Here is a 234,092-nt window from a genome sequence, read left to right as displayed (position 1 = left end):
AGTCTCATCTGGGTAAGGAAAGAGTTAAAATTTTGCCCAGGCTGTTGTAGGTAGTTCTGTGGCCTCGGTCGGTGCAGGAACTGGAGCCGTCTGCGATGGAGAGTTCCTCACGGCTGCTCTGGAGAGTGTAGTCGCCGCCCCAGCCCGCTGCAGGTCCAGAGTCTCTCTCCTTCTTCACTCAGCAGTTTCTAGTGAATTTAGTTACAGCAAAAACCCTGCAGCCGAGCCAGAGATGGGCTCAGCCTGGCCCGAGCCCGGGGAAAATCCCCCGCAGGGCCCACATCTCCCGGCCGGGAGACGCGGCAGGCCCAGCCCTGTCCCCGCCCGGCCGCATGGCCTGGGCTGGGAACGGGAGGCCGGAGCTCCGCCACTCTTCACAGCCAGGAAACAAAGAGAACCAAGAGAGCTCTGGTTTTACACTTTAAGGTAGGGTTCACAAGTTGATCCCAGTTTTCAATGGCCTAAACTGCTGTCAATCCTCAGCAATGACCGATAATTGGTCCAGAGAAAAGACGCCAGGCAGTTCCCAGCAACTTCAACTTTCTTAAAGGTAAAGTAACTCCATGACAACCAGTGAGAGCTGCTTGCTGCTTGGACTGAGTCACAGCTGCAGCACTGGACACTACATATGAAAGCCAAACAAGGAAATCCTAACCTGAAGACAGCACCCAAAATTCATTTCTGGTTGGATCCTTGAAGCAAGGTGAGCCCTCTCTGCACTCTTTGCTCCTGTGACTCAGTGCTGCTCAGCACCCTTCCAGGAGAGGTCCTCACTGCTCCCTCGACCCCAATCACATTCATGAACTGAACAAGGCTTGTGCTCTACGTAACCCACAAATTTCCTCCTTTCGACAGCAGTGCCTTTCAAACATAATGGCAAAACACACATAACACACACAGTTATGCCTTCTATCCAATTTTCCATTTCTCTCACTTTTGATTTAACCAGGCTTAGCCCAGTGCCTTTTATCATATGGGATCCGATCCCTGTGGACTGAAGATCTCAGAAGAAAGAAAGAAAGGGATATATTTAATTTTAGTCCTCTGGCATCACACTTATAACTGTCATGAAATTTTTGGCTGTTAGAATATCAGGACAGTGTTTTAATTTAGAACATTAGTTTATAGTTTAGGTGACAAAACAGCGAGCAAATTGTATTTTGCAGAAGAAACGAGGGGATTAGACAACTGTTGCCAGTGAAATAAATTCTAGCTCTTATTTCCAGATACCAGATTTAACACAGGTAAGGAAGTCCTTGACCAATCATAGGTATTTTATCACTAGCCCTGTAAAATGAAAAAGATTTCTTGCTGCAATTAAATTCCACATCTCAAAGCCTAGCAAAACTGTGCATAACATTGGCAATGTAAGGAAACTGATCTCTGATTATCCATGACAATAATTTGGCTAATGGTAGCACTTTTAGGAGCCCTCCTGCAAACAGTTTGCCAGCTGCTGACATGCCATATGCACTGAGAAAATTAACCTAATTGCTCTGTCTGCAGCTGACATAATTCCCTGTTAGTATTTGTGGGTTTGTGGAATGCATGTGTAATTTAGACTATGAGGATAGCTGGGCGTACAAGTACTCTATTTGGCCAGGCTGACACCTGAGGCTCTTGCTCCTTCTGCAAACCAAGTCTGTTAACCTTGAGCCTGCTCTACTGCCCCAGCAAGGCTTAGGCTACGGTGATCTAAAAAGTGTGGGCCTTTGTCACACTATGACCCATTTGGCAAAAGATCACACCGCCTCAACAAAGGCCCTGCAACACAAATTCTGCACACTGCTCACTCCAGATACTGTAGCAAGCCTGAAGGTGACCTGGCTTCCTTTTTCATTTACTCACTACCAACTTATTATACAAAGTATTGTATTGGTATGCAGGAGGAGGATACTGTTCCTACGCACTGAGGAACACAAGAGCTTTATTAACATTTTTCAAATAAAAATCTGTGTTGTAACACAGGACTTGGCAAAGAAATATACAGAACAACATGTACAGTGTCCAATATGTATTTTCTTGGTGAACAAATAAGCAATTATCAAATACTTTGAAAGCATTATAAATGCTACAAGTGACCTTACAGGACCAGTGAAGTTGCTTTCAAGGGATGCAGACTACTAATTGTGAATGGTCCTGATCTCCCTCCAAACCAAGGAGCTGTATAAGAAGAGGTTCTGTCCTTTGACATAGCGTAAACCTCCTTCTTCTGACCTCTTTATTAAGCCAGTGACTCAACCTGATATCAGAGGGCACTTTCCTGATGAGATTGAAAGCTGAGGTCCAGACCTGCTGTGATAATTAAAGATCGTCAAGTGCTTTTTGTAAGTAGAGGTTTGTTTCCTGTCTAAATTGCACTTCAGGTAATGGCATTCTGTACCAGCTTAAATCACCTCTCTGGCTCAAACAGAAGTTTCATCCCAGGCATAGTTTCAGTTGGAGACAAACACCTTCACCTTCTCTTCTGCTGGGATCATCAGCATACTGAGCCTTACACAGTGCAGATTTTCCCCTCAAAAGCTGCAGAATTTCAAGCCACCTGGCTCCAATCCCAATTCACAGCTTGTGTATTAATTAATGAAACCCTGTTACTCAGGCCAGACACTGAAGTGTTGGGGTTGGCACCGTGGTGATCCAAAGCTGCATGGTCTGCAGGAAAGTTGAGTCAGGCTCTGAATTTCAGGCAACCAGGGAGATCAATTTTTAATTCTTAAACAGACAGGAAATGGTGATGTAATGACTACTTTAAACTAACCTAGAAGGCTGCAAAGACAAAGTACATCCCAGAATGCAGTCAGACAATTAGCCTAACTTCATGCCACTAGCTGCAAAGTATTCTGGTAAGGGGATGTATGATTTAATCTCATGGTCATTCACTGGGTTCCTACAGAGGCCCCCAGCAGCAGTATTACAAGCAGTGTGAAGGTCTGGAGGGTTATTACCCAAACTCACTTTGATGGAACACGAGATGGTGTTTGTAACAGGCTCTGCCATCAACATCAGCTGGCTGCTGATGATAAGACACCAGGGTGTTTAACTCCCTGATGCTTGGCACAACAGGGATGCTGGAACTCTGAGGTTCTTTGAGTCTCTAGCAATAAGCACATTGCAATAGCTCAAAGCCATCCCTACTTCTGTGCCACCAAACTGTCTCTGTTCACGACAGTTTCTCTGTGGTATCGTCTCTGTCTTCCCTGCCAGTCTTCTGCTATGACTTTTATAGTTTTTCCTCAACAGCTCTAAGGTTTTGTGCTTCTGATACTTCTCTGCTATGTCCCACATCTATGTCATTTCTTTCCTCGACATTAAGATTTCCATTAAGCACACTAAATCTCTCCAGATGTTAGCATAGGAAACATTCCAAAACACAAGGCAATACATCCACTTCTACAAAGACAGGTCTGGAGAATGCCCACAGCTATAAGTGTGGTGTCCCAGTATGAACAGCAGAGAATAGTTGCATTGAGATCCATAAAGACAATGGATCCTAGTCATCCTCTTGTGACAGAAAGCAAGTTGACCTGCTGCTGGAGCAGGTTTCCAGGACCTGTTCAGGCAGACCTTACAGTAGCTTGTCTGGAATTGCAGTTGTGGAAATAAGAGCCCTTTGTGTTGAACTTCGTGACCAGCACTGTGTATATAGGATTCATACAGGCCCTCCCAGCTGCCCTGCTGATACACAAAAACTGCACCCAACCATCACTCTATGCTCACTCTTAGATCTAATGATGAGTCATTCCTGGAAGTGTTTGTCAGCCAAAAGCTGAAAGTGTACTCTCACCGCTGACTTTAAGCAGCAAAAGTGAGTGGCACTTTCTAAACAATTTGGTGCCAGATAAAATAAATCTAAGCAATTTGTCCTTTCAATGTCACCTTCTTTCTTTGTTGTTGACTACTCTTACTATCCTGCCTCATGAAGCCCAGACAAAAGGATTACAGGATCACAGAATAAACCGATGATCCCGCAAGGATCATCAAGTCCAGCTCCTGAGTCTCAGGAGGATCATCCTCAAAACTACCATCGGGTGCCCAAGAGTATTTTCCAAGAAAAGACAGAATTATTCAATTTGATCCTGCTCTTCCCAGGACACAGAATTACTTCATTTTCCCGTAGTCTGGAGTGCTTTGAGCCCAAAATCTCTGAAGGAAAGCATCAGAGCAGTCTTCCATGGAGCACACAGAGGTCATATGTCAAAATATCACAGGGGAATGTGAGACTTCAGCAGGAGAGAACAGTGCTGTTCCTTTTATAAGAGCCACATCAGATCACCTGATGTAAACAAAATCAGCAAGGGTTTTCAGAAGGCAAACATACCTGTATTCACTTCATGTAGGATGCAGGTGTTTTCCACCAAAGCTATACCTGCAGGAACTTCTCTTATTTGGTGGAAGGGAACTAAACCCAAATGGTGTTCTAACTTTGAGATGCAGCATTTCTTTCATCATGTCCCAGGTAACATTGCTTTCTGATTTATGTCCCATATATTAAATAATTTACAACCAAGGGACCTGCTGGGCTGGCTGACACTCTCATTTTTTTTGCCAGGCTCATAGCACAGAATATTTGAGGTTTTTCTATTAGTCTGAAGAGAAAGGGATTTGATCCAGTTAAAGAAATGTGGTTTCCTGCTTGTGCTTTCATTTGTTTGGGTATTTTTTGTTGTTGTTTTGGTTTTTCCTTGTAATTAGGGCAACGCAGTTTATATTGCCTTTAATCACACCATATGCACTCTGTAATTACTCTGTAAATACATGCATATGAATTGTTTATATGTGTGGAGGTGGGAGAGCAAGAAAGTAGAGGTAATTATGTGTATAGGGAAATGTAATGATTAATTATCTGGAGTACATAATCTTACCAAGAGGCCTGATAAAGTGCAAGCACAACTGTCTCTCCTGTGTGTTAATTACTTACAGAGAGTTTGATCCAGCTGTTTCTACTCATGGAAATTCCCATTCCAGTCTATCTGAAGGGGAATCCATAGGCTGAAACCTGTGAGTGCTTTCCCTGAGCAAACAACTCACATCCATATACATTCACCCTAAAACATGTGAAGCTGCCATTAGGACATGGGGCTGGTTATGCATTTAGACCACTTTAACCTTTCAGCCTTGGACCAACAAGGAAAAAATGAGGTGTGCTATCACTGCAGTTTTTCAGGTTCAAGGGAGACAGAAGAGAGTTGTGCACAGTTGATAAGATCTAACCCAGGATGTCTGAATCAGCACATTTGTCATTGGTCTCTGCAACAACCAGGCACATGAAAGAAATTTGGATTTTGCATCAAGGACTGAGGGGACAGAGCCAGAGTTTCACACCCTTTATCAAGGCAGTTTTCCAAAAGACCTCCACAGACAGTGAGATGCTTATAGAAAAAGCCTGCTTTCTTCTTCCAGAGTTCAATGCATTAGCAAATAGTACTTTGCTAAAAAATTGCAGCATGGCTTAAATTTGGAGATTTTCAAGGGAAATGCCACTGTGTTAATGAACCAGGCACCACTTCACTCAGGACTTGGTGGCCAGATGAGGAGTATGACTGTGGAGGTGTGGAGGTGCACCTTTACATCAGGGAGCAGAGAAGAAGCAGACAAAGAATCTCTAAAATACCTGACTCTAGTTTGTGCTAGCCAGTCATGGCACAGTGATGCCAACCTGACATATATGATTTCTTACTACACATACAAACTACTACAGATCTTTCATTTTTGCTTAGCTAATTTTAGCACAAAAGGTTTTCTTTTCTAGTGTTGTGAAAAACTCATTTAATGAGTCCTCAAATTAGGCTCTCAAGCAGCAGTAGCTTTCTCTTCCTTATCCTTGGTGTTTCCAGAGGCCTCACTTTGCTACCAGGTGTGGTGACAAGCAGAGCTGGTACAAGCATGCTCTGTTGTGATCAGAGGAAGTCCCAGTTTAGTTCATCACCTTCATAACTCCTGCTTCTGAATTTGGGGCCGATAAATGTCCAGTCATGATGGCCTCCAGCTCTCCTCTCCAGAGGCACTGGTCTCAACACACCTACCATACATCATAATAAACCTGACTGGTCCACAAGCACATATTTCCTCGCACTTCTCCGTTTTTCCTCTTAGCTACCGTCTGTCATTTCTTGCATGAACAGACTACATGAGAAAAAGTATGTTTTGAAAGTTTCCTTTGGTTACTGCAAACCTAGATCTGTGGAGATGCAAGTGTGAACAGCACATCTTCTCCTAACACTCTGCTCCTAGATGTTCATCCAACATTTCAAAAAAGTGTAACAGCCTAGCAGGAAAAAACTGTAATGGGACTCATCTTGCTCGAGGACAGGTGTAAGAATTTGAATGCTGCACCAAGGACATGCTTCTGTATCACTGCTTCACTGCAACAGTCTGGTTCAGGAAACGGGATATAGATACTCAGAAATATATACGGATATGTTTCTAACATCAGTTCGGATGTGAGTGTTTTTTATGAAGATGTCATTGCTTGCTTTGTCTGACTGAATGCAGTTCTGATTTTACAGGGAGCTTATTTCACCAGATTGCAATTATCCCATTTTGTTGAGTATACCACTCCATTTCTTTCTTAGAACATTCCAACCTGTGCTCTTACAGCTCATGTACCAGGACACAGTGTAATCATTGTCTGCTTAAAATCATCTTGACATAAAACAGAAAAAATTTTTCTTGTTTTTATTACAAGCCCAAACATCAGTCCATTTAAGTCCAGTGATTAATGGATCACAGAGAAGATGTCCTGAGAAGGTTTATAAAACCAAATCAAGTTAACTGTCTGAAGCTACGTTAATCCTTATAATTTCATTCAATTTCAAGATGAAAAGGAACACTTCAATGTCTCAGTCAAGCTGTACTGAAATATTGCCCTATCTTTTTATAATTTCAGATCTTTCTTGTAGCAGAGAATAGGTAGAAATTACAGTCTAAGGCTTCTGCAGTTCTCAGTTGCTCTTCATTACATTGAGGGTAGTCTCTTTTTAAGTGTTTCTTCCTTCCTTCCATTTCCATCCTGTAAGTCAATGATATGAATATTGGAAACATCAAATTAGATGTTAGAAAATTAATTTATCTTAATGATCTTGGTGGCATTCAGAACAATCTCAATCAATAGGCAGAATCTAATTTCACAGCTCTGATCCCTCCACAGCCAGATTGTCTCAGCTGCAGTGACACCTATAAAAACAGTGTGAGGTCCAGTCCTCAATCAAATGCTGTTCTGATGAAATCAAGCAGAGCACAACTTCTTTATGCTCCCACTTCCAAAAAGAGCTACAGGAACGGGCACATCTCTGATAAAAACAGCGCTATTGATACCAGACTCAATGTAAATCACTGAACTTTGTCTCAGCCTTAGTAGTATAAAAAAAAAAAAATTGCTGTAAGTTCATGGTTTGATATGAAAGTTGATGGCTCCATTACCTCACTCATGCTAAGTACATCTTTCATGCTGCAAGGATCTGGACCAGAGTAACTACCACATGCAAAATGCCCAAATGCCTATGAAACAGACTATCTAAAAGGTAGTGTTACAGACAAATATAGGCTAAATTTTACTTTATTTTTCTATAAAAAACAGCTAACTGCAATCCTTTGGCAAATTTATTCCACCTGCAAAATAGGTGATAATTCACAGTATCTCTGCCATGATTTAATTACAGGACTCAGACACAGTACAATTGCTAAGGCTTTAGGTATGAAAGATGGCAGAACTATTTCCAGAACATGGAAAATGCAGGTAACTTGTAGAAACTTGAGATCTTTCAAATTAAATTTAAAAGATTTAACTTCATCAAGCACTTCCTTCCACTCCCAGAAGAGTACACTAGCTAAACATATGGTGATGGTCTATAGATGTGGCTCCCAATTTTCCAGATTTCCCTTGCCCATCCAGAGAGCACAGGCAGATCAGCTCAGAGTAAAGAGGTACTAGAGACAAAAGTTTTCCCTCCTTTTTGGGACTGTGCAGAATTACATTGCACAAAGTATAAGCTTTAATTTTGTAAGCCCAAGTGAAAGCTTGCTTAAAGAGACTTCACAAGAATTCCAACTTCTTAAATAATCAGCAGGAACTTACTTGATATTAATAACCCATTGGTAAAAAATGACAATGTAATTTCAGTTAAGTTGATGTCCTGGCTTCCAGAAGGTTCATTATACCTTCATTAAAGGAGGTTCTTCATACCTTCAAGGATAAGTCCAAGGTACAGTCATCCCTTACTGCTGTTGCATTAACAATTAACATCACTTTTTAAAGAAACTTGAGTTATTTTATGAATTCTGTACCTCCATCTGATTAGCAATAACTCAATATGTAATTCAATAAAAGTCAGGAGCATTAATAGTACTGCCAAAATCATTTTGAGTGTATCACAGCAGTCAGAAGCTCACTAGATGCTTGCATAGACATCCAAGCTATGCATCGCCCTGGGGAAAAAATAGAGGAGACATCTAATGTGGAAAACCATGAGGACCTCTTCTCCCACAGCTCCTTCAATGGGCAAAAGGAATGCTGATCAGTCCCATTTTTACAAAAAGTGCTCATTAAGGAGCAACTGTAGCATTCTGGGGAGCCACCAATCTTTTCAGAGTTACACCACCAAACTCTGCACAAACCTACTTCTCCTAGTTACGGATCATTGCTCCATGTGCAAAGGTCAATACTAAGACTTCCCCCTCCTATAATGTGTTATTCTACTTATTGTTATCCCATTTACGGATAAGGAAAGAGAAAGATTTGGAAAAGTAACCAGAATAAAAAGTTTTTGCTGTCAAAATTCATGTACTTCATGCCACCTCATGGCTGGGCTACTGTCTTTGAAAGAAGAGAGTAAACATCCTACCCAGTCAGAATGGCAGCATCTTGCAGAAATCCTGCATCCCTTTTCCTCAAGTATAAATGCTTACAGAAGGTGGGGGTAACCAAGAATCATGTCCAGCCGTATCACATCTCACAGTTCTGAGATATTTAGAAAGTCTTTCTATAAAATGCTCTTTTCCCTCTGGTTTCAGTGGGTTTGCACTCTAAAACACTAACCCACATCCTGGCCATCTGTTCAAAAGAACAAAGTATAAGAATTTTACAAGGCATTTTAATCAGCTGCATGATCTTTTTGTATTACTGAAACAGGATAACCTGGAGAAAACATAAAACATAAAATAGAACAGAAGGCAAATAAGCATTGTGTTCCATTGCTGAGTAAGCATAACTCAATTATAATATACATAAAATTAATTTTCAGTTCTTAAAAGGAACTTATTTTAATTCAGAAATTAAAGAAATCCACCAATACCCAGTGCAGAACATTTGTGAGTACTCTCACTTTTGAATAAATTAAAGGTACTAACATATCAGATCAAGGAACAAATATTGTTATACACAAAGTAATGCTGAGGAAGGAGTGGCCCATTAAATAGAAATTATTTGAAGTACAGTTCCAAACCTTAATCGCTGTTTTACAGAATTGTTTTTCCTGTTTTGGAAAATGTATAGATATTGTAATAAGTTGCCCAGGGAGGTGATAGAGTCCCCATGCCTGGAGGTGTTTAAGAGGCATCTGGATCTGGCACTGGGTGACACTGGGTGGTGTGGTTTAGAGGTTCAGGGCTTACAGTGGCAGTGCCAGGTGGATGGTTGGATAATCTTAGAGGTCTCTTCCAACCTTGATTCTGTGATTCTGTAGTCACAGCTTACTTTGGGATCCTTGCTGTCTTTCAAACTTCTTTCATTCAGCCTTAAAGCATCCTTTGACTTTGGTGGGCTTTGAATTAAGCCTCACAAGCTGCAGGCACTTTAATTAAATGCCTCCACTTTATAACTGGCATGACTATTAGTGAATCAAATGAAGTTATGTCTGCAGAGCGTGTCTGCAGTAAAACAAGTCTGAAGCAGATGTTAGACTTACTACAAAGCATCTCTGCAGTTGAAAAATTCTGTGGCTTTTTCTGTGATAAAAATCACTATAGATATTCATGATGTTATAATTTTTCAGAATGCGGGTAACTGTGATAACAACTGCCTTGATTTAGTGCTGCCCTCTGTTATTATTCTACTACAAAGGTATCAGCACTAGGATCCAGGAGATTTACACATTGCCAGCCTGAATTCTGGAAAGGGGAAGTGAAGCAGACTGGGGCAGTTGTTGGTGCATTTGGCAAAGGCACTACTTTGTTACCTGAAATCAGACACTTTAGCATCAATGAAACTCTGCAGTTATGGCCTCTATAGCTCAGTTGGAGGAGATTCTGAACCTCTTTCATGACCAATTCCATCTACTTTAGCAGCACAAGTGGAGAGAAACATACTGCAGTATTTCATCTCTTGTGTTAGGTACTCCACTCTGCAGCCAGCACCCTGCACTAGGTGACAGTTAAAGTGGAAGATGAGTTTTTTAAGCTGTTTATGGGTGCTAGAGAAAAAAAAAAATCGAAGCATCTACTACAAGCTGTTGTTAAACATCATACTGCAATCTGCTCAGATTTGTCTTTCAGTGAAAACTTAAATAAAAGTTGTTATTAATTGGTAATTCTTTGTGGATTGGCAGCCATGCTCTGTATGAGTGTTGTGCCCCGCAGGTTGTCATCAATGCACTGTATTACACATGCACAGGCAGAAGGTTCTGTGAACAAAGTGAAAACACCACAGAAGCAGAAGTAGCCTTTGAGAGAACAAAACATCTGATAGACAAATGGAAATTTCAGTTGAAATCAGGTGGGTCAGGAATCAAAGGAGCCACAACAACAAGGTAGCAGAACAGCCAGTCAGTGTCCACCCCGTCTTGGCTGAGCTCTGGTTGTCATTTCCCTGCTGTCCTCCCCAGCCTGTGGTTTGCTTCTCACATGGGTGAGTAATCCAGCTTCAGTGGGGTTGGAGAGGTTACTCACCCCAGCACCCCCTTATCCTGGTAACTAGGGCTAAGGTGCATTGACCTGCAGGAGCAAAATATCTAGACCCCAGTTGCTGAAGAGAAGGATTGCAATGCATTGTGAATAAAAGGTATGAAAACTTCATATGAAAACACACCATGGACAGGAATGTAGCACCAATCTTTAGAAACAGAGTCTGTATCTCAAGCTTATTTTCTGCCTTAGGGGAAGGATATTTGTGTGAATTAGAGTGCATCCACACTTGAATGCAGCATTCTATGTACAACTGCCAAAATGTAGAAAATATTTAATTATTCTTTAATGCCTCACTTTTTCTTTTTTTTTATGTTCCTTTGCACAACAGTTGCTGCCTAAGCAAAAAGCTAGTTTGGGGGTTTTTAAGTGTGCTTTGGGGGAAGAGTCTCTGAAGCAACTTTCATGTGACAAAATTACTAGAACTGTGTGACAATCTTTGAATTCGTGCCATTTCAATTAAAAAGGTTTTTAAAAAAACATTGTTTTCACAGGAGCCTTGTTCATTGTAACCATAAGACAAACAACAATATCCACCATGTTAATTAAATGAGAGAGAGGGAAAAGAGAGAAAGTAGACGTTAGGAACTTATTAGCATAATATAGATAGTGGGGGAAAGAACCCCTAGAAATACAAGACAGGAGAAAAGTTTTGATCAGGATAGGGTGAATAATAACATTTTATTCCCTGCTAAAAACACATTTTTGACCATTACCATATTTAGCCCTTTTCAAAAGTGAAATGTAAATACAGATTTTTCTGCTCCTTCATGGACTTACAGGACTCGGCGGAAAGATGAATGGGAGCTGCTAAGACAGTTCCGTAAGAAGTCACAATTTAATTTATTTTTTTTTAAATAAAAGCCTTTACATGCAAAACAGACAAATCTTACTGGTCTTGCATACATTCATAACTCAGCAACCATGAAATTGCTGTTTGACCAAGGACCCTGGCTGGTTGGCTACCCACTACATCAAGGTGTGTTGTAAGGGACTCTGTCCCAAACCTACCCACAAACACTTTATGTCATTGGAGCAGAAAACCCCAAGTTGATGCCTTCAGGGGAGCTGTGCTGCACCTTTAGTGTGATTGGCATTGGTTTAACCAACAGCTTCTCTGGTCTAATTGTGTGACTGAACAGCAGCTGAGGGCCCATTCTTCACAGCTGCTAATTTTTGTGCATCTTTTATGTGATATTTCATGCATGTTTATTCAATAGCTCATTTGGATGCTGGCCAATAATCCACAGGTACACAGAGATTTTGATTTCTTCTAAGGTGGGACATTTGCCAGGACAGAAAAGTGTATTGCACGTGATGTTGTGTTACCAATAAAACAAACATATCACTTAAATTTAATATATAGTATTAGACACACTATCATTTTTCCTGCATCTGTTTCTTCAGCAGTTTGAGGAGTTAATAGGCAAAGTAGTCTATAGAGCTGATTCCCCTGCTCAAAGAAGCAGAGCGCTTTGAATTGTTTTGACAATGGTTTGGTTCATTTTATTTCATCTCAGTAGGGAATAAAGTTCTCTGCAGAAGGGAACACATAACAGGAAATAACAGCCAGGATTATAAGCATCAGTTTATGGAGGGTAAATGATTAATTCATCTCATTTCTGTTGAACCTACTTGTTTCTGAGACATAGAGCAGGCTCTGAGTAGAAGCTGCATGGGAGACAGGCAGGAGCTGGAGCCATAATCCCCAAAACCTGCACCAATTACAGCATGACCCTTGATCAAAAGAAAGGAGTGTCCGGAGCAGTGATTTCCATTACGTTTGTAGCTGACATTTTATGAGCTGCTCCTTCTTCAACTCAAGAATTAGCTTGAGAGTTAGCTGCATCCCACAGAGTAACGTTTTTATTACTAATACTGTAACCATGATAAAGGGGATGTTCACTGCTTCTAGCATACCAGTTGTCTGTCTCCACTGTGCTTCATTCATTAGGACCAGAGTCTCCTGATCAGCTGCAGGGAGACCCCCTGGAGTTACATTAATCCTGTCAATTCAGTCAGTCTCTGCAGCTCTGCAGGATAAGGCTGCTAACTGCAGGATCACAGAGATGCTCTTCTGCTGGTTTTAAGCCCAGCATGAGGCCCAAGGCAAAAGCTGCATACACCTTCCCATGTGTGCTCTGCTAGGAGGGCTGCACAGAGACTCAGCAGTGCCTTCACCCACATGAGTAGCAGCTGAGCAGGTGGCTGGCAGGACAGAGGGGACGTCACTCAGGTGCTGGAATGGTGACGGCAGAACTCAGCAGCCTTCCAGCACTCAGCTCACAGCCAGTCACCCTCAGTCCCCTCACTTGGTCCCTGAGGTGGACAGCAGGCACACACATGTGCCAGGAGGACTGCAATTGTTAGATGAATGCTTGCAATAACCACCTCAGTGGAGATCCTACCAGTAGCAGTCCTGCATGAGGGGAAATCCTGTTTACATCTCTTTGGGCACTCAAAGAGTTGATACTGTCCAGACACCCTCTCTGTCCTGACCTGCCCTGAGAAGTGGCTATCTAGGACTGCTTTGCAAGAAAGATTCACAAGATGTCTAAGGATAAGCTCCTCTTTTCATCTCCACAACTCTTAAGAGGCACTCCAAGACCACCTTGATAAATAAATAGATGGCTAAATGCCATCTGTTAAAGTATATTAACGAGAAACAAGTAACAAGCTGGCTAGGTGGGAAATATTTCCACAGCAGTTTTCTTTTTTTTTGCTGCTGTTTAGCTGTGGGCAGCATGAGCTGGGACTTGTATTGATTGTTCTGCTTGTAATTTAGCATAAATGCAAATGCAGGTTGAGACCCAGCGTGTTCTGTTTAGTAGAAACCATGAAGAGAAAAGGAAATTGCTATAAATTAAGTGTTCCTATCTCTGCAGGCATTGAGATGGGGATTCTGATTTGTTTTAGCAGTGGCAGAGAGAGGCAGTAACAACAAAACGAAATTTATTTGAAGAAGAAGCCTGTACCAGTAGCAAAAGTTTTTTATCTCAGTAAGTAAAATAACAGATTTAAGAATATTGTCAACAGATAACAGCATAGAAAACATTTGTAAACATATAACATGAGAGAAGCCATACATTTCTGAGCAAAGGTTCATCTACCTCAGGACCCTGACTCCAGCCTGACCGCAAGCTGAATCCCAGAAAAGACTGAGCACAAGACAAGTACACCTAGCATTCTCCTCAAAAACTCAACCACACCTTCATTTGCAGCTCTGGAATCTTTCTGAGCCTACTGCAGATCCATCTTTTATATACCTTTGCTGGCCTGGTGGTTTCCACACATCTGAGATCAAACATCACACGTGGTTCAGCCACCTGCCAGCCCAGCACTTCTGGTTCAAGCAGTTCTTTCGAAGAAAGCTCAGATTTATTTAAGGTAGAAGGGTTGTCTCCTCTTCACAAATTACTTAGACCCATGATCTCAGCTCTCTCCATGTTTGATAGATTAGTACTTAAACAAATCCTACAGACTGCAAAATGCCATTCAGAGAGGAATTGAAAGCAATTTTTTTAACTAAGATGCATGACTTTAGAATCCATTCCTAGACTTGAAAAGGTATTATGTGGATGTTCAATCCTTTATATTTACTTGGGCTTTTAGTATAGAATTTTCTTAGCAGAAGAGAAGAGAATTTTGATTTGCATTGGTTTATTACAGTTATGTTTTTTCAGAACTGCAGAGCCATTATGAATATGAAAAAGGAATCTGATTTTATTTTAATTTGTATATTAACAATTTAATTATAAAACAAAAGGTGAAATTCAGACTCAGCAGAGTTTCTCATATGAGACCAATAGTAAAATTAAAACCAAGTAAAATACATTAGTACATTCAAGGTTTTGGGGGACTTTCACTTTAGTATAGTATTCAAACTTACTGGATGCAATGAAGGAAAAATACTTCTCTTCCTGGGCAGTTTTGGCCTGGTTTTTGTGGTCTTGTTCCAAAATCATCACACTGGTCTCATCCCTTGCATTCTGTCACAAAAACAAGTGATCTCTAAATTAACTCACGCTGGGAAAACCAAAGCAAAGTTCACAGAGCCAAAGACCACAGCAAGAGAAGAAATAAAAAAAAGTCTTCTTGTGACTCTCTATAGCACCGCAGTGGCACTTTTCAGTAGCAGCAGAGAAGGGAGGCCCAGCACAAGAATAACCTCTCTGTCCTTACACTTTGAAGCATGCCAAGCTGACACACTACTGCTCTACTGAGAACAGCTTGGGAAGGGCTGTGGGTTCCTGTATATCTCAGAGGACACCTTGCCTTGGGAAGCACCAAATGGTTCCTGCCTGGCTGCACTTCTGTCACCTTGGTGTGATGCTTTCAAAAGCTCCTTTAATTCAGAAAAGTAAGTGGATAATAAGATGAGTGACAGAAAGGCAAAATGACATAAGTCATGCTGTTGGTCAAAGCTGCATGGCTTTGGAGAGATATTGCTTGTTTCCAGAGAGAGGAGATGTGTGTGTCAGGGATGCCTGAGTCACAGAGGGCATTCACAACTTCCCCAGACATGCCTGGAGCTCTGGCAGAGGCGCTGCATGAAATTGCAGTGTTTTATCCAAAAGGAAAAAAATCTAAGACCTAAACAAACTCCAGGCATAGTACAAAACTCCAAAGCCCATAATCCTCTCCCTGAGAGAAATAAAGCACAAGCTAAGTCCTCACAGCATAAATACAGAGCCAGACACCCACTGCCTGCCACCTGTACTCCTTAGCTGTTCCATTTCACTGCAATCTGCACTGCTGCAGCTCCTCAATCTTCATAGTATAATCAATCCTGAGCCTTTTGTAAAGCCTCAGTTCTAGGAGTCAGAACAGAAGAGTGAGTTCCCACTTTTGGAAAAACAAAGGCTTCCAACCTCCTGTGAAGTTGAGAAAAAAATTGCAAAAATAGCTAAAATGTATCCATTTTTTTTTCATCTCAGAACTGGAGTTCCCAAGTTTTGACTACTCTAAAAATTGTCACATAATTGTGTTTGTTGCATTAATTTTCCTCAGGCTCATCTGGCATAATCATACAAATGTCTGTGACATTGATTTACTTTTTAGAAGTTTAGAAAGAGCTAAGAAACACGTGTAAAGACACAGGTAAAACTATTTTCCAACTTGTAAAGAGGTTTATAGAGGAAAAGTAATTTACTTGAAAAGAACCTACAGGAAAAAAATGGGAACTCTTTTTCTCCAGTCATTAGGTCAACAGCTGAAATGCAGATTCAATTTCCCCTCTACTCTTTGAAGACTTTCATGATGCTAGCCAGTCATGTCTCTCCTCTTGAACAACTGGGTGCCACTTTTCTGATTACAGGGATGGGCAGAGCAATCCCCAGGGGTGCCACAGCTCCCACCATGCTATTTACCTGGAGCCCACTTACCAACAGGTGATGCACCCATGACCTCAGGAGGAGAGAGCTGCTAAAAAAAAATTTAAAAAATACCAAAAAATACCAAAAAAATACCAAAAAAACCAACTACATAGAAAACTAGTGAAGGCAATGTTTGATTTTGCCTGTGCCAGATTTTCTCACCCAAAGGCTGCTGAGTCCCCTGGGGTTGTTATTGCTGGAGACAGAGCAGATATCTCCATATCCACAGGGCCAGATTGCTGAGCTTGGACTTGGGAGAGTCTGTCCTCACACATGGCTGTAACGCTCCATGGCTGAGACACCAATGCCAAGCTAAACCTGGGGACACAACTGCTTGCCCTGTGAGACTGGAACAGCCAGTCAGTAAAACAATATGGGTGAAAATTAGCACCTTTGACTTTAACACAGCAGATGAAGTCTGATGCAGTAATACAAGCAGACTTTATTCTCGGGAGATTGGAGACATAGCCTGCCCTGGACTGAGAGATAATGTAGCTTGAACAGAGCAAGCACAGTGCTCTGCTCTGTGCATTGTCCACACATTAAGGGCAGGTTATAATAGCAGAAATACAGGGCAGAGCAGCTCCTGCCTGAGAGTCAAAGGCAGGGATTAACGCTGGGTTTGGGGATAACCAGAGCTCAGAGTCAGTTGTGCAGCACTGAGCTTAGTAGTATCTCCTCATTTTTTACTGGAATCACTATACTAATTTGTTTGTTTAGGAGCACTGAATCTGTCTCTGTTAGGTGAAATCTGGGGATAGACCATATATTCTAAAGCATTTTTTGCTTCCCCTGATGACAGCTGTCAGTTACCCAATAGCTGACTGCAAATGTTGTTCTATTGATTTATTTTTCTAAACACTACAAATCATGCCAGAAGATGGATGGGAGCCTCTTATAATAAAAACATTTTTTAAAACAGAAGGGAAAAAACCAACAAAAATAACCACTAAGCCAAGCTCGCTCCCCCCTCTCCCCTAAGGTAAATGCATAGCTGCAAGAAAACTTTTTTTTTTCCCTTGGTTAAAGCTTGCCATCTGGTGGAATGAGACTAAATCAGCTGCTCTGCTGTGGGAGGAAAATAGGGGAAAACACCCTCTTTCTTAGAGAAACAGCCGTCTGGTATTGCTACATGACAGAAGCTGAATCAATCAGATACAGCTGACCTTGTCTGCCTGGAAAGCTAAATACAGAGCTGAAGAATGAATGTTGGCACGCCAGTAGATTTCGAACTTTGACAGCATAGGAGCTTTATTTAATTTGATCATCTCACACAAGAAGTTTTAGATTGCTCGGCAAAGACACACTGCCGTTCTCTCATGGATTTTTGAAAGCTAACATTATTTATGCTGTATAAATTATGCTTTATTATTTCAAATTGAATGAAAGGAAATCTCTTGTGACCAGATAAATATTATCCTTTATCCTTAAATTAACCCTTCAGGAAGATTCTTACCAGCCAATGTGTTTTCTTATGAGAAAAGGTAGGACAGACAAAACGCAATGGGTGAGAGGGCAGAGGATAAAGAGTAAAAGCAAAGGAAATTGAGGGATGTAGAGGAGGAGAGGTGCAGGGAGAGAAGGAGGCAGTGGGAGAGTAAAAGAAAAGGGGGAGAGAAAGGGAAGGGGAATAGGGGAAGATGGGTGCAAAGAGGGGGAAAGAAACCAGGTCCTTCACATGAATTTCAGTTTGATAGTACTAGTGATAGTCCTAGTAACTTGAAGCAGATCCTCCAAAAATATAGGTTATAGAGCTGCCAAGGAAATATGATCATCTTTCCATTGCTGTTCTTCAACCTTTAAAAAGAGCAGATTAAATACACTTATCCAGGGATATTCTACAGCTGTCTTTCTCTCAGTTTCTGTCAGAATAGGTGCAATTTATGATTAAAGTGAAGTTAATATGACAAGATCTTCTTTTAAAGAAAGCAGAAAAAAACCTCTTGAATCTATGAGGCTTTTTCCCATCTCCTGTATTTGAGCAAAAGCAATGATAACAACTTTAATTACCTTTTTCTCTCCTTATACTCCTGTGAAGAAATGGGAACAGCAGGTGAAAGACCTTCTACCAAGTGCTGGGGCATGAAACTATCTTTCTTGAAGGAATGTATTCTCCTTCTAAAGTGAGCTCCTGTTTCTGCTGAAGCCAAAGCCAGGAATTTCTAGAAGGGTCACAAGGAAACATGGTCTGCTTTGCAGCACTGCAAGACACAAAACACCCTCCTTCCAGTCCTGCTCCTCACCCTAATCACACTAAGGGCTTATCAGCTGAAACTTTACATATCTGTGTATTATTTATGGGACTAAGAGCAGTCTGCTCAGTCCCTCTCCTGCATTCTTTTCTGAAGTCTCTCTTGCTATCCATTCCTCATGATGGACAGAAATAGATGCAGAGGGTAAGAGCAGAGACCGTGGGAGACTCCTTTTCTCCTGCCATCCTCCTTTGGCCCAACAGCCAAAAGCATATTTAAACCCTGTCAGCTGAAACAGCTGTGGAAACTCAGGACAGTTTGCACTCTGCCCCCCACCTCTGGCTCAGAGAGCAGCTATGGTCATGACTGCTGCTCATTCACATTTCCCTCAGAGCCCCAGGGTGAATTACAGTATGATACAAAGGTAAGCTACCATAGTATATAGGCCTCTGGATCTGCTCCTGTGTGTGTACATGGTGGCTTAATTTGCTGATTTTCATGACAAGTGTCTGTGCTAAAACACTATTTTCCTTCCCTTTTCTAAATTCCTGAAAATGCCACTCTTCAGCAGAACTTCCCAGGAGCATCAGACAAAGTCCAGAAACACTACCTCCCACACCTCTTTTCAGAGAGTGGAGCCCTCTTCTTGATCAGGATGTTTAACCCCCAAAATACCTCAACACTTCCTTAACTCAGGGGTTCTGTGGGATGCTTGCCCTCAAGGTTTCCAGGCACAGAAACCTTCCACTGCCTGAAGGTAGTGGGTAAGAAGTAGGTCATCTGAGTTGTTGCTCTCATGATTATGCTCTGTGTGACTCAGACATTTCCCCTTGACAGCAGTCAAGACAGAGCATTAGGAAGTCTGTAGCATGGTGACGCCACCATTGCAAGGAATGAGCAGATATGTCATGCTGTTGTGTGGGATTCAAACACTTAGTACAGTCCTTTGTGTGGAAAAACATCATGTGAAATCATTGCACCCGGTATCAAATAGCAGTCTATTCAATATCAATACTACTAGTATCAAACTACTGGTCTAACAACATTTCTTTCCTGTATTTCTTTCCTGCATGCCTAGTGGTCAGGGAATTTTTTAATCTGTTGTGATTTTGGTTCTGCTGGTCTGCCCCATTTTTGTCTCTTTCTCCATGGTAGGTTAGTAGGGAGTTTAACCCCACCAGCTAGTGTCAGCTTTTTGCTTTGCTGCATCCCTCACCATCCTCAGTGCCCATGATTCCAGCTGAGAACCAATCCAGATTAGTTCAATGTGGGAGAATACAGAGTGCCCTGGAACTAGGAGCCACAGAAAATGGAGAGTTGGAAGGGACCCACAAGGATTATTAAGTCCAGCTCCTGGTCTGCACAGCACCACCCCCAGGAATCCTAGCATGTGCCCAAGAGCATTGTCCAAACACTTCTTGAGCTCTGTCAGGCTTGGTGCTGTGACCACTGCCCTGAGGAGCCTGTTCCAGTGCCCAAACCAGTGCTCTAGGGGAAGAACATTTTCCTGATATCCAACCTAAACTGCCCCTGACCCAAGTTCCGGCCATCCCCTCAGGTCCTGTCACTGCCACCACAGAGAAGAGATCAGAGCTGCCCCTCGTCTTCCCCTCAGAAGGAAGCTGTAACTGCAGTGAAACCTCTTCTCAGTCTTCTCAAGGCTGAACAGACCAGATGACCTCAGCTGCTCCCCATAAGTCTTCCCCTCAAGGCCCTTCACACTTTCTTAGCCTTGCTTTGGACAATCTCTAACAGCTTAATATCTCTTCTATATTATGCTACCCAGAAGTGCCCCCAGGATTTGAGGTGAGGTTGCAGCAGTGCAGAGCAGAATGGGACAATCACATCTTCACTGAAGTCTTCCTACTGACCCATTGCCACCATTGTGTAACATCCTGGAAAAGGAAATGGCAAATTATATTTACTACTCTAACAGCCTCACATTTATATAGCAAAATAAAATTACTTACTGTGTAACAAATCTGATAGAGGGGAGATTTACTTTTGTAACTTCAAGGTAAATTTGTCCTTCATCTGTGAGCAAAGGAGGATGTTTTAATGGTTGACAAACTAAATCTGCTGGGAAAAATGTGAATGCTACTGACTTTTAGTTTCCTACTATTGCATTGTTGCAAAAACTTCAGGCTACATGAAGGATCGAGAATTACTAGAGACAAAGAGCCAAAATTCTTTTTAAACCAATGGAAAACCATTAAATATGAACTATTTCAAACTTAAACTGGTAATAGAATGAGATACAGATTTATACGTAAAGCGGTATCAAAGGCAAAAGCAGTATCAAAACAACAAGCTAAATAGCAATGTTAATAAATTTCTAATATAAAAGACATCTAATTGTGATAACAGCTCCAGAGAATCACAGAATGGTTGAGGCTGGAAGGGAACACTGGATGTCATTTGGTCCAGCCTCCTGGTTAAGAAGCATCACCTACAGCACATTGCCAAGGACAGTGTCCAGAGAGCTTCACAAACTGAATATTACAAAAGTCTCCAAGGATGGAGACTGCACAAAACTCTTGGGGCAACCTTTTGCAGTGTTGTCAACCCACAGTGGAAAAATGTTCAGAGGGAAGTTCCTGTGTTTTGGTTTGTGCCCACTGCCTCTGTCCTCTCACTGGGTACTGCTGTTCCATCTTTTTTTGCACCCTCCCTTCAGATAAATTCTCCATTAAATGGAGAAATCTTCAGGTAATTTTTCCATTAAAAAGATCCCTCCCTGAGACTTCTCTTCGGTAGGCTAAGCAGTGCAGCCATCTCATTGTCCCCAGTCACTGAAAATTATCATTCCCAAATGGAAAACTCCAAATAAACTTTTCAAGGATGAATAACTCTTAACCTTGAAGTTTAACTCTACAAATCCTCAGAGTTTTGAAGTCAATGAGACACCCAATTCACAGGCAGGTGACTTATCTCAAAATTTAGAAATTTCAAAGTCTGTCCACATCTTTAGCAACCTTACTCCTTTTCAGATTTGTATCTGGAACACTAAAAATTTTGTAATAGAAAATTAGGTAAACAAGTGTTGCCAAGCAAATGTTAAAAGGTGCTTGAATCAGTACTTGAATTGAGATAAACAGAGATAAACATCATTTAATAATGATGAAAGAAAAGTCCTGTTTCTGTGACAGCTCAGAGAATAGTTCACAGGTCTCTTGAGAAATCCACAAGGTGACTGATCACTTCTCACAGGCACAACCAAAAACTGTGTAATTCTTATCCTTCTGTTGTTCCAAAGATTCAACAGCCTGGCCTTGGAAGAAGTATAAAGACACAGAGAACCCAAAAAGGGATTGAACTCTCTTGTTTTTGAGCCTTTCGCTTTTCCAAGGCTGTCTCCATCCAGGGAAAGGCTGCACATCCTTTCAAAAGTAAGTGTCTCCTTACTTTTGTGATTCAGAGATTTTCCACCCTCCCTGGATCCAAGAAGAGGAATTAAAGCATGAGCTAACTTTAACATGTGCAGAGGTGCAGACATACACCTGCATGCCCTGTTTGTAGCTGAGAATTTGCTCAAAGGGCATTAAGGTAATACTTTCCGACCTGTGCTCCCATCACTCTTACAGATCACATGGCAGACATGGTTGAGTAAAGACTGCTCTGGGTTACACCCACTACAGGGTTTCTTTCTCAGCTTGAACAGCAGACGACATGAGCTAGAAGCAGTATCACCCTTCCCATTTGAGCCTGTTGTTCTGGAGTCATCTCTAGGCCTGACCTGTAGATCCACAGACTCCAGAGCAGAACTGCTGTTCTGTATGCCAACTTTCACCCATGCCTCTGCTTCCAAGGCCAGATCAGCAAATGCAAAGCAAATGCACTGAAATGATGAGCTACAGGTCTCCAAATGTGCTTTAAAAATAAATTACATTAGCATGACAGTTCAAGGAGATTTCTCCCTACAGTTTCCCATCTCGATTTTTACATACATATAAATATATATCTGTGTATATAGGTGTGTGTATAGATTTATTTATATATATATTATATATATAATATTCTATTCTGCTATAAATTTAAGCTTTCTAAAATCAAAGAGGCAAAAGAAATTCTTCATGGAGTCAAACACAGTCTGAATATGTTGAACTACTGTTCTAAGTAAAAAGAGCAAGAATCTCTTTAAAATTATGCAAAAGCTAGCAGGAGAAAAAAGGGAGCAAGGCAGGAGAGAGTGAAGGCAGTTCTCTTCAATGATATAAGAAAGCACAGAAGAAGAAGAAAATTGTGTCAAGCCATACAAGTAAATTAAATATTTAAAATGAAGCAAAATATTTAGGTCTAGAAGATGAGCAGAGGCAAGAAAAATAGATATAATGAATCTATAATTAATTATGTCACATGTATTTACCAGGCAATTCTTTTTCTTGTTTTGGATTTCTTGTTGCCACTGCATCTAGCCTACAGTGTCATTTGTAAAATTTTCTTGTTCTCATTTGATAGCTGCATGACAGACATTTTTCTGAGCGCTGTTCAATTAGTCATTGCAGAGCATAGGAGGGTTCCCCATTCCAGGCACACATGAAAGGCAAGGAGGTAAACCTTTATGGGAAAAAATGGTTTCACTGTCTAAAACAGCAAGAGTTGTCTCAGGTACAAGCCCTTCTCTTGTTCCTCCTAAGCTTACCAGTGAAAAATGCTTTTTTTCTCTCCTTCCCCACCCGACACACTGTTCCTACATATGAAACAAACTACTTAGGTGCAGCTGTGCATGCTGAATTTCCTTGATTTAGCTGTTGGGTGAAAACTTGAGGACAGCCTAGAGTCCAGGAATTCACCAGTAAGCCATGTGTCAATAGATCAGTTATCCTGAGAGTCCTCATCTTCATTTCCACTAATAAGGCCTAATTGATGACTATTTTCCAAAGTTGCTCACCCCAGAGGATGCAGGCTGTGACTGACAGAATAGAGGCAGCATGAAAGGACTGAAGGAGCTCAGAGGATAGCAGCATCCACAGTCAGCCCCCTGTTTGGTCAGAGATTTGAAAGATAAGCAGGGAGAGAAGGGAGGTCAGTCCATCAGCAGGCTGATACAGGCATCTCCAATTTACATTGTGTATACAGGCACATTATCCAACAAGAATAATTTTGTGTGCCTTATACCTCAACCTCATTGTTGCCCATTGATACTTCACCTTTCCTCACCCATCCTTCAGCCCACACAGTGCCACCATGCTGAGGATGCTGATATAATGTCAAGGTTGAAGGAATATGGACTGGGAGCTTCACCTCTGAACTGAAAATTGACGCAGCAAAGCAGTGAGACAGAACAAGAGCTGGTTTGGGTATTTTCAAAAAGGGTCTTGCTTCTCCCAAGTGTGCTATGGTAAATACCTCCCATATTCACAGAAAAAAAAATCTGGTTTTAATGATAAGTTTAGTTAGGAAAACTACTCTTACACAAACATCCCTGTGAGCCCAAGGGGCCAGAGAGACACAGTGGACATCAGCATAAAGTTATTTACCTGCCCGTTCCTGTTCCTCTTCTCTTCAAAATGGGACCCCATTCTTGCATCACTATAGTCTCAAAAATACCTTGTGCAGTTCATCACAAGTTTCCAAAACTACAGCCTGTCATTTACAGTGATGATCTCAGGCAAGATGGTAATAGCCATGCTCTTAGCGCCTTCTTTCAGTGATGTCAGCAGAAACTTCTCTACACCCTCAGTCTTTGTGGAAGGAGACCTGTGATCTGTTGTCAGCACATCTGGCTCTTCTACTCAAATATTAAGTGTCGTGTGCTGGGTAACACCTTTTGGTAAGAAAAACATATTAATGTTGATACAGATCTCCTGGGAACCATGGGAATGCCCCAAAAAACTGTGATAAAGGAGCAAAATTCTTCAGCAATTAAATGGATGAAAATACCAAGAAAGGACAGTATAGCTGTGATATGAAAACTAGCACTTTACTACCCTTAGCTTATAGAATTACTATTCCTAGAAGGCTTTCCTATTTGGCTGTTAAGATATCAGAATTAAAGGTGAGTAGGGGTGATCATCATATCCTTGTAGCTGCAAAGCTTGAACTTTGTCCCTGCTGTAGGTGGATGTTAAACTCCATTATATCCAAGTACTACCAAACCCATGGATTTAAGAATGAAAATTCTATGTATTGTCACAGTTACAATATTTTATGAACCCTAACTGTATTCACTCAGCTGTCAAAAATGTAAACATTAGTCAGTGGTGTAGGTAATTGGATAGGTTTTACACCATGTTAAAAATGAGAGAAACTCATGTCTAATGTTACCCTTTGGATAACATCACTTCATGCATTGATCACTGCCAGCAACTCAGAGCTTTCAGTTGAGCAGCTATACACTTTGCAGACACTTCTGAGATTAACCCTTCAAGCAATGAGGAAATTAAGACTGCATGATGTCTCTAGATATTTTGCTTGAAGCTTAATTAAAGGTTAAGAAGAAAATTAAACATTCTTCCTGTACTTCTCCTATATAAATTATATATAAATTATATATGTTTGATTTCATTAATAGATGAAGGTGAATGCACTAGACCTCCAGCAACTGCTCCAAGCAATTTTATGAAGAAATGGTTACCTAGTTTCCATAGTAGGCCTCAAAACCTTTCACTGCAATATAGTAAGCATAAATGGCAACCCGTCTTCTACCATCAAAGATGTTCCCAGACTGATCACAGGGACCAATATTTGGAAACAGATGATTATATTTTCAGGCTCCACAATGACAAGGATATGAAGGAAAGGGGCAGTTATCAGACACGTACAGAAAAATATCCTGGAAATAATCAATCCTACTTGCAGAAGTAAAATTAGGATTTGGGGATAATTTCCTAAGTGATAAAGAAGAGTACATGACTGAGGAACATTAATTATTTGTCTAAATTAGCTGTATTTTCACCAAGACAGTGTGATTGAGGGATGCTCCCTCCTCAGGACATTAGCCTTGGCTAGCTTTTTTTCCTACAGGGAGCACTGGTGTCTCTGGTCACTTGCCCAGTATTAGTGGTGAGGCAGGTCCCAGACAATGGATTATTCCTATACATGCTCAGAAAATAAACTGTATTACACAGACAGCAAGGCTGCTCTCAAACATCCTTCACAAGCCTCAGTAAAGCCCCTAGATGGCTTAAAATGTGACTTCAGCATGAGCTGTAAATTTTGGTAGACATGATTTAATAATTTTAAAGAGGAAGCAGAAAAAGTGGGCTGCAGGATCTGAGGACAGTCTCCATCCCAGCCCATTGGAGATGGAGCAGCTCAGTTCCCAGGGCAGGATGATCTCCTCACAGCCCCACCCACCAAAGCAGGTGGCTGACATTGCCCCTTGTGCATCACTGATGAAAAAATATTAATTATAGATTGTAAACCAATCCCTCTACCAAACCAAACAATACCTCTTCCAGGTACAGTGCACTGGATGACTTGCCAACAGGATTAATTTATTCAATTTTGCAATGAGTTTCTTCTAAATTAGGTTTATATACATACACTGATTTTGAGAAATGCTAATCTTTTTATATGGGTATAATGCAGGACTGAGAAAAATGTCTTATGGAAGTATAAGAATATTATGTCAATGTATTTCTGACCATAAAAATTAGTCTGTTTCACATATTGTATTCCTGACTGACTCTGCCACCCCAAAGCCTTCCCCCTGGTTGTCTTGAGAGGTGGCTCCTTCTTTCATAGTTTACTACATTTTCTCCAGCCTCTTCTCTGTTTGCTGAACGTTATTTGTTGCTTTTAAAAGGACAAAGGCTGATCATCACTTTTTTTTATTATTATTGTCGCATGTCCTTAATAGTGAGAAATTCTGTTGCTTTGTAAAGCTGTGCACAGAGATTTTGCATCAAATTATGAAACCTAGTTTATAATTGGCTTTTCCCACAAACTCTCTCTTGGGAAAGATTGCTGCCAGCTTTACAAGACTGTGCTGATTTTGGATAAACCTTCACCAGTTCATGACTTCTCATAAAAATCATGAAATATGCAGACAGCTTGCACTAATTTACCAGAGCTAAGCAGGAATATTTTCAAAAAACTTACATTGCATTTAAATACGTTACTTTCTGGAAGACAAGTATTTTTCAGAGACCTGTGCATTGCAAGAAAGTCTACCTTTAGATCCTCTTTCTGCTGTCAAGTTTAGACAGTGAAAAATCTGCATACTTATAAATCAGTCTCAATAAAGGAAAATGAGCACAGACTTCTGCCTTCCTTGTGGGCATCTTCATTTGAAATTCTCTCTGGAAACTGCATTAGTTTTCATATGAGAAGGTCCCTATAATTTGCCTAATTATCAGCCTGACAGTTTTACATGGAGCTTATATGAAGAAAATGAAAGGAATGATGAGGGGAATTCATGGAAGAATTTTTATTTCCCCTGACAGAAATATCATCTCAACCTGATTTGCATGTTAACATTACACATCACCCTCCAAATCTTATTGGTGGAAATATATCCACTCTCATCTATTCCCATGAAAATAGAAAACAAGGATTGACATTTGTTCATCTTGTTCCAGCAAAGCAGCTCCAAAAAGAGTGAATTTGGGTCAGACTGAGATATTTACCCATCAAAGAAAAATTCAACCTTTTTAAATCACAGTTAAAAGAGAAACATGATTTAATTTCTGCATCTTAAAAAAAAACAAAAACAAAATCAATCTAGGATTTACAGGCAAGCAGATAATTGCATGCCCTTTTTTTGGACCATGTCTCAGTCAGACCCTGAGACACAGAAAAAATTGGGTAATTGGGTCTTGCTAATAAATGTTGCCATGTCCAGGTGGCTGTTCCTTAACCAGATTTGTAAGAGGGCCTTTCGATATGCAACCATTGTCAGTATTTGAACTTTCGAGAAGGCTGACATATTGTAAAGCTGTAGGGCCTTCTGAGGCTCCTGTGCTCAAGACTAATGAATAGCATCCTGAATAATCACATATAATAACATGAATAATATAATATAATAAACATAACATAACATAACGTAACGTAACATAACATAACATAATATCATGAAGGGTTTGAGCACTTCCATTGAAGAGGAGCATGCAAGTGCAGAGGGCTGTACTACTGATCCCTTGAAACTCATTGATAGCATATTTACAAATCCGTGAACAATTGATCCAGTCACAGCATCAAGGCTAATGGGCTTTTTTCATTATGGTACTTTATCTAGTAGTAGACAAACAACTTGTATGACCCAGGACCAAAAATAGCGTGGACTCATCTTCGTCAATAAACCATCACCCACTTTATTTTAACTGAGTATTATACGGCTGCAAGATGCACAGAAATTAACAACTTAGAAGTCTATATTCTGGGCTAAAAGAGAAAAAGGAAATAGTATGAAGGGCCATGTAACTGCATGTAGTTAAAATTATTTGGCATCTCAGCTTCTGTGCTGCCTCATGTGTTCTGTTTAAAGTGCTGTGTATGCCACTTGAACACATTTTTATAGGTAACCACAACACAATGGAAGAATTTGCCTCCACATATAATACAAAGTGAAAAATTCAGCTATACAGTCTATATTTTTCAGAGTTCCTGATTTTTTGTGTGCTATATGTATTTTTACAGAATATATGATACACATTCTAATACTTCTTTCTGTAACAGAAATTTACAGTCTGTTCTTTTAAACATAGAGTGTGTATTTAACAGGAGAAGGATTACAGATAACTTCTATTTCTTGATGCAGACTGCACTAGCAACATGCAGAATCTCAAACTGAAATTTTCAAGCCAACTCAATAATAATACTTTAAGCATAATATACTTCATTTACATCTTCCTTGAGGGAGTTAGAAACACAAATACCATCTTAATTAATTCATAAAAGATAGATTTAGTGTTATAACTAAATGTATCTTCGAAGTGTCACTTGAGAAATTACAGGCAAGTGTCATTACACAGCGCCATCTATTCTGCTAGAGAATAGCTCAAAAAATCTACAACCTTGAATCACAGCACCACACAATTGCTGTTGTTACTGCACTTACAGTAGGAGCATGGAAAGTGCCAGTTTATATTCAGTACCCAAAACTGTTCCAAAGGGAGCCTAAAATAGACTTAATGAATACTTTCAGAAAACTATTTCAGTTTTATATCTAATTGAAGGCATAAAAAAGAAGCTCATTTAACCATAATCCATACCATGACTTCAGTCTCTGAAAATAGTTATACATATGTATTATTTGACTTCCTGTCTCAATAATTAATCCTAACATCATCTTTGCTTTGTGTATAGTTTACAACATATTATTTGGTCTGATCAGAGTGCAAAGAGCTTTTGCTATGACGAGTTTATGTAAAGCAGATGCCATGTAAGTAATATGCTGGGAAACACAAAGAAGCAAGTTATTATCAGGCTACACAAGCTACCTCATGCAAAGCAGCAATATTTCTTTGGTTCTAGTCAAGTACTGACCCTCTTATAATAAGACATGCACAGCCATCATTGTTATTCAGCCATTCTATAGGCATAGCACATAAAAAGGCTCCTGTGATTATTTGCAATTTTTTCATTTCACTCTTCTCTTCAAAGCTTCACTTTGCTTTAAAGATTAACCAGTTTCATTGGGTATTAATAAAACTGGTATTTTATGCTAAAAATAAGCTTCTTTTACTGCTCCCCATCTGTGCTCAGAAATCTTGACAAAGCGGCGCGTTTCAAGAACAGCTATGTTCATTTAGATTAGGATGTTCAAATCTCAGGTGAACCTTCACAAACAAGTCTCAGGTGAACCTTCATAAATAAACTGGTTTTCTACATATGTTCAGCACACAAGTGCTGTTCATTAAAATTTACCTGTATTCAATAATTTCTGCTTGGTATTCATTGTGCAGCATTCCCTGGAAACAGGCCTGGGGTCTGCAGAATCTCACCAAACATCTACCACAACAAATTTTTGGCACTAGAAAATGCTTTTCTAAGTTTACACACTAAATACCTAGTTAAAATCAAAGCACTAAAATTTCAGCTTTCTGAAGAAATCAGTGTATAACAGGACAGAGGAAGGCTTGTTCAGTAATCCAAATTAGCTGATAGGAACTAAGCATCCTCAGGCAAGTATAACATCCTCTTACAGGAATTCCAGTTTCAGGCTCTTACAAGAAAAAGATGGCAGGTCCTATAACTACTGTTAGGGAAAGGCTTCTGTGGTCATAGCAGACATCTCAAGATAGCAGAAACATTTCTGATGAAGAGAGGAAGATTGTAGAATTGTAGAATCAGAGAAAAATTTGAGTTGGAAGGAATTTTTAAGGTCATTTTGTCCAAACCCCTTGCAGTGAGAAAGGATATCTTCAGCTTGATCATATTGCTCAGAGCCCTGTCCAAACTGTCTTTGAATGTGTTCCATAATGGATCTAGCACCTCTCTGGGAAACCAGTTTCAGTGCTTTATCACACTCATCATTAAAAAAAAAATAGCTTAAATTAATATAAACTTACTAACCCTTTCTCTATCACTACAGGGTAAAAAACCTGTCTCCATCTTTCTTACAAGCTGTCTTTGAAAGGCAGAAATAAGATCTCCCCAGAGCCTTCTCTTCCCTCCTCTAACACGTTCTCCGAGGCAAGGAGGAGCACACCCCAGAGGCATCAGTTTCCTCTTTCTATACTGCCTGCACAGATCTGATAAGTTTGATCTTTTGAATCTGCCCAGGAAAAAATGGAGCTCCTGTTGCAGCACAATGACATTTTAATGAGCTGATTTAAAGTCATTTTTATTATAAACGCATGGGAGGATAAAGCTCTCAGCTTTATCATAAATCCACACAGTTCAAGGGGAAAAAGGTGATTCTCCCACTGTACAGATGCCTCTGTACATCATACTGAGCCTCACCCTCTGATCTGCCTGCGAAGTGAATCGTGCTGGTGCTGCCATCAGAGGAAACCTTGCTAGCAAGTCCTGCCGCAGCAGGATCAACTGCCTGTTACGGATCTCCTACCAGGTAGGTATTAATCATTTAGGTATTAATCATTCAGGCACAGCAACCTACAACAGACTTTTAAATGGGTGAGGGAAAAGCTGCTCCACGGAATTACAAATCACACAGAAGAGAGGAACAACCTACTTGTAATTGGTTGTAGCTAATTAAGTAACCTGAACAGAAAGGCTACTAATGATAGTTGCTAAATAGCTACAACTGTTAATTGTAAAAGTTTCTGGAGACTTTTGACATGATCTCTGGCAGGCTATATGCAAAGGCACCTGCATGAATAAATTAATTGCAGCTTTGCCATGTCCAGAAAGAAAATGGAAGTGCAGCTTAAACATGAAAAGGTGATTATCAGAATTAAATTAATCCTTTTAAAAAGGACAAAGTCAGACAAAAGACTTGATCAGCAGAAACGTGATAAAATGGGAGCAAGTGTTGGAATGCCTAAGAATGTTCCTTTTAGTAAAAGGTGCCTTAAGAATGATAAGTGAATCACCTTCAGTTACCAAGTATGGTCCCATATAGCTACCTCCAAGAGCAAAACAGTGGTTCAAGCTCAATAAACCTACCAACAATTCACAGGGAAAAAAAAAAAAGACATTATCTTTAAACTAATTTTTTTTTTAACAGCCAAATTTTGTTTGAAATCAAAGAAAAAAAATTAAAAACTAGATACCATGATAACTTATATCTCTGTCTGTTTTTTCCTGGGTGTCTTTCTGTACTCACAGTACCCACATGCATCTAAATCTGATTTCTAATACAACAATAGCAAGAGATTTAGTACAATGGACCTGGTTTGTAGCCCATTTGTCAGTCGGCCTAAATCTTTTTTGCAGCAGGCACTATAGTACGCAAATACCCTTAGGCCTGGTCACTTTTAAAAGGAATCAAATTCTTGTCTGCTTTCAGTATTTCATATGCACATTATTTGATACATCATCAGTCTTCTCCATATGGACTTTTTTACAGCTCAGGTATTCTGGAAATGCATCAACTTCTGTTTGGCCATGCTGCTTTAACAGATTATGTTTTCTGAAACATTTCATACAGTTGACCCTGTAACTCCATTATTGAGCTCAGATAGCTGCCTTCTTCCAACTTGGCCCCAATTTCAATCCAAACATCAAACCAGGTTAAAACCTAATTACAGCTTGGGTTCAAAACATGTCACTGCAACTTTCAGTATGGAAGAAATTCTAGTCTGTGTTTCATGGTATATAGTCTAATCTATCACATGATAATACAGACAAATCCATGGAGGACACAGCATTGCAGACTTTGTTAGACAGGAAAAAAAGGTATGAAATGTAATTAGCCAGATATAGTCTCTTGACATTCCCTTGGAGGACTGAATTATCTAACATCCAGGAGCCTAAAGCCAAAAACCAGAAATAGGAGAATGTTATTTTTATTGCCTCCCATTCTTGCTTCTTGTCACAGCTGAACATGATTCACATTGTACCTGATATATTGGTTGGATATTTACAATAACATTAGAGTCCTCAAGTGGTTCACATTTCTGAATTGTTCAGAAACAATTCACATTTCAACTATCACCCTAGCTTCAAATAACAGTTATTCTGAACTTCTGCCAAAACCCATAAAGTTTAACTAACAGACAACCATTGAATCTCCTGTTATTTCCTTGTCTCCTGAAGTGCATGATATTTAATTACAGTGTTCCCATTACATGTAAATGTATGGTCAAGTATTAGCTTTGAGGAAGCACCACTCTGGCAAGGTTACAGGTGCTATTCCTCTTCCTGTAGATAAGAATAATAGCCCCCAAGTCTTTAAAGGTTTACATGATTTCCATAGATCCTTCTATGTAATTTGTGGATGGCAAATATTTCTCCTCTCAGGAAAAGAGCTTGTATTGCCCATCATTCAGGAAGAATTTCTTCACTGAAAGTGTGGTCAGGCACTGGAATGGACTGCCCAGTAAGGTGGTAGAATCACTGTTCCTGGAGGGGCTTAAGGAAAGACTGGACATAACACTATGGGCTATTGTTTAGTTGACATGGTGGGTTTTGGCCAAAGATTAGACACAATGACCTTGAGGGTCTTTTCCAGCCTTAATGATTCTATAAATCTATGATCTGAAGGAGTAAGGGGTCATGACATGAGATGAGGATTTGATATACTGCAAATTTGTCTTCAAATTCATGTGCAGATTCTTTACTACAATCCAGTGAGTTGTCCTGAGGATTAGAATTAATAGATTGTTCTTCCAAGCAAATAACATGAACTCTTTCCCATGTAAAGATAATACAGCTCTGGTCTCAACTCTGACAGAGAAAGTAACTTCTTTTTCATGAAAGCATGTTTTATACGCTTACAATTGTTAAGTGGTGTTTCATGTCAGACATCTGAGAATCTCTTCATGATGCCATTTCATCTTTTAGTAGAATATCATCTATGTATGGAGAAAATATCATCTATGTATGGAGGTCATCCTGAGCAGAAGCTACACATTATTTTAGAATGAGATATGGGGATTTTTTATTTTTATTTTTTGTCACATTGAGGCTGATCCCATTTCCTATACTGTAGCTTTCAGTCAATGTAATTTTACTGCCTTCCTGGTTCTTGACCAAGTAAATAACAGCATGACAGTGTACAATCCAAAATCTGTGTGAGGATACTGAAAAAATGACACATTGTTGTAGAAATTTGGGGTTGCTCCAAATCTATTTGCTCTGGAATAATCTTGTTTGTATCATAAAGAGTCAGAAGTAATTTGCACTACTGAATGTGGAACGAAATTCTCTCTCTCTCTCTCTCTCAGCCTTGATGATGCTATTTGAATTATTGGGATTGGTCCTTTAGAACTCCTGTCCAGCACAGTGATCAGGAATTACTAGTGTGACAGGAGAGCTGGATCATTTGGCATAAGCAAGGCCTTGTGCTGATGCCTGGAAACTCACAGGACTTCTTGTGGCTAAGCAGAGCTGGCTGGTTACTGCACCACCTGGCACATCCAGCCAGGCTGCCTCGAAATGCCCAGCATAAACAGCAGAAAGGTGAGGGAAGAGACACACACCAGCCTAACCTTTGGCTTCCAGCACCTCCATACCATCCTCAGCAAAGTTTTTCCCAAGAAAAAACAGTACCACCCACTGTTCACCTGCAAGTCTATTCTGCAAATCATCTAAACATAGGCAATAACACAATAAGTTGCCCTGTGAGCAACCCAGGAGATGGTTTCCAGCAGATTTGATCATTCTAGCTGAGTTTTAACTGAAATATACAGAGTACATGCTCTGAATGAATCACACTCTGCCATGCCTCATTAGGCACCTCTAGTGTGGAGAAGCCATAACAGGAATTAGGCCCCAGCACCTTGGGCAATTGCCCCATGCCGGTGTCCAATGGACTTGTCTTGGCCTGTAGTAGTTCCTGCCTTCAAACACCTTTTTTCTCTTCGCAAGGTGATCAATGATGTGTTCTCATTTACTAAACTAGCTTACTTCCACTATACTTATAGGAAGCTGATGTCTTTGGCTACACCTGCACCTGTAACCTAAAGAGGAAGAGATGGCATATGTACATTGATACTGTTCAACCATTATGACATTATCTGGCACATTCTTTCCCTATGTGGCAAAGTTTGAGCATCATTTTGGGAAGAAGCAATTCCAAAACATAGTAAAGGGACAAAGAAAAGAGAGTTTAACCATGTGAACATGAGTTTTATCCTGGTTAAATTAGAATTACTTTTTTAAAATAATTATCCCTTCAAATTTAACAAAAACTCTCAAGAGTTTGAACTCATACAGACTCTCACAAGTTCATCTGGCAACATAAGCATGAAATTCCTGACATCTAAAAATAGATCAAAAGACTAGAAGCACTTCTTGGCAACCCCATACTAAGGTTTGTGTTTATTCCAATAAAAATGATCCAAGTTCTCAGTATTTCAGGAAGCCATTACACACCATTCCCAGATTTACAGATCAAAATTACTAGCTTCAGTACTCAAATATAAATAATTAAAGAAAAAAAAAATTCTTCTACAGTTTTTTTTATTTGTAGTACATTACCAAGTCCTTACTAGCTTTGTTTCATGAATGGAAAATGTAGGGAAAGAGAAATATCATCCAAGAATAATCCAGCAAATGAGATAACTGAATTTAGGGTATGCTTCCATTCTCTAAATGTTTACTTTCTCTTCCTTTGCCTTCTCTAGAAGCTGGTAATTTTTCATTTCCATGATTACTAATTCCCTTTTTTGTGGGTGTAACTTCCTGCCACTCGTGCAACTAATGCTCTTAATCTGGAAATTACTTTTCCTGATTTTTACCTCCAAGTTTTCTATGTCTCCCTATGTGCTTAGAAAAGCTTAGTCTGTAAGTTTACATGCATTTTCCAGTTACATAAGCCAATGTAACAAAACATAGCTCTCTTAACAAACCTCCCCTCATGGCCTTTGTTCAGCACTGCTACCAACCTAGCAGAAAGCCTAGTTAACACTAGAGTGTGCAGATATCAGCACTGAATATAGGGCTAGACAGAACATAATGATCTTTGGCACAGGACCCCAGACACTGGGACTGAACCCAGGTCTGCTGAAGGCCAGAGAAGATTTCAGTCATATTGTCAGGAATGCAGTCCAGACTACAGTCTGCAGTCTCAGCCTCAGGGATATTTGTTGTTCGGTGGTGAAAGATGAGAAAAACCCCTTATCACTCAAGAATCTTTGCAGAGCTTTTCTCAATACACTTTTGTGAAGTGAAGTGTTTTAAGTGCTAGATGTCTGAGAGACCTTGATCTATTTCTTCTGCAGCCAAGTAGAAACACTTTGGCTCATTTCATTTTTAAAACAGCCGACCAGAGGCACAGTAGCTGTGTCAGGTAAGCTGTAACTGTTGGAAGGCCAGATAAATGTGAGCAAATTTTTGCAAGACTTTTGCTTCATTCTCATCCTTTTTCTTTTCAAGTCATACTTCACAGCTGTCTTGCTGACACCCTGCAGAGTGGAAGGATGGGTTTTAGCAGCACGGAACTAAGAGTAAGAAAGTCAATACTGACCTTGTAAAGATTCACAGTTGTATCCTCTGAGCGTATAATTGTACTTGCCAGCAATATCTGTCTGGTTCATAATCTTGAAAATTTTTAGAGATTTTTTATGTCTGTCTTAAAAGGTATTTAATAATTATATGAGGTATTACCTTCCAGAACATGATGCAGAACAAACCTCATCATTGATTTTTTCACCCCTCCTTTCTGTTCAAACAACTGTACAGATAAAATAGCTTAACTGCTTCTCAGGTCAGCCGGGAAGAAAACTTTAACTTTACTTTCCATACCCAATAATACAGGGCACCTTTTGCATCATTATTCCTTTAGCTTATATTTGAAAATACTCAATTACCCATCCTGTCCTGTGATTAGCTGCACTCCCCAGCTCTTGTTTACTTCTTAAGAGATCACTGCTTATAGATTCTGGAAATGAGCTAGGACACTAGAAAGTTAATGCAAGTTTTAGTAGTTATCTTCCTAAGGGCCTCAAACTATGTGTTGCCTAAATTCTTGACCTCAGTGACCACTGGCAATTAGGTTTTTAAGATGTACCCAGAACTGAAATCTCACAAAACACAACAAACATCTCAGTTATACATAAGCATCAGTTATATATAAGCTTGCAAAGACTTAAAGTCAAAAGGCAAAAAATTAAAGGCATAAAGAATAAGTGAATATGTCACTCCATATGTGAATACCAGATGAAACACAGATCTCTCCCAGGACACCACTTCCAGCAGCAAATTCAAAGGAAGTGCGATTTTTGTCACAATCACCAGCCCAGTGCCCCGATGAGCCTACAGATCCTGCAATCAACACACCTGCAAGGTGGCTAGAAATCTGTGGAACATCACACATACTGATCTTTTTTGTTAGTCTAGCAAGAACAGACATCTCAAATGTATTTCACACAAGGAAAAATAGATAATGAGCAGCAATTTGATGTAAGATCTATGAGGGACAAAGTAAGCATGAACCCAAGGAAAAGGACTGTTTCTAAATAACTGATGATTTGTAAAGGATATAAAAGCAATATCCAAAAGTAAGTTTGATGTGTCCTTTCAAAAGCAACCACAAAAATCTGATGAGGACTTGAAAGCAAGTGCTCCTTGCACTCTCTGTCCAGATCACATGGACTAACAAATCTGGAACTTTATGATTTTGTGAGTGTTGAAGAGTTAAATAATAAGATCAACTTGCTTAAAGACTGTATAGATACATATCACATTCCCCTTTGAAAAGATATTGAACTGAACTTAGTTCATTTCCCTGCAAGTGAGAGTAAGCCTGTGATCCTTCTAACTGGGTTTGAAAATGCAGAGCAGGATGGCTGGAGCAAATAGCTCCACAGCAACACAGAGCCTGCTCGTTATACAGAGAAGAGCTCCTTATATGCAGAGAGAAGTAGTATTGACTTCTCTCCATCCCTGTGGAGGTTCAGTTCTGAAGGAGCTGAGCGAAAGAACAGGTCCTGAGAGTGGCTACTCACAAGTTTTCTCTGCAGCCACTTCTTACATTTCAGGAAGGGATCCTGGCTCCTTTAATCTACTCTGCTACTTAAGGAAAAATTGGAGTGCAAAATATGTGGTCTAAATTCTCTTTGGTAATCTTTCCTTGCCTACAGAAGGGAACACAGAGTGTTGAGACCTGCATTTGCTTCAGTTATCACCTGGCAACAATCAGAACAGAAAATCCCCTGCATCATCCAGCTTTGGCACTGCTAGCCTGGAGGGACTTTTGTCAATGAGAGTAATGAATTTGAGATTAATTGACATACAGGTACAGCTAAACTGGTTCTGGGGATGCATACTGCCAAGGACAGTCTCATTAAGTCTTGCACTGAAATGAATTTAGAATGTGCACATTTACTGTGAAGACTAAAATTATTCTGTATGTATCATTGTGCATAGTTAAATAATGATGTTCATCAATCAAAAATATTATTTTTTCTCCAAGGTATTTCCCAGGAGTATTTTTATACTGGCTATGGTGGACTACTGTAGATAGCATAAAAACCATCTGAGTAAAATACTCTTCAATTCTGTTTTTTCATTCCAGTTGCAACCAAAATGCCTCACAAATATCCATCCTGAGGTAATAATCTCACTCAGTGTCAGTACCTTCTTAATAAAAGCAAGCCTCTGCTGTTGCCCTTGTCATTTATGTTGTGGAAGAAAGGCTGGTAGAGGCTATATTTAGCAGCTTTGTGCATAAAAGCATCAGTTCCAGAAATATACAGTGATAGATGAGTCTTTGGTTTCTGCAACTGACATCTGTGTTCCCACAGGAGCTTCCAAAGACAGTAGTCTTTGTTTGGCTTAGTTCCAACAAACTTCTCTCTGCACTGGACTACTGTGGCCATGTTTGGAGACTGAAACTAGGAAATCATGTCTTATCAATTCTGCCCTCTCTGCGCTACAGCTATCACTTGAAATTGACAAACCACCCTCAAAAGTCACCTCAGGATATGTAGATGTAATGCAAGGAGAGAAAAATGCCAGAAGCCAGACTCAAAGGTGCTACCTCTGACACCTTAAGTTTTAGCTTTCATATTTTTCATATTCTGTGCTGCCTTGGTGTGTAGTTTCAATCTTCATATTAAGTATTAGTGAGCTCTCTTCCTTTTCTGGCTTGAGACCAAGGACAACCATTACAAGTTTCAGGCCCAAAAGCATAAACAATGGTGGACTGAAGAGAGAAAACAAGAAGGATGGGACTTCATAACCTGAAGTTGTAATTTGACAATTAACCCTAATATGTAAATGGATCAAAATTTATAAAAGTGTAGGACTTCATGACCAGTCATCCATTTTGTCCCCATTTTGGGTTCATCTTAGGTGCAGCCCTGGCCAGGCTCTTGTACTGCCCAAGGTGTATCCTTTAAAACCTTTTAATAAATATCTACTTTATTCTTTAACTCTGTCTAGCCTCTGTTCTAGGTAGCCTCTCAAGGCATCACCTCTTTAGCAGAGCTTCAGTGGAAGCCTAGATTAAAATAAAAACATATTTATTTATTTAAAAAAAAAAAGAATAAATAAATAAAATTGGGGGGGTGGGAGAAAATTCCTGGGAATAGTTGAACAGTTTTGGAAAAAGTCTTTTAACAGCTACAAATAAGAAAATAAACAAGCAAATAAGATGGGTTTGTGTGATAATCAACCCTTGAAGCTTTCCAGATATTTTGCAGAACAGAAGTCCACAGCTAAATGTGTTCTTTACCTATTCTCAGCACCTCTATCCTGTTGAAAGACCTTAAGCTTAAGAGAATCTCCAATCTTCTTGAGGGCTTACCGGTTTTACAGGAAAGGCAGACATGGAAGCAAAAGAGAGAAGTTAGCTGTGCTCTATGTTTCTTTCCTTGTAGGTTGTTTCCCAAACTTCTGGGCATTCTTAAGTTCTTATGTGGCCTGAGGTCCCTTCTCACCATCCCCTCAAAGGGTTCTGGGCTTCTCTTTCTTGGTCTCAGTGGTGCTCTGCAGAATATTTACTCACCAACAGGCCAGCCAGGGCTGGTCCTACCCCTGGCCAGGCTTTCACCTTGGGCACAGACTGTGATTCAGGCTACACATCCTCCCAACCACTCCTCCATCTATCCCTGCATATACTTCCTGGGGCTAAAACCCAGATGTCACTGGGAAATAACTGGCCATCTGTTTCCAACCCCTGGCAGAAGCAGGCACCAGGGAAGGAGCGAGCCCTGGATGCACATGGTAACTCAACAGCCCCTCAGAACACAGGCCTGCTCTTTACCACTACTTGCTCAGAAAGAATTATAAATTCCTGAGATGAAGAGGGTGGGATTTTTATTCCTGAGATGCAATTCCTTTGTGAAGGAATTTTTATGGTGATGTGTACTGTAGCCTGTTATTAGGGGCTGTGTCTTGGCCCTACGTAGCAGAAGGTAAAATGCCTTTCCAGGCTTGTACATCTCTGTGCTGTGTGTGCCTGTATGAGAAGACAATCTGTTGAAGCCAGCTTCTCTTGGACAGTTCTGTGTTACATTTCAGCCCCACAAGAACACGCCAACAATCACTCATGTAACTTGCCTGTCACATAATCCCTTTCTTCCAGACATTGAAAAACTCAAACCCAATCCCCTCTGCAGAGTTGGCTTCCTCAGCTCAGACCAAAGGGACTCTGCTTTCAGGTTTGTTGGACTCTCCAGTGATGTCTCCACCAGCTAGCACTGTGAGAAAATTGCTGTATGACTTACAGGTCCCTCAAGTGTTTTATTCCATCTTGCCAGCCTCTCCCCTCTGGAGCAGTTCCCTGAAGTCCTACTGACATGTATCTCCACAAAATTAATCAAGCAACAGCAGGGGTGGAGTCACCATCCCTGGATGTGTTTAAAAACAGACTGGATGCAGCACTCAGTGCCATGGTTTAGTTGAGGTGTTAGGGCATGGGTTGGACTTGATGATATTGAAGGTCTCTTCCAACCTAGTGATTCTGTGATTCTGTGAATAGAGAAAGAACAGACTCATTCCTATTTAGTCAGGTATGTGTCTGGATGAATATTTTTTTTTTTACATTTATTTTCCGGCTCTGAGAATGCTTCTTTCTTTGTGCTGATGTCACCAGCTCACAGGACAGGACATGAAAAAGGAGACTCAAATGGAGCTGGCTCCTTTCTCATCTATGCACCCTGGCTGAAGGATACCATGCAAAGTCTGAGGCTTACCTGCCAGCATAGCCAAGGGGGAGATGTGAATTAAATGAATAGTTGGAGATGAACAAGATAATGACCAAACCACTGCATTTATTCCTTATATACAAAAGTGTTTCACTGACACTCGTCCACTGAAGGCATATTGCCTTTATGTTAAAGATCAAAAATAATTTGTGACAGTCCAAAACAAACAAGCCTCAAGTCAAAAGACTGCCCTCTGCTCTCTGAGCCTGGAGATGAATGGAAGTGTCTCCTCTGGCAGCACCATACAATTGTCTGCCCTATTCCATATTTATTCCCTATATTCCACCAGCAGTTTCATCTCATTCATCCTGGTGGAAACCAGCTGCTTCAGGAACCAACAAGCAATTCTTTCAGCTCTTCCTTGTACTGATTAATCCGGTGTCCCTCCTCTGAACTCACTCCAGCAGTTCCATGTCCTTCCTGTGCTGGGCCCCCAGAGCTGGATGCAGGGTTCCAGGTGGGGTCTCACCAGAGCAGAGCAGAGGGACAGAATCCCCTCCCTCCCCTGCTGCCCACGCTGCTTTGGATGCAGCCCAGGACAAGTTTGGCTCTCTGGGCTGGGAGTGCCCATGGCTGGGTCATGTCCAGCCTCTCACCCAGCAGCACCCCCAAGGCCTTCTCAGAGGGCTGCTCTCCATCTGCTCAGCCCCAGCCAGTGCTGATGATGATGGGGGTTGTCCTGACCCAGGTGCAGCACCTTGAACTTGTTCTTGTTAAACCTCATGAGATTCCCATGGGCCCACTGGAGCTCATGGAGGACTTGACTCCCAAGTGCAGAGAGACCCACCTGTCTCCAGTTCAGCACCCATTATACATCAGCAGCTTTTACAATTGTCTGGCAGATACGCAGCTGTTTTGCAGAGAATACAGCAGAGCAACATGTACATTTTGCCAGCTCAGTAGCAGTAAAATCAAATTAACAACTGAGAAGGAACATTAATTTAGGTTTTTCAAAATAAGACTTTTGCTGGAAGCCACAACAATCGCTAGTTCAAATCCCCTTTTAGCAGGTAAAATTCCTGCCTGAAGAAATTGAGCTGTGTAAACCAGATTGGTTTTTTCCCTTTTAAAATGGTATTAAAGTAATTTCTTTCTTTTCCCATAAAAATTGTTAAATGTTATTGCTTGTCAATCTTATTTAAGATTTTTTTCACTCTGTATTTACCTACCACATATCTCTCCATCATCCTTTCCCTTGAGGTCTCAATTATTCTCAAGTACTATGTCATTAATGTTATTACTTATGTTCCAACAGCAGTACTGATAAGTCTTGCTTTCTCCTATTGGAGATAATGATCACATTAAATAAATAACTGTTTACCAAGGGGTCCTCTCTTCCTCACCTTTCTTGATGTTTTCACTACCTTATGAACATTTATGAGACATGATGTGATATTAGATGTATTTTCACACTGGAAAAGAAAACAGTTCAGGATGAGAAGAAGATTTCTTACAGACTGTATCAAAGAATGCAATGACCCTGTCTCTAGAGAGGCAGGAACTCAGCATCTTTCCCCTGGCACACATAAGATTTTAGGAACTGCTGCCTTATATTGGAAATAGCCAGCCAATTAATGATGGCCAGTTTCTGCAACACATGTGCAAGCTGTTAGCAAACCAGTGGCCGTGCTCTTGAATGCAACTAATGCATGAAGTGTTCTGTCATGACACTTCTCTATGGCTACTTCCTAGAAAGACTTCCTGACATTTTCTTCAGACACAAAGGACACATGACTTACCTCTTCTTCATGACTGCATAGTGAGAAAAGGACAGATCCCTAAAACAAAAATGTACCTTCAAAAATTATCTTTTCACAGATCTTCCCCAACACTGTTGAAGTGCAGAGAGCTGTGCTGTGTATCATTACAGCTTCCTTCTTCTACTTCCTCCACTTTTTATTGGTTTCTAGTCTTTGCATTATAAGAGCCTGAAGAAGTCCAGACTAAATCGGGGCCGTGTTTTGCAAGACAGCGTACAAATACCTCAGAGGAGACAGCCTCCACCCTCAGCATCTCAAAATTACACTGAAAAATTACAGAAAAAGGGGAAAATATCACCCTCCCTTTATCAAAGAAGCTGTCAGTCACAGGTAATGCAATTTGTGAGAGCACTGAAGAGTGAACCTCAGGCAGAATTTCACCATTGTGTTAAGTGGGCATTGCCATTTCTCAACAGCATAAACAGCTTTGCATCTGCCCTTTACCTGACTGCTTGGCTTGGTAGCATTTCAGCCTTCCACATCCTCATGATAGAACAAACAAAGCCAGGATGTTCCACCCAAAAATGAGGAAAGAGCTTTATGGTGAGGATGACTGAGCACTGAGATTGTGTGGAGTCTCCTTCTCTGGAGAAAGTCAAAAGCTGCCTGGACACAATCCTGAGTAACATGCTCTATGCTTGAGCAGAGAGGTTGGACAGCCTCCACTGACCCTGTCCAACATCACCCATTGTGTGATTCTGTGAATCTCTCATTTTTGCACCTCGGAGTGAAGAAAGTCCAATATAAAGCTAAGGGGTAAAAGCAAGGAAGTATTTTGTCTGCTTCACTTCTCTGGAGAGATCCACCAAGCAACCATACAATTGCTTTCACTGATATGAGAGAAAAGGAGAACAGAGCCAAGGGCAAGACTCTGCTTTCTGAGATAGCACCAGTTAATGCAGGTTTGTGACCATGGCCAAGATATCCTGTTTCTTAGCCAGGAGACAAGTTTTCTAATGCAAAGGAACTATGAATTCAGACTTGCCTACCAGGTGTGCCTGCAACATGGTAAGGCATGTTCCTCCTTCTTGCACAAAGTACTTGTAGGAGCAAAATATTGCAGTTCAGGGGAAAACTACTCATGACAGGGGTGAACTGATTATGCAGGCTTTGCAGAAGCTAGTAAATGGAGTCCCTACTAACACAACAAACACACTGGGTTCCCATTGTGCAGTAGCCCTGATGTCTATACACAGGAATATTCTGTTTACAGGACTGACTACAAGGTATTAATGCAGCACTAGCAATAAAAAATATCAGTAGGCATACTTGTGAAGATTTGGTCCTTAATAATCATCAGAAGGAAATTTACAATCCAAATTTTAAAAACTAAAAAAAACCCCAAAAAACCAAAAACTAAAAAAAAAAAAGAGCGAGGAGGTATTTGAAACAATGTTGTCTGCTATGACAGCTTATCAGCCATCACTCCATTCAAGATCCTCCCTGTGAGTCTTGGGTGTAACAAAAGGATGCTGCAACCCAGCCCTTATCTTCATCTAAAGTCATTTGTGCTCACAGGTATCAAAGCAGCCCTGCTCCTGCTTCCAAAATGTAGTCCTCAGGATTGTATAAAATGACTGCAAAAAAAAAAATTTCACGTGCCTGCTGCAAAATTATGCTTCTGTCCTGGGTCTCATCACACTATATGTCAATGCAGTGCAAGACATCTGCTGCTGGGCTTGATGCCAAGTCCACAAGACTCATTATGATACTGAAGTTGTGAAAGATGCAATTATGGAGCTATAACAATTTTATTTTCTGGATCCTGAATTCATCTGTCTCTTCAGAACCAGTGAGGACAATGATTTTTTTAGGTAATATACTGCTCTGGAAAAGTGCCCATCCTGTATTGGCTGGCAGGAATTCTGAGTTTGCTCCTTTTCATTTCCTTTCTCTTTATCCCTACCACTTCCCCATTAAAAGCACAAAAACAAATCAGAAGAAATAAGCAGTGTGTATGCTGTGCATAGAAAATATGGAGTGTTTTTGCCAGACTCTGGGATGAAATCAGTAATTTATGCAGTGAAAACTGGGTCAACAGTCCCTCACATCAGTGGACAGATATTTTTCCATCATCTTCAGTGGGCTTTGCAAATGGTTAGTGAACATATACTGGGAGAAACAAGAACACTTAATGCCCCAGGCACTACCAAAAGCATCCTGCAGACTCCCGCTGAGGAGGTGGTTCAGGGATAAGCTTCATAGATCAAAAAGAATCAGCTGAAGTCCATGAGGATCCTGCACTTTACAGAAATTGTATGCAAAAACTGCCAGTAATTTTTGTTATTATTTTTGTTATTGTTATTATTACTATTATTATCTCCGTTTTAGTAGCCATCCCTCATGATTTACAGTCATATAAACAAATTCACCTCTTTCACTGGCCTTATCCTTCCAATCCCTCTGCAACTGCTCACTTTAGTGCCAGTGTAATTATCTCCCCAAAATAAATAGACAAATAGTACAGAGAGGCATGCAGAGAAGCCATTTCAAAGTTTTGTCTGAACTTGTTTTGCTCTGCAAAACACCTCTGTAATGAAAGATATTCAATAATGCTGCAATTCAGAGAAGAAGAGATCAATCAAGCTGCATAAATCTCTCCTTCCTACTGCACTCCTGTGCTTTTTCAGACAGGACACTCTGACTGGTGTGTTACAAGCCTTTGGGGCTTGGGTTTGTGTGTTGGCTTTTCTATAAATGAGTCCATTAGCTGTAGGAAGGAGTTACTGGATTGTGTTTGAGGTTCATACAGACTGCCTAGGAGACAGGCAGGACTTAAACACTAGGTTAGGGGAAACAAGGCCATCCCAAAGACCAGCAAAGAGGCCATAAAAGGGACCCAAGCATAATCATGTCCTCTAATTCGTAAAATTTTCTCACTCCTGTCAGTTCACAGTTCAAGAGCACACATTTATGAAAGACAGGTCCCAAAACTAAAGGGTTGGTAAAAAGTGAAGAAAAAAAAAATTACCTTGCATTTCTAAAACACATTTTAATTCAAAGGCATAGGATGTTCTTCAGATGCTGCTTGAATAGTGGCTAATTTACAGCCAAAGCTCAAACCAACATCTGCTATGTGGGATGTTTAACTCTGCTGGGAACCCGAGAAACAAGAAAAGCCACATTAGTCTCCACATGCATATTACATCTTGCTTTTGAATCTTGGTGCTATAACACCTGTAACCTGTGTCTCCGGGGGGCTTTTTTCCCCTGAGAAAGATAGATAATACTGTTGAAGAAGTATCAGCATTAGCCTTACAAAATTATCAAACATGCAAGTACTCTTGACACCATGTTATTGTGATGTATTTTTATGATGACTTGAGAAGTGCTATGCCTCTGTCTGAGAACTCCCCACCATGTGTTACTGCTCCCCACCATGATCACACAGTCATCTTCCTTCACAACAGCAGCGGAAAGAAAAGCCACAAGAAAAATGCATTTAATTTTGCCGTGCAAGTGAGTTTCTAAAGTGATTATTTAATCCAGAAATGAATAACAAATAGTTAAAAAGAGAAAATGCTCATCTTGCTGTCTCAGGACAACTTAGCAAACCTACAATTATATAGAAGTTGTTATCCTGCCTTTGGCCTCAGGCATATTTAGACCAATATCTTGTTCAATACTGTAGATTTCAGATGAATGCTAAGAAACCAACTTCTAACATACACTGTGATAAAATAATTTGCCACTAAGGAAAGGCCTTTTAACCCCATCCAGTTAAATTTAACTTACTTCCTACACTTCAGAAATTTCTAGAGAGACGCTGCCAAAGATCATCAATGTAACAACCAAAAAAAGTCTAACTTTTCTAAGAACTTATGTGTTCGTAAATTCACAAGCTTTCATTTGTTAGTTATCTTTCAAAAAAATAAATTATTTTTCTGTTCAATTTTACATATATAGTGTTCAATGCCATGGAACATCCCATATGTCCAGGTTCCCTTGGAGATAAGAAGGGGAAACATGAGCAGCAAGAACATTTGCACCACTTCCTGTGTTATTTCTATTAAGTCTTATTTGTCTTCTCTTTCAGCTGTACAGCTGTAGTCTCCAGATGGACGATTGGAGAGCTAGGAGAACACCACCACCACCCTTTTTTAACAGCTTGCAGCATCCTTACATTACTCATCTGCAAAAAAACTCTGATAAGGAGGCTTTCCACAATACTTTAAGCTAAGCTGCTCCAGAAGGTGCAGGTAAGGAGTAGCCTCATGTGGTCTTTTGCATCTTCTTCAAAAATCATGAAGTTGATAGAGAAACAAAATACTACAGCTCCACCCCCCAACCCCCAGTGAATTTCAGAATAACTTTTGTAAAATTATAAAATGTATTTACCCTGATCTACCTATTTGAACTTGAGTATTTTATAAATCAATTAAAAACCAGCCCAATTTTAACCCTAGATCTGCAACTGATCAGAGATAGATAGATAGATAGATAGATAGATAGATAGATAGATAGATAGATAGATAGATTTTCAATAATTGTGAAATATAAAAATGACAATTCAAGAGGCTAATTGGACAATATGTGACTCAAAAATTTTTTGGTTTTTGCAGTGTGGGTTCTAACAAAAGTGATGAAGCAGTGATACGGCATGCTCTGTAATGCTCCATTTAACACTACCAGTTATTAACACTGTGTTAAAGTCTAACTAAAACATACTTAGACATTTTACTGGGATGTACTGACCTAACCCTTTTGAGGGTGTGGTTTACTGGTTGCAGAAATTGTTTTCCACTGTTCTCCAATAAATCAAAATTACTTCCTGGTCCTATGTTTGCTCTTAAAGAATGGATATATGAATCTGCTCTTTTCTTATTATCTCTACCTAATCCATAAATGGATCTGTTAGGGATGTGGCAACAAATTACAGCTCTTTCCCCAGCAGAAGTTATAGATCCCTGGTGTTTTGCTGCATTTCTCTGAGGCTTCAGACTCTGCTTTCTACTGATATGCTGCTAGTGAATTAATGCTTCTTCAATAGAAAATAAATAAAGAAGTAAATTAGCTAAACCTTTTCAGTGATATTCTGCTTGTGTCTCCAAGAGAGAACAAATAAGATGCTGGACAGAAGACAGAAATAAATATAGCGGGGTTCTACAGCATTAGTGAAGTGTTCTATTTATCATAGCTGAAGGGGAAAATTCTGGCAATGTCTCTAAACTCAGAAAATTGGAGAATATAAAAAGTGCATCAGGATTGTATTTTGCTACTGTATCATTGGTGGAAGACAATGCTCTGTGAAAACAGGAACCAAAAATGGTTTTCTTCTGTTCATGTGGACTCACTGTGAGGAATTACTCATTAATCATGACGGATACAGAACAGAGTCATTTTGTGAAACCGTCATCTGTTTTGTAAGAGCATGCTTTTGATGAAAGTCTGTTGCATTCAAATGGTTACATTTTGTACCAGTGGAGGATTTATCCCACCCTTTTTATGCTTTTCTTTTTTTTCTCTTTTTTCTCTTTTTCATTTTTTTCTTTTTATTATTATTTTCTCTTTTTTCTTTTTTTTCTATTTATTTTCTTTTTATATTTATTTTCTTTTTTTTTCCTTTATTTTCCTTTTTCTTTTCTCTTTTTTTAAATATGTTATTTAGTATCTTCCATCTTCACAGGTATTTTATCCATTCCATCCATTCCATTCCATTCCATTCCATTCCATTCCATTCCATTCCATTCCATTCCCAAGTATTCCATCCTCCTCATAATTATTTTATTACTTCTATGTATTTCCACTGTGCTTTGTTGAGTTTTATTCTTCCTTATATATTTGGTCTTGACTTTCAAATTGCTGCAGAGAGATAAAGAGCTGTTTACAGGTTCAGTGTTATCATCCTTGAGTTGGAGTCAGCTGCACCACAGTGTGAAGTAGGGACAACTATTTCCTCTCAATACGCAGAGCAAGTCTGGCAGGAAAAGCCTTCATCTCTCAGCCACAGGCAAGTCACAAATTGTATTGAGGATCTTTTCCTTAAAGCCCAACTAGCCCATCTAAAATACCAGGTGCCACATGTTGGGTTCTGACTGATATTTGAAGGAAGAGACCTGGCAGAGCCCTGGGAGTGCAAAGCTTTTCTACGAGTGGCACCAGCTATCCTATGAACTCACCTTCTGCTTGAGTTGGCCAAATAATTTTGTGTTCTCTTTATCTAGACACAGCTGTGTGCATGGCTTCACTTCTTTATTGACCCATAGGGTTGAAAGCCTGTATGTACCCTTGTACAGCAGCACTTACAGAGGTGTCCTCACAGATACTCTGCAACACAAGTAGATGCATACTCCATATATTTAACAGAGACAGTGGGAGGCTGAGGTCTAGACACCAGAAATGTAACTAATCCAGTAGACATGTGTGAAGAATCCAGATGGTGAGTTAGGAATAAACAACGGGATGTTGACAGCAGCTTGGGAAGAATTACAGCTCATTCCAACTGAGCATATAAGAAAAAACTCCTGCATTTAAGCAGAACTGGAACTTCTGCTGTTGAGGAACAATTTTTTGACTCCTTCAACACCAAAAGTAATACACCTATTTCAAAACCAGCAGCTGTTTGAAAGCACTACACTGACCTGCAGCTGCCTCTCAACTCTTTTGTCTAAATAGAGCTCAAGTTCCTCCTTTTTCCTACCTCTTATAAAAATTTCACCTCTTTTTGTCCCACCTTATATGAGAATTTCTCTCCATGAACTGACCACATGTTTATAACCACAGAATATATTAATTTCCACAGTTCGTGACATACAGAGAAAATTTATATTTTGCAAAGCATGTAACTGAGCTCACAAGACATTTTCTCTTAGTCATGTACTTTAATATTCAGTCTGCAAACCACCTTAGGTATATGAGTGCTGGGAAATAGCATATCTGGGAATTGTTAGGGGCCAAGCTCTGCAGTCAGCCACCACAATGTAAAAAGTATGTGCAGATGACCTTTCCTAGACTAACACGGCCATGATCCCATCAACATCTTTATTGTTGTAGTATTTCATTCTCTCCAGAACTACTCTGCCACACAATGCACTGTTCTTCCAGCTGCCTTGAATAAGCTGTATGCATAATGCCTGCTGCTTATTACTTTACATAATCTTTTTCTTTTTGTCATGGGCAATGAAGTCAATGAATCTGCAGTATTTTTCCTAAGTGTTTTATAAAGACACAACAGTGTCACAATTACAGTAAGCAAGGAAAAAAATGGTGTGTATGTACACATTATACTGCCTACAACAGCTTGCAGAATGATCAGTTCTCTCCATTTTCTTTCACTACCTCCTCCTTCATCTCTTCATTAAGTCAGTGAGCTTCTTATGACCCTCTCCACCCTTCTGCTATGAATAAATGGCAAACCTCTTCAAAAGCTTGGTACTGACAATTTCTGTTTTCTCAAACACTAATGTTCATGTAACCTGCTGGGCAATGTTTTGTAGAAATAATGATGAAATATTCATGGGAGCATGATGACAACAAATAAATGGAGCAAGGAGAGCCACAAAGCAAGACAAGAGGTCATTTATCACATTATTCTAAGCCAAAAAATGAAATAACAAGCAGCCTTCTGAAGCCTGCTGGATGAAGCATGAGCCCTCAGTTAGGCCTATCAATATCAGACTCATCTCTATTGCCACAGCAAATCAATCTGCTGGCCTTGCTTGCTTCTTAGTATGATAGCTACCACTGTAAAATCTCCTGGGCATACCAAAACAGATAGACTGCACTGTGAAAAAGTCTCTGTCTAGATAAGGTTGAATAATAAGATATATACCAAGACTGATAGTTCAAAACCAAAATATGAATTTAAAATATTGCCATGGAAATTACTCAGAAATCAGGATAACAACCCTTACACCTTTGGCAAAGATTCAAAGGAGAGGAGTGGCTAGCTTCAAAAAGACATTTAAAAGTTTATTCACCCATACCTCTTTCATCTCTGGACAAGCGGAAAAAAAACCAAAAAAAAAAAAAAACCAATGCCAGCAGGGAATTTTTTTCCTAGAAATTGCTAACATTTCACAGTTGCCAAAGAAAAAAAGTGAGACTCCAGTTTTATGTATTGATTTCCACTCCCTCAAAGTAGATTGAAAGGACTGAGCAATGAGGACAGTAACAGTTTTACAAAGGCATTACAAAGGTGTAAATGAGTTTAAGCAAAGACCATGACACCTGACATGCAGACCGAAGAGAGCAGTTTGCCCTTGCCTTCACTACTGCAAAGTCACAGCATTTTGATCATGGATTTGATTCATCCCATTTACTGCCTAAAACAATAAAATGTTTTAGTAAAGCAAAGACTGATAATTCCATCTGCTGCATAATCAGAGCTGTGCTGCTGTGAAACCTTCAATTGCTCTTTAAAAAACAATGCTCTATTGTTCTCTGCTTCATAAAGCCATAGAGCACTTCCCAGAGCACTGGTGAGAAACAGGGGCCCCAGAGGGTCCCTTATTCATCACCTGCACAGAGCAGTAGCTCAGCTCTAGGTTTATAGCCTCCAAGAGCAGAGACCACAGGACACGTGTGATAGCTCCTCCAGGGCTCATTTGTTATCTTTGGAAAGCAAAAGTAGTTTCTTGCATGCAGCCAAGAATGCTATAAGGAGCTTGTCCCTGTCTCATTGATCCTCTCTCCATCAGCTGAGGTCCTGCTGGGTGCCTGAGGCTCCAGATGAACTAACCCCAGACCCACAGCCTTGGTGTTACCTACAAACCTGACAGAGTGCCCTTGTGACTTTCCCCGTTCTCCACTGGAAAGGGTAACCAGAAAAGGCCAGAGAGAAGATCCCGAGAGACTCCATGGAGCATGAGCCTCCAGGCAGTTTTGGCCTGGTGACCACAACCTCTCATCTTGACTGGTCTAGCAGGTGTTTATCCACCCAGACTCTAATGTCTATCATGGATTCAAGGACCTTATGGGATACTGTTTGAAACCTTGCTGAAGTTATATTCTATGTTCTTCCCTTGTCCACAAACACTGTATCACACAAGGTAATCATCTGTCTCAGACCTGATTCACCCCTGGTCACTGGTGTTGGCGGTCCCAATCACCTTCTCTCTCATGCAGCAAGGGATGTGCTCCAACTGAATGCATTCTACGATTGTCTCAGGAAGCAAAGTGAGATTTGACTGCCCTGAGGTTCCCCAGATCATCTTTCCTCTCCTTTTTCAAAAACAGGTCTGATATTTGCCTTTCAACTGTCTTTCAATGCTGGGATTCTCTCCAAACCCTCCGTAGCCTTTCAAAAATGCTTGAAAGTGACCTTACACAGCCGGTGGTCAGCTCTCTCAGCAGTCTTAGGTGCAGCCTTTGGAGTTCCACAGCCTTGTAAGTGTTAAGCCTGTGCAAGTAATCCCTGACTCAACCTTCATCCACTTGCTGGTTGTTCTCACTCCCCTTAAGTTCTTTCTCTGGGGAGTCCACCAGCAAAGAGTGAGGAAAGGACAGCCTCTGTCTTTATCTATGCTTCTTTTCATAAAAACTGTCCGCCTTATTTTCCTTGTTTAGCCTTCCACAGTTGATGCAGAGGCATGACTTACAAGATTGGATTCTGATATTCATTTTGCCCAAGATGAAACAGAAATGACTGCTGAAAAAATAAAGAATGACAAATTCATTGATATTATCTGACAAGACAAGTTCTAGATTATGCTGAGAGTCCATCAGGCACTTGCATTACACAACAATTACAATGGAAGTGCTCCTTCAAACTCTTTTGCTCTTTAATGAACAAAGAATCCAATTTCCTATAGAGAAATTATTCCTCCAGATTTAGTTTATCTAATAGGAAACTGCTTTCCCACTTTCATTCTTTTTCCTTGTCTTCATTCCATCCAGCAGTTTTATCATATCATAGCTTTCTTTCAATTGAGATCCCTGGAGATGCTTTACCAGGAGATTACCATACTTAGACTTGATGTTCCTAGGAAAACACATCAATGTAACATTTCTGAAAGGCCAAGTTGTTTCCTTTTGTCCCTTAGGAGACAATATCACTTCCTCCTATCGTTGTTTAAATGTACCAAGAGCTTTTTGGCACTGAGCCTGAGCAGAGCTGTCAAGATTGTAAATTCAAGTTATAACCCAAGGAGTGCTCACAATTTTATCTTATCCTGAGCTGCCTAACATCAAAAGAAATATTGAGAACACAACCAGCCTTCTGCATCCCTGAAATATGCAGCTACAGAAGCCTCTGATTTAAAAGAGTTGAAAGTACAGCAGCTCTGTTAGGAAATGAAACTGCTCCTAGCAGTCATGAGACAAGCCAAGTCCACATGGTAAGACTTTGTGTCAAAAGGAGCCGCTCTAAAAGGGAGAAACGGAGACATATGCATAAAAAACATACTCTGACAGAGGACACTGCAGCACTCAGTTCCTTATTGCTGCCACACCTCCTCTTCAAGCATCAGCGGGCTGAACCCGTATGATGCTATCAATGATGTTTGTAATCCAAACTTATGGAGATGGAACTGGCATAGACATCTGGTAAACTGACTCCAAACCTCTTGAAAAGTTAGCAAGCCCTCTAAAGTCTCAGTTCATGGCTTGACCTATTTAATGGAAAGAAAATTTGAATCATACTTTGAGTAGCCATGCTTAGATGCCATTGCCTTGTGCAGCCATTTTGTGATGTACAACTTACTGTCCATCATTCCTCATAAAAATTCACTCTTTTAACTACAATTTTCACATCCCAAGGGCTTGAGCCTACAGTAACTGAAAATCATCCCAAAAGTAAATAAAAGCATAGAAGACAACTGACCTCTAGGTAACAATTTGATTTGGTGATGTAAACAGTTTTGAAAAGGGATTTTGGTCCCCTGCTGAATAACAACTACTCAGAATCTTCTTATAAACACAGAAATACACTAAAATGCATTATTTTAAATGGGATTTTCAGGTTTTCCAATTCAACTACGCATGTCTTTGACTGGGACATGGGCCAAGCTTGGAAAATTCCCAAATGGAGGACTGTCTGAATTTTTCATGTCGGATAGCTCTGAATGAGATAGATTAGGGATATAAATACATTCTCTGTATTTCATATTTTCAGTCTTACTGTATTGCTCTTGAGAGGCAGTATCTCCTGGTCTTTTCTCCTTCTCTGCATTAACATGAAATAGTGTTCATCAGAGAAACATCATTTGGTCATAAACTTACTACCTGATTCTAGTACTCCCTGTGTATTGTAATATGTAAAATACACGTGTGTAGGAACCAAGAAACTTTATGTGGGTTTTGCAAATGTTGTAATGGCAAAAGCACAGGTATATAATCTAAAACCTTCCTCATGAGCTGCACATTTCCAAAAGCTATATGGGGGTGTATGCCAGTTACTGCAGTGCTGGGGTTATCTAAGGTGTCCTCAAAGGTGTGGTTTGAATAAGAGTGTTGACACCCATCTCTCATCCCTCCAGTAAGATGATAGGAATCTTCACAGGACATTGTGGAAGAAGTGTCCTGGCACTGGTATTCCCTAGATGTGATACGGTTTCATCAAAAGTTCTTCCCGGGCTTCAGCCCCTGCAGTAAACCCAGTGCTCGCTGTTTCCCAAGGAACTGGGAGTTTGTGACTACCCAGTACTGCCTTGTGAGTCCTGCTGACCCCACAGCCTAATACAATACTAATACTGTGCATGGGAAAGAATCTGCAAGCTGTGCAGAGCTGGCCCACATCTGCTTTCACCATCTGCTCTCCTGTGGTGCTGGTTGTGCCTCTCACGTGGCACATCTCCACCATCCTGCTCCCAGAGAGCTGGGCCCACCCATGCCCCACATAGCAGGTTTCTGACACCAGTGGATCTCTACAAGTGATTTCCTGTTTAAGGATTCTGCCAAAGACCCTGCATCCATGTGTGATAATGTTAAAACCAGTGCTTTAAGGTTTTGTTATGAGGGAGAATTCACAGTCTGTGATAGGCACTGTTTTCAGAGATGCTTGCTATTCTCATACTTCAGTGACTCCAAGAAGTTAGGAGTGTTCAGTGAGTCTCTGATTGAAGGTAAAAGCACACTTACAAATAATGGATTTAAGTTCCACAAGCCCCCATGCTTCTGAGTTCTTTAATCTCTCTGAATTCTTTGTTCCTGAAACTCTGACACTTTCAACACAAAAGTTTTGGCATTTTCATGCACTGCTGTCACATTTGCAACTGAGATGACTTCATACACGATGCATAGAAGGTAAGATGTAAGTAGCTATACCAACGATGAGCATGTTTTTGATGTATGCTCTGCTGTTTACTGTGTCATAAGAAAAAAAGAGCTGCATGGCTATAAGGCCACAGTTAAAGTAACTCTACAATCAATAATACTGCCCAAGTCTCTATTAACTGCATTGCAAGCCTTCATAGACATTAAGATCTTAATTTAAAGGAGAAAAAAAAGCTCTTTTTTAAATTATGTTTGAACTTTTGATTTTATTGGCACCAAACATAAAAATACACTAGTTCTAAGGCAGTGCCAGACCAGAACTTTTTTAAAGATAGTATGCTTTGACTCTCATTGGTGTAGAGGTGAAAAAGACATATTTCAGCTCCAGAATGATTAGTGGAAGGTGTGCAGGTCCACAGCTCTGTGTCAGACCCCTCTCTTCAATCAGTTTCTTATCATATTTCTGTTGAGTTGATAATAGGACTGTGATCCCAGCAAGTAGGTATGCATAATGCCAACACAGAATAATGGTAGCAGTGTATCTGGAATGCAAAGCATGGCATTAAGATTTCCCAGGGGTACAATCTGTCCCCCTCCCAGCAGTTCTATACTTTAGAGAAATCCTGAACATACCTAAAGCAAACAACACATTTAAGAAAAGGTCATGGGGCTTCACCAGGTTGGTGGGTGACCAGATTTGACAAATTATAAACTGGATTAATTTTGTAACTATTCCTGTTAGAATGACAAATCAGTAAGCAAAGCCCATACTTAAATAATGTCTGGGTAAATGCATATCCTCTAGAAATTAAAATGCAAGATCAAAATAGCATTAATTGTTCTTTTATAAAAATGAAGAGGTAGCAGAAATATACAAACCCGGTGCCACAAAATACATCAGTTGTTTTAGAATACACAAGTTATCAGTAGCTCTGAAAATACCAGGACACAAAGTTGAAAATGGGATTGTATATCAAACAACTAGCTTCACAGAACTTTTCAATTTGGAAACCTGACTATCCTAAATTAAAATGTCTCACAGTGAACTTCTTTTCTCTTTACGTCTCATAACTCAAGTTTAAAAAAAAACACCAAAAAATACAGATTAATGAAAATACATCCCTGCTGCCAAACTCACTGTCATAGAAATAGATGATAAAACCACAAACAGAACTAGTCTTCACACATGTTAAAGTATGAAAAAACTTCACATGGTGGCACATTACAAACATGCCGCACTCTTGGGCACAACTGACCTCTTCTGACAGGCAGATCACAATTTGAGCTCCATGTCAGTTCAGCTTATGGAGTTTCAGCCACTTCAGATGAAATAATGACTTAAAATCAGATCATGAAGAGAGGAGCCCTTCTCCAGTAGCAAAATTCTGGCTGAGGTCACTAGTTCAGCAGCACAAACCACACAAGAGGTGTGTACAGCTTGTACAGCTCTTCTGTACAAGCACCAGGACAGGGTACACACCACACTTCTCAGGACACATCTGAATTCCTGCTCTCATAAAACAGCAGAACTAGCCTCCAACCCAAAGATGACACAGATTTTCACAGCTAGATAACTCTGCATGCTTCAGTTTTTTGGGAGAAAGCTAATCACAGAAAAACGGAAATGTTAGAGTTGGAAGGGACCTTTAAAGTTCATCTAATACAAAATCCCTGCAATAAGGAGGGGCTTTTTCAACTAGGTCAGGGTGTTCAGAGACCCATCCTATTTTGCCATGAGCACTTCCAAGGATGCAGCATTGACATTGACCACCACTCTGCGCAATCTGTGCCAATGTGTCACTACCCTCATCATAAAAAAATTCTTCCTTAAATCTAGTCTGGATCCATCCTCTTTTAGTTTAAAACCATTACCCCTTGTCCTATCACTACAGGCCCTGTTAAAATAATGTCTCTATCTTTGCTATAAGCCAACTTTAAATTTACTGAAAGGCCATAATAAGCTCTCCCCAGAGAGAGAAGATACCTTCTCTTTTCCAGGCTGAACAAGCACAGCTCTCTCAGCCTGTCCACACAGGAGAGGTGTTCCATCCCTCTTACCATTTTTGTCTCCCTCCTTGGGACCCACTAGAATGGATTCACATCTTTCTTCTGCCAAGGGCCCCAGAGCTGGACACAGCACTTCAGGGAGCTCTCACAGGGGCAGAGCAGAGGGGAAAATCCCTCCCTGACTTGCTGGCCATCCTTTTGTTGTTGCAGTCCAGGATCTGGCTGGCATTCTGGGCTGCAAGTAGACCTTTCTGGGTCATTTCCAGTTTCAATTCTGAGATTTACTTCAATCTGATTTAACTTCAATGTAAATCAGAAATTACGACACATGAGAAAAATTCTTTCCTTTTAGAATACCTTATTCAAGGAGTTTATTTTCTCAGTGTGGTCTGTACACTCTATAAGGCCTGCAGACTAAAAACATCTGAAAAAAAAGGGTAATTAAGAGAAACAAGCCTATATCTGTTGTCTTAAATTCAGTATACTGTTGTCTGTATCTTCAATCTCCTTATACTTTAGGGGTCTGAAAACTGAAGGAGATTGAAAAACAGTGCTTTTACTGCCCTGATTGTACTTCATGAGGAAGCCTTGACTGGCTGAAGAATCCCCATTTTCCATGCCGTATATCACAGGAATCTCCCTTTCAGTTGGAGGATCTTTCGCACTCATGAAGTTGTAAATATCTCTTCTGCCAACCACATGCTGAACCACCACTCAAGCCACTCAAGCCTCAAAAAATGTGAAGAAAGCTTCCTCCACAGAGCACTTGGACCTGTTCCAGCTGGACTCCCTTGTAAGAAACTATGGTAGACCAGGTCCTGGGATGACCCTCAGCAGGAGAGTGCCTGTTTAGAGCTGTACTGTTGGCACAGAGAGTGCTCTTATCTCTGATACCTGGCTCTGACATCGAAGAAAGCACTGAATTTCATATAACATCCTTAAAACAACTGTTAAAGTTAAATAGAAAAACTGGAAGTGTGTGTAAATTAGAACGTTTTCTTAAGTCACTGGGTGAAAAAGTTAAAGTTTAGGGTTTAAACTAGTTTAGAGAACAGAAGACAAGATGGAGGATTTAGGGTGTAGTCTCTTGTCCTGCTTTCTTCTTCATCTTCTTCTCCTAGAGGTTTTTGGGTAATAGTGGGTGATTGGATAGAGAATGCCACAGTGCAGCACACAGGTGTTGGGTCATTGGGTAAGAAAAATAATTTACTTGGCATCTGTTAATTGGGTAAATAGACATATAAAAGACCTTGAAAAAGATCTTTGTTAGCCATTTTACACCTTTCTATCTTAGTGCACATAGCTCGTTATACCTTGTATACATGTAATGCAGATTAGAGAAGAATAAACAACCAAGTCCAAACAAGAGAAGACTGTCTCTCTCTCATCAGTCTCAGTCCAAGCGGAGAAAGAACCTAACCACAAGTGTCCAATCAAGACACTGTACTAGCAACTCCTCTGTAACCCTACTTCACTTCAGCCACTAGACCGAGATAATAAATTTGGAGCCATACACTTCAGTATTAGAGCTCACCTTTGAAATTGTCTTTCTCTTTGGACTGATATTGGGGCAAATAAATAAATAATTCAGTCCTAATTTGGATATTTTCACCCCTTTCCCAGTGTCAGGAATGATAGATCCAAACAGAGGTCTGATCTGTGCCATCCCTGCAAGCAGTACTGACTGGCCCCTGCTCAGGCCATAGGTATGTGTTTTAAGAGAAGTGGAAGGTGAAATTATTAACTGACCAAGATCTGTGTCATGTTTTGGCAATGTGCTTACCTAATGTGCATCTTATAAAGCTAGTGTGCTCAGACAATAGTCCCTGTAGGGAAACATGCACTTTCACTATTCATGCTTTGCTGACACTGGATATTCAGCATTGCAAATTCATCTCACAGCCAGTCAGCTTGCACGGAGCCTGATCAGAAAGCAAACAAAAGCCTTGCCCTTGACTTCAGCAGATTTCCAGTTGGGCTGTTACACTGCTCTGCTTGTGCTCCTGGACCAAACTGTCATACAGCACCTTTCAGGCCAAAGTGAATGTTTTTATTGCAGTACTAAATTATCTGGAGAAACAAGTTTTATAATGAAAGCACTGCCAGTGACCCTTAACTAAAATACAGCTTTAGATGCTGCTACTGCTCTGCCTTAACAAGTCTCCTATCAGCTTCACAGCAATAAAGAAGAAAAAGCCAAGTATCAAGGTGCTGTCAGGGAGCATTTCACTCATGTCTTGCACATACTACTTTTATTCAATCTATCTTTGCCAAATTTTAAACTCTCTTTCACATTCTCTCTGAATACATCTGCTGTTGTCATGGCACCCTAACTTCACTTACTCTTTGAGCTAACCAGCCATTAGATTTATGTCATCATTAATTTGCCTCTCTGCATACAGCTCATAGAGTGATTTATAGCTTTAAATAATCTCTGGTCATCAGCATCTATGTCCAGGGCAATTCTATTCCAAATGCAAATCATAGACAAGTCTGGCCTCTCCTGCTGTTCTAAGTAACTGCTCTGTATCTCTGTAAAGACTTCAAACAGCTGAGTGGCCAGGCCCTGAAGAGGTCTCACCTTCCCCACTTCTGCCACAGGTTTTGTTATTGCATGCATCTGAAAAGAAGAGAATTGTGCAGATTTAGGAAAATTATCCCCGGACTGGATCTCAAGGCTCAAGCCTATAATTCAGCACACTGCCTGTGCTGGTCCATTATGCAGCTCGAATAAAGCATTACAGAGAAAGTGGACTTTGAAAGCCCTGGATGTTTCAAGTGCCTCCTGCCAGCCAGCCCTCATTGCTGATCCATCATTTCACAGATGAAGCACTGCAGAGAGCTGTCACTATTGCTGTCACTATGATGAATGAGGCAACTAGCTACGACTTTCTCAAACAATATATTGAGCCCATCTATTGTCAGCATTTATAACATCCCTCTCCCCAGGCACTCACATGCAGCTACCACTTTACCAGTTCCTTTGTTTTTTTGAACTTGCTGGAGGGGTTCTTGGAGTAAACAGTTTATGATTAGAAGTACATGGAGCAGCTCGTAGATAAGAAAGTAGACATAAGCCTTTTTGACAGTCAATGAGCTACAGAGAAAGATGTTTAAAGATTACGTTATTGGTAATTTTAAATAATTACAAACTATATTCTATTTCACCCAGTAATCACACCTTCAATTGCAAAACATGTTAACTACAGAATTATGTGCATGACTGGGTTTTCCAAACTCCCTCATTATTGTGGTATCTGTTTCAATGATTTCTTTAAGTATTGTCTTCACAGTAGGACATACTTAAAGCTTTTCCACTAGCTTATCATCCACTACTCTCCTGTGCCCAGTTGTGGAATATTTAGCAAGCTGGAAGAATACACTTATCCCAGTTCTAAACAAGGGAGTTTCCAAGCTGAAAATAATTGGACCCTAGGGGAAATTTCACATATGTTTTCCCTGGTCCTAATTTCCTCTACACACCTGGTTTTGATTACGACTGAAAAAGGAATTCTGCCTTAGATAGACCTTCGGTCTAACTCACCAAGACCATTTTTATAGCCTTCGCAGTGAAGAAAATCATCTGTGTCTCTGCCCACTCACACACTAGCTTGTGGAGTATATGTATATCCTTTTACAGTTTTATGGTGTTATCAAGTGACACAATGATGCACTGATAAACTCATCGGCAACTGAAATATTGAAGTCTTTCAAGTTTATGAGAATTTTTTTTTTCAATAAAAGTCTTATAAAATTATTTTCAGCATATGTTTGTCCCTGAAAGTTTGTAGCTGGAAGAAGGAAGATGTATGGGGCCATCCTTTGTGGAGAAAGGAAAAGAAAAATGTAGCTACCTTTTTGTGATCTTCAGAAAGATATGAAAACAACTTAATAGCAAATACAACCCAGAAACCCAAAACCCTGATCTACCTGTATATGAGATCTGCTGTGTTCAGGCCGGGATCATTGTCACTTGGTTTCAATTTTCTTTAATCTGCCTGTCCCTGACCCTGGGCAAGGAGGTTCTTATGTAAAACACACTGGCTATTCTCCTACCTTTGCAACTGCTGCTGATAGCCAAGGGTCACTATATCTTATACAGCTCTTGCAAGTATTGCCTGAGCTTCTCCAAAGGCATCCCTATGACAATAAATTAGGCCTTTTCAAAATGCTGAGAAAAAACTTTTATAGCAGGCAAAGAAGAACTAATGATGAATACCTGCCATGCAGCTGAAATGAGGCCACAGGAATGAATGCCCCAGAAGGTGCTCTAAGAAAATAACAAAAGCCAATTAGTGCTGCACATGCTTTTCACAGGGTTTTGCAAACCTGATGTACTTACAGTGCCTTACTGTGACAGCTGAGCATCAACAGTGTCTTTGTCCTCAATAGCCTCCTTCAGAAAGAAAACTTACCCAATTTTAAGACTTAAGACAGATTAAGGCTGAGCATGATCTCTCTAAATGACCCCTTTGATGAATCCCTTAGGATCACTGTGACACCATATTCAGGGTCCTCACACAATGCACAGATTTCGCCATTTTGAAAAACTAACTTTTCCTACCCAAGACAAAACCCTCCTTCCTTAGAAGCAGGCTGCTCCTCCACTGCCTGCTTGGTTGGTGTGTCTGGTCTGGAGCCAAATGGATGCACACCAAAGTGCCTCCAGCTACAGGATGAAACCCCATACCAGATGCTGGCCCAAAAGCACACATCTATTGGGACAGTAGAGTAGAGAGTAGTGATATGGCATGATCCTACCTCTTTATCCATTGCCATTTCTCCTCAGCAAACACTCTGCCAATTCTACAGAACAGAACCTGCAGGAGAGGCATGTGAGGTCCCTCCCCACAGGTGGAAGATTAACAGTTTTCTAAGAAATGTTTAACTAATTTTCCAGGGGCTGATATATTAAATGCTTGTGTGTCTTTTTAAATGTTCTGAGCCTGACAGCTACCATGCATACCTTATCCACCTGTTTGCAGTCACAAGCACCATTTTTTTGTTCTGGCACACAGCTTGGGTTTTCCTCTTTAAGTCTGTGGTGTCATCATCTCCACAGCAGTTTGAAAAGTACCAGCACCACTACCACTCCTAAATAAGCCCAAGCTTCTTAGATGCTGTCTATTTTACAGATGCCAGGAGAAGAATGCTCACAGCCCCTCCTGAGTCCACTCACTTCTGCCCTGGCTGCAATGTGAATATTGGCATTCAGTCCCTGCCCCAGTGCTCCTTCACAGCAGAAACAGGAACCAACTGTACCCTCTTCTGCCTCATCCCTTGACACTTCTGTAGACCTGTTAGGAATTCTGTGCTTTCCAAAGGCACATTTTTTGCATATTTTTTGCTTTTCACACTTAAGATTACTCCTTCTTTTTTGTTTCATTATTTTATCTGCCTTACATTTGCAGTTTCCAGGCTTGCATTGATAGTTGCGATACAATGAGTCACCTCTTCAAGAGTTAATATGCAATCCATCATTATCTTGTATGGCAAGACTTATGTTAATACCCCAACAGGTAATCTCTTCTGCATTTTTCTTATGTAACTTTAAAAAAATGTTGCTGTGGTGGTCCATTAGGAGTTCTCTGTAAAAGTGTCCAATTGTTTTCTCTGAGCACAGTGGATATCGTATACTATATTGTTAATAGACAAAAAAGGAATTACAAACTCTATATAACACACAATGATGTATTTTCTTCTCTAATTTCTCACCAAAAGGTTGGCAACAAAAAGTTTCTTGGCTTAAAGCAAGGAAAGCTGACATCCCCTTCAGTGCTCTGTACATGCACTTCCTCTGAAATTTAAATCCAGTTGATGTGCTCCTTTTAATCACACTTTTCCTCACTATATGTAACCAAAACTGTGGTAGAGGAATCACCAGAAGTTTGTCAAACAAACCAGCTCAGGCACAAATCCTTTCAGCATGAAGAAAAGGCCACAGAAGAGTTGCCTTTCCCTAGCACTGCACTAACTCCATCTGTCTGTGGCTACTTGCCACTGGCTTACACAAACAGCATGTTTCTGCAAGGCAGTGCGCAATAAGGCAGGTTATAGCCAGATCTGCCTCTTTTCACTTCATCTCTTCTCCTATATCCTGTGCACTTGCACTTGCTCTGTAACTCTTCCTTTCATGTCACCAGCACAATATTCATGTCCCAGCCCCTGCATAATATCACTGGGATATCTTATATATCCCACTTTACCACCCAACCCAACCTTACAGCTTCACTTACTTGTGAAGCAGTAAGGAGTAAAAAATAAATGTTTTGGTTGGTTTCTACACTCCATTTCCTATTTTTCTTTTGATGGTCAGTCTCTCAATGGGCTTGCGAAAGAGTACTGTAAGGTTAATAAATTAATAGGAATGGGTAGATATTGTGGCAAGAGTAGATTATGCTTCACATTTAAAAGAAAAAGTCCACATAGTATCTATTTTCTTACAACAAGGAGCCTGCAGTTTAAGACTGTTTATTGTGTCTTACAAAGGAAAGAACATTATATGGAATATTACAGAATCATCTGAACAGAAGGTCCTCATGTCAGCCCTGCCCCCATTAAAATGACTCTTGTCTTGTTCCTACTGCTGTGATTCTTGCACAGTCCTAGATATCCAGTACAGAGGAAATCAGTGAGAGCTGAGGACATGCAGTTACTGATGCTAATATCAAGATGAAAGAGTGTAGGTGCTACTACTTAATTCAGCCGAGAATTTGTTTTGCTCCAGTGCAAGGTAATGCTGCTCAGGTTCAGGATTCAAACTCCATTTAAAGCAGTTATAGAGGGATCTGATCCCAGGAAGTAGAAATCACATTTTCTCTGCTTGTTGGGACAAAGACAAAACCTACCGGAAGATGTAGGACTTTCTGAGATTAAGAAAGTATTAACTTTTTCCTCACAAATTTCCTCAATTTCTTCACTTACCCCTCCAAAAAAGGACAGAAGCATAGGAACCTCCTGCTTGATGTTTTAAACTGCTTTGTTTCTACTTAAACATAATTAAGCCTTCTTGAAAGACTTTTAATCCAAGGGCCAGCTGTAGTTACTTTCTTGATATGGGAGATCAGCCAACAGCCATCAACTGTCTAAGTAGTTAGCCCAACAAATATGGTATTTTATTTTCCCTTTAAGCTCTAGGGAAACAGGCCTAGACAGTAGTCAGAGCAATGGTTTGAAGTAAAAGATAGCTGGGATTCATACAACAAGATGCCATTCTGCTTTCAAAAAACATAAATTAAAATGGATAACTTCCAGGCTCTTTTGAAAGAACAAAACAAAGGAAAAAAAATAAAAACAAGCAAATAAACAAACAAAAGTACAAAACTTCCTGATGGTTCCTGAGTCAAAAAACAATGTAAATATTGTCAGCTGCACACTGAAAGAAGTCTACTTTCAAAGTACCTACATACATATCAGCAGTTGTGTGTGGTAGTGCATGTGCATGTGAGTATCATGGGAGCAAAATATGTCTGTGTGCCTATGTTTGTATAGATCAGTTGCCCATTGCACAACCTGCTGTACTGAAGCAGAATGAGGAAAAGGGGAAACTGAGATAAAACTGAGATGAGATGAGATGAGATGAGATGAGATGAGATGAGATGAGATGAGATGAGATGAGATGAGATGAGATGAGATGAGATGAGATGATGAGGTGAACTACCGCATCAGCTGCATTTATAAGAGGGACAGAGAGATTATTCAGAAAGGTTCTTGTGACAAGGGTGAAGACAATGGAGGCCTCATACTCCTTACAAGTGTCCAAGCCAGTGTCACATAGATGAGTACCACAGACTCAATGCCTTCCCCGAGGCAGGAACTGCAAGGAGGTGGGCTGCCAAGGACTATCAGAGTAGCCTAAGGCTGATGGGAGTGGCAAAGGTCAGGTAGAGCATAGTGAGTTGGAGATGGAAGGGTGGGAGTGAGAGGGCAGGTCACCAATCCTTGAAGAAGCATCCTAGCAAACAACTCCCTGACTGCTGTTAATGGCTCAGCTCCAACGTCCATGAAAGTATGTAAATAATTCCTGAATAAGAAATTCCCTGAAGTAGGTAACCATAAAAGCAGCCAAGTGCTGAAGTGAAGTGCATGCTTTGTTCACAGGCATAGGTGGCTGTTTAAGCCTTTCTTCCCTTCTGCCCTACAGCATCATTACAAATTAGATTCCTTACCCTGAAACTGCAACAATAAAAGCCTTTGCTTTGCAATGTTATCCCAAAGAAGATGCAGAGAAATGGGTCGTGACACCTTCAGGTGCAGAGCTAATCCATCATAATGCACTGTAGCTCCTACGATTTGCTGCCCCTGGCAGGTAATGGCAGGCATTTCCAATTGTTCCCAGGTGGCTAATACATAGCAATGGTTTGTAACCCACCTATGCTGGACCACCACAGCTGCTCCACTGAGTACTTTGCAATATTGATGGATGCCCCTTTGACCCAGAACATTGAACATGTTTAATAGAGGAGTACTGCCACCAAAATCATTCCCTTCCCTTCTTTTTCTCCACATCCCCAATTTAAAGGTCAAAAGTAAAATTGAAACCTGTCTGTTTTCCTCATTTTAAGAAGAGATATTTGTGCTTTCATCTGACAGCTCAGTTGATATATTCTGTTCTATGCCAATAGAAAGGATGGTTCTGCCTATTAACAGGAAGTACACAAATTAAATGATTCACACACCCTTCCCAGAAAGTATCTAAGTTCTCTTTGTGATGGAGTACACATCCTCTGATTTCTCTGTCCCAAATCTAAGATCTATCTATTCTCTGAAAAATGATTACATAATACTTATTTTTTGAGGAGATGCTTCTGTCATGGAGTTACTTTACCTTTAAGAAAGTTGAAGTTGCTGGGAACTGCCTGGCGTCTTTTCTCTGGACCAATTATCGGTCATTGCTGAGAATTGACAGCAGTTTAGGCCATTGAAAACTGAGATCAACTTGTGAACCCTACCTTAAAGTGTAAAACCAGAGCTCTCTGAGTTCTCTTTGTTTCCTGGCTGTGAAGAGCGCAGAGCTCCGGCCTCCCGTTCCCAGCCCAGGCCATGCGGCCGGGTGGGGACAGGACTGGGCCTGCCGCGTCTCCCGGCCGGGAGATGTGGGCCCTGCGGGGGGTTTTCCCCGGGCTCTGGCTGGGCTGGGCCGAGCCGATCTCTGGCTCGGCTGTAGGGTTTTTGCTGTAACTAAATTCACTAGAAACTGCTGAGTGAAGAAGGAGAGAGACTCTGGGCCTGCAGCGAGCTGGAGCGGCGACTGCACTTTCCAGAGCAGCCATGAGGAACTCTCCATCGCAGACGGCTCCAGTTCCTGCACCGGCCGAGGCCACAGAACTACCTACAACAGCCTGGGCAAAATTTTAACTCTTTCATTACCCAGATGAGACTTGCGGATTAATCTTTTATCCAGAGAGAAAAAAAAAGGAGAGTGATCAACATGAAAAGAGACTTTATAAACTACCAGTGACAGGAAAGAAAAGAAGCTTCAGAAAAGGTAGAGAATTAAGAAGATGCTTTAATTTAGCTGAAATATCTTTCTGTTAAAACTATGGAGATGGACAATGAAGTCCTGAAAATAACTCCTTTAATTCATGATAAGTATCTAGGGAGGAATAAAGTGTTCAAAGTGTAAACTTGAGTAATCATGGTATAGTGAAGTGCTGGGAGATTTGAAGCCTTGAGAGGCAATGAGAAAACTGTTGTCTAGTGAAGCTCACAGAAACAGATGAAGAAGACTTTTTTTGCCTTTGAATACTCATCCTTAAAAATGCTATCCCTAGACTCATGGCCCATAATACATACCTCAGAGTGATGTGAAAATGGGAGGGGTGGGCTCTGATAACAGCAGCTCTGGGCAGCTGATATCAGGGCAATGGAAAACTACAACAAAAATAGTTTTCTTGTGAGAAACTCCATAAATTAACAGGAAGAAACTTCTGTTTCTCTACAAAGACTGGTGAAAAGACTGTAGCAAGAATTGGGACTGTTTTAACCACCTAAGTTCCAAAGTTTTCGTCTCTGTTGTCATGTGAACAAGGGAATAGTGGGTAGATAGGGAATGAAAAGGTTTTTCTGGAAGTTTATTTTGGTGTTCTTATTATTGTAGTTTTGTCAATAAACTTTGTTTATTCCTTTTAAGTTTTATGCCTGTTTTGCTCTTGTTCTAATCCATATCTCACAGCAAGAAATAAGTAATATTCTTAGTTATTGGTTTTAAACCACGACAGCTTCTTAATTTAATCTTTAGGAAAGCCAGGAAACAGCCAACCATTATTGACACCTGACACTGTGTTACTCATAATAGTGTCTTTCTCTCATGGGTGAACACAATTTCATTTTCAAGTTATCCCAAATAAACCTTCAAAATTATTTATAACAAAAACTCCAAATACTAAAATATGTCTGTGTGTGCATACATGTATTGGTGTATATACTTATGTTTGTCCAAATGTCATATATGTCCATATGAGTTATGAACATATACTTTAAGAGTCCAGTCCTTAGACTTTTGAAATCTGAATCTATCTCCCATTGGATTCCAGTAGATGAAGTTGAACCTCTGCTTTGTTATTCATTCTCCCCTCTTTAGAAGCCATATTGCCTATTAGTACTGAATTTCCCTTATCTTCTATGTTCCTTTTTAGCTTCCCTTCCACATTACTTGCCCTCAGTATTGTTAAGAATATTTTCACTGATCTTTTGCTCACTCAGTGGTTTTAAGGTTGAAGGGACTTTAAAATTGTTCTGATCTTCCGCATTACCCAATCCAGAAAAACCTCACCCAGGCTTTTTTATAAGGGACACTGTGACTCACATTTGGCTAAAATCTCATCCAATAAGCACTCTTTCATAACCCAAGAATGTCACAGGTCAAATAATTCACCACAGCCTTTCTGTGATAGTGTCCTTCAGGTGTCAGTATTTTAGAACTGAAACAGAAGAATTGCTTCCATCCTGCTCCTTCCTACGTTCATTTTCTGTCAGTACTTAATGATTTTTCTCCACCATTTTCTAATATTTGTAGCATGTACTTAATAGTTTTTTGTTATATGCAACAATGTGTATTTCAGGAAAGCTATGTGTAGCAGGGAAATGTAAGACTTTCTGACAATACTGAAAATTCAGGAAAGAGGCCTCATTATGAGGAAGAGAACCCATCTTATGGTACCCTGTACTCAGATCATTCTCATACTCTTCCAGGGAACAGGATATCAAGGCATCTAGTCATTTCATAAACAGCATAAGAGGAGCAAATTAAAGTTTGAGCCAGGTAGGCACTCACCCAAATTCATGAACAGTTGAGCAAAAATAGCTGGACAACTGTTCATTGATTTCCAGTAATTAAAACAGCTGAATTTACGGTTGTTGTAATTCAACATAGCACTGTAACCTCCAGAAAAAAAATAATTCACCTGTTAGCTCTTAATGGCACAATTTTGAAGTTTGACCTCCCATTCCTCCTCAGGCACATTTTCATTTCAAGGTGCTCATAAAATACTTATACAAAGATGCATGAAATACTACACATAAACAGAAAACAGAATCTGAAAAATATGAGAAAATAATATCACAGTTCCACAGAAAGGAAGGTCAGGCTTACAGTTAATATATTGAGCATGATTCCATTCAATTCTATAGGTAAAAAAGAATCATACAGGCATTCAGAAACATGGCTACAGCCAAGATAACCTCTAAATGCACCCTTGTCCTCTGGGAGCCTTTATACAGTGTTGCATCACAAGATTTGAACAGAACTTCTTAAAATAACCCAGAGGATCAGTGAGATGATGATGAGGACAAAGGGAGTGAACTGAGGGTAATTTCACAGAGGGACTTAGTCTCCAGCAAGGCAAAGGGCTATCACAAAATAAAAAGGAATAGTGTACTCTAATGTTCCACAAAATAGGACAGAAAGTAACAATCTTAATGTACAGAAAGGAAAATCCAGATAAGACATTAGTGTAAATCCTCTTGAGGGTAAAGATGGAAAAAAATTGCCACAGATTATCCGAAGATGACACACATCTCCATCACTGGAGGTTTTAATAGGCCAGACAAACACCTGCCAGAATGGTGTGGGTGCACTTAATTTGCTCTCCAGGCAGAGACATGGACTGATAACCCCTTTAGTCCTTTCAGCTATGCTCTATATATAACTGGAATCAAAAATCAGCTAAGAAGAAAGCCACACTGAAGTCAACCACACTAACTCTCCATAGTGAGTTCATATTTGAACTTGTATACATTTGTATGCTTGTACAGCAAAATTATTTTGTACAGAAAACTTATAAAGCATTTCACATGGTGGCAAAATACAGCTGTAAATGCAAATACAAGTAATATGTAGAGAAAGATTATAATATATCCCCAAACTATCATCTGGAGTCCTGTCTGCTTAGTTTATTGACAGAAACTGGGCTACTCTAAATTGTCATTGAAATGTCCTGTGACCTTAACTGCAAATTAAGCTGTATTCTTACAATTTGGAATATAATTTTCAGTCATTAAGATTCAAGAGCTGAAATTCTAATGTGGGGGTTTTTTATGGTTTATAGGGAAAACCACTATAGTTTTCTTGCCACTGTGTCCCTATTCCTAAGGAAAATTTAAAAACCAGTGATGAAGAAGGAGATGAACTAAACACAGAACCATGCAAAATAGATTCCATCACTTAGGAAATGCAGAAAGAGTGAGAACAAACTCATTGAAATTGGCAAAACATATTTCCACTGTTTAGCTCTACTGCAAAGTGCAGTGTTGACACACAACATATGAAACTCTGTCCTGCTGATTTTATGTGGATTCACTTAAGAAATGCATTTAGCCTATTGGTGGTAACCACAAGTCATCCTATGGCGTCATCTCCCAGACAGCTGTACTTAAATATGTTTAATTGATTTTGCCCTTTGTCAGCAAGATGAACCAGTGATGGCTATGTAAGAGAGCAGAGAAAGTCATATATAAATAGCTGCCAGCATTAGGCAACACATCAGCAGGACTAAGACAAAGCCACAAGGCTGATTTTATCAAGGGAGTTCAAACATTCCTTTGTCGTTTAGTAGTAGCAAGGAGAATACTGCTGTGGTTTGGCTGACAAACCATTAATTGGCAACTTATGGTAGCCCTGCAATTTCTATTCAAACCTAGCCACAGATGGTAGCCAGCATCAGTGCTAACAGTTCTGCAGACTTACGTGTATGTGGTAGATTTAGAGCTGGCTAAAATCACCAGTGCACTTACTCATTTCTTGCTGCAAGATATGGATTAGGAGAATGGCAAAACAGACTTAAAAGGAATAAAGAAACATTACTAACAGGACTACAGGAATAAGAAGCATCAGAATAAAACCTCCAGAACACCTTTCCTCCCCCTGCCCAACATTTTTCCTTTCCCAAATGACAACGTAGTGACAAAATCTGGGATGGTGCATGTACCAACTATACAATCGTCTTTCATCAGTTCTTGTAGGGAGAAGAGTTTTCTCTTGCCATGGAGACTTCTCCACAAGAAACAGTTCTCTCATGGGTTTTCATTTCCACAACTAGCAGCTGCCCAGGAAAAGTTCTGCATTGTGACATTCCTCCCATTTTCACAGCCCTCCTAGAGGTGTGTCCATGGGCCATGAACTCACAGGGTATTATTTTAAGGATGAGTTGTTCAAAGGCAAAGGGTCTTCTTCATGTCTCTGTGATCATCTCTGGGAACAGAGGTTTTCTTCTTCTCTCCTTGGGGACAAAGGATCTTCATTGCTCTCATCTCTCTCTGTTCAAGCTTCTCATGGGATCACAGCTACTCAACATCTGTTTGGCTTTGTCAATGGATGCCTCTGCTCACATCTACAGTTTGAATACTTCATCCCTCCATACTGTCTCATGAATTAAAGGGAATATTTCAGTGTATCACTGTCCATCTCCATGGTACTACCAAAAGAGCTTTCAGCACCATTAGGGCATCTCCTCATTCTTCCATCTGAGGCTTGATTCCTTCTTTACTGACCTTGGTGTCTTCATGCCATCTTTCTACATGTCGTCACTCTTTTTCTCTCACCCAAGGGGAGAATTGTGGACTGCAGGTCTCATCAGTACAGTGCAAGGATTAATATCTCAGCCAGGCTTGCAGATGGTCGTAGGCAGTAGCGGAATCAGTCACGGTGTTGGATTTCAGGCCCAGTTGGGCCCTTCCCTCTGCCCAGCAGCAGCTGGGAAGGGCGAGGAGGTTCAGCCTGGGGCCCAGCTGACCCTGGCTCAGGGTGGGCTGGGGCAGGGGAAGCTTAGTGTTGGCGAGTGTCAGCAGTCTGGTCTGGTCTGGTCCAGCCTCGGGCCGGGGTCCCACAGCCTCCATCCCTGCCCGGGAGCTGCTGGGGTCCGGCCCAGCCCCATCCAGGCTGCACAGGCCCCGGGGGAGCAGGGCCAGGCCCACCAGAGCTCTGCTACCTTTCAAGGAGAGAAACAAAGAGAGAAATTTCCTGGGCTTGTGGTTTTTAAAACGTGGAGCTCACAGAAGTGGATCAAATTTCTAAATGGTGCAAAATGTTATCAGTTCTCAGAACTAGCCAGCTATTGGCCTTTCCCAGGCACAGAGGAAGCTCCCAGCAGCTTCTCTCAAAGAAATCACTTCCATGGGGGAAATCACCAAATATCAATCAATGTGAAACCACCACAGTGTACTAGGTACTAGTACTAGGGAGACCACACCTACACATGTTGTCCACACATTGTTCTAACAGTTAAGGTACTATTCTCTTGCATTCTCAGTTCTAAATTATATACCCAGGGTACATAATTTGGGTCCAAATAAGCTGATAGTAGTTCAATGACTTCGTGTTGTGCCTTCACTTGTTACTTGACACTCATTTGCATGATTTTACACCCGGTAACAGGAACACATACAATATGTTGAGATACAAATGCTTTATTTAATGTTGAGCATATAGGCTAAAAACAATATAGTCAACAACAGAAACACACCATCCTCGCTGAGCAGATGTAAGAAAGAAGCCCCTTCTCCAAAGACAAACATTAGCTTCAAGGTCACCAGCTGTTAAATTATCTCAGCATGTACTTAAAGGAAGTGAGTAATACAACTATAAGTACAGAATTACTCTCCATAAGTGATTATTAAAGAAACTGAGGCATTTACAACATCTAAGTTTGAAGTGGCAGAGTGTTCACTTAAGTAAATTCTTGTGGGAAGGAAAACATTCCTCAGTTCTGATTTCTGGAAATGGGTTATAGTAGAAAGCTGCAAATGAAGAGATCCATTTTTTAATAGGGCATTTATTGTTCCCCAGAAAGGCTCATGCACTTAACATAAAATCAAATTAAAGCCAAGCACATTACCAAAATAACTCAATTAATATAATTTATTTCACATGTCAGAAAATGAGTGTGATCTCAGGTGCTCTTATTCTATGGTAAATAGTTCAATAATCCTTACACATTTTAATATAAATCACCATTGTAAGAATACTCTAAAAGCAAAGATAGATGGCATTTATATGCTCTGCTATTTTGTTGTTTTGTTAAAGTCTCTAAATATCTCCATTTTTATACCTCATTGTTTATTGTCGCTAGAGAATACTATTTCCATCTTTTCATCTTCCTATTAGAATATGCTCTAAACTATTTGCTTGGACTTACCGTACGTGAAACAATAGTTCCCTCTTCTGGACTGAGGTAATGATACATTTAGGGCAGAGAAATCTCTGCAGGATGGAATTCCGGTTAATGTTTTACTGAAGGTGTGGGTTTTCTTCCCTAATTGAACAACCTTACAATAACAGGAAAAGCCCTAAAATCTATACACTAAGAAGTCAAGCACATAATGAAAGAGAGGTGCAGAAATCAATGAAGAATTGGATTGTGGGGCTTTGCATTCAATTTCAGCTGAAGGCACTGATAGCTGCAATAGATGTAAGTAAGGATCTGTCACCATTTTGATAGTGAAACATAAATTCTCTGGAATCCATTTATTCCCATACTCTCAGGGCTTTTAAAAGAGAGGTACAAATCAGTGATCTGGAAGGAGGAATTTATTTTAAGCAACTGTTTAATTCAAGGTCTTGCACTTTTAGACCAGAGCATAGATTACATAGCCAATGATCAGTTATATACAAAATTTTAAAAAGTAACCACCCATTGAAAGAGACAATGGACAGAGGAAGTAAGGCAAAAACCTCAAGGCCTCAGATTCACAGAACAAAACCTGCCCTCAAAGACACCAGTTGTTATCCCTGAACATCCTTGAACAAAGCATTAGGAAGTAAATTTGAGAAGGGGCACAAGCACCTATAACTTTTGCCCTCTCACAAGGGTTTTTGTGTGAAAAGCAACCCAGTACAGCAAAGTACCAGTATCAAAGAGCTGAAACACTCTGGGTTACCTGCAGCAGGAGATAAAAGGCAGGTACAGAGTCAATCTTGTGAACAAAGTGTACCAAAGTCTCCTCTGGAACAATACAACACCACCTTCAAGGAAGTTCTCACACTTGTTCCACAGGCGTCCATGACTCTTGCCTTGTCTGGCAAGGACAGTCTGGGAAAAACCTGATGGTCTCTGCATCACAGGGCCTGTATTTGAACCACAGCAACTGTTACTTTTGACCAAAATACCCCTTAACAGAAGTTGCTCAAAGCACCCTCTCTTTGAAACAACAGCCCTTCTGAGAGACTCTGCAGAGGTTCACATGGAGGTGAGGAAGGTGAAAGCTTTAACTCCCAAGTCCAGCTCTAGAGGTGTAATACAGAAGATCAGTTTGTCTTAACCATCAGGAAATTTTATTAAGCACTCTGTGAACTCTGAGTGGTCCCACTGTATTAGAAAACTTGCCCAGAGCTTGGGTATATTTCAGTAAGATAGGCAGGAAAGACAGATATGCTTAATTTCCATTTCTCCAGTGCTCAATTGGTTTAATTCAATTGACTGCAAAAAACTACAGTGAACTTTACCAGGGAACTGGATGGTGGCCTTTCTTCTCTGATGTCTAAAAAACACTGTTCCAAGAGCCACATACTACCAAAATTAGTAACCCAATGCTTGCTGTTGTGAGAAGTAACAAAAAACCCCTCTCCAATTATACAAAGTAGACTGCGGGTAAAATGGTCCTGTGAGAGGAACATCTTCTATAGCAACATGGTCATCCTTAGGTAGCTGAAAGGGCTTAATCTTTGGTATACTTACCTGCTCCTTTCTGGTATTGAACTCAAATGAATAGACAAGTCTGCTACATTTGCCTTCCAGTGGGGAGAGAAGCACATGTTTTGAGCCAGGTGTTTATTTGTATGTTATTTTCATTAAAGGATCTCAGATGCCTGTTCCATCACTATAAGATGAACCACGCTTTCATGAACCAAGAGCAGTGATTTTCTCACTTTCAGTGATCATTTGAACTAAAACTAAGGTTTCTTCTTTCTGTATGATTGACATTTCCACTGACTGCATCTGATTTTCGTTGTGTCTCTATTATGATGCAAAAAAAAAATCTTTTTTCAAGCCTTTTTTTTTCACTTTCAGAGGCTTGCAAATCTTCCTAAGGAATTGTTACAACCCTCTAGGCATAAGGGTCAGGGACAAAAACATTGTAAGAACCTGAGTATGAACTGCTATGATTCATTTCTGTGGCCCTAAAAACAAGGTCCCCAAATGGGCCATACACATAAGAGCTGGACTCAGAGATCCTTGTGGGTCCCTTTCAACTCAAAATATTCTGTGATATGGCAACTATATCCTGTTTCACCACTCCTCTCAGACAAAAGGCAAGCATTCTCATCTGCCCCTCACTTTTTCAGTGTGATTCCCTTCCCTAAACATGCATTTGGCTTGAGAAGATTGCAGTTTTAGCTTTACCAACAGCAAAAGCAATTGTGGGTTTAGGAGCTGACAATATTTATGGGTGTAGAAAAATGAGTGATACACTTCAAATCACAGTGTCTGGACCTTAGGAACACACTTACCGTCCCTCCCTTCAATCTATTTTCAACCACTTTCAGCAGCAATAGAAAGTAAAATCTGTTCCTTATATTGCACCTTGCTGTAAATGCTGCTACTTCTACCACTTTTCCTGCTGGGACAAAGCATCTTGTGCTCTTGTTCATGAAAATATTGCTTGAGCAGAACTTCATTTAAATTTTCCCAAAGAAGCTGCCTCACAAATCACAACGTACATATTAAGCATACTTTTTAAAAAAGGCTCAGGTAAACTCACATAAAAAAATTCTGTAGGAAAACTTCATGAAAATTGGAGAATCCATAGTCCCAAGCCCTGACAAAAAAAGTCCCTAAACATTTTGCATCACAATCAGATAGAATGCAACTGACCTAAAAAAATAAGCTTTACAGATTGCACTAAGTCAAAGAAGCTGATGTGCTCTCTAAAGGCTATCAGTAGGAAGTAAGGTTTGATTCAAAACACATTACCTTCACTTTTAGGTGATTTTACCCTACAGACTACCCCTCAAGTTTACTCACCAGAATTTTTTGTTCCTTGCTCAAATTTTCTCACATCAAGTCCTGCAGAGATATGGAATCAGTGCAAAGATTTGACTTAGGCATGTAAAACACATAGACCTGAAGCTGAGGTAAGGTACTGTGATTTTCCCACAGACCTTGCAAGATCTGATCAAATATAACCACATGAGTAAAGATGGCTACACTGTAAATCATCAAATCCAACACAAAGTAGGAGGGTTTTGTTGTCAGAAGCCCAGTCACTCACTCCAATATAGAGGGAAGAATATGGGGCAACATTCAAAGCATATGAAGGCCCAAGCTCTCTACTGTTAAAGGAAATAAAATTATGCTGCCTCTATCCATTTCCAATGCCCCTCTACATATGCTATCCATATCTCATGGCTAAGCATGGAGAAAGATGAAAAGCACAGATAATTCTTTCTGCTATTAAGCCACTTCCTCTGAGCCCCTTCATCAGGGGTGTTTCTGGTTAGATCAGAGATATTGAATGTGAAAATTTCTACTGAAGATAAAACACGCAAAAACAAGAGGAGAGAAAATCAGAAGAGAAAACAATCTTCATTTATGTATGCATTCATTTGAAGAACTTGCTTAAACAGATTATTGTGCATCATTTTTCCACAAACAAGAATTTGGAGCGAACTGGACATTTGCCACGTTGTGACACAGAAAATTAAACTCAGAAACTTTTTTTCCTCTAATTCTGCACCAAGGTTTTATTCAGGAGAGATTACTTTGCAGCAATTGCCAATAGCTCAGAGCTGTAGAATCTTAAGTGTGGTAGCTCTAACCATGTAGTCTGTCCCAGCTTTGTCAGGACCAATAGAAAGGGGTTTCCTAGGTGCATTTGAGCCACTTAACTGGAAGGAAGTGACGAGTGGTAAGTGATAGAGGATAATGCTGTCCATTACAGAGGTCAGAAGCCCCATATCTGCTGATCAGATTTATCATTTAGGGAGGTTTGCTGCTTGTGTGATGTTTTTCTTGAGAATGTTGCGCAGAGGCTACCAAGGTTTATCTGGCTTTCTCCTCTACAGTGGTGCCTTTTCATGTGTGCCAAAGACACCACCAGGGGTGACCTGAGAATTATCCAGTGTAACTAGCAGGCTTGAGGGGCACTGCTGAAGAGCAGAGACGCCCAAGTAGTTTTCTCCATTATGCCCAAAGAGGACTCAGCAGAAACATGCATGAACTGCTGGTTGCACAGCTGCTGCTCATAGCAGACTTCTGATCCCCACAAGTACATCAGCCATGGTGAGAATCTGAAGAACAGAACCAGGTTCTAAGGAGAGGGAAAGCTGGCAGAGGAGAATGGATATTGTTGAGGTAGATAAGTAGATACCTGCTGTGTACCAGATTAGGGACAATCAAAATAGGGAAGAACAGGTTAAGGTATACTTCAACACCCTGTATGTACGGTTTGTGGAGCCAGATGGGCTTGACCCATGTGCTGAGGCAGGTGAAGGCCAGTGGCATTGCAAGGCCATTCTCAGTGTTCTTTGAAGGTGGAGGTAGTGGGAAAAGTTGCAAAAGGCTGACTCTCAGCCCTGCCTCCTAACTGTGTAAGGAAGATGAATGAACTGCAGCCTCTACCAAACCTTTGAAAGATGCTGGAGAAAATCCTCGTGGAGAGAATTTCTGAAAGCATGAAGAATCAGAAGGTGCTTAGGAGTAGTCAGCTTGGATTTCTGTGCAGAAAACCAAAAACTGTTTACAAAACAAATCCAAAGCTGTTGAACCTCTCCCTTAGCGACCTCCAGGATGGGACAGTGCAAATTCAAGCAAGTTTAGAGAGCATATAAAAGTGGAAGGAATGAAAGGTGCAGCAGACAGTTGTGCTGCACTTTTTGGGAACTTCAACAGGAGAAATGCAGAGCTGGGCAGGCAAGAAAGTGATAAAGCACAGCAAGAGCAATTGCACTGTCCTGCAGTTGAGGAGGAATAGCTCCATGCACTGGCACATGCTGGGGACTTCTGAAGCTGACAAACAGCTTCGCAGAGAAGTTCTGTGAGGTCCTGATGGACAGTAAGCCGAGTTTGAGCCAGCAATGCTGGCTTCCTGCAAAAATAACCAACACTGTCCTCAGCTGTATTTAGAAGCACATTAAAAGCAGTTTAGGGGAATTTGTTCTTCCTCTACCCTCAGCGCTGGTGAGGCCACGTGAGGAGTACCAAGTCCAGTCCTGGGCTCCTCAGCACAGATAAGCTGTAGACAGACTGTAGTGTCTTCAGCACAAGTCAGAGATCATGAAATGGTGCTGCAGCATATCCAAGAGGCAATTCCTGATACTGCAACTTCACTTCAGTGCCCCCCTACAGCTTGCACCCACCCTGTGCTAGGGATGGATGCTACCCAGCCCAAAACCATCAAGGGTGATCTGCTGCTTCCTACTGCAGCGTAAATAAGGGGGCACATCATCTCCATGTTCTCTGATTGCAGCTCCTTGAACACTCCAAGGGTACGGCCTTCCAAGATGAGAAATCAAATGAGAATGACAACTATTGTCTAGGTTTTATTCTGCAGTTGGCAGCTGGAGTAGAGGTAAAGTAGAATGTGAAGTGTTGTGGCTCTAAATCCAGCAAGTAAGCTAACACTGCAGGGCTGTCTTTCACTCTCTTTGAGATTAAGCAGCCATAACACCAGAGCTGCAAAGGCACTGCAGATACTTCCTCTGCCTCCCACACTAATCTGCCTGCTACTGCCTTTTTCTAGGCTTTGCTCAGAGCAATGGGACTGTATTGGCCCCTTAGGAGGGATACAGTGCCTGCCCAGACACCCTCACCAGCAGCTCAAGGATCCTTAAAACACCAGGAGGTCATAGCGTCCTGATGACATGGCAGGTGCACAAAGTTTCCAGCACAGTCTTCCTCCAGCAATTTCCACCATTTTTTCTCCTTACAGTGGCCTAAAATATGCTACAAACAACATTTCAAATTACATCTTGAATGCAGCCATGAACATTTCCATGCCCAAAGCTGTAATGGATCAACAAACCATTACAGTGAAAGACAGCTCCAAGGACATGAACACAGGTAATGGTTCTTCAGATTTTCACCATGGCTGCCATGCCTGTGGGAATCAGAGCAAAACAAAGTAAAACAAAAACAACAAAATGAGCTTTAAAGAGTTACAGACTTCAGCTGGCTTCAGCCCACACATTTTTTTCCAGTGATTGGAGATATCCAGCATCATGACAGTAAGTGTAATGGCAATTTTGTTTGCATTGTGATCTAGCTGAAGGTTGAAGCTGTTATATTGTGCTTATATTGTCCATGCTGCTTCAGTCTGCTAAATTAAAATCCAGTCTTCAAATAATTTTGTAATAACACATTAAACCCTCCTCATGTGAAATATCTAAAACAGCCTGGTCAGAATGTACTGCATAAGAGAAGAGCCAGGACTGCAAGACAGCAGCAAACACCTCACCACAGAGAATGCATCTCCAGCAGGACCAAGTTTACTCAAGGCAACACACACAGTACCTCAGAACAGTGTGGAACAGCCACCCCTTCATGGCATCAAGGGCAACTGGGAAAGATGTAAAAAGACAGGACCATCTGCATAACACTGCGTACAACCCACCTACTAATGTAAGGCCACAGCCTGACGCAAGCGACAGAGACAGTAGGTGACACTCCTTTCTGACCTTGATTCAGCTTCAGTCAGTTGAAAAACACAATAATAAAACAACAATCTTGCATGTATCAAAAAGTAAAACTCTAAATATATTTATTATTCAGTTATATTTGCTTTTCATTGCACAGATTTGGTTTTTATCCCCATGTTCAACAGTTTTTTTACAAAGCTTTTTGGAGTTTTAGAAACTGTTAGAATGATCACTCAAGACTATTTAGGCACAGATCATGAACACATAACTCCATTTTCTCAAGGTTTTCTCCACGTGAAAGATTAGCGGCCGCAGCTAAGCTCCAAATTTAAATACATTTCACAGTCCACGCTTTTACAGGCATACCGTCTAAAAAAGTTTTCATTAAATAGTCTCACCAAAGCCAAAATGAAAGTACCTTCTTTTCCGTAAATGCAGAAATCAACACAACTCTAGGATAAGAATCATAATGGCCAATCATTCTTTATGCTAGTCAGTCATAGAATAACAAAGAACTAGTCCTCAAGAGGATGTAAAAATCCCCTGGAAAAAATTACTTTGCTTTAGAAATAATTTAAATAATTTATTTTGTATGAAAAAAATAAGCAAAAAGAAAGGCCAATAAAACACATCTGGTGACAAGGATTTGTCCTAGACATATCCCCTGGACCTAGTTGATTCCGTGATTTCTATGTGCCACAACAGAGGTGCACAGTTACAGGCTAAACAGTGTTTGCTTGCTCTGCCTGGGTTTAAGACATCACTATAACATCCAGCATCAAGTCAGAAAGCTGGTGCTGAAGGGCACAGATCAGTGTGGCCACAGGGTTGAGGAAGGCTGAGCAGTCTGGGAGGATGCAGGAGGCTGGACAAGACAGAGGAAACCTGCAGCTGTAGACGGCTGCAGGAATGGGTCAAAGGTGCTGGCACCTGTGAGCTAAGGAAGCAGCAGTTGCAGGCATTAAGGACAAGTGACATTCCAGCAACCCTGGAGGGCTGTTCATGAATGGCCACTGTCCTGTGATCTTACTGTGGTTGACACACTTCTAGCACCATTGCTGAAATGCCTGCAGTGGGCTGGGGGGTCCAACTCCCCACTAATCCTCTTAAACCCTCTTGGCAAATTCCCCTGTTGTTAACACTGTGCAGCTTTAAATGTTGCCCTCATATCTCTGATGACCCTCAGCTGACTGCAGCTGGTCTTTGGCAGAAGGAGGGAAAAAAGGCCACTGACTCACAGGACATAGAGACACTTCAGCTTCTCTGGTGAGAACTAGTTCACATCATCACCTTTTTAAAGTAGGACCTCCAACACCAACTCTCCTTTTCCTATCACAGAAGTGCTGGCCCTTGGCACCCCCAGTGCAGCCTCCCACTCAAGAGCGGGACTATCCCCAGCACCAGGTCAGGGCAGCCACAGCTTTCCCGAACCACCCGAGGGCAGGGCCAAGCTGTCAGGTGAGAGGTGCATAAGGATCACTTTGGAGCTAGAGGTGCCTCTGAAGCTCAGCAGAGTGGAGTCCCTGGGCAAGGGGACAGCAGCCACAGGAGCTACACTGCTGGGCCCTAGGGTGAGAAAAGAAGCTGGTAGCTGCCTTCAGTCTCCCATTCTCCTGTCATGTGGAGGGGCAGCAAAACAGGTCATTCCTAGAGCTTAACATGTAGCTTCTCCAGGGCCAGAAGAGCAAGATTTTCCAAAGTCTCTCACTAGCATTAACACACAAGCTTCTGACATTGGTGAGCAGACAAGCAAGGGGAGCCTGAAAAAAGCACAGAAATCCATCAAAAACTGTCTGGTGATGATTAGGGAAATGTGACCATCACAAGCCAGGGAAGTCCATGCTGCCTGAAATACCAATTTTACCCCCAGTAAAAAACCTAGAAGGAGTTATCTGCAGAAACTGGAGTCTCCCCCAGTGTCTAGGGGCACAAAGAGCTGCAGGCCAGCAACCTCATTAATTGTCTGTGTTCATTAAGACGTTTCTGAGCTCCAGCTCCATCTGTTTCATTTGGACATCTTTCTGGATCAGTAACTCACGTAGTCGACGGATTTCTTCCTGTTGCCGGTAATACATCTGCAAAAGCTGTAAGAAAACACACATTTTATTTACTTTACACTAAGAAAACATGGGCTTAACCTGACAATCACACCCACCAGAGCTGTCACATCACTTCTGAGAGACACATCTAAGGAGGAGGCCTTTCACTGACTGACAACATCAGCAGTGCTCCAGTTGTCCACTAGATTGGGCTGTGACTGCATGTGTTTCACATAAAGTATTTGTGTAGGGGAACACAGGGAATGTGGCTGGGGATGAGCCTCATCCCTAGTAGAGTGCAGCTGTGTAAGACAGGTGAACATCATTACAGGAAAAGGAGCACAGAATGCTGATTTGCATCGGGCAATCACAAAAGAGTAAAAGGGCATGCAGGTGTTGTGCATGTGAGAAACAGGCTGTACAAGGTTGTACTGGGGAATAATAAAGTGCCAATACTTGAAATCATTCTTGGTGTTAATCATGTGTCAATTGGTACCCTGTGTAAGGAGCCACCAACAATGTATTTGAAGTCTAAATTCCTGGTTCTGCCATATATCCTTCTCTGACTTTGGAAAAGTCCTTTTTCCTCTTGCAGTTGGGACTAGCATAGTCTGTCACTACATGCATGCAGCAGAGCACCCAACTCTGCAAGCACTGCCTCTGTAACCTTGGGGTGCCAGCTCAGAAACATATGGAAAAATATCCTTTTTCACACCACAGGGAAATTCAGATGTGGAAATGCCTGCCCTATCAAGGTGCACATGCTAAATTCTTGCAGAGATGAAAGAGGACCTCAGAACAAGTCCCCTGTACTGGGAAGAAAATTATTCCAGGGTTTCTAAAATCAAACACTACATGTAGTTGAAAATGTCCCTGAGCTGCCAGCAGTGGGAGGCTGACAAATCACCACAGAGATGTACCACTGTGCCAGCTTTGATTACTATACAGAGAGTATAGTATGTTTTCCATGACTAAAGACAGATCACGGAGCTGCCAGGACCTTTTCTAGAGCCTTTCCCAGGTGCATGCTGCAGCCAGCACCCAACCTCATCAGCACTGCACCAACAAGTTGTCCCTCAGCAACAAGCTGCAGAGACAGACTCTTTCTCATGTCAGGGTCCACAACAGAGTCAGGCAGTTAAGACTACATGGAAGCACCAGGGGTACACCCACCCCTTTCACAGAAATTCCTGCTGCCTCACCAGGCTTGCTGACTGCAAGCCTTTGGCTCATCAAAGGGTTATGCTGCATAAACCCCCTTCTCTTCTCAAGAACCTGGAAGTCACAAGGACCTCCTTGTCCCCAGCCTGCCACCAGGCAGCTCTATCCCACAAGAATGCCTAGAAAGTTAAAATGCTGACTGCCCAATCCTTTCCAGATCCCCTCAGCTGAGTTGTTGTTAGGCCACATTTCTGCTTGCCATGTGGCAGGCAAAGCTTTTGGCACCATGAAGAACAAAGAGTTTGCACTGACAATAGGCCTGCAAAATAAACCCTCCCTGAACTGCCACCATGTGAATGGTATCCTTTTGTCATCTGGCTTTGGGCTTCTCCTCTGGCCACACTTCACCCCAGACATCCATACCTCATTTTCAGTTTTTGGTGGTGGACACTCAAATATGTCAAATCCATTGGATAAGCATGCTTGCTCATTTTTTGATGGTTTCTCCTCCATTTCCATCCAGCTTCTGTCATCTTGAGCCTCTCCTGGATTTTGCTGGTCCTCCACCGACATACTTTCCTCTTCTTCCTGGTTCATGTTGGTAGCTTGTGTGGGTGGCTCTGGCTCAAGAAACTCTGCTGGGGAGTTCACAGCTTTAGAGCCTGGTCTTAAGGATACCAAGAGAGGCCCTAGGGAGGGAGGAGACAAGTGAGCACTCACAAACCACACCCAGAAATCAAGCTGTGAGCAATCAGAGATAAGCATGGAGACACCTGACCCGAGCAGTTTCCAAACTTTACAGCAGTAAGTTATTAACCACCTGTAAGTGGTAAGTAAGTAAACGCCAAGTTATTTTAGCTTCTAGCCATATTTACTATGTCTCTCCTTTTCCATCTTTCCTCTTTCTCTGGCAGGTCATAGGCCAGAGAGCTGGCAGCAGCTTACCCAAGCCCTGGGGAGCTGAAGGGCTGGGGAGCTCTCCATGTGCTGACCTTTGTTAATCCCGCTGAGCCATTCTTGTGCTGTCACTGCCGGCTGGGCTGCTGCAGTCAAGGGGTAGATATCTGGCTGGTATGATTCCGACTGGAAACAAACAGAAGTCCAGAGTAACTATGTCAGTGAGATTTTGGCTTAAAGAGGTCATACTGGATTGTGGTGGAGAAATTAATTTATTCCCCTTCAGCACAGAGAGTGTCATGAGCACTCACTGGCACAGCAAAAAAGTCCTTTCACCTCCTCTGCACCTCTCTGCTCCTCACCTCAACTCGGAAGAATTGCATCTGAATGCCTAATTTAATTCATGCCAGTAAGGTCTTCAACTAGGGGAGGTTAACATAGGCCACCTCAACTCCCATGAAATCATGTTCCTAAGGATGAATACATGATACAAAAGACGGACAAGTCACAAAGCATCAGTTGATCATGAGCTGACAGAACCTAGCCAGGGAGATAAAGCTGGAGGAACACGCCTGGTTGGAAGTTCCTGTGTCTCTGAATTCAAGGAACTCATACCTTCTTTTCACATTCTACTTTCTGGAAGTAGAGAGCACAGTACTGACATTTCCCATGTACCGCGTACCTATGCTCACAGTCACACGAGAGCTACTTTGGCTAGCTACAGATAGCCAAACTGTATAACTGTATAACTAATAATTGTATACAGTTTCTATAATGACACCAGCTCTGAAACTTACACCTACATCACCCTCAGTGCAAAGGGTTGTACCTTACATGCTGCAGAGCAATTATCTGTAACACAATTCTACCCAAGGGGTGGAGATGCATGAATTCATAATTTGTGTTTTACCGGGTGATTCTTCCTCCTTCCACAGAGATTTTTATGCCACCCAACATCAGCTCCAACCCCTCTCCCTCTTTTGTCATTATGTCAAACAGATTCTATTGGAGAAGTTTACAGACAGCTAGCAGGCCTGGCAGCATGTCTTGGAAAGTCAGACATTAAATAGAGACATAACTCCTGAATAACTCTTGAGTTATCCGGATAGGGTTTGTTGGCAGGGCTGCCCCAGAAACTGGCCAGCTATGTCCCTCATGCCAGAAGAGAGAAAATCTCTTGTTCTACCTATTCTCCTGCCCTCAAGAGTCACAGAGTGGAGGCAGTGCCCTTATTTTTCCACTGATATTTGCCTCAGATATGAACATGACCTAAGGCTGACTTACCCGTCGAGGCACAATCATGGAGATGGGCTCAATCAGGTTTTTAGTTGGAATCAGTTTGTAGAAACGGAAAATTTCACAAGCTGCCACATCAAGACCTCTCTTTGGCATCACTCCTGGGGGAAGAGCATGAAATGAATGGAGTATAAATCTCCTCAGGAAAGTAATGTCATCAGCCATGCGAAAAGGGCCATCAAACAATGAAAGGAGTCATAGCATCAGCACCACATCAGCATGGTTTGAGGTCCATATCCAAAACTGGCTCAATGGCACAAATGACCAGAATAAACAATTTTTTTTTTCTGTCAGATGATGTTGTTACATACAGGGTGTGTGGGTTTCATGCTAAGCCTCCCGTTCCTTATTCATTCTAATGGCTCCAAATAGAGTGACAAGAACAGAACAGAACTGGCAGGTGATGCCACAGGATGTGAGTAGCAGGATCACTAGGAAGGGATTTCAAGACACCTAAACAGCACCAGAATAGCTATATATGGCTGAAATACCTATCAGGCAAGTATCCTCCCCCAGCGCTGTCCCAAAACAGAAATGAGAATGAGAAGGGAGTGAACATCTGTTCTGCCCATTTGTGTTTTAGGGACTGAGTAAGCCACACAGGGTCTCTCAGTTAGGGGTAAACTTTAGGCACAAACTGATAACCTCAGTGGCTTTCTCTCCCATTAGCTTGTACAGTCCAAAGTTATATCCATGTCAATTCTCTTAAAAAGAGAGATTCCCTATGCTAGTAGACCTTGCTTCATGCCACCCAAGCTTAGTTTTCTAATTTCCTATCCTTACTAATACCCAGTGACTTCATTAAGCATCAGATTCTACAGGAAGAACTGCTGCTCTTTACATTATGCATTCTTCTAAAAGTGAATCTAAACTCCACTCCTCCACACAGTATTTTGTTTCAATAACATGGAAAAGGAAGTTTTGTACAATAACCTTAGCAGTATGCTTGATCAGCTGAACAAAGCAGGATAGGGAAGCAGACATGATTCACTTAGGCATTTTAGAAATACTTCTACACTTCCTTTCCATGAAATTATTTTTAAAGAGATTATGAAAATGAGAAATAAGGATGTTGTACTGGAAGGATTATAAAAACTGGATAATGAGGAGATCCTTACAGTTAAATTTTAAATAATATATTCCTTTTAATTTTTTTTAAGGCAACCTTCAGGCAAAAAATTCAGTGCTGCCAAATACCTCTACCAACGTCCTCTAAGAGCAGGAGAGTCCACAGGTAGTGTGGAGGGGTGTTAATGATCCTAGAAACATGTAGAGGAATATGACTCATAGAGTAGATTAGAGAAGGTTCAATAAAGGGTTAACAATAAGGTCTGAGGGCTGAAAGCTAAATTCTGTGACTTGAATTAGTTAAACAGTGGGTAATACATAGGTTAATAAGCAAGGGTCTCCAAAGGAGGAGAGGTGACCTAATCACAGTAGATATATTTCTAAATAGGAAATGTCAGTAAAAAAGAAGGTAGACAAGCAATAAAGACTGAAGCTATTAAGCAGTGAAGCATCTGTTACCAGAGAAGTCACAGAGTGGGAATGATGGAAATAGAGTTCAACAACAAAAATCTTGAAGCAGATTGACAAATGGCAAGGAGCATTCTCCACTTTTAAATCCAGACTATCCTCCTTTCCACCGTGACCAGGTATGTGAGAAGAGATGCAGCAGTGACGGGTAAAACTTCCCAGCCCGTGCTCTGCTGGTCAGAAGGGCCCTTTCCAGGCTCTGACACTGTCATATTTGGGTGGGCTGGGCCAAGATGACTGTAAGGGCCTGTAAACCTGGGTGGAGGAACTCTTTTCTAAATGGTATTTTGAATAGTCCTACTCTGGCAACCTTTAAAATAAAGCCACAGTCCTCTTGTAACGTTACACTTACGTAATGTCATGCCACTCACCAATTCCTTTCTGTGGTAAGTGAGAACGATATTCCATCAGGTAGTTCAGATATGGTTTCTCAGGGCTTATCTCATAGTACCGTATGTTTCCATCACCCTAAAGGCAAAGAAAATCAGCATCAGCCGGACTCTGCTGTTCAGCATGATAGTCTGAGAAGAATTCCTGACCCCAAAAAGCCATGCAGGATCAACAATGAACCAAATGTTTACTCTTAAATTCCTATACAGGAAGGTTAGGACCCTTCCTGTACACACCCAGCTGTGTACCTCTCCACAATAAACATGGTACATCTGTAAACATGGTAAACGTAGCCTGATGATGAAGCAACCTCTGGCCCCACCCCATCTGCTCATATCCTTAGGTTAACATGCATGAGGAGCATCTTTGACCTCAGTCTGTCACAACACAGGCTGACATCAGAATCAAATAGGCCTGCACTTGCTGATGTGGAAAGCACTTACCTTTCCCACCACATAAAGCATGTGCGTGTCAGGGTCATAGATGGGAAACAACAGTCCTGAGGAGCCATCCAGATCCTCCTCCAGTAAAGGCACAGAAAGGTCATCCTGGGCAGGACACAGCAAGAAAAGTCAGCTACAATCACCTGTCAGTCACCTCAAGTCCAGGACACCTCACCTGAACCCCACCTGGCAGTGGCATGGGAGCACAGCTCTGTAATGATCCACAGCCCTGAGCAGGGGACTATGCACAGGCCTCTGCAAAGCTCTCTGGGTGGGAAATGGGTGCTCTGTCCCAGGCCTTGACTAAGGGCACGACATCAGTTCCCACCACTCTAACACCTCAGGCATCTGATGGCATTTCAGGGTAGATATGATAAGAAACATTGCCTGCCTCTATGTGGGCCAGACCCCAGGAAATTGAGCAGCCTTCAGGGTACACCTGCATTGCTGGTGTAAAATTCACACTGAATTTTACTCATGTTTTCTCAAAATCTCTAGTCAAGGTAATACTTTCACAATAATGCAGCACCCACAAAAGCAGTCTGCATCAGTCAAGCAGTCTCAGCATTGCAATGTGTGGAGGTGCCTGTTGCAAGGACAGAACCTCCTGCTGGCCTTCTGCAGGTAAGCCATGTAGGAGGACACAGCACACCACTCCATATGCAAAGCTGGCATGTCTTGTACAAAGCTATCCCTGCACTGCTGAAGGGAGTGATTCTAGGAGGACCAACAGGGCAGATTCTGGTGTCCTATGGCTGTTCATGTGGTGATTCTCACATAAACATGTATTTAGCATAGGGTTAACACACATTTTCTCCCGCAGAACTGACTAGCTGCAGGCTGCAGTAAGCCAGAGCTTCCATTTAGATGCAAAGATGGGTGTGGACCTGAGGAAGAGGCCTGCCTGGCAGATCCTGTGCCAATCCCTGTTCCTAAGGAGGCTTTACATACCTTGCCTCACAGATCTTCCCACTGTGTTCTTAAACCAAGCATGTAAAACCCTGACATGACACCCATGAAGTGTCACAGCACTGCTAAGCATTGTGAAAAGCCTTCAGACAGCAGCATAGAGCTTTGCTTCTCACATGTGCAAAGCCATGTCCAAACACAGCCAAAACATATCAAATCATAGGCCTAGTCTACCAGCTTTGTCTGGTAACCAAGTGTGACAGCACTACAAAGAGACAAAAGATTGTGCTGCATGGTGGTTGATGCAATGAGGGACACATTTAGATGCTGACAAAGTAAGAGCATCTCACTGCATATGAAAGGGTAGATGAGAGCAGGGTTTAATAAGGCTATCAGCCATCCTGACAGGAGACCATGTCTTGGAAAGGACCAAATAAGCACTACCTCAGTACTCTACCCTCAGGAATCAGAAATCCAAAGCACCCGACACACTTTTCTTCACTGAGGGCTTCATCTGAGTAGACTGTGTCTAGAGCTCATTTCTCTTTCCAGCACCAGGACCAGTTTGCCAGTGAGACCAGTAAGAGTCATGTTAAGTCAGAGCTACAGTAACCATACAGAGGTCCTTTGAATGATCTCTTCCTGTAGTGGTCTGTTGTGGTTTAACCTCAGTCAGCTACTAAATACCACGCAGCCATTTGCTCACTTCCCCTTAGTGGGATGGGGAAGAGAATCAGAAAAAGGTAAATCCATGGCTGAGAAAAGAACAACTCAGTAATTGGGAAAAAAACAAACAAACAAACAAACAAAATATAGAACAATTACAATTATAATGAAAATAAAAGGGAGAGAGAAGAATAAAACTCAAGAAAAGTAAGTGATGGCCAACACACACTGACCAAAGCCCAACCAGTCCCTGAGTAGCAATCCATGGCTCCTGGCCAACTCCCCCAGGTTGAGCATGACATTCTATGGGGTAGAATATCTCTTTGGCCAGTTCAGCTCAGCTGTCCTGGATATCCTCCCTCCCAGTTTCTCGTGCACCTGCACACTGGCAGAGCATGAGACACTGAAAAGTCTTTGACTTGGGGTAAGCACTACTTAGCAGCACCCCAAAGGTCAGTGTGCTTTCAATACTAAATCAAAAACACAACCGTGTGCCAACTACTAAGAAGAAAATTAATTCTATCCCAGCCAAAACCAGAACATGGGCACAGCATTCACATTGTTCTCTTAGGCTTCTATGTTGAAAACTTCCCCAGAAACTCAGTTAGACCTCACAGCAGTAAGAATTATCACCCTTCAGGAATCTGATAGATCCCTTCTGAATTGCTAATGAATTATAAATCAATTCTTGTGTATGTGGCAGTTGGAAAGTTAAAGTGACAGCAAAAGAGAGAAAACTGAAGCTGGTATGGTTAAGATTTTTGGTCCAACTCACTTGATTCCATAATGCAATTTGCCTATTATTCCACCAAGACGTTCCAGTAGAAAACAGCTTTTTCATGTCTCCAAGGAATAAGACTTTATTGACTCTGTGAGACCTGTAGCTTCCTTCCTGTAGAAGAGAAAGGACACTGCATGAGTAAGACAACATCTGTTGCATAGCTACATTTCAGGTTGCATGACAACTCACATTCACCCACATCTGAAAGATCTGTTCAGCCCAGAAAGTTCTGAAAGTTCAGCCCAGCTGAACTACAGTGAGCAGGATTTCACAGGCATCTGAAAAATGTGGCCTAAACTCTTCAGAATCACTCCCAAAAGCTCAACCATAGGTCATAGAATATTCTGAGTCGAAAGGGACACACAAAGACCATCAAGTCCAGCTCTTAAGCAAATGGCCCATACAGGGATTAAACCCACAGTCCTGGTGTTATCACCACCCTGCTCTGACCAGCTGAGCCAATCTCACCTCCCTAACTATTGATTCACCTATCTGCAGTACAGTGGTCTCTGGTAGTTGCAGGCAGGACTGTCCAAACAGCTACAAAATGCAGACAGCTTCACCTAGCCAACAAAATCCAGGCAACAAGAACAACCTTGATCATTGGGACAAACGTACACTTGCATCCACCTGTCCACCTGATCTCTACCTTCCCTCCCATGATGTACCTCAGAGGGCTGCACCTATGAAAACAATATAATCCAAATAAGGTTTCAAAGAGCAAGAAACATGGTATCAAGATACAAAATCCCTATTTTCAACAATGACAGCAAGCATTCCGTGGAAAGTAGAAGGGAACAGCACAGTATAGTGCCTTGGGCAATGCAGGGCACAGATGCATCACCTTTTATGGCAATGAAGCTACCCAGGAGAAGAAACACACCAAGTGGTGAGATCAGATGAACCATAAACCTCTGAACCCAACCTACCTGTAGGACTGTTCCAGCACGAGGGTCTATCACACGTATCTTTTTGTCCCTGCAAGCAGTGGCAAGGAGACTGCCATCTGTGTTGAATGACATGGAAAGGACCACATCTCTGTGAGCATCAAGAATCTTCACTGGCTTTCGAAGAACAGCATCCTTGACTTCAAGGTTCCAGATCATTATCTGGAGTAAAAATAATAAAAAAAATCAGCTCTTTGCTGCCTCACACACCAGGGATTTCGTATACTCTATTCACTTCTTTGTCTTTTCTCTACATGTACAGGTTTTACCATCATAAGTGATTGCTCTCCAGCACTTAAAATAATTCCTGATACTAAGAGCAATGTATCAGTGTCAGCTAAGAATGTACAGTATTTTAATTTCCTTTGCAACCACATTTTATACATAAAAATAGACAGCATCAGTGCAGATATAGGCATTAGCACAAAGAAAAGTGGATGGCACTGCATGCTGTATCCAATTCAGTAAATGAGAAGTGCGGAGTAGACTGAAGTTCATCAGAAGACTGAAAAATAAGACTCCTTTTGAACTTGTAGCAATATCCTTTTGCCTTTTAGTCACCATGGAATTTTCCCCTGAAGAAAGCTTCCAAACTCTTTAGTACCATCTTACAGCTTATTAAAACAAATTTTAAAACACCCAGCCAAACAGGGTGTCCTAGGAGCACAGACCCACCTTGTAGTCATAGCCAGAGCTGAAGAGGATGTTATCAGCTGTGGGATGCCATTCAATCAGACCGACTCTTCGAGTATGCGCAAGAAGTTCTTTCTTCGGAGTGGTAAGGTTTGTTTTTAGCAACTGATTTGGGATGTCCCAGATTTTAACCTGAATGGCATAGGATGGGTCTTTGTCAGATTCCTGAGAAGGAGCTAGTTTGGAATTTACCAATAGCTATCAACCGCCTTGGAATTACTATGCCCTTTGCAGTGAATAGGAATGCACCTGGTTTTTTGAATGCTCATCATTTGCATCTTTACTTTTCTGTGGACCTGAAGATTCCTCTTTATGTTCTATCTTTAGACAGCAATCCTGCCAGGGTTTCTTTAAATTTGGCAATTCAACCCTTAGACCTGTCAGCACAATTATGAAAAGATATTCCCAAGAGGAAGAAGTAAACCACTGATCTTGCAGACCTTGCCTCTTAACAAATTTTGAGCAGGAGCCAACAAATCTGAATCCCAAAAGATATTATCATTCTGTGATTCTATTATATAGAGCAGTGATTGATCCAAGCTCAATCCTCTCTGACTCTACTGGCCCTCTTCATCCTGGTCCTGAGGATCCATTCAGTGTCACCTGGCAGAAGAACTGAGAACTCCTCTGGTCAGGTGACAGCTATACTAACGTGTCTCACAGAAAGCTGTGCCAGTGCACATGCAATGCTTTGCAAATGACACAGTCATTTGTCAAAGTTCACAGAACACCACGCAGCTGGCCTCAAAACAGACACCCTTAGCAGACACCAGGCTGCACCTCACTGAAGCCACTCAGCACTGGGAGCATGCCTTCTTGTAACAGGCCCACCTACAGCTCTGGATCCTTCTAGAAGGTTGCTACATGAAGACAAATACGCTCTGTCCTCCCGGGGTGGAGGAAAACAATAGAGGAAACCAGCAAGAGCGGCTGAACTTCTGGGGGTATAAAAGGAGCCTTTCTCACACTAACCCTAGAAACACAAGTATTTAGGATGCTGGCAGATGATTAATCCTTTGGCTCAGTGAAAATTACTGTGCTTGTGTCATAATTTTTCTAGTTCTTAGCCTAAAGCAAAAGCAAAATGCTCTTTGGAACATAATTTGTGGAAATCAGCCACAGCTGCCTAAGTCTCCTACTGTTTGGTTGATTTGGATCACTCCTTTCTAAGACAAATAAGAAGCCAACCCAAATTCTGGGACCTCCTGGAAAATATCATAAGCACTCTCCTCAGCAGTGTTTATCCCAATAAGGAAACAAACCCACCAGAAACATAATGACTGTAGAGTCCAGCTGTACCCACATGAACATCTACAGCAGTTAGAGAAAACTTTACACTTTACACACTTTACAATCAGACTGACTGTTTCTTTACACTTTCAACGGCTATCACTAAAGAAATGGGGCTGAGAAACTAGAAGAGGGAAAAAGAGGTTGTGTTCATGCTGACAAGACCTGCCTAGAATGAACCATCCACTCATGCTGTGAAATGGTTCATGATAAAAGCAGAGAAAAGCACCTGGTTGGGGAATCTCAAGCTGCATTAAATGGCAGAAATTGCCAGTTCTTTAGTGTGCAGAATAAGCAGATCTTGGATTCAGGCCTGCAGGGCAAGGATGGACAATCCAAGCATGAACAATCTGTCTGCCCTGCTACATCTTGAAGAAAGCCTGGTAAAATGAAGTAAAAGGCATAGAGTTGCCCCTCTAAGCAGAAGGGATCAGATCTTCAACAAGTTGAACTCTTCATGCCTGATGGTTTGCCAAGAAGAACAGAAGGTGTGTAAGAGGACAAAGTCTCAGCCCGTAGGCATTTGCATTGGCCACTGTCCTAAGCCTGCCTGAAACAGCAGTGGGAACTGGAACTCGGTGTTTACAGAGAACATACAATCCTTCCCATGCCCAAAAGTGCCATTCTACATAGCTCCAGCTATGCACCACAATAGACAGCCGTAGTGCTGCCAGATGAAAAACTGTCTGCACCTGGTGGGCTAACACAATGCCTATTCTTCAAAACCCAGTGGCCTGTGGAATTGCACAATGCCCATTCTGTAAGAAGAACTGCAACCAGCCCAGTTGTGCCAACTTTTACCATTTGATCAGGCAGTCAAGTATGACTTTGGGAATCACCAACCACCAGGGATGACCAAAGAGATCCCCAGGACAGAAGAATGCATGTGTAAAAGGGAGAGAAAATATATTACTGATTTGAGGGAAATTATTATTATCAGGGAAAAATCACTGACTATGTACATAAAATATAGTACCTAATCAGGAGGTTTTTTTGTAGTCAGCATGCATGATATTTCAGAGGAGACATCCCCTCATGCATGTGGCTGAATAAAGAATGTCTGCTTCTTAATGCTACATTAGCATTAAGGAGTTTTTATTTTTACCAGTCTTTGGTAACAGCACTACCACCAAGGCAAGCTCCAGCAAGACTGGTCAAGAAACCTCTGAGAAATGTGGGAGAAGTGAAACTTCCATTGTCTACTCAGAAGCTTGTAGCCGTCCTCAAAGGGAGGCCCAGCCCAGTAAGAATTAGATGCATCTTTGCACAGAAGTCTTACTTGCACAGTGGCTTACTAATGCTCAGAGATGGAAGAGAGCACCAGGCTTTTAACAACAGACTGGAAGGAAGGTTTTTCCTCTCATGTCCAGCCCAGTGGAAGTGATGGACTCTTCTGTGACCCTCAAAAAACCTTTCTCAAGCTTCTCTTAAAACAGAGTATTGCTGTGAAGATGTCTCAACAGTATGTCCAATCTGAGCTCTCCAGAACAGGCCAGGTTGAGTAAGATGCTGACCCCACAGAATGAGTCCAACAGCAGACATGAGACGAGAAGGAGACAGCAGCACAGCAAATAAGGAAAGCTGGAAAGAAGACAGTTTGTCCAGTCTCTGTCTGCCCTTCAACTACATAGTATGAGAAGAGGCAGCTAAACTCTTTGAAGGTACACAAGGAGAACATCAAATGCTATGAATGTACATGGTAATACGGCAATAATGCCTGGAGGTCAGAGGTATCCCATTTTCCCTTGAAGGATACTCAACACCTGGAAGAAGGACCTAGTGAGGCCACAGGATCTGTAGCTTTAGAGATCTTCCCACCTCATCGGAGCAAGACTTGGAGCAACCCAATACTTTGAGTAGGAGTAGAGTTGGAGTCAGGAAGTGACCTCCAAGGTCTAGCTACAAAGTATCAGGAAAGATACACCAAGAAACAGTCTGCTGTCCTTGCTACTTAACAGGCAGGGAGGTGATGTCTCCATGTCACAGTGCACAGGACCCCTAAGATACCATTTCTGGGTGCTAGGATGAGGATGGGAGAGTAGTAAAAACAAAGTACAGTCACAAACAGACTTCTTGGAACAACTTTTGATACTGACACCAGTGACATGCTTTGTGTTTCTTTAGTCTGAAGAATGATCCAGTGTGAAGCTTCTGGAGAAAACTGGAAAGGAAAGCTGGGGATAGTGTGTCCAGTTTTGTACCCCCCAGTGTAAGAAAGGTGCTGATAAATCTGTGAGTCCAGATGAGGCCACCAGGGTGCTCAGGAGTCTACAGCTCTTTACCCTGTGAGTAGAAACTCAGGGAGATAGGCTTGGTCAGCCTGGAGAAGAGACAGCTTCCAGGTAAATTGATAAAAGCCCTCAATACAAGACTACTGAGAAAATAGAACCAGGCTCTATCTTGAAATGCGGGGTAGGAGAACAGGATATAGCAGTTATTAACTACACTGGAAGGAAAAGAACATGGGAAGAGTGACGAACAGGAACAGGTTGCCCAGAGAGGTGGTGAAAGAAACCCCTTCAACACAAACACTTCTGTGATTCTGTAACTACAGTGGGATGTTTTGAAGATTGTGTTCATTTCTCATATGAGGCTCAAAAGAGTGACCAAGGCAGTGCCCTCTGCCACAAGTAAGCCATGTTATGCCAAACTTCCCGAGTCATTGAACAGGAAAGACAATCCAAAAAGCTTATAATCAAGAATGACTTCTTGGCAGAACTAAAATGGCAGAGCATGTGAACCAAGCCAGGGCTGGAGAAAATGACAAAGGAAACCTCCCAGATGCTGTACAACAGAGTAAGAATAAACCCTGTGGGATCTCATATGGGATCTCTGGAAAAAAAGCATGTCCTCACTATCGAAGACATCAACATCACACTTTTTACACCTTTTCAAAGTGACCTTCCAGTAGGTAGACATGAGCTAAATCGTCCCTTACAAACATTACTTTAATCTTTCAATTGCCATGGTGTCTGTATCTTAACCATACTAATTCCAGCCACAGCATCCACTGTATGATGCAGAACTGTATGATACAAATTCCTCACCACAACTGATCCAGCATGACTTTATAGAGCACCTGAGTGCTGGAACAAGCTCAGGGAATTCTCTTCTCTGCAGGGAATTAATCTGAAAGAGCTGGTCCAGATTATGTTGTGTTGAAGCTCTTATTCTAAAGTACAAACAGAGTTTCAAAGAGATTAAACTTGAATAGCCATTCAAGTTTGTTTATCGAACAAACACACCAAAGAAAGGTATAAGCTCCCACAAAACAGATCTTCCTCATTATAATGAATTGGTGTATCATCTGGAAAGCATCACACAGGTCTGAACTCAGGGGAAAGAAAAGAATCTTACTCCTACCTGACTTCTCAAATAAGTATATGCATGCTTTCACATCTCATCCATGAGCTTTTGGTTTCTTTTAACTTCATTCTCCAAAAGCACATTAGCCAGTTACTAACACAGAATACAAGGTGGTAAACTTACTGTGGCATCTTCGGAACATGAAGCTATTACAAAGTCATTGAATGGGTTCCACTTGATGTCCAGAACATTTCCTTTGTGCCCACACACTCTGGGATAATGTGGATCAAGCTTGCCTGTCTGGAAAAAAAAAAGATAATCAAACCTAAGGTGAGCCATGTAATTACAGGAGATTTTCAAGGCAGCTCCAGAAAGAAACTTCTTTCTGCTTGTTGTCCTCGAAGCCCTGGGTGTTCTCTGTCTGTTAAGAATGGGGTTTTGCTGTCCCAAAATGGGGTTTTGCTCATTCTGTCTTGATGATATCACCATAAAGAAAGACTGCCCAGGCCTTCCTAAGTACATGATGCTGTTAAAAAATTTCTGCCCATGCCTACACATGTATTAGAAAACAGTATTAGGTTCAGACACCAAAATGTAACTTGGAGGAGAAACAGACATGAATGACATGAATCTTCAACATTTTTTAAAGATCTTTTAATGGGGAGACAAACAACAGCAAACTTTCCTTCAGAAGACATTTCCAACAAGCAGCAAAAAAAATGGTTTAGGTTTTGGATTTAGCAAAAAGGTATTTGTGACACAAATTACAAATTATGAAGTTTTTCTTTCAGCAAGCTATCTATTTCTCTCTGATGGTGTTCTAATCCAGCCATTTACCGAATTCAATCAGCGTTCTGGACTCTCAAAGGAAAAAAAAATAAAAAATACCATGTTTAGGTTGCATCTGCACTGGTACAGATCCCACACAAAGTTCCGTACGGTGTATTGAGAGCCTTGTGCCACATGGGGGCTGTATTACATTGAATAAACCCACACTGCCGGCATGGTCTCTGCTGTAAGTCTGACTATTTCAATGGTAAAAGGGTGGTGGTGATTTTATTAACATTGAAGCAACGCTTGCTTCCCTCTGTAAGAAGCAGAAGTATAGGGAGCACCCACCCCAGGCATCAGCTCAAGAGCAGAAGTCAGTCACCTAAGAAGGGGGACATGATGGCAAGCTGGTGGTGCTTACCAGCCTACTGCTTCCTACCTGGAAGAACTGTCGACCAAAATGATTACAAAGGTGTGCTCTCCTAGAAAGCAGACACTTCTGTAGATATACTACTCCCTACACCTCTCCAGAGGTGGGCCTTAGGACAGCAGAGCCCAAGGGAATCACTGCTGCCCCTAATCAGCCTGTGGATAGGATATCATTTTCCCAGCTTTTAAATTCTGGGATTTTTTGCAATTTTGAAAACAAAAAAGGACATCAGTGTGTAACTATTCTGGCTTCACTGGAAAGTTTGTTGCATAAACTGGGACTAACCTGCTTTAAACTGAACATCCAAAGGGCTTTGAAATGTAAAAGACTGTGTATTTTAAAACTACAGTCTAAAACAATTGCCTTTTATAACAGCGACAGTGCAAAGAGATTTGGGAAGGCAGAAGAGAGATAAAAGGCCTTTAATAAGAAGCACTCCTCCACCCACAGTGTCCTTTTGTAGGCTTCAGAGCTTGGTTTCAAGATGACAACTAAAAGGACTGGACAGCTGGATCCACAGTGATCCCTTGATCCCTAAAGGAACTCTCTCCCCTCCTGGAGCTAGGTGCCTGACTGCACCCCCCACTTCATTTTGGGAGACTCCCAGGCTGTCCTAAGCCCATTTTGCCCGACCCATCCTTCAAAGCTCTCCCACTTACCCAACAAGCTTTGGAAAAGGAGTCCTTTCTCCCAGCCACCAGTCTCACTTGCCCCTTTGCAATCCCTGGGACAGAGCAGGACTCACCACACATGAACCCCCCCAAGAGCCAACAAACATACATGACACAAAGCTAGAGCTGCTGTTCTCAGGTGCACATCTGCATGTGGAAGTAAAGATCTTCATTGCTGGAGGAAATTTCATTCTACAGATTAAAAACTATTTCAGTAACTACATGTGTTGTCATTCCATGAAGTGGTACCTGACTTCCTCAGTTGCCTGCAGAGCTTGAAAATGAGCAGTTTTTCAACCACGCCCCTTCTAAAATTCTAGCATTTCTGAAAAGCTTGGAACTCTCTGACAAAAATCACTTATAGTAGAACATCTGTTAAAACTCTCCCAGCAGATTTGTAGAGGGTAGATTACTGGGAGGTAGGTCAGCCCCACCTCTGGCCCTAAAGGGCACCAGCACAGCGCTCACATATGTGTCATTTACATAGGGCTGGAGGGGTCATCAACAGTTTCATTTTACAATCCATGTTCCCAGAGAGAAGGGAGGGGAGTTTGTGTCTAGGAGGTTTGCACAGCCACAGATGTCCTCCCTTTCACACCTGGTGCTGACACATTGAAAGACTAGAGATTGCAGACCAGGGCACAGATAATCGCCAGTCTTTTGGGACTTTGTTCTCACTTTCCTTTTGCTGCAGAGGAAGAGGAAGAGATGCAGTCTCAACCGAGTCTGGCCATCAGAGAAGGAAAAAGGCAGGACTTCATCTCTCAAAGGAAGGCTACAAAATTTCCTTCCCGTCAAGATCTTTCCTAGGCATGTTATGCATGTACTTCCTCAGCACATCTACACCCAGGCCACACTGTGGGAAAGCAGTTGATCCCTCAGCTACAGTAACTGAGCTCATCTCCTTGAACTTGCAAGATTTACAGTCAGTCAGCCTGTTCTGGGCACCAGGCTGCCTCTGTGGCCACAGCCCCTTCCATCTCTGTTGAGATGTTCTGCCCTTCCACCCAGCTGGTTTCAGTGGCACATACTCACCAGGACATCACTGACACACCCTGCAACAGCCCACTTCCAAAGTGATGGCAAATATTCAACTAATTTCTTATAAGGTTGAATGCAAAAGCCTACTGAAAGGATGGTATCTAGGGCAAAGAACTCATTCCCTACACAACCTCCACTGTCCCCAGCCCTACCTCGCCCCCAGGCTCTCACAGAAGAAGACTAGTGCAGAAGGAAAAAAGTGGTATTTATTCAAGGACAGATGAGAGAGCTGGGTGTCTATGACTCAGCGGGAGAGGAGTACAACAAACAAGCAAGGAGGTGCAGTCAAACAGAGCAAAGCTGAGGCTTCATTCAAGGACATCCTTAGATAGGCAGCCCCTCTAGCAGCAACACATGCAGAATGAACTAAAGAAAGCATTGGAGGGAGGGACAAGAACAGCTCCCTCCCTGAAGAGGTTGTTTATCCTCTTCAGCAAGTGCAGCCCTCCCTGTCCTGGCTACTATCTCTTGCTTTGACCAAATGTGTGACATCCTGGCTCTTGGGCTATTGGGCTCTTCCTCCACACTTTGTCACACTTGGAATGTGTCTGCTTCCCATGAATCCAGTCAAAAGTAACCAGAGTCAGCTGTCCATTTTAAGGGGGCAATACTGTCCCAGACACATCTCCAGAATAGGCTGTCTTTGTTGCCTTTCATCTGAGGACACAAGCCAAGTGTCCAGTAGACTGTCTGCCATGGCTCACCATCACAGGGGGAGATGGCAGTCATAAAAAAACACAGCATCAGAAGTACAAGTCAACAGTTTCTGCTTTGCACCAGATGGTACCACTTTGGAAGTGCATCAAACAAAAAAAAATGGCTGGTATTGAAGGTCCCGACTCGGGAAATCCCTTTCTTTGGATGTCTGAGGCTGCTTTAACCCCTAGCATGGGTCAGGAACTGGTATTCAGAGAACAGCTGTGTGAAGCACCTAATTTCTCTGATTCACAACCGAAGGTTAACCCTCAAGGGACCAACTCCTCTCCATAGCTCCGTTTTGAATCAGTTAATTCATGCAGATTCATCAGCATCCAGAACAGTGAGCCCCACGTAAGAACTGCAGCAGCATTTACATTTGCTGCTAACACTGCTCCCTGGTCTCCAGCATCTTCTTCACCAAACAAATCAAGAAGAGTTGCTCCTTAAACTTCTTCTTCTCACAGCTTTATACATTTTGCTTATATGCCTTTTTTCCCAGACAGATTGAGGCCTGACCTGCAAAGTCTTTCCTCACATGAAAGTACTTTCAAATTTTCATTGACATACTTTAATTATCCTTTTCTGTATCTTTTTAGTTCTACCATGCCTTTGATTTCTGCACGCAATATTTCAGAACTGGGTGGAGTATTTGAGCAGGTGTAAGGAGGAAAAATTACTACAAAGACAAGCCAAGCTAAGAAGTAAAAAGACTGAAAAATTAATAGTAAGCAGTGCAAGCACTTTCAACTACTTTTGCCAGCACTTTGAGAGCTTGGTCCCACACCACATCCCACAGTCAACAGCTGTCTGCTTACAGATGCAGCTCTGTGATAAAGACAAGTTGTTGAGTCTCAATAGACCATCACTGCGGGGGCAGAAGAGACTCAGTCAAGAAAAACAAGGTAGTGGTTAATTTTAGAAGGACAGTCTCTAAACAGCACCAGCAGTGAAGGAATGAATTAACAAAGTCCAGAAGGGCCGGAAACTGTGCTAGGTTCTTCAAGCACAACCAGTTCACTTTCATCCTTAGCAAATATATATTGAAAAAGTGGCATTGCAATAACACCATCAATTAACTTTTAATTAAAGGCTGAACTTTTGCCTTTCATCTGTTCTGTCCTGATTCCAGAGAGATCATAATCTCATATTGAAGTTAATCCACATCAGTGCATGCCTAATTTTACTGAAGCAATAAACATCAGATGGCCAGCTTCTCCCTCTCATCATATCCTAAGTCATCAAAACTCATATACATGGGATTTGTTTCTGAAAGAGAAGTCTTCACAGCATCAATGCTTGAAGTTTAAGAGCTTCATTGCCTGTTAACTATGTCTCCATTCTTTCACAAAGAAGACAGTAGAACAAAACATATATTCTCCTTTGGTTACAGCTGAATCCATGTCGCTAAAGCATTTTTCTGGTTTTGCCCTCTGTATCCACTAAATAGTTTTTAATTTGCAGTTTGTCCCAGGAGACAAACATCTGAACAGAACATTATGCTGATTATACAAGAAAGGCAAATGAGTTGTAAAACGAAGCAAGGTGTTAAAAATCTGCAAGCAGCAATGCAAGACATATAAATACACACATGCCAGGATCACCAGCTAAGGCAACTCAGTCCTCTTTCATCAATTTGCAATTTGGGCCACATTCACACATTAACCGAATATCCCCTGTGATCTAGCTCCCTAGAAAGCCTGTCCCTCCTCCAGCCTCTTGATGATCTCTCGAAAGCCAGCTCGCCTTGGGGAGCTCACCTGCTTGATGGGAATGACGAGGAAGGCGCCGCCGCCCGCGCACTCGGTCACCACCGCGATGAAGTTGGGGTTCACAGCACAGAAGTTGTTGTCGTGGACATTGAGGGTGATGGGCATGCAGTCGTAGCACTTATCCTTGCTGGCGGCTTTGCCATACACGTGGCGGAACTTGGAGCTGCGGTAACGTGGATGCCACGACATCTGCAAGGAGAGAAACACAATGTCCCAAGGCATAAGGACAGGCCATCCTGGCAAGGCTTGCAGAGCCCCACTCCCCTCTCCCCACCACAGGCTCACCCTCCCCACTTGGGCTGCTCATACCAAGCCTCAGCCATCAAGATGTAGAGAGTTTTCTCTGGTGTCCACCCCTTTGCCATAACCTTGTTGCACGTCTCTGATGAAGAGAGGAGAATGCAGGGAAGAATGACAGCTCTCACCATCACCAGCTAGCTGGTGCATGTGCCAGCAGTTCCTATGGCTGGGGCAGAGCCACATGGCAGCAAGTTTAAGAAGAGATGAATTCTGGTGTGATAGAGCTCAGAAAAGCATGAAAAATACAACATCTTGGGTAAGGAAAGCAGGAAAGATGGTGAGTGAACAAGCCGGTCTGGATGCATGCTTTGTGTGGCCCTCAGGTGGTTCAGGACCAAAACTTATTCTAAATTTTGCTCACATGAATGGAAAAAAAAAAGAAGTTTGATAGATCACCTGTTGCACAGTCACCTATTGATGTTTCTTCCACAGACAATTATATTCTGTGTGTCTGGTTTATAACTGCACTACAGCCGTCTGTCAGACAGCATTTTAAATGGTGTTTAAATGACACATAAAACGTGCTAAACACAAAAATCCCTTCTCATAGAGAGCAGTGAAGCTTAATGGAACTGATGTAACTGATTTCATAAAACTGTAGAGTCACAGAGTCATGGAATGGTTTGGGTCGGAAGAGACCTTATTCCCTTCCAACACCCCTGACATGGGCAGGGACACTTCCCACCAGACCAGGTTACTCAAGGCCTTATCCAAACCAGCCACAAACAGTGTCAGGGATGGGTCATTCACAGCTTTACTGGGCAACTTGTTCCAGTATCTCATCACCCTCACAGTAAAGAAATTATTCCTAATATCTAATCTAATTTTCCCCTCTTTCAGTTTGTATGCATTAGTCCTTGTCCTACTGCTACACATCCTGATGAAAAGTCATTCTCCACCTTCCCTGTAAACCCTTCAGATATTGGAAGGTTGTGATGAGGTTTCCCAGCAGCCTTCTCTTCTCGTGAACAGCCCCAGTTTTCTCAGCCTCTCTTCATAGAGGAGATGCTCCAGTCCTCTTATCAATTTTGAGGCCTTCCTCTGTACTTGCTCCAGCAGTTCCATGACATTATTATGCTGGGAGCACCAAAACTGTACACACTGTTCCAGGTGGGGGAGTAGAGGGGTAGAATCCTGTCCTTCAACTGGCCATTTTCAAACAAGAAACTATCAGTGTTGGTCAGAAAAGGTTATTAAGACTATTAAATCCAGATCCTACAAGATTTAGAGAGCAAAAGGCATCTGGTGAGTGTAGTGAGAAGATTCTACTGGCCAAATGAAAAGAAATGCAAATCAGGCAGGAAGACTATGTGTGAAAGAGCACCTCAAAACAGCTGAGAATATAGGCAGATACTGGCAGAGGGCATGGTTTTGCCCCATACTGTGCACACACTTTAATGTTCATTTTGTGAACAGTATCATCAGTGATGCTGGATCAATAATACTCCAATTTAACAAGGCAACCCAACTAAGTAGCTTTTGAGCTGCAGCAAGGCTGAGACAGCTCACTCACATGGTTGAAGGGAAGCATGCAGGTAACTCAGTGGCAGGAAGCCAACTGCACCATCACCTGACAAGCAGAGGTCTAATCAATCCTAAACCAAAATGTCCATGTTGCTGGCATGGCATTGCATCCTACTGGGATGACTATCAAAGGCTAAGAAACTGTATGGCTTGATACTGGGCAGTCAAACTGGAGCTTTACAAGCTCTCATCAATACAAAGATCCACAAAGCTCATATCCTGTGTCACCCTGTGTTGGCTTTGTGGGCTGTGAAAAGTATTAGAACACAAGTTCTATCCTATTTTCTACATCCTCACAATTCTACTGACACAGGTCAGAGCCAGCCCCACCTCAGACAAATACACATGCCTGTAAGAGCCCAGCAGATCACCCATTGCTCTCACAGTCATCTTTGTTGCTCTTTTACTGCAGCATGTCTTACCTATGCTAACCCTGACTTGTCATATTTTTAGCTGAATAAATCTCTTCCACAGAAAACATTAGGTGCAAAGGCCTAAATCTTTTATACAGTGAGAGCCACCCGTGCCAAACGAAAACAAAATGCAAGTTATTTGAAAAAGAAAGCAGCAATCCTGAAAGCTGATCTTGGAAGAAGCGATATTCACAGGCAGAGAGTAAGCTGAGGTTATGTGCAACTGGCTAGCTCCCCAAACAGCCCCAGAGGTGCAGAGCTCCCAAACAATTTCATGCTCATTACAGCTTTAGTGGTTAGGTTTACTCACACCAGGAGCAGGGGAGTGGGGGAATCACTGTGTTGTCTAGATGCAGCAGTATGCAGCCGTTGTTTCCTACAGCAGGACTATTATCTTTCCAAAAGGAACTAAATTGCCTGGCTGTAAGGAAATTCTAGCTACACTGCTTTTGAGCTGGGAGAGAGTGTAGTCTGAAGATTGAAGCCTCTTCTGCAGAAAGGAGTCACCAAGCACAAAGGAGTGATTATTGAGAAAGCCAGGACTCTTCACCTAGAGAAGCTCAGGAGGATCTTATCAATGCATACCAACACTGCAGTGTGGTAGTAGAGAAGACAGAGTCAGATTCTCCTCAGCAGCGCCCAACAACAGTACAAGAAGTAGTGTGCATGAAGTGAAACTCAGAAAACTCCATTTATATGCAATGAAACACTTTCTCTGCATCGGTTGTCCAACATTGCCACAGATTACCCAAAACATTGTGGAATCTCCATTCTTGGAGCTTGGTCCTGGGCAACTTTTCTAGTTGACCTTGCTTTGAGAAGGATTGGACTAGATGATCTCAAGGGATCACTTCTAACCTTTAACTTTTCTGTGATCCTGTGATTTTAGGGCCTCTGGATCTCAGCCATCTTATACAGCCCTAAAAATGCCACTGCCAACAGACCAAGATGTACACCCATACAGGCAGACTTTCAAGCCCATAAACATGAAGTGTGCCTTGCAGGTTCCTCTGACAGGAAGTGATGACAATACATTTCTTCCTCATTCATAAAAACTGCTGTTTGGACAGACAACCATTTTCAAAACAGCGCAAAGAGCAACCAATATGAGGAATGGGGCAGGGGGGAGAGGTGATGAAAAATATACCAATTTTTTGTCAGTCAGACAAAATTGGATTGCTTTTACATTGCAAGAACTGGCACTATCATCTCTAAATAATTAAAAGGCATATTTGTGCATTTTATAATGTCTGAAAATTAAATGTTTTGAATGGTCCCTTAATAATATGCTTTCCCTAGTTTTTGGAACTAACAGCACTAGCTTTCTCCCTGAACTGGAGGGTTGCCCCCATTGTAGAGGGTCTCTCCTTGCACAGCCATGTTTGAGCTGTATGAGCCCATGTGGGCAGAGTACAAGGACCTGAAAATCCTGTTTGTGCAGCACTGGGTAAGGCTTGAAGCCACAGCTGAGGCATCCCCAGCTCACCTCACTGCTTGTGGGACAGCAAAATGCCAGGGTGCCCACAGCAGGGCATGCGGATCACCCGTGCACACAGGGCAGCACACATGGAGAGCATATTTTGGGAGGCTGCTGGAACTCAGGTCTGGGTCCTCCCTCTGGAAAAAGAGGCAGAAGACCTCCCTCATTTGTTGCTCAGGCCTCTGGTGCCAGCACACAGACTGATCCTGAACTGACAAAAGGACATAAGTGACTGATGAAGGGATCACTGATCCTCTGCCAGGGTAGCACAGAGCACTTTGCAGCTGGAAAAAGAAGGAAGGCAGCATAGCCTTACAATCCAAGAATCAGCCTCCTGCCTTTCCTCCTCATCATCATGACCTAATTCCCAGTATTGCCAGCCTCCCTGTGGGCAAGGGGAGAACTGGGATGGAGGAAGACAGTGTGGATTATACTACTGTTCATGTATTTTTAACCATACAGGTGATGTAAAGACTGGCTATCAAAGTCCTCTCACTCAGTTCTCAGGGACCAAATCCTGGGACCTTGTGGTTTTCATTACCACCTCTCCCAGCAAAAAGCACAAAGTAGATCTTTTCCTTAAGCTGCCAAGAATTCCTGGAGAAGGATACAAAAGATCCCTACAAGCACTTGTGAGATCTCTGCTTACCAGGTTGGATATCAGCTTTTTCAGGCTGGACAGTGTTTCCAGACAGCTTCTGCCTATTAAGATGAGAAACCCTAGCACTGGAAACACTATCTCATGAAAGAATGTGTAGTACTTCACACAAAATAGAGCAAAATACATCCATTTGCTTTGGAATTCCTCACTGCTGGCATAAAGAGAGGAAGTCACTCCTCTGCCTCTGTAAGCAGGACAAAGCAACTATAAGAGACATGGCAAGGACACACAGTTTAAAATTATTTCTGTAGCTTCTCACTGTAGACATTCCTTGGTCTTGACTCCAACAGAATGATGTAACATGGACTACTCTGAGAGGCAGATCTGTTTGTGAGGAGAGTCTCAACTACAGAGCAAGGAAAACTTCATGAAAGCTTGATGCAGCAAGTGCAGTCAGCAACAGGTCATTGAAGGAAGAGCAGAAGGGAAGGGAATCAACCACGAATCTGTTGCTTGGTTGCTTGGTTATCTTTACTACTTTTTTTCTTTTTTTCTTTTTTTTTTTTTTCTTTTTTTTTTTCTTTTTATGTCAGAGCTCAGCAGTTGGGTCTGAAATTATGAGATAAAAAAGCAAAGCCATAGCAAATCTCAGCCCAGTGCTCAGAAAAGGTGAGAATTTTCTTTCTGGCACCTCAAAGGGTGACTAGAAAACACTGAGGTATTTTAATACCCTCAAGCACAGCCTACTCAGCTTAGGACTCATATTTGGTCTTACCAAATATGACCATCAAAATGGTTGTGTGACCTCTAGAGAAGAGGCAGTTAAAGACTGAGACTGAAGTTCTACCAGAGGTCACCCAAAATACAGTGCAGTAGCACTGAAGGGACTTTGTTCTGCTTTAGCTCTCACTCTTTTACATGGCTGTTTATGAAAAGTTAGCTTTTCATGACTGGCCTGCAAAGCATGATTGCAGATGTCTTAGCTCTTGCCAAAGGAGTGAGCTCCTAGAAGGGTTGTGAAGCCTAGGGGTGTCTTCAGCACTTCAATGCATCCTTAGGAGAGCCATGCTATGGCACATTTACTACTCCTGAGGAATGTCAGACCAAACCAACAGGCATATGTCTGTACAACGGACTGAACATGTGCTTCACCATAGGCCAGCATGTCTCCAGTTTTCCTATTGGATCCCACTTACCCTAAGATTACAGATTTTCCTGCACCATTGTATTGGTTTTGCATGGGCTGGTTTTGGTAGCAAGGGTCTAGGGGGTGGCTTCTGTGAAAAGCTGCTGGAATCTTCTTCCCAGCAGAGCCAATCCCTGGTAGCTCCAAAGATGGACATGCCACTGGCCAAGGCTGGGCCAGCTAGAACTGATGGTAATGCCTCTGTGATAACAGATTTAAGAAGAAATCAAAACAAAAAGGGGTTGTGCAGTTGTAATAGCAATAAGAGCAGAGTGAAAACATGTGAGAAGAATAGCTCTGCAGATACCAAGGTCAGTGGAGAAGGAGGGGAAGGAGGTGCTGGAGCTGAGGTTCCCCTGCAGCCCCTGGTGCAGCCCATGGTGAAGCAGCTGTGCCCTGCAGCCCCTGGGGATCCACGGGGGATGCAGAGATCCACCCCCAGCCCGTGGAGGAGCTCATGCTGGAGCAGGTGGATGCCTGGAAGGGACTGTGACCCCATGGGAGACCCGTGGAGAGAGGGGCCCTGCTCCCAGGCTGGAGCAGCCTGTCCTTGGAGGATTGCACCCGTGGAAGAGTGACCTTCACTGCAGCAGTTTGAGGGGGCTGGTGCCCACGGGACGGAGCCACGTCAGAGAAGCTCATGAAGAACTGTCTCCTGTGGGAGGGACGCCAGGGTGCAGCAGGAGAACAACTCCTCTCCCTGAGCAGTGGGAGCAGCCGTGGGTGATAAACTGACCACAGTCCCCACTCCTTGCACTGCTGGGGTAGGAGGTAGAGTTGGAAGGAGGGAGAGGTGGGGCAGGGTGTTTTTAAGGGTTTATTTTATTTCTCATTACTCTGCTCTGATTTTGTTAGTAATAAATTCATTTTGTATCTCTAAGTTGAGCCTGTTTTTCCTGTGATGCTATTTGATGAATGACCACTCCCCATTCCTTAATCTCGGCCCAGGAACCCTTCATTAAATTTTCTTTCCTCTGTCCAGCTGCAGAGAGGAGTGAGTGAGCAACTTTGGTGGGTGCCTGGCATCTGGCCTGGGTCAACCTGCTACAACCATGCATGACATTTGTGAATTCTGGATGAATTTATCCTGGTTCTGGACAAAATGATCACATGGAAAAAGTGAAATATGTTTGAGGGAATCCAGACATATGGTAGCTTAATCCAGATCAAACTGAGAGTACCCTCCACTCTGGCACCGCAGCATTTGTGAAAGACTGACAGCAGTAGAGTCAGCCCCAATAGTGTAAAAACTCAAAATTCTGCCAACGCGTTATTCTCCATATTCACTATATTTATTGTTTCTCATCTTTGATATCCTTAGTGGTTTTGATATCCCTGGCAGTGCCAGGAGCAGACCAGGAAATTATTTGCCTTACATCCTGGGAAAGGCCTGAAGAAGACTGATGGGCACCTTATCTTCTACAAATACCAGTTCCTGGGTGTGGCTTCACACATTGCTAGGAGGTGACCTCTCCAGCACACAATCCTGGACTGCTTGTGGTCTGGCACCTTCAGCCCCATCCACAAGCTGCTTTCTCTTACTCTGAGCAGAAAATTAATGTGGGGGGAGGATGGGAATTATGAAAACACAAGCAAACAAACAAGCAAAAGACCACAACAACAAGCAGTCACAAAACTCATCCAAAAACCAGAACAAGGCACGTGAGCAGAATCAGATCATAAAAAGTACCTGATGTGAGTTAATAAGAGAACAAATGATAGGGCTCACATCACATCTGGAAGGAGGGGAATTTGGAGTGTTTTGGCAGCAATGAGATCTCTCACTCTGCCCACCCAGGAAACCACAGCCAGGCAGTGCGACCATGTCACCCCAGGAAAGAAGTAGCTATGAAGCAGAGTTTGCCTCATTCCCCTGTGAACAGACATGCACATCTCCAGCTATGATGGCACCAGAAGACTTGGGAGCCAGGACTTCCATGCATCCCACTGCTAATTGCCAGGAAGGTGACTCATTTTCTACTTCCTAGGTGCACAGAGCAGGACCATCAGGTACCAGGCCCCCACCTGCCAAACAAACCCCAAGAGCTCAGCATCGTGAGTCTTTCAGAGTCAAGAGTGTCTGCTGCCACCCATCCCTATTCAACAATGAGCTTAGTGTTGGTGACAATTTTTCACTGACTTTATACAAGGGAAAAGGCTGAACAACCCCACCATTCACCAACCTGGATGTTCTCCATGTATTTTCTTTCCTTCCAGGTATATTCCCTATTTTGAAAATACAAGCAAGAAATGAAGTAGACTGGCTTTGTGCTGAATTACCAAGTCATGGCATGAGTTGTCTGTATTTTCAGGAGTGAAACGACGTGCAACAAGTGTGCAGACAAGAGGATGCTGTATACTGCACACTTGTGCTCCACTCCACCAGCCTGCACTGGGATTTCTGTTCAGCGTGTGCTGCTATCACCAGCAACATGAACACTAGACAAAAGACCTCAGCTCACGGCACTGCTCTTGAGGACGTGCCAGAGAGTTAGAGGAGAATTCAGGGCAGAGCTGTACGGACCAGTGATCAGAGGTGTGATATCTGCTAAGAAATCCTAAAAACTTTGGGGAGCATATGAAGGAGGGAAGCCATGACAGTAACCTTCAAACACAGAACAAGTTGGTACAAGAAGGACATAAATCATCTGCTTTCTAAGTCTAAGGAAGACAAGAAAGTCGAAAGGCATGTGTTTTAACTGCATCAAAGAAGTTTCCAATTAGGCAGCAGCAAAACTTTTATCAGTCATAGGAGTGGGAGAGAGAAGGGCATTAATCTCTCCTGGCATTTCCCAGGCAGATTCAATAAAAACCTAGCAATGACAACAGAGCTACAGCTGCTCCTGATTTGGACAGAAAACAGACTCACAGAGATGGAAGAGAAATCAGATAATAATTTTAATTTCATGTGCAATAAGTCTGCTATATCCGGATTGTGGCAGGGCTATACACCCACTCATCCCGGCTGCACTAACCCGCTCAGAGGTGCACCCAGTGTCTCCATTTTAAGCATTTTTCAGCTGCAGTACTTAATACCAAAATCTGAATTTTTAACATCCAGGGACAAAGCAGCTGAATCAGTTAATAGCTACTTGAGAACAATCTGCTTCATGATGGTACCAAGAGCTGAGTTGCAATTGAAGCTGTTTAGCAATGGCCATTATTCCAACCATTAACTGGCCAGAGTAGTTTGTTCCAAATATATCACTCTTTAGGATCATTTCTAAGAGTGGTGTAATGGTATATGAAAGCCAGAAGCTTAATTTCAGTTTGTCTGTTTGATGTAGAGCTTGAGCTGAAAGCTTTTTCGCTGCATTGTAAAAACAAGTAGGCCCTATTTCCTTGAGGTTAATCTCAGCAACTCTGTGAAGACTGCAGAAAGGAGTTGTAGAGGAACAAGACCACCCCATCCAGATACAGACCTGAAGATAAGGGTGAGCAAAAGGGGTGGCACCTTCAAAAGCAGCGATCACACGACATCACAGTAAAGGAAGGAAATGGATACATAAAAGCATTCAAAGTGGTACAAAACCGCACCTGGAGAACTCACAGGAGCTGAGTAAGTCCAGGGGACACAAGAAATTTCTGCTCATGGCAAGGCCACGTGGAGCTCCTTCAGGAAGATGTCTGAGGTCTCTGGCACCAGAAAGTTTTTCAAGCTAACCAGGCTGGAAATCACCTTCCTGTTTGCAGAGAGCTGCTCTTGGTGTCCAGAGCTGCCCATGCCAACACCCATCTCCTGTGGGACTCAGGCTCCAGATGTGAACGACACCCTCTCCACACCCCTGGCACAACAGGTTCCTGGCAGCACCCAGCACACATCCACCCAACACGCACCCAGCAAGGCACAAGTCCTTGACCCCTTCTGCCCCCCACACCAACACTTGTCACTGGTTCAGTGATTCAAGGCTGTGAAGGGAGGAGGCTCACAGCTGACTCCAGTGACACCAACAGATATTCTATTCCATCACCTGCAAAATATTCAAAGCCTTTTTTCCAAGTTTCATACCAACTAAGCCTGTGCAAGCACAAGATCCCTGCCTGTAGAGCATCACATTAGATGAGTCTTGTGAGTCGCTCACAAGGCTGTATTATGGTCTTGGCATGGAAGCAGGGCACATAGAGGCTGTGTGGATTGCAGAAGCAGCACTCAGTTAAACCAATGCAGTAATTTTAATCCAAGTAACAGTTTGTAAATTCTAACAGAAAGCTCTCCAGCTCTGTCTGTCTTCAGGTAAGCAACAGACAGACAGACTGGAGGTCTCTGCTCTTGATCTCTGGGTCTCATGGGCCATTCACTGAAGAGTTGGATTTGATGACTTTGTAGGTGCCTTGCAACTCGGAACATACTGTGAAATCTGTGAAACACTATTGCAGCGATCAAAGAACAGACAGAGCTCTTCAAGAGACCAGAATCTGGCACAGGATTTCCTGAAGAGACAAACTTGTACCCTTTCCCTGTCCAAACCCACAATGCTCACACTCCTCAGAACACCTGGGCTCAGAGGCTTCCAGTTCATAGTGCACAATGGTTCCATTGCACAGATCCATCATGTGCATGGTACATGCCCCATGCTGAACAATTGTTTTCTGTTCTCTTGTGCTGCACACCTCTGAGCAGAGTAGAAACATGTGCCAATGAATTCATAATGGTTATGTTTGCTTCACGCTCCCCCAGCTTCCTGCAAGAAGTCTCCCTTCTCCTCGAGACCTGTTCTCCACATGGCCTGTGTTGTATACCTGCATGAAAACTGTCCTGGCACCGGGAGAGGCAGGCTGAAATCCAGCCAAACCTCTGGAGACCTAGTCCCAATGCACCCCTGGGGAAAGCAAATAACATGACAGTCTACCAAAAAACTGTTTAAGTACTGTTTTCTACTGTTCATAGGCAGGCTTCCAAATTCTGCTAATATCTCTTACTTGCCACTCTGAAAAGCACTTCAGATGTTCAGGTGATCTAGCCTGACAAGCCTCTTTCTCCTGTGTCTTTACTGCCAGGGAACCAAGGGAACTTAAAGTTCTGAATGACTTTTCAGAGGTCTCAATCCCTTGAAAGTTAGAAGTAATTTGAAAAGCAGAGAGATGAACAGAGAAAAAAAATACACTCCGTCCTCATTCCTTCTCTTGTATGCAGGGTCAAAAGAATTAAAAAGGAGATAAAAGAAGGAATGCAAATGCTAGTAAGGGGGATTTTGAAAGTTACAATGAACATTTCAATCTCAAATGCCATTAAAACTTCATCTCCCTTTTTACCTTCTCCTTTGGAATGCTAAACCTGCACTGCATTGGTAATGCCCTTCCTTTTCAGCTTAATAATTTTTAAGCAATGTTTCTATGGCCAAAAAACCCCTAGGGGCAGTCTTGCAAGTCTTTTGAGAGGACTGTTTGCAAGCATCCAAGGAGAAGCCACAAGAGATTCAAACTTTCAGCCTCATGCCAAAAAGAAGCAGATGGAAAGTGGCACAAGGATAAACAGCTAGAAAACTTCCAAGAAGACACACATCCTCTTCTCAGTCCTTTACCACAAGTCCATGAAATAAGATCTTTACCTGCACTCAGCTCCAAGTAATAAAATCAAACAAAAGTAAGAATCACTGTCATTCCTGGAATCTGCCTAGATCCATTATTTTCTCTGGTCCTTTCCCTCCTTTCTTGAAATCATCCATCAGTTTCATCCATCTTATCCTTCTCCTGCACTGTTAAAATCTCTCTCATCCCCTACAATTTTCTTCCACACAACATATTCTCTCAAAATTCATTCCTCCCCATCCAAAAATGAATGAGGTAACTTGATGCCAAAAAGTAAGAAGGGTCACTCTGGGAGACTCAAAAAGCCCTTCCACCTATCTTGTCTCTGCCAATGACAATTAGACAATGTTTACATCCAGATGACAAGAAAAATATGTACATGAAGTCAGTTTCAGTACTGCCTCACACTGAACACCAAGCTATGTATTGGAAATACGGGATACATTCCCATTCCCAGTACCCCAAGGCTTGTGGAAAGGAAGCAGTTAAACACCTCATTTTAAATAAGGCAATTAATATATCATGAAATACTGCTGGTTTTCTGCCTGAGAGCCAGCTACACGCACTGTAAATTTCATGACATGGCTCTAAATGGAGCAAACTGTACAAGAGAGCTTCATAAAAAGTACGTCCCCTCTCCTCACTCTGCTGTCCCCACGGTAGATTTATGTTGATGCAGGAAGACATGTGCTACTTGCTCCCAAAGCAGGCTTCTGCATTCTTTACACAGGCACAGGGTCCTGGTTTCAGCATCTCTCTGCTTTAAGCAGACTACTTTCCCCTCTCCTGATCAGAGAGGCGTGATTCTTGCTGCATCATGCTTTTCCTGATGAATCTCGGCAGAAGAACATCTGCTAAGCAGGCTGCTCCAAACCTTTCTGCTCTCACCTACCAGCATCAGGGCACAGCTCTGATCAGGGAAGCAGCGCAGTGCTGTACATACCTCATGTCAGCAAAGTGAATGTGCCTTACACATCCTGCAGAAGACACCTGTCACCTGCATGGGACACAGCAGCAAAACTGACACACAAGCACCCTCACTGGGATAAGGCTATCCCAGATTTAGCAGCTAACTAATCAACTAAGACAACTAAGTCCCAGGTCCACACAGCTGGACTGGGACAGTTTTGGCAAACACAAGCACATCACATAATTGTATTCACTCTGAAAAATGCTATTAATGCTTCTTTCACGGGGCAAAGTTCTCTCTCCGCTGCACCTGGTACTGCAACCCTGCCCCGTGGTTAAGCAAGGGCATTCAAAGAGACAGGCATTGTAAAACAGTGTCCAGAGGTACTTCTCACTTCCAGATGTTTCAAAACCCTTCAACCTCACACTGCTCCAAATGCCTTCCTCACCCTGTCTTCTTGCCTTATAGGCAGAGAAAGGGCTGCTGGCTGCACCCTGTTGGGATCACAGTGATCACACAGCAAGGAAGCAATGAGAAAGGTGGCTGTTTGTTGTGCTAGTCTGCAGGTGTCACTTTTTAGTACAAGCAATTGGTGCAACTTCCCATCCCATGTAGGCTCATTTGCCACCAGCTATCATGGAAATGAAAAGGGCTCATTAGAAACAGCAAAGTGGGAAACACATCGCTCTTGCTGAATCAAGCATTGTAGTAAGGTGTAGTTTCCTCCGAGTAGTATGCACGCATCCCAGAAAGGTTTTGGAATACAGGACAAACTCCCGTGAACATGGACCAGGCTCAGGCATGAGCAGTCAGCCCACTGGAGAACAGTCAGTGTTCATTGTTTGTTCATCCCCACACCAATATTAGTCCCAGGTGATTTAACCAGACCTCATCCTGATCCCACTCTCCTCTTTTCCCTTCCATCTGAAGCAGCAGTAAGGGACAACTTTATCACACGTGCAAGCTAACTTTCTGGCTGAGAGAAAGGCCATCCTCAGAGACATACCAGTATGGCTGCAGCTTTCTCCAGCTGCACCTTGCAAACTCCCAGGAGGGAGACTCCCTCACTCTCCTGCTGCCCTGCACCACCTTCCTTAGGTTAACCTACCCTCACAGACTTCTGCCCACGCTCTCCATGCATGACCTGGAGAACCAGCAGAGCAGGGAGTACTTCCAGGAGCACCTGCTTCTTGCTTCCAGAGAGGACTCGGCAGCAGCCAGAGGGAAGCCAGTGGGGTTGGGCTTGCAACTCTTTTAATCACAGTTACTAACTGCATGGCTGTATTCCAAAATACCAAGCCCTGTGCACCACTAGACAGGTGGGGAGGCAGTCCTTGGTTTGCAGCCTGCAAAGAAACTAGAAGAGACCCCTGAAAACACCAAGGGAATTACTGCACTGCCAGGCTGGCAGAAGAGTGGGTGAAAGCTTTGACAAGACATCCTTTTGCTTCACTGATCTGAGACAACCCCCAACTCAACTTACTAGCAGCTCTTGTTTCCCCATGAGGACAGTCTTTATCATAAAGGCAAATGCTCCTCTCTCCTGTCCTCTTCTGCACAGTGATGACTTTTAAGATCTTCCCGTGAGAATGTACATAACAGATCAAGGCCAAGCCCTCAATACAGCCGACCAAACCTTGTGTTGAAAGGGTCACCCCGTCCCTTCTCATTTTAAGCATTCCTTTTCTTGTGAAAGCTTTTGGATAAGGCTGTGTCCCTATGAAGAAAATATTGCTAAGAACTGATCTTGGAGACAAGCATTTAACAAATTATGTGTTCCAACAGCTGGCAATGGTACTCCATGGATCACCTTCCAGTCTTCTGCTACTGAGGAAGCTGCTCACTGGTGCACGAGGAAGATGCAGGTGTCACAACAGATCTCCAGATTTTCAGCTCCTTTCTTAAAGGAAATGTGAAACTATTATTTTGCCCTGAGAAGGCAGAAAATATAAATACTAACTGTAACTCTCTTCTGTCTATGGAAGTAGTTCCAAATACAAATGAGGAAGTTTGTTGCAAAGGAGCACTAGAAAAAGCAGCAGGGACACTGAAAAGACTGAGGCATTGAATGACTTCTTCACCTCCGTCTTTACTGCAAAGATCAGCCTTCAGGCACCCTGGAGCCCTGAGAGATCCAGAAAATCCAAAGCAAGGAAAACTGACTCTTGTTGGAGGAAGATCAGATCAGGAAACATCTAAACAGACTGGATATGGACAAAGGCCGATGGAATGGAACCATAGGAGCTGAGGAAGCTGGCCCTTGTTGTTGCAAGGTCATTCCTGGTTTTCTTTGAAAGCTCATGGCAATGGGGTATCATCCCTGAGGACTGGAAGAATGTGTTACCCTTGCCTTCAAAAGGGCACAACAGAGGATCTGGGGAACCACAGGGTGTTCAGGCTGAGCCTGATCAGAGAGTTAAATGTAAAAAGGAACTTTTAGACTCTGGGGGTGGTCACACATTCTGCCTGTCTCAGACACAGGTTGCTGAGAGAGGCTGTAGAGTCTTAGAGACACTCAAAACCCAACAAGACAACTCCCTGAACCCGCACAGAGATGGCAGCTGGACTAGGTGAACTCCAGAGGTGCCTCCACTCTCAGCCAGGCTGTGACACTGTGAAATCCACACTGATCTCTTGGGTGAGGATCCTGAACGGGTACGGTCAAAGTAGACCAGAACTTACTGTGTGCATTCAGTGTGAAGAAGATGGGAGATATCCCTGCCACACAACACTGCCTGCAAGGGACTCATCATATGGGCAATGCTAAGGGGAAGGAAAACAAGCAGCAACTCAAACAAATGGCGTAAAGCAACAAAAACAGCTGAACCGCAGTGTAAACTCTCTCATTCAAGACCAACTAGATGAGGAACAGGCAGGTTAGAAGGTTTTCTCAGGAGGCTGGGGAAAGGAGAATGGTATCAAGGCAGTACAAAGTGGAACTTGGTAGATATGCAGATAAAACTGAGAAAGATGGAGAGTCAGCTCAGCTTTTGTAAACCCTGGCCAGGCTTCACAAGCCAAACTGCATTAACAAAACCCAAAATCACCATGACATGGTACATTCAGATTCCAGCACTATGACAGTTTCTCACCACAGCATGAGGTTAGCAAGAAGGTCCTCAAATGAATAAGTGGTTTGTGAAAAATGGGAAACATCTACATTTGAGTGCTGCAGGCTTAAGTTCAAAATAGATTTTCACCATTCTGTTTATATACAACCATGTCCTCCAGGAAGTATAAATTTGTGGAACAAAAGCACCACAGGTCTTGTGAGCCCATCTTTTTTCCTGTCCTTCTCATTAATTTTTCTTCATTCTCCCCTAATGACTTTTTTCCCAAAATTCTCAAGTAATGGAGAGACTATCATCATCCTGCTAAACTTAACCCAGCAGACAGCTGCCTTTACCATTATGCATCTTTTCTCTGCTGTCAAAATTAAGTCTCCTTTTGTGCAGCATCCCTTGCTTCTTATTCTCTTTAGCCAGATCCCAGGCAAAAGACTCTACCCTCCTTACTCCAGTAAGCTTTCCTCCACAGCTGACACACAGCTTCCCAGTCTTCCCTGGTTTTTACCCCATTCTCCTTCTGTCAGCCATGTTTTCTGAACAGCTGACCAATTTGTCCTCCTTCCTTCCACTCTCTTTGGCTCATCTGCATTTTACCAGAGCAGCTGCACCTAAAACTCACAGAATACATCTATTCCACTAACATGGATGGACAGAACCATCCAAGGCTTCCTTTAAAATTTACCAGATATTCTCCAGTTCATATTTATCATCTTCTTTCTACAGCATGTCACCAGGTTGTGTGGAAACAAATGCAGCCTTTGGATGCTTTTCTGCAGAACTGCACTGGGTCTGATGGTCCTGCATTATCTGAAGACCCAAATCTCTCTCTGCTGAACCGTATCCTAATTTTCTCATGCCATTACTTCAGCTCATCAAGGCAGTTTCAAACCAAAGCCCTGTCATTCTGCAAGCTTCCTGCTCCTCCTCGTTTCCTGTTTGTTGTTTATTCCTTTGTCCTAATTGCTAATAAAAATACAAAAAGCATCAGATGTCAAGAAGAATCCTGCAAAACTCTTCTCAATAAATCCTCACATTCTGATACCAAACTGTCATGTAATCTCTTCTCTATAATTCTCTCACCAGATTTACAGATACCTGACCACAGACAGATGTATATAGTGCATATTCCTTTACTTTAATTGTGTGGGATAACATTTTTCTAAAATCAAGATAAACGACCCCACATCCATCGGGCTTATCACCCTGTGGAAGATGAAATCTGAGTATTGACATGATAGGGTTTGCCATGCTCATGCTGCCTTTTTCATCTCATTAGTTCTCCCATGTGTTCCACCTTTCTTGTTCTTCTGACATCCTCCTTATAAAGAGGCTCAATCTTCCTTCCCTGTGTCTAGAGTTCAGGAATCTCCTCCATCCTCTGGAGAGACCTCAAAGACAACCTGTTAATTGCTCTGAGTCAATGTCAGGCAGCTCTTCATGTGTTCTGCAGCTCACACTGACCAGGGTCCCCACACACGTGCCATGAGCACTGTCCAACATCACCTGCCCCACTGTAGTCTGAAGTAACACTCATCTCTTCTTGCTATTACTGGCTTGGGGAGGGCTCTGCATTTGTCCCTAGAATAATCCAGTGTGGTTGGAAGTTGTGACCCCTTCCAGACCAGCCTGCAGTGCTGAGCTGATCACAGGGCATCCCCTAGGCAGCAACTCACTGGCTAAGCAACCAGTATCCCAAGAACCCACTGGGATCCCCAGACAGGGCTGCATGCAGGACACTAAAATAGTTGCTGTTCACAGCCTGCCAGGGGTACAAGTTCCTCAGGATCTCCAAGCTTTTGTTCTCCTGGGGCTCTCTGGGAGCTGGTTTTTCCAACACACAAGACTAAGCTCCATGTCCAGCACAGCAAGCATCTGTATCATTAGCAGATCACTCACAGAAAGCCTTTTCTGCAGCAGGAGAAGACCTTCTGTCTCACCTGTGACTGGACATCTGCTGCAACACCCAGGAGCCCAGATTCAGAATCAGTGAGCCAGTGAATACCTCCTGTCACAACCTGCCTACCTGGGCTGCACAATCTTGCTGCTCCTACTGTGGAAAGTCAGGCCTGCAGCACTGTGCAACCCTGCAGCTCTCTGCAGGACAGGCAGTCTCACATTTCTGCCTGCACTGGGTTTTGCACACCGACAAATGTCCCTGTGCAGACATGGTTCTCTGAAGGCAAAATGGGGGATGAAAGCATCTTCTCCTTTCCCCCTGTGAGAAGTACCTCTTTTGGATCAGTTTCTGCACACCAAGAAGGACCAGCAATACTGGTGTGATTGTATTAATATAATTACAGGCTTTAGCTTCTGCTGAAAATGTATTCCCACATAAACAGGCCTGGAAAGCCCAGTGGTAGCAACAGGATAAGCAAAAGTGTCTGTGTTTTGCAGTACATGAAAAGAAACAGCCCTAGAAATCCAGAGAGCAACTACAGCTCACACCTTACAGCTCAGGAGATAACACTATCATTGCCATTTTTGTTTCTTCCTCCTTTTATTCCAGCCATAGCTCTTTAATTTCAAAACAGAAATTCTCTATTCCTTCCTGGGAAAGGGGTGGGGAATTGCTCCATGAGGACACTCCTCAGAACATTTATCCATGATCTTTGCAAGTAATCAGTCATACACCTCTTAGTCCTGCATGTCTGACTGCTGTCCTTTGCCAGCCACGTCCCTGCACCCAGCAGCACAGTCAGAGCATGGCCATAAGCACACAGAAGATGTGCCATGTGCTGGGCTACCCTGGGCAATTCACTTGCCCTGGTGTGTCCATTTGCCACACCCATGTTACAGACTACTCTGCTGGCTCCCACCCTCATTCAGGCAACAAATTTAAGTTAATTTAATGCTCTCAGGTTTACATTTTTGAGTTTGCATTTTTTTTCAAAAATCCACCCACACATGCTTCCATCTTCAAAGACAGAATACAAGTACACCCTTAAAAAGGCAACCCTGAAGGCAAACAGAGGAATGTCGGTGTTATCTACAATTTGTAAGACACACACATGAGAAACAGTTTCCTGTTATATCACAGTATGTGTTGAGTTGCTGCTTCAAGACAAAATCAGAGCCCTCAGAATTTCACCACCAGACACCAGCCTTCTGGCTCAGATGCCAAATAAGAACAGACAATTTAATTTCTGGACTTGCTTTCCACAAACCTACCACACAAATGGTTTGTAAGCCTCTCAGCTTAAGCTCGGTTCCCCTCAAAGCCACACACACTCTCCTGGGTGTATATCTGCAATACAGTAGGTGACACACCCCTAGACGCACCTTGCCATCCAAATTCCACTTCTGTGCTATAACACTATCAAGGGGAAATTACCAGTAATAAATTCCTTTGGAACCAAAGTCAACCAGACCATATGATTACACAGCAACCCAGAGCTTTAAATACCATCTGCACGTGTCATCTCAAACAATACTACAAGCTCAGAGGCTACAGGGGTATTGTTACGGGAGAAATGACATGGTGGCTTTCACCTCTTGGTTCATGACTTGGTTGCACCTAATGCAGGGGAAGGTGGAGTCTGCATTTGAGGCCATCCCTCTTCCACAACTGTGGTGTGAGAAGCAAAATCCTTGAGAGGCAAATGTTGCCTTGCAGGTGAGGTTTATCAGTTCAGAGTCCCGGGATGGAGAACCTAACCACCAGACCCTGGTCTTGACCACATCACTTGACAGCCAGCTGCTAACAGCGAAGAGATCTACAGAAAAAGACATGTTCCCAGGCTGGCTTCTGTGTATTCAGCCTCCAGAACAGGATCTCAGGCAGTGCAGTCACAAGCACATACACTGCAGTTTTGTCCCCACATGCTGCAGTTCCGCCTCTTCACAAACAGAGTCCGTGTATCACAGCACTGCATGCTGAACCTTGGGTGAGGTCTTTCCACTGCAGCCGGTGTGCAGAAACACAGGACCTGTGTCCCACAGCCCTGCTGCTGCTGCTGCTGCTGCTGGATTCCCCAGGGTCTGTTTACAGCAGAGGGAATCTCATGGCTAAGGCTACTGAATATGCATTAACAGAGAATCCGAAGTGGGACACTTACTGCAGACACTTGAGCTGGGACAGGGAAGCAGTTTAAGCTGCTGCCGCAAGAAAACTGAGTTACTGATGAAGTCTTGCAAACAGGGCCAGCCTAGCAAGCAGTTTTGTATGAATAATGCATTAAAAAAAAAAAAAAAAAGCGCTGCGAATGGTTTTTGTAAACAAAAAAGGAGGTGGAGAGCCATTAACTAAGTGATCTCACATTCCTCGATTTGCTTTATCAATCTCAGTATTCAGAAAAAAAAAAAGCTTAAGAGCAGTCCAGGCTCTCTAGTGAATCAACAAAACCACACAAAGGACCGTACCACTCCTCACAGCCTCCAGGCTGTACATTAGCTTTTAGCAACGGTATCTACCACATGAATAATGCAGCACGTCTTCCAGAGCATCTGTACTCCAATCAATCCACAGTAGCAAATAAAAACCTTTCAGCACGCCTTTCTATCAGGCAGCAGGACCTTTTTACAGCTGCTCAGAGGCATATCCTTGGAAAAACAACCCTATCTGCGACCAAAGCTGGAAGCTTTTAAATCGGCCAGCTGGGAACCAGCCTTTTAAATCAGCCATCCTGCGATGGGCCTCGATTTTATCAATTGCCTTTCTTTGTCTTTTGTTCCGTAAGGATCCACACCCACCGTTCCGGGGCTCAGATTAAGGGAGCTCAGACTAAGGTTTCATTCTGCTTTGAGAAACAGACACGTGTCTCTTCCCAAAAGCAGCTCAGAGCCTGCAGCCGGCCCTTCCCAAGAGGGACACGGTGGCCTCTCCGGACACACAGCATACACGCCACATCCTTCTCCTGCACTATAAAGCAGCCTCATAATGAAGTATGGACAAAGACCTTTCACCAAACCAAGCATCAGTCAGATGCTCCAGTTCATATTTTCAGAAGCAGAACAGGTGATGGAACGAGGTGCTTTGTCCATGTCCATCACCAGTGCTGCTTTGAGCACTGCTCCTCTGCAGGAGCACCAAGGTCCCTTCTCCTGGGACCTTTGGGCAGCCCACCAGGAGTTGTGAGAACTGGTTCTGTCACCACAGGCAGCAGCACATCATGCAGGCTACTGTCTGCCTGAGCTAGGGCATGCCACCTGTACAGATGGACCAGGAGCCGCAGAAGTGGTGGGGGACAAAATGACAGCAGCAAGCAAGATCTCAAAGAACAACATATTATAGAGATGTTGTCTTTCATCAGAAAACGCAGCTCTAAATAACACTCCAAAATATTTGCAGCTCTCCAGCACGGCACAGATACTTAAATATGGTGCCCTGGTAGTCTGGTTGTGGAAAACAAACAGCTCTGCCTGTAGAATAAACATTGCACAAGTAGAGAGGACATGAAGTAGGAAGGTGAAGGAGTCACTCAAAACTAAAATAATTAGTTTATTTCTGTTGGAACCCTGGGCACAGAGAATTTCATGCTCTCTGTGCTGACAGGCACAGACCCACAAGAGAACTCTGTGTTTGAGACCATGGAAAAGGCTTCTGAAGTTGATAGAACTGAAACTGTGAGTGTGTAGTTTAAACAGAAGTGTGTTACATCACTTAGTGGGAAATTTACACTTTAAGGTTTTAGAATGTAGTGATATATCTGCAACAAGATGGAGGGTTTAGGGCATTAACCTGTCTTGTTCTTTCACCTTCTTCTTCATGGATTTTAGTAATATTGTGTGATTGGATATGAAAGTCCACAATGCAGAACACAAGCGTTTGGTTATTGGGTTATAAGTAAAAATAATAAATTGGCATTTTATAATTGGGTAGTTGACACTTAAAAGGCCTTGGGAAGAGATACCTGGGGCTCCATTTTCTAGACTGTTGGCTTAGTGTGCAGACAAACTCGCTGTCTGTGAGAATGTAATAGATAAGAAAAGATAAACAACTGAGTCCAAACACAGAAACCATCTCACTCCCTCTCATTAATCCTGACCTTGAGGAAAAGAAGCACGGAGACTTTTTACAGATTTCCTCATCCACAAGATAGGAATGCCAATAGCTTTCTCTTGCCCTCAATTTTTGGTGAACACTGGCCAGGGCAGGACATGAGGTCTCATGTGAGTCCTTGCAAGGAGATGTGTCAGCCCTTGTCCCAAGCTGGCAGTGGGTCAAAGCTTACGCAGGGGGTACTACATGAACACAGCCTCAGGAGAGGTGAGACACAGCTCCTCCACTGACACAGGCATCTTCTGCTCAGACCATAAGCAGAAGGATATTTTGCATCCCTCAGTTACTGCCTTAGGCCAGGGAAGGCAAACATTGCAAAGAGACCCCATATTCTGAACAGAAAACTTGTGTACTCTTATGCACTGAACAGAAAGACTCCCAAACCCCACTGCAGCCATACACCCCACAAACATCATCACCAGCTGGTACCACATGTTTTGTCTGAGAGTCTCTTTCTAATGATGGAAACCAAGGCTGTCCAACTACGACCAAATTCATGCCAAGGTCCCAAGCTAGGCAAAATGCACATTGTGCAAATGTTTTTACCTTAGAAGATACATGTACTGTGAACCTCAAAATAATTTTAACTACATAAATCCAGGGGCAGGCAAGGGCTGCCAAGAGTGAGTGAAACAAGACCACTCCACAAGACAAGGTTGAAATAGCAAAAATCCTTTGGTCTTCCTTGATGAGTTTTCCAGATGCACTTGTGTTCAGTCACAGGTTTAAACTACAGTGGACTCAAGCAAGGCAGGCAGCAGTGCCAAATGGCATCCAGCCCTCATGGTCACACCTCTCCACATTATTGCCACATCCCCACTGCCCAGTACTTCTCTTCTGTGCTCTTCTGCCATGCTGGCAAAGCAGGGAGATGGACAAGGGAGCACATGTGTCTCATAAAAATAGCTCAGCCAGGTTATTTTTAACTCATCCCAGCACAGTCAGCAACAATGGTGAGGAGCAGCGAAGAGAGCAAAGAGAAAAACTGGCAGAGAGTATAGCCTCAGGCAGCTCTGAAGAGGCTCAGACTCTCCTTTCAACTGATCTGGTGAGGAACCCAAGACTATATTTTGAGTAGAATCCCCCAGAACACTTTGAAGTGCACATTTTGAAGTATTGGCTGAATTGTCACCTGTTCTTTATTACATTGCTGTGGTCGCTTCCAATCTTGACACCAAATGTATATTTGAGCCTCCCTGGGACAAGTGAAAAAAGTGAAGAGAAATTACAACAGTAAATTACAACAGTAAAACACACAGAACTGCATGAAAACATCAGGCCAGAAGGCACTTCTGGAGGTCCTGAGTCCATCCTGTCTTCAGCCCCAGCAAAGTTCACTACAAAGGCAGGTCAGGTTACTTAGACTGTCCAGTGACTTTGAAAGACTGACGAGGATGGAGATCCCATTGCCCCCTTGGGAAATATGCCTATCAGGAGTCCTGTGGAGAAGCTCAGGCTGTAGTTGCTCTGCAGAGTTACTCAGATGACTCTGGTCAAACTTGCTGCCCACCAGGACCCTCACATCCTTCACAAGAGCTGCTCTTTTCACTGCAAGGAGAGGCTGCACATCAGGGGCAGAAGTTGACTTTTATCTTTATTACATTTCAGGGGGGTCTGTTTTTTACCCTTGTTATAGGCATAAAGCAGTCTGGAATCTCCAGCTTGCTTAGAAAGCCCAAGAGCTGGGAAGTGCCCATGGAGGGTCTGTTGCCAGACGCTGGACTTCCCTGCAGTGGCCTGACAAGCATCATTCTTCCCATAAGCAACCAAAGACTTCACCCTGGGGCAAGGGAGCCTGAGGCAGCATCACTCTTATTCCACTGCCAACAGCACCTGGAGCTTAGCTTCTTGGTGGTTCACACCGCTCACTTAGGCACAAGGAATACAATGATCACAAATCAACCTGTCACAGGAGAAGTTTCTTCACCAATATTTTTAAAGCCAACATCAGCTAGAAATCAAGCTGAAGCACACGGACCATCCCTCAGTACATGTGAAAACACTTGTGCTCAGTCAGTGCAAAGTCAGTTTGAGCATCCCAGGAGGCACTGAGGAATACTCCAGGGATGACTCCACACTCAGGGGTAACACCTTTTTTGGCAGCTCAACCTATCTCTTCACCACTCCCTTTTCTGCCTCATGTGGTGCCGTACTCTACAAGCTCTGACAGAGAGCTTGAGTACATAAAAGAGTTGATGACATAAATGTCTTCAGTCAACATGGCCTTTACAAGGTACCATAGTGGAACAGGGGAGTGTGAAGACTAGCAAAACCCAAAACAACCCCACACCTCAGCTTAGTTTCATTAGGCTTATCAGAGCTCTCAGGAAAGGCAGGAGGCCGTATTACCGAAGCAGAGGATGGGGCAACACCAGCCTCTTTGGAGGGTAAGCCCCGCCTTCCTCTGATTCACCTCTAGCTTTCCAAGATAGCCTGTGTACAGAAAGATAAAGCTAACTTGCCTGCATTCTCCAGAGACAATACCCTCTTTCACTTTGCTGGTTACCTGGGCAGCAAAGAAAATATTATTGCTTATCAACTTCCTTGTGAGTACTAATGTGCTTCTGAATTCAACAAGAGGGCAAATTCCACCTTAGAGACCTTTTATATGCTGGCAAGATCCTGCTACATTACAAAAGAAATGCAAATAAAACAATCCTGGTTCAAAGAACAATAAAAACTGGAAGCCTCTTCTGCCTCTCTCCCCCCACCACCTGCAACACTCAACTTAAAAAGGAAGTTATTGACTTTCAGGGACGTTGCCACACTTCTTGTCAGAAAGGCAGCCTTGAAAAACTCATCATCAGACACTCTACAAGCTCAGCAGTTTCTCCTGAAACTAGAATGCCATTCCCATTTCACAGAAAGAAGTTTCCTGCTATTCAAGGCCAAACTGGCTTCTGGGTTTCAGAAAAGATTCAGCTCCCCATCAAAATGATGCAGTTGGGTCTTAGGAACCTGTCATGTTCTTTGGGAAGACAAGGAGACTTGGTTCCACCTGTCTTTATTGTGAGGTCTAACTGTGCTTGCAGACATCTGGCAGAGTCAGAGTGCATCTCATCTAAAAGCTACTGTACAGAAGGCTTTTCTTGAGCTGGCTTTCCTTCAGCATCACTGGTTCAAGGATTCAAGATTGTTCACCTTCAGGGAATACCAAGATCTTGGTTACTGGCCCACAGGAGTCCAAGGGGGATCCATTGGGTTAGCCATATTTCTTCTCAAACCTGTTCTGCCTACCTGAGCAGTTGTGGCTGGCACCAGAACACACATAGATGAGAAAACGTGAAGTGCCCGGCAGGACGGTGAGGCAATGGAAATACCCCAACTGCAGATGTTCCTCCTGAGTTCTGTCAAGGTTTGGAGGTTACACACTTCCCTTGACCGTCTCAAAACACAGCCCTTACATCTCATGTGATGTCATGTCACTGCACACTCCGCCATGGCTGAAGCTCTGTACACAGCCTTGAACGTGATGAGATCCTGGCCAGTGATACCAAGTCTGTACCTCACCTCTGAAACTGCCTGGGGAAATGAAAACTGCTGAAGAGCTGGGTGGGGGCACTAATCAGGCTCCTACTTGTCTGGGAAGGAAAGCACAACCACATATGAAAGGGCACAGTGTAAGAGACCCCACTTCTGTGGTCTCCAGTTAAGCCTCACTGTCAATCTACCCATAGTTCTAAATCAGGACAGATGTGGAGCCTTCAAAATCCCTAAGGATGACGGCCTCCATCTGTTGTTCTATTAGGAACGGCGAGATTGAACGACACAGACTCTCTAGGAGTCAGTTAGGAGAATTTCTCTTAGTTTATTACTTCAGGTCTGTTTTATAGACTGATACGTGGAAAGTACAGAAAGGAAACTCTTATTGGTTAGCAAACCACTACATTATTATCACTGGTCAGTGGGGCTCACTACTCCCCTGACTTTCTCCTGCAAAGAAAACAAGGAACAGAGAAACAACACCTGCAAGGCTGTTATCTGTCTCTGAGGATTGTTTTAAATCCTCCTTAAAATTTCTCAGGCCACTTTCTCAGGCAGGACTTGAGAAAACAATGTGGTCTGCAATTCTACAGGCACTTTGCTGCCTGCTTCAGAGTTAGCATCTACATCCACCTGCCTGGTCCCACTGCCCTCCTGGGGATATAGTTTTCTCTAATGTCTGACCTACTTCCCTCCAGCTGCAGCTCGCATTCCTGGTCTCCTTATTACATTGTCAGTACCAAGGAGAGTCTGGCTCGGTAACTGCCCTCCTAGAAGTTGCATCCTTCTGTTAGCAAATGGGTTTAGCAGCAAAGGACACAGGTACTTCCTACCACAGAACAGAGAAGAACCAGCTGAGAGTTTCCCTGCTGTGAGCCAGAATTAGAGGGAAATGGTCCCTGTTCTTCTGGGGGCAATGACAGCAGGACTTTGTTCCTTGAAAGGCAGCAGGCAGCATCAGAGGTATTCTCTGAAACCCACAGCCTCAGTTCTTCTACCTCCCTTACAGCATCATTTGCATGCAAAAACTATTGAGGGGCCCACACAAAAGAGAAGTGTGGGAAACTCTCCCACACCAATGCAGCGCCTGTAGAATTATGATTCCAGTTGAGGCTTTTCTCTCTTAGTAGCTGATTAAATCAGAATTGTCATCTCTCTAGTCTCCAGAAAACTCCTAACAGAGTTTTGAGCTTTTTAACAGCAGGTTCCACTTATCTGAAGCATGACAAGCCAGCAAGAGAATGTGGCAAAGGCAGGTATCACAGGCACAACAGCCAATGCTTTCTTCCACCGCATTTTAGAATCATAAAATGTGCTGAGTTGGAAGGGACCCATCATTGAAATACAGCTCCTATCTCTGCATAGGATATCCCCAAGATATCCCTATCCCAATGTGAAAGCATTGTCCAAACACTTCTTGAACTCTGTCAGGCTTGGTGCTGTGACCACTCTCCTGGAGACCCTGTTACAGTGCCCAGCCATCCTCAGGGAGAAGAACCTTTTCCTTATATCCAACCTAAACCTTCCCTAAATGAGTTTCAGGCCTTTTCCTCAAGTCCTGTCACTGGTCACAAGGGTCTAGATGTCAGTGTCTGCCCCTCCTCTCCCCCTCACAAAGAAGTTGAAGACTGCACTGAGGTCTCCCCTCAGTCTCCTCCAGGCTGAACAGACCGAGTGACCTCAGCTGCCCCTCATATGGCTTCACCTCAAGGCCTTTTACCATCTTCACTGGCATCCTTTGGACAGTCTCCAATAGTTTAATGTAATTTTTCCATTGTGGCACCCAGACCCGCCCCAGCACTCGAGGTGAGGCTGCCCCAGCTCAGAGCAGAGCAGGACAATCCCCTCCCTTGCCCAGCTGTGATGCTGTGCCTGATGCACCTCAGGACACAAATGGCACTCCTGGCTGCCAGGGCACTGCTGACTCGTGTTGTGTAATCAACCAGGACACCCAGGTCCCTTTCCATGGAGCTGCTCTCAGCCTTTTGTTCCCCAATCTATATGCACACCCAGGGTTGCCCCATCTCAGGTGCAGAATCCAGCACTTCCCCTTGATAAACTTCATACTATTGTGGTCACCCAGCCCTCTGCTTTATCAGAGTTTCTCCACAGGGCCTCTCTGTCCTCAAGGGAGTCGACAGTTCCTGCCAATTTAGTGGCATTGGTGAACTTGCTTAGTATCCCTTTCAGTCCTGCACCCAAGTTGTTAACGAAGATGCTGAAGAGCACAGGGCCAAGGATGAAGCCCTGTGGAAGCACACTAGGGACAGGTCTCCAGTTCGATGTCTCGCCATTGTGAGTATGGTACCCTATACATCATAGATTCTACAGTTCATCATTTAGAGCAGGCTGAGTTTTGCTTTTTGGTTTTTAGTCTGGCTTTGACTGATGCTGACTAAGATGGAAGACTACCCATGCTTTCCCTGCCATGGAAATGAGATTCTGTGCCAATTCATTCACCTGCTGAGCTTGGAAAATATACAGTTTCTGGAAACCACCACCATCACTCTGAAACTATTCCATGAGTGCAAGTACAAAAGCATTGTTTGATTCAGACTTGGAGCATGGGTTTGCAGCCAATCTCTTTATTGACGCCATTCACTGCACTCCAGTTTGCATTGCAAAGCCATCTTGGAGCATGCAGACAGGATTCCCTCCAGCTGAAATTAAAATCATTCCAGGATCAGGACCTGTATGCTCCATCTGCTAATGGAACCAGCTGAGTCAAATTAAAACATCCAAAATGCCTGTGGATATAAAAAGTCCTGGTATCACCTCTTTCACTCTACAGATCTACTTTTCTTGAACTATAGATGTAACAGTTAGCAGAGAGGTGAGTCACTGCACACAGACATCCCTCTCTATTTGACCTTCAGCCTTACCTGTCTTCCTATAGACTATTTTATTTACCTCCTCTCCTCCAAGTACTGCACTTTATACTGCTTTTAGGTGCTCCTCAATCTCTGATCATTCGATTCAGCACCACTGCTCTCCTCTGTGACCAGTCTCATTCTTCACACCTCCCAGCAATGAAGATCAGCCTCTCCTCCCACACAGTAATAGTTTAATTACTGTATACTTCATTCCTTCCAGCCTCTTCATGTATTTCTGCCAGTAAGAGTTTTGATCATCTTCCAGCTTTGTCCCACCACAGCAGCATTATCGTCAACCCTTCCAGCCAGGGGGCACCCCTGGAAGTGCCTCCACATCCCAGCACACCTCCTTGCTACAGGCTGTTTCTACTTCTACCACTGCTGCTTTCCACTCCAGACTATTTCTCCAGCATAGTTGATATCCATGCCACAAACTGATCTTTTCTATTCCTTTGAGTCAGCTCTGGGCATCTGTGCCCTGCTGACTTTTAGAGCCAAAGGCTTATCTGTCTATTTAGCCAGTCCTAATGGATTTTCCACTTGCAGATTCATCTAATGGCTTTTCTTGAACCACATCCCCAACATCCTGTGTCAATGCGTTCCACTGTTTATCTGCATCCTGTAGTTCCTGAGCAATGATAAACAGAGGAACAATCACTCCCTAGCTGAACTCTCCATGCTATCATATGTGAAAAGCCGTAAGTCATATCCCTTTTCTGACATACCTTTCCCAAGCTAAACAGTTGTCCTTCTCTGCATTCCGTTCTGCATTACCAGACCCTCAGTGAGCTGCAGAAAGCTAGCTTTGCATGAGGCACTGAAGACCCAGTTGCACTATAGATATATCCAGACAGTTTTGGGTTTTTTTAAATCTGTGCAGCAAGAAGGAGGAAAAAAATAAAATTAAAAAAAAGATTACAATTTTTTTAAAAAAGGTAGCACAGCCCTTAAAATCTGGCTGTGAGTTAAAGCAGAATTCTGAATCCCTGACATAATGCAGGCCAGGCAGCTTGGGATGCTATTTCCATGCCTTAGGCAGCAAAAACAAAGACTGTCTGTGTGAAGAAGAGTGAGAAGTAAAGCACTGGGTAGGACACACTGGGCCTCACTGCAGCTATCTGAATACGCAGTTTTCTGTGTGTATCTTATATGCATTCATGAAATTACATTTGTATCTAGGGCTTTCCAGTACCCCAGAACCTTCAGGCTGCAGGAAACCTCTGAAGACTGCTCAGAGCCAGTGGAGAGTCAGCGCTGTGCTCCTAGCTTAGCCTGGGATGACAGCAAATGTAAGAGTCCCACAGAGGGCTCCCTGAGCAGGCTCAAGGACTGCAGGTGAGCACTACCTACACTGTCATGCCAGGGAACTCCAGGCGTAGGAAGGACAGCAGATAATGACACCAGTAGATGTGAAAGTAAAGAAAGCGTTAGTTTAGAAACAGCTCAAAATCAGAATCTGGATTTCCTGAGGAAATCTTTTTTTTCTGCAGGAGTTGAAGACACTTTCAGATTTCCCAACTAATAGGCTAAAACCACTGTGTGGTCATCTGCCTGTACTGGCAGTGGCCAGTGGGGCACCAGTGGAAGCAGAACCCCTCAACAACAACAGATGTGTGAAACACTTCTAGCACCATGTATGGTGTCTGTGCCTTTAATCTTCCAAACTCACACAGCTGAGCTGGACTGCAAGACAGGCAGAAATTGAGAGTACAAATGCTGCTAATTTTTTTTTTTTTATATATGAAGGTAAGCTGTCATGAAGTCACAGAGAAGTTCATGTTGCAAGTCATGTCAGGGAAGGAAGTATAGGTAAGACATTGTAAAACTCTTCTGAAATATACAAAACCATACATAAAATAATGAGTGGTTTCTCAAAATTGAAAGAAAGACAAGGTAGAGAAATTGTAACTTCAGTTCCCCTTTTACACCTTACATGACTTTTCTTAATCAGGCTTAAGGAGCCCTGTTCTAATACCAGCCCACAGACAACTGGACACCAAAACAAAGAGATACCCCAAGCTAAGAGCAAGATGAGCTTTAGTGAAATAGGTTTTTTTGAAACCTCAAGGATGCATTTCCAAAATGCACTCAAGGATATCCTTTGATATTTTTTCTTAATTTAGTGGATCAACCTATAAAGCAGGTCTGTGTGCTGCAGAGAAAGTTAGGAATTCTAAACTACTCATCCAAGTTCAACATGCATCATGAATATTGGGAAAGAAACACGGAACAAGGACCAAGGCACACTTTCTAGGTGGATTTTAGCTGTGGGTTTCCTTGCTTTAACTTATGGAAACTTCCACTCCTAATATCACTACCAGGTTTTTGCTTCTTATCACAACCAAATCACAGGCAAATTTAGGCTGGGAGGGACGTCTGATGGTCCACAGCACAAATTTCCAGTCAAAACAGTGTCAGCCTTTAAGTCAAGCCAGGTTTTTCACAGCCTTGTTCACGTGAATTCTGAAAATCTCCAAAGGCAGAGGTACTAAAGGCAAGAAAACCATCCCACTAAGCCCCTGTCTGAATAATTGTGAACTCAGTCATTACACACCAGTCACAAAACCAGGTACTGGTCCTACACAGTGCTCTGCCTCCATGAGGTCACCTACCCCTCCCTCTCCAGATCTCAAGTCAACACAGCCAGTGAAGTCCTTCTCCACTTACAGTTCAAATGGCTCAACAGTTCAATGTTCAAACTGGCTCAGAGAACTCCTGCCTTCAAATTGTCATCCCTCCAGCGACCATAAAACATAACTCAGGAGAGAAGGTTAGCTGTTGTGTTAGGAACAAGAACACCACCATGGGACCCTAAGGGCAAAGCCCAGCAGAACATGCAGAGAGCTTGCAAAGAGACATGCATGGTCTCCTCTGTGAGATGAGATGCTCTAGGGGTGGCAAGCTGGAGAAAAGAAATTTCTGCAGGAGGCCAGGCAGCTGCTGTTTGGCTAATGGCAGACTGGGAGATGTCGCCTAATTCCAGAGAACACTGCTGTCTGCACTGAGTGACATTATTTAGGTGATCATCCTGTTCAAGTTTCTAGCAATGCATCATCCTGGGAAGCTCTTCCCAGGATGATGATTCCTCCTCCTTACTGCTAAAAACACAAATGCTTTATTATTTTGCCAAGTAATAATTTCTCCTTCCAGCTACCGGCTCTCATTGTGGTTTGTCAGCCCAGCTGAAGAATCCATTATCTATAAAGACAGAAGTGATTTTTGATCTTTCAAATTCCACAGAAACCAAGAGTTCACCAAAATACAACCTGGAGACCATGAAAGACGAAAGTGTCAACTTTCCACTTGAGCTTTCACCTATAAAATCTCATAGAGGGAGGAGTTTTTCTGCTCCAAGACTTGTGTTGCCTGGCAGGATGCATCACACCCAGAACTACTGCACAGGAGATTAATGTATGGCAGGGCCATGAGCCTCAAATATGCAAATATGCAAAGATGCAAGGGGCTGTACAGTCAAACCCTTCAATCCCTATTAATCCTTTAAATAAATACCACGATTTTTAAAACTGTGAGACACAGTTTCCTAATTGATTTCTGTGAAAGATGTCAGATGCCAGGCTATCATTAGCAAAATCAATCTTTTCAATTAAGACTCAAGCATCAGTTACTGACATAAAGACCTTTTGCAAATTCAAAGCGAAACAGCCATGACCACAGGCAGGAGGGTCAGAAGACAAGCTCTGATCCTCCCTAACTGCAAGGAAAAGAGCCTCTGTATGTAGAAGAGGCTGAGCATTACAAGAGCAGGAACTTGGAGCAATGCTATTCTGATTTTGTTTTTGTTCCTCTATGTGTGCATTTTGGTATTCAAATTAAATTAGCGAAAATGGCAGAGAAAAATAACGTGAACTAATTACATTTAAGTAGACGTTAGCAGGACAATCTTTGACTTCTTCTACTCGTCTCTTGCAATTAAAGAGCTGTCTGGATTCTCTGTGTCTATTACCCTGCAATTTTGTTGCCAGCACAGGCTCCTTTTACAGAGCAGATAGATAGAAGAAACCACGGATGACAAGGAAGATTGGTCCTTCCTGGCATCCTTCACGGTACAGGCGGTGTTCCTAAAAACGTCAATGTTAGGCTTCCTAGAAACGAGCCCTGCAACTGTGCCAGCAATTCAGGCAAAATGGTAACTATGCTTTTCTAAGGCAACATGGTTTATATTTTTAAAGATGTGCATATTCTTGCTTAGGGAAAATGCTGTGAAACACTGGTTTAAATAACTGGTTTAAATAACTTTAAGGTAACCACGCGAAAGGAGGCTGAGAGCTGAATAGCACTGTCAGAGTCAAATTTGCTGCAGCCCAAACTGCACAGATATCCGACAGGGTAGCTGTGGTGCTACAGGATTCAGCAGAGATCAGTGATGTGACAATTAACACTGGGGGGCATTCGGGGGCAGCCCTTCAGGGGCCCTTTTGGCAGACTGGCAAACGTCCTATGTGCTAACACTGCCTAGCTAAACAAGACCCAGGTGAGGCTGGAGAAGGACAGACAGTACCAGGAGAGATCTGCTGCTCCCAGACCTGTGCTTGCACATGCTCTAGTTCGCCTGCTGTATCACCCCATATCCCAGCCCACAGAGAGAGCCACATCTGAGGTGCCTGAGGAACAGGCACTCATCCATCAAGCACTTCTCATGCACCCTACAACTGATTTCCAGAAAACCTGGGATGGGATCCAGAGATTTCAGACTCTCCCAAGGAGGATTTCAGCCCTTTTCACATGCATTCTGCAAGGCAAGTTTAAATCATGGTATTTGTAGAGCAAGGACTGATTAATTTCAGCTCTTGGGAGTAAGCCCAGTATTTGCCTTGGCCCCTCCCTATACCTTTTTTTCTGACTGTCGCTGCTCAACTTTAAGTACAAGCTCAAGCCACAAGGCTCATATTTCCTTTATTAATGCAACCCTGACACGGACAGCCTTGCCCAGTCACCTTTTTCTGGGAGGAGCTCTCCCCCAGCATCACCTCCTCTCCTGTTTAAGCACAGCTCCCAGAACTGCAAGAGGAAGAACAAGGTGGAATTTGGCCTCTGCTTCTTTCCTGGAAGCTGACTTATCAGCTTTAATGAACTTTGTCTTACTCTCAGTGATAAAATACCACAACTGCTGGGATTTTCTTCTGCTTTGTCTTCCTTATCATTTTCCTAGGTGACTTTGTCCCACAGAGGGAGAGAGGCAATGCAGAGTTGCAACCTCCTCTCTGCAGGTAGGTCCATGTTTCTTGGCACAGAGATAAAGAAGAAGCAATTCATCAGACTAGAAGGAAACTCTTCAACAAACCAGAGCCCTGAAGGATGCTCAGAAGAAAGAGGGAGAGAAGCACCAAACTTTGGGCACTGCTCTGAAAAATTTGAAACTGTGTGAAGCAGAGCAGAGAACAGGTCAACAAGGGAAGAAAGAACAGGGCTCAGAGCTGCACACTGTCATTGGTCCTACCCTTGGCAGCAGCATGTCTCCAAGCTTTAGAAAGGGTTTTGCTTGGCTGAGGGTCAAAAAGTCCTATTTGTGAATTTCAAAGTGCTTTAGAAATAGTAAGCATCAGCATTACACTAATAGAGCCCTGCAGGGTGTATTTTCAAAATGGGGAATTGCTGGCAAGCCTGTAATACCACAGAGGGGAAATCCCTGGAAATACTAGGCCAGTCTAGCTTCTACTTACAAGCCAGTGTAACCCTGTGAATATCAAAATCTCTCAACCAATACAGCCTCCTGGATGATGTAAAGGTCTTTCCTGTTTCTCCTGAGGAGAGGCAGGAGGCGCGTCTGCATAATTGCAGTGTGCTGCAGGCTGCTTGCCTCAGTCAGCTCCACAGCCAGGGCAGCTTAATGTGCACTTACTGAAAGCCTGGTAATGACTGCATGTGAAACACCTCACCACACCGTCGCTCTGGTGCCTTCTCGCCACGGGAGCAAGAGACCAGACCGTCTGTGCTCCTGCTGTGCATCAAGAGGTGGCCAGACACAGCTATTTCAAAGCACAGCTGCTGCCCAGCCTCACCAGGGATGCCCTTGGCTCTGAGCAGCAGTTCAGTAGCAAGCTCCAGCAGCCACCCAGACAGCGCACAGGCCAACTGTAAGACCGCTGGTGTTTATAACTGGAAGTCAGGAACATTCAGATAAGGTGCTTGGGTTTTGTGGGGCTTTTTTGTTGAAGCAAACGCTTCAGAGAAACTTTGCTATGAGAGTGGAGAACAGGGTGTGGCCGTTAAGGACCTGCTGAGTCCCCTTGAACCAGACAGGAGTGGATGGTGGCGAAATGATCTGTAACAGTTTCCCTCCACACTATTTCTTAACAGAGCCTCTGTCATACCCTGCCACAGCCCACTCCCCAGCAGTTTTCCTGTCAAAATCCCTGTCGGGGAAATCAGGACCTAACAAAGTGGCATGAAGACTTGGTGCTATGCTGCCAACTGTGGATCAAGGAATTAAAAAAGTCAGAGGCAACAAACTGACCACAATTTATGAGCAACCAGCAAGGTCATGAATAAAATATAGCTTAGCCTGCCCCAGGGCAACCATCTCTCACTCAAACCATCACCTTTTTGTCTGGGCTGTGCCAAAGCCTTCAGTTCTCTCCCTAAGCCTCTGTAACAGTGAGTGCCTGGGCACCTGAAGCTTACAGCACAGGGATCTGCTCCGTACTCAACTATTCATCCCCAAAACACAGCTCACACCACATTTAGGCATCTGGCAGTCTACACAGCCAACAGGCAAGAGACAGCTGCCCTTGCAGAGGCACTATAAACCTGTTCCAGAGACAGCAGTCTGCCCAGTGCCAAGCCACCTAGAAAGAGACTCACAGAAACCTGCCACAAACTCAGGCAACTGAAAATCCACTCATTATCCAGCTACTGTGTGTAGCACACACAGAAACGTGAAAATATTATCCATTACTGGCATTTGGAGAGCAAGAAATTTGCTCAGAGGGGGAAAACCTCCTCTGAGCATACTTGAAAGGCAGAAGTTACCAAGGTAGGAAAGAAGAATGATAAACGTTGAACATCTGGAGATAGCCTGACCTGCTACCAGGAGATCCACCTGCTACACAGGCACAGCCAGCAGACAACTGGATCAATGGGATGGAGGTGATCAGTGCTGCTGGTCAGGCAGCGCAGCTGCCACACGGGACAGGGCTCTCCCTCACCCATGGATGTGCAAAACAGGCACACTCATGCTTAGGTGCTTTGCCTCAGAGGAAAGGGGGCCTGAGCTGGGATGTAGGCAGCAGAATTGTCTCACTCTTTGTCCAAACATCACCAGCACCTGGGTCTCACATTTCCTCGGTCTATGGCAGCTCTGCTGAGATAACGGGCTTTGATTTGTTGCTACAGAGCAACAGATTGATTGAATTTGAAATACTTCTCATCGAACCTATAGTAATAGATGTCATAATACTAATTCACTAAACAACAGCAGCACAGATGAAAATACCTCCTTTTTCCTTGTCTCTGAGAAGCAGCCAGCTCTCCCTCTCTGGAAGCTCTAGAGTTTCTTGAAATGCTCACAACCAGAACATGAACTCCCTGATGTCTCCATCAGTCACTCCGTATCTCTGATCAAACCAGGAGAGATCAGAGCTCTCCAAAGAGGGAACAGCCAGAGGAAGAACAAAGGGAACAGCAGGGCTACACAGGCTGCTCCTTTGTTAACCCACTGGGGAGCCTGCACTGGGGAAGCTTAAAGGCAGCTCTCAGTCAACCTTCTCCCAAACGGTCCCTGAATCCTCTGAAATCACTTCCCCTGAGCACCCAAGGGGCCAAAAGAGACTAAGCCTGTCCAGGCAAATACCCTTCACAAGGACTGCAGCACAGTGTCTCCTTAGAAAGTGTAAGTGAAAGAGGCTGGTGCAGGGTGGTGTGGGAATCAGGAACAGACAGGATGCTCCAGAGCACGACAAGGAGGGCACCACTCCCTGCAAAGTGAACAATGTGTTCAGACACTGCACATAGCTGGCCTCACTGGGCCATCAGTCTGCAAAGTGCTGTCTGTTACACATCCTTTTGCAACAACCTGTCTTGGCCCTTGACAGAGATGCAGCATCAAAGCCAGACCCATGGAAGAAGCAGACGTCAAAGCTGTGCTGCCTGAAAATAAGACTCCTTCAAGGCGCCAGTTCCCCCTTCAGGGGGAAGTGGCACCAGGAGATCCCGGTGCCAGAGTCATTTATGTGGCTGTCATCGTGCTCCGTGCAGGATGTGACTTACCCTGACAGCAAGCACCCGAATTCCCCACGACTCCAGCCAAAAAGGCCAAATTTAACCCATCATACACACAGCCATAGGTGAGGCTTCTCTATAAATAATAAGCGAAGTTATACAGATGCCAAACCGTGCCACCGGCGGCAGCGGCCAGCAGGGCTGGCAGGAGGCGCAGCCCTCCCGAGCAGGCAGCAGGATGGCTCGGGTCGGCAGGAAGCCCTGTTGCTCCGCGCACCGCCGCCTGCAGACCCCCGGGCCGGAGGGCTCCCGCCGCGGGCCGGCTGCCGGTCCGCCACACCCCGCGTAGAAAATCCCGCCGGCAGCTCCCTGCAGGAATAGCCCTGGCGCTACTGGCGAGCAACAGAACCTCGCCCGCCGAGAGCGCGACCAGCACCGGCTGCCCCGAGCGCGGCCAGCGGGAACGCCCCGCTCCCGCCGCACGCACCGGGGGATGCCCGAGGCCCGCGGCACCGGCCGCCCAAGGCATCCCCCGCCCGTCGCTGTCCCCGCGGCTGCGGGCGGCGGACCCAGCTCCGCACAAAGCGGGGTGGGGCCGGAGGGAGCTGCGGCACCCCCGGCGCAAGGCGGGCGGAGCAGGCGTCTCCCCTCGCTCCCCGGCACCGCCGGGCTCCGCAGGCCCCGGGCTGCGGCAGGTGCCCGAGCCGACCCTGCCCGCTCGCGTCCCGGCCCCGCACCGCCACCCGCCCTCTCGTACCTTGCCGCTGGCCGCGGGGATCTGGACGTGTGCACGGGATCCGCGCCGTGCCAGCCCGGCCCGGCCCGCCCGCCGTCCCCGCCCCGGCCCGCCCCCGCGCCGCGCCCCGCAGCCGGGAGTGCCGCCGGGCACCGGCGCTGCCGCTGGCCACGGGGAGCTCCGAGGAGCCTGTGCCCGGCCGTGCCCGGCCCCGGAGCGCAGCCCCCCGTGGCAAGCGAGGGCTTATCCTGGTGCTTGTGGCGAGGAGAGCCCCTCCGCAGCCACAGCAAGGTGCTCAAGTGCCTCTCCGCTGCCCGGGGCTTGGGAGCCAGCCCAGCCGGCCGACGTGCGCCATTCACCGTCACCATCGCCGTTGCGGGTGGGTTCCCCACTCTGTGCCCGGAGGCACACGGTGAAAGGTGGATGCGTGATTCTCCTACGAGATCGACCTCACAGCATCACGACTTTGCCGTCACGTGCAGAGAGAGTGCCACAGGCCTTGCATTAGCTCAGACAGCTTCTGAGGTGACAGGCGCACTTGCCATATCCTCAGTTGTGACCACCAGGTACTGCTCACCCTGAACACTGCACGCACCCCGGCAACACGTTTTAATGTGCCAGCTTAGATGGCAGCCTCTGGCTGTCTCAACAGTCCCTGGCAGATGGAGAGAGACACTGGCCCAAAGCTGCAGGCCCTTTACTGATGGCATATGGCTTTAGAAAGCTTTTCACAGAGCTCACACTCAGACTTTGGGGTCAGCTGGTACCTTGGCAGCACTACAAACCTCTTCAGTGCACTGAATGAGGAACTTGGTAAGCAGGCAGCAGCACCCAAGATCAAATAGCAGAGGTGGTTTCTTTGGCCACCCCCTCAGTTAACACCGCTCTGGTCCTGTCTGATTAATCAGAGGCTGAGACAGCTAGCTCATCTACCTTAGTTCCATCGCTCACTCGGTAGCAGAGGCAGCTGTAGGCTGAGCTAGCAGCTGTGACAAGACTGTGTCCTTCACAAGTGAGATGCTGCAGATCAGTGTAAAGGACCAAACAGAAAAGCAAACATGCCCAAACGGTAGCTTGGATATGTTACCAGTTATTAAGTCAGTCCTCAAAGCAAAGTACTATTCATCAAGAAGCTGTGTATCAACCTTAGCAGATGTAGGAAAAGACAGAAGGGGTAGAAGCCTTCCAAAAAAAGTCTCAAACACTTTCAACCAAGTAATAACAGGCAACATAGCAGGGATTGAAATCATTTGAACAGTTAGAACTGCTGACAGTGCCAAGAGAGAGAGGCAGGAAGTGTGTCCTTAGCTGAACAGTAATTCCATCAAGGGCAGATGACAACCACCAGCCCAGCGACCACCTCCTCACTACAGAAATCAACTCGGGTAAAAGAGGAGACTGCAAATGCGACGTCATTAGCAACCCTGTCAGGGCATCTCAAGTCCTTTTGGAAAAGAAAAATTATGCCTGTGAAAAGACCAGATCCACTGAATTCTTCAAGAGTGTTGAGAAGAATTTCAGATCCAACTACCAACCAGAGTGATCTTCATCCTTTGCTACCAGATGCCAGCCCGGGAAATCCCAGGAAACTGAGGCATTTCAGCAGGTACACCACCAGACAACTGTAGAGAAGCAATGTCCATGGATGGAGCACAGGAAGGAATTCCTGTGGACATGAATTGTGAATGCTAGTGCAGCAGCTGCCCTGCCTACAGGAATTAAGATGACTTCTGGTACCCCTCAGGATCCTTGCTTGAGTGTGTGCTCACATGTTCCCTATGGAGAAGTACAAGACAGATCAGGTATCGATACAAAGATGATTTCAAGTGCTTCCTTTGACACATGTTGTGCTCCAGCCTTGATTAAGCCATAGAAGATAGCATGCACGACTGACAGGGGAGACAAAGATGTCTTTGTTTAGGGTTATTGGGAGGGGAAAGATTTCTTCCACCTACAGCCCTGCACACTGTAGGCATCTGGCTGTGCTACCCATGTGCATGTGCCATTCCTGAGAGCTGTTTTAGGTGCTGACAAAGTGATTGGTTTTGCTCCCCAGTCCCCTCTTTGCAGTCTTAGACTGGGTGGCTGGGTCTGGGATGTCTTTGGTGCTTGGGGTGAATGCTATTCTCTGTCTTCTCCCCTGAGATATCTCAACTGGTCATCCAGCAGCAAGAAACTGGCTGAGCAACCACTGCTGACAGCCCATGTCCACAGAAGTGGCCTGTGGGAAAGAACAGTCCCCCACAACACTTCTGCTGTGTAAAGGGCCTCCAGCAGCAAACATATCAGTACTTTCTGTTGAGATCCAGCAGCAGAAGTTGGAGCAGTGTGTTCTATAACTCTCTGCCACCCCACACCATTAGGTGCCAGAAATCAGGCCAAGAGGGAGGGTGGTGTTCCACCCATCTCTTTCTGGCCCATGCAAAATAATGAGAAGTGGGAAGCTACCACTCTAGCAGAGTTGCTTATGAAGGGGAGCATGACAGCAGTGCAACAGAACAACACCACTGTTAGCCAGAAACCCTGTGCAGCATCTCAACCTGTAGCAAGCCACTGGAAGAAAAGAACTGGCACCTGTTGTGGCTGGTCTGCATTGCAGGAGCTACATGGCCACATTCATGGTGTCTGTGCAATAATGATGAAGCACTTCACCCAGCTGGGCACAGCTCCCTGGCAGCAGGGTCCTGACTGGCATGGAGCATTTTTGGAAGTGGATGAAAGGAGACAGAAGGAAAACGGATTCCTGCATGTGTTGATATGCCTTCCAGCCCTAGGAAAGGCATGAGCAGTTTTCAGAAATTACATCCTCAGGTATATTCAAGGCTAAGTTATACCAGCACACAGCCCAGTACATCTGCACTCAAGGGGAGATGCTGCAGAAAGCACTGAACTCTGCTTTATCCCTGCCTGCAGAGGACAAAGGGCCTGGCATGTCTCTGGTAGTTCTGGATGGAGACATGTGAAGGAAATTGCTAATTAGTTATGACAAATGAACTTCATCTTTACTAAAAACTTCATTGGTTCCCTGTAGCAATGTATCTGAACAGCCTGGGCCATGATGTCCTTCAGCCAAACCGTATGGAGAGTTTATTATCAGACCCTCTGGAATTTCTCAAGGTTGCTGAGACATAAGCTATTCTAAAAATAAGAAAGAAGAAGCTGAAAAACAAGAAAACAGGACCACAAGAGTCAGATAACAGAGGGCAGTTCAACACCTGGACTGTAACCAGTCCTGTGCCCCGAGGGGTGCATGCAGAGCGCGTGGGCAGGACAGCAGCACCAGTGAAAAGATCCGTGATCGTGTGAACAGTAGTTTTAGAATGTATAAATAAGAATATATTATAAACAATAAAGGGCTTCTGTGAAATCGTATTGGTTTGTTGATCAGAGGTCCTGAGCTCCCACAGTTCATTTCAATTCCCATTTTTCCTACTGTAATTTTTTCCAGCCCCATGCAGTTCACTGTCACTAACTGTGCCACATGCATGGGGATGGGTGGCATGGAGGGCACAACATCCACCTGCTTTGGGACCAATTTAAAGTACCATTGCAATGGTAGTGTTAAAACTGGAAGCCTTTTCAGAGTTTGTGGCATTGGCATTTCCCATCAATTTGCAAGATCTTTTATGATGTTCAAAAATGTTATTGAAGATGCAGCAAAAAATATCAATTTGTTTTAATTTTGTTTTGGAACTTTTCCTCCCTGCAAAATGCTGCCCATAGACAGTACTTCTCAACTAACAAAATTGACTTTGTAAAAGAAAAAAAACATAGGCACTATTTTCAGCATGGAATTGTGATGTTGGGCTGAGTCCTACTTTTTCCCAAACTATAAGGAGAGTAGAACAGAACAACTTTTTACTCTTATCAAATAAAGGGAACAATGTAGTCTTCCTGAAGTAGACAAAACAAGATCATGCAAAACACAACAGGATGCCAGCTTAGCTTTGCAAGGCTGACAAAGCCAAAGTTACACAAAGCAACACTACTGCACTTACTCAAAATGGGGGGTTGAGGAACAGCCACCTAAAAAGGACACTGGACATTGAAGACAAACCCCAAAGAACCATGTAATGACTTCCAGAAAGAGGGTGTGACTATGTAAAATGAACACATACACCAAGTGAGCAGGGATAGCCAATGTGTATGTCATCAGTGTGTATGACAAAAACTCACTGTTTTGAGCATTAACCCAATACTCAGGGCACTCAGTTAGAAGGATTCTCCAAGTGACCAGCACACTGCTATAAAGAATGCTGCTTTCTAATACTCAAAACTGTGTTAGAAAGTTTTGATCTGGCCTATTTTGGTATTACAAGGGGACTTGAAATTTAATTCCACTTACCCTGGATATTTCTCCAAGTTTCTAAGCTTCCAACAGCTTGACATCAGAAAGTGCCAGAGGTTCTGTGTCATAAAAGTTAAGCTCAGAACCAGAGCAGATATTGATCCAACAGCTGGAGTCTCAAAGGCACACTTTGCACTTCACAGGAAGCTGTCATTTAATAATGGGGAGAAATAGGGACTTTGTCTCAAAGCTAGTGGACCATGTGACCAAAGCAAACATCTGGCTGCAGCAGAACAGGGGACCATTCACCCCAAATGTGTCATGGTTAGGGGATACTTTCTTTTCCACTGACTAACCTGCTGTGCTGTTTTCCCCTCTGGAGAGCTCCTGAGGTTGAACAGAAAGCACACAGATAATCTCATGATTTAGCATCTCTGTGCAGGCCACAGCCTCTCACTCTAGGAAAGGGGTTAAATTATCTTGGATGGCATGATATTATATCAGCTCCAGCACCGTGGCTCAGTCATGGGAAAGTGGTTTGTTTTCTTCCACTTGGCATGTCCCTAGACCAAACAGAGCTAATGTTTTGTAAAGGAGCTCTTATCACTGGGAGGCAGTGGAGAAGTCTCAGCATTGTCTCAGGCCACAAGTGAGCTCTTAAATGGGAAGAGAGCAAGCCCCAAGCTTTGTGTCTGTGATGGTGGCAGGAGGTTGCCCAGCCTGCAGACTGGAAGAGAAATTCAGCACTGTGGTATAGCTCCTGCTACAGGTGTTGTTGTTATCCACCCACAGAAAATGCCTTGCCCCTTAGCTCTCACCTTCACCCGGATGAGAAGCTCAAGCTTAGACTAAACATTAACCCAGAAACAACCTCCCCAGTGGTGCCTCTTACCATGGCAGCATGCCAGAATACAGGGCTTTGCCACAGCATATGAAGGTACAGATCCTGCCAGCCCAACACCACCCAGGCCAGAAAGGGGTAAAGAAGGGGAGCTTCACGGCCTCTCTTTTTTAGCCTCTCAGGGATTTACTGAGCCAGCAGTGACTTTATCTGTGTTTGGCACCACTCCACTGATTTATCCTCTCAAACCCTATGAACTATTAGCAGCCACAAGATCCTGCAACAAAGTGAACTACCAGTTAATGGCACATTATAGGCAGGAGGGTGGGTGTGAAAATCAAAATCCTCATCCTTTTTAGGGTTGGAGCTGATATCCCAAGGTTTAGGTTAATGCAGAGACAGAATTCATTTAGCTTTAAGTAATGTTATGCGTACAGCAAAACTCAGCAAAGACTGACTCTGGATAGAAAGACACCTGTTTTATCCACAGGGGCCAGCACAGGCAGAAGGAGCTCCTGGGCTGCATAACCAGGTCAAACTGTTTCCCAGCCAAAATTGGTAGTGGCAGCACAAATCACTCTTGAGGACTCCCTGCAGAGGTAACCAAGAGGCTCAAAACACCCGTGGCACTGACTGATAGTCACTGCAGGTCTTGCAGGGGCCTGAGGGATTTGCGTCTGACCCAACTGCAATTTTGTGACCTGACTTCAGCTCTTTTCAGTACCACTGAAGTTTGTGAAGCAGAAGGAAAGTAGATGAGGGCCCATGAGGACATGTGAACTTGGCTCTAAGGTGCAGATCTGTATAGGCCTTGCAGATATTCCCACATCCTCCATAGTTTAATAAAGGATGACCACAAGTGACTGGTTATCAATACGAACAGAGGAAATGGTCCTCAGCAAATACGTGTGGACCAAAACCAAGAGCTGAGGAAGACACAAAAGAAAAGAAACTTATAACAACCCTCACATCTCCTTCCCTTCCTATTTCAATTAAAAATTATTTTAATTGAATTAAATTTAATTGAATAATTAAAGAATTCCTCATCAGGGTCAATACCTTGATGCTTATGTCTACTTCAAAAAAGTTCATGTATCACATAGACCCATATCTATTATATACTGTAGGCATATGTCAGGCTGTGGTTTAGTCTAATAAAACATGTTTCAAAGGCCTTTATTAATAAACATAAGGGCAAGTCAGGAGGAAACCTTTTTAAGCTATTGCAGAAAGCTCTATGAAATAAAACTGTAAGTAAACTTCTAATTTTCATAGTCTTGATTTAGAAGATAATGTCTGTAACAATAGCAAAACTTTGTGTGCACCTATCAACGTAAGAGTATAAATAAATTAGATTAGCAATATCCTCTATGAAGAAAAACCTTCTGTCTTTTATACTTCCCTATCTAGGTGGCATAGTTTTAAAATTAGTTAATTTTTTTGAGATATTACAGTAGGATTCCAGTAACATTTTCTTCTCATCCCACACTTTCAATGTGTGCAGCTTTAATTGACATTCAGGCAATCAATCCACTCTTCCCAAAACACCACTTCCACTTTGATTACTTCTCTGCTGTGTGGTTTGCCTCCACAGGTCTCTCCCATCCCAGTCTTCTGTAATTCATTGAAATTGGCTGACTTGTCCAGTGAGCAGACCACACGTCTCAGGTGAATAGGCACTGTTTCCCTTAGAGTCTGTCATCTTGGCTACAGCCCGTGGGGCTGAGAACACTGTGAATTTTTCTCCAAAATTTTGAGGAAATTCCTTCCTCTGCAAGCACTGAAAACTTGAAGGGTTGGGTTATCAACCACAAGATGTTTAAAGGGTTAAAGGTCAGTCTAAAAACAGAGCAGAGCCCCCCTTATAGCAGGGTCTGCTGCATGCTGTCAGTGCAGGCACACCTGGAGTAATGCACCACTCAGCAGGGAAGTGGGGCAGCAGGAGCTGGCAAAGACAGGAAAAGAAGTTGTATTTATCTAAATACTTGACTCATCCTGGATCTGCGGAGAGCTGAGCTGCACAGGCAGCATACCTAGCCCAGGGAAGGGACAAGCCAGGGAGGCAGGGCACAAGGCTATCAGACCCCATTCCCAGAGGCAGATAGGGCATCTCTGTGTGCTAGACCCATGGAGCCCAGCTCCTTGGTTCAGGGGACATTAATTTTTTTTTCTAAAGAATATCAAGTCATCTTTTGTGACTTTGTTCCCAGCCATATGCCATGGATAAAACACTTTCAATATCATAAACTACAGAAAAGCCCTTGTCTCTTCCATAATGAATGGGAGTCAGAGAGAGGGATATCAGTGTAAAAACCCAGCACAGGAGGACTGTAATTGTGGGGCAGAGAGATGGCCAGAAATGAGGCTATCAGAAAACCCTATCATCCCCAGTAGAAGTCCACATAACATTAGGCCCTGCCTGTAGGCAGGCTGTGGTTGGTTTCATACAGAGATAAGAGTTTCTCTATGGAGCAAATTCACCAGCACAGAGTGATGCCAGGGCCTCAAAGCTAAACATTTCCCAGCCAAGAAGGAGACACACCTTGTGCTCCCGTGAACTTCCTACAGGAACCAAACTGGAGAAGCAGCTTCACTGTCCCACAATCTGATTCCTTGTCCCAGCCTGAGTCCCATGGGATGATGTCCTCCAGCTTTCAGAACCCCCACAGACCCTCATCTGGAGACAGGGTCTTCATCAGTAACAATGTTAAACACACACAGACATGGCAGGCTAGACCCTGAAGGCACCATGCCCTCTAAGAGAAGGCTTTTTCCTGACCAATTCAGAAGCTTTAGGTAACAGTGAGGGAGTGTGTTCAATTCATTATTTCTGGAGGTTTTACTCGTAGATAAAGATCTAATTCAAGCCACTATCAGAAAATGTATAAAAGCCCTGCTTGGTTGGGTCTTTTGCGCCTTGTCAGTTTCTGTCATGACACCACAACTGATATTTCCTCTGCACGATCAGCTGTAATCCTGAACTGCACAGGACAGGATGGGCTAAATGGGGAGAAGAACAAAAGAGTTTAAAACTCCTCTGACACCTCCTCATCTATTATAAAGTCTGACTTGGTCTCCTACAGGTCCCATAACTACAGCCTTGCTTACTGGGGCAGATGAACTCCTGTGACCACAGTTCCCCCTCTGGTCCTTTCCAAGTCATTTCTTACTGACAGTTGCTACTGATGACCTTCTGCAAGATGGGAGGGAAGTGATGACAAATTCTCTTTTCGTTAGCTCTCTTCTTCCTCTTCACTAACAACCTCCTTTGGGTCCTGAGGTCTCTGCTCTGCTCTCTCTTTCACATAGGCTGCCTTGATCTGTTCAAGTTCGCACAGCTCTGCCTCCAGCTCTTCCCTGTGCGTTGACCGGCGGTTCCTCAGCAGTTTCATGGGGAAGGGGTTTAAGTCATTGAAGGCAATGTTCATCAGCTTCCTACGATAGAAAGGACAGCTCCAGTCAACTTATTTACTGGCTGGTAACACATGGTAACAGATACATCAAGAGCATTCTGGGGTATTAAAGAGTAGATCAGACTTCAGCTCTATGACCCTAGAAGTCACCAAACAGCAGTCTTAAAGGAACTATTTCCCACACCAACACCAACCCAAGCAGTACTTCACATACACTTATACCATCCCACCTTTTAAGGTACCAGTGTGCAGCATCATTTAGGAGACAATGGATCAGATGCCAATTCTGATGGCCCGTCAGGGAGGAATATTCCTGATGCTGGGTCTTCTGCTCACAGAAATCTTCATCTCAGACACATTTTGTCATTCAAGGTGATGGGTTATGCTGTGTTCCCAAACCCCAAATACAGCTGAGAGAATTCCAAAAATCAGTAGCACAAGTACCAGCTGCTACAAGAAGAAGGCTGACCCATACTTTGTTGCTTGCTCTGCTGTAGCATGCCTTTTCCAAGCCGAAAAGATTTTAAGTAACACCATGAAGGGAAAGTCAAAAAGAGACAAATGGATCCATGTCCCACAGACCTATCAATGTATATGCGTCTCTCTTAATAAACTAGTCACAACTCTTGTTAAGCTGACCTAACAGGCAAGCAAGTACAAATACACAATGGGAGCTTGTCTACAACTCAGAGTCCTACCTGCCATCCGTGATCATCCTTGTGAAAAACCGTAGGTACTGGTAGATCTCCACACTGTCATGAATTCTTAGGATTTCCTCCTCGTTGTATTTAAAAATTGCAAGAGCATAGCGGAAAATGACCTGGAGGGTTGAAAGGTATTTGAGTGGATAAAGTTTTAAGGAACTGAAGGTCCAGGCCATCCTGGTATAAAAGATGGTGTTGGGCACACAGCACTACAATACAGACTAGATACAGAGTCTGTACTCCTGCTCTTAATAGTCTGCACAGGGCAGGCCTAAAGGAGTACAGAGCTAATCTCAAAGAGAATAACCATCTGTTAGCTAATTTGCAACCCCAGAGGATACCAGGCTCTACAAAAGGACCCCACAAGATTTCTCCAGCTCTTCCTTTGCACAGGGACAATGTAGGACTCACTTTTTCAGATACTGCCTGTCTTATGTCCCCTGTATCTGCAATACTCTCAATTGTGACACAGAGCAGGAGACCTATCAGAGAGATGTTTTGTAGCAGAACTACCCACAAAAAAGTACCAAGTGCACAGAATCAGGGACTAGGTCAGCCTACTAGCAGCAAGTACATAGAAAACAGGAGCTTGGAGTCAAGTCATGCCACCAAAATGGCAGGATAGGACAAATTATTAAACCTTATGTATCTTTGATAGATGTGTATGCCCATCACCCTGTCACTATGCCACAGAGGTGGTATAGATGGGAGGAAGGCCTAGATGGAGAGTTGCACCTTGGTTCCCTCATATAAGAAGGCATCCCACACTCGCAGGAGGATGTCGCTGACCAGGCTGTCCACAAAGGCCACCAGAAACCAGTTGAAGGTGATGAGTGAGACATCAATCTGATACTGCTCAAAATGAGCCATGAGGCGAGGCAGCTTCTCAGACAGGAAGTCTTTGAAGACTCTCTGATCTACCTAAAATTGACAAAAAAAGAAAACAATGAAGTCCTAGGCAAAAGCAGTCCTGCTGTTGGAGGAGAGGAGTGGTGCAACAGGACAATGGCTCTTGCATGTCAGGGTCATCACTGGTGCTGCCTTCTAGTGAATCACACCCTAGGAATTCCAGAGCATCCACTGTCACCCAACCCTTCAAATTCACTGAGCAGTGCACTTGTATGTGGCATCCAGTGCAAGGCATGGAGCTGAAACAAGGTCAAGAGAAACATATATTCTTCTAACCAATATGATTCCTTCCCAGTCTCAGAGTCAAGAGGGAAAATCTGGCACATCTTCCTGCACTGGTCTTACCAGGATTTTCTGTGATACCACGAGCATCCAATTGAATGACAGGCATTAAAATCTGCCCAGGTCTGAATGACTCTACATGGCCTAACAGACTGAACACCTTGAATACCTCTGACTTTGTAAACACAACTTGATCTTCTCATGTCAGCTTCTCTTTGTTGTCTGAATACTGTCTGTGCTTTGCTTCTGGTTGCATGAGCCAAAACACAGAAATTCAGTCAGCAAGATCCTTTTATAAGGTTTATAAAGGTTTCATCTCAGCAGAGCCATGCTTTCTAGAGGGTAAGTGCTAAAGAACAGGATCATGTTTAGGGCTTCCCTCTGCCATATCATATTAATGCCTTAGCTGTGCCAGCCCACTTAGCTGTAGCACAGGGGTAAAAACCATACAGGTAATATGCTTTGTCTTTAACATTTGAAATTTTAAGTTTCCCAGCCAACTCACTTTATCAAGCCAACCCACAAAGCATCACCTTAGATGTTCCGCTTTACACAGATCTTGGTTAGACTTTCAGATACCAGCCATGAGGTCAGAAATTCTTTCTAAAGAAGACTTCCAGCTGACAGCATTTTCTCACCAAATATAGGCAAGCCTCTTCAGTCTGTCATATTTTCCCTTTCAGTCTCTACATGAGATTTGAGACTACTGAGCGCTGTGTATTAAATCCCACAGCTAACACAACCTCCTCTGGATAGGCATTTTGCTGTCTTCAAAGTGATTAGACTGTTTCCCCAGTCTGTGTGTTGGCCTCTCCACCACCACACCACTGTCCCAGTAAATGTTAGTCAACAAATTCACTGGCATCATCAGTGACCCTCAGCTACTGACCCTTGAAGCTTCCTCTATTGTGGGCCCAGAGATAAAACCATGAAAGGGCCACACAGAACAGAGACACCAAGGTGACAGCCAGGCTTACCAGACTGGCCACTGATGGGTGTGGGTGATATGGGCACACATTACAATTCCAATAAACTACATGGGAGTTACCTTGTCTCTTTGTCTGCTGGGAGTACATAGTATATCTGACATAAGACACACTGAAAACCTTGAAATGCACTGATTTTGAATCAGGTGTGTAAGTTATTCACAGCATAACATTTGACATCAAAAGGTCAGAATCTTTTCTGATGTCCAGAGAGCCCCACAGTGCAAACTAACACCCTGCTTGATCATAAACTAAGGCAAATACAGTGAATATAAAAATCTCACCATTTTCATCCACATGTACATGGCACTCCAAAGATAGAGTGAAGCTTCAAAAACATCATCTGAAGGGCTGTAAAATAATGCCTTCCTCATACTCAGTCTACACATACCAGAATTTGCTACTGTGCCTCTATTAAGACTTCTTTAAAATAAGTAACTGTACAATTAATGGGCACTTTCCTTTTGACTAACCTGACTTTCATGTTATGACTCAGGGGTAGTAACGCATTTCCTAAAGCTGGTGGCCAATTTTGCTACATTGTGTGTGCTGGTCCTGTAACAATTTTGTACACTCAAGTCTCCAATACCTCTGCAATGGAAGGGATTGCAAGGTGGTATCACTGTCCTGTGAGAAACCAAATGCACAGCAGGTTGACTATTCACTTTTAAATCTTTACTGGAAATCACTGTATGGGACTCCAAGCAGATGTGAGGGTGCTCAGCTCACCTGTGACGTTATTAGTGTGTCACTGTAGTAGTCTGCCGGCATTAGGTTCTCCACAATATAGACTAGACACCAGAAAGCACTTTCCTCATCTTCTAGGACCAGAAGAGCAACAGCTGCCAATCTGTGATGGACAAGACATGGTGAGGGAATTCAATACTGCAGGAGGAGTCATCAACACAGGAATTGAGGAATACAAATGTGTTTTTGCATGTCTCCAGCTCCATTGGTATCTAAAATATCAAATGTGGCAGGACAGCCAGACAGAGGCAGGTGATCTGTTTCTGAAGGAACAACAGGGATCTGATTTTCTTTCCCACGTGGCCCTGTTGGAACACATGGAACTGGTGTTCCATATGTTCCATGTGACAAAGCCAGGTTTCCCAGCTAATGGAATGTTCTGTAGATCTGCTGAAGTTAGCAGTGTGCTCATTTGGGCTATTTCAGCAGAGGAAAGAGGTCACTCCATATTATGTGATATAGTTCCTCTCTCCATACATTCTTTTACAGCCCTGACCTCCTTCAGCTCTGACTTACTGCTTTTTAGACAGACTAGAAAAATGATACCTTATATTAAATTAAAGGCTCTCTGGAGGAAAGCTTCTATCGTTTCAGAAGACCATCCAAAAATCATCAGGAATAAATAGCTTACAAAGACCTTCCTCACATGAAAAGGTCCAACTAGAAATTCACTTCATACAGCAAATGCCTAGTGCCTTTCTACTTTGCAGTACAATTCTAAGAAATTTAGGTTCGCCCTTCCTACAGCCTGCCTTGGGAAGTGAAAGAAGCTTCTATATTCTCTGAATCTTCTCTTTTCCAGACAGAACAACTGTGGTTTCCTCAGTCTTTCTTTGTGTAATTTGCTGCAACTCCCTCGCATGTTAACACTTCCCAACATTTCCTCCAACTGTTCTCAGCAAAAAAGGGAATCACCAGGGTGTTCTTCTGCTTTACTACTTTACATTACTACTTCAAAATTCAGCCCCAGCCTTGTGGTGTTATTCTGGGACTGCTTCACTCTTCCTCCTATAGCTGTTCTTTCCTATTCTGTAACTATAGAGATGCCACAAAAGTGCATCCTGCTGCTTGCTGGATCCCAGTAAAAACAATGGATGAAAAATAAATCACCAAATGCAGAATTCTGCAAGTAAATACCTAGAGCTAGGACAGAACTGTAGAGAGGCAAGAGCCTGAGGCTGCTTGAATCACAGCCTAGAGTTATGTGTCTACAACTTTTCAGTGCCATTTCATGAAGAAGCAGCATACCTCGCTCCTCACCTGTTCAATCCCTGGCAGTATCCAATGGCAGGATTGTGCCAGGAGAATGCCAATAGCACCCTCCGGAGCTTGGGGATGAGCTGTGAGGTGGGAGAGGAAAAATGCTTGTTGTTGGTCAGTGTGCGGGGCAGGTCAAGCTCAATCTGCCGGCAGGCAGGGTGCTCAGTGCTCCTGCTCTGCTCCAGCAGCCGCTGGTAGTGGCCAGGCACACGGCTGCAGTGCCGGCTGACCATCCAGCTCCACACCCGCTGCCGATGCTCCACTGGAATGCCACTTCGGATCAGATTCTTCAGCTCTGCAGAGGGGTTCAGCTCTCCAATGCTGTTCCATCTGTCACGGAGGGGCTTCTCCACTATTTCCTGGCTCCGCAGTTTGTTGGACTTTATCTCAAGGGCTTGGATTTTGGCCAGGAGTTTCCAGTCCTCAATTTCATAGTCAGGTACAGTCATAAATCCATACTCATCATACTCGCTGGAGGGACACAAGGCAGTGTTTAGTTCAAATGACAGTGCTGCTACCTGTTCCAAGGACACTTACTGCTTGGGGTCATGCCAGCTACAGCCTGCTGCCAGGCTCACATCACCCATACCAGAGCATAAGTACTTGTGAGCATACACCCCCCCACCCTCCTCCCTTTCCAGGCTGCACTGAGATCTGAGAAATGCTCATTAGGCCTCAACTTCACTTTGTCGTGCTGTTGCTTAATATTAAATCTGTGTTTTGCTGATACCCTTACTAATGATTTTTTAAAAATTATCTCAAACGCTTGTTTGCAGCAGTTCTACCTCCCTTCTCTGGCAGCCACATGTGACACAGCCTACATCAGAGCCATGAAGACAAATGAGAGCCTGAAGCACTGGCATACACACACCAACTCAAGTGTAACTTTGCTCTGAGCTGCAGACCTACCTCATCAGACCCCTCATCAGTTCCTAAAGAAATACTGAGCTCACCCTGTGTACCTTCTCCCTACCCTGTCCCAGTGTAGAGACAGTCCTGTAGGAGTGGACTGGAAAGGCTTTGGGGCATCAGATCTAAGAACAGAGATCCACAGTCCCTTCTGATGTTTCTTTGTGTGGATGCTAAATTCTGACACTGCCTGTACAGATTACAGGCCGCAAGAGCTTCTCAGGCTGGCCCTGAGAAAGTAGTCTGGGAAAGACATGAGAAAGAATTTAAACAATCCTCAGGGACACAAAACAACCTTGCAGGTGTTGTTTTGTGTTCCTTGTTTTCCTTGCAGGAGAAAGTCAGGGGGGTGGTGAGCCCCAGTGACCAATGATGGTAATGTAGCAGTTTACTAACCAATAAGAGTTTCCTTTCTGTACTTTCCACGTATCTGTCTATAAAGCAGGCCTGCTAGCAATAAACAAAAGGATCCTCTTGTTCTGACTCCCTGAGAGTCTATGTCGTTCCTTCCAGCCGTTCCCAATCGGAACGACATCCTTGTACACAATGCAAATATCTTACTGATTAGAACATAGCAAGACTACAAATAGTACACCTTGTCAAAGATTTGTACACCATGTGGCCACAGGGTGGGAAACCTGTAAGACACCATTATATTCTTGACAGAGACCTAGCCTGGCCTAGGAGGTCTCATTTCCAGAGCTATCTGGAGAACCTGCGAGACTGACAAAACATAAAATGGGAACTGCTACAGAACAGGGGCCCTGAATGTGCAGGAAGGCATAAATACAAATGTAGGCCCCTGCCATAAAATGTTCTTAAATGTATCTTCCCTTTGCTGACAAGCTTCTACAAAGCTGTGGATATCCCCATGCTCTCAACTCTTACCTTACAGGATTCAAGTTAAAACTTTCTTCTGCTTCTTCCTTCACATCCCACTGCAGAGCTTCCTGGATGAGATTCTTCACCAATTCAGCATGTGAGCTAGGCAGGCCAGGCACAGCCTCCTGCAGCTTTCTTAAGACTGTCAGGTATTTGCTCTCCATCTGGCAGTTTCTTGCTTGCAGGCAGGCACACTGATGGGTAAACAAGAAGGAAAAGAGCTTGCTCAGTGGTAGTCCTTCCTGTGTTGCCACTGCTCTCTACTGGCCTGGTCTGCACATAAAGACAAGACTTCTGAAGAGCAAAGCCCCAGGAAACACATTTAGTAGTTTTCTACAACCAGTGGAACTGCAGCTATAAATGAATCACCATGGTCTATGAACAAGCACAAGCTTCAGTAGCTAGCATGCAACAGTGGTTGCTTATTGAATGGGAGACCTACTACATCATTGCCTGCTTTAAGTACTGCATTGCATCGGTGGATGCAATGCAGTACTTAAATGGCTGCACACCACCAGCTCAACTAAGGACACAGTCAAAGAGCCTGCACTGCATCTGAGTTCTCTGCCATCTTTTTCTGTCATCCTCAGACAAGTTCTCTACAACACATTGAGCTGTATCTTGATAAAACATACCACTCCAGAGACTGAGCTGTTAAGTATACCATTTTCAGGATACATGGTAGCACCACAGACTAGGTGACCACATGCCCCTCGGCATCCCCAGCCCCATGGCACTGGTACACATAATTTCTCATGCACTGGAAGCCCAACTGAGATCAAACAGCAGGACAGTACCTGCCACCACCTGAGTCCTGGACACAGAAAGCATAAAAAATGAATAAAGACTATTAGTGTACTACACAAGTGGGGAACTGAGGCCACACAGGTGACAAGACTCACCCAGTGTCTCACAGGAAGCTTAGTGAAGACTCCTATTCAGCGGGAAGCAGAAGTTGAAAACAAGAACAAAACAGAAACCACAGAGAATTAGGTTGCATATAGAGGGGACAGACAGGAGCATGGTTTCTTCCATACTACCACCTTAATCAGCATTTTGCCTCACACTCAGCATGTTGGCCTTGTATGATTACTTCCTTTTTGAAGGCTATGGCAGTCTCAGGATGAGAGGGCAATAAATTAGGAGGAAGGCAGGGTTTCAAAGAACTAGAAAGCAAACAGATGTAAAAATGACAATAACACTCCAGAAGCAGCTTTTTGCCCTGTCCCAGAATCCATGATTGTGAAGACATACCTGTGCACTCCCCCTCCTAAGGCCATACGGTGATCTCAGAAATGCTTGTTAGGCCTCAGCTTGATGAACAGCACCTGGGTTAAGCTCCTGTGCTTATCAGGAATATTGCCTTCTCCCAGGAATTGGTGCTACCTAATTTCTGTTTTTAACAAACACCATTTGAAGCTTACCTTTCTTGCAAACTCAAGTGGAAGAACATTTTTGTCATCAAATTTTCAAAAGTTACCAATTGCAGACAGGATGGCAAATTACTATGACTAAAGCCAATTCTCTTGTGAACCTATAAGCAGCATCCTAAGTGAAACTCTTTGAGCTCTCCTGGACCACACTGGGCTGTGACCAGCAACCTCCCTTTGACTGGGGCTTCTCAGAGCCAGAGAACTACTTGAGGGACCACTGCCAAACAATGATTACAAAGCCTGGGCCAATACTCCCCCTCCTCAAGGCTCACACCTTTGCCTGTTGAGAAGATCCAGACATGAGCACTTCACTGAGCTCAAGGGAGAATTCTCACAGGTACCTTGTATGTACTCTAGGTCTGAGTGAATGTGCTACAGAGAATGTACCTGGAATCTTAGATTCTTAATTATGTTAGGTTGGTAAGTAACTTAGGCCTAAAGTTAACTTTAGTTAACTAAAAGTGAGTTATTGTTGTGATTGCAGTAAATTCCACAGAATCTTTTGTAAATTGTTTTAATTCAGCCATTGTTTAAGTGCTGTTGAAATTTTTAGACCCAAACTTGTTCAAGTCCAGAGATAAGTTTTGCACAGAAGTCCACACTGAACCTTGTGGCTTGATGGGAGGGCCTCCCGTATTCCTTTTATGCTAAAGCTTTCCCATCCCTTTTCCATCCCCAGCTTCCATGTAGATTTCTAATTGATTTTAGTTTAAATGGACTGATTATAGTTTTTACTAGTATTTTTAGTACTATTTTTGTGTGCTTTAACCATCTAGTAAGTAGTAGAGTAAACCTTGGCAATGAGCTTTGCCACTCTTCCACTTAGATATTGAACCTGCTTTGCCTAACCTTTGCCAGTGACTCTTTAAGCAACCTAAGACACTCATTCACAGCAATACCTTAAAATCCAGGGAAGTAAATCCTAGGCAAAATCCACAGAACAAATGCCAGGACACACCTCCAGCCTTGAAAGTGGTTCAGTCTCAGAAAATAGGATTAGACAAGTCTGAGAGTAACCAGGTTTTTCACACTTACACAACTAGGAATAAAAATACAACTTAGGAAAATAGAAGAATTCTGATCTAACTGCAGGACTTCAAGTGTGCTGCCACCTGGCAGTGCCAAGTCCAGCAGAGAAACCATGACTAGATGGAGCCAGGACTCAGTCTGTCAGCTCTCAGGAAACTTTTCTGATTGCCTACACAGTGTTGCTTTTTTTATTTGCATAGCTGAAATACAGAAATCTGGGTTAGCACTTTTAAGACTGCTCTTTGCGGGTATTTTACTTCTGTTGGAGAATTAAAATGATCGTGTCTAATTTGGGAACAACACAAAGCAGTAAAGAGGTCACACTAAGAAAAAACACAAGAAAGCTTATTCCTTGCAGATCAAAATCTATTGCAGTGTCAACTTTGAAAATAAATTAGTAACAGTTCACACCAAGCAAAAAAGGTCATTTGGCCTTACCTTCATCAGAAGGGCCTTTTCATTCTCAGCAACACTTGTCCAGAGTCGAGTAACTTGGTGGATCTCTGAATTGAGAAACTGGTTCTGGGTTTTGTATGCATCAATATCATCCTGCCATGAAGCAAAACAGGCACATAAGGAGAATTCTTGAGAGGCTGTAAATCCCTCCCATTTCAGGGACACCAGATTATGTTAATAAAATATCTCAAAAATTCTGTGTTCTGAGGAGCAGACAGGACTCCCCAGTATAAATGTTGCCTAAAAAGGAAATCAAGGCACAAACAATATTGCCATGCATCAACAAGATTGGGAAAATGCTAAATGTATACATATATATTAAAAACCACAGAGAGATACAGATCGTATAATGCCAGGGATGCACTTAAATAATATTAAGAATATATGTGTTTTGTTTGCTTGATTGGTTTAATTTTGGTTGGTTTCTTTTTTTTCTTTTTTTAATGAAACAAATCTCATCCCCATGGCTGGCAGGAAAAATGAACACTTTCCACAAAAAGCGGCTCTTTCGGCAATTCTTCACCTCACACCAACCCGTAATTACAGCTGTGCACATAAAACAGCCTGCATATGAAAGAACCAGGATGTACTGGGAAACTGTTTGCAAGACAGCAACATAGAACAACAAAGTGAAGGCAGCAAGTCAGGCTGCAGCTGTGAAACAAAAGAAAAAAAAAAGAAAGACAAGAAAGTAGCAACCAGCCGAACTATATTCTGTGTTTACCGCAAAGAACACCCTCCCACTGAACCTCAAGGCATAAAAATGGGCCCAAAAGACCTGTGCCATCTCACACACCTTCAGATGCTCAATCTCCTCCTGCTGCTTATACAATGTCTCTACAGTGATAGTGTTGGCTTCTTGCAGGGGGTCAGAGAGCTCTCGAGCCATCTGCTCTGTCAAGGTCATGATGACTTCTTGTTTGGCATGGTTCTTCTCCATCAGAAGCTGCACGTGTTCCTTGAGCTCCTGGATATGGCTGTCTCTCAAAGTCAGTATCTGCTCCAGTTCCTTCTTTTCTTGTTCCAGAGCTTCCAGTCGACTTGTCAGATCTGCAATTTGTCTCACTTTGTGGCGCACCAGCTCCAGCCTGTCCTTATCTTCTGCTGCAGTGAGATACATGCTAGATACTCGCTTCTCCTGCTGGGCTGCCTCCAGAGCTTTGTGGAGAAGTTTGACCAGTTCCTGGAAAGGGTATGCAAAACCATCACATCACTGTGCTGTCCAGGGCAATGGCAGTATGGACAGCAAAGACCCAACAGTGAAATATCTTGAAATTGACTCCTTCAAGAAGGAAAACAATGCAGAAATCTTGAAACCACCATGACACCACAGTGAGAAGTTCTGCTCTCAGAGCTGGGCCTGAAAGGTCTCTGCAGCAGTTCACAGATGACTTGACATGGATGGCTAGCAGAAAAGCTGCTGCCCACACTGAACTCTGGCTTTCCTACAATCATTCTTGGGATGCCCAGCAGAGAACATGGAGGTCTGGTCAGCAGTGTGGTAAAATGGGAGGGAAATAATGCAGTCTGCAACTACCTGTGCTACCAGAAGGAAACTACCTGTGAAACCAGAAGGCATGGAACCTTGCCCCACAGCACGTTGTTGATTCAGGCTCTGCCATCTCAGACACTTCAGAAAGCAAATCAAGGGTGCAACTGACTGCCCAATATGGAACTTGGCTCTGCTGCCTCTTGGAAGAGCTACCAGCATCATTAGCAGAGAACCTGGCATTGCTCCATGCTTTGAAGAACAGTGTCATTCATGAGAGACAGCCCTTGCAGTGACCCATGCCCTGACTTCTAGAGTCAAATCACACCTTAAATGTGGGTCACTGTTCAAAAAGAATGACCTGCTGTTAACACCAGGACCCCACTCGCAGTTCTCACCAGTGTCATAGTACCCATTCAGGACTATGAATTAGTGAGCAATAGAGATGCACAAGCAAGACAACAGCAGAGTACACTTGGATTTGTTTTACCTCTCTCTTACACCTGGCTGCACTTCCTAGAAATGGCTGAAGGTCTTCTTTTGTGCTGAGCACACTCTGGCACACACAAGATGGTAACACCAGGAGCTTCAAATGGTTTCCCGTTACTGCCTGCTGGGCACTTCTCACACACAATGTGTAAGGGAGTCCCTGTGACCAGCCTCAGGATCCTGACCCTTTGAAATAGCAGTCCCTTTACCACACTCACCTTCTGTGACTTGACTTCCTCTGTGAGCGTCAGAATTTGTTGCTGAAGGACACTCACTTTATCCGCTGAGTTTTTCTCCCTTGATAATTCTTCAGAGCCTAGGAAGCCGCTGTTCATCCACCTGGCTCTCCTAATCCAGTTCAGCCTGGGCCCCATCCTCCCATCTTCCAGGGTCCCCTCCTTAACTGAGGGGAGACAGATTTAATTTACACAGAACTGCTTTGCTACTATGAACTCCCAAGTCTTGCTATAGAGACTTACAACAGTTCCGCAGAGAAGGCAGACAGGACATGGATACGGGATATGGAAAATTGACCCACAGGATTGTAACCAAAACAGTAGGGATAAGATACTGATATGGCCACAATAAACAAAATTGTGATGGTTGATTGTACCTGTTAACCCATCTTGCACCCTGCTCATCAATCTGGCCCACAGCAAATGGAAGTTACCACCATGGAAAGGTATGCATGCAGTGGAGCTGCCACACTCAGCCTGTGACCGTGCAGCAATTATACTTTAACCTCAAAGAAATAAATCTGGTGGATTTTACTTTTATTTAATTTTTTTTTGCCTCTGCAGAAGGTTTCAGTGATAGAAGATACAGACAGATGGATCCTGAAACAGATCCAAAAGAGTCAGTCTTGTGGGAACACAGGAAGAGACTTAAGACAATGTAACAGTTTTCATATCCCTTGAAAATTTGCCACTGTCTGCTTTACATTTCTTGCTAATCCCTGCTAGAAGGCATCCCATTCAACTCACACAGCTCAGTAATCACCTGGGCATCCTGTCTCCACTTCTGCCTCTTGCTCCTCATCCACATTCTCAGGATGCTCTTGGAATTCATCAAATCTAAAGACATTCACATTGTTCCCCCAGAGCTGCCTGGAACCACAAATATTGTAGACAGTGTTTCTGAAACAAGAAGAGATCAAGACAGCCTAGTGAACAGAAGTCATGATCACTGCAGCCAGCCAGTGCATGTTCAAAGTATTCAATGCCTTACCTCCCCTTACTTCCTACCCCTCCTCCCAAAACTTATCTCCTTCATGTGCTGAGAAAATGAACTCTTTATAGAATTGGTGGATTTGAGGAGAGAAAGGTTGTACCTGGTGTAAACCAGGAAGATGCCACAAAATCAATGCAGCACTTTTTTTAAATTTTTTTTTAAATTTTTTTTTTAAATTTACATTTTACCAATGTAAAATGAGACTATCTTTTCCCATGTGCTTGAGCCCTACACATAAAAACATCAGATCAAAGAGAGTGATCAAATGTAACAGTAGACCAACCACATTCTTCCCTGTCCTTTCTCCTTCCCCCTCCTCCTCATTCCCTCTCCCTCTCTCCTTTGCTTCCTTTAGCCATCCCTTCCCTTAGTTCACTGCAGAAATCCCCAGGTGGCAAGGAAAGCTGACAAGAGAAGCTAATTTACCTACAACACAGCCAAAACTGGGACAAATGATCACATCTGAAGCAGCCACAGGTCCTGTGCTCTGAAACATTTAATAAATAACCTTGCCAAAAGTTATTTACAAAGTCATAAGCTAAAATGTAGTAAAGAGTTTCAGGAACAGGTCTGCAGTCAGACCCAGGAACTGTTTGTTACAACTGCTGCTATCAGATATTGCCAGAAGCACTAAAAGATATCTTTATAGAATCATGGGAAACTACAAATGTAGTTTGTGTAAAACCTGTACCAGAAAGTATGCATAAAAGTAGTTTTCGTCTTCTCCTATGCTGTCTTTCAGCTAAAACAAAACAAGTCCCTTGTTTTGAAATCTATAAAAGACTAAGTGCTCACTGCTTTCCTGAATGTAGATGAAGCTGCCATTTAGATACTGTTATAATTTTTCCTTGCTACTATAAGACTCCAGAGCAGACGAGCAGACACTGCTTACCTTGGAGGACATACTGCTGTGTAAGACTAGCAGTCCTTCAGTCCCTGTAGTGCGTAGTTAGTACTCATCCAATGCAATTTTCCTACTTTTCTATACCTAATGCTGCACTGTTTTCCCCATGAGACTATACCAGCTCTCAGGGATCTAGATGTGCTACAGCCTGATAGTGATAGAGCCTGGAGAAATGTTTCCTGAACAAGGGGAGCAATACAACTTGACGCTGGAAAGAGACAATTGTTACTCAAGCTCACAAAAGCAAAGCATGGGAGCAGGGGCCAAAGACACGTTTGAGTTATTTTTAATCAGTGTGAGTAGGAGAGAATGCATAGCCTGAAAAATAGAACAGCTGACTTTGAGGAACTACAAATGTACAATGTGTAAGTAGTTGGTGTAAAACCTGTTCCAAAAAGTATGCATACAGGTCTTTTCTTTCTCCTCCTTTGTTGTCCATCAACTAAAACAAAACAAGTCTCATGTTTTGTCTATAAAAAGTCTATAAAAGATTCAGTGTCTGCTGCTTTCCTAATTGTGAATGAAGCTGCTAACATGAAACCCTGGTCTCATGGGGGATCTTTCTTCATATAAGCATCAGATTGTAGCTGCAGCAGTGGTGGTAAAAAACCTACAGGCAACTTCCACACCAACAATATTTGGCAGGTGCCTGGCTGCCTACCATACCTATGGCCAGTTACCCATTTTCATTATGTGTAAATAAGTGACTAGGAAACACTTATGGAGATACTGATGAGGCTGTCTTTGTGAAACTGTAACTGCCCAAGACTTGTAGCTTTTAACCTGATGGGGCTACCCACTGCAACAGCGGATTGAAGCTGGCAGTAGGAATATTAACAAACTCAACAGGCAAGAGTGAGCTGTGCAGCTAGGCCATGTTACTGGCTCAAGCTTCTTTTCTCTGTAGTTCTTGTTTTGAAGAATACACTACACTCAGGGGGTCCATTGAAACCAATGGAAAGAGCTCATGGGCTTCTATGACTACCTACTGAGTACAGCTGAACCTGACCATGTGCTCTTCCAAGACTGTTCTGCAAGACTGCTTTGCACATGTGTCACACTCTAGGTATGCAAAGCACTATGAAGAGATCTTAACCAAGTCCTAGGTCTGCTACCAGGATCTTTGCTAAGAAAGCTAGATTATGTGAAATGCATCAGAACAGGAGGATGTGAAAGACCCACCTGCAGGAAGTTTACTTTGGCTTGGACTAGCCTCCAAAAAGGTGCTTCACATTTCCCACACATAGGCAAGAGTCCCATTTCACACAATACATGGCAAGCAAAGAAGGCACACACTGTCAGGCAAGCATGCCAATTGCACTGCAGTTCTCTTCATGCACTTACTGTATCTCTGTCCATGGATGCTTAAGGGAGATGTTCTGCAAGGCAGTAGATGTTTGGGGTGCAGGCAAAGATGCTGCCTTTAAACCCACTGCTTCTGTTGGTGTTTTCACAAGAGGCAGAAAGTCTTCATTGTCAACTATATCTATAAATGTAAAAACGAAATAGGACATAAAAGCAAATAAGCAAGGCAGAATTCCATTGGACTTTGGGTCCTTCATGTAACCAGCCAGCCACAACGATTTACTACAGGTATACATTACATGTTCAAGTGGTCAGGTGGAACAAGGACAGCAGAATACGCTTCCTTAATTTTAGGTCAAATTACATAAGTTTCCATGTACAAACAGAATTATTTACTCAATGACAATCAAGTGATTTCAACCATATATGAGCATTACTAACCTTAAACAATCAAACTTTAACTGCCCAAAGATATAAGGAGGGAGAAGTTTGCTGTCCTCTTCCCACATTCAAAACCACATTTGATAGTTTTAATGTGCGAATAACACTCTGCAAGCACAGTTTATTACCAAATTTTTCCCTGCTGTAGCAAGATGCCAGAACCTTTTAGAGCAGACACTTACTAGGGAGGGGATTATTTGTTTCAAACAAAATGTGCATCTAGTCATTACTAAACAGGTAACAGTGGATCCCCTGATCCACTGACCTGTCTATTACCACTTCTGGAATGGACATCTTCAGCCCACTGCTGGAAAAAACACTTTGCTCTAAATATCAGAGCCTTACAAGAGTGATATATCAAATGTGCATATTTCACATGTGTGAGGAAAATTAAGATGATCACAAGACACCTGAAAATCTCCAAACATATGCTGTGGATTAGGAGGCAGCTTACTCACTTCCATACATAATAAGGCAGAACTGTCAAACATTGGCAAAGCCCTGATAGCTGGCACCTGCATTTAAAAGCCTGGCCAAAACTTCTACCCACTTCCAGATGAGGAACGCCATTCATCACCAGGGGACTGAAAGCAAAAGAAAGACTGTGCAACACCTACTTGTTCTTCCAGCCAGAGGTTCATTCACGAGCTGTGTGCTGCCCACAGGAAATCTGCTCTGAGTGTTGCAAAATTCCCAACGTCTCATTTGCAGCTGCTGCAGCCAGTACATCATTGCCTGTTTGCTGATTGCCTAACATAACACAAAACAGGAAAGGGAGTGGAATCATCTCATCAACATAAGACACATCCTGAGGAGATGACCACCACTCTCCTGCGCAAGCCAACAGAAAAAAAGGTCAGCTGCATCCAGCCTATGTTGTATCTGTGTCCTCTGGTCCTAACACTGATTTGGGAGGACAGAGTAAATCTTCAATATGGCCTTCTCAGTGGACCACTGACCTAATTTTAAATGTGTTTTGGTTTATTACAGTCCAAGACTAAGCAGAAATGTCACAACCATTTTAGACAGAAAGCATCCCCAGAACTTTTTAACAATGACTTATACAGAACTAAAAGTCTAGCAAAGAATCCTCCTGGAGCAACCACTTTAGACAGGGGAGTTCATTTCTGTTCAGTAAATTACATGTGGACTACAGGACTCCTCAGTTACTTTAATTTAGCACACAGTTAGGCTTTTATTCCTACTCTGTTAAACAACAGCCATCTCACAAGTAAGGACTCCCAGACTTGCCAAAGCAATGCAAGTAATTTAGGTCCAATTTAGCAATCCAAGCTAGGAGGACTTAGATGAAACTCAAGCTAAGAGATACCTTAGTACAGATTTGTCTCTTCTGACTGGGAATTTTTCATTACCTTCAGAATAAAAGCTCTGCTTGGTGTTCTGATCTCAAAAACTCCTTCCCCATTTTCCATTTTGCAGTCAAAGCTGGCACAGGAGAGATCAATAGACCCCAAGGGATTAATGTCCTGGGCAGTTCTGTAGTATAGTAAGCGACATTTGTTTTCATCATAAAAGAACCAGCGAGACTTCCAGGTCTTGATTGGCCCCTTGATGCCCAACTTATTTAAATAGCCACAAAGTTTTTTTCTGGATGTTTCTGTGCTGTTCTTCAGTGGTACATTTTCCTGTTCTCCAGGAGAAGGAAGGATGTCTTTCTCTCTTGCTGAGGTTCCATTGCTGCTGTTAATGTCTGGATCTGACTCCACTAAATCACCTGGAGCAGCAAGGGTACATGCTCCACTTTCTGGTCCTTTCTTCATCTCTTTAAGGAAATAGACTGAAACAGGAAATTCTCTAGGTAAATAAGCCAATCCCAATTATATAATTACTTTTATAGAACCTGCAGACAATAGAAAAGGAAGGAACAAGCTCAGGTCTGACACATGACAAAAAAAAAAAATACTTCACAGCTTTCAAACTACCCAGCCAAGGTCTCCAACTTTACTTTTGGTCATTGCTCCCTGCCCTCCTCTGCTCAGATGACCTCTAATACCTGTTTTCTCCCTTTTTCATTCCTAAACTAGGGTGGACTAGCAGCCAAGAAACAGCCATAATCTCTTGTGTGAAAAATAACTATAGCCTGTGGGCACACCAAATCAATAGCAATAACTGGGGCATTTGGTACTTAATGTTAAGGAACAGCTGCAGAAAGCATGGCAAGATTACAAGGTCTGGAGGTAGGCACATAGTCAGGTCAAGGAATGGCAGGTAAGTGTGTCCTGGTATTCACACTGAATGTCCAACTAATATTTTAAACCATGGCCTCTGGAGGAAAATCCAGCGTTATGCAGCATCCTTATGAATAATTTGTGTCAGCTGACTATAGTTGTTAAAATGCCTGCATATTACGTGTTAGTTCTTCATCCAGTAGGATGGATTCATATGACAGATTATGCACCAGAGAAAGTAATTCTGTGATTGTTGCAAAAAAGACTTGATTGTTTTAGTGATCAAAGTAACCACCTGAGTCCCAGAAGTATAAAAGGAAAAGATAAAACTCAGGCTGGAAGGGATCTTTGTAAATCTCAAGTTCAGCTTCTCTCTCAGATGTAAAAGCTGTAGCCAGCTGTATAGGCCCACATTCAGGTAATCTTTTCTTTATGTAAGGATGGTAATTTTGCCATGTTTCCAAGCATTTTTTTCAAGTGCTTAAGCATATGACAGGTGTGATTTTTTGCTCAGAACTGCAGATACCCAAAGCTCCTGTATAAAGAAAGCTAACAACACTCCAGAAAAGTATCTATAAATAACTTCTTGCATTTTTTGAAATTCCAGTTCCAAGCACTAACATAGCTGAAGCAAACATGTGAGAAAATAAACTACTGCAGTGTTAAGTTACTCTGAATCCAACTACAGACACAAAACTATTCAACACAACATCCAGCTGTATGACATGTCAATGAGATAATACAATGGAGCACAATGAGATGTTTCCCAAGCCGATCTCTTTCCTCTGCTCTTAGGAACAATTTGTTCTCATGACTGAAAGAAGGTTTAGCGCTGACTATGGCACATCATGTTTATTGCTGCCCCCTCCTGTTCCCACATCAGCTTTACAGACAACTATCAATAATCACTTTTTGTGAAAAGCTACTTAAATTCTTTTGGTTCACTCCCATGACGCTGTGGATCATATACTGAACACATTCACAAATGCCAACAACAAGCACTCCTTGAGAAAGTGTCACAGGAACTAAGCTTCTGAAACACACAAAAAAACTTCATTTCCAAGTTAATTTTACTTGTTACAAAGAAAATATCAGAAGAAACAAACACTTTCAACTTTCTCAAATAGATGCCGGGGCTTTTATGTCAGTACCAGTGTAAGTATCTTCTGTATCCTCTGAAGATTCCATCACACTTCTGCTTCTTGCCAGGGTGATGGTCCATGTTTCCACACCATGAACAGGACCAAGTAAGCATTTTAGGTAATTTAATTTAGGTTATTTGGCAAGCATTAGGTTTAAGAACCAAGTAATAAGGAATCATGTCAGAGCTGCAAAGACCTCTAGATAGGATCTCACCTCCTTAATGGAAGTAGAGAGGAGCTCCTGGAAGTCACCGTCTCCTGGCATAGAGCTATTGCTGCAAGCACCACCAAGCAGGTACCCACAGCCTCCAACAAATCCAACAGCAACAGAAAACTAGCGTCTGTCCCAGGTTTTCTTCGATTCAGTCGCTGCCGCGGAGCTGTCTGAAAGATATATTTACCCGAAAACTACCTTGACACTGACTCACCAATAAAAACGGATCAGGGTGGACCCTGCATAAACCTTTCCGGAGCTGCTGGTGCGATCAGCACAAGGCAGCCCCCACCGCCCCTCCCCGAGCCTCCCGCAGCGCCGCAGAAGCGGCGCCCAGCCCAGCTGCACCGCACGGGGTACCAGCGACGGCGGCCGGAGCCTGGCACGGGGCTGGCCTGAGCCTGGCACTGCTTGTACCAGCGCCCGGCTGGGGCGGGGGGGCATCCGAGCCGCTCGCCGGTCGGGGATTTTGGGAGGGGGGCCGGAGTGGCGGCGCGGAAAGCCGGGAATACCTGCGGTGGCCGCCGCCCCGCGCTTCCTGCCGGGCCGGTCTGCGGCGGTGCCGGCGGGGCGGGGCGGGGCCCGGCCGGCCCCGGGACGGCGGCGGGGACGGGGCGGCGGAGCGAGAGGGCAGCGCGGTGTGGGACGTCAGCTGCAGCCGCGGGAAAAATAACAACAACAATATAGGGCATTTCAGACGGGTTTCGGGAAGAAAATTATTTTTCAAGGTGATGTGACCCGCGGAAAGCAAGCAGGCAGAGGGGCACCGCTCGTGAGCTAGACAGGACCAGCAAGTGCCATCTGCCATGAGAGAACTTCTCTCCAGAGCTGCAAAACCACCGGGTGGTGGATGCAGACGTGCTGCGAGAGCCGCGGCTGTACAGTCAGCTGGGGCAATTCAGCTCAGTCAAGCACATTTCACAGGGTAAAATGGTGACTTGGGACACTGGAGGCCGATAGGATCAAGCTGCGACAAAGGAGGAAGCCTCTGGAAAAGGTACTGCGAGGAATAGGTGTGTCAGACCACCCTAAGGAAGTAGGGCAGGTCTTGGGGGCACAGGGAACAAGGTGCACAGCACAGCCAGGTTCATGAGCTCTCTGACAGCTGCCTTTCAGCCTACCAAGTGCAGCCAGGCACTGCTGGCCTTGGCAGATGCTGTACTGGCCCGGGAAGGCACTTCTTATGCCTTTATCCCAAGAATAAGGAATCTGGGTGGCTTTAATTTTTCTCATGTGCAATGATAGCTGTGGCTTTTCCACTGGTCTCTAAAAATACCCCTCTCTGAGTTTAGCAAGTTTTACTGAGTTTTATTACTGACTTTAGCCAAGTTTAATACCAGAACAGCAAAAAGCAAACCTGTCCAGGTGTCTAAATAGCCCATCTTTGCAGTGGCTTAAAATGCCAAACTGTAGAGCACATAAAGCTGATTACAGCATACAAAATTTACAGATTGCCATAGACAAAACCAATTTATCTCAAATTGGTCTTTTCTTGGTATTTGGCCATTAGACTGGATCACAGAATCACAAAGAATCACAGAATTGTTAGGGTTGTAAGTGATCTCTGGAGACCATCTAGTCCAACCATCCCTGCCAAGGGAGGATCACCTAGAGCAGAATGCATTGAGGATTTTGATGTCTCCGGAGGCAGAAACTCCACAACCTCCCTGGGCAGCCTGTTCCAACTTCCTCTGCCAACTTCAACATAAAGAAGTTCTTCCTCATGCTGAGGTGGAAGTTCTTGTGTTTTATTTATGGCCATTTCTTCTCATCCTGTCACTGGGCACTACTGAAAAGAGTCTGGCACCATCTTCTTGGCACCTGCATTTTAAATATTTGTATATTTGATGAGGTCTTCTCTCAGTTTTCTCTGGACTAAAAAGGCCAAGCTCCCACAGTCTCTCCTCATAAGAGAGAAGCTTCAATCCCCAAATCATCTTTGTCGCCTCCACTGGACCTTCTCCAATAGCTCCTTGTATTTCTTAAATGTCATCAGTACTGACTGATGGGAGTAAAGCTCCACTAGGAAAAGGGGGAAGTGTGAAGGGTATAACTGTGGTTGCAAGAAGTTCTTCTTCCCCCTGAAGGCTGAACTACCTTCTCCCCCTCTGCCACAACTGGAGGGACGTGGCAGAGTGTGACAGCTGTGGCATCATGGCAGCACTAACCTATGTGAAGGCTTGTCTGTAAGTGCCTTAGAAGTCTCAGCTGGAGTTCTTCAGCTGGTTAGTGCACAAATGACTCCAAAAGAATCATTCTCCTCCCACTGTCATCCCACTGGCTCTGGCAAGGTTGCACATCATGTGTCCAGTTCTGGGCCACTCACTCTGAAAAGGACATTGATGTGCTGGAGCATGTTCAGAGAAGGGAACAAGGATCACGGAAGGACCAGAAAACATGTCTTATGAGAACTGGCTGAGGGAGCTGGGGTTGTTTAGTCTCCAGAGGAGGAGGCTCAGGGTGACCCCATTGCTCTCTACAACTCCTGAGAGGAGGGGGTAGTGTTGTGGGGGTCTGTCTCTCCTGTCCTGCCTGCAGCGAGAGGACAAGAGGAAATGGCCTTAATCTGAGACACGGGACATTCAGATTAAACATTAGAAAAAAAATTATCACTGTCAGGGTGCTCAGGCACTGGAATAGGTTTCCCTGGGAGGCGGTGGAGGTCCCCATCCCTTGTGTTTAACCATCTGGATCTGGAGATGTGGTGTAAAGGTTACAGTGGCAGTGCTGGGGGAAATGGTTGGACTGGATGACCTTAAAGCTCTCCTCCAGACACGGTGATTCTGTTATTTGTGCAGGCTCACAGGGAGCCGAGCTGCTCAGGACACGCAGCGCCGGACTTCCCGCCTCAACCACGGCCGCCCTCAGCGCGGCGCTCCCGCACGGCCCGGGGAGGGAAGGAGGGCCCGCGCTCCGCCCTGCGAGCGCGACACCGCGTACGGCGCCTGCGCACGCCCGCCCGCGCTGCGCGACATGGCGGCGCTCTGAGGGCTGCAGCTCCCGGCCTCCATCGCTACCTGGCCTCCATCGCTCGCTTCCTCCGCCATGAGGAACCTGCGGCTGCTGCGGGCCGGTGGGTGCCGCTCCACCGCCGCCACGGGCACCCCGCAGTGCTTCTGCCTCGGCGCCGAGCCCGGCGTGGTTCTCGTGGGCTCCCAGTACGGGCTCGTGGAGCTGCGCCCCGCCGGGGACTCGGTGAGAGCCGCGGCTGCGGGGCAGGGTTCTGGGGCTTGCCGGCGTGTTGGGGTCGGCTTCGGTCGCAAAGCTGGATTGAAGCGTTTGTGCCTCCGCCAGCGGGAGCTCGCCAGGAACTCGTCTCCTGATGAGGCTCCCCTTTCGCCGCGCTGTCTGCGGGTTCTTGGACCCTCCCGCTGCTCCCCGCCGCCGCTTGCTGCTTTCTTACGGCCCCGTGGAAGCCGCTGCTGGGTGATCTTGGTGGCTGAAGATGCTTTTTGTGCTTCTAAAATACTAAATCTGCCTTTTTAAGAGCGTGGCTGTGTTAGACGCGTGTCATTCATATGGTTTAGTCTTAAGCACGACCTGGCGAATTGTTGCATCCGGACAAGTTCACAAAACAGAGCCAAGCAGGCAAAGAGATAGTGAAGAGTACAAGAGAAAGTTTTTGGAACTTTGCACTAGGAGGGGGAAAACCCCAACATTCCGCTAAAGTTATAAAATGCTATTGACTTAAGAATTCCTGGGTTAGAGTGGGGTTGCTTTCTTCTCAATGCAACTCTGAAGTATCTAACTTCTTCAGTACATTTAGTTCTGAAATTAACTGACAAAAAAACTTTGGGGCTTTCCAGGAGTTTAATTTTCAGACATTGCTGTCCCCTTAACCATCCAAATGATTTTCCTTAGAAATTGTTTTATGCTGTGTCTAAGAAGTCTGCATGCTCCATTAAGAGCAGTGTGACACTTTAAACACCCACCCATGCACCTCTTAATGTTGATACTGTGGTGAAGTATGAAAAGGGTGTTGTAAGACAATTAGCAGGGCAAATTGGAAGTTGTGTATTGTTTGCTTCCATGTATGAGTTTTCTCATTGTCTTCTATCACCTTTACCCTAAGAGGATCTTCACAGTTTCCTGTGGATAAGTGAAGATAAGTACTTGCAAGCTGGCTTTTTTTATGGTGCCTTTCACACACTCTCTTCTACTCTCTAATGCTTTTTGTAACTGCAGTAGGATAAAATATACCTATGGCTTTACTCTGTCGTTTCTGAAAAAATCCCAGTGAGATGGTGTGTAATTAGTAAATCATTGGCCTTTCTGTATCAAGGTGTCAAGAGAAGTCTCCCTGACTGTGGATGGGTTCTTGCCTGAAGATGGAAGTGGCTGCATTGTGGGTGTCGAAGATCTTCCAGAGCAGGAGAGTGTGTGTGTTGCTACAGCAGCTGGAGACATCCTACTCTGCAATCTGAGCACAAAACAGGTAACATGGCAGGAAAGACTCAACAGTACTGAGGAAATTCAGAGAAAAGAGTAACACTAATAATTTCTTTAGGAGCCAATTGTGCACTCATTGCATCCTGAGCTGTGGCTAGTCTCCATTCTCTGGGCATACAAGCTGATTTTTTGTGATAGCCTTGAGAATGACTAAAGACAGAACATATACTTATGTTATATAAGAAAAGAAAGAACTGGAATTGAAATGACTGTTTGCTTGTCCACAGCCTGGATCCTCTAAAATTTGCTGAGTGAGCTCCCAGCAGAAAAGGATCTGCGGGAGAGTCTTACAGAAGCAGGATATTGCTGAGACTAGGTAAAGAATGAAGTAATCAATTCATAATTCACAGTGTAGCTACCGTTTTATCCATTGATACATGTTTACATGATGTAGGATATGGCAGAAACTGAGATACTTGCTTTCTGTGTCAGATTTTTATCATCTTCAGCAGGACACTTAAACACCACAACAGCACCCTCTGAATCAGCTCCCACAATACCAGTCCAACAGTGCAGGTTTAAGTGGGCACGAGATGATAGTGCTCTGTTAGCTGAGTTAGCTGTAAAATTGTAGTTATTTGTAGCATGTCTGTTTTGGTTCATGCTTGCACATGATTTGCAGATACCACTTAAATATGCAATTAGCTGTATCTGAAAAATGTGTCCTGTAGTGCAACTTACAACATGTCGTAAGGAAATGAGAATTATCAGAGTTGTGATAAGGAGACTTTTTTTGCAGTGGTAGATGCATCAGAGAACAGGTTTAACTTCAGATTCTTTATTTTATGGCATTTTGGCTTACTGTTCCAGTTTTTTGCGTTACTTTCTAGTCTTCTCTTGGCGCAGTCTGAGCACCAAGAAAGAGGTCTGGAAAATTCCTCTGCTTATTCTGAAACCCTCTCTATGTGAGTGATAGTTACTCTGTTGACCAGTGCCCAGTCTCACTTTTCTTACCTGAAAAGCCTAATTCCTTGAATGGCATCATCTTGCTGTTTATCACAACGAGTCATGTATTTGTTGTTCTGTTCCATGCCTTTTGCAAATCAGGTTACCCATGCATAACAAAAGCTCTGCCTACTGCTATTCCTTGCTTATGATGGCCCAGTAAATCTAGCCCAATTTTCCACAAACTTTGACATTGACATGCAGTTACACACAGTTGTCAAGGTCAGTATACACAAGCTGGTCAGAGTTTACCTTTTGGAATTCTCTAGGTAAGAATCATTATTTCTGTGTTCTGTTACTAAAGAGTATTTACCAAGGTAATCACAGGCCCTGTCAGGCCATATTAGTATTGACAGAACATATGCTGACATAAGACTGAGAGTTGCAGAATAAAGCTCTTTGTAAAACTATGTATGCAGGGAATGTCCTAGACTCCACATTACCTGAGTTCTCATTCATAAACGTCCTGGAACCATTTTTAGTTAGAAATGTTTCTTTTGTTTAGTTGAACACAAAGTGTAAAGTTAGACTTTTGACTTTTCCAAGTAGAAGGCAATTTTCTTTTGCCTTGGTGGCTGCTTGCATTTGTGCTGGGATAGTGCTGCACTCATGTTTCTGTGATCTTATTTTGGTCTTGCAGGTGGAATGTGTTGGAAGTGTGGACAGCGGTCTGAGTATCATGAGCTGGAGTCCTGACCAAGAGCTTGTTTTGCTTGCAACAGGTATCAACAACAGCCATAAGATTTCTGCCTGTAAGAGGGAAACTCCAAGGCCAAAGCACAAAACATAACTTAGATCAAGAGAGAGAAAGAAAAAATTACCAAATTTGGACTAGGACTTAAAAGTGGAAGAAACTCTACGAGATCCTATACATTAGTTTTCATTTCATGATTCATAAGGTGGTTCAGAGATCCAAGAAAAAATTGGTTAGCCCCAAAAAGCTGCTTTGTGGAAGAATTTTTAGTCCCTAAAATCTTCCCAGGTTGTACATTTGATCTTGCCTCAAAAACATAAAGAATTCTTTATATCACCACTTGACTTCTTAGTAACAAAAACTGTTTCTCGGCCTTTGGTAGGAAAAGTATGTGTCACAAGCCCTAATTAACTACAGGTGTGACTCACCTAGAAAATAAAATTAGCCTCAGGCAAAAGAGAATCATAGAGTTCTTGAGACTGAAAGGGAACTCTGGAGATCACCTCTTCCAACCACCATGCTCAATGTGTATTACCCAGAGCAAGTTGTTGGGGGATTGTATCCAGTTAGGTTTGAGACCACACAACTCCTGTGGGCATCCTGTTTCTATTTGTAACTGCCCTCAGAGTAAAAAAATAAAAACAAAACAAAACAAACACTTTTCTTAGGTTTTAAGGGAATTTTCTGTATTTTAGTTTGTGCCCATTGTCTCCTGTGCTGTCCCTCAGCACTACAAACAATGTGGCTGTGTTTTCTTTACTGTACCCCATCTTCCACATAATATATTTACACACACTTATGACATTCCCCTGATGCCTGAGTAGTCTGGCTTGTCTCAGCCTCCATTCACATGACAGATTTTTCAAGCCTTTAATCATCATTTTGACTCTTTGCATGACTCATTCCAGTATGTCCTTGTCTGTCTTGCACTAGGAAGCCCAGAAATGGAGTCACCATTCAGTGTGTCTCACCAGCACTGAGCAGAGGAACAAGATCACCTCCCACAAACTGCTGGCAGTGCTCCTAATGCAGCCAGGGTGCTGTTGTCCACCTGTGCAGCAGGGCATACTGCTAGCTAGTTCAACTTCTTGCCACAGGAAACACAGTTTATGTTTCTTTGCTAAGCTGCTCTCCAGCCCCTTGGTTCCCAGTCTGATTTAGTGCCTGAGATTATTTTTTTCCATATGGAGGACATGACATTTTTTCTTGTTGAGCTTTATGAAGTTCATAAGTTTATGAGGTTCTTTGATGAAGCCCATCTTGCCTACATGAGAGTCCCTGTGGACAACTGCACTACCTTCTCCTGTTCTTGCTGCTTCTCCCAGTTCTGTGTCAACTACAAATTTGCTGAGGGTCCCATGCTTCATGTTGTTAAAGAAAATGTTAATCATTGCCCCTAGTACCCAGGGGCATGCCAGTGACTGACTTCAGGCTGCATTTAATGACAGTGCTAGCAAGCTTTTGAGCTTGGTAGTTCAGCTGGTTTTCACTGCCCTTTTATCTAACCCATACTTTGTGGGTTTGTCTGTGGTGATGTTGTGGCACACAGCATCAGAAGCTTTATTAGAGTCAAGATAAATCACCATTCTCCCCATATTCACAAGCTGGTCATTTCATTGTAAGAGGTTATCAGGATGGTATGATTTCCTTTTCATAAATCCATGGTGACTGTTCCCAGTTTCCTTCTTGTCCTTCATATCTCAAGAGAAAAGGAACTGGGTACTTGTTTGGAAGGTGAAAAAAAACTTATTAAGCTTAGGCCAGGAAGCATATTTTTGAGGAGAAAAATTTCCAAGTGTTCTGTTTGAGATTTCATGCTTTAAAGGATGTGTTCTCTCTAGTACCATGTTTTCTATATTCAGGTCCATGGTAGAACAACAGGAGCACACAGGAGAATACTTGAGTTTTTATTTGCTGCAGATACTGTTACCAATACTGTATTTAATATCTGCCCTGCAGGTCAGCAGACACTCATCATGATGACAAGGGATTTTGAGCCAATTACAGAGAAGCAAATCCACCAAGATGAGTTTGGAGAAGGTGAGAGGTACACAGAAATGAAGTTGTCCTAGCTGATGTAATTGGTATGTTTTAAGCATGTGGAAAGTCAGGAAATGGATCTGAGGACTTCTGACTCCAGAAGAAATTTTATTTAGATTGTAATGCTACTGGACAGCTGAAGGGTAAAGTCAGTATTGTTACTCGTCAGCATTAATTCAAGTAAGTTCCATGTACGAGAGTGCTTTATAGACTACATAACTTCCCAGCAGGTTTTTAGAATAAAATTTGGGGAGAAGGTGTGGGTTGCTTGAGGCTGTGTTACATAGTGCAGAGTAGTTAAGGAATACTGTAGTTAAGGAATTATCTGTAAATCTTCTGCTACAAGGATTATTTCTTCTTCAGGAAAGTTTGTTGCTCTTGGCTGGGGTAAAAAGGAGACACAGTTCCATGGATCAGAAGGAAAACAGGCAGCACATCGCAAACAGACGGTATTATACTGCTTTTTTTTGTGTCAAGCTGATGCTCTGTCAGGGAAACCATGCATAAAGAGAGTTTCTGTTATTCCTGTGGAATCGATTTGCAACCACCTTTCTGGTAGTTCTCTTCATAGGCTGCTTCTGTCTCTTTCTGTGTTGTCTGAAATCATGCATTTTTATCTTCCCTTGAATTCAAGAAGGCATCAGGGAGTACTTACTGCTTCTCAGACAGAGCTCAAGATAAGATGTGCAGCCATCCCAACATCAATCATCATCAAATCTCAATTCACTGTGTGTCCAGATTACGCACTGCTGTCTATAAATAGAGAATCTGGTGCATGGGAAGGATAGCGTGTGATCATGTGAAGAGACAGTCATATGCACTTGAAGGAGGAGCATGTAATTTCTCTCTCCTTGCCTCCTTTGGGCTGAACTCTCTGTGGATATATCTTTTCCCTAGTCTCTCAGCCTCCTTTGGGCTGAATTCCTCGGGGATCCTCCCTCGTGGGGAGTCCCACTTATTTCAATCCTTGTTGTTCAAAGAAAACTCCCGAGCTCGTTAGAATCTTGTTTCTCGTGTTTATTAACTTGACAGATCTCTTCAAGCTGGTTACAAGGTTAATCTTTGCAATTTGGCACATTTCTTTTTTCTGATGGTACAAACAAGGCCTTGTGGCACACTTCATGTCTGATGCACAAAATGGCCCCGAATTACGCAGTTCTTTTATCTTTATACCTGTTTTTACCCAATTAACAATAGACATGTATATTATTTTTCTTAATGACCCAATGACCCATCACCTCTGTGATGCACTGCGGCATTTTCTATCCAATCACTCACTACCACCCAAAAACCTCTAGGAGATGAACATGAAGTGGAAAGAAGAAGGGACACGAGACAACACCCTAAATCCTCCATCTTGTCTCCTGTTCTCTAAACTAACCTTTTCACCCAGTGATTTAAAAAGCTTTCTAATCTACACACTTACATTTTTAGCTTTTTTCATCTAACTTTAACATTTGTTTTCATGTATCACCATGAAAACATGCTCATGAATTTCATATTATATGGAATTCAGTGTTTTTCTAGATCTTATAATTAAATATCAGAAACAAGGGCACACACTCTGTATTCCAGAATCCAACAGAGCATTACAAAACTAGAATTAAATAGTTTAAATTCTAGTTTTAATTCTAATTTAGTTTCCTAAAACAATATTTTGAATAATGAGTTTTTACCTTACTAGTCTTGACACTTTTTAATGGATGGCTTTCATCCTGAGGCTCTTGAAAGAGCAGTCTGTTTAGACGAAGACGCTGGGTTGCCTTCCCAAGCTTTGATGCAACTTTCTTTTCTGTGACTTCAGGAGGTGTTGCCGACATCAGCCTGGGATGATGGCAGGCCTCGGGTGACATGGAGAGGAGACGGGCAGTTTGTTGCAGTGAGTGCTGTCTGTCCAGAGACAGGTATGGCACCAAACTTCTTTGAAAAACCAGCACGTGTAAAGGGCTTCTTAAGCAGAATCTAGGTGAGACAAGAGCTATTTGTGATCTGTTGGCCAGTTAAAGCAAGGGTGAGCTGAGCTATTTAATTGCCCTTTTCTCTGCTCTGACGTTCTCAGAGCCATTTTATAGACATGATATTTGGAATAGTTTCTTTGTGGTTTGGTGTCCAGTTCAGTGAGGCACCAGGAGAGAGTACTACTTCATAGTTACTATCTGAACTGTTTCTTTCACCTGCTCAAGCTTTAAACAATACCTGCTAGACTCTCAATGCTAAATGGATTAATCTGTTTGGTTCATATACCCACTGTCATTCATACTAGAGTTTAGCCTTGCACACTTTTTTTAAATACTGGTGATACTTTTGCTTTGGTTTTGCCCTGAAGTCAGAGAGGTGATGAGCGTATGCATTACTTCTAAGACTGTAACTGATGTTTTCCATGATAAATACTACTTTTTGAGCAGTTTAAATGTGTTGGGTCAACATATTGGGCCACATAAACCACACTGCTCTTCCACATGTTTGGGGTTTTACCTTCAGTACTTCAGATTAGGGAGGACTGTAAATTTATAGCAAGATTTTAACAATTCTGTGGTGATAGCTGGAGGGGTAAATGATTATGACTGAACTACATCAGACTGAAATTCCTAACACAGTTCCTTTAGTCACTTGGTTACTATAGGAGAACAGCCTGACACAGAGTAAGTTCTTAGCCCTTAAGGTGTACAAGAGAAATCTTCTTTTTACACATCTGCATTAAAATTTGCTCTTCTACCCTCATAAAATTAGGTAAGTTTCTTCCTAGTGCTTTCTTAGACCTTTGTCTCATTGATTTCTCACCCTTAGGTGCTCGGAAGGTCCGGGTATGGAGCAGAGAGCTTGTGCTGCAGTCCACAAGTGAGCCTATCTCGGGATTAGAACAAGCACTGTCATGGAAGTGAGTAGTACCACAGTCTGATGCTGACAGCAGTGTTGCTTGTATTCCCTGGTCACAGTCTTTGATCAGCATCATTTTAATTTCTTCAGCCTTTTTTGTACTTTTCCCAGAACTTGAAGAAATTTGCCCTCTGATTCAGCATGAGGAAGAGTAGCCCTCTAAACCCCGAAAATCCTAATACTTGCATCACAAGTGGGAAGAAGGGGTAGATTCTTTGCATATAGTCAGTGTCAAGTGGATTTGGGCTCAGCTGTATAAAAAGAAATACTACAGGTTGTTGCTGTTGGACACAAAATAAAGAGCATGGATTCAGTTCCACAGCAGAAAGAGCATCATCAGAAGGTTGTTTAAAACTTTCCTGCCCCTTTTATAAGGTGTTCCAATACAGGTTTAACATGACTGGTAAAGGGAACAACATCTCTCTAGTCCCATTGGTGGAATAAGAGAAAACACACTCAGAACAGCTGTACAGAATTATTTTGAGAAAACCAAGTTATTTACAGAAATGGTCCTTGAGAGAGAAATGTTCCCAAGAGACTTTCCTTTGGAAACAGATCAACCACTGACAGGCTGAAAACTCTTTCAGACTCAGAAAATCAGGTCCACAACAGGTTCCTTTCCTAGCGCTGACATTTATCTGGTCACCTGTGGATATCATAAGCTCTGATCTGTGATGGACCTATGACTGTCTGAGCAGTGCTGAGGAAAACACATCCTCTGCTATCTTTCTTTGTGTCACTGAAAAAAATGTGAGATGACTGGGGTTTAAAATGACAGTTAGTGATTGTCTAAGGAATTAATTTTCATTTGACTCTTTTTAAGGCCCTCAGGAAATCTGATAGCATCTACACAAGAAAAACCCAACAGACATGACGTAGTTTTTCTGGAAAAGAATGGACTTCTTCATGGAGAGTTCACCCTCCCTTTCCAAAAAGGGCAGGTCAAAGTAAGTTTTTTGTCTGGGCTTCTTTGATGAGAGTGTAATGGAGAACAGGACTAGATCTCTTCCAGTTCTAGAAAGAGGTTTTTAGCCTAATACTTTGTGTTTATCCTAATGGAAAAAGTGACCTGAAAAGAGAACAATGAGGAAGCCTGTGGATAAGATGCAATGCACTCTGGAAGCCCATAGTACAAAGACATGTAGTAAAGGATGATTGTAGCCATGGGGTACTTATGGGCTCTATATACTTTATACTAGGCAAATGATTCAAAAGTACTTTTCAGTATGTCAGCCATTGCAAGAGTGAAGTTATATACCCACATTATCCCAAATAAGGGAGAAGCTATGCTAGGCCATTATTTCAGCTTCTGTGCTTGGATGCTGAGAGGTCTGTTGGCAGATGCTTTCCTCAGGAAAGCAAAGAGAAGACTGCTGTCATTTTTGTGGCCTCTTCATCTGTGGTCTCCTCAGGATGCCTTGTCAGGACCTTTGCGATACATGAGGGCTCTGTTTGTTTATTAACCAGCACACTGTTTGTTGTTGGAGCACCTCCTGGTCTTGTAAACTTTCTGGGAGCAAGAATATTAGTCAGAGCCATGTTTGTTTCTGCAGGTTAATGAAATGCTTTGGAATGCAGATTCTACAGTCCTGGCTATATGGCTGGAAGACCTGAAGGTGGAAAACTCCAACCCAAACACTTATGGTGAGAGCACTCCATAAGGCTCTGCCTCTTAATGTTTGCTTGTAAATGTCATTAGCAGTGGGTACTTACTTGGAGCACAGGAGATGCTGTGGAGGCTTACCAGTGGCTTTGAGACTGCTGTGCTGGTGTCATGGTTTAACCACAGACAGCAGCCAAGCCCCACAGAGTTACTTGCCCACTTCTGCACCAGCAAGACTTGGAGAGAGAATCAGGAGGGTAAAAGCTGAAAAACTCATTGGTTGAGATAATAAGAGTTTACTATGAAAAAGCAAAAGCCACATGTGCCATAAAAAGCAAAGCAAGGAATTAATTCACCACATCCTATGGGCAGGCAGGTGTTCAACCATCTCCAGGACAGCCAGGCCCCATCATGTGTAATGGTTACTTGGGAAAAAAATGCCAACACTCCAAATATCCCCCTCTTCCTCCTTGTTCCTCTCACTTTATGTATGAACAAGTCATATGTGTTCGTGACCGTGTTCAGATGTCACATGGTCTGAAATACCCCTTTAGTCAGCTGGTGTCATCTGTCCTGGTTCTGTCCCCTCCTCACCTATGCATCCCCAACTTCCTTGCCAGCTTGGCGTTAAAAAGATGTGAAAGATGTTAGTTCTCTGCAAGCCCAGCTTAGCAATAACTAAAACATCACTTATCCACCCTGTGTTCAGCACAAATCCAAAACACAGTCCTGTACTTGACACTGTGAAGAAAATTAACTACACCAGCCAAAACAAGCAGAACAGGTAGTTCAGCCTGAGTTCAAAGTATCTTCCAGGCTGGAAGTGGTACAAATGAAATACTAAAGGTCTGAGCCCTTCATTAAACAAGGGTACCGTCTCACAGAGGTAGCTCAGTGAATTTTAGGATTGACTTCTATACAGTGTGTTATTTTCTTATGCTGTGTGTTGTATGACACACTCATGGACTGAAGACTAGAAGTATTATTTTAATTGCACTTAACCCACCCCTAAGAAGGCCAGTGGTGGTTGGAAGCAGGGGTTTCAGCTAGATCTGAAATACTAGTCTGTAGTAACTATGTTTTTCTATAGTTCAGCTGTGGACCACAGGGAACTATCATTGGTACCTGAAGCAAAGTCTACACTTTCGTAACTTGAAGGAAAATCAGTTGGTTTCACTGCTGTGGGACCGAGAGAACTTGTACAGACTACATATACTCTGCCAGGACTGGCATTACCTCTTCTACGACTGGAATTGGACTACAGACCATGGGCTCGGGGAGAATAGTCAACATATGGGAAATGTGGCTGTTATAGATGGAGGTAAGCAGTGGGACAGCTTTTCAGCTCTAGGGTCAGAAAAGATGGGGAGACTTTTGTATTCAGTTCTTCTTTTAATTGTTTCTACAAAGCTTTTAGGGAGGGGTCCATGTAATTGATAGAAGCTTCAGGGGTAGCTTGTTGAAAATAACCAATAAGAGTACAGCAACCATTTTCCTGTAACATTATTTCTGTTTCTAATAAAGAATCCAGAAAGAGCTTTATTTAGGCATCTTGGATTTTCTTCTCTTTTCTTCCTCAGATAAAGTGCTTGTCACAGCCTTCCAGCATGCTGTGGTACCTCCACCCATGTGTACCTATGAGCTCCACCTCCAACAGGCAGTTAATCAGATTGCATTTCACACAGATCCCAAACATAGTGGGGACATGGCTGTCCTGGATGCTGATAACAGGATCTCTGTATACAGATATGGTGAGAGCATGTTGCAACCTCATTTAAAGAAACTTGTGTTCCTGAGAAAAGTACCTTGGAGACTACTAAGGTGGTGGTCACTTAAATCTTTACACAAGACATACTTCATTTAAGTGTGAGTTCAAGTTCTGTTCTCAATTCCAGTAGTTTGAGCAACATAGAAGCATTTTGCAAGTTCCTTGACTTTGTGAGAAGACAGTGCTTGGGACTTGACTATTGTCAAGTAATTCTTGTGGTAATATTGCCTTGCCTAGCTTCAGCTTGATTGCAGCACATGGTGTCTTGCGTAAGCTGCTCTCATGGCATGATGGTGACTGTTACTGGGAAGTGTCTGAGAATCTGTCTGGGGCACCCAGCACTTCCCAAAGCAGTTCTATGTATTCTGTTGTGAGGAAACAGCTGTTTTGTACTGCGATGTTGGAACGTGACTCTCTTCCTCAAAGTGGGTGTTAATGACAATTACGTTTTGGCAGTACTAGTAGGAATGGCACTTCCTGACTTTTTAATACTTTCATGTAGCATCTACTTTTTGATAAGTTTGAAGATGGAAGGGACTCTCTTGAGAGGATCTCTAAATTCTGCTTTGTTCTGCTTTGTGTTTGCTAGGGCAGAGTACAGTGAATGACGCTTCTGTCAAGTTTGGAGCTGTGGGAGGAAATGGCTTTAAAGCAGCTGTGGAAACACCATACTTGGATAAAACCTACAGGTAATATAGAACTACTACAGCTATAGTAGGGAGAAGAGAGTTGTAGCTGACTGGATGTTTTAGAGGTCACAGCTCTGACCACTTTTCTCAAGGTTTTTAAGAGGCTGTCAGATAAAATGGTTTCAATTTGTTGACACTGTGTCTTCAACTAGTGCGGAGAACTGCCCTTTTACTGAGGTCTGAATCTAGCAGAACCAGTGACTGTTATTGACAGCACTGAAATATCCCTTTCTGTGCCTTCCTGTGCCTGGTGCACAAAGGAATGATGGTGTGTTGCTCAGGCCTATGATCACAAAACACGGAGCAACAGAGCTTGCATGGCAGAGACAGTGATGACATTAAAATTCCCACCATGCTCTCTGTTTGTTCCTAGAGGTAGTTGGCATGGAAGCAGCACTACCTAGGGAAAACAGATGGAGCTTCTAGGTCTCATCCTTTATCTCCAGCTCAGCCTGTAGCAGGATTCATGCTTTGGCTATTTGTGTTTCTGCACTGGAGCCCTCCCAGCCGTGGTGTGTATTTGAACAGCCAGGCTGTGCTCAGGAAGTCCTCTGCCTCTCTAGTGAGGTGCCCTACTGAAATCATGTTCTATTTGTGTCCCAACCTCTCTTATTTTGTGACAGAGTTGATGTGAGCAGCAGCAGCAATGAAGTGATGAATCCTCTGGGGCTCCGATTTCTCACCTGGCTGCCAGATGACAGCTTCCTGGTTGTTGGTCAAGGTCAGCATGCTGCTCAGTCTGTCCTTCACCATCTGACTGCAGTGCCTCACGTGGCTGGAGCTGAAGAAGAATGCCTGAACTTACGGTACTAGAGATCTGTCAGTTGTGGCTGAAGTCTGAGAACAGTTCTGGACAGTGCCAAGAAGGAATTAAGTCTCTTATTAGACCTGCAGCCTGGAGGCCATGGGTTGTGGAATTTGGCTCTCTTCTGGGCAGGAGAATGAAACAGGTCATGGAGCTGCCTACTGCTCAGCATTTGCCTGTAGTCCTAGTGCCTACACCCAGCCTAGCAAGGGTGCATGCTAAACATGCCTGTATCAGTACAAGATAGCTCTGTTCCTTGGAACTGAAGGCACTTGTGGGAGAAGGCACGGCACATAACACTGAATACCTCCATCCTACCCTTTGCCCACCATTATCAAGGTCCAGAAGGGGATCAGTAGCCATAGAAACTTCTGTCCTCCTCCTTGTCCTCTTCCCCTGCTGGACTTTGTAGGGCCAGTTGAGCTAAAACCAAACACAAAATAAAGCAAACTGGGGTACAGAAATGTGGTTCCCAAAGAGATTGAGAGAGCTGCTTTTTGCAGCGCTCACCCAGCAAAGACAGAAGAGAAAAAGAGGGGTGTGTTTGCTGAGTGCTGCAGTGCAGAGAGTGACCAGCACAGTTAGGCAGATGCCTGTTGGCTGGAGTTGCTGGTGCTGTGCGGTGCCACTGTCACCTGACGTAGGTGTGAGAAGACTGCAGAAGACCCTTAAGTGAGCAAAGTATGTCCATGCTGGAGATGTGCATCTTTTCATCTGGCTACAAGAAAGGCAGAAACAAGGTATCTGCTCTTAAGTGTATCTGCTGTGACTGACGTTCTGTATTTTCCCTGACTTGCATCAGGTTGTCAGTGCCTGTTGATGGAGAAGTGATCAGCCTGTACTGCAGCCCAGTGACCAGAACTGTAGCTCTGCAGTTGACTGATAGACGGATCCTAAAATACATGTGGGGTAAGCTGGGCACTGTTAAAATACCTGGCCTTTGGTGTAGTCACTAGGTATAGTTTCTTAAAAGGTTTACGAAAAAATCTTAAATTTTAAAAAATGCTGCTTTTATATTCCTCAGCTCCCAGAAAAGGGGTGAAATTAGTGATTTGTGTCAGAATTCAATTAAAGGTAACTTTATATAGATACACATGCATATGTTAATACAAATATGTACACACACAGGTTCAGTGCTGACTGACTGCCACGTCCACAGATCTCTCTCATTCCACAGTGGAATAAAGGCACTACTGAGCCCCTGGAAGTTACCACTGCCTTGTCTACTGTGTCCTGGAGTTCTGTGCCAGCATTCCTCACCCCTGTCAGGGAGTGTAGCTTACTCCCAGTTCTGGTTTCCTTAAGATACGTGTCATGTGGTTTTAATGTCTGAATGTTTGATTGGCTGGAAAACAATTAGATCTTCTTTGCTCTTTAGAGGCTTCTACTCCAGTCCTTGAGCCCTGGTGGAGTAGCAGTAGCTCTGCTGTGCAGTTCCCCTACCGTTGTGTGCAGATTTCCATCACGAGGATCAGCGGTGAAGTAAGTGAGACTACGAACAGATGAAATTCCCAGCTCAGTTGTTATCTGTGCCAAAAGTACACCATGGTCCTCTGCCCAGGGCCCAGTGATGCTTTTTCATGATGTTCTTCATAAGGCACTTTGCAGAGCTGAGAGCTTATCTTCCCTTACCTTCTAGAGCATTTCTGGTGGATTGCAGTTAACACCCGTTCACGCCGTTCTATGAATACAGTGAATAATTTCATTTAAGAATGAGAAAATTCAGATTGGAAATTTCTAGTAGTTACTGCTACACTCTTTTTTGAAAGGACTGTTTCACTTTGTTTTATTTGAATTTAACCAATTAGTAAATATGGCTGCACTGGTTTTTCCTGTTGGAGATTGTTTCTTTATAGTTCCTACAGCTTAAAGAATGACTAGCTGTTTTGCTGGTATTTCAGGGGTTTCCTTCCTTCAGTGTGCATCCTGTTGTAGGAAGCTGCTTTGCTCTGCTCTTGAGTGGTAGTTTTCCTCGAGTATCCTAGACCAAGTGCTGCTGAATAGAAAAGCCTAGATTTCTGGGATGGCTTCTGCTTCCATTTTGTGACTGTGCAGTAGGCAAAGCTGGATTTTCTGCCAGCAGATGTTCAAGTTTAAGCCCTGCTGGAAGAGAGGTTGGGTGACTTGCTGTCTTGGCTTCTCTAAGTAATTCACATGATATACTTGTTACCTAATTGTAAGGTACTTCAATCCAGTGCTTGAGTGTTGTGAAAGAGGAGATTGTGATGCTGATAGTTGTCATTATTTTAATTACAGGAGGTGATCTTGGGCCTCACGGATCGATGCCGGTTTTTTGTTAATGATGTTGAGGTACAGAGCTTTTGTCCCTCATTTCATCCCCTTTTCCTCTGCCAAAGGCAGCTTCTGTATTCTGGTCTGAGCTGTGATAAACTTCTGGTTTTTTTACAGGTTGCTTCTAACATTACATCATTTGCAACATACAATGAGTTTTTGTTGGTGACAACCAACTCACATACCTGTCAGTGCTTCTGCTTGAAGAACTTATCAGTGAAGGGTAAGTATCAGCACCAGCTGCCTGCTGCTGCTAATTTGTAGCATTCGTCTTGGAAACACAAGATGTTTCCATTTGTTACATCCAAACCTGTTGTATTTGAGTTCCTCAAAAGAAGTGTTCAAGAGATGAGGGTAGGAGAGCTCTTTCAGAAATCTACCAGAGAGCAAGGAGCTCAGGGAACTGAATACATATCACATGCTTTTCACAGGGAAGAGCATTAGTGCTGTAGTTGACACTGTTTCCAACAGCTTAGCCCTGCATTCTCTCCCTTCCCTCCATGTCCAGAAGAAGAAGTGTGTGTGCTGTTTGAGGGTATATGGTAGAGTGGGGATCACTGTAGAAAGAGTTTCTGGTGGTGTCTGGCTATAAGAAGTGTGATGACCTTGGTAAAGACAGGACAACTTATTGGTCCTTTACACCCTTCAGTGCTACTCTTATCTGGTCTGTTGAGCTTTGTCATCCTGTTGTGCAGAGGATACACTTCTGCTTTGTGTACAGGTACAGTAGTGATTAGCACTCAGCAAGTTCTCAGCCTGTCAGGAATTGTTGAAGATCACTGCTGTACTGGTGGCTTGGTTGGTCCAGTACAACCTCGCCTGGCTCCTACAACATAGGAGGTCCTTAATGCAGCGCTGTGCTGCCTGTGCCATGTGTGCTGATGTCTGTTGTCTTCAGCCCTCCAGGCTGGCCTGAGCAGTGCTGCTGTACCCAACAGTGAGACCCTGCGCAAGGTGGAGCGAGGCTCACGTATCGTCACTGTTGTTCCCCTGGACACAAAGGTTGTGCTGCAGGTCAGTGCTCTGCCTGTGTCTGCTGACATCAGGGTGTGCAGGGGCCTGTCACAGTGGGCACCTGGCCAACCTGCAGTGTGTGCAGTGCTGCAAAGCTGGTGCCTTACAGTGCTGCAGCATAGCACCTCACAAATCTCCAGCTGCCTGGCTGGATGCAGAAGGGTTTTGAGCATGCCTTTGGGAGTAGGTTTGGTACAGGCAGATAGGCATGTGCAGAATATGGGGAGGACTATTGCTAGTTCCTAATGGCTAAGGAAGTGCAGTGCTACATATTGTAGCCTCTCACCATGAATCTGAAGACTCACTTTTAGTACTTATTAGCAGGCCTGCATTAGCCTTGGTACTTATTTTTTTGCTGAGCTCACTCTTCAGAGATTCACAGAATGGAGAATGGTGTAATTTGAGAGGTACTTTCGGTGGTGTGGAGCCCAACACCTTCCTCAGAGGAGAGCTAACTTGGAAACTTGATCAAATTGCTCTGGATCATGCCTGGTTGGGTCCAGAGACCAGCCTTCTGAGGAAGGAATATTTCTGAGCTGAGAGAATGTTCAGGTATTTTTCCACAGTTGTTGAAATTGCATGTCCTCTGAAGTGAGCCAACAGGCCCATGCACTTGCAAGTAGCAGACAGGCCTAAGAAATTTGCTGGTTATCACTTTTCCCACAATTTAGGCAGAGTAACTACAAGTAATTGTGTGGATCTTGTGTTGTAGATGCCAAGAGGAAATCTGGAGACCATTCACCACCGTGCTCTGGTTCTTGCCCAGATTCGCAAGTGGCTAGACAGGTAAATGGCACTGGTGTATGCTTGTCTTCCCTCCCCCAGTCTGTGCTGTTAGAGGCTGACTGACCTGGAAAAGAGAGGGAGGCTAAACTCAGAGGAATTGACCTTGTTAGAGGGAACAAAACTGTTCCAGGGTGACCACCTAGAAGTCTAGCTTTCGCCTGTGCCAGTTACTTCTCATTTCACCACTGAAGGGTTTATTACATGTGCTGAAATTGTGTGGATTGGAGAAATCTTCATCTCCATTCTCCAGACATCTCAGCCACTTTAGGATTAAGCTGACTGTTTCCCATTTTTTACTGAATTAATTTACATTGAAATTTTCAGAAAAGGAAATTAATACAAAATGTAACACTCTCTTTTAATGGTGATAAAAATAATCTAAGTTCTGTTTTGCTTCATCAACCTTGTGAACTGGTGTGTCCCACTGCAAGGGTCAGCAATGAACTATATTGACTTGGCACATTTTTCTGAAAGGCAGTCTACACAGCTGATTGTGTAGGCTGTTCTCATTCCACTGTTTCTGTGCTTGGCTCTAGTCAGTTGCCTTTATTTGCAATTTTCTTGTCCACTATGTAAACTCTCCTGTTTGACTCATTCTTTCAGGCTGATGTTCAGGGAAGCTTTTCAGTGTATGAGGAAGCTGCGAATCAACCTCAATCTTCTCTATGACCACAATCCCAAGGCAAGTCTGCCCAGTTCTCTTGTGTTGTTTGCCACACTAAACTACCCTGGAGTCAACTGAACAGTGCACTCAAAAGTGTAGCTGTCATTTCTGCTTTTGGCAGTGATGGCTGTTCTGCACTGCAACACCATCATACAGACAGATCTGATTTAGCATTTCCTTCATCCTGTACTTTCAGAGGTCTCTGATTTATTCTTGTACTTGATGTACATGTTCTTAGTGTTCAGAATAACTGTGGTAATACTCTTGCTCATTTCAGGTATTTCTGGAAAACACAGAAACCTTTATCAGGCAAATAGAGTCTGTGAACTATATCAACTTGTTTTTCACGGAACTGAAGTAAGTCTAAGTCTGCAAATGGAAGCATTTGTGTAATCAGTGGTGGTACATTATTTTGTCAAAATTCTGGCAACTCTTCAGTGTGGGTGCAAGGAATCAGAAATCTGGCATTAAGTTATAAACGTTTGAGTAGGCTCCATAGTTTCAGGGATAGTGTATCTTGTTGGGAATTCCAGTTTGCAGGCAGTCATTAGATTTTTGCAGCAAGTAATTAGTACATTATCTGAGCGCTTTGACTTCTCTGCTGGGTTGCTGTAGAGCAGTAAATAAGAACAGAGAAAGTTTTGTACCCTCATAAAGAGGAGCAAGGTGGCAGTGCATTACCTAGTCTGAGGCCAAGATACTTGCTTGGATCCTCAAACCAAGTCCCCTGACTCCTTTCTTAAAGGCTCAGTGATTAGACTTTACGGTGATGGTAGTTTCAGGACTTCTCAAGGTTGCTAAAGTCAAAAATTTTGTAGGAACTGGTACTATCACTTAGGTGTTTGGTTTGATTTTCCATCTTGACCTAACCAGAAATAATAGCTAATGGCTTATTCTTCTTCATGGTTCAGTGGGTAAATCCACAGTGGATTTAGTAGAAGACAACTGTATTTTGTAAATCTTGCCTTCTGATATTTTTGTGCTACTGAAGTAGTTGTTTAGCCACTTTCATGTGTTTATTTTTAATGCCTCTCTTGGCTGACAATCAGTTTAGACTGACAGATTTTTGGACAGCTTCCTATTAGTGTGGCAGTTAATGAGTAGTTATTTTCTGCTTACATTTGAGTTCCTTAACCTTACTGTCTTTGTTCTGGGCTACGTAATGGATGGTGCTCTTATTCACATTACCTGTTTTTATCTAGAGAAGAAGACTTCACAAAGAGTATGTACCCATCTCTGAATGGTAGCAGTAACAGCCAGCCACACCAGCATCCTGATCAGAAAAAAGTAAACCTCATATGTGATGTGATGAGAGTTGCCATGGAACACATTGACCCTCAAAAGTGAGTACCTTCTTACTGTAGGTGAAGGAACCATTAGAGAGATTTCTAGTAAGTCACTGGCAGGATACAAAGCTGTCCTTCACATCAGTTGTTTGGCCCTAGGTTCTCTGAGGTAAGCTTGTGCTTCACAAAATTAACTATACCATGCCTTGCTCCTGCTGAGAATGCTGTCCTGGAAACACCAAATAATTCCACTGATAGCATACCAACATTTTACTACCAGAATTAAAATAATAGATGTAGGATGCTTACCTTATGTTTAGGAGATGGCAAGATTTTCATCTTGTTGAGTTGCTGACTGAAGCAGCTGGCCTTTTGTAAAGATATTAGTGTCAAATTATTCTGTTTGATACTGAATTACTTCATAAATGATCAGCTCCATGTTCTTGATTGATTGCATTTTTGGTAATCGTTCTCCTTGGATGAATCAATACCAGACAAAGATAAAACCTGGGCAAATAGGTTAAAAGCAGTGCCTGGTGAAATGATGCTAAACTATTGGCAGCTTAGTGTTAAACAGTGTAAAGAGATGAGATGTGGTGAGTAGATGCTGAGCCCTAAGAGTTTAGACACTTTCCAGCAAACTGTTTCAGAAAAGAAAGCATCTGCTTGGCTGGGAAAGCTCTTTTGAAATAGTAAATGTGAAATGTATGGAAGTATAAATAACACCCTAGAAAGCTTTCCTTTTATAAAAAAGGCTATTTTTGTGCCAGATTTCATTTGGAAAACTATCCAGCTATCTGAATATTTAGAGAGAGGTATGTCCTCGTCAGCATGTTGGCTGGCATGGTAATTATTAATTAATGGTAATGGCATGTGCTCTTTCTACACAAAGCACACCTCCAGCTTTATGACATGTTTCAAAAGGCATGCTGAGTAGAAGAACCTTTCTGGTATATTCTGTTCTTTTCCCATGTTTGCTGCCTTCCTCTAGGAGGATCAAAATGCCTGAGCAGTTTTATTTTTGTTTTTTTCCTAAGACATAAACTAGAACTTGCACAAACTGTGCTAAAAATAAGCTGTGTTTCTGCCTCCTCACTTTTTCATTCACTACTTCTCTTTTCTCCAGATATTGCCTATCGATACTGACAGCACATGTAAAGAAAAGTCCTCCAGAACTAGAAATTGCTCTCCAGAAGGTTCATGATCTTCGAGGTTTTGTATCAGGAATTCAAAAGTCTTGAAAATGGGTGGTTTGCAGGACCTTTGTGTTAAGGAAACTTAGCTGTCCAACCAAACCTGCTAGGGGGGGAAACTTCCCCATCTGACCATGCAAGAGCCACACTGGGAGTCACGTTTGGGCCATCTAAGCTGAGACCATCCCCCACAGCTACATCCCCCACATGCACAGTCAGACCAGCTCAACCTCATGTTTCGCACAGTACAGTCTCAGAGATCCTGCTTAATATAATTTAGTCTCAGTGGAATGACTAACTAACAAAATAGCAGCTCCAGCTGATGCCTCTGGAAAAGGACCCTAAACAAAGGAACCCCTAGACCTGTGAGAACTTCTAAACCTTCACAATCTACCCCTGAAAAAATCTGGAGGTTCTCAGCTCCTGCTGAGGACACTGTCTCAGTGTCTCACAGGTCTCTGTCCCCTTTGTTGTGCAATGGGTTGGCAGTTAACACTGAAGCTTTCACCACCAAGAGCTCAACCTGCAGCTCTCTGTGCAGCTGCGCCCTGAGATACTGCACGAAATGCCAAAAACCAGAAATGCACTTGAAACCAGCTGTGTGTTTAAGTACAGCAGCATATCAGCTACCATAGGCTGCTGTACATGCCCTCAGCTCACTCTTTTACCTAGGTTTGCTGGCAGATAATCCCAGGGTTGGACCTATTTTCACTTTCCAGTTGGAACTCTTAATTCTCTCATCATAGAATAGGATGTTCCTATTCTGGATTCTAGTATTTCAAACTAGCAAACTTTACCTTTATTCCATGCTGATGCTTCGAGCTCATCACAGTTGCATGCTCAGTGCTATGCTTGGGATGGTCCTTGAAGTTGCCCAGAAAAGGCAAAGTAACCCTTCTGCAAGACAGAGCAAGCTGTTAGTCTCATGGTCCCTCTCTGGTGTCAAGGGATGCTTGATGATGCATCCTTTCCTCTCAGCAGGGTTCCGCTGCTGGAGGTGTAACAGGTCATATGCTGCTTTATCTTGTTGCAGAAAGCAGCACGCCAGATGTCCAAGCTGTGAGTGCAGAAGAAGCACTGAAGTACCTGCTTTTCCTTGTGGATGTCAATGAATTGTACGATTATTCCTTGGGGACGTATGACTTTGATTTAGTCGTCATGGTGGCAGAAAAGTCTCAAAAGGTCTTGGCTTATCGTTCCTGCGAAGGAATTTATTTTTCTACTTTCTCAAAGGTTTTTTGTAGTCTGCAGATCAGCCTACATGTTTTCTTAGTAATGGCTTTCTACCTAGGCAGGATTCCAGTTTCTCAGAAGCTCTATGTGTGCTTGGGAGGATGCTGGGAAAGTGTTGTGTCTCTGCATCCTTTAGTACTTCTTGAGCACAACTTTGAAAATTTGTGTTCCAAGTGAAACGGTGCTCTTCTAAAGCAGTAGGGCAAAGTAGCTCTGGGGAAGGGAGGGATTGATATCTGAAGTGTTTTGACTCTATGCCTTCCATTCTCAGTTCTGTATTCTTGATTCTTGCTTATTTAGTGGTTTCCATTATAATAGCATGTGTCTTCATTTTAATGTGAAATCTCTGACCTGAAATGCCCATCTGCATCTTCAGAGTTTCCTAGTGTTTTAGCAAATTCTGCTGTCTGTCAGTTAGAGCACCATATTTGTGTTAAGAGGTTTTATGACCTTTGGTGCGGGGAAGTTGATCAACTTTATGGCTGTAAATTTATAGATAATGATAGATAATAAAAAACAACATTTCATATGACACATAGGCTTGAAACTTAAATGTTACCGTCCTTTAGATACTGCTGAAGTCCGTGTGGGAGCCTGGTAATTCAAGTTAGTAATTTCTGGCAAGAGTATATGCACAAATTGATTCTTTAAGATGGCTTACATTTGGGAAAAAATGCATTTTTTTAGGATATTATCATACATTTTCAATTATGGGACTGTCTGTTGGTGAAGATGAGGGCAAATAAGGACTTTAGTGGATTAGCTCAACTGCAGTTTTTATTGCTCTTTGCAGGACCCAAAAGAATACTTACCCTTCTTAAATACCCTTCGGAAAATGGAAACCAATTATCAACGATACACAATAGACAGACACTTGAAGAGATACACGAAAGCTCTTGGCCACCTCTGCAAATGTGGTAGGTGTCCTAAGGAGGATTTCTGCAGTGTAACATTTCCATTTTGGAGAGCCTTTGGGGGGAAATAACTAAAGAAAGAGAAGGATTGCACAAGATCATCTTCCCATCTGGTAATGCGTGGTGAACTTTTGCTACTAGCGCTTTTTGTGCTATAGCTTGGTGCATGAAGAGAGAAATGTTTACACCTCTGTGGTCATGAAGCACATGACGTCTTGTGTGGTTCCTGTTCAAGTGAATTGTGCCTGGTTAATATCTCTGGCAAAACCTCATGGAAGCAAATGCCTTGATTTTACAGCAGTAAAATGGGTGCTCTTCCACCCAGACGCCTCTAGTTGCTTCTTCATGTTGTGAACCCAGGCTCTCTGGGAGCCAGGAGGGCCATGTACTTTCTCTTTTATTTTTACAAGTAAATTATTTCTGCAGGTCCTGAGCACTTCTCTGAATTTCTGAACTTGGTGAAGGATCAGAACCTGTATTCTGAGGCCTTGAAGCTGTACCCCTCCAGCGCTCAGGAGTACAAGGTGCGTAAGCTTGTGACAGTGCTGTGTCAAAGCTTTATATCCCTTATGCATGTGTTTGTATCTTCTCAGCAGTTTGCATGAGGGCAGAAATGGAACTGCAGCTGCTTGTGTTCAAGTTCTGTAGGTCATTGCTATTCCAGTGTTGTCTGAGACCCTCTTCTGAGATAACAGCTGGAGTGACTCACAGCACTAAACCTGTGGGACCTGGTCATCGATGGTTGTTACTCCTTTAATCCTGTGACTCAGAGATAACCTGGAAGTCCTGTTTCTTCTGCACTATTTTGCTGTGTAACTCCTATAACCTCAAGAGGACTTCTCCCTGTTTTGACCTCTGTGTGGCTTGCAGATTCTATGGGGACAATTCATTATCCTTAAGCTATTCTGAAAAGTGCTGGAGAACTTGGACACTTTCAGATGTGCGGTTTCCAAGTTTGTAGTGTCCCTTATTGGTTTCAGTGTTACTGAAGAACTTCAGCTTGTCCAAGCCTGAGATAAAAGTGCATGTAATACAATCTAATCTAGATACTGTAAATACACACAAGCCTTTATACAAGGAGGAGTTGAATGAGAGGGGAAATGGAGAAAATCAGACTACTTGCAACACAGTGAAAGCAGAAAGGAGTCTTTACTCATGAGGGAGGTCTGTTTCTGAATGACTCATTGGGAGTGTTTTATTATTTCCCCTGGATCCTTCCAGTCAAATCCACTTGTCCCTTCTTCATGGAGATAGTGAGCTCTGAGTAGCCTGTGCCTATAGAGTTACAGGGCTTTCGTGTTCCTTTGTGTGTCAGTGTTTGTTTCCTAAAGTAGGTTGGTTCTGAGAGACATGCTAACTAAAACTGCTCATGTGGGTGGGGAGGAAGGGTCTGGTTTCCTGCAGTGCATAGTTTACACAGCATTTGGTTTGGAGAGGCAGGTGCCTCCTTATGTCACTTGCCATAGCCCTATGAAGTGTCTCCATGTGCTCTTCATGCCTAGAAACTCCTTGGAGAAGCTGGGTAAGAGGCTTTTGTTGATGGGCCCTTAATTTATACTAATGGAGGACAGCTACTCACCTTACTAATCTTTTCTTTCCCTTTTCTTTTTTTTTTTTTTTGTCCTTTTTTTTCAGGATATCAGTGATGCATATGGGGAGTACCTGATTCAGAAGCAGCTGTATGAACAGGCTGCATTGATATTTGCTCGTGCTGGCATCTTTGCAAAAGCACTTGATGCTTTTCAGAGCAGTGGCAGCTGGCAGCAAGCCCTGTGCATGGCATCACAGCTTGGTTACACAAAGGATAAGCAGTCCAGCCTGGCACGGGACATGGCAGGTATGCCTTGAAGAGATGCAAATGTGCACAGCAGAAGTGGCTGCTGTTATGTATGGTTCACTTTGATTTTTCCCATAATTCAATGGAAACCTCAGTATTCAGCAGCACTTTTCTTAAATGAGAACAAAGATCCCATGTTTCCCCAAGGGTTTGTGCATTTGCATATGACCGTTGTTTCCCAAAGGAACCAAAAGATGTTGAAGCTGAATGGGTAGGCAACCCAGGAGCTGCCAAGCAAACTGTGGCCTCAGCTGCCCAGCGCTGGCTGCATTGTTCCCTTGGAGCTGGTTGCCAAACTGTTCTTTCAAATTGCTTTGTTAGTTAACCTCAAGGAATGGACATGCACTGAAGTGTCTGACATTTCTGAGGCCTCTAGACATGGTGCAAATGCTGTGCCTATTCACCAACCTTAAAGGCTGTTGGATAATTTGGAGCTGTATCTTGTTTTCTCCTTGAAGCGAGCTAGGAACTAGGACTAGCTGGTACATTAAGCTGTGTGTTGTTCTAAGGAGAAGAAGGTAGCTAGTCACAGAATTTGTGCTCACTGGCACATGTCATACATGAGGTGTGTTGTGGACGTGGTGTATATTTCATCAAGAGAAATTTCACCTATTTCAGCAAGAGAATGGAGCCTTGTCCTGAATTCAGCCTTACTCGGAGGTGGGGTTTATGAAGGGCCACTTAACACGGGAAATACAGCTTCTGAGAGTCTAGTCTTCTGGAGTTGGATATTCCAGTATCTGCTTTCTCTGTCACTTAATGTGATTTAAATCCTTCATGCATTTAATGCTTTTCTGTGGTGCCCTTTTTAAATTACAGCTCGATTTAGCAACTGAGTACATTTCTGAGCATATAGAAATGTCACTGAGCATGTCTCAGTGAGTGGGATTTTCCTCTACTTTGTAGTTTTCTGGCACAAAATCCAGCTGTTTCTGAAAAGCTGAAACCTCACTTTTTCTTGTAGGAAAACTAGTTGAACAGAGAAAGTACGCAGAGGCAGCCATACTCCTGGAGCAGTACACTCAGGTAATGTAATCACCCTCCTGCCTGTGTCCCAGTAATGCCAAGTATCTGTCATTTAGATTCACCATCTGTGTTTTCTCTGTTATCCTGCACCACATGGATGCTGACAGCAGAACAGTCTGTGCCCTGGGCTCCCTTGAGGAGGGCAGAGCAGGCCTGGGTGATGCAGTGAGCAGGGTGGAGATAAATGCAGTGTCCCTGAGTTTTTCCCCTTGTGAAGCCGCCCACACTTTGGTATGAAAAGCTTTTGTCTAGGAAAGCTGAAACATGAGGGCTGGAATAAGGAAGAGGGAATTCCAGAGGCATTTCCCCTTAGTGTGGGAGAAGAAACATAGTTTTGCTGAGTTGGCTTGTGGTTTTTGTTTTCTTGTTGGGGTTTTTATGTCAACACCTCAAAGCAGCTGGCATAGTAGTGTTTTTCTCTCTTGACTGGGATACTGCTGCATAGAAATACCCATCTGAGTAGCTCCTATCTGAACATGTATTACTAACATCAACAGCAACCCATGGTCGCTCTTTTCTTCTAGGACTATGAGGAGGCTGTTCTCCTGCTCTTAGAAGGGGCTCTTTGGGAAGAGGCTTTGAGGCTGGTAAGACATTTCAAACCACAAGAACAGAAGTGGAAATACATCTTAAGAGTGCAAAAACAGAGGGATGTGATCTGGGTAAGATCCTTAAATAAAATTTCTCTTCTTTCCCTGATCCAGATTCACAAGTATAGTAGATTGGATATCTTAGAGACCAACTTAAAACCTGCTATTTTGGAAGGTGAGTCTGTACAAGAATCTAAGATTTCTCTGTGCTATAGAGGCTAAAGAAGCTCTTTGATGGGTCTGTGGGAAGTCACAGCACTATGTACGTATCACCATTCCAGTACTGGAAGGTGTATGGCTGGATACTTTGCATCCACCTAATTGATGCTGCTCAGTTAGCTGCACTTGGCTGTCCTCAGTGCATCTTGAAGCCCTGCAGTGTCATGGGATCTTTTCAGCTTAGTCAGGCTCCTTTGGAGCTTTTCCAGACCTCACAGTCAAAAGCTGCAAAAGTGTCTGTGTCTGCATGTCCATGATGAAGCAAGACAGTCCTTGTTCAGAGCACATGTAGCAGCAGAGCTGTGGACCAGAAAAATGTCCACCTGTCCTGTAAGCTATGATGAGTAGCTTTTGGAAATAAAAAAATATTTGATAGCTTTATTCTCCCTTCCACAAATAATGTTTCATTACTATTCCTTGTTCTTTCTTTTCATGCTTTATGAGCTGAGAGGGTTTTTTTTCTGCGCTTGTTGAAGGACTGTGCTTGTGTAAAAAATGCTTTTGTGTTTCTCTTGCACAAATGTTTATGTTTTGATTTTCTTGATGATCAGCTCAGAAGAGTCAGCTGATCTTCCTAGATTCCCAGAAAACAGCATTTCTTCGCCATAAAAGTCGCCTGCAAGTGGTGCGAGAGCTGAAGGGGAAGGCCTGTGAGAACCTGCAGGGTTAGTATTGAAGTGCATATGACTTTCTCCTGCATAAATAACTGTGATCATGTTTTCTTTGGTTTCTGTTTGCTCTGATGAAGCTGTGCTCTCCTTTAGGTTCAATGGGATCTACAGCAGTAAAACAGCACCTTTCTCAACCCCTCCTCACTCCGTGAGTGTAGTTACTCTGTATTTTCAGCTCTTCCTTGGGTCACAGCATTCATGCAATGAAAATGCACCTGTAAGCTCTTCAAAATGACAGAGCATTGTCTCCATAATGCCATCTTGGCTGTGTGAGACAATGCTCAGAATGTCCTTCGTGCCAAGTACCTATAAACATATTCACCTGCCAGCTTACACAGGCTCAAGGAATTCCTCTGAAAACAGATTGCTTTGTCCTAGTCCAGACCTGCTGCACTGAGATTGTCATCCCTCTGATTGTGCTGTTCAATATCATGATCCCCACCAGGGCAGAGGAGTGGTGCTGTTCTCATAATTACTGTTTCTTCCTGTGTGCTGGCTCAGGGGAGTTGGGAGCTATAAGTTTCCAGAACACCAGCAGGTAGAATGCATCTGCCCAGCAAGCTATACAGATCAATCAGAAAGCTTGAAATAATTCTGACCTTTTTCCATACTGTGACAGTTGTTACCATGTTTTGCAGATTATGAAGTGCCAAATTGCCCAGAATTGGAGCTTTTCTCTGAAACCAGCAGTGTTGTGACAGCCAGTGACATGAACAGCAAATACTCACACAGCAATTCAAGAATATCAGCGTAGGTATCTGCCATCAATCAGGGAGTGACTTTTTTGGCATCAGCATTCAGGTGGTCAGCTTGCTCATACTTGACATGCTCCTCCTTGCAGCTGTGTGTGCCTTGGTGCTGCTTTAATTACAGGCATTTCATGGTTATTTTAACTCTCATTAGAAGGGAAAGAGCAGAAAAAGCCAGAAGCTACTAGTGCAACAGGAACTGGGTGCCTGGCAGAGGAGCTGAAACTCTGGGAGGGTTCTGGCTCCATGGGTGTTGGGCATATGGCCAGAATAGCTGGTTGTAGAAAGCTAGACACAGAGTACAGGCAGAGCCTCTCAAATATTAACAGCTTGTGCACATATCTTGTGTTCTTTGGCCCAGGTTTCACACTTGGTGTGTGGGAGTTGCTACTAAATCTCATACCAATGTCTTCCCAAAGTGGTTGTGTGCATTGTTTTTGAGGGCTTTCAAGAACATGAGCTGCACTGTGGGGTGTGGTGTGTAACAGGCTGGTGTAATCTGTGGGACCACTTCTGAATTCCCTGGTTGAATTGTGGAAAAATACAGTTGTGGAAAAAATGTGGACTTTTTAGACACTTTTTTTTTTTTTTTTGTGGACCAGATGTAAACAGGAGAGTGCAGCCTTAGTATTCAGTGTCAGAGTGTGAAGATCACTTGGGAACATTACGCAAGTAGGCCTTGTCTATTAATGAAGTTGCTTTCTTGTGATCATGGGTAGGAGCTGAGCAGGCTCTGGAAAAGGCAAAAATTAAAATGTTCACAGCGAAGCACAGACCTTGGCCAGCAGTGTTTTAAGTGGATCTCAGCTTTGCCTGATAATGACTACTGCTTTGTGCTTGGATTAGCTCCTGCTTTGTGTTGTAGACATGCTTTAACCTTGCTGGAACATGGAGCAGTCCTTTTTGGAGCAGAGAAACAGCCTGACTCCTGTCTTGTGTTCCAGATCACTAAGGACATTGGTTGAGTAGCACTGAAAACATTGTCACAGCACCTAAGGTTACATGCAGTCCTCCATCAGCTGGAGGAAGCAAGGACTTGAGTGACAAGTTTCATGTACACTGCTGATGTTCCTTCAGACTTAACCCTGCTAACAGCTAATCCTGTTGTGCACACTGTAACTGAACATGCTCTTTTCAGGCGATCCTCAAAGAACCGACGCAAGGCGGAGCGTAAGAGATACAGCCTGAAGGAGGGGAGTCCTTTTGAGGATATTGCCCTTCTGGAAGTCCTGGGAGAGAGTGTTCGTGCTGTTGAGACTGTGAAAGGTAGGACAATTGGTGATCTTAATCCATGCTGCAGCTTGAGAAGATGAGGACAGCTTAGGTGGTGTGCCCACTCTTGTTCTTACTGTATACGCTGGGGAGAAAAGCTTCCTGTTCCACGTGTGTTGGACCTTGGTTTAGTCAACCTGCCTCTGTGCTCAAAATAGCATGACCTCTCTGCATCTGAAGTTGGGAACAGAGAAAAGAAACCTTTTCAGTGGCACTACAGATTTATCTTGTTTTTGTTCTCAGACACTGTAAGGGAACAGAACCAGTTCTGAATTGCTGCTCTCCTTCCTGTGCTGATAGCAAAGAAATGCAGCTGTTGATTTATTATATCTGTCTTGATTGCTATTTATTGCTTCTGTTCCCACCTGCAGGAGAGATACACATCCTTCTGAAGCAGCTTGTGCTCTTTGGTTATGATGAGCAAGCTGGGGCACTGCAGAAAGTCCTGGAAGAGGTTTTGCAGTTGATGGAGACCTCAGTCTCAGAAATCTGGACTTCAGACCTGCAACAGAGCTCTGTCAGCCTGGTCTGTGCTCATCCACAATACCTGTCACACTCACTAGACAGTATCAAGTGTTTAGCTGTACTTTGCATTCTCCAGCAGACAGCCTAGAATCCTTCCATGGCTTTCAAAATCTGGGGCTTTTTTCTGTTAGAGGTTTAGTAGATATTCTGGACAGGACCTGCCAAATCAGTACACTCTAGATGGATACAATATGTATAACCTACTGTGTTCCCTGCACTGAATGCCACATTGGATGTGATGAGGTCTTCTGAGGCTTGAGTTGTCTTGTCCTAGTGGTGACTTGTTTTTGTAAGCTCCATCTTAAGCAATTTATAGAATATGGAAACACTCCCTTCTTTTCTAGACTTAATGGTAGAAGTGTACTAGAGCAGTTGTTGTCCATCCTGGTCTTGTGAAGTGAAAAGCTACTGGATTAGTCAATTTAGTGTGAACCATGTATCGTAAGGAGTAAATTACAAAAGGAAGGGTTATGTCAGACTTCTAAGCTTCAGCTTGATGCAAAATAAGGAAATCGTAAGGGCTTTAGTTAGTTAGTTCCCTTCCAGAGTAAAAAAGTCTTTGTTTCTAGTAAGTGGTTTCTGAATATTTATGGTGAACACAACGTATCTTCTCCCTAACTGCTGATTAGCAGGACTTTTAAAGACAGATTAAAATTGTTCTGTTTGACAGGGAACAGAGAGTCCCAAATTAACTTTAAATATTGATGGTGCTGTAATGAAATCAGTCCTGCTGAATCATGACATTTATGGTGCTGTGAAGAAGCTGGATAAGAGTTCTGTGTTCCAAAAAGCTGTGTGAAAACAGTTCTGTCTTGCTGCCTCTGTGTTAACTTTTCTGAGACATTACTGGGCTTTGATCACACTGATCACTCTTTGATCCTGTTCACTTTGTACTGTGAGATCTCCTAGTTTTGGACAATAATAGGAGAGTTTCCTTTGAGAGTATCTCTGCTTGTGCTTTGCTTTGTTCAGGTTGAAACATGGCTATTTCTTTTTACAGGTCTTGGGACCCAATTCAACTGCAAACAGCATTATGGCTGCCTATCAGCAAAAGAGGATGGTGCCTCCAGTTGTACAAGGTTAGTTGAGGCTCTGAGTTAAGTTTGGGTGTGAAATGTCAGGGAGGTTAGTGGGCTTGGAGTTTCTCCAAGTACTGCTACCTGCCATGAGTTGTATCAGTTTCTCAGCTGTGGTGGTTCCTTGCTTTTCCTTATGGTGTACCACCCTGGCTTGTGGCAAGTGAGCAGCTTTCTTAATAAAGTTGATTTTGCTCTGAATTTGTGTGCTAAAACTGTCTCAGTTCAAAACTGTCTCCTGTGCTAAAATATCTCAACTGCTGCTGGGTTCTGTGTGTAATGTCAGTCTGTTGTGAGGGAATTGAAAATAGTATTTCCTAAGGAATGTGTTAAATAATTCTTCTTGTAACTTACCTGATGAATTTTTCTCTCTGGCTTTGGCAGTCAGGCCTGGCTCTTCACCAGACCAGGCTACAATCTGTCGTGTCACTTTGCCGTCTTAAAGTCCTTGCAGTGAATACAAAATTAGGGCTGAGAAACCTAGCAAAAGGTGGTCCCAACTCCCCAGTCTTCTGTTTTCCCGCTAGTCCTATGTAGGAGACACTTCCTGGGGACGGTCAGAGACACGGCAAAGACCTCTATAATCGAGTTAGGTGTTAGAAGTTTATTTCAGGGCGTGGGGTAGAGAGAGAGAGAGAGCCTACTATGAGCCAACAGATAGAGCTCAAAGTGGGCTCAGGGAGAGCAATACAAAAGAGGGTAAGATACGAATACATGAGTTTAAGACTTAAGATTTCTACGAAAGAGAGTTACAGAACATAACAGAAGTGAGAGAGCCGGAAAAAGAGACCGAGCTCTTCTATACCACTGCTTATATAACCTATACCTTTGAATATTCTATTCCTTTACTAACCAATCTTTCTAAGTATACTAATATAGTAACATTTGTGTACAACCTATAGAAATCGCTATTTTTGCATATTTTTAGTTATCTCAGGGTCCTTCAGACCTTTCCTTATAAGGCTGGGATGAGGGGTCTCAGCTTGGTTTTATTGCAGGAAGGAATGTGTTCTGGCATACCAGCCCGGTTTCTTTGAATTATTCAAACCGTGCTATCATTTGTATTTCTTCCTTAGCCTTTCTGGCTACAAAGTCATATTTATAATTTCTTTCTAATTCTACCTTCCCAACAGTCCTACATCCTCTTTCCCTGCTAGCCCTGAAATTGTGTGGGGAAATCCTCTGTTGAATCTATAGATGTGACCTGTCTAACCAAAAAGAGCCAGCTCACTCTGGTGCATGATGGGCCAGTGACACATGAATGAATGGAGTTCTGCTTAGTGCCACTAATGGTTGTGGCTTTGTGCCTGTGCCTCCTTGTTCTGAACAGTAACACTTAATGATTGGACAGGGACTTGGTGTGCCCAGAGGTTTCCTGGTGACAGCAGGTTTTCTGAGGACACTCTCCTGTGCAGCCTGGTGATCAGTCATCATAGGGAAATGGTAGATATCTGTAGGAGAACATTTTAACAGAGCAAGGGCATGATATTTTAGTCAAAGCCTGTCTGCACAGCCCAGCTTTCAACCCAGACAACATTTCCAAAGACAGTGTCCTTGGGACTTTCCTGCAGCAGCAAGAATGAGGAAAAACAATGATGATGTGTACAAGAAATGATAAACGAAATGTATTAGCCAACAGTAGCTTGTTAAGCCGCACACACTCTGTGACCTATGAGAGTGTGCTAAAGATAGAAATAAAGTGAAGTTCACTTTTACCTCCATGAGGACTCCATGAATATTCTGAGTGGTTTTCCATTAGATATCAAGAGATTTCTCAGCATCCTTTGATTTAAGAAAAGTGAACAAAGTAGTTGACAGCTCTTGAAGAAACTATATTGCTGTTACCCCCTGTTCTGACGCTTGTTCCATTTGCCTTTCAGATCCAGAAGTACTGACTCCACCGAAATTCAATAAAAATCTACAGTGGAAACTGCATCTTCTCCAGTAACCAGAAGCCAAGGAATTCCTCTGGACTCTGAACTCTAAACTTTTCACATAATTTCATTATATCTTTGCAGAAGCCGTTGCTGTTCTGGTGTTTCTGATACACTGTTCTTAGGGCTGTGCGAGTGAAGGGTCCCTCTGCCTGGTGCAGCTGTGACTGGGACCCGTTTGGTGTCACGCTTATGGGCACAGCCACTCACATCCACTGCAGAGGTGGCTTGTGAGGCTGGGGAGCAAAAGGTTACGCAGCTCTGAAAGCTCCTACCACTATTCCCCCGTCTGGATGAAGCAATCCCACCAGTATTGGATGGGTTATCTTCTCTGCCATCCCTTCCTCGCAGAGTTGATACCTGCCATGATGACAGGGCACATTTTAAGCACTTCAGCCTGCTTTAGAGAGCTTGCCTGTAAGACTGTAGCAATAGCAAATGGCTGTAGTTGCTGAACAAATTTTGTGTTTTCTCTGCTGAAGCTGGGTGTTGCTGATACCAGATTTTCATCATTGCTTTGTTACATCAGAGTGAATCCTGCAGTGCCAACAGCCATTGCTGTATTGAAACTGGGCCCATTCACACCAGGGAGGGCTTGGACAGAGGAAAACATGAATAAAAGCAGGGTGGTGGCATTGTCACGCTCTGCTGGGTAATACCACCCTAATTATCTGAGATCAAAGATAGTCTAACGCTGCTTTATGACACTGACAGATCAGCAGGTGTTCCCTGGTAATGCTGTGCACTATTGCAGAACTGTGTCATCTGGAAACTGGTCTTGTGCTGAGAATTAGGTTTTACCCCAGAATACTTCTGCGATCTGGTGCGAGAAATAACAGCAGCAGTTCTGGGAGCAGAGGGAGAGACAAGGCTGGAAACCTTTTCATTGGTAGCATCCCCTTCCTGGTTAATTTTGGCCTGGTAGCTGCAGTGTTCAGGCCATTTCTGCTGGGTGCTGCAGAAAAACACTGCTCAAACAAGGGGCTTTACTGTATGTTGGGGGTGTTTAATGGCATGGCAGCAAGCTGTGTTCCGACTGCACAGCATGACCATGTCCAGTGCTGCAGGTCACTCCTCTTGTGTGGCAAGAACTCCATTGAACTGGGGTGGCCATGTGGTCTTGCACCATGTTGTGCTGTCTTGGGCTTGCTGGAGGGGAGTGGTAAAAGCCTTTTGTCAGTCTGAAGCATTGGAGCACATCTTGTTTCCACTTGTTCTGAGTTGCATGGCCTGTTCTGGGTTCTGTGGGGACGACTTAAACTTGTTGTCAAGTACTGTGACTACACTTGAAAGAGATTCTCCAAGACTAAATAAAGCGTTTTGAGATGGCAAAACACATGAAAGACTTTCCAGGGCAAGACTGTTTCAAAAGATCAGGTCTTCAAAATGGTAGCAGAGCAAAGTCTATGGTGCAATACAGAAGCTTTCTACTAGATCTGGAGAAAGGGTTGATGAGGGAGTCTGTGCTCCTTTGCAGAGCACTCTGGCCCTGCAACTGAAATGTGACACACCAGTAATTCCTGACATTCCTAAATCTGATGCCAGGAAACGCTGAGGTCTTACACAACTTAATCTGTTGTCTAGAAAGAGAACACAAGAAAAGGTAAAATTGCTACTGGCTTACTGAGCATTCATGCTTGTGCCAAAGTATGTGTATGATTTCTTTTGCTTTTCCATCATGGTGATGGTGAAAGCCAAAGACTCTTTTGTGTTAGGTGTGCTTTCTTGTTCTCCCATCACGGCAAAACCCTTTTAAATCTGCCATCCAAGTGAAAGACCAGTCTTCTAAATCATTCATCACTGAATTCTTACTGTCTTCCCCTACACCTTTCCTTCCCTAGTGTACTTGGAGTAAGGAGCAGTAGAGCTGGGAGCAGCACCCAGTGTCAGTGAGTCTTGAGGGTGGATGCCCTGCTTACTACTTCTGCAGTTGCTGAACCTTAGTTTCTTAGCAGCAGCTAGGAGTCAGCTTTCCCTTGATTTCTGCTGGCATGTTCTTTTGCTTCCTTAATGATGCATGTAATCTTGAAATATACTCAGCTTCAGTTACTGGCATTACAGACACATTGAATTTGCTCTTTTGAATTCTGTGGAGGCTCCTACAATAACCAGCAATGGAAGTAAGCCATTAATGCAGAAATATGGAGTTAACTTTAAAGATATCTCAAACTCTGAGCAAATGTGGCTGTATGGAAGTCTGTTTCCCTTATTAGGTATTTCTCGCCTCTCTGCTGATTAGCTTCATTAAACACAAAAGGAAAAGAAATCCCATCAAGTTCAGTAGGAACTTTCACGAACAGTAACACAAACAGTGTGGTTCATTGGAGCAATAGATTATAGGTTCTTAGATAGCCAGTGATAAACGCACCTGCAATATACAGTTGTACAGTGCTGCGTACAAGTGTTCCTGGGTATACTCCAATGGAGTCAGAGTCACAGATCTTTCCAAAGAGGCATCCCTGCTCTGGGGAAGACCCTGGACTTGTCTGCAAGGTGGTCATGTTCTCATCCTCTGCCTTGAAGGCTTTCCGAGAATAAATGTATTCTTTTTGGGAGAAGCAGAGATGAGATTACAGTCAAATATTCTGTAACTGCAGTAGTAAATGGAGAGGAGGGGGAAAGAACCACTTTCTGTGTCAATGAGTATTGAGAATTGCAATGAGAGGACAAAGGATGGAACACAACACTTGCACCACTCTCTTTTCCACCTGGATGGCTGCAGAGGCAAGGGCCATCTGGCCCTCCACCTGGTAACCTGTCATCCATCACCTACCATCAGCCCATGTTAATCCTCTCACCACATTTCTTGTGGCACATCTCATGGAAGGTCCTTTACCACGTTTTTCTTGGCTTTAGGCCTCGTTCCTATAACAGTATTGCAGAATACAGCTCCAGATGAGATCTAATTACAGCCAGGGGTGGAAGGAAGATGCTTTATCATCACTGGCTGATGAGGATTAAGATTATGCTGCTGTTTTTAGGCTTTCTTCCAACAAAGATGTCGTATTGGTTGCTCACAGTCTCCCGTATGGACTTACCAGGTGTAAATGAAAGATTGGAGGAAGGCTGTGGGTCCCCTGCAAAGGCACACATGAAGTAACTTGTGACAGTGTCTGCATTTCCTGCCTTGGTTTCCTTCATGGCCTTGAGGCTACCCCTATAGGCAGCTGCCCCTGGCTGCCCCTTGTTGGCTTCAGAGAGCTTGTACACTCTGCTGCCTTCCTGCAGACCTTTCCCATACAGTGGTGACCTCACAGCGAGTGCTGGACCTGCAGCCATCCCTCCCCCTGGGGTTAGCCCTGGTGGCAGTGGTTCTCCCAGTGATGCCACTGATTTACAACATCATACACAGGCTTGTCCTTCTCAATTGTGCTCCACATTTGAGTGTGTGGCAACTGTGCCTCAGCTGCACTCTGTTCCCATACAGATGGATTGCATGTGTTTATGCTTCACTCTGACCTGCCCTAAGAGGTACTAAAACCAAAACTCCACCCCGATGTGGTGGGCCATGAGCACTGCATTTCACTGTGAAGAAGCATGGCTTCCCTCTCTGGCCTATGTCTGCCATTAGGAAGACCACAGCCCTCCAGCATTTACAACTGGCTTTGGTCCAAATTAGTTCCTGTTGCAAAGCATTAGCACTTTACCTCTGGAGCCAGCTGAAGCCCTAGTTTGTGTCAAGAATGAATTCAGACTGGCTGTACTTTTCTTACTGTTCCTTACTCTCTTAAGCTTTATTTTGCAATTTAAGGAATATTATTACTGATGTCAGCAAAAGTTGAATTGTTACTGGTGTTTTAAATAAGGTAATGGCCAACCCTTCACCTTACTGTACCCTGTTCTGGTGAAAGATGAATGATTTAAGAAAAGATTTTGCACAGTGAGTCATAGGAGAGTGATAAATACTTAAAAGACCCAGAAAGGTGGGAAATGGCAAGGTCTTGCAGAATAGTTTTGAAACAAGTAGAGGAAACAAACAGAAATCTTGAATAAGATACTGAACACTACATTTGGCAATGTTCCAAATGTTTTACTGAAATTAATTAAATCACCTAAAAAAGCATCCTTTAGATGAACTTAGTTCATTATAATGTGAAAACCACATCTCTAAAGAGGCGCAATTAATTTGAAAAGCATTGTACCTTTAAATTGAAATAGGCAAAAGATTGTCCAATAGCTATTGAGTAGGCAGGTATTTAGAAATCAGGTAAGTGCAGACTTAGGTATTTTGAAAATATCTCAGCTACACTGCTTGGCTAGAACTGGGTGTGCTGTCTCTGTGGATTCACCATCCAGCACCCATCTCAGCACAAGCATGAAATAAATGTGACCCTCTGTGAGGACTGGCTTCTTGCATACCAGGTTGAAAGAACACATTTTTGGGGACTACTTTACAACAGAAACATCTTTATTCTTTTCCAGCAACAGCAACTTACTATTTGCCCCATCTGAGTGGGTACAGCAACATGCTGGTGGCCTGGGGGAATGGAAGAAGAGGACAGTCTCCCCACAGAAAGTGTGTTAAGTGTTAGGAGCAGCATTTTGCTTGTATAGCAAAAGCTCTGTGCACTCTTACTGAAAGCCATTTCACACAGAGCATCTTTCTTAAGTCAGAGCTGGGCTTAGGACGAATTTGAACTGTACAAACCAGATCGAGAGTCAGGAGATTTTTATTAGTAGTGTTCTGCTGCTTCTGCAAGTTCACATCTTCACAACAATCAAATGATAAGAGGCTCACTAAAATCCTGGTTAGAGAAACAGTGGGATTAAACCACAGGATTTCTGTACCAGCCTCAACATATGCAGACATGTAGCTACAAATCTTGATAGCATTATTACTCTGGGGAGCAGTAAAGCTGGTGTTTGTGTATTACATTTCATATAAAATGTTTAAATACATCCTTGTACCCAAAAGAGATTGTTTGCTGCACTTAGAGCCTGAGCAGTGACTGTCCTGGCACCCTGGTGAGGGGCAAAGCCCACTCCATAGCTGAGGGACAGTTCAGCAGCACTCACCTGTCAGGCCTTTCAGTGGCACAGCAAAGTGGGGACGATCAGCTGCTGCTCCTTCCCCTCCACTGACAGTACATTCTGGCAGCCACACCAGTGCTTGCAACATTAACACATAGGAGGAACTTCAGTGGAAGGGAGAAAACACCAAGATAAAGACCTCTAAATAATTGTTTCTTTCTCAGTGGAAACCAAGATCTGGGCTCAGTTCAGCTCCTGAATTAAAATAAATCTTTTCATCCAAACAAAGCGTTTTTCGCAGACTTCAACTCACTGACAGATTAGTGTAGCTGTACCACAATAAAGCTGCAACCAAAAAGCTTCAATTTCAGGAATCACTTTATTTATATTTTCAGTAGGGAGGAAGAAGAGGGCTTGGTTTTTTTTGTTGAAGCTATTACTAAATTAGTATGCTGCTGTTTCCAGGATACTTTTCCACACATTATATTTGCAATTCCAGTTAATAAACACACATTTCCATTAACATTTCGTAGTCTTTGTGTTGGCTTGAAATCTGAAGACAGACTGGAAGATGTTTTTTTGCAAAATCATTTTGGCCAATGTTTCCTAAGATGTTCCTTTAACTGTGGGATTGTGGACAGCTGTTCTTTACAGCGATGGCATCTGAGGGGAAGTTTGAGAAGTTCAGAGGTATGGTCTTTCACCATCACTTTTCCCTTGCTTCTTACCATCTCTATCACATCTGGGGATAAAAATAAAGAGACCAGAGTATTGATACCGTGCAGCATCATGAAACACATGACACTACAAATCTTTTGCATGCACAGTGTGTCACTGCTGCATTCTATTTTAAACCAGTTACAAAATTTGTTGACTTTTACTCAGTCCTACTCCTCGATGTCTTAAATTAAATCAAACTTTTCCCTTACTGCAATAAAATGTGTAACTTGTACATTTGTTTGGAAGAAAAATCCAAAGCCAGAACCTGGCAGAACAGAACAAACATAACATATAATCCAGAACAAAGCAGGATTATATGTTATGAAATACTTTTTCTAATCATTACCTTGAGAGTTTAAGAAGTAGTCTGTAGTAAAAGAATTCCAGTGCTTTTTGGTTTTCAGAGCCGGAGAATCAAAATCCTGACTGATTACATGCAAATGTAGCTGACTGAAAAAAAATTACAATGGAGATATGAGAGAAAAAGGTTAATGCTTGAAGTTGTTCTGCATAAGTTGATCAGTTGCAAAGATGATTCAGCAGAGTGCCAGCCTTGTGGGTCAGTCCTGACCCTGTGACAGAAGAAACACAGTCTGTTCTGGAAGCACTGTCTCTTGCCAACCATTTCACTCATAAATAGTCTGCATATTCCACTGGCCCCTCACTGAAGTCTATATTCCTGCTGATTTCCGAAAAGGGGGAGACAGTAGCATTAGTAAACCAAAGGTTTATTAAAGGTTTAGTAATAAACCAAAGTTTTATTATTTGTAGAAGAATTGAATGGGACTTGATCAGGCTCAAAATCTTCATTCAAGAACTGGAGAACAACTGACTGCAGTATCAACTGGCACTTGGACTCTAAGGTCTGGATTTAGACACAAGACTCAAATCCTTGCTCAGTATTAGGCAGGACTTGACAGGTCTAGGAGTCAGTCTCTAATCCCACACAGGTGCCCTGGGAGGGGGATGCCCTAGCACTGGCAGCAGTGCTCCTGTAACTGGGACTGGACCCCAGTCATCCCACAGCCCCAGGTACCAGCCTCTGCTAGAGAAGCCCAACAGGGGTTTCCCACTGTGCCCAAGATGCCCGTGCATCAGGATCTATACAGCAGTGTGGGGCAAAGGACTGTACACCAAACTGTGTGTAGTGTAGAGGAGGACTGCCTGTTCCTTAGCAATGCCAAATCTCCTCCTGGATTTAACCCCCAATCTGTGTAACTGGAAGAACAACATGTCCACCGTATGACTCCTCTAGCTCTTACCTTGTAGGGGAATGTGTGCGTGGCTTTCTTCTCGGGCCACGGCTCCTTGGAAGGCCTGCACAACCCTGACTTTGAGTTAGCATGAGTCTTTGGCACAACATTCAAACAAAGATAAGAAGAAACTAAGGGCTAATGTGGCAATAAACAGGATGAGAGTTCACAATGTAGCTAAATGCAAAACATATCTTCTGAGGCTAGTGTGTCATGACCTAGACCAATAATAAAGTAGAAATTAGCACATGAACAACAGCAACTATCCAATTATTACAGAACAAGTGTCGTGTGTTACCTTACTAATGCTATAAAACTGTTGCTGAAACTGCAATAAAGTGGAACAAGCAGCAAACTCATACTGAGTCGTCTCTTGATTCCAGAACCTTTCTCCTTCAATTGGCACCCAAACAGGGACCTCAAAAAGCCTGCAAACTGCCTGAAGACTTGCTCAAGAGGCTCGGCACCGCAAACAGGCACTAAAGAATCTGCTGGATTCTGGAATAAGGAGAGAATTCGGCACAAAGAGCCTGAGAGAGGTAAAGAGGAACTGATGGCTGTCCTCCGAACTGCCAGTAAGACCGCTATCTCGGGAAATGGATAGAGGAAGCAGCATTATCACTGCTGGCAGAATTTCTCACTAAGCAAGAGGTCAGTATAAGCACAAAAAATCTCCAAGAGTTGTGTAAGTGGGCAAAAGAAAAGGGATTCATGCAAGATCCCACAGAAATCTTTAACTGAACAGAGTGGCAAAAAATTGGAGATGCCTTATGGGATGCCACTATTGATGGCAGTAAAACTGCTAAAGAATTTGCTAAAGAAAAGCGTATGGCACTAGCGGCACAAAAAATGCTGGGGAAGACACAGAAGTGCCAGCAAAGTCAAGCTCTCGCTTATTTACTGATCCTAGTCCTGCAAAAGACATTGAAGTGTCTATTAAGGCTAGTGCAAAAGAAATTGCCAATCAGGTGACAGAATCAACCTCGATAATACCAAGTGCACCCCCCTTATCTCCTGTGAATGAACAACACGACACAGGGACAGGGGGCGAGGCCTGTACATCTTCCTGGTACCATACAAAGGACTCCAAGGAAGAAAGTTCAGCTGATGAAGGTGACGAAATACCCTCCAAAGTCGAAGTCACAGTTTCAAAACAAAGAAAGCCATCAGATAAACTACTGGAAAAGATAACAAAGAAAATGGGCAGTCTGAATACCCATGAAGGGCAGCCAGTAGGTGATACGGTAATTACCACCCCAGAGGGAATGAAGATACGACCAGTTGAACCTCATAGTCACTGGTCTGGAGTAATCAGGGATGCTATTTTAGAAAGGCAATGGGAAGCTGCAGCTGCCTGTTCCCCACATGCTTATCCAGTGCAGCAAGTGGCTCTTGCTAATGGCCAGCCAGGAGTGTGCTATTCACACTTTGAGTGGAAATTAATGCAACAATTGCCAGCTACAGTTACCCAGCATGGACTCAATTTGGAGCCCCCCAAGCAAATGATCAATTACATTTTTGCATCGAATGTTCTGTCACCTGACGATTGCATGGCCACAGCAAAGCTATTACTCGCTCCTTCACAATATGTGTTATGGGAGCGAGAATGGAAATCAGGCTGCAAGAAAGTCTTGCCACATCAGCTGACTGATCCTCTTCATGGCATCACCATCGATATGCTGATGGGAAAAGGCATCTATGCATCAGCAGCACAGCAGTTGCAATTTCCAGCAGACTTGTATAATGCATCTGCTGAAGAGGCAAAGCAAGCCCTCTGGAGGATTCCAGCTGGTAAGAAAGCACCAAGTTATACCACTATCAAACAGGGAATGAATGAGTCTTTTGACTCTTTTGTCAACAGGTTGGTCACCTCACTCTATCAAGCAACAGACTTAACTGCTGAAGTACAAGAGCAATTAACAATGACTTTTGCATTCAAAAACGCAACTCCTAAAGCCAAAATGATATTAGCTACTCTTCCACGCACAGCCGATTTGGGAACCATGTTAGAACAAATGGACCACTCAGTATATCAACAGCAAGCAGCGTTTCTGTCAGAAGCTGTAGCAAGTGCTGTGAAAAAACAAAATGAAACAATGATGGATGTGAAAACCAACCAGACCCAAGCTTTTGCTACGGCTCTGAAACCTCTCGTGAAAGGGGGTCGTCCTTGACCGATGGGTGCTTGTTTTCGATGTGGAAAAACCGGGCATCTACGTAAGCAATGTATGGGCAATGTCAGTGTGATAACTGCCAAAACAATACTCATGCTACCAGGGCTTGCCAGGGCTCGGGAAACAGATGGAAAAGTGCGAAAGGCAGTCGCACACAGACAACAGTAGCTGCCCCCCAGACACAGAACTATGCCCTGCAACCACAGGTAGCTTGGGAATCGACCTGGAAACAGCAGTAAGGGTTACCCTTATCGACAACCAGCCTCAAAAGATACCTACAACCTTCAAAAGTCCAATTCACTCTTCTAAACATGGGGCATTGTTGATAGGACGTTTACTGGTGAGCCTAAAAGGGATTTTGGTGATAGTCATTGACACAGACTATACTGGAGACATTCAAATTGTTGCTTATACACTGCAGCCACCTTTGTTTATACCTCAAGGCAGTAAAATTGCACAAATAATTCCCTTTCAAAATCTTGTATCTGCAATGATGAAAGGATCACAACCTATGCAACCCATGAGAGGAGATGCTAGCTTTGGATCAACAGGACCAGTTGTGAATTTAACACTACGAATGCAAGATTGCCCGGTTCAAAAGACAACCATTATAAATGGAAAAGAATGAATAAATTTGCAAGCATTGTTAGATACAGGCGTGGATATTACCATTATTTCCAGCAAAGTATGGCCACAATACCGGCCACTTCAAGAGACAAAAACTGCCATCAACGGTGTTAGAAGAGTGTCTGCAGCTGAATCGGTCACACCTAATCCCCTAATGTTTGTACTTGAAGGAAAAAAGGCCCAGGCCAGTAGTAACAATACCCTTTCCAGAAGGTATGTTTGCCCTCATTGGTCATGAATGTTTAACCCAATGGGGAGGGGTACTAACTAGCCACTCAGTTTTCTCACAGCAGCCCCTGCAAAGCAGCCAGCCCCATTACAGCTGACTTGGAAAAGTAATGATCCCATGAGGGTGGAGCAGTGGCCGCTGAGAGAAGAATGCTGCAGAAAGCACATGAGTCAGTTAAAGAACAGCTTAATGCAAGGCATATCAAACCATCCATCAGCCAATGGAACACCCCCATTTTTGTTATACCAAAGAAATACGGAAAGTGGAGGCTTTTGCATGATTTACAAAAAGACAATGAACAAATACAGTCCACGGGAACTTTGCAACCAGGACTACCCTCACCAGTAATGCTGCCACAAAAGTGGCCGCTGTTAATAGTTGATTTAAAGGATTCCTTTTTTACTACTCCATTACATCCAGAAGATGCAAAGCGATTTGTGTTTACATTGCCTGCAATCAACAAAGAAAAGCCCAGTGAGTGGTATGAGTGGATTGTACTACTTTAAGGAATGTGAAACAGTCCCACCATATGTCAGCTGTTTGTTTCCACAGCCCTGCAACCAATACAAGAACAGTGGCCACAGGCCATCATTTACCATTATATGGACGACATTTTCATTGCACAAGAACAACCTTTTACACATAATCAATTAGAAACAATTAAACAAGTGTTATCCACTGCTGGACTACAAATTGCTCCTGAGAAGTTCCAAAAAACAGCTCCATGGAAGTACTTAGGGTGGAGATTAATGACAGCGTAATACATCCACTGAAAGCAACACTGAGCTGCGGCCTACGCAGTCTTACAGACATTCAGACCTTAATGGGTGACCTCCAATGGGTACACACTGTCATCAGCATCACCAATGAAGATCTTGCTCCTTTGCGACCCTTATTAAAAGGAACTGACCCTGCTGCTCCTATTGTTCTCATGGTAGAACAACAATGTATTTCTCACCTTGCTTCTCTGCTTGTCAGCTGCTGGTCTTCACAGCACATCCTAAATCTATCTCTTTGCCTGCTTGTTATTTCACAACCCTCATCTGTGTGTGCCGTCATTGCTCAATGGCAAAGGAAAACGGGGGGGAGTATATTCTTGAATATAAGGGGTCTACATTCTTGAGTGGGTCTTTGTATCAATTCAACCCAAGCGCAGCCTACAGACCCGAAAGGAACAAGTAGGGGAGACAATTAAAAAGGGTCACAATGGCACGGTTGCCATCTCAGGAAATGAACTGGCGAGTATCCATATTCCAATGAATGCTGCTGATCTTTCCAGCATATTTCCAATGAATGGACAATGCATCACTCTTACACCCTTCAGATTGCATTATTAGCATATAATGGGCAAGTGTCTACCGAAGTTCCAAAAGCAAAATCATTCAAATGCTGAAAGATCATCTCTGGATTCAGCTGCCAAAACACTCAACAACTCCTCTAAATGAAGGACACGCACTTTCTACAGATGCTGGTAAAACAACCAGGCGAGCAGCAATTGTATGGCAGCAACAAGGATCTTGGACCTATCATATTTTGCATGCCGAACAAGGAGACTCATTTCAAACACTTTAATTAGCAGCGGTCTGTTGGGCCATGAGCCAGTGGACGGATTGTTCCCTGAACATAGTCACAGATTCACTGTCTGTTGCAGGCATCTTACAAAGCATTGAGGACGCCTTTATCAAGGAAACTCAGAATAAATAACTAATGCAACTGTTTCAACAAGTACAGCAAGCTCCACGACTAAGACCAGCACCATATTGTATGATACATATCAGAAGCCATAAATTTCAAGAAGGCCTTGGCCTTGGCAATCATCTTGCAGATTCATTAGTTAGTTGGGTTCAGAGGAAAGCTCCTCTCAATCAGTTTGAGGCTGCTCATATGGCTCATGAACAGTTTCATCAGAATGCAAAAGGCCTAATGCAGTTTTTGCTATCAATTTCCAAGGCACAGGGAATTGTGCAAGCATGTCCATAATGCAGTCACCTTGGACCAGGGATAGGGATAGGTGTCAACCCTAGAGGGCTAAAAGCCCTGGAAGTATGGCAGATGGATGTTATCCATGTTTCTGAATTTGGCAGATTGAAATATGTACATGTTACTGTAGACACCTATTTGAAATTTGTATGGGCTACAGCCTAGACAGGAGAAAAGAGTTTGCATGTAAAGAACCATTTAACCCAATGCTTTGCCATTATGGGGGTCCCAGAGTGAATTAAGACTGATAATGGCCCTGCGCATGCCAGGGACAATATTAGAAAATTCATGGAGCAATGGGGAGTTGAGCATGTTAGAGGCCTTCCAAACTCCCCCATGGGGCAAGCAGGAGTGGAAAGAACCAACAGAACCTTTAAGATAGTCTTCTTAATCAATTTAAAAACATTTCTGACCCAAGAGAGAAATTAGATAAAGCCCTTTTTGTGCTTAACCATTTGTGTGCTTTTGGAGATTGTCAGGATCCCCCAGTTATCGTACATAGTGAATGTGCAAAATCAGGTGCTGTAGCTAAGGAAGTGTTTGCTCTTTACAGAGAGCCTAAAACAGGACATTGGATAGGACCAGCTAAAGTCCTATTTAATGGCCAAGGCTGTATGTGTGTTGATACCCCTACAGGACCGTTATGGGTGCCGAGCAGATGGACGTGAGCCGCGATCAACCGCATCAACACTGGAGTACAGCAGCCAGAGAACAAGAAAGCAGACGATGGCAGCTTGCCCTTGAACTTATAGTGAGACACATCAATCAACTTCTGGGTGTACAGGTTGACTGTAGGGATCCACATATAAAAGGCACTTTATTTTCTGCTTTGAGATAAGTGACTGCAGCAAGACTAGTGGGTACAGAGGGTCAGTGTTGTAAAGCCACACAAGACCTGTGGATAAGAATTGTGTGTGGAGGCTGAAAAAGGGATTTGTGGGCATTTCAGAGATCAGCACCTCAAACGAGGGTGTGTCAGGTGTTACCGAGCAATACGCCACATAACTCCACTTACTCCATTATTGTATTTTTTAAATTGTTCTTTTACACAAGCAGAAGCTTTGGCACTGTGGGAAAATTTGGGCTCTTTAGAAAGAGCCAGTATAATATTTGAAATTCAGCGGGTAGCAGCTTTAGCAAAACTTGCTCAAAAAACAAGAATAATTGCAGTACAGTGTGGGAAAAACGTATTATTTTCGATACGCCACACCATTTTACATGACCAGTGGGAAAGAGCTCAAGATGGTAATTGGCACTTTCATTTTAATAACACTGCCCTTGATGACAATGGCCATGTTAACCAAAGACAATAGACCCACAGGAAAATGTGTGGGTTTCACTTGCCCGAAGTTTAAATACTACGACCTTTTGTGCCAGTTTGGCTACACCTCAGTCTCCCTTCATTACTTATCTGATTGGTGTCACGATGAACGACTCGAGATGGGCTTTATTAGATAGGGCAATGCATGAAACTCAGGGCACTTTTAAGACAAGGCGTTTAGGGAATGGATATAACAACTTTTCACAATGTATGGAGAATTATGGTATCTGGGATGATCACCTCCCAGAAGGCCCTGAACCTCAAGAAATTGACTTAGCAGATTCATTAAATGCCGCTTATTGTATTTACCTAAATGCCAGCAAAAGCTCGTGTGCAGAAGGCACTGAGCAAGGATGTAGGCAATCTAACATCACCACGATGACAAGCCCAATTTGCCACCACTGGCAAATTTTCCCAGTGGTGTGCTAAAATGGTGAGGAATGAGTCAAATCCTGCACCTGGGACTCAATTCCCTCGTAGACTACCAACAGGTTATTTTTTAATTTGTGGCAATAGGGCATGGGCAGGCATCCCACTGTGACCTGTTGGAGGCCCTTGTACAACTGGACAACTCAGCATGGCGATTCCACACCATCATCCTAATAGCACACATCGTGTCAGATGGAATAGAGATCTTAGTCAAATTTTGAGTTCTGACTGTGATGATAATTTGGATTTATGGAACAGATGGCAAGTGTTTTTTGCTTCTGCTTTTTTACCAGGTGCTGCCACCACTAGGGTGTATCACCATATAGAAAAACTTAGTTGTTGGGTTGTGAAACGAGCAAATGGTACCAGCAGAGTACTTTCTGAATTAGCTGATGATTTGTCACAAGTACAGCACGCAGTACCGCAGAATCGAGCAGCCATTGATTTTTTATTGTTAGCACATGGCCATAGATGTGAAAATTTTGAAGGTATGTGTTGTATAGATTTACAAGATCACTTAAAATCCATCCACAAAGAAATTCAAGAGCTTATGCATCATACTCAGAGAATAAAGGAAGATGTGGGATTTTTTGGGATTGATGGCCTAGCTAATTGGCTTGGATTGACAGGACGAGTTAAGAGTTTGTGTAAAATAGGCCTATTAATCATTTGCGTTGCTATCATCAGACTAGCATGTATTAGTTGTGCAATACCCATAATGAAACGCTTGTGAAAGTAAACAGTGTCATGGTTGTGCCAAAGAAAAAGAGGGAATTGTAGGGGAATGACTTCCTTCTTGAGGCCATAGCTCCTTGGAAGGCCTGCACAACCCTGACTTTGAGTTAGCATGAGTCCTTGACACAACATTCAAACAAAGATAAGAAGAAACTAAGGGCTAATGTGGCAATAAACAGGATGAGAGTTCACAATGTAGCTAAATGCAAAACATATCTTCTGAGGCTAGTGTGTCATGACCTAGACCAATAATAAAGTAGAAATTAGCACATGAACAACAGCAACTATCCAATTATTACAGAACAAGTGTCGTGTGTTACCTTACTAATGCTATAAAACTGTTGCTGAAACTGCAATAAAGTGGAACAAGCAGCAAACTCATACTGAGTCGTCTCTTGATTCCCAAACCCTTCTCCTTCATTACCTCATACTGGGAATAGCATGGTAACCCAGTCTGAACTCCAGGCTCTCTCTGGCAGGGCACTGTTCGATCATTTTTTGCCCAATGGCATGCATATGTTCCAGGAGCTCAAGGTGGTCCCTGGTGACTGACTTCAGGCTTGAAATGGGGTCCCATGGTAAGATAAGCCAGTGGTAACGTGCTTTGGGATATTTATCCTTGATGACTACAGTCTTTTCATCTTTGTAAACCTTTGAAAAAACAAAGTAACTAGATTACTTTCTGATTGAAAGTTAAGTACATTATTTCTATAAACACAATATTTAGTGGAGAGATGGTATCCAACAAGAACTTTTGCTAGAAGTAAGTTTCTCCAGGATAAGCACCCCCTTCCGTAACATATCCCAGATAGCTATAGAGAGGTGTTCAAGCATCCTTTTTCATATAATTTATTACAAAAGGAAAAAGTTCTCTGATCTTACTTTGTAGTAAGTTAACCATAGCTACAGGTGTATATGAACTCTTGAAAATCACCTGGACTGAGATACCAGTGAGGCCTAGGGAACTCTAATTCCATCAGGCTATATTCAAGCTCTGCAGCCACAAACAAAACCACTGTACTTAATAAAGAACAAAGGGCTGAGGATATCTGGAGTGAAGCACAAATCTCAGATGTGCTACCAGTCGTGTGCTACAGACCTCCACCAGCATTACAAAGACAGAAATATTGAAGTCTGAGCTATTGCAGTTCATCCTACCCATTGTGCTGCTTTGTAAGATGACTCACAAGAAGGAGAACAGATTCCTGTCTATCATGTCCTTTTTCCTGTTTTCATTTTGTTTTGCCTTCTGCAACAATTCAATGCAGCTGAGGAAGAGAAGTGGTTGGGAAGTTTGTGGACAGCAATAAAAAGCTACCAGGTTGTGATGCAGAAGCTGTGTATTGTGTCTCTGGTCTCTTAGCAGTGCACCTGCTGATGAGAGATGGATGATGCCTACGTCACCTCTGCTAATTATTCTTGCATGTTTATATACAAATCAGTCTTACTCTACAGGAAGGAAGATTAAAGTTCTATTGGTACACAAATCGTAAGACTGATTCTTGTGTTTAAAATTAGATATTTTAAACACATTTAATAGTGTCTGCTCCTGCTGCCAGTAGGAACAAGATCACTTCCAAGTCTTTTCAGAAGAAAGAAATATTGCCATTTAATATTTCATTAAAAAGAAAATATAGGAATTCTATTATTTGTGTATTCAGATTGAAACTACAACTAATAAAGCTAACCTTCACTCATAAACAGTTATTTTATTTGTGTCTAACATTAAAAGAACAGTTTTAAAACCTGCTTACATTTTGGGTCAAGAAATCCCTGCTTTGATAGGTATATAGAATTCTGCTTCAGGGATAAAAATTAAGCTTCATGTTTAAAAAGGAAGAATTTCCATAGTTTTATCATCCCCTATAGATAGACTCCTTGGAAAGTGCTAGCAATTCTAGAACAATAGGCATACACTTCTCCTGTAAATCTATGCAGTTCAACACTTCACATTTGAATTTAATAAAAAAATCAATGAAGAAATAGGAGCCTTCTGTTAAATTATCAGGTGAGGAACTGGCTCACAGGTTGGGCACAAAGAGTTACAGTGAATAGGGTGACGTGAGACTGGTGACCTGTCACTGATGGGGTTCCAGCGCCCTGTGCGCTTCAACATTTTAGTAAATGACCTGGACACAGGACTGGAAAGAATAGAAAACTAATTTGCCAATGACACTTGATGACACAAGAAAACTTGATTGCCAATGATAAGTTTGGAGGAACTGTCAACTGTCAACTCCCTTGAAGGTAGGAAGGCCCTGCAGAGAAAGCTGGACAAGTTAGAAGGCTTCGTAGAAGTTTAACAAGGGAACGTGCTAGATACTGCACCCGGGATGGGGCAACCCTGCACCTACAGAAAGACTGGGCAGCAAAGAAGCTGGAGAGCAGCTCCCTGGAATGGGACCTGCGAGTCCTGCCAGTGGGAAGCTGACCATGGTTCAGCAGAGCCCTGGCAGCCAGGAGTGCCACCTGTGTCCTGGGGTGCATCAGGCACAGCATCACAGCTGGGCAAGGGAGGGATTGTCCTGCTCTGCTCTGTACTGGGGCGGCCTCACCTCGAGTGCTGGGGCATGTTTGGGTGCCACAATAGAAGGTATAAAGCTCTTAGAAAGTGTCCAAAGGATGGCTAAGAAGATGGTGAAGGGTGTTGAAAGGAAGCCATATGAGGAACAGTGAGGTCACTTGGTCTGTTTAGCCTGGAGGAGACTGAGAGGAAACATCATTGCAGTTACAGCTTCCTTGTGAGGGGACAAGGAACAGCAGGCACTGATCTCTTCTTTCTGCTGGCCAGTGACAGGACTTGAGGAAATGGCCTGAAGCTGAGTCAGGGGAGGTTTAGGCTGGATATCAGGAAAAGGTTCTTCACCCAGAAGGTGGCTGGGCACTGGAACAGACTCCCCAGAGAAGCTGTCATGGCACCAGGTCAGATAGTTCAAGAAGCACTCTCCGATGCATGCTGTGATTTCTGGGGATGTCCTGTGCAGGGCTAAGACTGGGTTTCAATGATCCTGACGGGTCCCTTCTAACATACACTGTGACTCTAAATTATTTTCAGACTGACAGTGATCATCATCTGAAGGGGCCCAGTGAAGCCAGGGGCAGATCCTGTCAGCTGACATAAAGGTGTGAAAGTTAAGAATTTGCTGGAAACCAGGAAACTGCACTAAGAAACAAGACAGTGCTGACTGCTGGAGAATGGGAACCTCTGTAGCTTGCTCAGCTTCAAATGATAACACCATTTTAGTTGGTTTCCCTGAGGAAACAAAGCAACTGCACAGCTTGCCTGCTCTCCTATCAACCTTTTTGAAATCTGTTGGCCAAATGGCTCTCTCTCTGTGAGAGAGCTCAAAGATAATTAAGGCAATGACACTTTACAAAATCAGTACAGTAGAGACTCACAAATTAATGTTACTACAGAGAGAGATGCAAGTATATTTCAGCCCTTATGCAGGACTCCACTGATTAACCAGATTGTTAAAGCAAACTGCAGAAGGAAGAAAGCCCACTTAGCTTTGCTAGACAGGATCTACTGTAAAGTACAAATATACAGCTCTCACCTGCATTTTTGGATCTTGCATGGAGCTCTTTAGACCCTGACTCCAGTGTCCTAAATGTTCCTATAGCACAGAATGGGAAAAATAAATTATAAAATAATTAATTATATATTATATATTTTATTACTTTTTATTATTAAATATATATTATATATTTTAAATTATTCAATTAAGAGCATTTATTAGTATACAGCAGAACAATAGCAGTACAATAACAGCTGAATGACAGCTCAATTATTTCCCTTCTATAAAATGCCAACACACCTGCTCCAATTGCCTCCAAAAAGCCACTTTTGAAAATATTTAATGAGGTACTGTAAAGATGGAAAGTTCAATCTTCCAAACATTTGAAATTTAACAATAGGGAGCTATAAACATGTTTAAATTTAATAATTTGCCTGCACATGTCCTGGCACAAGGCCCTCTGCTTCAGGGATCACAAGAACCAGAGAAAGAACAAAGATCTCCATTAACTGTCCTATCCCATGCTGCTCAGCACAGAACAAAGTAGTTGCAGTGTGGAGCCTTATCCTTAGATGTATTGATTTTTTTACATTGTGCAGTGCCATGTAGAGAAATCAAGAAAAGTACAGGAAGATCAAGCCAACACAAACTATTTCTTAACTTGGCTATTAAACACCTGCTGGAAGGTGTGCCTTGAGTGCACCTTTTTCAAAACAGATGTTTTAGCTATTCAGATCAGCAATGATACTCATCATATTCTTAGAAAGGAAGACATTCATAGTGCTGGCAGGGAAACAGTGTGAGTCATCATCTCCCTGCTCATTCCACCACAAATCTGGTCCTAATAGAACTAGCCCAAGTCTACAAATGAAGTAAGCAGTTAACTCACAGCAACCCAAGACTAAAATTTTGTCTTAAGGGGTTTTATTTTTGTGCCTTCTCCTCCAGCACTGCACTAGTTCCAAATGCATTAAGGTCTTTTATTTTGACCATGTCACAGGGCTAAAAACTCCCTTTCAAAGATTCTGGCTGGTAACATTCACTAATGTAAACATGGTTCTGACATATGGAATGAACAAAGCAGGAGAAGAAAAAAAGCCCCATGCAATTACAAACAAACTAACTTGAAAACAAAAAAAGGCTCAGGTTGTTCTGTTCTCCGTGCACTTGCTTTTAGATAACCACTTAAGAGCCAGCACAGTGTCCTTGGGTGACTCCAGCTAAATGGAGCTCACGTGGCCTGTCCTTCTAGCAGAAACTGCAGCAGAAACTAGAGATTAAATCCTCACTTGCTACAGGGAAGCCCCCTCACAAACACCTAACCCTCAGGTCAGGTTAGAATGGGTCCCAAGTAACTTTCCTAGGGTCTGGATGACTTCAGGAGTAAATAACACCTCTCATGCTCTGTATACTTTGAGGATCTGTGTTCACCTGAGATGCCTGCCACCAGCAGAATGCACAAAAGTAAAAGACCATGTCTACTCATGGAGAAGACAACGCCAGGAGAAACAGCACAAGTATTAATACCAACACACTTGCCTTTTTACTTGAAGTTCCTTCATGTGTAGATACACTGATATTGCTTAGCTTCGGATTTGTAGAACTGCCTTGTGTATCCACCACCTCCAACTTCATTGTTTTTCTGGGCACAAGCTCTTTATCATCATTCTCACAGGAGTCCTCATGTGGCATCTTGTCTGCTTTCGGAACAGTTTTCCCAGACTCTTCGGCAAATTGTATCGTGTAGGGGTAAAGGTTATTCACAATATGCAGAACTTGGCCTGGCTTCATTTTCACCACCTCACCCTTGCCAATATTCACAAGATCAACACTAGTTGGGTTGACTCCTATCTTTGGTAGACAGAAAAAGGAAAAAATAGTAGAAAATGATGTTGTAAGTGGAATTGCCAGCTTCTGCCCAGTTCTCCTGGAATACCACTATCCAGGAAAGCAAATGCATTTTGTATTTACTGCCCACCCTGCCCACATCAACTTGCTTTAGCAGACCAAGCAGTGCAGTACTGTGGACATCTGTTTCTGTCCCAGTGCTGCAGTCACAGCTGTCAGCACACAACCTCAGGGCCTGGTGTCACAGGCAACCCGGGTCTGCAGCAGCTACAGAGTTACAGCGTCACTTATGCTGCACTTCCTTCACATATAGGCAACCTATTAAACAACTAGTAACAGCAGCAACTATTTCTGTGGAGCAACGACAGTTTTAGTGACTTATCTTAGTGCAACCACACTGTGACGTAGGCAACCTACAGTGATTGCTTGATAGATGGATTTTGCCTCATCACGTGGGTGACACTACAAAAATTAGGACTCTTCAGCAAAATGCTTTTGGTTAATGTTTATGCATGAAGCAGGCTTTAGGAAATCATCTCTCTTCTGTGACTTTTTAATTTAGTCAGAGAGTACTTTAACAGCTTTGTCACTGCCATACCTGCATGCTTCACAAGATGGTACTACACCTCTCTCTTGGTATTCACTGTAATGAAGCACACACCTGATTTCAGCCAGGATCTCTTTAGTCTAGAGCTTTGCAGTTTCACTCAGGTCATGGAAGCTTCCCATCAACAAATGAAAAATCGAACAAGTGATCACTGGAACCTTCTGCCACACACCTGTCATCTAGGGAACAACTCTTCAACAGGCGGAGAAAACATACTAGCACCCACCACCAGAAAGTATTCCCCATACTGAGATTCCAGTAACACAATACTGAAATCATGATTAGGGCTGATTTCTGTGAAAAACTGTCCTCAATACCTCGGCCAGATTCATCAGATACCCATGATATGCCTGTGCTTAGTGGGCTCCAGAGGCATTTTGAGAGAAGACATTACCCCTCAGTAGGTAGAACATGTTGTTGTGCTGTCCACACTGGCTGATGCTGCGGGCACACAGACAAACACCGGCACCAGAAATCTTTCCCTTCATATTATTTAAGAGATACTGGGTCTCCTAAGTGTGAGGGAGTAGTTACCTCCATCCATCCAGTAACATGAGCATTCCTGCAGTGCTGTCTCACATCCCATCCCTTCTCATAAGTAACCACATCTCTGGCTCTACTACCCCACTAACAAAAAATCTTCTAAAACTGTGTAGTCCCATTAACACACGAACTCCAACCTTATACAAAAAGCTGCCTCAGCTTATGAAACTTAAGGTTTAGGAGGAAGATAAGCAAGTTTAGTAGAGGAAGTCCAAAGTCTCTCAAATACAGCACCTGACCTGATTGAGGACTGACAACAGCATTCCCTGATGCTGCAAGTCTGGCTGTCTTAGACTGAAGGATATCTTGAAGGAATTTGCAGTCTTTCATTGAGGTGCACAAAGGAAAAGTTGACTTCTGAGGGCCAGTTGTTATAACCTCCCTTGGTGATAAGTAAGCTTCAGGTCCCTCAGACCCAGTGATCAGAATCATCACTTGGAGAATTTGTGGAGTTAAGTACAACTGTGCCAGTAAGTATCAGAAATATTGTAAATCCATACATAAAAACATACCTGTTTAACTGTGACATACCCTTTGTTACAGTCTGCTTTTAACTGAACTGGAAAAGAAAGAACAAAGTGTCATAAAACAATGTAAATATAAAAAGTACTCTGCTGAACTACTCAGTGTAGAAAACACTCCTCTTTTTGAAGATCTGTTTCTTTCTAGAGCTGTATGCCAAGAATATTTCTGCCTCACCTCTTCTTTCCAGGACAGCAAGTAAAACAGAGCCAAGAGTGGAATTACTTCAGAACAAAGGCAGATTCTGTTGATGTCTTATACATATTCTTGACATTCTTACCAGCCACTTGTGACAATCGGGCATAGAGCAAGACTGTGTCCAGAGGCACAGAGGGCGGGGAAGGTGTGCAGTACTGTATAGGTGACAGGTATTTTCATATATTCTCCAATATCGTATTATTTTATGTATATAATAACACGTCATGCTAAAAATCATTTGGTGTACTAGGGAGAAGAAGTGCTGCTCACAAAGCAGGTATGCAGGCAGTGAAGCAAAACTGTGGGCCTGGGAGCTCACATTAAGGTTCAATGCTTTAGTTTATGGAAGTGGACATCTTGTCATTGGGTGTCTCTGATTTTTTAGGTCCCAGAGATCTCTGTAAGTGCTTATTAAATAGGCTTGATGACTTCAAGAACCAGGCAACACTGCAGACCACACCGAGGAACAAGGCAAGCTCAGCTACTGCTGCACACAGAAAGCAGGATTTGAGCTGAATCACCTTACCTTGCTGCCGTGAACACTTTTTATCCGTTATCCCAGTCTCTGGGCCACGCCCAATTACCACGGCTTCCAAGTGTGGTAGTTTCACTCGCTGAGTGCATTTCTCTTTCCCTACGAGCCAGCACACGTGCATCACTGTGCTATAAAGCAAAATAAATAGTGTTACCAACACGCCACTTCCTGATGGCCCACCTTCCTGTAGAAGAGGGTCCATGAATTCTGCTGCCAGCCCATCCATTTGCTGAGCCAATTTTGCTAGCTTGGTTCGTGTTCCTGAAATTCAAGGCAGAGCACGTCACTAGCACTTGTGCAATCTAAGAGCAGGTTGCTATTGAAAGAGCAATCCTGTTTTCCTTCCTACACTACCATACATTCTCGCATCCATATATGGGAAAAATCGAGTGAATTGGTTGTTCCATCTGACAAAAGAGCCTAGACGCAAAAAAGCTCAATTTGTTTCCCACTGAATCAGAGTTCACCGGACAGATTAACTTAACAACCAAAACAAGAGATGACGAGAGTCAGGACAGCTTCATCCAGCAACAGTCAGCACACGGACCACGCTATGAAACCTTCAAGTTTACACTAATTTGACCCTGGACGGCAAAGATCCCCAGCCCTCACCCTGCCCAGTGCTCAGCGCTGTTCCTCCTAGCTCTGTGGTGGTGAGCTCATCCCGGCGGAAAGCAAGGCTCCGTCCCCAGTGCAACACCGGCATTGCCACACACCCATTCCCGTAGGCCCCGTTCCCATGGCAACAGTGGGACAGACCCCCCCCCCTTACCGCGCGCGCGACGTTCGCGCCGCAGCCGCCGCAGCCAATCAGCTGCTGCAGCGCGTCTCCCACGTGACCAGGTAGCGGCTCCCGCCGCGGCGCGTGGCACAGCGCAGGCGCACTCTGCCCACGCACACGAGGGTGGGCGCCGGGTCCTGGCACAGGCGCAGTAGCGTGGAGTAGGCCGGGCCGCAGACAGGCCTGTGCAGCGGCGGAGCTAGGCCCGCGTAGGGTGAAGGGAGAAAAGGCGCAGAGCAGTGCCGAGAAGGCGGCAGCCGGCCCGGAGTCCCATACCCGATGCAGCTCGGTGTCTCCGCGGGCGGGAGCCGCCCGGCGCGCAGGCGCGACGCGAGGCAGACGCCGGGCAGGGCGGGAGCCACCGCCCTCGCGGGGCGGGGCTCCCGCGCAATGCGGGCGGCGAAGGCGGGCTCTGATTGGCCAAGTGCCTTCCTCTCCCAAACAACCATTGGTGGGCCGCTCTCCCGGGCCCGGCGCGCGGCGGGGCAGGACTTCCGGGGTGGGGCAGGCTGTAAGGCGGCGGGGCTGCAGGACCGGCCCGAACTTTCCAGAAGAGTCGGGATCGGAGCAGCAGAGAGGGGGATCTGCGCCCGCCGCTCTGGGGGCTTCCTGCTGCTGCCGCCACCGCTACCGCCATGGTAAAGGAGACCACCTACTACGACGTGCTGGGCGTGAAGCCCAACGCGTCCGCGGAGGAGCTGAAGAAGGCCTACCGCAAGCTTGCGCTCAAGTACCACCCGGACAAGAACCCCAATGAGGGCGAGAAGGTCGGCGGGACGGGACGGGACGGGGCGGTGGGGCCGGGCGGGAAAGGGCCGGGCAGGGGTCCCGCCGGGGGTGCTGCAGTTATCTAAGTGCTGGTGACTGTTCCTTCCTGTAGTTCAAGCAAATCTCCCAAGCTTACGAAGTGCTGTCGGACCCGAAGAAGAGGGAGCTGTATGACAAAGGAGGGGAGCAAGCTATCAAGGAGGGCGGCTCCGGCGGCGGCTTCGGTTCACCCATGGACATATTCGATATGTTCTTCGGCGGCGGAGGGAGGATGCAGAGGGAGAGGAGAGGTAGCGTGTCGGCAGGGGTATCAGATTCTCTGAGGAGAATGCTGTAGATGTAGGAATTTAAACAGGGTTAAACTTAAGTTATAGGCTTAATCTGAAAATTGCAGAAAACTGTTGTGCCTTTACGCCTGAAACCCCAAGAGAGGGCGTTTGCTTGGTACGATGGCAGTTTGGTCTCATGTGCATTGTCTCCTGTTAATAGCTAACCAGATGTGTTCGGAGAACCTTTAGCTGAGTGTAAGCCCAGCTAGTAATAGACAGAGTAGGAAATGTAAGGGTAAAGTAGTTTAAAATGGCTTGTTAACGAAGGTACTGTATAAACGTAGCATCTAAAAGGAGCTATCTAAACAAGGGACCCAAGATCCAGTTCAGTCTGTGAAACCCTTCTGTCTTCCTGCATTGTGCAGTGGAGTTAAGTTGAAGCTGCAGTAAAATGCTACGTAGAAATTAAGCTCCAGTTTAATCACGCTGGGAAAAACTTTAAACTTGTTAAGAGCAGTGCTGATCCCATGACCTCTTAGTGTAGATCTGGTGAAAAAGGAAGAAAAAAATGTTTTGCATGGGAGTGTTAGGAGTGTCGTGTCAAAATACTTGCAACAACCAAGAGCTGAGCGTTCTTTACAAAACTAAGCCTACAGCAGCTGAAGTGCTAAGGAGTGCCTGAGGGTAAAAATCTAATTGCTCCTTTCTGGTTCCAGAAGGTCACCTGGTGAGAGGAAGAAATTACAGAAGTGCTGAAGATTCCAAACAGTCTCTCTCACTTGTTTGTAGGAGATCTGTTTGGTAACTTTGTTAAAACCAGAGTCCTGCATTGTAAAACTTAAATGTCTGAGGTTCTGTATGTTCTGTTACTGTTACTGTTTGTACTTTTCCAGAATGTTTCTTCTGACTTAAACAGAGCCAATGTCATAACAACTGTTACCTAATACCACAGCAGCTGGGAAGGGGCTTTTGACCGATACAAGCAAAACAAGACAAAGCTCTATTGAAACAAGATGTTAAAGCCCAGAGAATAGGCTTATCGTGGCTTGGCAGGGAGATGTGCAGACCAAGCTTCTAAACTTGATTAAATACCTGTGTTCTTTTACAGGCAAAAACGTGGTCCACCAGTTGTCAGTAAGTTTAGAAGATATGTACAATGGTGCGATGAGGAAACTTGCACTGCAGAAAAACGTTATCTGTGACAAATGTGAAGGTAATGTTGAAACAGAAACTAAACAGAAGATGTTCTTAAAGCTTTTGGGGCTGTTTTTTTTTCTGGTAGTACATAACCACTTCCAATTTTTGTTCTCAGGTCGTGGTGGTAAGAAAGGTGCAGTAGAATGCTGCCCTAATTGCAGGGGAACAGGCATGCAGATCAGAATTCACCAGATCGGCCCAGGAATGGTGCAACAGATCCAGTCTGTGTGTATGGAGTGTCAGGGGCATGGGGAGCGTATCAGCCCCAAGGACCGGTGTAAGAGCTGCAATGGCAGAAAAATTGTTAGAGAGAAGAAGATCCTAGAAGTTCATATTGACAAAGGTGAGGTGTCTTACTGAGGTGAAGTATTGTACTTGGATGTGCTGAAATGAATCGCTTTACAGCACTAAAACAGAAGATTTAGCAAATATGTCATGTTGATTTGGTGAGTAACAGTGCTGAATTTGTACACAGTAAAATTGCTTATTGCTGCTTTAAAAAGAGTAGACTTGTTTCTAGGGCATGACTGTCATTTTTAAAGTCTGGCACATGACTAAGAATGAGTTCTGAAACTTGTATTATTGTAAGCAGTGAATTATTTTTCAGGTCCCTCTAAGCCCAGTTTGTGATCAGGTAGCTTAATTAGTTTTCACTGCCTGTAGCAAAACCCTGCAGGCTCCGATCACTTCTGCTGTGTTTCAGTTTGAAGGGGAACCAGATCTGCTATAGTGATAAGGTGCAAAGACAGTGCTAAGCCTCTCATGCTTTGAACTCTGTTGTTTACACAACCCTGACAGTGCTGCTTAGAACAGGTACTACTTCCTTGCCTGGCAAAATTCAACTCAGTACACAAACCCTCAACATGATGGGTGAATGTAATGGTATTGAGTGACAAATGCATCTCTGTTGAGGGGGCTGCCCAGAAGGTGATGGGAGAAGTCTCTGGAGTAGTGCAGCTTGTAAGAGCAAGCTGATAAGTACACGGCTTTTACAGACTTGCTAATGATTATGACCTGCAAATGTTTCATTCAGCTTACAAAATGCTTGAATGTTGGGGGGGAAATCCTATTGTTTTACAATCCTGTGAATGTAAAAATTGTAAGAGGACTAGAAGAGATATGTTACTGGTATTTTGAACATGGAAGGTTTACGAGAAGAATTTTTTTTAGAAGGAAAGGAAAAGAGTGATACAGCATAAGACAACTAGTATTTTTGTTAGATAGACTTCTTGTGTGGGTGAAACAAGTTTCTTAAAGGAGTTTTTCAGTCCATGGGGAATGCTTCTTGGACTTGGCAGGCCCAGATATGTTTCATAAAGAGATGTGTTATGTATATATAAAACTGAATAAGCTGAGTGGTCAGTTGCTCTTGAAGTGCAGTGTGTACACAGTGTTTCTGATTTCTTATTTGTATTTGTGTGTATAATGAAAGCTGTTTTGATGATATTTCCCATCAGGACTTCATGTTGGTGGCTGTTTTGGCAGTACAGTTAAACTTGATGGTCTTGAGACATAACACTGAATTCAGGTTAGCACCACTAAGATCTGTTGAACAAGTGTTTAGATTAAAAAAAAAAAAACAAACCCAACAAATGCTTCAATGGAAGATCCTGATGTTCTTGCTTAAAGATCCAGAGATATCTTGATACCAGCTCATGTCTATTAGAAGTGTTTGTTGGGGGTGCTTTTGTCTTAAAAATAAAAAAAATGCGTATTTGTTTTTTGCAATAGGAATGAAGGATGGTCAGAAAATTACATTCCATGGTGAAGGGGACCAAGAGCCAGGTCTGGAGCCAGGGGATATTATTATTGTCTTGGATCAAAAAGATCACTCTCTATTTACAAGGTAAAGACATTTGAAATTCTCTTGTGTTGTCTTCTGTGATGTTTTTCCACGTGCTTTCTTGGTTACCACTCATCTTGTATGTACGGGAGTGTCAGGAGATAGGATCACATGACTGTCACTCAGCCGTAAATTTGTGGGGTCAGAGGAGCTCAGAGGTGGGGGAGCTGTGGTACAGCTAGTCTGGCCATTTGTGTTCTAATAGCATGAGGTGAGCTTTGGCAGCAAAAGGGGATAGAAGGCAAACAAAAGCAGTTACAGTTAAGAGTTTACAAATATTTAATTTTAAGAGCTGATTGAAATACTGACATTTTTTGTAATTTTGAATATTTGCAACTGTTTCCTTGCTCTCAATTACTTAGCTCAGAAAATTGCCATTTAGTGCAGTCAACTGTTGTCCCCTTGACCTCGAGGCACAGAAGACTTGGAGTGTGTGCACCTGTGTTCATGGATCTTACTTAGGACAAACATAGTGTAGCACGAACCCTTGTGATCAAATGTGTTTTCCCACACTTCATTTCCTGCCCGAGTCCTATGGGCAGGATAATTGGTGCTGTCTGGTTTTTATTGTGAAAGCAAAAGTGACTCCTGTAGCAGTGACCACATCTCAACTATTCATGTTCCCAGGCAATACTGCTCAGTGGTGCACGCCTCTCTCTTTGTGTTCCTATTTGTGGAAATAGTCTGTCCAGTATATTTTGGTCCAGTTAAAAGCAATGCTGATGATCTCACAAAAGAGTGCTGCATTTGTTGTCTCACTGCTGCTGTTCAGAGCAGTTACAAGGGAATCAGTGGGTTTTGAGAAAGCACTTAGTTGTTTCAACACCAACCATTGACCTTGTGCTTGTAAATAGGAATGGTGAGCCAGAGGTTCTTGGGAAACCTGCAGCTGGTCTGCCCAACTATCATGTATGGTGCTGAGCTCTTGAAGCTGGTGCCAGAGTTCTGTGCCAAGGAACACTGAGCTCACAGGTTAAGAATCACTTCTGTTTGCTTTGGATGAGCTTACTCAGCTGATTTTTCTTAACCTCCAGTGAAACCAGACACTGATTCAGATATGCCAAACTGCTCTCATGGTTTCCTGGGACTTGAAGTCACAATTCTGCTAGATTATTTTTGTCTACCCTTCTGCCCACTGCTTTCAGTTCTAGTGTCCTTCAATAACCCTTGATATTACTGGTCTTGTGGGGTTATGCTGAGGTTGTGCTCTCACAGAAGGGGGATGTTCTTGCTCTGCTGTCAGAGTCTAAAATTAGCTTTTTGTTCAAGTCTCCTGCCAGAGACTTTCTAAAAACAGGGTGAGTACTCTACGTTCTTTGAATAAGATTTTGTAGCCTTTGAACAGGTAGGCAACCATTAGCATTGCCATACTGAATCAAAACACAAACTAATTACCACTATCTATTCCAGATCCTTTTTGGTACTTTTTAAAAGGTGCTTGTGTCATTACCCAGAGTGGCCATCACCTGTTCAAACTTCCCTGGTAATAAATCTTCAGAGTGTAACAGAGTACCATAGTGCAAACTAGTGCAATTAAGAAGGTATTTATCTACACAAAGAAAGGAATTAATTGTCCCAATTTCAGTATTTATGAGGCTGAGATTTTTTTTCCTTTTTTTTTTTTTTTTTCCTTTTTTTTTATTGGTAAGGAGCAGTGATGTGAGACTGGATTAAAGTGGGCCATGATGAATTTATTTCTTTTCAATAAACACAACACTTTAGATAGCTTGACATAAACATAATGGCTCTCAGAGTGGGTATTGTTCTAGTAATTGAGGAGCCACATTAATATTTGGTATTTTTTGTTTAATTGCCTGGGCTTCTGTTATAATTGCAGCTTATTGTTATTTCCAGGTTAAATATTGAGGTTGGGTATGGCTCTTTTGCTGTTTCTCTCTCACTGTTACTGTTGTTTTGTTCTGCCCTAGACGAGAAGAAGATCTGCTTCTGTCTATGGATATTCAACTGGTTGAAGCACTATGTGGCTTTCAAAAGCCTATCACAACGCTGGATAACAGAACTATTATTATTACCTCTCATCCTGGTAAGAGTTGGTTTGCTTTCTGTTGGAAGTTCTAGCATACAGTGAACATAAGCTGGAAATCTAAAGGAACAGAAGTACCCGTCTTAATGTAAAAGGGGGTGTGTGCTGGTATAAAATTCTTTGCCCCAGTCTGCAGTACAAATCTTAAAATAAAAAAGGATTTTTTGCATAGCAGTCAGCAGTATCTCTCTTTGTGTGACATAGTAATAGACCTTACCTCATGGGCATACTTGCATCCCAAGGATATCCCATGAGAAATGAAGGCTGTGGGTCTCTGAAAACCACTTTTTCAGCCTTGGAAGTGATGGAGCAATTAATAAATTTGCAAGTATGCTTCCTTTGGGAAGCATAACAAGATTACAGGAATGTAATGTAGACATCAATCCGCTTTCCTACTCAGATGTTACCAGGCAAGTACCAGACAGTAAGTTCCTGTTAGCATGTTGATGTTGCTGCCTAACCACAATGTAGAAAGCTACATAAATACTGAAGGAAAAGTAAAGCTGTTTCTGTTGCTTTTTTTGGTAATTTAATTTTTGTTTGTTTTTTTAGGCCAGGTTGTTGAGCATGGGGCTATTAAGTGTGTGTTGAATGAAGGTATGCCAATTTATCGCAGACCATACGAAAAGGGACGTCTGATCATAGAATTCAGGGTAAGTGTATCAACTTACTTCCACAGCATTTAAGGACTGAGCATCCATCCAAAATTTAACCAATAAGCACTACCCTCAGTCAAGAAGAGATACAATAATCAAATATCCTGTTCTGGCAATTGTTCTTTACAATGGTGGGAACATGAAACTCATCAGAATTACAGTTCAAAGCAAAGAGAAAACTTGCAGAACTCTATGTGCTCAAAGTACATTAGGTACCAGAGGAGTTTCTTCAGCGACGTGGTGAATTTCCATTTGCTTTACATATTCTTTAGTTTCTATTGTCCTGTAGGAAGGATGCATGAGTAATTTCAACTATTGTGCTAGAGCAGAAGAGTAGGTTGGAAAATGCTGATTTTCTTCCCTGGGGAGAAGCTAATGCTGGGAGCTGTAGTAGTGGGCCACATCTGCTACAGCTTAGAATGTATTTAACCACATCTCTCTAATGCTGACATTTTGTTTTTATATATATTTAAATATGTAGTTGTATATGTTGTTATAAATACACGGTTGTATGTGCTATTATATTACATATATATACTTTACTGTGGGTGATTCCAGAGGGCAGCCTGAGGCAGAAGAAAAGTGTTGATTGAGTTGCCAGAATTAGAAGGCAACTTTGTGCAGGCATTAAAGAACAGCTTAGTGATGTTGACAATTTTTTTAAGCTGTGAACTGAAGTCATCTATGACAACAAAGCTGACTTTGGCAGATTCTTAACCTGTAGGTCTATTTGACCTAATAAAAAACAGTTCAGATAGACTGGAGTAACCTTAGTTCTTGATTATTGCAGGTCATCTTCCCAGAGAGTGGCTTCCTGTCCTCAGATAAGCTGTCCTTACTCGAAAAACTGCTACCTACAAGGCAGGAGATAGAAGAAACTGAGGAAATGGAACAGGTTGAATTAGTGGACTTTGATCCATCTCAAAAGCGAAAACACCACTATAATGGAGAAGTGTATGAAGATGATGAGCATCAGCCTAGAGGTGGTGTTCAGTGCCAGACATCATAAATGGGCCAGTGAATAATTCTTGTGATGCTTGTTTTGTATGCAGTAGTGGATGAGTGAAGGACTACAAGCAGTTTGCCCTCACCTCCTGCTATTTGTTGTTCTATCCAGCCATAGTTATTTCTAAAAGCATAAAGAAATAAACTAAGTAATTAAACTGACTTTGCAATTTGTATAAAGCTCCAGGATGCAAGCTGAAATGAAGTTGACTGCACTTCACCCATGGCTCTTGGTCCAGAAAATTCCCCATACCTGCTTGTCTTTTATTCCATACCTTGTAATTCCTGTATGTGTGCAATTACCCAGCCTTAAACTAAGATCCTGTGGTGTGCTTTTTAGGAATTCTAGATCTTATACTTTGTGAATAAAGTATGCACAAGTACTTATAATCCATGGTAAGATGCAGTTAAGTTTTCTACCAATTAGGATAATAATGTTTGGGCTTGTACTGGTGTTTGTTAACTAGGGACTGGCTCTAACACACCCACATGGTAGTTGAGGCTGACACAGATGCGGTTGCTCTTCACAGGCCCATTAAAGACATGTCATCCCCAAGCTCTCCATGCTATTCCACATGAGGTCAGATAGTCCTTCTGGCACTGGTCCTGACCTCAGAGCTCGCTGTTGAGCTTGCTTTGTTTCATCATTCACTCCCTTTTGGCTGCTGTCCTGAGCCACACTGCCTGTGGAGCCAGTGGTTGCTTGGAGCTGCCTTGGCTACTGCACTAGAGGATTAATAAAATCCTCTAGGCTTTGTCAGCACACAGGTGGCTTGGAACGTCAGACTGTTGCTAGGTGAAGCTTGATTTCCACCTTGATTACTGAAATCAGATACCCCTTGGTGTGTTATGGAAAGCATTACCAGTCCTCTTAGTTGGGCATATGTGATCCTGCAGAGCAGAGAAGGCTAGTGAATACAACCAATCAATGCATCTAGGATGTTCTGAAATTAATGTATTGTGTGCATTATTTCAAGCTGACTCTTAAATTTCTGTATGAATGTTCTAATTATTGTAGATTAAGTGTTTCCAATATAATTGCAAAATCGTTCATTGCCTCTTTTCTTAGACCAGATGTTGGTTTAAAAACACCACCCCCTTTCTTTTTAGACAGCTATTCACAGAAAAATCTTAAACATCTTCTTTCAGAAAATATGCTGAGAAGACAGGTCCAGATTTAACCTCTAGTGTGGTAGTTTAGTCTTGCTCAACCATCTGGCTTGGGATAGAGCTTATGCTTTCCATACTGCTTTGAAGCAAAAATGTCATGAGAAGAACTCATCTAAGTAGCTGTTGCGTGGCAGTACATGTGTTGTAACTTGAATTTCTGGAAGCTCTTAGAAAAACAGTCTAGCTTACCTAAGCATTACAACTTTGATTGTATAAAAACAGCTGGTATACCATGGATTTTGTACCTCAAATGTAGTCCCTTTCAGGTATCTACAGAACTGTTATCTTTCACCTGCATGTTTCACCTACTTTTTTGTTTTCTTTCTCAACAGAAATAAAATACTGTAGGCCAAGTGTTTTTCCAAATTCTGCTTGAGTGAGCTCATCATTGAGCTGAAAAATGTGACCTGCAGGTGCCTGTGCTCTATCAGTAGGGTGGTTTCTCTGAGTCAAGAGGAGAAACAGAAAGTAGTCCTCCTCTGGCTAGGGCTGACTCCCACACAGCTGGCTTGAGACTTAAACAGTAAAACAAACTACTTTTTTCAGCTTAATAAGCACCTTTATTTTTTTCCTTAACCACTAGATCAAAACAGCAAGGACAAACAACATTCCAGTCACAGCCCTGAACATGACAATGGGACGTGATTTTGCTTCAGATGATTGTGTATTACATTAAAAAAACAAAAAAAACCCAAAACATTCCATAGACTTTACTTCTCAGGAGCACTAGTTTTCCTTTCACCACACCCATAGCTACATTGGTGTAGTTGAGGTCATATTCTTGACTTATTCTGGAGGCTGTGGACAATTCTTCATGCTTGATGACCCCACAGGAGATGGGCCTGGTCCGGATTCCAGGAGGAGGGTGGCTGACCAGGAGCTGCCTCTAGAAGCCTTAGCAGAGCAGTCCAGAGAAGCACCCTCTGCTAGTGCAGGAAGGGCAGGTGGGAGCACCACCAGGTTAGTATTCTGTTTTGAAATGAGCTGGTTACTGATTCAAAATCTCTGCCCCAAACAAATACTGGCAACAGCAGAGTAAGCTTTTGGCAAAGAGCACTGGATGGCAAGAGCTAGTAGGACTTTGTTCTCCCGTAATATTCTGGGTATCACACATTAGAACAAACGGCTTGATGTTCTGTACCGCTGAAAAATGAAGAGGTTTTTCTCTTACTTGTTGCTTTATGTGGGATACAGTTTCTAATTTGGGGAAATGAACAGAATGGACAGCTGTAGATACTGAGTATGGAGTAGTACGAAGTAGCTGTTTCTGTAACTACCAGTATAGTAACCTGACCTATTGTAATCTGAGTTTGCAATTACTTCCAGTGTTTCAACACCACCTAATTCATATGATCAAGCTTGTATTTTAGTCTAGTATTATAGTCTATTACAATTACTCTTTTCACTGTGCAGTAGGCATTTAGGATTTCACTTTTTTCCCCATCAAACTAGCAGCTCCATTTTTGCACAGATTGGCTGAACAGAACACCCACTGCAGGCTCGTTTAAGAGCCTACTCTCATTTTCGCTTCTGCTTTCAGAGCCCTTAGACTACAGGTCCTCTCCTTCCCATGGTTTTGAATACCTGCTACCCAGCAGCAGCAAAAGAGGTTGGCTCAGCCCGGGGATTGGTTTGAAAAGACAGGTGTCTGCTAAGGAAGGCAGAAACCTCCCTTGAAATGGAAACATGTAAACCTTCCCACCTCTGAATTATTATAGTCTTGAAATCAAGGTGCTCTCAGGCAAAGATAATGGACATAGGAATAACAGTTCTTTACTAGGAAAATTAAAATAATAATGCAGTAGTAAAAAAAAAACAACACTGACAGTCAGAATGCAACCTGACACCCTGTTGATCAGGGTGTTGGTAGCAGTCCAATTAAATGGTGGCTGCCAGTCCTCCTGGAGTGACAGATGTGGTTCTGTTGAAGCAGTGATCCTGTAGAAGGGTGTAGTTTTCCTCTGAAGGTCCAGTGGTGATGTACAACATTCTGGACTTCCTCTGGGAATCCAGTGGAGAAAGGCTGACTGGGTTGTTCTGAATCTCAGATTATGTCCAGGTAAGAATGTTTGGTTCCTCCACCTGGGTAAAGCATCTCACAATGGGATGATGTAATTTTATCAGTTATTTATCAACCCATTAACAGATCCCCCTGGAGGGAGGATGGGCAGTGGAAGAGATAAAGAACACTGCCACATCTGGTTTTAACAGCTGGCCCATTAACAGAGGAGATACCCCCTGGAGGGAGGATGGGACATGGAAGAGATAAAGAACACTGCCCCACTTGCTTTTAACAGATGGTGATAGAATACATACTTTTGGTTACATCTTGCATTGCAACCCAAGACAGGGGTGTAAACTCAATCATCCCAAATCTGTCCTGAATTTGCAGTGTGATACAAGGTCAAGTAAGCAATCAACTTGCCCTATGATTTTTCATTAACAGCTTTACCTGGAAAGACATATTTGCAACTGATTCGTGCTCAGAGCATTAGGAAAGCACACTAAGAAAAGTGAGGTTTGAGTTAAGCCACTCTTTTTGAAAACCCCACATAAACAAATAGTAGGCTTATTGTTTTTTGGGGGGTAAAATAAGCACTGTTACAGTGCCCAAAGAATAGGACTTCAACTACCCTGGTGTCAGGAAAACACATTTTAAAATTATTATTATTAGTAGTAGTAGTAGTAGCAGCAGCAGTACTAATAATAATAATAATAATAATAATAATAATAATAATAATAATAATAATAATAATAATAATAGTAATAATAATAATAATAAAGTAGCTCTACATCTCAGATAAGTGCTAAGTGCTTTAGGTCTCTACCGTAATGGTGGGCATTCCAGAGACAAAGCCAATGTGTCTGCTGAGACGGCCGCTGAGAAGGCTGATGCTCCCACACAGATGAAACTGGTGAGGAAGGAGGTGTCAGTACAAGTGGTAAGTTTCAATGGATGCCCAGATACTTCTCCTGAAGAAAAGGCTGGTACCTGCACAAAGTGTGTACAGATGGATGACCAGCTGCAACAGGTGGCTGAATGCCAAGAGAATGTTGGCTGTGTAGTATTAGAGGGGATGAAGCAGAGATAGGTAAGTGGGTTCAGAACCACATACCTACAATGGATACCACTGAGCCTGAGGCACCTTGCACCCTGGTGACCCACAAAAGTAGGGCTCCACTTCAATCTCCACCCTTCAACTTGCAGACCAAAAATGCAGATCTGATGATTTGAAGGCTTTAGATGTCCATGAGCAGGGCCAACAAAGAGAACCTCACCAGCAGTGTGTCATGATTATTGTTAAAAACATCAGGTGGTTGTAGC

The 234,092-nt window shown here is 43.1% G+C and overlaps 5 protein-coding genes across 12 annotated transcripts; 2 read left to right on the top strand and 3 right to left on the bottom strand.

Moving 5' to 3' along the window:
- Nucleotides 1–78,205: 78,205 nt before the first annotated feature.
- Nucleotides 78,206–136,218, bottom strand: CORO2A (coronin 2A). The gene is made up of 12 exons (XM_015615175.2): nucleotides 136,153–136,218; nucleotides 99,841–100,041; nucleotides 94,655–94,771; nucleotides 89,858–90,007; nucleotides 89,165–89,344; nucleotides 88,230–88,346; nucleotides 85,880–85,984; nucleotides 85,418–85,514; nucleotides 83,499–83,611; nucleotides 82,310–82,400; nucleotides 81,741–82,006; nucleotides 78,206–80,201 (listed from the first exon to the last, which is right to left on the bottom strand). The coding sequence occupies exons 2-12, from the start codon at nucleotides 100,039–100,041 to the stop codon at nucleotides 80,073–80,075; spliced, it is 1,566 nt and encodes a 521-aa protein (XP_015470661.1). The 5' UTR covers nucleotides 136,153–136,218; the 3' UTR covers nucleotides 78,206–80,072.
- A 6,187-nt stretch (nucleotides 136,219–142,405) lies between these two features.
- TBC1D2 (TBC1 domain family member 2) lies at nucleotides 142,406–164,251 on the bottom strand. Of its 2 annotated transcripts, XM_015615278.1 has the most exons (15): nucleotides 164,186–164,251; nucleotides 163,674–163,843; nucleotides 161,502–161,926; nucleotides 160,746–160,878; nucleotides 159,727–159,868; nucleotides 157,248–157,384; nucleotides 156,467–156,651; nucleotides 155,067–155,453; nucleotides 154,253–154,363; nucleotides 151,359–151,546; nucleotides 149,562–150,032; nucleotides 148,284–148,404; nucleotides 146,113–146,298; nucleotides 145,372–145,493; nucleotides 142,406–144,695 (listed from the first exon to the last, which is right to left on the bottom strand). In XM_015615278.1, exons 3-15 carry the CDS (start codon nucleotides 161,907–161,909, stop codon nucleotides 144,494–144,496), a joined length of 2,793 nt encoding a protein of 930 aa, XP_015470764.1. In that variant the 5' UTR covers nucleotides 161,910–161,926; nucleotides 163,674–163,843; nucleotides 164,186–164,251; the 3' UTR covers nucleotides 142,406–144,493. The 2 variants fall into 2 exon arrangements, with proteins under 2 accessions (XP_015470764.1, XP_015470763.1); XM_015615277.3 differs by lacking the exon at nucleotides 164,186–164,251 and having other exon boundaries at nucleotides 163,674–164,148.
- Nucleotides 164,252–166,623: 2,372 nt separating this feature from the next.
- Nucleotides 166,624–200,167, top strand: ELP1 (elongator complex protein 1). 2 transcript variants are annotated; one of them, XM_015653234.2, is made up of 36 exons: nucleotides 166,627–166,868; nucleotides 167,956–168,108; nucleotides 169,708–169,789; nucleotides 171,721–171,801; nucleotides 172,165–172,250; nucleotides 173,606–173,705; nucleotides 174,589–174,679; nucleotides 175,502–175,625; nucleotides 176,232–176,322; nucleotides 177,372–177,602; nucleotides 177,862–178,032; nucleotides 178,639–178,738; nucleotides 179,362–179,544; nucleotides 180,346–180,452; nucleotides 180,922–181,025; nucleotides 181,800–181,853; nucleotides 181,953–182,058; nucleotides 182,734–182,849; nucleotides 183,562–183,635; nucleotides 184,239–184,317; nucleotides 184,577–184,656; nucleotides 185,502–185,642; nucleotides 186,712–186,797; nucleotides 187,812–187,960; nucleotides 188,805–188,928; nucleotides 189,352–189,449; nucleotides 190,561–190,762; nucleotides 191,727–191,788; nucleotides 192,313–192,375; nucleotides 192,493–192,553; nucleotides 193,149–193,262; nucleotides 193,907–194,018; nucleotides 195,156–195,283; nucleotides 195,661–195,815; nucleotides 196,815–196,893; nucleotides 198,771–200,167. In XM_015653234.2, exons 1-36 carry the CDS (start codon nucleotides 166,719–166,721, stop codon nucleotides 198,836–198,838), a joined length of 4,005 nt encoding a protein of 1,334 aa, XP_015508720.1. In that variant the 5' UTR covers nucleotides 166,627–166,718; the 3' UTR covers nucleotides 198,839–200,167. The 2 variants fall into 2 exon arrangements, with proteins under 2 accessions (XP_015508721.1, XP_015508720.1); XM_015653235.3 differs by lacking the exons at nucleotides 193,907–194,018; nucleotides 195,156–195,283; nucleotides 195,661–195,815; nucleotides 196,815–196,893; nucleotides 198,771–200,167 and adding an exon at nucleotides 193,362–193,900 and having other exon boundaries at nucleotides 166,624–166,868.
- Nucleotides 200,168–204,155: 3,988 nt separating this feature from the next.
- On the bottom strand, nucleotides 204,156–222,172 carry APTX (aprataxin). Of its 6 annotated transcripts, none has more exons than XM_015653241.3 (8): nucleotides 222,092–222,172; nucleotides 221,026–221,162; nucleotides 220,292–220,338; nucleotides 218,321–218,632; nucleotides 216,821–216,880; nucleotides 213,688–213,914; nucleotides 204,862–204,965; nucleotides 204,156–204,537 (listed from the first exon to the last, which is right to left on the bottom strand). In XM_015653241.3, the coding sequence occupies exons 2-8, from the start codon at nucleotides 221,153–221,155 to the stop codon at nucleotides 204,383–204,385; spliced, it is 1,035 nt and encodes a 344-aa protein (XP_015508727.1). In that variant the 5' UTR covers nucleotides 221,156–221,162; nucleotides 222,092–222,172; the 3' UTR covers nucleotides 204,156–204,382. The 6 variants fall into 6 exon arrangements, with proteins under 6 accessions (XP_015508727.1, XP_015508722.1, XP_015508723.1 ...); XM_015653236.2 differs by lacking the exon at nucleotides 222,092–222,172 and adding an exon at nucleotides 221,807–222,091; XM_015653237.2 differs by lacking the exon at nucleotides 222,092–222,172 and adding an exon at nucleotides 221,647–221,774.
- A 146-nt stretch (nucleotides 222,173–222,318) lies between these two features.
- DNAJA1 (DnaJ heat shock protein family (Hsp40) member A1) lies at nucleotides 222,319–231,120 on the top strand. Its single transcript, XM_015615291.3, has 8 exons — nucleotides 222,319–222,582; nucleotides 222,696–222,873; nucleotides 223,961–224,065; nucleotides 224,165–224,392; nucleotides 225,781–225,895; nucleotides 227,821–227,936; nucleotides 228,489–228,589; nucleotides 229,383–231,120. Exons 1-8 carry the CDS (start codon nucleotides 222,451–222,453, stop codon nucleotides 229,599–229,601), a joined length of 1,194 nt encoding a protein of 397 aa, XP_015470777.1. The 5' UTR covers nucleotides 222,319–222,450; the 3' UTR covers nucleotides 229,602–231,120.
- Nucleotides 231,121–234,092: the final 2,972 nt, after the last annotated feature.

The sequence above is a fragment of the Parus major genome, chromosome Z, assembly GCF_001522545.3.
Source record: "Parus major isolate Abel chromosome Z, Parus_major1.1, whole genome shotgun sequence".
Classification (NCBI taxonomy): domain Eukaryota; kingdom Metazoa; phylum Chordata; class Aves; order Passeriformes; family Paridae; genus Parus; species Parus major.
Note: the sequence above shows the minus strand (reverse complement) of the source record. Positions and strands in the feature narration are given on the sequence as shown.

Coding starts and splice junctions, on each gene's coding strand:
- DNAJA1 (XM_015615291.3), top strand. CDS start 222,451: ATGGTAAAGGAGACCACCTACTACGACGTGCTGGGCGTGAAGCCCAAC. Junction 224,393..225,780: donor AGAAGTTCATATTGACAAAG/GTGAGGTGTCTT, acceptor TTTTTGCAATAG/GAATGAAGGATGGTCAGAAA. Junction 225,896..227,820: donor GATCACTCTCTATTTACAAG/GTAAAGACATTT, acceptor GTTCTGCCCTAG/ACGAGAAGAAGATCTGCTTC.
- CORO2A (XM_015615175.2), bottom strand. CDS start 100,041: ATGTCGTGGCATCCACGTTACCGCAGCTCCAAGTTCCGCCACGTGTAT. Junction 82,007..82,309: donor GCTCAGCGGGATTAACAAAG/GTCAGCACATGG, acceptor CTCCCTCCCTAG/GGCCTCTCTTGGTATCCTTA. Junction 80,202..81,740: donor CACCAAAAACTGAAAATGAG/GTATGGATGTCT, acceptor GTTTTCTTACAG/CTTTTGCAGATGTATTACCG.
- ELP1 (XM_015653234.2), top strand. CDS start 166,719: ATGAGGAACCTGCGGCTGCTGCGGGCCGGTGGGTGCCGCTCCACCGCC. Junction 172,251..173,605: donor CAGCACATCGCAAACAGACG/GTATTATACTGC, acceptor CTGTGACTTCAG/GAGGTGTTGCCGACATCAGC. Junction 180,453..180,921: donor GATCCTAAAATACATGTGGG/GTAAGCTGGGCA, acceptor TTTGCTCTTTAG/AGGCTTCTACTCCAGTCCTT.
- TBC1D2 (XM_015615278.1), bottom strand. CDS start 161,909: ATGAAGAAAGGACCAGAAAGTGGAGCATGTACCCTTGCTGCTCCAGGT. Junction 151,547..154,252: donor AAAAGGCCCTTCTGATGAAG/GTAAGGCCAAAT, acceptor TTTACCCATCAG/TGTGCCTGCCTGCAAGCAAG. Junction 144,696..145,371: donor AGGATGATCACGGATGGCAG/GTAGGACTCTGA, acceptor TTTCTATCGTAG/GAAGCTGATGAACATTGCCT.
- APTX (XM_033520568.1), bottom strand. CDS start 220,211: ATGATTCTGATCACTGGGTCTGAGGGACCTGAAGCTTACTTATCACCA. Junction 218,629..220,018: donor TGTTGTCAGTCCTCAATCAG/GTCAGGTGCTGT, acceptor TACCAAAGATAG/GAGTCAACCCAACTAGTGTT. Junction 213,915..216,820: donor TGCAAGATCCAAAAATGCAG/GTGAGAGCTGTA, acceptor GTTTTTTCAAAG/GTTTACAAAGATGAAAAGAC.